The 236,879-nt window shown below is 44.2% G+C and overlaps 2 protein-coding genes, 1 non-coding gene and 1 pseudogene across 3 annotated transcripts; 3 read left to right on the plus strand and 1 right to left on the minus strand.

Moving 5' to 3' along the window:
* Positions 1–34,745: 34,745 nt before the first annotated feature.
* On the plus strand, positions 34,746–34,878 carry LOC130038394 (small nucleolar RNA SNORA17). The gene has a single exon (XR_008794672.1). It is a non-coding gene; the product is annotated as a small nucleolar RNA SNORA17 (small nucleolar RNA).
* Positions 34,879–51,936: 17,058 nt separating this feature from the next.
* On the plus strand, positions 51,937–207,016 carry AAK1 (AP2 associated kinase 1). The gene is made up of 22 exons (XM_056127817.1): positions 51,937–52,150; positions 52,588–53,016; positions 134,243–134,361; positions 145,951–146,059; positions 147,826–147,968; positions 155,614–155,735; positions 157,094–157,175; positions 157,647–157,779; positions 160,911–161,014; positions 162,924–163,003; positions 167,743–167,897; positions 169,729–170,066; positions 175,454–175,639; positions 179,491–179,720; positions 180,968–181,125; positions 185,732–185,836; positions 191,472–191,567; positions 198,696–198,797; positions 199,508–199,609; positions 201,549–201,659; positions 203,587–203,697; positions 204,608–207,016. Exons 2-22 carry the CDS (start codon positions 52,854–52,856, stop codon positions 204,700–204,702), a joined length of 2,844 nt encoding a protein of 947 aa, XP_055983792.1. The 5' UTR covers positions 51,937–52,150; positions 52,588–52,853; the 3' UTR covers positions 204,703–207,016.
* Positions 207,017–214,030: 7,014 nt separating this feature from the next.
* On the plus strand, positions 214,031–215,904 carry LOC130035101 (uncharacterized protein FLJ45252-like; the record flags this gene model as incomplete). The annotated part of the gene is made up of 1 exon (XM_056126584.1): positions 214,031–215,904. A coding segment is annotated over one exon (1,215 nt), but the record flags the coding sequence as incomplete, so codon positions are not given.
* Positions 215,905–216,080: 176 nt separating this feature from the next.
* On the minus strand, positions 216,081–216,841 carry LOC130035108 (tubulin alpha-1C chain-like; annotated as a pseudogene).
* Positions 216,842–236,879: the final 20,038 nt, after the last annotated feature.

The following is a 236,879-nucleotide window of genomic DNA, read 5'->3' on the forward strand; positions in this document are numbered from 1 at the left end:
TTAGAAGCAATAGTCTAGGGGCTGGACTAGATAGTATAGCCAATAGAGCATTTGCCTTCCACATGCCCAACCGAAATTCGATTCCCAGCATCCATATGGTTACCCAAACACTGCTAGGAGTAACTCCTGAACACAGAGCTAAAGGATTACATTAAGCATCACTGGATGTGGTCCCCCTCAAAAAAATGAAAGAAAAACAAGAAACACTGGAATAGACCCATCACCATTATCTATCCATTCACTGGCTGAACATTTGTGTTATTATCAACTTGGAGTTATGAATAATTTTTTGTCTTTTAAATTACATTTTTTGTGTGTGTTTTGAATGATTTCAGGTCTCTCTCTCTCTCTTTTTTAATTTGACCAATACCCAGAAGTACTAGGGTTGATGTCTTACTATGCACCCAGGGATCTTGCCCAGCTGGGTCCAAGGGATTATTTGTGGTGCTAGGAATCAAACCTGGGTGTGGACTGCATGCAATTCAAGTGCTCTACCTGCTGTACTATTGCTCCAGCCCCCAAATTAATGCTATGAATAGCCACATATTCTCCATGTGCATGTATATTTTCACTTCTTTGGAAAGTGGAATTTTGTTTCATTTCTAGGAAGAGAATAGGTATGGGTAGTTCTAAAACACTGAAAACCTGTTTTACAAAGGGGCTATGTTATTTTTATTCCCACCAGCAAGATGTGAGAATTTTTGTTGCTCTTTATCAAGCCAACACTTTATATTTTTAGTTTTTTAAAAAAAATTTGGCTATGCACAAGTGGATGTGCAGTCTTACCTCATTTCCTCTGAGTTTTTGTTTTCTAAGTGACTAAGGTTGTTGGACCTACTTGAATGTGCTTTTGTCTTATATTTTACAAACTGAATCTACCATCTTTCTTCACACCCACCCAACAGCATGCTTCCTATCTGCCACACCATTCTCTTACCCTCAGATTATCTTAGTTTTGCTGTCAATGTCCTCTGGTTAATTTTTTTGGAGTCACACCTAGCAATGCACAGAGGTTACTCCTGGCTCTGCACTCAGAAATCACCCCTGGCAGTGCTCAGGGGACCATATGGGATGCTGGGAATTGAACCCGGATTGGCCGCATGCAAGACAAACGCCCTACCTGCTGTGCTATTGCTCCAGCCCCTGCTTAATTTTTTTAATCAATTTTTCTTTTTTTGCTTTTGGGGGTTTCCCAAAAACCTCCAGTGCTACACCTGAGGCTGCTCAGGACCCCATGAGGCTCTGGGGCATCATGGATGCCAATATATACAACAGTCTGCTCAGGGCTTACTTCTGGCTCTGTGCTCAGAGATCACTCCTAGTGATGCTCAGGAGACCATGTGAAGTACTAGGAGTAGTACCTAGGCTGGGAGCACGCAAAGCAAGTGTCTTACCCACCACACTAGCTTTCTAACACCTAGACACACTTGCAAATGGGTTCTTTCAATTTTCTCTTCTAGGTCATTTGCATTCGCATCTAGGTATACTATAGATTTTTATTTTTGTATATTGATTTTAGAACCAGCCACTTTACTGTACTCATTGTTTCTAATAGTTTTTTAATGGACTCTTTCATGTACTTAATTGCTTTAAGTATGTCTTCTTTGTCCACATTCTTATCTAATTCAAAAATTAGACGGGGGAGCCATAGAGAGAACTCAACAGACTGAGCATATGCTTTGCATACAGGAAGCTCAGGTCCAAGCCTTAGCCACCCCATGTCCCCCTGAGCACTGCCAGGAGTGACCCCAAGCAGAGGCAGGAAGATGCCCCCTAGAGCCACCATGTGTAGCCCAAAACCCAAAGAATAAAATAAACTAAAATAAATAAAATTAAAATTAGGTGGCAGGACCATGGAGGAGCAGTGATAGAGTACCTGCCTTGAAGGCATGAGGCCACGCCCCTGAGTCTGGCTTCACCCACATGCTGAGGGTGACCCCCCCGAGGCACTGCTGTTGGGATCCTCCATGGGGATCCCAACCAAGAGTGGACAAGCACCATAACTAAAACATCTTACCCAGTGGGCACCAAACTGTGAGCACCCAAAGCAAGTGTGTGAGTCTACCCTTCATCGCATCAATAGTAAATGGAAGGTAGAAGAAACAATAAAATAAAAATTTGCATTCTCTTTTTTTTATTTGAATTTTTTTTATTAGTGAGACACCATGAGTATAATTATAGACTTACAAATTTTTGTGCTTGGGTTTCAATTATACAATGATCAAGTACCCATCCCTCCACCAGTGCCCATTTCCCACCACCACGGTTCTCAGTATCCCTCCCACCCCCCATCCCCCCCATCCCATCCTTCCTCTGTGGCAGGGCATTCCCTTTTGTTCTCTCTCTCCTTTTGGGTGTTGTGGTTTAAAATTTTCATTTTCTTATTGATTCTGATATGTTCTCTTGATTTGGATACAAACTCTTCATCAGGTATGTATTTTGCCTATGGAAATAGCCTGAAGTATAAAAAATTTTGTACAGTTTCCTGCATCAACAGTAATTACAATTGTGATGAAATTGGAGACAAGTTCCAATCTAATAAAAGGGAAACTGCTCCCTTTATGATTCAAAGATAATTTACAGTAATTTAATGGTACTAAAAAATTTAAGACCTGGAAACCTGCTTTTGATACAATTTGAAAGTAGAAAATAAAATTACACATAATATCATAATGTCAGCTGCGCATCTAAAATGACTAAGTATATGGCAAAATAGTAAGATAGTGAGAGTGAGAAAATCTTTCTGGAAGATTATGGTAAAAGTATGTATATGGTATATGGTATTTATCTGTCTAATGTTTAAATCCTCTATACATTTCTATATTTTTCAAGATTTATACAAAAATCTCTCCTTTGGTAAAAAGGGAAAATAAATCTCATAAAGAAGTAAATAGGGGTCCAGGAGATAGCACAGGGATGAAAATGCTTGTCTTGCATGCAGTCAACAAGGCTGAGTTTGATCCCCATCACCCCATGCAGTCCCTCGGGCCCCACAGGGAGTGATTACTCCTGAGTACTTACTCCTGAACAAGGAGCCAGGAGTAAGTCAGGCATAGTACAAAAACCAAAGTGGGTGGGAGGTTTGGGGGACAAAGTAGAAGGAAATGGTGAAAAGCAATGGTTGGTGTTCTCTTTGCAAAATTCACCTGGACTGCAGCCTTTGTGGTGTTATTAATAATCAAGAGACTCAGTCCATTGCATAACAGACCACCCCAAAGCTTTTGAACTATAATTCTAGCTCTACCCTTGATCTCCAGGCAGTTTTTCCCCTTCTATTTTCAACAGGATTCTGAACTGTTAAGTAGCTAGAGAGGTTGTGCATGGCTTCTTGAGAAACTGCTTCCCAGATACAGACTCAAATATGCAAAATGTCTCCAGTTTATGCTCAATGACTTGAGAAAATTATGCAGGAAGTGAGGCAAGCTTTACTTTCAGTGAGAGAGTCTGTGTATCCACAGTGAACAATGAGATCAAAGTGAACACAGATCCTGAGAGATGGAGAGGAAGCAATGTGGGTAGTTAAAGAACAAAACCTTGGGTTGAAGAAAATATTGGAGCTAAGAAGAATGAATGACAGAAACGGAAAGCAGGAAAGAAGAAAAGAATTGAGGGTGAGGGTCTAAGCAAACACACACACACACACACACACCACAAAGTCTCTGAATAGTTTTTGAACACACACACACACACACACACACACTACAAAGTTTCTGAATAGTTTTTAAACAAGAACTTTACTTCAATTTGCACCTGTGAAGTCTTATCCTGCAAATACCTTCTATAATTTTACTTATTTTCACTTCTAGTTCTAGCTATTTCTATTGTCTTCTGAATACTGAGAAATGGGTATAATAATTATTGGGTTTATTCATAGACAGGAACATAAGCTCCCTGTAGGAATTACTCTCATAGGTAGGTACTTTCCCAAGTTAACCTATTTTGTGAGGGTCAATGATTCAGTTCGATTCTGGTCAATTATTGGGGCAGGCTGACTATATGTTTGTTGATAAGGGTCTCATAAAATCAAGAAATAATATCAAATGATTATTCCCAAGATCTACTATGGCTAGGGAGACATTACAGGGGTTATGGGACTTTCCTTGCATATGATAACACAGGTTTAAATCCCTTCGCAGTATATGATCCCCCAAGAGCCCCAAGGTTCACTCTTGAACAGAGTCAGGAACTCCTTAGAACCATCAGGTGTGGCCTAAAAAATACAAAAGGAAAACAAGAAAAGAAAAGAAAAAAGAGGGGCTGGAGAGATAGCACAGTGGGTAGGGCGTTTGCCTTGCACGCGGCCAACCTGGGTTCAATTCCCAGCATCCCATATGGTCCCCAGAGCACTGCCAGGAGTAACTCCTGAGTGCAGAACCAGGACTAACCCCTGTGCATCACCGGGTGTGACCCAAAAAGCAAAAAAAAAAAAAGAGACAAGAGCCACAAGGATTTTGTGGATTTGAGTAAGTGGGCTGGGGTGGTTTGGCCATGCTTGGGAACCATATGATGTGCAGGGATTTGAACAAGGATTGGCTGCTTGCAGGCTAGTGCCTTGTCTCCAATACTATCTCTCTGACCCAAGTTTTAATTTTTTAAAAGAAATTTTGAGGGTTGGGACACATTCAGCATTGCTCAGGTGTCAGGATATATGCAAGTTAGGTGCTTAAGCTACTGGTACCATCTCTTTAGCCCAGCTATTTGGGTCTTAAAAGGAACAAGATTCTATGGCCCTATGATTATACTTTACCAAACTTTCAAGGAACAAATATTTCCTATATTATATAACTGTTCCTATAAGCATAACTCATACCAGAACAAAATAAGGAAAGAAGAAATACAAGGAAAGAAGGAAAGAAATAAGGAAGGAAATAAGAAAGGCAATAAGGAAATAAGGAAAAAAGAAATGCAAGTTAAGCTTATATAAAAAGAGATACCACATCCTAAACATTATATTAGTATATTGAGTTTTGAAATTCATTAAAACAATGACAATGGCCAAGGAAGACTTAAGATAACATTGGTTTGTCCTTTCTCCCTTAGTTTTATTGGGTTACACCTATCACAGTGCTCCTGAGGCGCTTCCATTCCTCTGTGTTTATCTTTAACGTCTCCTCTGTGCTCTGCTTCCCCTATCTGTTAATCACTTATATCTCCAAATCATACCCTGTGACTTGTAGGGTCAGATCCTTCTAAGTGGTCTGGATTTTGTATCTGTAAACTTTTCTCTTTCCCTTATGTCTTTTGCATACTTTAGAACAATGTCCTTTTTGTATAGACACAGGAAGACAGTTAATGTTATGCTTTTGTTACTTGGGAGTTAATTGACCCCAAATAATAATTACTCCTGAGCATCTGTCATATATACTCGACTTAAGCCTCAGTTGTCTTTAGTTCTTAGCACCCCAGAAGCAGGATCCCAATGAAGGGACTGAATGGACCCAGGGCAAGCTCTAAGCTAGTGCCATAAAATTTATAATAAGTTAAGAGCATGGTCATGGACGAATTCTGTCATGGCCCAAAGAGAAGTGACTGGACAAGGACTCTGCTAGGGTTACGAAGGACTAATCTACCCGAGGACTACAGTCTGGGATCTATAGCAAGATATCCCCAGGAGAGCCACCCTATAAACTTAACATATCTCTTACTGTGTCCATACAATGTTACTAGAGAGATTACTAAGAACTAAATCTAAGATGGGCAGGAGAGATAGCACAGCGGGTTGGGCATTTGCCTTGCATGCAGCCTATCTGGGTTCGATTCTTCTGTCCCTCTCGGAGAGCCTGGCAAGCTACAAGGGTATCCTGCCGAGCCTGGCAAGCTCCACATGGTGTATTCGATATGCCAAAAACAGTAACAATAAGTCTCACAATGGAGATGTTACTGGTGCCTGTTTGAGCAAATCATGGACATTGGGAGGATAGTGCTACCCTGCTAAATCTAAGATGATTGTTTATGGACTAAGGAAAGGAGAAGTATGTCCTTAGATGAAATTCTATCCTTGAGCTGATCTCCTACCAGAAGAAGAAAATCTTTTTCTTAGAAGAGTTCTCAGGAAGGAAGGGAAGGCTTTACATATGTTGATTGTACTATCTGACCTAGGTGTAGTTGCTACCCTCAATGCTTGGGGGTTATACTCTAGACTCAAGAATGGGCATGGGGAGAGTAACTTGAGGGACTGGAGGAGATGGGAATGAGGGGTAGTGTGAGGGTGGAATGGGGCGCTCAGTGAGATTGGAATAGGTGTGAGGGGAGAATGGAATAAACAGTGACTGATCACCAACCAGCCTGGATCCCTGTTCCCTCCTTCATGCGTCTATTGGTGACTGTGTCTGGCTGGGATGGGGAAGCTTCTCATGGCCACTGAACGCACGTGGCAGGAGAGTGCCTCTCACTTATTTAATGAATACTTGTTTCAGAAAGTATTTATAGAATGCAAATCACACAGAAGCAAAATAAAGGAGAAGCTGAACATCCATGCAAGTAGATGCCACAAAAACATGAATAGCTACCCATTCGTGTAATAAAGAGAATGATGTGTTGACATAGGATACAACTTGGAGCAACTCTGAAAATACTACACTAGGTAAAATAAGATAGAGAAGAAGCTCATGTGTTTTGTTTTATTTATTTTATTTTTTTAATGAATCACCGTGAGGTACAGTTACAGACTTACAAACTTTAGTGCTTACATTTCAGTCATACAATGATCGAGTATCCATCCCTGCACCAATGCCCATTCTCTACCACCAATGTTCACAGTATTCCTCCCCGACCACCACCCACCACCACCCCACCCCTGCCTCTGTGGCAGGCATATTCCCGTTTACTCTCTCTCTCTCCTTTAGGGTGTTGTGGTTTGCAATGCAGGTATTAAGTGATCATTGTGTTTGGTCTATAGTCTACTTTCAGCACTCATCTCCCATCCCAAGTGGACCCTCCAAGCACCCTTTACTTGGTGGTTCCTTCTCTATCTGAGTTGCCCTTTTCCCCAGCATATGAGGTCAGCTTCCAAGCCGTGGAGCAATCCTTTTGGTCCTTATCTCTACTACCCTTGGATGTTAGTCTCCCATTCTGTTACTTTATATTTCACAAAGAACCTCATGTATTTTGCTATTTCATTTATTCAAATTTTCAATACAGGCAAATCCATAAACACATAATTTTATTCTATACTAAGTCCCACAAAAAGCACAGTCCAATGAGGTAGGGCTCCTGCCAGGAATGCAACTATGATTCATTACTAGGACATATCTCAATATGCTCATCCATAGAGAGACCAAAGAGAAAACAGCATGAACTCGGTAGATACTGAAATATCACTTAACAAACCTGAATACCATTCTTGAAGAAAAAAAGTCAACAAGAGGCTGGTAGAAGGTAGAAGGCTCACCCAAATAGGCATGAAGCCAAGAGTTTGATCCCTGGCACTGTCCCACATTCTGAGTGTGATCTCTGTGTCACTGCCACTTGGGGTCTCAGCAGCACCACCAAGTGTGTGATTTCCAGTGCAGCACAACTACACGTGTGAAAAACACATCTGAGGCATACAGTCCCCATCGAGCTTAGCGAACAGTGCTTAAGAAGCTAATCACTGACACCACATCAAAGAGAAGGGAAGGGGAAACACAGCAAGCAAGCCAAATTCAAGGAAGAAACACAATTTTTTCATTGTAGGAATAACTAGTTTTTCTTTTTTGTGCCATTATGCTTCAATTTCCATTAAATTAAGAAGATATTAAAACTTAACAATGTTCTCGGAGTCTGAAACAGCACATATAAAGAAAGAATTTAAGAAGGGGGATGCCTTGCACCTAGCTGACCCATTTTGTGAACCACATTCAATAGCACTCAGGGGCTACTCCTAGCATTGTACTTGCACCTCATCTGGCAGAGCTCAGGATACCAGGTGGTACCAGAGATCAAACCCTGGGCTCCTACATGCAAAGTATAAGCTCCATCTCTTTAAGTCATCTCCTTTAAAAAGAAATAAGATTTATTAGGGCCAAGAAGATGCCTTGGAGAACTGGACAATCTTTTGCTCGCTGGAACTCAAGTTTCAATTGCAGTATTATATGGTCCCCTCAGCACTTCTGGGAGTGTTTTTCCCCACTGAAAAAATCCAAAAATAAATCAGAGAAAAACAAATAATGATCATTATTTGCAACAATTAACATTAATTGTGAAAAAAATAGAAATGTTAGGAAGTCTTAAAAAGTGAAGAAATGACGATGATAGCTTTCAGCTTTTCTCATATGTAGAGTATATTTCTTCATATTTTGGTTCTAAATGAAGTCCAAATAAAGTTATTTGGAACAAAAGGACATTATCAAACAATGAAAGCAGAAAATCAAACAGCAGCTATGCTTTGAAATATCCCCTCTTTGACCATTTTTAGGAACTCTGAGACCAGTATGCCATGAGTTGAGGCCGGAGTACACTGGTGGATGATGAAAGACATGTAGTCACATCGTCCCATCTCCCCAGGTGGTCTAAAACCAATCACCGAACAAATGAATTAGGCTATCCCAGACTCTCTAGGTCAGATAAGGTATCAATGGATTTCATTGAGCTGGTTTTGACCAGAAGACCTATCAGATGACCCGTAAGTCATGAAAAACAACTCATGCTTATAGTTTTAGTCACTAAATTAGGGATGGTTTGTTATGCAGCAAATGCTAACTGATGGAAAATTATATGGAATTTATGTAAGTGGTCAATTAACTTTCATAAATCTAATTGTTAAATATTGAAATAAATCAGATTAAAATTGATAGAAATTATAATGGAAGAAAAGATCCCATTTACAATAGCTCCATTACCACAAACTTAACTGAAAATATGTATATGCAGAAATAGAAAGGATCTATGGGAAGATCTATAGAGAGGATCTATAGAAAGGAAAAACAAAATCCCTATTAAGGGATACTACTAGTTCTCAATGAATTAACCTATAAACTCAACATGATCCCCCCAAATATCAAAAATTATAAAAAGCATTAAAGATGATATTGGGATCTTCTATTGAAATAAAGAAGAAAAATATGGATAATAAAATAAATAGGGCTGGAGCGATAGCACAACGGTAGGGCGTTTGCCTTGCACGCAGCCAATATGGCCGACCCGGGTTCGATTCCTCCGCCCCTCTCGGAGAGCCCGGCAAGCTACCAAGAGTATCTCGCCCGCACGGCAGAGCCTGGCAAGCTCCCCGTGACGTATTCAATATGCCAAACACAGTAACAACAAAGTCTCCAATGGAGACGTTACTGGGCCCGCTCGAGCAAATCGATGATCAACGGGAGGGCCTTTACTTTACTTTACTTTTACTAATAAAATAAAACAGATTTGGGGGGCTGGAATGATAGTACAGCAGATAGAGTGCTTGCTTTGCAAGCAACAGACCCTGGTCCCATCTCCAGCATCCCATATAGTGCCCCAAACAGGAGTAATTTCTGAGTGAGAACTAGGAGTAGTCCCTGAGCATCTCTGGGAGTGGCCCCCAAACAAAACAAAGCAGAATGATAATAAAATAAAATAAGCCGATTTTGGAAGGACAGAAAACAGATCAAATATTTATTTATTTTTTACTATTATTTTAAAATTTGTTTTGGTTTGGACCCACACCTGACTGTACTCAGGGGTAACTCCTGACTCTGCACTCAGACCCCCTTGGAATTAAATCTGGGTTGGCCGTGTGCAAGGCAAATGCCCTGAGTAGATACATAAATACACACTGACACTTTGGGGGTATAAAAGTTTGGTCTCAAAATAATCTGGGGCTTAAGTGATAGCACAGGAGTGAAGGCACTTGCCTTGAATGTGGCTAACCCTGGTTTGCTACCTGGTATCACATGATCCCCTAAATGCCTCCAGGAGTGACCCATGAGTACAGAGCCAGCAATAGCCCCTGGACATCATTGGATGTGACCGCACCACCACACAAAAAAGGGGGACAGGAGGGGAAAAAACAGTTTAATTATAAGAGATTTAGAAATTAGTGAAGTAAAATAGAGAATTCAGAAATAGACTGAAATACATAAAAAAAAAATTTTCGTGAATGATAATGGTGGCATTTTCAAACCACGAGAAGAAAAATTGATTATATATAAAGTAGTGTGGAACAATGAATGACCAGGTAGATGGGGGGTCAAATGCAAACCCCTACTTCTTTCACTAAAGTAAATTCCAGAAGGAACATAATATTAAAAGTTAAAAAAATGAAAGTGTAAAGGACCAGGCAGCAAAGAAGCAGGCTATAAAAGACCACATGTTCTATGAATTCATTTACATGAAATACTCCGGGAATCCAAAGAAATAGAAAGATCGGTTGCTGCCAAGGGCTGGGAGGGAAATGGGGAGTGAATTCTTAATGGCTATGGCGTGATGAAAAAGTTTTAAAATTAAATAGCGGTGATGGCTGCACAACTGTGAAAATACTGAAAACCACCGAATTGTACCCTTGAAAGGGGTGAATTTGATGCTATGTGAATTGTATTTCAATAGCACTAACTTAAAGCAGAAGAAACCCAGAGGAGGCCCTGACCCCAGGAATGTGGACAGGGCAGGCAGCCCAGATGCCGCAGCTGGGTCTGCAAGAGCGCGGGCATGTTTTGGAAGCAGATATTTTATAGGTGAGAAAGGGGGCAAAGTCATCAGCTCCTCTCGGCACGGCTGGCTCCACGGCTTTGCCTGTTCCCAGAAGTTCAGGATTCAGCTGCTCTGGTCAATCACACTCACTAGTTTCTTATATATTTATGTATACAAGAAAACACAGGTGAAAGTGTTTGCAATCTTTTAATACAACTTCTAAGCACGACACAAAACCTGGACGTTTCTAAGGAAAAAGGATTGATCCATCTGCTTGGAGATGAGCCGTTTTTACATTAAAAATACCACATACATGATGTGATAGTCAAATTCTAGTTCTGTGGCTCAGGGTGGCTATTTTTAGTTCTAGAGATACAGGAAATGGTACGATGGCTGGGATCTGCCCCAAAATAACTTTGGGTGCGGTGGGTGGTGGAGCTCGGTAATGGACACAGGGGTCTCTTTACTCTTTTGTTTTCTTTCTCCTTCAAAGTGAATAAATAAATAGTAATGAACTGGGGAGCTAGTTCAAGTGACTGTGCCTACTGTATGTTGCCATCTCGACTCTGCACAGCCTTCCAGCATTGCTGGGGCTGGCCTGGGATTCCTGAGCACTGGCAGGCTTGAGAGCCGAGCCTTCAAGCCTGTATCAGCAGGAGCAGACCCTATGGGGAAATGAAAGAAAGAAAGAAAGAAAGAAAGAAAGAAAGAAAGAAAGAAAGAAAGAGGGAGGAAAGGGAAAAAGAGAAAGACAGAAAGAAAGACAGAAAGAAAGAAAGAAAGAAAGAAAGAAAGAAAGAAAGAAAGAGGGAGGGAGGGAAGGAGGGAGGCAGGGAGGGAGGAAGGAAGGAAGGAAGGAAGGAAGGAAGGAAGGAAGAGGGAAAAAGAGAGAGAAAGAAAGAAAGAGAAAAAAGAGAGAGAAAGAGAGGGAGAAAGAAAGGAAGAAAATAATAGAAAAAAAAGGAGACTATTGACTATCTAGGCAACAAACAGGAAGTAATTATCCATGAAACTGGTGAAGGCATCAGCCTTACTCATTTCTGCCAAAGAACAGGGTAACAAGATGCCGCTTTATACCTAGAACATTGGTACATGAAGGGTCTTGATTAAAAGCAGTGTGGGAGTGTAGGGAAGAAACAGCCGGACCTACACATGGAAGTGGGGGGTAAGCTGGAAGCACTTTTGGAAGGACATCTTCAGAAGGTCTAATAACAGTGATAAAAGACAAACTTCAATATATATTATTTAGATTTATAAAGAAGGGAATTCTGACACATGTTACAAAATGTATCCACCTTTAAGACTTTATGTTAAATGACTGAAACCAAACACAAAGGGAGCAATACTGTAGCATTACTCTTGTAGAAGGCCCCTATAGGGATTACCATGGGTAGGTCATGGGTACTGAGTTTCAGCTCTGCTAGATGCAAAGAGTTGGGAAAATGATGCTGGTGATGGAAGCAAAATGAGTGTGCTTGGTCCCAGAGCAATAATGCAGGGACTTAGGGCACCTGCCTTGCAAACAAAGGATCTGAGTTCAGCTACGCAACGTTCGACGTGCACTGAGTGTGAGCCCATCAACTCTGCAGTTTGAACTTGGTAATTAGGCTCTCTGGGACCCAGGAGACCACAGACTATTTCCATACCACATGAAGGTGGTGAGCACTGCAACTGAAAAAGATTTGTGAGTGCCACGACCAGGAAGTGCAAGCTCTGGCAAGCACCACAACTCTAACTCAAGGGCCTCAACTAAGAGTGTGAGTCCTGGTGAGTGTGGGTGTAGCTGCACAATTAGAGCACAGCTGTGTGAACACCACAAACTGACCTGTGCTTCCTGGCAAGCGCCACCACTAATGGCATGAAAGTGTCACAGCTAGGTGTGACACACAACACAAGTCAACACAACATCATGATCATCAACAACTATAACAACAAAGATGGGAAAAGGAATGGGAGGAGGAATTAAAACCTCATTTCAGTGTGAATGAATATAATTGTACACTTAAAATGGCAAATTCTATGTTATATGTGTCTTAACAGAATAAAAAAAAGAAAAAATACACATTCCTTTACCCAGCAATGTCACATTTGAACACTGAACAGAGAAGCAAAACTCTGCCAAATAAGTTCACTTCCCCATAATGGCAAAATTTTCATAGTTTAAGGCCCAAACACTCTTTTTTGGGGGAGGGGGTCACCTCTGGCGATGCTCAGGGGTTACTCCTGGTTCTGCACTCAGAAGTTACTCCTGGAGGTGCTCAGGGGACCATAAGCAATGCTGGGGATCAAACCCGGGTTGGTTGTGTGCAAGGCAAACACCCTACCTACTGTACTATTGCTCTGGCCCCTGTCCCAACACTCTTAAGTGAGTTAAATAAATAATGTTAAAGCCATACATACATCATATGAGTATGTATGAGCAGGTTTGGGGTCAAAACCGGTGGTGCTCGGAGGATTATATGCAGTACAGAGGGTTGAATGGGATGGCCATTTGCAAGGCAAGTACCTTACCCCTGTGCTATCTTTTTGACCCCTCTGCAGAGATTTTGAAAAGGTGAATTGATTTCTGCTGCACGCTATACTAATCATGTCAGTGGAGTTCACAGAGTATGTGTCATGTGTTCAATATGCATAGACTTAAGGGGTAGAGTTCCTCTGATGTAGTATACAGGGAAGGTGGGGATACGCCATTAGGCTACTTGGGATAGACAGTTCGATGCTAGAGCCCAAGGATGCAGTGAATTTTGGGGGGCTGGGGCATACAGTTCTTTTTTTTTAAATTTTTATTAGTGAAACACCATGAGGTACAGTTGTAGACTTACACATTTTTGATTTTTGTGCTTGTGTTTCAGTTATACAATGATCAAGTACCCATCCTTCCACCAGTGCACATTCTCTACCACCAATGATCCCAGCATCCCTTCCACCCTCCCATCCCCTCCATCCAACCCCACCTCTGTGGCAGGGCATTCCCTTTTGTTCTCTCTCTCCTTTTGGGTGCTGTGGTTTGCAAAAGAGGCATTGAGTGGCAATCATGTTTGGTCTATAGTCTACTTTCAGCATTGATCCTCCTCAACACCCTTTATTTTGTGTTCCCTCCTTTATCTGAGCTGCCTTTTCCCCTAGCATGTGTGGCTGGCCTCCAAGCCATGGAATAAACCTCCTGGTACTTATCTCGGCTATTCTTGTGTGTTAGCCTCCTATTTTGTTATTTTATGTTCCCTGGGGCATACAGTTCTGGGGATGAGAGGAGTCCCACACATACATCCCTTTGGATCCACCATTATCTTCCTGGATCCACTGTTTGGTTTGATTTTGGGGTCACCCCCAGCAGTGTTCAGGACAGGGGCCACACCTGGGTCTGTGTTAAATCCCTTTGGTGGGATTTGACCTGGGACGGTAGAGGCAGCTCTGTGCCTGGCAAGAGCCTTAACCTTTGTTTTATTGTCCCGCTTCCTGCCTCAACACACACATTTATGTGCATGTGATAAATTTACAACAATTTATATATAACCGTAACATTTATAAATAAGTTATTAATGTAGGAAGAGGAGGCTTGATGGTGGTTTTAGTCAAACTTAACTTTAAATATTTTTTTAGTCCTGCATATTTAAAAATCTATCTGAGTGCATTCTTTAAAATTTTTTCCCTAGGGACTGGAGAGATAGTTCAGTGGGTAGAGTGCTTGCCTTGCACGTGGTGACCTGGGTTTGATCCTTCACACCCCATATGGTCCCCCAAGTACCACCAGGAGTAATTCCTGAATGCAGAGCCAGGAGTAATTCATGAGCATCACAGGGTGTGGCCCCCAAACAAAAACAAAACAATAACAAAAAAGTTATTTTTTCTAAGTAGAAAGGAACTCATAATATTTTATAACTAGAGACCCCGCACAGAACCCCAGTGCTGGTAGGAGTAGCCCCCAGCACCTGTCAGGAGTGGCCCTGAAACAACAACAAAGGGAAAGCACATTTTCCTTTCTTCTTTTTTTTTTTTCTTTTTGGGTCACACTTGGCGATGCACAGCGGTTACTCCTGGCTCTGCATTCAGGAATTACTCCTGGCGGTGCTTGGGGGATCATATGGGATGCTGGGAATCGAACCTGGGTTGACCGTGTGCAGGGAAAACACCCTACCCGCTGTGCTATCGCTCCAGCCACAAGCGCATTTTTCTAGGCCATGGTGGATGAACTCGCTTTGAAAGTCTGGGAGCTGTGAGAAGCACATCTTTCCTGGCACCTCTTTCCTACTGTCAGGATGTGGGTGCAGCACAGGGGTACTGCATCCCTCCAAATGCTCACCTGTTTTCCCAAGCACAAAAATTTGTAAGTCTACAACTGTACCTCATGGTGTTTCACTAATAAAAGTTTAAGAAGAAAAAAAAAATTCTCACCTGTTTTTCCCTAAGACTTTGCCCTTCGGCTCTCTTCTCAGGTGGGCAAAGATCCTCGCCACTAATCCTGGGCCAGAAACCAAAGTTTAACCGCAGCTTGGCCACCTCATGTGCCGCGGTCCCACGGTGCTCCATCAATGACGCGCAGTTGAATTCTTAGCCTTTGAGTCCCCAGACCCCTTAACTCTCTACTGGAATGAGCGTTCCAGCAAAACATCCCCCTCTTCCTCCCAATGTATATCTTAGCTGCCTCCCCCACCCCATTTTTTCCTTTTAGTTCCCTAAGATTTACAGCACATTTCCTAGCTTGATTCTCCCCTACTCCTGGCCCCCCGGATTTGGGGCGGTAAGGGAGACAAGTTGGGCCACATCCTGCAGTCCTCTGGGTTATTCCTGGCTCTGTGCTCAGGAATGACTCCTGGTGGTGCTGGGGGACCCTCTGTATGAGGTTCAGGGTCCTGGTGGAAGTGGCTGCCTCTATGCTCGTGCCAGACCCCTTCTGCTCTTTCTGGTTCCAAAATCCAGATGCGATTTTGGAATGATTGCGGAGGTGCAGCCACTGCTTTGGGTGGAGTTTCATCTTCAGGGTGAGGTCATCGAGTTTTCCTTCCGTTGATGGTCAGTAGTCTGCAGGGGCCGCACCCTGCGCTCAGCCAGAGCCCTCGCTCTGGGCACAGGACGTCCTCTCTCCACGCAGGACACCCCCCTCTCTGCGAGGACACTGGCCTTCCGCGCCTCATTCCATTTCCCTTGGCTGCTCAGTCCAGTTTCCCGGTGTCCTTTCGTGGCTCGCTCCGGGCGTGCGCTGTTCTAAGTTGTTTGTTACAACACTTTCCACAACTTTCTTTTACTCCCTCATCTCCAAAAATAGCAAATGACACGGCTTGCCCGGATTTCCCACCTGAGTTTGTTTTTCATTTTGAAGGAACTCAGCACGGGGTGCCGAGTGCTGCGTCAGCACCAGCTAAATGCTGGTCTTTAACCCCAGGACAGAGTCAGAGATGAAGGCATTTCTGCCCTTGCCGCTGCTGGTCGGTCTTTATTCTTGGCATGGGAAGAAAGGCTGTTGTTTGTATTGTGAGACTGTATGTGGGAATGGCTTGGAGGTGCCATTAATTAAGTTTCTAAAATGGAACTTGAGATTTTTTCCCTTTTGTTCTGTGCGCATATTGAGGAGGGGAGTGCATATTTGGGGATCCAGAGTTTCTCCTCCGAGACTTCACCAGCCTGTGTGCCTGACCATTCACTGCTCAGGCCTAGCAGTGCAGAGAATCACCAGCTACACCCAGCTGTGCTGGAAAGGCCTAAAAATGCTGGGGATCAAACTGGGGGCCTTGAGAATTCAAGGCGTATGATCCTGCCCTTTGAGCTGTCTCCCCAGCTCCTTGAGATTTATCTTCAGCCAGGCTTAACTCACCATGGATGACTGATTAACTAAGTTTCTTTTGTCTTTTTTTTTTTTTTTTTTTTGCTTTTTGGGTCACACTCAGTGATGCTCAGGGGTTATTCCTGGCTCTGCACTCAGGAATTACTCCTGGCAGTGCTTTGAATTACTCCTGGCAGTGCTTGGGGGACCATATGTGATGCCGGGGATCGAACCCAGGTCAGCCGTGTGCAAGGCAAATGCCCTACCCACTATGCTATTGCTCTGGCCCCAGATTAACCAAGTTTCTGTGATGAAGTATAAAAGGGGTCCCTTGAGAGAAGGATCCTTCTATAATATGGATTCCTAGATGTGTTCTGACCATGAGTTGCTTTGTTTCTTTTATCAAAAATTCTAAAGTGCTATCAACTTCAACAGGGCACTTCAGGAAGGGGCTGGGCAGGTGCAGATCAGCAGTCAGGGCCTTAGGCTACCCACAGAGGTGACTTATGGGTGGGGGAGGGAGTTAATTTGTTTTTATTCTTTAATCTTTTGGTCTTTGGGCCACACCCAGTAGAGCTCAGGGTATACTCCAGGCTCTGCCCTCTGGAATTACTCCTGGTGGTGCTCAGGAGACCATATGGAATGCCACAAGCAAGGCAAGCACCGTGCCCGCTGTGCTATCTCTTGGACCCTGCCAGAGTTATTTTTAATGGAACTCTTCAGCAAGTATCATCACTGAAGGAGGAGGGTTTTCAGAGCATAAACCAAAAAGAGCCAAGCTCACTGCCTGACAGAATTGTTTAAACCGCCCAGGATAGGCCAGGAGAGGAGGTGCCATGGGCCTGTAACAGTTGGGAGTGAGAAACTGGGGACATATTTTGAGAGATACCTATATTGTATTTCAGCCTCCTATGCTCAGTGCTAGAAGACTTACAATTTGTATTTTGATAAACCCTAACATCTCCTCATTGGCCACCCTCCAGAACTCATGGCTGCTTCTCCCGGAAGGGAGCTTAAAATGAGGCACCCATAACCATGCCACCAGACCCCGTGCCAGGCTGTTTTCCCTCAGGGGCGTCCCAGAGGGGGGCGGGTGAGAGCTCTCCCCGCCCCAAGGCACACAGCCCTGGCAGCCGACCTCCACTATCCAACCGCCGCCACGCTCCAGGCCTCTTTCCACACACTTGGGCCGAGCCTCACATATGAGTGAACAAATTCCTGGATGGCACGGCCGTGACACATAAGACACTCCCTACCCCATTTTTCCATAATTTGATGGGGTTCAGACAGTAGGCAATAAATGACAGAGGGACACACACACACACACACACACACACACACACACACACACATATATATGCACACATACATATCGGAGAGCCTGGCAAGCTACTGAGAGTATCCTGCCTGCACGGCAGAACCTGGCAAGCTCCCATGGTGTATTTGATATGCCCAAAACAGTAACAACAACGGGTCTCATTCCCCTGACCCTGAGAGAGCCTCCAATATGGCAGCATTGGGAAAGATGAGTAAGGAGAGGCTTCTAAAATCTTAGGGCTGGGATGAATGGAGACATTACTGGTGCCCACTCTAGTAAATAGATGAACAACGGGATGACAGTGATACAGTGACAGTGAAGCCCTAACATCCAATATCACTCTACACAGCAGACAGTGAAATATCACACATCTGTGAAAATAAACTAGGGGTGAGCAGACAAGAGAGATAGTAGACAGGCTAAAGTGCTTGCCTTGCGTGCATCTGACTGTGGTTGAATCCTAGCCGTGTTGAGCAATCCTGAGAATGTGTGGTGAACGGGAACAAAGCAAAGTAGGGAATTTTGTCATTATTCATTCCGTTATTTTTAGTTGTTTGGCATTTTTCTTCATAAAGTTTTGTGGGGGAAGTTCACAGAGATAGTAGAGGAGGTCAGGTGCTTTCCCTGCATGCAGCCCCCTCTGCCTCCAGTTCATATCCCTAGCTCTACATAGGGTCCCCTGAGCACACCAGGTGTAGCCCCAATAAGTGAATAATCACATTATCCTTGATCACTTGATCACTTGACTTCCCATTAATGATCGATTTGCTCGAGCAGGTGCCAGTAACGTTTCCATTTGCCCCTGTCATGTGCTATTGTAGCCCAAAGTGAATAATATTTTTTTAAAGAAATGTTTTGTTTTTGTTTTACATACACTGGACTGCTCTTCTTAGAAGAGTCATGCAAAGCCAGGAGGCTTGGGTGCCTCTTTGCACACACCTAGAACGAGTCAGTGACTCAGAATCAGGAAATGGGGACTAGAGAGACAGGACAGTGGGTAGGGCACTTGCCTCATACGTGGCCAACCCTGGTTTCATCCCCACCACCATATATGTTTCCCTGAGCACTGCCAAGAGTGATCCCTGAGCTTGGAATCAGAAGTAAGCTGTGAGCACAGCTGGGTGTGGCAAAAAAAAAAATCCCATTAGGAAGTTCTCTCTACCACAATCTGAAGGTGGTTGCACACACATGCAAGTCACTTTTTGCCCATTCTAGTTGCAACAGTTGTGAAAATTCTTTCTTCTCCCTGTCTCCTATTTCTTTCTTCTCTCCATACCTCAGAGTCCTAGTTCTTCCTCACACTACTGTCTGTCATGTATCTGAATACAAAGATGCCCTCATCCCAGCAACACTAATGCCCCATCCAGTCTTTGGGGTTTCGACCCAAACAGTTCCCCTTCCTTCCACTCTTTGACACACCCTACCTTTGGCATCCTGCCATCCCAGCCCGCACTCTGCTCAGAACAGCTTGCCTCAGGTGTTTGGGGCTCTAGATTGAAGTACTCTGGGTGTGGCTATCACCTTCCTTGTTCCACTTACTCACTTTGTGTTATGTGAGCTGGAGCTGGGGTACACAAAGTGCCAAGAGCTGATTCTTAAGATGTTCGAGAAAAGTGTGGGCCAATTGTTAATGCAGGCACAATGAAAAGTTAAATTGTATTGGAGGCCAGAACAATAGTATAGTGGGTAGGGCACTTGCCTTGCATGCAGTTGAACAGGGTTCAACCCCTGGCACCCCATATGGTCCCCAGAAATGATCCCTGAACACTGTGTGTGGCCTGAAAACAACAAAAAAGTTAAATTACACAGACTACACCATATCTGATGGGGTTCAGACAGTAGGCAACAAATCATAGAGAAAAATATATAAATATATGCCTCTCGGAGAGCCCGGCAAGCTATCGAGAGTATTCAGCCCGCACGGGCAGAGCCTGCAAGCTCCCCATGGTGTATTCGATATGCCAAATACAGTTATGACAGCAGGTCTCATTCCCCTGACCCTGAAAGAGTCTCCAATCATTGGGAAAAGACGAGTAAGAAGAGGCTGCTAAAATCTCAGTGCTGGGAGGAATAGAGATGCTACTGGTGCCCACTTGAGTAATTTGACAAGCAATGGGATGACAGTGCTACAGTGATACAAAAAATAATAATAAATACTCTCTTCACTTACAAATTAATTATTTTATTTCTTCTGTTCATATCTGTGGTTCATAGCTGTTGTGTTTGTAGTAGAAATGTGCCATGTAATGGCAAACAACAGCACACCCTTTCCAAACTTTGGTGACATGTTAGTAGCTTGAATTTGGTCCTGTGAAAGTGTTCACATTATGGAAATTGGAAAAGGCTTTATGTCAAGTCTCCCCACCCCTGCCCTGAATCATTAACTACATTTCCATAAGCTCATTCATCACTTCTGGATACACCCTAAAATCTTATTTTTCAGGGCAATCACATTATTCTTATGACCCAAATTGAGACAAGGTTGCTCTTAGTTACTCCTAAAACAAGTATGGCTAATTATTAATAATGCCATCAGTGCTTTAGACATCATATTAATCATTTTCGTATTTTATTCTTTCAGGTCCAGTCCTCCAATTCTTATCTATTATTCAAGTGATTGTAAGAACTCATTTTTGGGCTCCCTACAGACGTGATGAACATGCCTTTGCCTTTGTTTATTCTGAGAGTGTGTCTGAGGGGTTGATGAAAGACACAGTCCTGGGACTCATCAAATACTTCTTTGCAGTTTGGTAGAAACTTGTGCATGTAGTCAACATGGTAGAATTCAGGTAAAATCTCTCCATCTTATCCAAAGAGCATCATGAAACATCTCATTAAATGTTTAGCCAACGCTGAAATACTCTCTATATAAATAGACTTTCCCAGAGCTACCAGGTCACAACCCAAAGAGGGAAAGGACTAAATCAGTCTTGACTCCTTCTTAGCTTATTCTGGGTCTCAATTTTTACTTTCACCTAAAACCTGAAATTGTCTCTCTAGTAACCCATCTAGAGTCTTATCTGAGATGGAGCTTATAGATCAAGTTTTCTTATTCTTCTTTCTGAAAATTGGCCTTTCTGATACATTTCAGTGTGCTACATATATATTCCAGTATAAGAAATGAAAATTGGGAGGTAGGGATGGGATAAGGTATTTCTGATCTTTCAGAATTTCTGACTCAGCATCCTTATCATCTGCATTAAGTTGCCTCCCTCCTAAGGGCAGCATGGAGTATTTTCAAATGAAGTTCCCAGTTACTGAGAATTTTTCATCTTGAATTCTTTTTTTTTTTTTTTTTTTTTTGCTTTTTTTGGGTCACACCCAGCGATGCACAGGGATTACTCCTGGCTCATGCACTCAGGAATTACTCCTGGTGGTGCTCGGGGGACCATGTGGGATGTTGGGAATCGAACCTGGGTTGGCCGTGTGCAAGGCAAACGCCGTACCTGCTGTGCTATTGCTCCAGCCCCCTCATCTTGAAATTAAGCAAGTAAAGTAAAGTAAAGCCCTCCCATTGATCATCGATTTGCTCGAGCGGGCCCAGTAACGTCTCCATTGGAGACTTTGTTGTTACTGTGTCTGGCATATCGAATACTCTCGGTAGCTTGCCGGGCTCTCCAAGAGGGGCGGAGGAATCAAACTCGGGTCAGCCATGGAGCGATAGCACAGCGGGTACGGCGTTTGCCTTGCGTTGCAGCCAACCCAGCCGACCCGGGTTCGAAATTAAGCAAAAAAAAAAATCACTAGGTACATCAGATACCACAGAATTACTAGTAAGAGGTGTTATTCAATGCTTTTCTCTTCAATTTCACTCAGCTGATCTTTAACATACACCAACTTCTTTTTTTTTTTTTTGCTTTTTGGGGTCACACCCGGCGATGCTCAGGGGTTACTCCTGGCTCGTGTATTCAGGCATTGCTCCTGGCGGTGCTCAGGGGACCATATGGGGTGCTGGAAATCAAACCTGTGTCGGCCATGTTGGCTGCTTGCAAGGCAAACGCCCTACCCGCTGTGCTATCGCTCCAGCCCCTAACATACACCAACTTCTTAACATAACCAATTCTTGTTTCACAACATTCTTTTCCCTGTAGTTCTCTAAGTTGCCCTTCTACACAGTTCCAAAAATTCTAACAATGTTTGTAGGTCTTAACACAGAGGCCCTGAAATAAGAGCCAGGAAATCAAAGTCTCCTATTTTATGTTGCCATCAGTTAGCTGTACTGCTTGGACAATTCTTTTTGGTTAGCTCAAATAGCATAATGTTGTTGTCTATTTTGAAATATTATTCCAGATCTAAGAGAAAATGAACAGAAGAAAAATATCCTTTGGTAGGCTCTAGGAGCTCTGCGTTGAATTGGGTATATGCAGGTATGTCTGGAAGGGGAGATGTAGAGAGGTTAGAGCTAGTAGGGAGAAGAGGAGGAGGAGGAGAAAGACACCCCATTGAATTCCTCCTAGATTTTTCACAAGAGGTAACCTCAAAACAAAACTAAGTCAGCCTATCAAAACAAGATAATGACCAGGGAGAAAGTAAAAGTTTTGGGTCATATCCATCCCACAATCATTCTTTCCTGCCCCCACAAAGCTATCTGAACTGAGATCTTGTTAGTGGACCTCCACTTCCAGTAAACATCATTCCCTCAGAACAAAAACGGGAAGCTCCCACACGGAGCCCCTGGAAACAGAGCGGTCAGCAGGAAGGGGCCGGAAGAGGCCTGCATGACATCACCCAGAAAGCTATGCGGGAGGAAGGGCTGCAGATTAGAACTGCTCACCTAAAAGTCCGGTTCACTGGGAACGTGGACCTGCCAGTCAGAAATCTCGTTTCTTGGAAAACATATTTCTTGGTATATGTGTGTATATTCAACCCAGTTGTGAAAATAGATAGGCTTTTGAGGAAATCACTCAAAAGCTCAGAAAAGTGTTACTCCTTTGTGTAAGCATCTACTTAAGAGGTCACAAGGGCAAAGTTATGTTCATATTTTCAAAAAATCTCTATAGTGGGTCAGATATATAGATTTGCTATCCACAACTTAATGAACTTCCAAACTTTCAAGAGCAATCCCCTTGAGCACCGAGTCAGTAGACCCCAACACCACTGGGTGAGGCCCTCAAACCAATCATTATATATGATTAAATAAACAAACTTGGTATTTAAGTAAAAAATATATATGCTTATTATTATAAAAAAAGTGCAAAGAAGATAACACAAATCACCAAGCATTTTATTATACAGATATGGACACTGACAAAACTTTTTAAAGGTTTTTCCATGTATTCATATGTTTAATTTCACGCGTGTTATGTTCTTTATATGCTAACCTCTATCTCCTTTTCTCCTCCTAAGCAATCATCCCAAGACCTGGATAAATCAATGGGATGACGACATACTTTGCATTCAGGAGTCTCAGATTGGATTTCTGGCACCCCTTGGTCCCCTGAGAACCCGCAGGAGTGATTCCTGAGCAGAGAGCTGGAAGCAGTTCCTAGCATCCCCACAAAAATAAAGAAATAAATACTTTTTAAAAAATCCTACTGAATACATCTTCACATGTTATCACATATAGGTTATGATGTGACTTCTAAGGATTCCAAAGCTTCACTTTTTATTCTCTTTGTTCCACATACTTAGTCAACTCATATGGAAGATATAGGTTGCTAAGAAAGAACATTTTTTAAGCTGCAGAAGAACTGTTACATAAAGAATGTAGTTATGTAAAGTAACACATTTTCACAAGAACCTGACTTTGTTGTTCCTGCACCACAGCGGAATTGTGTGACCCCAGCAAGCTGTGCAAACACAAACCATGCAAGGGAAGCAGCCAGGAATGCAAGCCCCAGCAAGTCGGCGACATGAGGACCATAATCGCACACACAAGCAGGAGCACCACGGCCAGGAGTGCAAGCCCTGGAGAGCACCTGGGCACAGCTAACATAAATTAGCTAGGTTTAATTTATACATAGATATAAATTAAACTACTATATTCATGACAAATTTTAAAACAAGCTCAAATATAAATTAACATTTAAATTATAACATTTACAAATTCAAATCCATAAGAGAATTTAAAAATGTTTTTATTTATTTATTATTTTTACTGAATCACTAAGAGTACACTTACAAAGCTTCCATGTTTGAGTTTCAGTCATACAATGATCAAACACCCATCCTCCACCAGGGCACGTTCTCCACCACCATTGTCTCTGGTATCCCTACCCCCCACCCCATCTTAGCCCTCCCCTTGCCTTTATGGCAGACAGTTTTCCTCTTACTCTCTCCCATAAGAGAATTTTAAATCTTAATCATTAGTTACTGTTCAGTAAAAAATTGCCTAGGTTTTCATATATCTTCTTCATTGGTCATATAACTGCAAATAACATCTGTTAAGTTTTAATTTGTTTTCCTATATTCATTTGTTTCTGGGACTCAATGCACCTTAGCATTAATGCAGCTAAATAATTATTTATGTTTATTTTTTTTGTCTTTTAAAAAATTGTGGTAAAGTATAAGACTGATCATTTTAATCACTTTTAAGTATTCTGTTCACTGACATTGATCATACTCACATTGTGTACAATTATCAGCACCATAGCACTGTAGCACCGTCCTCCTGTTGTTCATCGATTTGCTCCATCAGGCACCAGTAACATCTCACACACAACAAACTGTGAGACTTGTGGTTACTGTTTTTTGGCATATCGAATATGCCACGGGGAGCTTGCCAGGATCTGCCGTGCGGGCGGGATACTCCCGGTGGCTTGCAGGGCCCTCCAAGAGGGGCAGAGGAATCGGCCACGTGCAAGACAAATGCCCTATCTGCTGTGCTATCGCCCCAGCACATCAACACCATATATCTCAACACTTTTTAAAAAAATTTTTCTAACTGTAACTTTCATTACATGAATTCCCCAGGAGAGATAACACAGGAGGTAAGGCACTCACCTTGCATACAGCTGATCTTGGTTTGATCCCTGAAACCCCATAGAGTCCCCACACAACCACTGCCAGGGTTTACTCCTGAGCACAGAGCTTTTGAGCACCACTGGCTGTCACTCAACACTCCCTACCCCAAATAAATAAATGAATAAACTTACTAGTCCCACTTTATCCCAATTCCTGGTAATCAACATTCTATTTTCTATTATTTGACTATTATAGGCAGCTCAACTTGCTCAATTTTAAGCCCTAATATATCTATGCTCTATCTTGGTTGTGAATTCTGCTAATCTGAAGAATAACCATGTGGCTAAACTGTAAAGCACATGCCTCACATGTAGCCCTGGGTTCTTTCCCAGCCCCATAAGAAAAAAAGAAAACAAAGAAGTGCATTAGGAAAGTTCTGATAATTTAAAAGAGTAAAGTTTTTTTAAAAAAACTTCCATATCTTAACAAAAATTTTGTATATTACTAAAGCAATAAAGCATTAGTAACAAAATCAAGTAGGACATTAAAGTAAAAAGTTTCTGGACAGCAAAGACATGTTCATAAAAATAAAATAAGAAGGTATTCTATGGGGTAGAGGAAAATATTTGTAAGTCATGTATCTGATAAGAGATTAATTTTGAAAATAAAAGGGCCACCCCATTCGCCCTCTCCTCTCTGGAAAGAAAGATGGCGGCCACATGGGAGCCTTGTGGACAACAGGTATGAGCCGGGAGTGTGGGGGCGACTAAAACCTCATGGGAAGGGGGGTGTTCCGGTCCGTCCTTCACGCCCTACCGAGGTCACCAGTTGCCCCCCACGAGCGGCTCTCCAGCACGGCCACAGCCCCAGAAGCACAAGGGCTTAATGCAGAACTCAGCAGCTTGGAGAAGAAAAGTGAAAGGACTATGCGTTAATCCAGGCAATCATTTCTGCCCAGAGGGGAAAGGGTGTTGCTCCCTTCCGCCCTCCTCCCTCTGGAAAGAAAGATGGCGGCCACATGGGAGCCTTGTGGACAGCAGGTATGAGCCGGGGGAGTGGGGGCGACTAAAACCTCATGGGAAGGGGGGCGTTCCGGTCCGTCCTTCACGCCCTACCGAGGTCACCAGTTGCCCCCCACAAGCGGCTCTCCAGCACAGCCACGACCCCAGAAGCACAAGGACTTAATGCAGAACCCAGCAGCTTGGAGCAGAAAAGTGAACGGACTATGCATTGATCCAGGCCATCAAGTCTGCCGGAGGGGAAAGGGTGTTGCCCCATTCGCCCTCTCCTCTCTGGAAAGAAAGATGGCGGCCACATGGGAGCCTTGTGGACAGCAGGTATGAGCCGGGAGTGTGGGGGCGACTAAAACCTCATGGGAAGGGGGGCGTTTCGGTCCGCCCTTCACGCCCTACCGAGGCCACCAGTTGCCCCCACGAGCGGCTCTCCAGCACGGCCACAGCCCCAGAAGCACAATGACCTAATGCAGAACCCAGCATCTTGGAGCAGAAAAGTGAAAGGACTATGCGTTAATCCAGGCAATCATTTCTGCCCAGAGGGGAAAGGGTGTTGCTCCCTTCCGCCCTCCTCCCTCTGGAAAGAAAGATGGCGGCCACATGGGAGCCTTGTGGACAGCAGGTATGAGCCGGGGGAGTGGGGGCGACTAAAACCTCATGGGTCGGGGGGGCGTTCCGGTCCGTCCTTCACGCCCTACCGAGGTCACCAGTCGCCCCCCGCGAGCGGCTCTCCAGCACGGCCATGGCCCCAGAAGCACAAGGACTTAATGCAGAACCCAGCAGCTTGGAGCAGAAAAGTGAACGGTCTATGCGTGGATCCAGCCCATCAAGTCTGCCGGAGGGGAAAGGGTGTTGCCCCATTCGCCCTCTCCTCTCTGGAAAGAAAGATGGCGGCCACATGGGAGCCTTGTGGACAGCAGGTATGAGCCGGGAGTGTGGGGGCGACTAAAACCTCATGGGAAGGGGGGCGTTTCGGTCCGCCCTTCACGCCCTACCGAGGCCACCAGTTGCCCCCGCGAGCGGCTCTCCAGCACGGCCACGACTCCAGAACACAGAAACCAATTTCTTAACTATCTGACTTTCAGTAGAAATACTTCCAGGGTCAATAGGTAAAATAGCAGAAATCCAAAACCAACATTTAATTCTTTAACCCAGCTGTAGAAAGCAAATCACTTCACAATGCTTTTTCAGCATGTCTGATTTGGGGGGGGGGGTAAACTCTAAATAATAGTGGTGAATCTTTTATTGAAACAATGAATCTAATCAAAGCAGATAGAGTGTTAACTAGAATTCATTTGCCTCACAGGGACGGGGAGGGGTGGGGGGTGGGGTTTTATTGGGGTTCTTCAGGGTAAAAAATAAGTATTGGTAAAGGGAAATGTATTTGATATTTGCATGACTGAGACATAAACCTGAAAGCTTTGTAACCTTTCCCACAGTGATTCAATAAATAAATAAAAAAAAATAAAAAAAATAAAAAAATAAAGAAAAGAAAAGGGCCAGGAATATAGCTCAGTGGTAGAGTATATACTTTACTTGTATATACTGGGCTCAACCCCAGGCAACACATACACAAACAAAATATAAACATTTTATTTATTTATTTATTTATTTATTTATTTATTTTTGCTTTTTGGGTCACACCTGGCGATGCACAGGGGTTACTCCTGGCTCTGCACTCAGAAATTACTCCTGGCGGTGCTTGGGGGACCACATGGGATGCTAGGAATCAAACCCAGGTCGGCCACGTGCAAGACAAACGTCCTATCCACTGTGCTATCACTTCAGCCCCTAAACATATTTTAAAAGAAATCACTTGTATCACTTGTCATCCCATTGATCTTCGATTTGCTCCGGTGGGCTCCAGTAACATCTCCATTCGTCCCTGTTGCATGCTAGTGTAGCCCAGTGGTATCTGCTCGCTCCATGAACACAAAGAGCCTCAAACCATTTGTTCAGGGTTTTGACAAAGAAGTCTGATCATCTCATAGGTGGGCGGCCACGAGTCCTTTTGACATCCTGTGGAATCCAGTCAGTAACAGCTCTGATCCAGCAGTCCTCTCTAAATTGCATTACATGTTCAGCCCATCTGATTTTCGACGCCTTGTCAAACGAGACAGCATCCCTGATTTTTGATCGTTGATGGAAGTCAGAACTCCAGATTCCTTCTCTCACTTGAGTGAAATGTGATATTCCAAGCATAGCTCTTCCGATTCCTCATTGGGAGACTGGAATAGCATTCTTGTCCTGTTTTCGTAGGGCCCATGTCTCGGAGGCGTATGTTAGTGCAGGAAGAATGGTGGAGTTGAAAAGATGTGCCTGGAGTTGGAGGTTCTTTGTCCTCTTAACAACTTCTTTGATGCTCTTGAAGGCGTTCCACGCCACTCTCCTCCTCCTGCGCAGTTCTGGTGCCAAGTTGTTCCTCATGTTGAGTTCTCGACGCAGGTACACATAGCTGCTGCATTCAAAGATGTTTGTTCTGTTGAGAGCAAAGGGAACATCAGGGACTAGTTTGTTTCTCATGAACATTGTCTTGATGAGATTCAGCTGCAGTCCAACCTTTCCACACTCTTGGTCAAAGTTGGCCAGCATTTGTGCCGCTTGGCTAATGTTTGGTGTTGTTAGAACGATGTCATCAGCGAAGTGGAGGTGGTGTAGTTGCTGACTGTCTATCTTTACTCCCATTCCTTCCCATTCCAGGTGTCTCATGACATTCTCGAGGGTGACACTGAAGAGTTTCGGTGAAATGGTATCACCCTGCCGAACCCCTCTCTTGACGTCGATGATAAAATCCTTGTAGAATGGTGAGATCCTAGATCACTTCCTTGTAGAATGGTGGTGAATCTGTAATACAGCCTGTGGAGGATCCTGAAGTACTGAGTTTGAATTCCCCGTTTGGCTTTGATGACTGCTTCAGTCTCAACAGAATCAAAATTGATGAACGTTAGACAAAGTGGCGTCTTGAACTCCTGAGGAACCTCAATGAGCTTGGTCACCTGTGAATATGGTCGATCATGCTGAATCCTTTTTGAAACCTGGCTTGCTCGCATGGTTGTCCTTCATTTAGTCTTCTGCCTATTCTATTTAGGATGACTCGAGTGAACAACTTGTAGATGATGGACAACAGGCAGGTTGGGCAATAGTTGCCAATGTTGTGGATGTCTCCCTTCTTGTACAGTAGGACGGTCCTGCTGGTTTTCCATTGGGACAGAACCTTGCATTTCAGACAGGTAGCGTGTGAAGAGCCAAACCAGTGTACTGATGAGTATGGTGGTAGTACTCATCAATACACTGAAATAGTAAAAAGAAATAATAAACAAAGCCAATAACAATATGAGCAAAGGAACTGAGGAGATAGCTCAAAGGGCTGAGGGCACACTTTGCCCATAGGAGGCCTGGGTTCTATCCCCAGCACCGCATGGTCTCTGAGTACAATCAGAAGCAACCCTGGAGGACAAAGTCAGAAGGAAACCCTAAGCATCGCCAGATATGGCTCCCCCACCCAACCAAAAGTTACGTATGTATAATGAATAAATAAATTTTTTTTTTGCTTTTTGGGTCACATCTGGCGATGCACAGGGTTTACTCCTGGCTCTGCACTCAGGAATTACCCCTGGCGGTGCTCAGGGGACCATTATGGGATGCTGGGAATCAAACCCGAGTCAGCCACGTGCAAGGCAAATGCCCTACCCACTGTGCTATTGCTCCAGACCCTAAAATTTTTTTCTGCTTTTTGGGTCACAACCAGCGATGCACAGGGGTTACTCTTGGCTCTGCACTCAGGAATTACTCCTGGCAGTGCTCAGGGGACCATATGGGATGCTGAGAATCGAACCCGTGTTGGCCACGTGCAAGGCAAACGCCCTACCTGCTGTGCTATTGCTCCAGTCCCAAATAAAATATTTTTAATGAACATTAGATCAGAATATTTATTTTTCTAAAGAACCAGAGAAATAATATAGGCAATAAGTCACATTCCTTGCATGTATATTACTAAAGCAGTAGTAACAAAATCAAGTAGGACATCATACAAAAAACTGGTGACCAACGCTGGTTCCATTACAGGCACTGCCTGATCTCCTAAGCACTTCCCAGAATGACTCCTGAGCGTCTTCAAAAAAGATACAGAAACAGGTCCCAGAGCCTGCATGTGAGTCCAGAGAGCCCCCTCTTTGGGATCCCAGCAAAAAAGGATGCCATGTACAGTGTACTGCAGCCAAACATGAGCGAGCACCACAACTTAAGTGTGTAAACTCTGGTTGCTGGGGAAACAACCATAAGAGGAGGGAAGGAAAGAGGCATAGGGCAGAAGATATATGAATATCCAAAAGTTACATGAAAAGATGCTTAATGTCACAAAGCACAAAGAAAATGCAAATCAAAAGCAGAGTGAGATATCATTTCACATGTATGGGAATGACTTATATGAAAAAGGCAAGAGACAAGTGTTGGTGAGGAAGTGGATCAAGGGAATCTTGCATCAATTGGTGGGAATATAAACTGGTACAGTCATTCTGAAAACCAATTTCATTGTGACCTGGTCCCTCAACAGTTGCTTTGATGCATGTCTGTGCTACTAATCTCAGGAAAGATTTTTGATGAAGGTTTGGTCTATGTACTATCTTCTTTGTATAGGCTTTTCAAAGGAGGATAAGATCTATTTATGCTATTTTACTGTACCACTGTTTCACTGTCATCCCGTTGTTCATCAATTTCATCAAGTTCATCACTCGAGCAGGTGTCAGTAACGTCTTCATTTGTCCCAGCCCTAAGATTTTAGCAGCCTCTCCTTACTTGTCTTTCCCAATGCTGCCATATTGGAGGCTCTTTCAAGGTCAAGCGAATGAAACCCGTTATTGTTACTGTTTTTGGCATATTGAATACACCACGGGTAGCTTGCTAGGCTCTGTCGACCAGGCGGGATACACTCGGTAGCTTGCCGGGCTCTCCGAGAAGGACGGAGAATGTATATAAGAGAATTCAAGCGTGTTAAAACCAAACACATGTGTGCTGCTTTAGGTATATCAGTGGGTTAGACTATAAGAGGTCGTGCAGCCACAAATGCTGCTGCGTGCTTCCAGGAGCTTTGTTTTATAGTCTCTGGATCTTGGTTGTTGATAGGATTACATGGCGCTGGGGGCAGTTTGTGAGTGTGACTGCCAAGCTACTGGAAAATGGGGGATCTGGGTGGAGGAGGCCCAGTCTCAATCCGAGCAACCTTGGAGATCTCAGCCCTGGGTCTTGCATACCTGGGTTCCTCTGCCTGGTTCCTTCATGCGTGAGGCTCATCCGAGCATGTGGAGAGTGGCCTTGAGCATGGCTGTGGCTAGGTTCTGGAGGTTTTCAGCTGCCAGGGTTCTGCTTGGGGTGGGGAGGGAAACTCAATCCGTACCCCCTCCAAGAGGCCCTGGTGAAGACAGCCTGGTGCAGGGGCAGGAGATTCTTTATGCTATTTAGGCAGAGAAAATGATGACACTATCTCCAAAAGATAGAGGCACCCATGTTCATGATGACATTATTAACAGTAGCCAAGGTATGGGATCAGCCTAAGTGCTCACTGATGGATGATGGGACCCAAAATCCCAGTGTCTGTATATAATGAAATATTATCCAGTTACAAAACCCCGGGAAATCCAGCCATTGTGACAGCATGCATGGACCTCCTAGGCATTATGTTAAGTGAAGTAAGTCTGACAAAGAGACAAGCACTCTATATCACTTATATGTGGAACTTTTTTTTTTTAATAATTTATTTCTTTATTGAAACACTGTGGGAAAAGTTACAGAGCTTTAGGGTTTAGGTCTCAGTCATGTAAGTATCAAACACATTTCCCTTTACCAATACTTATTTTTAACCGCGAACTCCAATAGAACCCCACCTCCCACCCCTCCCAATTCCTGTGAGGCAGATGAGTTCTAGTTAATACTCTATCTACTTTGACTAGATACATTGTTTCGATAGAAGATGCACAATTATTGTTTAGAGTTTACGACCCCCCCCAATCAGATATGCTGAAACAGCGTTGTGAAATGATTTGCTTTCTACAGCTGGGTTTAAGAATAAAATGATGTCGCGCGGCCGCTATTGCGGCCGCGTGGTTTTGGATTTCTGCTATTTTACTTATTAACCCTGGAAGTATTTCTATTAAAAGTTAGATAGTTAAGAGATTGGTTTCTGTGCTCTGGAGTCGTGGCCGTGCCAGAGAGCCGCTCGTGGGGGGCAGCTGGTGACCTCGGTCGGGTGTGAAGGACGGCCCAGAACGCGCCCCTTCCCATGAGGCCCCTGCCGCCCCCCACCCCCGGCTCAAACCTGCTGTCCACAAGGCTCCCGTGCGGCCGCCATCTTTCTTTCCAGAGAGGATTGGGCGAATGGAGCAACACCCTTTCCCCTCCGGGCAGGCATGCTGGCGCGGTTTAACACATAGTCCATTTGCTTTTCTGCTCCAAGCGGGTGGCTTTCTGTGCTAAGTCCTTGTGCTTCCGGGGCCGTGGCCGTGCCGGAGAGCCGCTCGTGGGGGGCAGCTGGTGACCTCGGTAGGGCGTGAAGGATGGCCCAGAACACCCCCCTTCCCATGAAGCCCCTGCCGCCCCCCACCCCCAGCTCAAACCTGCTGTCCACAAGGCTCCCGTACGGCTGCCATCTTTCTTTCCAGAGAGGATTTGGAACTCTTTTTTTTTTTTTTAAAAAAAAGGAAATAAAAAAAGTAAAACAAACTCAGGGAGGACAAGAATGTGGCCTAGCCCCTAGAGCACTTGCCTTGCTTGTGTGAGGTCCCTGGCACCACAAACAAACAAAACAACAGAAAAAAAAATATTATAAAACAATAACAAAAAGTAGTAGAAAAAAAAGGTCAATTTTGTGACTGAGAGGTAGGCATGGAGTAGATGCCAGTCATTTGGATATTCATCAAATTGTCAAAAGGCACAGATTTCTAGGTAGTAGGATGAATAAGTATTGGGGGATGCAATGAACAATATGATGACTATAGTTGACATTGTCCCATGGAAAATTCCAAAACTGCAAAGAGAGTAGATCCCTGAAGATAGCACTTGAGTCCTTTGCCTGCAGTAGCCAATGCTCTGTCCTGAGAGATAGTGTCAGATTTCACAAAAAGCCTGACTACAGGTTATCCAGCCAGCAAGGCAGAATGGGTAGTCAGTGACCAAATACACTGGAACTGAGAACACAGAATCACTCACCTGGCCCAGAGATATGGCTCAGATTAGGCCTTGACTGCCTGAGGCCTGAGTTCAATCCCTGGTACTGACCCTTATTGCTGAGTATGGCCCCTGGTGCCACAGGTGTGGGCCCCACACCTAGATACCCCCAATAAGAAAAACAACATTAAAAAAATCTGTAAAGTAAGCAGATCTCATATTAAGTATTCTTATAATAATCAGTCACTGTCACGTACTCCCGTTGTTCATTGATTTGCTCGAGTGGGCCCAGTAACATCTCCATTGTGACACTTGTTACTGTGTTTGGTATATCGAATATGACATGGGTAACTTGCCAGGCTTTGCCATTTGGGTGAGATACTCTCAGTAGGCTCTCCGTGAGGGGCAGAGGAATTGAACCTGGGTTGGTCGGGTCGACCGCATGCAAGGCAAATGCCTTACCTGCGGGTCGACTGGGCCGACCTGAGTTCAATTCCTTTGCCCCTTTCGGAGAGCCCGGCAAGCTACCAGAGAGAATCTTGTTCACACGGCAAAGCCTGGCAAGCTACCTGTGACTTATTCGATATACTAAAGACTATGCCAAACACAGAAACAACAAATCTCACAATGTTACTGGGCCTGCTCGAGCAATTCGATGAACAATGGGAGGACAGTGACAGTGACAGTGACTTATAATAATAAAACAAAGTAATTCAGAGAACTGAAGTAATAGTGCAATGGGTAGGCCTTGCATGCTGCCAATTTGGATTTGATACCTGGCACCCCATATGGTCCCCTGAGCCCATCAGGAATGATCCCTGAGCACAGAGGCAGGAGTAAGTTCAAAACACTCCTTTGTGTGGCCAAAAACTGGAAAAAAAAAAGGCTAATAAAATAATTCAGAGAAGAAAGGGCTGCTAATATCTTACTTCTCAATGTTTCTACAAAAGCAAGCTTCTTTTCCCAAACATAACCAATTTGACTGTTGAAAACATATTTTTTTTCCACACTAAAAATAGACACAGAAATCACTGGGTACTTTGCTAGGAAGGCTGACCCACAAAAATGTCCCATCCACTTCTACAACATTAGGTATATTTCAGTGGTTGACTTGCCCAGGCACAAAAGCAGATGTCAATAGTTTACTCTTAACAATTCATAATTCTCCATTTCTGTCACAGTGTGTTCCCATTGATTACACACAGGCATAAAAATAGAAAACTCAGAGTTGGTGCTTTTGCCAGTCGTTCAGATGACTTTCAGAACAAAGAAGTTTTCTATGGGTGGATGGGTGTAAAAACTTGGAGACGGTGAAAAGGCAGGAAAAGACTGCAGAATCCGTTTCTCACTGGATTCAAGCCCAGCTTGTCTTGCTTCTATGAAATTCAGTCCAAATTCCAAAAAATTCTGAATACCTACTGTCAGCCTCTTACACAGAGGCCAGATTTCCCAAGCTCCCGGCTGCAGGTAGAGGTGAGGTTTGACAGAGGCTGGCAGACCTCCTCGGCAGCGCTATTTGGGCAGGGAATGGGGCTGGTTCAGACAGCAGACTTATCGATGTGGGGACCAACTCTGTCAGACACAGGGTCAGAAGCACAGTGGAAAGCGGTGCTGGGGGGCACTCCTTGCTGTGCTCAGGAAGCCGTGCAGTGCTAGTGATTTAATCAGGCCTCCCACATGTAAGGCAGGTTCCTTAGCCCATGGAGTTCTCTTTTCTGCTCTGCATGATAACACTTTTATATTGTGCCATGAGCCCTTTGTTTTGTTTATTTGGGGGCTACACCTGGCGATGTTCCGGGCCTGCTCCTGGCTCAATGCTTGTGGTTGCTCTTGCTCCGGGTGTTGCTCAGGGGACCACGTGATGCCAGAGATTAAATCTACCTGAGGTTCCTGTGTGCAAACTATGGGCCCCAGCCTACTGAGCCATCCCCCTGGCCCAAACACTTGATCAAAATGTACACAGAGCAAACTGAGGAATTTTACGTTCAATAAAAAAAAAGTCAATATTTAAGCTGCTCCTAAAGGCATTGCAGATGTGGCTGTGTGTCCATGGCCATGTCCCCAGATGGCAGAGAGAAGGAAGGTAGGCTTGTCCACACCCAATACTCTGACCCAGGAGCTATGATGGTTAGTAGTCTGACCCTTGTGGGGGAAAAAGGGATGTTTTATTTGGGGGGCTGGAACGATAGCACAGCGGGTAGGACTTTTGCCTTGCACTCAGCAGACCCAGGTTCAATTCCCAGCATCCCATATGGTCTCCCGAGCACCGCCAGGAGTAATTCCTGAGTGCAGAGCCAGGAGTAACCCCTGTGCATTGCTGGGTGTGACCCAAAAAGAAAAAAAAATATTTTAATGTGTTAGGAGCGATAGCACAGTGGGTAGGGCGTTTGCCTTGCATGTGGCTGACCCGGGTTCGATTCCTCCATCCCTCTTGGAGAGCCCGGCAAGCTACTGAGAGTTTCCCACCCGCACAGCAAAGCCTGGCAAGCTCCCTGTGGCATATTTGATATGCCAAAAACAGTAACAACAAGTCTCACAATGGAGACATTACTGGTGCCCGCTCGAGCAAATCTATGGACAACAGGAGGACAGTGCTACGGTGCTATAGTGTTAGGAAAAATTAAATGTCACGTAGCAATATCACCTGCCCACACATGGGGAAGCAGATTATCTCATTCAAAAGGCAAACATTATAGGGGCTAAAAAGATAGCACAGCTGGTACAAATAGTACCCAGGTTCAATTCCTGGCACATCGAACAGTCCCCCGAGATCTCAACTCCTGAGTGCAGAGCCAGGAGTAAAGAGCCTGAGCACCACTGATGTGGCCCAAAACCCATTGGGGGAAATGAAAGTAGAAGTTATAGACAGTCTGAGGAGATCATAGTGCTCGCATATCTGACCAGGGTGTCTGCTGGGGTTGCACAGCTGAGCCGCAGTCAGTGCCTACACAGTGCTCACCTGGAGCTGAGTTATTTGGTGATGGCGCTCAGGCACATTCTGGTTAGATACTCACTGGAGCATATAGTTTTCGATTATGGTGTTCACGTGTCATTTATTGTGGAAACCACAAGGGTCTCATATTTTTTTTAGCAGTGATGGCTGGTATATACTTTGGCTATGGGCCAGAGATCACACTTTTTTTTTTTTTTTTTTTGCTTTTTGGGTCACACCCGGCGATTACTCCTGGCTCATGCACTCAGGAATTACTCCTGGCGGCACTCAGGGAACCATATGGGATGCTGGGAATCGAACCTGGGTCGGCCATGTTGGCTGCGTGCAAGACAAACGCCCTATCCGCTGTGCTATCACTCCAGCCCCACACATTCTTTTAAGATATCAGAGGTCCCGACACCAGAGCTATGCTCAGCCAGTGTGGCAGGCACGGAGCTTGATTTCATAGCTGCCTGTCTGCAAACACTTTTTGCCATTGGGTCATACGCTGGACCACCTAATATGCAATGGAAAACTGTTTCAATTTCCGTGTTGATTTTCTATCTTTACTTTTCTTCTTTTTTTTTTTAGGGGGGGAGGTGGGGATGTTGTATTTGTGTGGGGTTTGTTTACAGTTTCAGGAATCGAACCCAGCATCTCACACATTCAAGTCAAGTGCTCCCCTTATATGCTACATCCCAGCCCTCTTTGTTGATTTTCTGTCTGAGTGAACTACCCATTGATGTAAGTGGGTTGTGAAAGTCCCCTACTACCATTTTTTTATATCAATATTTATTTCCCTTTAGGTCTGTGAATATTTTCTTTATATATTTAGGTACTCCTGTGTTGGGTGCATATATATTAAGTATTGTTTTCTTGGCAGGTTAACACCTTTGTCATTATATAATGTCCTAATTTGTCTCTTTTACCTTTTTTAGCTGGAATTCTATTTTATCTGATGTAAGTATAGCTGTTCCTGCTTTTTTAAAGACTATTTTAGGCTACTCTTAACACTTATCACTGAGACACATCATTAGCTGGAAAGAAAAGTATCTCAGACTAAACTGGATAAGCTTGTGACCCCAAACTTTTTCAATGTAATCTGTGCTTTAGGACAACTCTCTCTAACTTTTAATTTAAAATTTACTTAATTTGTTTAGAATTCACTGTGAATCAATGAGTTAAATGTATTTTTATAAATCATGCAATGAAATATTAATTCTAAATGGTCTCTTATTTGATACAATTAAATGTTAATATTTTTATTAAAAACAAAAATATTGAAGTGTATACTGGAGGATTGGACAATTCAATTTTAGCAGTTTATAATTTTTTTAGCTGTTTGTAACTTTTTATTTTTTTTTGGCTTTTTAGGTCACACTCAGTGATGCTCAGGAGTAACTTCTGGCTCTGCACTCAGAAATTACTCCTGGCAGTGTTCAGGGGACCATATGGGATGCAGAGGATTGAACCTGGAACAGCCACATGCAAGGCAAATGCCCTAGCTATGTATTCTTGCTCTGGCCCCCCATTTGTAATTTTTAAAATACTAAATACACACTGGGCTGAGAGACAGTACAGCAGACCCTTCTGTAGCAGACCCTTGCCTTTCATGCAGCTGACCTGGGTTTGATTCCTTACACTGCATATGGAGCACCTCTAGGAGTAAGACCTGAGTACAGTTGGGTGTGGCCCAAACATCAAACAAAAGCACACAGAAGAATTTCTGTGTTGACTATCAGAAGTTGATAAGTTGATGATGATGAGAGAGAAAGGGAGAGAGAGAGAGAGAGAGAGAGAGAGAGAGAGAGAAGAGGGAAGAGAGAGTTTATGTTGTTGCTGAGGATCAAAATCAGGGCCACATACATGTAAATAATGTGCTCTATCACTGAGCTACATTCCTGACTTCTATTTCTGATATCTTGAACACAGTGGGATGAGTTTCGGCGGTGCTCAGAAACTACTCTTAGCTCTGTGCTTGGGGATCACTTCCAGCTGTGCTTGAGGAACCATGTGGTGCCATGGTTTGAATCTGGGCTTCCCACATGCAAATTAAGTGCTCAGCTCCTTGAACTGTCTCTCCTGCATTCTGTTTCTGCTCTTTACATATGATTTTTATTTAACTATTCTGAAACCAAGCGATTCTACTTGGTAAATGCCATACACATATAACAGAAAGCATGCACTGCCTTTCATCTCTTCCTCACTTGATGAGGATTTACTTGTAACTTTAGCTACATGTTTTGGTTCATTCCTTCAAAATAAGTAATTAAAAAAATAGCGTATTATTTTCATTTTATTTTACAACATAAAATAGATACATTAATTATAGTAGAACTACGTTATTTTAATCTTGATTGCTTTTAATAATAGTATTTATAATTTACTTTTCAATGCTTTATAATCTTTCTTGAAACATATAAACATATGCTTGTATTGAAAGTAAAGTCAGAGGAGAAAATAAGCTGTTTTTTTTTCCCTCTCAACGTATGTCTGAGTTTCCTGTTCACTCTAATAATGAGGACTTACGATTAAATGAGTACCTGCTGCTCAATGCATCAAAAATCAAACCTTTTTACACTAGCTTTTGCAAGAAAGAAGGAGGATGAAGCAATGGTATAATGGGTAGAGAGCTTGCCTTGCACATGACTGACCTGGGTTAATTTCCAGCACTGCATATGGTTTCCTCCAAGCCTTCTAGGAGTGATCTCGGAGTGCAGAGGGAGGAGTAAGCCCAGAGCACTGCTGCTACATATAGCCCCCAAATAAACAAAAAATAAATTAGTCAATTAAAAAGTGTCTGTTTCTGGGTCCTGAGTAATACTACAGCAGACAGGCCATTTGCCTTACACACAGCCATCCTGGGTTCAATCTCTGGCATCCCATATAGTCCCCCGAACACTATCAGGAGTAATTCTTGAGTTTACAACTGGGAGTAACTCCTGAGCATAGCTGGGTGTAGCCAAAAAAAAAAAAAAAGAGAAGAACAAAGAGGAGGAGGAGGAGGAGATAGAGAAGGAAGAGGAAGAGGAGGTGGAGGAAGAGGAGGAGGAAAAGACTTTATTGTAGAAGACAATGAAAGCAATAATATCCCAATCTATCTCCCTGGTCCTCTGTTTCAAGGAATATTTACACAGATAGGGTCTTGAATGTCTATCTGTCTATCTGACGATTTTGAAATACAGAAAGCTGACTTAGAGATAAATAAGATGGGGGCCTCGAGGTCAGCAGTGTTTTGGCTTCCTCGATGATGATGCAGCTTTTGTGTAAAGTAAAGTAAAGTAAAGTAAAGGCCCTCCCGTTGATCATCGATTTGCTCGAGCGGGCCCAGTAACGTCTCCATTGGAGACTTTGTTGTTACTGTGTCTGGCATATCGAATACTCTCGGTAGCTTGCCGGGCTCTCCGAGAGGGGCTATTTCCTCTTAAAACATAACTTGTATAGGGGCGGGAGTGACAGTAAAGTGGGTAGTGCACTGATCTTACGTGCGACCAACATGGGTTTGGTCTCCAGTACTCTGTATGGTCCTTTGAGCCCCACAGGAGTGATCCTTGAACACAGAGCCAGGAGTAACCCTGAGCACCTCCAGGTATGGACCAAAAATTCAAAACAAACAAAAACATAACTTGTCCAGATTTTAGATTCTTCTTGACTATTCTGAAGGTGCAAGAAAGCAGGGAAAGGTGGGATGGTAGCCGAGTGAGTTTCTGCCTGTTATTTTTTCCTACAAAACAGTTGTAATATATTCACTGTGTCTGCAAAACAGCTCCTGCCAAGCAGACTGTGAAAGGGTTATTTTTTTTTCTAACCCAATTAATCAGGGTTGGGGAGCCCTGCCTCTGTAGGGCCCTGGTTCCAGACTTAGTTTACCAACTAGATTCTGGGCACACATTTTCATAAATGACATGGGTGAAACCTGTATCACCACAATTTGGTCAAAAATATAATTAAATCACATTAATAAAATGTATCTTATCAAGACCCATTATGATCACAACTGTTGCATAAAATAAATGCTATTTCTGGGGCTGAGGATGTGGCTCAAGTAGTAGAAGCGCATGTCTTACATGTGCAAGGCCTTGGATTTGGTCCCCAGCACACTTGGCCTTCCCTCACCCCAGAACAATTTGGTTTAGCCCTGGCGGCCCCTCAGCACTGCCAGAAGCAACCTTACAAGAAAAGACACTATATCTGTTTTGTTAAAACAGATATTTCGAGAATCTTAGATTAAATAGGAGTGGCACTCCCCTTTCGCGTTGGCTTTAGAAGTAATTTTTGTTTATTTATTGAACCTTCCAAGCAATGTTTAGGGGGCCCCAGTGGCCACTCCTGGCTATACTCAGCCCAGTTGTGTGAACCTAGAGATTTGGTGTGTGGCCTGTTGATGCCATGTTACTTAGGCAGTGCGGTGCCTGGGGGTCACCAGGGCTACCACAGGTGGTATTTGGGGACCATGCAGTGTCAGGAATAAAATTCAAGTTCTCTGCATGTAAAGCACGTACTCCAGACCTTTGAATAAGTTGCCTAGATATAAAACAATTTTGTTTGTTTGATTGATTTTGGGCTACACCAGCTGTGCTCAGTACTTAGTCTTGACTTTGAGTTCAGGGACCATTCCTAGCAGTGCTTGGGGGCCATATGCATTGCCAGGGATTGAACCTAGTTCAGTCTAGAGCAAGCCACTCTACTATCTCTCTGGTTCCCTGTGACATAATTTTAAAGTAACAATCAAAGGTAAAGATAACAAATTAATACAAATAATTTAGAGGACAGAGAGACCGCTCAACTGGTTGAGCACATGCTTTACATGAGCGAGGTCTAGATTCAATCCCTAGCACAGTATGGTGCCCTGAGAACCACAGGGAGTGAACCTGTAGCATCACTGGGTATTGTCTGAAAACCAAAAAGAATAAAAAATTATTTGAGAGTAGAGCCCTTTGAATTTTTTATTTATATGTCAGTAGTGTGAAGAATTACTGATAAAGGAAACATTACAGGAAAACTTTTCCATTTGTGCTTATATCTGTGAAAAAATTGAAGTTAGGAGGCCTGAGGGATTATAAGCACTGCTGGGGAGTGCCCCTAACAAGAGAAGTTAAAGCAGGAAATAATAAAAGTAAGTATACATGAACATTTAGTAGAAAACTTAGAGGTAAGAACAACTAAGTAAAAGAAACTATTAGCTAGATCTATCTTTACAAGTTTTGAAATTTTCAGTTTTAGGGTTTGGAGCCATGCCTAGCAGTGCTCAGGAGTCACCTCTGTTAGTGCTGGGAGGGGGACCATATGTGGTGGTGGGGATTGAACAGGGGTTGGCCACATTCAAGGCAAGCACTTTGATCTCTGTGCTGTCTACAGTTTGGTTAAGTTTTTAATTTTAAGAATAAAGTATCCTACAATAACATTTTCTGCAAAGGGACGAAACTATTTTTTCAATAGTAAATATTAGAGGACAATGATGAACTGTATGCAGTAGTTGAGGGGACCCAGGGATTGAATAGATAGATGGGTGGTCGAAGAGCTGGAGCACTTGTTTGTATGTAGGAGCCCCAGGTTATATATTTCTTTTTTCATGCTTTGTTTATGTACTACACCCAGTGATGCTCAGGGATTACTCCAAGCTCTGCACTCAGAAATCATTCCTGTCGGTGCTCAGGGAACCATATATGGTGCTGGGGATCGAAGCTGGTCATTGGTGTGCAAAGCAAGCACCATAGTCACTATACTATCTCTCTGGCCCTAGATTATATTCTTGACACCGCATGGTTATATGGTTATATTCTTGACACCTGAGCACTTCCAGGTGTCAAAAGAAGAACAAGAAGAAAATATAGAAGAATTCTGTACACTAGCCATTCCTTCTTCACATTCACTTTTTTTTAATGTAGGAGTACTGCTATTTATTCAGCCACTGATTAGCTGATTGAATTGGGCATGAACTCCACCTTACTTTTTTTTTCCATAATTTTATTTATTTATTTTTTCTTCTTATATTTATTTATTGAATCACTGTGGGAAAAGTTACAAAGCTTTCAGGTTTAAGTCTCAGTCATACAATGATCAAACAGCTTTTCCTTCACCAGTACTCATTTTTCACCACCAAGAACCCCAATATACCCCCCTCCCACCTCTCCCAATGCCTGTGAGGCAAATGATTTCTACTTAACTTTTCTCTACATTGATTATGTTCATTATTTTGACAAAAGAGGCACCATTATTGTTTAAAATTCCCCCCCTCCAACAATAAGAATTGCTGAAAAGGCATTGTGAAATACTTTGTCTTCTATAGCTGGTTATGCGAATCATATAATGACTTTGGATTTCTGAAGAGAGCCAAATAATTATGAGATTGGTTTCTGTGCGTCTGGTGTTATGGCTGTGCCGAACAGCCACTCGTTGGGGGCAACTCGTGACCTTGATAGGGCGTGAAGGATGAGCTAGTACCGTCCCCCTTCCCATGAGACTGCTTGCCCCATCACCGCCGGCTCATACCTGGCTTTCCTATAAGCTCTGAGGCGGTGGCCACCATACTGCCAGGGGGGAAAAAGGTGGAGGGGAGTAACACCCTTTCCCTCCTGGGGAGGCATGGCACAGCAGTTTAATGCATGGTCCATTCACTTTTCTGCTGCAAGCTGCCGGGCTCTGGATTAAGTCCTTTTGCCTCTGAAGCCATGGCCATGCCGGAGAGCTGTTCATAGGGGGGCAACTCGTGACCTCGGTAGGGCGTGAAGGACGCACATTCACTTTTAATGACAACAAAACATCATGCAAAAATTAGCGGGGGATGGCATGCCGCCAGCAGGTCAACCAGTACCCACAGGACAAGTGCATCAGCAGCTTGATGGCACCTTCAACTATACTCCCAAATAGCTATTGTGACTCTGGCCAGACCCCAACAACTCAGGAACAAGTTTTGTGAGAAATTAAATGGCCAAAAGTTTTGTATCTCGGAGCCACACCCGCAAACCATCTCTGGTTCAGCCATACAAGCTCATTTATCAACTTTGCTCCAGAGACCCATAAATAAATCTTGAAAGAGATGAAAAGTTGCAGTTAATCTCTGACCCTCACAAGGCTAAACAGACCAGGATAAATCAAAGGGGGCTGGGTCAGCCTGGTGCCCACCCAGGCAGATCCCCTGGTACCCACTTGCTTCCACAATCTAAAATCACCGGCTGTACACTGCCGTCTCAGGATGGACCTCACCCAGATATAATCTGTGGAAAATTCAAGTATGCAGGTTTTGTGACTGAAATCTCCAGGCTTTCTCAGGGCTGGGATAGGCTACCTTGCCACATCTCCCTGTATTTCCAGAAGTCTTGGCAGTCATGTCTATACCCCAAAGCTACCACCCACTTAAAAAAAGCTATTCCAGTCTTACCTTCCTGATAAAAATAATGAAGACCTGATTTAAAAAAAAAATGACCTGAATAAATATGATGACCTCTTAGTACCTGTATTACAAACCATAATGCATAAAACGAGAGAGAGAAAGAAAAGTGCCTGCCATAGAAGCAGGCTGGGGGTGGGGCCTGTGGTGTTTGGGCATGGTGGGAGGGAAACAGGGGACATTGGTGGTTGGAAATGTACACTGATGGAGGGATGGGTGCCGGATCATTGTATTACTGAAACCCAATCATGAACAGCTTTGTAATGGTTTATCTTACGGATGTTTAATTAAAAAAATTTTTTTAAAGCTTTAGGAAGGTTTCACTTTCCTAGCACCTTTTCTAGGAAAAAAATTTGTTTGATGTCTTCTACATGTCTGAGAAATAACTAAAAAAAACATGAAAAGATAATGGTACAGAGTAACTCTCAGTGATTTATTAAAATAGGGCAAAGAATTTCAGCCATGTATTTTTATCATTGTGTTTCAGAATAATTCAAATGTGAGTTATTGAAAGAGAAATGCAATCACTATATCATAGTAACAGCTAATATTTTAGAAATGGTACGCATTGATTTATATGATCTATATGAAAGATTTTCATTCAGATGCCAAATGAGATACCATCATTATGTCTATTTTATTATTAATTTTTTGCAGTATTGGGAATTAAACTCGGGTTCTGCCGCTGACCTACATCCCAGCCCCAATTTCTATTTAATTTTTTAAAAATGAATTACTTTCTCCCCTTCCTTTCCCTTTTTCTGTTTTTGGGGAGCCAAACTGGATAGTTCTTGGATTTTTTTTTTCTAGCTCTGTGCTTTTTTGCAGGGAGGTGGTGGCCACATCTGATGACGTGGGGCCACTCCTGGCTCTTTGTTCAGGGGATTATCTGAGCGAATATGCATTAGAGAAATATCTTTTGCTATTTTTGTTGTTGTTTATGGAGCCATACTTGGTAGTGCTCAGGGGCTTTGGGGCTATTCCTGGCTCAGTGCTTGGTTTCTGTTCATACTTGAGGACCATAGGGTGCCAGAGATCAAACCTGAATTCCTGCCGGCAAAGCATGTACTTAGCCCTTTGTACTCTCTCTGGTTCTAAAGAAGCATCATTAATAACACTGTCAAAGAGTGTAAGGTTGGTTTTATTTGAAGAGAGTACTATAATAAGGGTGGTTTCTTTGAGTTTCATTTTTGAGCGATATTCGGGAATGGTCCGGGTCTACTCCTAGCTCTGTGCTTGGGGGTTTCTCTCTGAACTGTCTGGGTGCCAAGAATTGAACCCAGGCTTTTCACATGCAAAACATCCACTCAGTCAGTTGAGCGATCACTCCAGCTCTAAGTGTTCTTTTTAGTATGTTTTTAATAGAAGTAACAAATAAGTTTAGGTAATCATTGAGAATCAACATGTTTAAGGCTGAGAGACACTCAACAGGCTGGAACTCTGCATGTGGTAGGCCTGTGTTCAACACCCAGCACTGTATGTTCCCTTGAGCACTGCTAGGAATAATTCCCAGTATAGAGCTAGACTTGCAGGTAGCTGACCCAAGTTCCATCCCCAGCACCACGTATAATCAATGATCACTCCTGAACTCCTGAGCACAGAGCCAGAACTAGCGTTTGAGCACCACTGGTATGGGCCAAACTCAAAATATTCAAATTTTGAAGTACCAAGCTGAGAGTAGCTCTTGAGCATTGCTTGTATACTCCCCCAAACCAAAAACAAACTAAGCATTAGAGGCTGGAGCACTGAACTGTCCGTCAGTCCCACCACACCAGGTGGAGAATCTCCAGCAGTGACAAGGACCTCTGGATGCTGCTGGGGCGGACTCTATAAATAGAATCAGCATGTATTTTATCAAAACATTTTGCAACTTATCCCTACCTCTTTCCCCCCTGAAAATTTAGAAGGACGCTCTGGGGCTAAGCAAAGCTAAAACACACTGGTCTGAGACTCTTAATTTGGAGGTTGTGAGAGTCCCTGGAATGAGAAACTATTTACCCAACATTCATCTGATAAGGGGTTAATATCAAAGATACAAAAGGTACTGGTAGAACGTTACAAGAAAAAAAAAATCCAGCCCCAACAAAAAATGGAGAAAAGATATTAACAAAGACTTCCTCAAAGAAGAAATACAATTCAATCAGCTAATCAGTGGCTAAATAAATAGCAGTACTCCTACATAAAAAAAAAAAAGAAGAAATACAAATGGTCAAAAGACACATGAAAAAAATGCTCTACTTCGCTAATCATCAGGGAGATGCAAATAAAAACAATGGTATATCACCTCACACCACAGAGACTGGCATATACCAAAAGGACAAAAACAATCAATCCCCCTTGGCAAGGATGTGGGGGAAAGGGACCCTCATTCACTGCTAGTGGGATTGTTGGCTGGATCAGCCTTTTCTGTAAATCGATATGGACACTCCTAAAAAATCCAGAGTGGAATCTTAAGAACACGTTTGCCTAATAAACACCCTCATTTTCTGGCCAGGCAGTACTGGCCAGTAGAGACCGCACTGCAGAACCCTCTGGACCTCTAATGTCCTTACTCTTCCTACTATACTGAAAAACATTTCCTCCATGATGTTTCTCTGTTATTCTCTCTCTCTCTCTTTTTTTTTTTTTGAGAAGGTGCACTCCCAGTGATGCTCAGGGTTTACTCCTGGCTCTGTGCTCAGGGATTACTCCTAAGTGCTCGGGGCACCATAGGGTGCCAGAGACTGAACCCTGGTGGACAGTGTGCATAGCAAGTGCCTTACCTGCTGTACTGTCGCTCCAGCCCCTTCCTTACTATTTTCTATCCATACAACGTATGTTCATTTTATGTTCCTCGACTGCACATGCTTACTGTTCTCCCTCATGAATATGCATGAGTTTCCTGAGAAACTTCTAGAATGTGCATGAACTTGTGGTACTCTCTCTGTTATGTATAAAACCAGATTCCTCCCCAACTCTCTCTGAAGTTGTTCTTCAACCCATGGCAGTGGGCATCCTTCTCAACTTAAGTTGATTTAATGCCAATAAAGAAATCTAAATATAGCCTGGATAAACAGAGATTCCTATCCAATGTTTAGGGTGGGGATGGGTGGGAACAGGGGATTAAAAAAAAAGTCACTGAGAGGAAGTGTCAGGATTCAAGAACTCTTGCTAGACTGCCTGAAGGGATTGTTGTTGGAGGTGGGTGAGTGAGATGAGGGGGGGGGGGGGGATGGGGGGGGGAATTCGATCAAATATTGAGGCTGAACAGATACCAAGCAATGAACTAAAAGGACTCATAAGGATTCTTGCTAAAACCGAACAAAGCAATCACAGAACCCGGTGTCCAGTTCTAGTCACGTGGCTGAGGATGTGGCTCAAGTGATGGTGTACCGACTTGACACATGAGAACTCCTGAGGGTGAGCCCCAATCACATGGAGACCCCTGAGCACTGGGCATGGTCTCCACAACAATGAAAAAAATCCAAAATGAGGCGTTGGCGATAAAGTACAGCAGCTAGGGCGTTTGCCTTGTGGCTCACCCAGGTTTCATTCCCGGCATTCCATATGGTTCCCTGAGTATGATCAGGAGTAATTGCTGAGTGCAGAGCCAGGAGTAACCCTTGAGCATTATTGGTGTGGCCTCAAAGCCAAACAACAAGCCTCCAAACAATAACAACAAAACAAAATGCTCAGTGATGAGCACCAACCTCCTGAGGCTCTCAATATGATCCAGTATAAAAACAAAAGCCAAACAAACAAACAAAAACAGCTATTGAAGAGATTGGAAAGATCGGGCTAAGGAACTGTCTTGTATGCTGATTGGATTCTCAGCACCACCAGGAGTGACCCCTGAGCACAGAGCCAGGAGTAGCCTCGGAGCATCACTGAGTGTGGCCCAAACCTCACCCACCCCTGAAAAATTTAGGTAGCTTTTTAGAACCAGAGGGATATTACTGGGGTTAAGGCACTAACTTGCCTTGCATACAGCTTACTTACCCTGATTCCATATCCAGCACTGTGTGTGGTCTCCTAAAAACTGCCAGGAGTTATCCCTGAGCACAGACCCAGGTATTAGCTCCCAAACACTGCCAGAGGTAGCCCAAACTCCAACACACACACACACACACACACACACACACACACACACACACACACACACCACACTCAAATAAGAGAAACAACACAAAAAAGGGGAGACTGACTTGGGTCTGGTCAATGAGTTTTTGTTATAGTGCTCAAAATCACTAACTCAAACAATGACAATAAAAACCATGAACACAAATTCTGCTTCTCAAAAGTTCCTTGTAGGTAAGTGATGCATTCATTATTTTCATTGTAATATACCTTCTCATGCATAGTCCATGGTAGATGGTAGATATTCTAATGGAGTCAGAGAGCAGAGAAAAATTCAGTATCTGTCCTGAAGGGCCTCTGATACTCTAGCTACAAAAATATCCAGACCAGGCATCAGAGCGACAGTACGGCAGGCAGGTCCTTGCCTTGTCCGGGGTCAACCTGGGTTTGATCCCCAGCATCTCACATGGTCCCCTGATCCCCACCAGGAGTGATCTCTGAGCACAGATCCAGAAGTTAGTCCTGAACATCACTGGCTGTGTCGTAAAAACAAATAAACAAAAGGGAACACTGAGCTTAAGGGTTGGAACCAATATCTTGCATGTACCAGGCCAAGAGTTTGATCCCTGGAAGCACATAGTCTCATGTGTAGCATCAGGTGTAACTCTGGTGAACTACAGCACTGTCTGGCCCAGGCACTAGGCTCTCTAGCCAGAGTGGCCCCACAGTCCCCTGAGTATCGCCTGGGAGATCCCCCAAACAGACAACCAAACAAATCAACCACTGGCATATGAAGGAATGGAGAACTTTATTGTTCAAAATTTCAGGTTGAGGGCTGCCTAGAAGGAAGCAGAACCAGCAGTTTTTGCACTGTACCTCCCAGTGACCCATCCAAGAGTTCCCATGTATAGTGGAGCCAGAGGCAGTTTGTTCTCAATAAGGAAAAATTTACATTAGTTCATAAAATAACAAAGGGATGTGTTCTGTGGCTGAGTGCCTGCCTTGAAGGTCTGAGGTGGTAGTTCCATGTTAGCACAGCAATTCCAGCTGGACCATCCTGGGGGTCCCCAGTACCCCAACAGCAGTGTTCTCTGGTGCACTGACCAAGTGTGTGCAAATACAACCAGCTGTGCAACCCTGAAGTCATGTGAGTGTTACAACTAAGTGTGTGAGCACTATAGCCGAGTGCTATAACCAAGTATGTGATCATGTGTGCAACCTCAGACACTGCAACAAAGAGAAAGAAAGGGTAACACAATAAAGGAACAAAACTTTGTCTTTGAAGAGCATGTGGTAATTGCTAACATCCTGGCTGAATAAGAAAACGCAGCCTTTGAACTTAGGAGATCTCTATCTCTAGGCAGAACCCATTTTAGGTGTGAGAAAATGCAGATGAAGAGCATATTTTATTAATTTAGGTGGCTGTTTGGCACAGGACTTTCTGGTTGCTGTGGCCTGTGCGTCCCTTCATGCTGTGGTCTGGGGCTGGAATGTCTCTGGGCAGGGCTCTCCCTGGAGCTCTTCGCAGCCAAACGAATGCATTTTATTTCACTTCCATGGCTAAGTTAAATCCTCTGCATATTCTGGTCTAGAAAGATAGTACAGCAGGTAAAGCACTTGCTTGCAAGATTTCATTGGATCCCTAGCACCACATATGGTCCCCTAAGCCCCATCAGGATTGACAGCTGAGCACAGAGCAAGGATTGAGTCCTGAGCAACGCCCCCCAAACCAAAACCAAAACAACCGCCCCACCCCCCCAAAAAATTCAAAAACATTATTCCAACAAAAATACCCCCCAAATTCTTCTGCAAAATTCATTTTCTCTGTGTCTCAAATTGTAAACTTTCTCCCACAATCCAAACTGTGGATCATCTGGATAGAGAAGTGGAATTTTGTCATGGCTATTGCCTCAGTAAATAAAGTTTTCTGTCTTTTGTTTTTGGGCCACACCTGGGAGTACTCAGGCTTACTCCTGGCTTTCTGCTCAGGAATCACTGCTGGATTGATGAGAGACTATCTGGGATGCCTGGAATAGAATTCGGTTGGCTGTGGGAAAGGCAAGCACCCTACCTGCTGTACTAACTCTCCAGCCCCTACAAAGTTTTATGTTACATACCTAGTGGAGTTGTAGAATTGTCAAGCAAGGTCAGAGCCTTGCTCTGTTAGACAGAGTTAGACAAGTTTCAAAGAGATTTGCAGCACTCATAGTTTCAACCAGAAGTGGAGTTCAAGGACACACACAATTTTCCCTTTGGCTGACAAGGATCTATCAAAAAGCAAGTTATGGTGGCTGCAAAAGGTGCAAAAATGACCACCTGCAACACTATGTGGGGCTACCCTTGTTAGTCATAATAGAGATTCTAAATCATCAAGAAGTGGAGAAGAATGGCAGAAGGAAATTAAGAGAAATTGTTCAAGTGAGTGGAGGCCCTGGTTCTCTTGCGACAGTTTTCCTGGGACGACAAACCTTGCCTGGGTGGCAAATTACTGACAGAAAGGTAAGACACCACAGAAATGCAATATGCCACTCTTCTCTAGTTTCACTGTGCCAGAGTGCATTCCGGGGGCACCATCCCTGTTTCTGCACTGGCAGGAGCGAAGGGCAGATGGTTCCACGTGGCCAATCAGGAGTGACTGAAGTTCAAGCAACCATCTAGGGATCTCCGCATCAGACGATGTGGCTGGTTATGAATGAGTGCACCAACCATCACAAAAATAATCAATCCAAGCTTCTTTGGACAAAGCTCACCCTTTAAAGGAAAATCCTGGGAACAATAGAGGGCTTGTTCTGAGAGAATGTGGCATCAGGGGCTGCGTTCCACTCTGAAGGTGGCAGAATAAATTCATGAAATGAGGTGGCAACACTAACATCCTCCGGAAGGTGCTTTACCTACACATGAAAGCTCTTTGCTGGGGGGTGTTCTGGGGTCACCACACCCAGTGGCGCTTAGTCTTGGCTCTGCTCTCAGGGACCACTCCATGTGTGGTGCTAGGAATAGAACCTGGGTCTGGCACATGCATGGCAAGTGCCCTGTCAGCTGGACTACCTCTCCAGTTCCCGATAAATTTAACCACAAAAGCAAAACTTGTAACAAGAGATAGGGAAAGGGGAGAAGGAGAAAAGGAAGGAAAAAAAAACAGGAGGAAAATGAGAAAATGAAGCAGAGCCACAGCTTCAGAACTTAAGGCTGAGACCAGAGAAAGAACATCTTCACCCCAGTATCCTTCCTTACTCTTCTCAAATAGCTGCTGAGAACATTCTGGAAGGAATTACAAACCTAGAGGGCTGTCACAGAATTAGTTATTGGGAAGAGTTGGGTGGAGTTGAGAAAAAACTTTGTGGAGGTGAGAGATAACCGATCTTTCTGGGGTCAGACAAAAGTCACAGATTTTTTTTCCCCCCAGAAGGAGGGTCAGATTTTGACACCACCTGCAGCATCATCTATCTGGATATCTAGGGAGAGAGCCTATTAGCCAAATCTTTTGCATTTGTAGGTGTCATCTCACATTGTTCAAGTCCACCCCTGGTACTAAGGGTATAGGGTAAAACTAACATCAAGTAAAGAGTTATTTATTTAGTTTTTTTTTGGGGGGGGGGCACACCCAGCGATGCTCAGGGGTGTGGCAGATACTCATGGGTCCACCTGGCAGATATTCATGGGTCCATCTGGGATATCAGGGATCCAATCCCTGTCTGTCCCAGACAAGGAAAGAGCCCTACCCTTTGTGCAATCTTTCCGGCCCCTGGGGAGAGTTCTTTAAATACCATACAAAACAAAAAAAACGGCCTATCTAGGATTCTCTGGGAGGAAGTTAATGAAAGTCGGTGGAAAAAAAAAAAAGCTTTGTGAGAACCTAGTATCCGCAGCAGGCAAGCTCCTAAGTTTGGGTTTGGCGCACCAAGGCCGATTCTGTCGATGCCTTAGGATTTGCCCTGCACGCATCCTGTACATTTCCCGGGTTGAGTAGTGTGTGGCCCGTAGATTCCCAGACAAGGTATATTCACTAAGGGGTCAGAGCAGCCAGCGTGGAGCCGATCAGCGATCAGGAGCCGGGCTCCCTCCCAGTCCACCCCAGGGAGCAGAAGCGTTTGACTGAGCGGGCAGGAGGGGGGTGTCGTCTTGCACCCACCGACAGTGTCCTCCTTCGACCTCCCTCGGTCTTCTACTCTGCCCGGGTGGACATTGATAAGCTTCAAAAGAGAGGCTCAAGCCGATTAAGCCGCGTCCTTCAGGTGTCAGCCGCGATGCGCTGGGAAAAACCACAACTCCCGGCATTCTCAGTGCCGGGAGGTCCGCTCACAAATAAGATGGCCCCAGAAGGGTGGACCATGCAGCAGGCTGGAAACCCCGAATCGCTGGCCGTTTTCCTTAGCGGACGTGTTAAAAACCATCGATCCCCCGCCTCCCACCCCGACGCACCACCCCACGAAAGCACCTAGGCGGCAGGACCAGCCAGCAGCGCCGCAGTGCTCGCTCCTGCAAGGCATCCTGGGAGTTGTAGTCCAATCGTCAGGCTGCGACAAACCCCCTTCCCAGGATACCCTGCGGGGCCCGGCGCTGTAGCACCTTTTTTTTATTTTCCAAAACTCTCTTGTCCCTGCCAAACCCTTTTTTCTAGATTTTTTTTTTTTTTTGGTCTTCGTTCCTCCGACGACGCCTTGGCCTCCGTCCCGGGGGCAGAGCTGACGCGCTCAGGAGGGACCCGGCAGCGGGCCTCCCCCCAACCCCGCTACCGACCCTGGCCGGCCGCTCGTCGCCGCACCGCCCCGAGAGCCACTTCCGGCGGCGATTCACTTCCTGGTTGGGTGGCTGGAGCCGGGCGGGCGCGCGCGCGGGGGAGGGGCGGCGGCTCAGTCTGCGCCGGGCGCTCGGGGCATCAGCTGGCGGGCGGCCGGGCGCCCTTCGCCGGCCCAGCTCTTGCCGCCGCCGCCGCTGCAGCGCCGCCTCCTCTCCGCGTCGCAGGCCGGCCGGGCGGCCGTGACAATGTCGCGGGGCTGGGAGTAGCTGGACGCCGGCTGCTGCGCCGCCGTCTCAAGTGGGTGCTGCCGGGATGCTGCCTCGCACCGCGGCCAGGAGCTCGGGGCGGAGGGGGGGGGAGGCAGCGCGGGGCTGCGGGGCAGATCTCTGCCGGAGGGGGCCACAACCTTCGCTTTTCCTCCAAGCCCCGGGCACTGGGGTGTTCCCTTCTTTTTTTTTCCCCCCCGGGGGGTGGGGTGGGGAAAGCGTTTTTTTTTTTTTACCGCCCCCCCTTTCCAACCCGAGGGTTTTTTTTTCTCCCCCGAGGAAATGCATGAAGGTTCCCCCCCACCTCCCAGGATGACGGCTCGCGCTGCTCCCCCTCCGACTCAGCAGTTGCATTTTTGAAGTGTGTTACTGATTCATCCTCTCTCTCTCTCTCTCTCTCTCTCTCCCCCCCCCCCCCTTTTCCCTCTCCCTCTCCCTCTCTCTCCCTCTCTCCCTCTGTCATCACAGGTTTAAACTTACACGAATCGCTTTCTTGAGGAGGAGGGGACCGCCGCGCGATTGACACGCATATTCCCATAGGCATCCTCCTCCCTCGGCCCCCACCCCCACGGCCGGATTCGGGTGGCTCCTCTCCCAGCTGAAATCCGAGAAGAAATCCTTGGATCTCTCGTTTTATTTTTATTTTTGCATTTTATTATTATTATTATTATTTTCTTAAAAAAGAAAAATCCCGAAACCATCGGTATTTTGCTCTCCTGCATCCCGTTCGCAAGATGAAGAAGTTTTTCGACTCCCGGCGAGAGCAGGGCAGCTCTGGCCTGGGCTCGGGCTCCAGCGGGGGAGGGGGCAGCACGTCGGGCCTGGGCAGCGGCTACGTCGGAAGGGTCTTTGGCATCGGGCGACAGCAGGTCACCGTGGACGAGGTGCTGGCGGAAGGTACGGTGGGACTCCCGGGGCGCCGCCAGTCGCCAGCGCGTGCTGATGCAGCAAGTCTCTTGTTTTCCAGGTGTTGAATGTATGAATGGGTTTGGGCCAGTTGACCCTCCCGTCGCCCTTCCTTCCCTTTGGGATCGTTGTCCTTGAGAGATTCAGGACTGAGATGGGAACGTGACAGAATTTCTGGGGAGGGGTGGGCGAGGGGGGGAAGGTTTGCTGGACATTGTTGGTCTCGGTGGCTTTTTATTAAGAAAAATTAAAAGGACAAGGCAATTCTTGTGTCCACCTGCCCGAATGAGGAGGATCAGAACTGTAGAGCGTCATGTAACATGCAGGGTGGTGTGTGTGGGGGGGCTTGTCATCAGCCCCAAACTTGAGCTATGATGTGTTGGCTCAAAGGTGGGGAAGGGGGCTTTAAGAAGAGAGAGGGGTTTGCCTTCCTGCCGCCCAACTTCCCACTTCCATGCTCAGGCTTGGAAGTCAGACAGGATTTTTGTACAAGGAGGGTGTGTTTGTCTGAGATCCTAATCTCTAGGTGGATTTAACTAGATTTGTTTCCTGACCCAGCTGTATGTTCCCCCTGGATCCAGCCAGGAGAGCAGAAATGATAGAAAACGAATGTGACTATTTTGTATTCTGTCTGATTAGGCCCCACTTCCCTCCTGTTTTGGGTTTTTATTTATATTTTAGCCAAAAGAATGACTTGAGAATGGTTATCTGATTTGCTTTTCCTCTGTTGGAGGTTTTTTTTTTTTTTTTAAGCTCTGCTGTGTGAATTCCCTAGTGTGTGTTCTTCTGTTTAGCGGTAGGTATGTGGATGCGTGTCTTTATCAAGCTGCGATTTCTGGAAATCGTTGCCTGTCTGTTTTGGGTAACCTTAGCATCGACCTTCATAATTATGCCAGACTCATACTTTTCACAGCCCATCGCCTGCTTACTGGGCTTTTATTTTTAATAAAAACAGCAATTTCCTTAGCACGAAACTGTTCAAACTAATTGCATGGGGCCATAGTGCCCTAGGTTGTATAGGGCGGTAAAGGGAGGCTTCTATTACCCTGATGTGCTGCTGGTGGTGGAGGGAGTTTATTAGCATGAAGCCTTTTACCAGCTGAGGGTTGGGGAAGTAAGTGCCTGTCAAGGTGTGTATGTTGGAAGAAGAGTCTATGTTTGGTTTTCAGTTGTATAAGCCCTGGATCCCCAGGGAATAGCTTTTTTTTGGGGGGGGGTGTTAGTGTTGAAGTTCTTACTTAAAAAACAACAACAGCACAACAACCAGAAAAGAAAACAACATAACCCTTGTTTTTAAAAAGATCTGCCAATAAATGTTCTTGTGAAATTGTTGCTTTTTTCCTCTCTCGGGGTGGCTCGAGCTGTGTCAGGGGCCTGAGTCACTGTCCCTCTGGATCCTTCCTTGTGGGCTTTGGTGCAGGATGGGAGATGCTTCTGTGTCTGCTGCCAGATCTGCACCCTGAATCTGATCTGTTTTTCGTCCCCGTGCTAAAGGCTTGACTATAGAGGGATGGGGAAATGGAACAGGAATGTGAGAGAGAGAGTGGAAGGAAGGAAGCAGAGCAGAGGTCTTGCACCTCCGCTGAATGGCCTCTGCTGGCCTTAGACCCCGGGACTCTTGTGTCCTGGATATTGACTCACCATAGATGGTGCTGCTGGAAGCCGGAGTGGTGGGGAAGATGAAAGGAGGGCGGCCTAGGCTGCCCTCCTCTTCCCGAGCATTCAGCCCTGAGCACTTGACATCATGCATGGCGATCTTCCTTGGATCTAAGGCTTGCAGCATTGCGTTTATTCACCCATTTGTTCGTTCACTAAGTTGTTTGGGTGGGGCTCCGACAGACCCTTGATAGGCTATGTGAATCCCCGGGGAGCAGATTTTAAACTAGATGCTGGCGTTGAAAAATGACTCCGAGAAATGGAAAACCACCAGCTATAGTAGAGAAACCCTGGAGATAAGCTTAGAGTGCTGTGGCCCTCAATTTTTTGAGAGCCCCAAATTGCGTTTTTCCAGGAAGTGACTAAATAAAGAACGAGTGGGAGTCAGCCAGGTGTGGTGACAGGCTGGATGAAGGCTTGTAGCGAAGAGTCTCACGCGAAACCGCATCGGCAGTGTCGTTCTCTTTGTGTGTTTTGTCACTGAGCTTAAGTCTGCGAATCTCAGAAGTATACAGCTCTGTTGGAGTCAGTATGCGAAGTTAGTGGAACCTACCCACTGCAAAGACACGAGCAGGGTGTGGGAGGGATGCTGGAGGTCTAAAGTGTGATGGCTGCCATTCAGCACTTGATTGGGGAGCTCAGGCAGACACACTCACATGCAGTAACGTGGGTGCCGGCACCATCTGCATTGAATCAAGCAGATCTGGGTTCAGATTCTGGATTTACCCATCTGGCAGGGAAACCTTGGATAAGAATTTTGAACCGGGGCCGGAGAGATAGTACAGTGAGTAGGGCACTTGCCTTGCGAGTGGCTGACTGGAGTTCGATCCCTGGAACCCCATATGGTCCACCCGCAGAACTGCAGAGGCAAGAGGAAGTCCTGAGCTCCTCTGGATGTAGCCCAGAACCTGCCCACCACCACCACCAAAAAAAAGAATTCAAACCATTCTCGAGCCCATTGCCCATGGCAGCGCTTCTTTAGAGTGTGGGGCATGGATCAGGACCATTACCATAGAGACAAAAAATTTTCAGTCCTCACCCCATAAACTGGGAGTGGGGCCTGGGCAGGTTCCTAGAGAGATTCTGATGCAAACTGAAGTTTGGAATTGCCTATGTCCGAGGAGGACTTGGTGTTGGTTTCGGAATCAGGTAACCTTGCTTCTGGTGCTCAGCAGAGGGGAGGAATGGCAGTGCCATTGCTGTGCCATGTCCATCGTGCCCAGTAAAGAGGGACCCTGGCCGATGTGAATTCTGCATGGCTCCAGCAAGCAGCAGCCATCCCTCCAGGGTGGGAAGAGCCCCGTGTTTTTTGCAGAGACCTTCCCAGTTCCCTACAGGCTTGGAAGATGTCTCGGTAGCCTCGGGTCCCTGGGTTCACTTGGTTGTCCATCCCCATCGGTTCTCCAAGGCCAGCAGAGTTGTGCCTTATTTCTCAGGCAGTTTCAGGGCAGGCTCATGGGGGTGTACATTAGACACAGACCCTGGTCTGTGAGATCGTATCACACGCCATTGGTCATTTTTCTCCCCTAAGCGTATTGGTCTGTGCATTGTGGTGAGGGATTACTGACCCACCAGCTCTTGGGTGAAGCCCCCTATATGAGAAGTAAGGGTGCTAAGTCAGTGTTTCTCAAAGGAAGGCAATACTGTCCCCAGAGGATGCTGGAACAACACGGGGGCCTGAGTATAATGGGGGGGGGGGGGGGGGGGTTGTGCTTTCTGTGTGTTTGCTTTAAAGAAAGTAGATTTCCAAGGGAGCTACTGAGTAGTTTTTATTTATTTATTTTTCCTAAAAAGAAGGCAGTGGAACAGATCACTTTGGAAACCTCTGCTCTGTCATGAATCCAGACATAGGGCTATTTCTGGGTTTGGTGCAGAGGAGGACATTTTCTCTCATGCTTCTGGAGTGAAGATGCCATGATGAGAGACTAACTCATATTGGAGGTGATGGCCATGAGACGCCAAGGGAAGATTTGGTTTAAGCTTTCTGAATGAACTCAAGAGAAGACTGAGGTGATACTCAAAGGACTGAGAAATTGTGAATTGGTCCCATCTCCCTAGCACTCTGATGCTTGCCCAATACCTGTTTTGTTCAAGGCAGCTTTCCCAGACTGCATCAGTTTGTATAGAAAGTGATCCAGGAGGCCCTTCCAGACAGCTTTCTCACTGTCATGAAAGGAATTCAGGGCTGATGAGAATGACTATGTCAGTCTCCATCACAGTGGACCTTAGTCATTTCTTCTATCTGCAATGTAAGTTAGTGAGACTTCAAAATGTGTGTGAAAGACCTTAAAATACACACACACACACACACACACACACACACACACAACTGATAGCAGGTATATTTTTAATACACATTATACAATAATAGCAAATATTCATTTAGTGAATGTTTAATAGTGTCTTCTTTGTGGTGGCTACTATGTAGACTCGTGAGATCCTTAGAAAGAGGAGTGGGACTTAACCTAACTCTTAAGGAGCCCAGGAAGCAGCTGATAATCTTAGGTAAGTGTTCAGCACTTAGTATGACCCTTGGTGTATAGTAGGCAGTAAAAATGATGTGTTGAGATGATGGAAAAAGACTAGGGTGAGGATATATAGACTGTTCATGTTTGAATAGGTACTGTATGTTTAAATAGGATGGGAATGACCCAGCATATGTTCCAGATGAGGGTTACCCAAGGCAAGCAGAGAGAACAGCAAATGCAGAGTTGTGACTTGGTGAAAAGTGTGATGCGTTCTGGGAATATTGACTCATCTCATGTTACCATTTTGATTAGTACAAGTTTCCTTCCAGGACTTTCTTCCAGGGTCAGGGAAAGGATTTGGAATGGGAGACTGAAATTCTTTACAAGTTGCTTCCAGTTGTGCCCAGGGCCCAGTGATGTTGGGGTTTAGGGAATCAGTGCTTGCTGCTCGCTTTCTTGAATGGCCTTGGGCCTTTGGAGAGCTATTAAATGGCTGTCCTGTTGACACAGCTTTCCTCTGGGCCCCAACCTGGTGCTCAATGTGGTCAAGGGAGTGGCCAGTGCTTGGGGGAAGGAGTAATCCCGAAGCTTTCCCAGAGAGACTGGAAGGCGAACCCGGCAGGGGGCTGAGCTGACCTCGATCAGAAAGGCATGGGACATCACGAGCATGTTTGGACCAGAGCTGAAGCCATGTTGGGTAGAAAAGGAAAGGAAGCAGATTATGGAGCTTGTTCAGCCAGGCAGAGAGGGGCCCTAGCACCTGAGGACTCCTCCTGACGCAAACCCGATTTGTCCTCCCCCTTCAGATGTCTTTGCCTGCTGGGAAGTCTGGATTTTCAGTGGCAATTGCAGATTTTCAGGGGGTGGTTTGTGAATGGTGCCTTCTTCCTGGCTTCGGGCATGATGACGGTTATAGCTTGGCTAAATATAGCCAAATCGAGAATTCCGACATGAAACCCAGAATAAACAATTGCATGGTCAAAGCCTTCCCTTTGGTGGTCGGTTCTGAGAAAGCAGCTCTTTTAACGGGAGACAATGAAGTGAGAGAAACAATTTCACATGGATTTTAAATGAGAGAGTAGGGAGGGGGGTGAGGGGAGGTATCTCAGTAAAACTGCGTGTAGAGTTCACAGAAAAATTTTGATAAATTAATGAAATAATTTAGCCCTGTCCTCCCATTATTCATCGATTTGCGTAAGAGGGCCCAGAAACGTCTCCATTGTGAGACTTGTTACTGTGTTTGGCATATTGAATACCTCACGGGGAGCTTGCCAGGCCAGATACTCTCAGTAGCTTGCCGGGCCCTCTGAGAGGGGCGGAGGAATCGAACTTGGGCTGACCAGGTCGGCTACGTGCAAGGCAAACGCCCTACCCGCGGGCCCAGGTTCGATGAACAATGGGAGGACAGTGCTACAGTGCTAAAGAAATAACAAAATATTTAGTGAATGAAATAATAAAATGCACATAAAGAATACTCTTTTTTTAAAATTTGCAGTATCAGGAGTTGGCTCTTGAGAATGGGGACTGTCATCACTAACTACCTGCATTTTTACACTCTTTGAATTATAAATGCTTTCTGAAAGTGCTTAAGAAATCACTGAGATCATCATCTGGAATAATCAAAGTATGATAATGATAGAAATGGTATTCTCTATCCAAGTGGTTAGTATTCTAGCATTCTAGCATTCAAGTGAACCCTCTTTAACTCTTTCCTTTTCTTTTTTTTTGGGGGGGGTGTATGGAGTTCTGGAGTATGATTTAGGAAATCAGGTTTTGTTGATTCACTCATTTCCCATTTCCCATATTCAATCAATATTACTGGGCCCTCACATGTGCCAGACTTCATGTGGGGATAAAGAAGACATGTCCCTTCCTTGAGGAACACACACTCAGAGATCTCCAGGCACTTGGGCACTTAGCTTTTATATACAGCAGAAGGGTAGAGAAGGGCCGGAACGAAGAAGGGTAGAGAAGGGCCGGAACGATACAAGGGAGCAGTTCAGTTTGTGAGATGAGGAATAGTTAAGAAAAGAGAAACGTGATGTTCAGACTCATTGCTGGGGCTGGAAAGATAGCTCAAACTCTGAAGCTCATACTTTGTGTGCAGGAACCCTGATTTCATTTCCGTCACCACATGACCTCCCCTCTACCCCCACTCTCTCTCCCCACTGACCAACACTACATGGCCCCCATCCCCCAGCACTGACAGGGTCGACCTCTGAGTGCTGAGCCTGGAGTAGTCCCTGAGCAATGCTGGGTGTGACTACAAAGAAAACAGAACAAAACTCATTGCTAGTTGAATGTAGTCAAGAGAATAATCGTAGGCAGAGAGAATAATGTGGACAAAGATCAAAAGGCAGGAAAGTGTTATCTTTTGGAAGCTGTATTGAGATAGCAGTGAATATTATTAGTGCCCACTGCTCTGCCATCATCTGCAGCCTTTAGCCACATGTGAGTATTTAAATTTAAATGCTGTAAAATAAAATTCAATAATTCTTCGCATGTAGTAGTCGCATTTCAGCTACTTAGTAGCCTCATATTAGTACTTAGTAGCTATCTGGCTGCGACATCTGTCACCCCATTGATCGCCAGGGTTGAACTACTTAGTAGCCTTAATTTCGGACAGATAATGCTACTCCAAATCAAAATTAAAGTGCCTTTAATTTTGGACAGACAGGGCGAGTTCTCCTCATGGAAAGTTCTGTTTTGTGGTGTTGGTTAGAGCAGTGTTTCTCTGCCTTTTCTCAGTGTCGTTCTCCTCCCAATTTTGTTTCCGTGGCCCTTCAGACCTACCTCTTAGCTCTGTAGTTGTGGAGGTGCTCACAGATCACTCCTGGCCGTGATCAGAGGACAGGATGTGGTACCAGAGGTCGAATCCAGGTCGGTCATGTGCAAGGGAAGTACTGATCCACTGTATTGTGTCTCTGCCTCACCCCCTCCACCCGCCCAGCCCAATCCCGTTTACGCAGTTTTCACCTGTGGCCCCCTTGGAATATCTTGATGCCCCACAGGAGGCCATATGGCCCTCAGTTGTGAAAACCTGGGCTTAGAGTCATAGTCTGTGAATGATTTGGAGTAGCATTATCAGTTCAAAAGCGTGTGATCACTTCACGTATGTGTGGCTGTTTGCTTATAAGTTGTATCTTATCCTTCAATATCTGAAGTATCTGCAGGCATATTTCAGATATGTGTGTGTGCGCGCGCGCGCGCGCGCGCGCGTGTGTGTGTGTGTGTGTGTGTGTGTATCTAGAGTGAAGTTCAACATTGAGGGGAGTGGACGTGTGTATTTTAAATAATCTGCATAAGGTTTTGATGAGCTCATGTTGTAGCTTGTTGTATTGTGATGGATTGGTTCTTCACTGTTATGGGACTGATAAAGAGTAAGCCAGGAATAGATGTGAAGGCTTTGCCCTTCGTTTGTTCTTCCTATATGCTTGCATTAGCTTTAATCCAGGGTTTCTTGGCAGGAATCTTTTTAAGCCCCCTTGTTTGTTTTATGAGGGTTCATTCATTTAAAACAAATGTAATCAGTTAATTTCTTACCCAAGTACATGAGCGGCAAACCGCCTCAGTCTGTGCTGTGGTACTGCCACCATTCCCAGGATTCCATCAGATTAGTGTGAGATGCATGACTGACTCATCAGATTTGTGGCAGATGCAAGAACTGACGGGAGCTCTAGAGTGGGCCATATATTAAATATTAATAAAGATGAAATCTGGAGCTTATTATTACCATTTTTTTTTCTTGTGCCGAGGATCAAACCCAGAGCATCATGCAAGCAAGGCATGAGCTCTACCACTTAGCTACATCCCTGGTAAAAAATCTTATTTTAAAGATGAAAGTAAATATCTGTCATTTTTTTTTTTTTTTGGTACCCTGCTGCATGTTTTGTGTACAAGTTTGCCGACCTGGCTTCGAGCAGTGGTCCTCAATCAGGGCTGATTACCCACAGATGACATGTAGCAGTGTCTGGAGAGAATTTGGTGATGGTGGTAGAGGGAGTGGTGCTCAGGGACAATTCCTGACTCGTTGCTTGGGGATCCTTCCTTCCAGTGCTGGGAGACCCTGTGGTACTAGGGATTGAACCCACGTGTTCCCCCATGTAGAGCATGCGCACTAGCGCATTGACCTAGCTACTTGGCCTCTGGACATAATTTCGTCTCAAGAAGGGGCATAATACTGACATCTAGTGGGTAAAGGCCTAGGGTACTGCTAAGAATCCTATCGTTGTAGTACCTGTGGCACCCCTTCTGTCACCTGAGGCTTGTCCAGGCCCAAATGTCAATGGTGCCAGTGTGACACAAGGTGATTTGTTGTATGGGGAGTGAGAGATAGGAGTCAGGGTCAGCTCAGAAGTTTTGTGACTTTAGGAAGATTGCTTCATTTTAAAATTCATTTCCTCAGATTCAGTGAATTAACAATCCTTCTTAACCTATTATGGTTAAAAACTCAATATCCTTTTCTGTTCAAAAAAAGGCTGCTTCCAGAAATAACCAGTAAACCAGAGGAGGTAGAATGGCAAGTCTTTGTATGCCCTGTCTGACAGCAGTTGTCACAGTACTCCACCACTGACTGAATATGGATTCTGAGCTTTCGAAAATTCTCCTGACATTTACATAGCCAGAGTAATGCAAAATGTTGTGGAAGCTTTTCTTGACTTGAAATGTTCACGGGGAGATTCCGTTGGGAAGGGTTATTAGAGAGGAGTGTTATGGGGAAAGATATTAATAAACCTCCACACCAGGAATTATCAGAAAGAATCTAACATTTGCAACTCGGTTTCATGGTACAACTCCCATGTACCGTGGTTCAAGTTCACTCTTTGTCAGTATGGCTTTGGGGAACTCATTTAATGAGAACTACTGCTTCTTCATTTGTAGTATACAGTCCTCAGTGGGATGGTAGGAACATCCTGTATAGGTATGTTGTGATTATGAAGGGAGAGGATGTAGGTATGATATGGAATATTGAAGAGGTGGCTGTCAGCAGGTGGAGGAAAGTTCCCTATGCATCTAGTATGTCCTCAGGTCCGTTTAAGATGCTATTGCAAATAGAGAAGTAATGGTAGACTTGAAGACATAATAGGACCAATAAATAAGAAATGACTGTACCAAATAATAGTTATTGATATATTGGTGAATAGTCTTTAAATTTTGGAGGGGTTGCGGTGATCAGAGTCACAGGGAGCTGAAATGGTGAGGAAGATTTCATGAAGTTGGTTATTTTTTTGGCTATACCTGGTGGTGCTCAGAGCTTTTTCCTGGGATCACATCTGGGGATCACACCTGGTGGTGCTTGGGGGACATTGTGGTGCCAGGGATTGAACCCAGGTTAGCTGTGTGTTAGACAAGCACCCCACCTGCCCACTGTGCTGTCTCCTACTTCGTGATGGAGTGTTCTTTTTTTTTTTCTTTTTGGATCACACTGGGCTATGCTCAGGGGTTATTCCTGGCTCTCTACTCAGGAATTACTCCTGGCAGTGCTCGGGGGACCTTATGGGATGTTGGGAATCAAACCCAGGTCAGCCGCATGCAAGGCAAATGCCCTACCCGCTGTGCTATTGCTTCAGCCCCTTGATGGAGTGTTCTTGAGTCTCTCTCTGACCCCCTTCTTTGAGAACCAAGTTTAGGGAATTCAGTTCAACATGTTTGTAATGGGGCTGGAGCATAGCACAGCGGGTAGGGCGTTCGCCTTACACGCGGCCAACATGGCCGACCCGAGTTCGATTCCTCCGCCCCTCTCGGAGAGCCCGGCAAGCTACTGAGAGTATCCGATATGCCAGACACAGTAACAACAAAGTCTCCAATGGAGACGTTACTGGGCCCGCTCGAGCAATTCTTAGAAAAGTTGAAGTATTGCAATATCCTTGGTTCTTTTTTTTTTTGCTTTTTGGGTCAAACCTGGCAGTGCTCACGTGTTATTACTGGCTCTGCACTCAGGAATTACACCTGGCAGTGCTCAGGGGACCGTATGGGATGCTGGGAATCAAACTCAGGTAGACCGTGTGCAAGGCAAACGCCCTACCTGCTGTGCTATTCCTTGATGTTTTTGAGGGGGGGAATGTCTGTATCACTAAGTCATATGCTTCATTTATATCCAAAGAAGCCTTTTTAACTTTGTGATTTTGTTTTTATTTGGGGGATATACCTGGCAGTGCTCAGTTGTTGCTTCTGGCAGTGCTCAGGGGACCATGTTGTGCTGGGGATTGAAGCAGGCTCTCCTGCATGCAAACCATGAGCTGCAGCCCCTCGAGGTAGCCCTCTGGCCCATTTCTGTGATTTTTGGAATCACTTGAGGAGTCATGAATTTTAAGGTAATGCTCTCTGCAGTGCTTACTGCAGTACTTTTCTCTGCGTACTTTCTTTTCTCCCTTTGTCATTGTCTACTTAAAGATATGTTATCTTCATTATTATTGAGTCTGTAGTGCATACTTTATGCAGTTCCTGTAGCTACTGAGTTGTGGGCAATTGTTACAGAAGGGTTGGTCTTCTGAGAAGACTTTCACCTCGGCAAAGGATGAGTTTCTAGAGGTGAAACAAAGTTCAAAGTGTAAAAACTGGAAGTTGTATTTGAGGGCTGCTGTGAGTGAATTGGCTGGGGCGGTCTGTTTTCTCTTTGTGCTGTGAGTTAATCTCGGTAGACAATGGATGGCAGTGCCAATTGAAGCTGTTTTAAAAAAATAATTATTTCTGTGAGGCTGAGAGGTTACTAGATGAAAGAGTTTAAGGCATTCCTAGATTATAATAGGAGAGCATTGATGTTAGATTATCATTTGCATTTATAATGATCTTAAATAATTATGCCTAAGCCTTGAAATGCCGGAGGAGACAGTATAATGCCAAGTACATGTCTTTGGTGCCGGTTTTTAAGGATGCTTGTGGCTGTTGTTCTGGGACCTTTAGAGTAGAGAAAGATCATTGCCCCTCTGGGTACTGAGCATGAACTTGAGAATTAAATGAGAGTTATTGCCCCTTGGGGACCAGAAGAAGGACATGGACACAGGCATCCTCAGTTGGGCTCTTCTGGAGGATTGGGGCTGAGAAGCATTTGTGGGGCTGGAGGAAGAGTACAGCAGTTAGGGCTCTTGCCTTGCATGTGGCACCCCATATGATCCCCCGAGCCCTGCCAGAAATGATTCCTGATTGCAGAGCCCAGAGTAAGCTCTGAGCATCACCAGGTGTGGCCCGCAAACCAAAAAAAAACACAATAAAACAAAACAAACAAAACGTATTTGCAAGCCAGGCTCCTGCTCCCTTGACTCATCACTTTCTCCAGTCAATGAATTGGTTCAGGAAGTGTTGATTATCTTAGACTGGTTTAATTTCCCCTGGGGTGGCTGAACCCTGTTCCTCAGCCATTTTTCTTGAACTATTTTTGGAAACCTGGGAAGCTTGGTGATAGAGGTTGGCAGTGGTAGGAGAAAGGATTCCATTCGTTCTAGTAGCTATGGAAAAACCCTGGATGGACCCGGAGATGTAACTTGGTGATTTGGGTGAAACATGATTTCCAGTACTGTCCCCCTGAATGAGGGGAGCCTGAGATGACCTCTGGGGGAGATTATCAAGGTGAGTATCATGTTATGGTGGTATAAATGCTTAGGAATTGGAGGCAGGCAGCCCTTGGCTTGAGTCCTGGACCTGTCCCTGTGATGTTGGACCACTTACTAAGAGCCTGGTTTTTCATTTACAAAATATGTGAATGGTAGTAAGAATTAGATGGAATTGTGGAAAGCTCTTAGCACAGTGCCCAGTGAATAGGTAGCAATTTGTAAATGGTAACTCTTTTAACACTTGTTATTTTGTTTGTATCAGGCAGTGTTTTGTTGTGTGTATAACTGTGGTGGAGCTGAATATATATATATATATATATATATATATATATATGTACATATATATATATATCATTCTTAACATAGTCACAACACAAGCTTTAGGATAAGGTATAAGGAGAAGAGAATCTCTAATAAATATTGTGGTTTCTTTTCTTTCCTTTTCTGCTTTTCCCCTATCTTTTTGTATAGTGGGACTGGACAGATAGGATAGCAGGCAGCCAACCAGGTTTGATCCCCAGCACTTTATATGGGCGGTCCCCTGAGCATAATCAGGAGTGAGCCCTGAGCATTGAGCATCTGAGCACCGCCAGGTGTGGCCCCAAACAGAAACAAGCAAAAAGTCATCTCTGTGTTAGGAAAATTTCCCCAGTTTAGCTTGTTGCTGTTAATGAGACTGATGGGCGTCTCTGCTCCTGAGAAACACTTAGCACTGGCTGCTTCCTACCTCGGAAGTGTGTGTCCTAACACAGATCTCCTTCATTCACCCCTAGACCTTCCTCATCTCCCACAAACCAGGGTTTTAGTTTTCTCCTGGTACTCACATCACCTGCTCTTCTTCCACCTACCTTACGCCTACCTAGCTTTTGTGCTACCTAACCTCTGTGCTCATATACTTGCCTAAGGGATCCCGTCTCTTCTTCAGTTCTCTGAGTGCCTGCTCTCTTGCTGTGTTACTGTTTGTGGCCATGAATTTCAGTGTTTTCTTTCGCTCTTTATCTCTTTCATTTGTATCTACTTTCTAATAATTAACCATTTCCTAGGGGCCAAAGGGTTTTGATTCTGTATCCAAGTCAGGATTCTTATATTGGAACAATGTAACAGTAGGTACTGGAGGATAAAGGATTGGAATATTATAATAAACTAGGGCTAATCCCAGCTCACTGCCAAGCATTACAGACAGGACAGCTTTAAGACAGACACCCCTTATTGCTATTCCAATAATAGTCATATGTTAGGGACCTTATTACAATGATAAGAACTATCAAAATTTCTAGACTTTCAATAAAGTTAAAAGCAATTATTTTAAGACCTAGGGATGCGACTCAATGGGAGTGCTTGCTTTGCCTCTGTGAGGCCCTGGGTTCAATCTCTGGCACCACAAAATAGGCATAAAATTTAAAGCAAAGTATGACACCTAGCAAAAGGCATACAAATCACTCTTTATTAAGAAGATCCAATTTTGGGTATCTTTTTGGGGGAGAGGCTTTCAAACGATGAGGGGTGCTTGTGGCCCCCAGGGTCATACCCTGCAGTGCTGGGGAGAGGGATGTGGTATCAGGATCTGGTGCATACTCTGTTCTTTTGAGCTATATCCCTGACCCCTCAACGAATACTTCATATTGTCAATCTCAAACATAGAGATGAATTCTCATGTGTGAGGTCCAGTGTTCAGTCCCTGGCACTGCATAAAAATTTCTTTTCCTCAAAATATTTACATATTCACTGTGAAGATGAAGATTAGATATCAAAATCTCAGATATTGAATTTGTGTTTTGGGGCCATACCTGAAGGTGGCTCAGGGCTTACTATTGACTCTGTGTTTAGGGATCACCTGGCCGCCTCAGGGAATCATATGAGGTGCCAGTGATAGAGCCTGTGTTTCCTGCATGCAAGGGAAGTGCCTTACTTGCTGTACTATCTCTTCAGCCCCTACTGAATTTATATGTAAGCAATGCATACATTAACATTTTAGCTTGTACCATATTCCTTGTTCACACCGAAACTGTTTTTTATATGCCCCATGTTCTGCTTAGATTGTCGAAGTTCTGAAAAAATATTGAATTACTACTTGATGTTTATTATTTAAATGTGTTTATAATCATTTGCCTGGAAAGTTGATTATCTGTGCCAAAGGGATCTTACTTATTTCCATTTTCCTTATTTACTGTCTCTCATTCTCTCCCAAACTTCCTCCTCAGCCCTTCTCTACACTTTCAATGCAAGGCTGTGTTCTAGCATCATTCTGATATTTTTCAGCCATTCAGTTTTATTTCTTTGAAAACACAGACAGGATTGTAATGCCCTGTTCAGTGTTTTATGTGATTATATAGAGGGCCATCTGCCAGAGCCCTGGTGGAGACTCTCGCTGTTATTTAGTGTTAGAGACTCTGAGATGTTATTTGGTGTTGGTGACCGGAAGACTGAATCAATAACATGACTGCTTGCTTCACGTATAGTCTTTGGTTGGTTAATATTGGGGAAAGGAGTCAGGAATTCTTGGTCTTTCCTTTGCACTTTCCTTTCCTTACTGCTTTCTATGGAAAATAGTCTACAACAATGGAACAAGTAGACAAAGTCAGACAAAATAAGGAATACTGAGGGGCTGGGAGATGTGCAATAGTTAGGGCATGTGCTTGACACTACTTGGTCTCTTCAGCACTGTTGGGTACAGCCCTGGGTCACCCCCAGCATGAATCGGCTGGCCCGGGTGTCCTGGCACTGCCACAGGACCCAAGTACCATTGCATCCTGGGGTCTTGTGCAGAACCCCTTGGCCCCGGTAGCTGAGAATTGCTTGTCAGGTCCCCAGACCTCCTGAGCACTGCTTGGCAGGCCCACCTCCCAAATTGGAAATGTTGAACTGGAGAGCTGGTTCGGCGGGCTGACCTCACATGTGTGGAGCACGTGCTCTCCCTCTGAATCCCACCCCTGACTCTTTAGAACTCTTTAGATATTAAGATCCTGACTCTGTTCTTTCATATACTCAGACTGAAGACCTCTCCTCCAGTTAACCACATGGAAATTCTCCCGGAGTCTCAAGCTGTCATCCAATTTGTCAGAAAATTGTTTGCTCTCATTTACAAGACACACAAAATCCAGCCTCCTCTGGTTTCCTCCACTGCTGTCTCCCTGAGTCAAGCTCTGGTTGGCCTGGAGTATGCGATTTCCTCAGTGGGTTCTGTCTCGGCCTCCTCAGTCTAGCCCCAGCACTGTTGGCCTGTGCTCCTTTAGAGGCAAGTCGCTTCCTATGGCTTCTCCTTGCAGAACCATCTGCCCCAGCTGCTGATCCTGCTGGAGGCCTAGAAGGTGACAGGCTCTGGCCTCCACTTACTTGTTTCTCTCTCATGTTCCTGTTCTCCTCTTGCGTTAGTGTACTCTGCCCACACTGGCCACTGTGTGCTCCTGAAAGCAGGGCAGGTTCATTCTACACAGGATTTTGTCTTTACTGTTCCTGTGGTACTCTTCCTCTAGGGAGTCCCAGAGCAGGCTCCCTCATACCTATTTTGCTTAAATGTCCCCTTCTCCAGGACCTCTTCTTGGACTCTCCTATTAAAAATGACAATTCCATTCCTCCTGGTGTTCCCTACTTCTGGTAATTTCCTTGAACTGGAATGAGTTACAGCTTGGAAAATAGTTGAGTTTGAAGACCATTTCAGGCCAGGGGGTAAGTAAGTGACTAGAAACTGTGGAAGGCATGTCAGAAAGTGAAGGCATTTAAGACGTGTTGGATTTGTGTTTGAAAGGCCTGGAGTGTGATCACGGGTGAAGAGGGCTGAGCAGACCAAAGGCCGCTGTTGTGAGAGAGCTAGGGGCTGAAGGATAGGAATGCATCATCCTCATGGGTTCCGAAACCACCCAGGACAATGGCAGGGGTTGTGGTGAGAAGAATCCAGGACGCCAGTACTTTGGTGAATGCTGGGAAATGAGTAGGAGGACAGAAGTCAGGGGTCAGGAGGCATGAGCGCGGAGGGCAGGGACTTTTACCTGAGGGTGCAGTGTGGAAGGTAGTAACGATCTGGAATCATCTTAGTCGAGCAAGGAGAACTCTGACCTCCTGCCCTGCGGTCTTTGAGGTAGAGGAGAATCTGGCATCAGAGGGTTGGTGTAGGCGTGACAGCTGAGCTGCAGGCACAGGCGGAGCAATCTGGGTTATATATCTTCTGGCCAGACTGTGGAGCTAAATTGTTACTGTTAGATCTGACGATCTATGGTATGTCCTTGACGTCAAGCTCTGTAAGGAGTAAGCTCCTCTTACTGAAGGGATTAACATTTCCTTTTGCTTATATTTATGTATTACATGTAACATTTACCTGTGTACTGACTTGATTACATATATGTCTTTTTAAAAATTCTCCTTGAGTCTTGGCTTTGAGAAGAAAATCATCTCCTATTGTCAATGTAGAAATAGCATTGATTTGAACTTGCCCTGAGTATTTTGTACCTCCTGGCAGTGATTGGGAGACCATATGTGGTGCTGGGGACAGAACCTGGGTCGGCTGTATACAAGGCAAGTTTGATACCCACTGTCCTATTGCTCTGGTTCATGTTTAGCTTTTTGATCCCCCCTGCTATTATGTTGATTGCTTCTTGGTTCTCTTTTGTTGCCTTGGAATAATGATAAAGTCTTAGGAAAAGCCCTTACCTGAGGATTGCTGAGTGATAAAGGACCAGCTCTGTACATCTTTTCTCTGTAGTCTTTCCATCACAGGAGAAGGTCTGACTGTGTCAGCAAAGATGCTCAGTTCTGAGTGAGAAAGTATTTTGCATCTTCTCTCCAGTTACTTAAGAGCTGTAATAGTAAGAAAGTCTCCATGAAGTGTGGCCTCCCCCACGCTCCTAATACTGAAACTCAGGTGCAGGGAACAGTTTGATGATAACTGTTGACTACTTTGATGCATGGTTATTGTTACCAGTGTTTGTACTTTAATATCTGAAGGTTGCTGGTTGCATTCCGCTGTAGTTTTGGTTGCACCTTACTATATTTCTCCCTTTGTCTTCTCAGCAGTTCCGTAGACACCTCTGACCCACCTAGAGTCCTTGAGGATATGAATTGGTTTTATTTCTTGTTCCATTTGCTTCTAACAAGTAGGTACTTAGGAAATAGGTGTTGAACGGATGTGTTAAACTTAGAATGAAAACTAGATACATTGGTAAAGAGAAAATTATTCCTGGGGGAATTAAGTGACCTTCCCAAAGCTCCATAGGGTCAGGTGGGATGAGAATCTATGTCTCCTGTCAAGATTCATTTGTTGGCTGGAGTGATAGTACAGCAGGTAGGGTGTTTGCCTTGCATGTGGCTGACCTGGATTCAATCCCCGGCATCCCTTATGGTCCTCCAAGCACAGCCAGGAGTAATTCCTGGGTGCAGAGCCAGGAGTAACCCCTAGCATTGCTGGGTGTGACCCCAAAAACAAAATAAAACAAAAAGATTTGTTTGGGATTTTCTTAAAGATGAATGTCAAAACATCATATGGACTCTTTATTTCACCCATCACTCTGTTTATCACTCGTTGAGATAATGGGTGGGAACGTTTTAAATTCTCTTTTTAATTAAAAAAACTTAAAAAACAATTGTAGGCACAGTGATTTACAGTACTATTAATGGTGGGACTCAGTATTGTATACCAGTTCTCAGGTCTCTTGCCCTTGGGGGACTTTTGTTCTTGACCCTGATTGGGGAACGGGACTGGAGTCCAGAAAGCTCAGCCCTACTGGTGAGACCGGTAGGTTTGCCTTTAACTTGACCTGTCCCTCCAGGTCTGCCTCATGGGTAATGATGGGGTGGTGGAGCTGTGAGTGGGTCATAGGGTGAAGGCTGCTGCGTATTCTCTGTGCTCGCAGGCAGAAAGCAGCCTACCTGCAGCATTTGTGAGTTGTTTTGGGGGATCTAGGGCTAGAAGGAAGGACATTTGAATCAGGTGCCACACATTCATAGATAGGTTATTTGGGGCTGGTGGAGTTGGCAGGAAACTGTCACACTGGCAAGTTGAAAAGGGATTGGAATAGAATGAATTCTTAGTAATTTCTGGGAGAGCCTGTTTCCCATTTCAACCAGTGGTTCTTAAATGGGGTTATATCTGCCCCCAGTCTCACCCCATGCCAATATCTGGAAACAACTTTGATTGTCAGAATTTGCTTAGGGGGTTTAGAAGTTGTATGTATGTTACCAACATTAGGTGGGCATGGGGTACTTGAATGTTGAATATCATACAGTATCCTGGATAGCTCCTTAGAACAACAGGGTGTAAGTTTCCACTCCGAAGTCAGTAATGCCAAGGGCGAGAAATCCTGATTTAGATATAGGTGATTAAGTCCCTTATGGTTTTATTTTTTTATTTATTGTTTTTTTGGGCCACACCTGGTGGTGCTCAGGGTTATTCCTGGCTCTCCTTGCAGGAATTATTCCTGGCAGTGCACAGGAATAATGAGATGCTGGGGATCGAACTTGAGTTGGCCGAGTGCCAGGCATGCCCCCTACTGCTGGACTATTACTCTGTCCCTGCTAATGATTTTTTATGTATTCTTGACTTTGAATTCTATGACTCAGTGGTGATGTTGGGCTTATTAAACTTTTCTCTTTTGATTCTTTTTCAACCAGGGGAAATTTACACAGCATAATTAATCATTTTAAAGTGAACAGGTCAGTTGCATGTAGTATATTCACAGTGTTGTGCAACCACTGCCTCTGTCTAGATCCAAAACATTTTTATCACCCCCAAGAGGAAACCTGCACCCATTAAGCAGTTACTCCCCATTTTCTCTTTTTCCAGTTCTTGGAAACTACCCATCTACTTTTTGGTAATTTGGATCTACTTTGTGTATTTCATGTAAGTGGACTAGCATGATTTGAGAATGTTTTTTGACCAATTTCTTTGACTAGCATAATATTTTTTAAGTTCATTCATATTACAGCATGCATTAGTACTGTCCCTTTTTATGATTGATTAGTATTTTTTTATTTTTCATTTATTGTGGATATTTGAATTGTTTTACTTTCAATTATTGTGGGTAATTTATCTATGAGCATTTGTATAAGAAGTTTACTTGAAAAACAAAATTCTCCACCCAGGAGTGGAATTGCTAGGCCATATGGTAATTCTATGTTTAGCTTTTTGAGGCACTGCCAAACTATTTTTCCAAAGTGACTGTATCATTTTACATGCTCATCAACAAGGTATGAGGATTCCAGTTTCTTCACATTTTTGTTAATTTTTATGTCCTCCTGTTGTTTTGGGGGTAGCAGGATTTGAACCTAGGACTGCATGCATGGAGGGAAAGTGTTCATAACAAATTTTGTATCTGGCTCTTTGTGTAAGTCATTCTGGTAATGTGTAGTAGTGTTTTGTCATTTTTTTTTTTGTTTGTTTGTTTGTTTTTTCATCTTTTTGGATTTTGGGCCACACCTGTCAAGGTTCAGAGTTTATTCTTGGCTCCTGTTTAGGGATCACTCTTGGTGGGGCTCAGGGACCATAGGAGGTGCTGAGGATTGAACCTGGGTCAGCCATGTGTAAGGCAGCACCTTACCTGCTGTACTGTCCCTCAACCCCTTATCAGTGTTTTAAAAATTGTGGCTGATAAAACATATGTAATATAAAAATACCATTTTAATATTTCACCATTTGCTATAGACTGGTCATTTAGCAAATTTTTAATTAATTATTTTTTGCTTTTTGTCATGCCTAGCAGTGCTCAGGGCTTACTTCTGGCTTTGTGCTCAGGGACCATTCCTGGCAGTGCTTCGGGGACCATGGAGTTCCGAGGATGAAACCTGGGTCAGCTGCATGCAGGCCACATCCTACACTCTGTACTATCGCTTCGGCCCTCAGCAAATCTATTTTGAACCCCTGGTCACAATGGCACCCGTTGAGTGCACTGTGTCAACCAGGGTGCACAGTTGTCCTCATGAATCAACCAACATCCTCAGATGTCACTAAGGAGGCAGATGTTGAACTCAGTATTAAAGTTGCCAAGTTTAAAGTGATTTTATTTGAATTTTAAAATAACTATTATCGTTTAAGTCATCTTGTTGTTATTACTAATGCTCTCCTATTTCCCCACCCCTTTTTTTTGGTTTGATTTTGGTTTTGGGCCACAGCCAGCAATGCTCAGAGGCTGCTCCTGCCTCTGTACTCCGAAATTACTCCTGGCAGTGCTTGGGGGACCATCTGGGTTGCTGCATATTGAATCCGGGTTGGTCGTGTGCAAGGCAAGCGCCCTACTCAATCTACTGTCACTTCAGTCCCTTTTCCTTTATTATATTGATGTCAGTGTTTTGATGATTGGGGGCCTCTTACATGCTCAGTTGTGATCCTCGTATACTGCTTGTGGTGCTCACTGGGGTCATTAGGTTGTAGTGCTCACATACTTGGTGATGGAATTTACTGGGTTCTTGGTCCTGCAGTGGTGCCTGGAAACCGTGTGTGTGTGTGTGTGTGTGTGTGTGTGTGTGTATGTATATGTGTGTGTAGGAGGTGGGGTAGTAGTTAACAGAGTTGACAGGATTCACCTCCAAGGCATGCAAACATCTCACTGGTAGTATTGAATTTGAGGCCTTACTGCTTATAGGACTGGTGCTCTAGCCATTGAATCATCTCTATGGCCCTCTGGAAGCAATTTTAATAAAAAGCTTAAGAGATGCCAATATTGTGGTAGTGTTGACTGTCACCATTTTTCCTTTGTACTTTGCATGTGTGTAGTTTCTTTCCTTAAGGAAAAATTTATAGTTTAAATGACGCAGGAAAGAAACTGATGGGAGAGAAGTCTAATAGCCATCAGCGAGGAGGAGGAGAAGGAGGCGAGTTGCTATGGCATTTGTCCCTGCAATGTAGTCCCCTGGGGAATCCAGTGTTACAGGTTCCTTTAGGAACTTCCCAGACCGGCTCATAAAGCGTTGTGGTCAGTCTTCATATTTTAAGCCATCCAGATGGGACAGTCATATATATATATATATTTTTAGATTTGGTTAAAAAGGCAAGATCACACTCCCTACTGCCCATCTGTGTCTCTGGTGCAGAGCCCAAGTGAGGAGGGGCTGGGTGCCTAGCAGGACTGGATTATTCCTGGATTGGTCTTGCCAGTCTCTGTGATATGGGGCCAGCTGAAATCCCAGGCTACATGGAAAGCACAATGGACAGAGCTGGAAGTTTCCTCGGTCAGCTTTGTAAGGGCAGTTTCTCCAGGAGTATAAAATTAGTGCCCAGGAAGGAGGAGCATCATGAAAGTGTTTTTTTTGTAGTTCTGCTGTGTTTGGAGTCTGACTTGACCACAGCTCGAGTGGCTTAGAAAAGAGAGTTCTCTCTTCATGGTGCTAGAGCCCAGGAATCTGGACCCAGGGTGTCTTCCTCCAGTGGCTCCTGGTGGACCCCTTCCTGGCTATTTCCAGCTTGCTTCTCCAGGAATTCCTTAACTTGAGGCTGCATCGCACCAATCTCTGCCACGTCTTCCAAGTCTCTCTTCTGAGTCCCTCAACCTCAGGACCCCTGCCACTGCTGTAGGGCCTCCCAGGAAGATTCCAGGATGATCTCATCTCCAGTTTCTTCATTTTATTATATCATATAAATGCCATCGTATTTACAGGTTGCTGCGGGCTAGGGCACGGTCAGCTCCAAACCAGGAAAACAAAGTGCTGTGGTGAATGGCATGACTGTGTCCCTTGCCTGAACTCCTGTAATAGCGCTCACCTTCCCTGGAACTTCTTAGTCTAAACTGTGGCTCCACAGGGAAAGGACTGACCAGGCCTAACTTCATTAGACAAAGTTTACTAGACTCCTCTTTTTTTTTTTTTTAATTTTTGCATTTTTGGGCTACACCCAGCAATGCTCAGGGGTTACTCCCGGCTCTGCACTCAGAAATTACCCCTGGCAGTGCTGGGGGACCATATGGCATGCTGGAAATCGAACCCGGGTTGGCCACGTGCAAGGCAGACGCCCTACACGCTGTGCTATCGCTCCAGCCCCTACTAGACTCCCCTTAACTCGGATGTTTTCATTCTGTTTCTCAATACTTGGCTTTAAAAAATATTTGTCTCTCCCCATTGTGAACACTAAATGAAACCAAAGTATTTAAGGAATTTTAAATACTTTATTCTGTTTTCTTTTATTTGGCATCCCTAGGCATCGTACCCACATCGTACCTCACATCTGCAAGGCAAGTGCTGAACTGCTCCAAGCCCAGCCCCGTAAATTTAGTGTTTCTTAAAGACATTGTTGCTTGTCATCTGTCCTGATCCTGAGACTGATGGGGCTGTTTCCTTGAGGTGACCTTCCACCTTTCTACATCTTGATCCTTGACGACATGACTGGAAATGTGATTCTCAAAGCATGTGGCTTCTGGTACTTGTACCTTGACAGACATACCTGACTTGTACCTATTTATTGGAAGAAACATGGACCTCTTGGGATTTTGAATCTTCATGTCCGCTGGATTCTTCTGATCTCCCTAGGTCGATTTTTGTTTTGGATTTTGGGCCCCACCTAGTGATGCTCAGGGGTTACTCCTGGCTCTGAACCCAGGAATTGCTCCTGGCAGACTCAGGGGATCATAGGGGATATTGGAAATTGTCCAGAAACCTAATGACTTCCTGTTGCATTTGCACAAATAGTCTTTTATGGTTGAATGGAGGAACTAAACCTCCGAAGTCTGAGACTAGCTTGAGATAATCACCAAATTCCTTTTCTTTGTGGAGGAGTGTGCTGGTGGGTTGGTGCCAGCCTTTTTGAGTCCCTTCTTCAGCCTGAGTTTTTAATGTTATTTTTTTCTTTTGGGGTGTGTGTGTGTGTGTGTGTGTGTGTGTGTGTGTGTGTGTGTATGTACACGCCAGAGATTGGACTCAGGACCTCATACACACAGGCATGTGCCTTACCATTGCACTACATTCCTGACCACTTTGAGTTGGTTTTTATAAATGGGGTTATAGTTTGATCCTTGGTATGAATGTGCCATGTCCTAACATGTCCAGTGAGTGCCCTGCTTCCATAGACAAATGTGAAACTTGCTGGGTAAAAACCACTGAGCACACAGTTCTAGAAGCATTGACTACAGAAGGGGGCAAAGATCATTAAGGAAGCCTGTGAAAAATGATATTTATGAATGAAATACTAAACAAAAGTGAAAGCTGGTGGTTTTGTTTAGGTGCTGATTAACAAATACATTGATAGGCATTGTCTGGTTAAATCCTTCCGAGTCAGCCTTGTCATTCTCATAGCCATCTTTATAATAATAATAAAAAGAGCTGACTTTTAATGCTCTGTTTGATTATTGCTTTTCTAAGAATCTCTCATTTGTTTGACTCAGCTCCGTGGAATAGATCATGTGAATGCTGCATTTGATTTCTGAGAGAGGTTGAGCCAACTTTTCTGAAGCCACAAAGTCCTATAGTGGACAGAGGGACTGCTGACCTTAAGCTCAAGCCTCTTAAAAAAATATTCCGATTGTGTGAAAGGAATGTAAAACTTGCCATTTAAACCACTTTTTTCTTTTTTTCGTCTGTTCACACTTGGCGATGCCCAGGGGTTAATACTGGCTCTGAACTCAGGGATCACTCTTGGTGTCAAGGACCATACTTGGGTCAGCTCTGTGCAAGGCAAACACCACTGCACTATCGCTCAGGCCCCTAAACTACTTTCAGGTATATAGATGTGTGGCATTGAGTACATTTACATGCTGAAGGATGTGTGTTCTTTCTCAGCATGCATCCCCAGAATGTTTTTATTTTCTCCAGCTGAAACTCACGGCACATTAAGTATTAACCTCGAGTTGCCTTCCCTAGCGCCTGGCAACCCCCACCCAGTTTCTGTTTCTGGCTGTTCTAAGTACCTCACAGAGCTGCACAGTGTTTGTCCTTTTTTGGTGACTGGCTTGTTTCACTGATGTAATGTTTTCAGGGTTCATTCATGTAGCATGTGTCAAGATTTCCTTTGTTTGTTTGTTTGTTTGTTTTGGGCTTTTCCCAAGGTTCCCCGGGCTAATCTTAGCTCTGTGATCCTAGCAGTACTTGAAGAACCGCACAATTCTGGGGGTTGACCCTAAGCCTCCTGCTTGCAAAACATGCTCTGACTCTTTGAGCCAGCTCCCCAGCCCAATACTTCTTTCCTTTTCCCCCCCCTTTCTAAATGTTTGTTTTGGGGGACCACATTCAGCATGCTTAGGGGCTCGTGGCTCCATGCTGAGAAGTTCAGGTCAATTCTGGTCATTCTGGGGTATGGGTGGAGGTCATGCCATGTCAGAGATCGAACCCAGGGATCCAGCATGCAAAGTGCATAGTACTGCCTGGCCAGACCCCCAACGCTGGGGACCAGGATACAGTGGTGTTGGCTGGCTCCAGGACTGGGCCTGGTGTAGGGGAGGCCATGCCGCGCTGAGGATGGACTCAGGGTCTTGTGTCCTGACCATTTGGTGTTCTGTTTAGCCCCAGAATCCACCCCCCCCACACACCGCATCCTTTTCTTTGTTTTGGTTTTGGAGCCACACCCAGTGGTGCTCAGGGCTCCTTGCTTTGTGCTTAGGGGTCACTTCTCGCGGGCCTTGAGAATCTTTTGGGGTGCTGGGGAATGAACCCTGGGCCGCCCTGTGCAAGTCAAGTGCCCTGTTTGTACTTTTTTTTTTTTCTGGCTTTAGAAAGCCCATTAAAAAAAATAGCATTTAATAAAAAGAATAATTTCAATTGATTCCTCATTTTTCAAACATTTTTTGTGGGGAGGGTGTCTCTTGAGCAGTGTTCAAGGGTCTGGGAGCCACTCCTGGCGATAGTCAGCCAAGCAGTGCTGTTCAGTGCTGGGGCCTGAGCACATGGTTCTGCGCAGGTGCTGCAGTGCTGGGACCACCTGGGCCACCCTAACAGTGCCGGGGACCTCCAGGACCATATCCGGCGATGTGCAAGGGCCTCCTGGCCATACTTGGGATACCATCTGGTGCTGAGCTCAAACCGGTTCAGGCACATATCCTCACAGTTATATATCTCCCGGTCCCTACTACAAATAGTTTTCGAGAGTTTTGCAACAGCCTTCATTGTAATCTGCAGGGAGATGGATTCTTAGAGAGATGACTATCTCTGTGCCTTCTTCATTGGAAAGTGAAGGCGGAGGGGGAATTTCAGGTTGACCGCCTTTACATTGGGCTTGCCTCACATTAGCTGGCTAGGACCTAGGCCTTCAGTGACTCTCCCTCTGCCAGGTCTGGGGACCGATGAATTAGAAGTGGACTGGGATCTTCTGTGACCCAGGTCTTGAGAGAGACCCTTTGGTGTGGGCCTGGACTTACACTCTTAATAGTTCTGTGTGTGCTGACCTTGTCTCTTGGTGCCACCTGCATTTGTTGCGAGAACACGTTGTTTCTGCATAGAAAACTGGCAACGCCTTCTTTGGTCCTGCTCCATCTTGACCAGATCTGCTAGAAATTCCCCCAAATTCAGGGCAGGTGGGATGGCATACATTCTGGTTTCCATCACACATGACATTTTTCCTTGTTTGTTTTTGTTTTCTGTTCATTTTATTTTTTTATCTTTCAGTTTGGGGGATACACCTGGTGCTGCTAGGGGGCTGCTCCCGGCTCTGTGCTTAGAGTTCTTTTTTTTTTCTTAAATTTTTATTAGTGAAACACCATGAGATACAGTTGTAGACTTACAAATTTTTGTGCTTGGGCTTCAGTTATACAATGATCGAATACCCATCCCTCCACCAGTGCCCATTCTCTACCACCACCAGTCCCAGTATCCCTCCCACCCCCCATAACCCCATCCCACCGTACCTCTGTGGCAGGGCATTCCCTTTTGTTATCTCTCTCCTTTTGAGTGCTGTGGTTTGCAAAAGAGACACTGAGAGGCAATCTTGTTAGGTCTATAGTCTACTCTCATCACGTATTTCCCATCCTGAAAGGAACCGCCCAACGCCCTTTATTTGGTGCTCCCTTCTTAGAGGTCTTTCTTGACAGTGCTCAGGGGATCATGTAGTGCTGGGGATTGAAGTTGAACCTCCCGCATGCGCTGCGTGTGCTCAGCCTGTGGAGCTATCTCTCTGCGCCTCTTTGGTTCATTTTAAAGAAAACTGGGAGCAGGAGACATCTGTTCTCTAGTAGCCATTTCCCCAGAAGTTCTGTAAAGGAGATACTCTCTCTGACGAAACAGGCAGGCTCTGTGCTGTTCCTCTGAACACACACTTTTGTCTCTGTACACATCCTTCATGGGTCCAGCCATGACCTGATGAATCTGGTTAGAAAAAGAGAACTTCTCTTATGTTATTATTCTGATTCACGGAAACATAAAATCAAAAACAAATGAACTCAGTTTAGAAATTGATTGATTTAGTATGATAAGTTTATTCTAGACTTTCAAAACTTTTTCTGCTTGTGATCCCTAGAAAAATACTTTTTTGGGCTAAGAAATTCTGATACAACTCTTGGCATATGATTATATAGAATCTCTGTCACTGTCCTCTTGTTGTTCATCGATTTGCTCGAGCCGGCCCAGTAACATCTCCATTATGACACTTGTTACTATGTTTTGGCATATCATATACGTCACGGGTAGCTTGCCAGGCTTTGCCGTGTGGGCGAATAGTTATTCAAATCAAACATGCACTGTTAATAAAGCGTAAAGAAGTTTTATCTCAATTTTTTTTTTTCCGGTTGAGCCTCCACAGCAGTGCTCAGAGATTCCGGGGCCACTTCCAGTGATTCTCTGTTGGTTTGGCTGGCGGGTCAGTGTGAAGGCCAGAGGATGCAGTGATGCTTGAACCAGGGAATCCTGGGCCTTGGATTGGGAATCCTGAGGGCCCCCTGGGAGGTGCTTAGGGGCCTCCAGTGCTATACCTGGAGATGGGTGTTGGGATTGAACTGGGTCAGGTGCTAACCCCATAACTATCTCCACACCTCCAAGGCATTTATTTTAAAGACAGTTTTTCTTTTTAGAAAGTTAAGCAGCCCCATATGGGGCCGCAACCCACAGTTTGGGAACCGAAGACCTTGAGACCTCGCTGATAATGCTCCTACCTTTTGATTGTCACATCCAGCTGCTTTGTGTTCTCCTAGCTAGTTGCAGTTGTTACCTCATTCATTTTGTTAAATTATTTTATCCCTGGGTTTGATTTTGGAGACTTCTGGGAGTGCATGAGTAGCCAAATAAGCAGGAGGAAATAGCTAAAGAATTCCTTGCTGTCCATTATGGAGGCATGGTCCTTTGGTGTCCTCTAAGGGCTGAGGTGATCTCCCCAACCTTGCTCTGTCTCCCCACAGCTGTGTACCTTTCTGAGTTCAACACTCCTGGCTGCTGCCATCTTGCTAGCCCTGGACTTGCTCCTACCTCTCCCTGGCATGGTCCCTCATCTTCAGGATTTTTTTCAGAGGTCATCTAGTCAAGTGACTGTTTGCCTGTTGATCCAAAATTGTCACACACGCACCCCGCCCCCCCCCCCCCCAAACACACAGACACATTCCTCTCCTCTAACACATACATTGCCTATTACTTTCTTAATTTTTCTCCAAAGAATTGATCTAACCTACTTTTATTTTCCTTATTGTTAGGGAGGGAGAGGAGCTGGAGCCATGCCTGGTGGTGGTGCTCAGGGTCTACTCCTGGCGTGGTGCTGGGCCGGTGTTGGTAATTGAACCCAGTTGGCACATGCAAAGCTTGTGCTCTTACTCCTTGAGCCATCTCCCTCATCTAGTTTTAAATCTATAGACACATTTTATTCCTGACTCTCTGTGCTTGAGTGAAAGCTCTGTGTGGGCAGGGTTATGCCAGTTTTGCCAATGACTGGAAAAATACTTGGCATGCAATAGGCTTATTGTTGTTGTTGTTATTTTGTTTTGTTATCGAGTCACCCACAGTGGTACTCAGGGCATTTTCTTGCTTTGTACTTAGGTACTGTCAGGGGTTAAATTAGTGTTGACTTGTCACAGTCACAGTCCTCCCGTTCATTGATTTGATCAAGCGGGCCCAGTAATGTCTCCATTGTGAGACTTCTTGTTACTGTGTTTGGTGTATCAAATATGTCATGGAGAGCTTGCCAGGCTTTGCCATGCGGGCGGGATACTCTCGGTAGCTTGCTGGGCTCTCTGAGAGGGGCAGAGGAATAGAACTTGGGTCGGCCATGTTGGCTGTGTGCAAGGCAAACGCCCTACCTGCTGTGCTATCGATCCAGCCCAGTGTTGACTTGTATGCAAGGCAATTGCCTTAATCCCTGTACTAACTCTCTGGTCCCAGTCATCGGTTATTAGAGGATTAAAGATTGGTGGTGTTTGATGTGCCTCAGTGGTACCAGGATCATGGATAATGTTTGTCTACTCTAGGTCACTGAGTCTTTGTGTGTTTTGGTGCTGGAATTGAACCCAGGGCCTCATACATGCCTTGCTCGTGTCCTGCTGCTGAGCTATACTCTGGCCTCTGAAGTCCCTGAGTTTTAAAAATGTTTTCATGTTCCCTGCAGGTTTTCAGGATTTTTTCATTTACACAGAAGTTTCTGCTGTGTATTCTCAGTCAGGCACTAAGATTCCAGCTTAGAAGCTCCGTATAAGCATGTTTATATTTGCATTTCCAGCACAAGTACAACTGGTGACAGGTAGCATGAAAGTGTTAGACTCACCACTGGGTCTTACAAAGACAAAGTGGAAAGTACACAGTTATTATTCAGTTGGATTGGGGTAAAATGGGAGAAGATCAGGACACAAAATCATTGTTGTGTGGGTGTTTTGAAAGAGATCAGAGAAAAGGGAAACACCAGTATCTTGGTTAGGAAGAGCTTTTAAGACCCAAGCCTTTAAAAGATCTTTTACTTTTTCCCCCCTCCCTGGACAATAGGGAGGGAATGCTCAAGTATAGGAACATTCTGAGTGGAGATACACAGGCAGGCACAAACCTTGTTGTTGAAACAGTGAGTTGCCTTTTATTGCTGGAATATTGAGTTCTTGAAAGTAGAGGTGAGAAACAGGTAGAGCATTTGATCCCAGCTTCAGCAGGAAGGTGTTCAGTGTCCTGCTGAAACCTGAATGTTATTCTGAAGACAGTGGAACACCATTGTGGTGTCTCTTTTATGGACTTAGGGAGAGCTCACTGGTGGTGGACCTGCTTTGCAGGCACGCGGTCATCAGTTTGGTTCCTCGCACGGCCCCAGGTGCTGATTGCAGTGCCCATGCACTGCCATTTGGGATTCCCAACAAAAGTGATTGCCAGTGAGCACCACAATTAAGTGCAATGTGTTCAATCGTATGGTGAAGCTGGTTAAATAGGAATACAATCTGCAAGTTGTCTCAGTGTCACTTGCTGGGTTTTGATAGTGTACTGTCATTATATAAGCTATTGCCTTTGGGATTCTTGGAGAAGAACCAAGCTGTGAGCCAGATAGGAGCTGTATTGCTCTGCCACTTCAGAGCCAAACACCAGAATCTGACACGACTAGAAGAGAGATGATGTAACTTGTAGACATTCGATCACATTTGATCTACATTGTGGGAGTTCGTGGCAACCAAAGATCAGCATTCCCTCCCAGTCAGCCCCGATCTGGCTCTGTCATGGCTAGAGATGCTTGATGTTGAATCGTGCCTTGTCAACCAGACTAATCTTTAATATTTGGTTCTCTGGGAGGTGGCAGGGCACTGAAGTGCATCAAAGGCAGCTTTTGTTTTGATAAAGTTGGTCAAATTAATTCAGAGGAGTCAGGTTACTGTAACCTTGAGCTCGGGTTGTTCTGAAGGGATGAGATCAGACTTTAGCAAGGGTATCAGAAGGATTATTGCCTTTTGCAGGGCAAATTGTTTGGAATTGGAGTGGGTCTCCTTCCTGGTGGATTGTATGCCCTTTAAATCGAAAAATGCCTTTATATTCCAGCCACAGACAAAGGGTAGCCTCGTTGAATGGGGCTCCCCCTTCCCCTCTTGCTTCCTCTTCTCTCCATTTCTTGAGTAACATGGTCGATCTGATTTCAGAACAGCAACTGCCAACCCCTGATATACCTGGGATGTTCCATAGAACTGTATGGGAACAATGTGCCTTCTGCACTGTGTGACAAGGATGATTTTAGTCTGGACTATTGCTCAAGATTTTCTTAATTCTTTTCATTTCTCCTTTTAGAGTTTATGCCTAAACTGATCTCTCTCAAAGTCTGATTGTTTTCTCAATCCTCCCATTCCTTTTTATATAGTGAACCACAGTTGAGGGTGGACAGTGTCTGAATGGTTTGGCACTGAGAGCTTCTCTGACGAGATGCTACTGCCTGGACTGTTGTTGGTGGGTGCTTGCTAGGTAGGAAGGGGGGGAGAGTTTGGGAAGGGAGGCTGCACACTGAGCTCCATTTTATGTGACTTGAGAGTGCCCTCAAATCTAGCAGAGAAAATGGTGAAGGCAGAGTCCACTTTTCCCCTCTGGGAAAGATTTCTCTGTCTCACTCTGATTTCCTCGCTCTCTGATTTCCTGGCTCTCTGCAATATGCTTCACACTTGTTCACCCCATTTTTGCCACATTTGCAAATGTTTGAGCATTTACAGTAATTATAGCGCTGTGGCACTTTAGCACTGTCCTCCTGTTGTTCATCGATTTGCTCTAGCAGGTACCAGTAACATCTCACAACAAATTGTGAAACTTGTTACTGTTTTTGGCATATCAAATACATCACAGGTAACTTGCCAGGCTATGCCTGCGGGTGAGATACTCCTGGTAGCTTGTCGGGCTCTCCGAGAGGGGCGGAGGAATCGAACCTGGGTCTATTGCGTACAAGGCAAAGGCCCTGCCCGCTTTGCTATTACTCCAGCCCACAGTAATTATAATTAGGTATTTTTGTTTGTTTGCTTGTTTTTGGGTTGTAGGTCATACCCAGTGATACTGGGGAGTGGGGGTGGGGCGGTTACTCCTGGCTCTGAGCTCAGGCAGGAATTACTCCTGGTGATGCTTGGGGGTCCATATGGAATGCTGGTGATTGAACCCAGGTCAATGGTGTGCAAGGCAAACTCCCTCCCCACTGTACTATTGCTCCCAGCCCCTGTAATCACTTTTATAAGGAGATAAAGGGAATCCCATTAGGAAAAAAATTAAACATTTGTAAAACATGTAATGTGGAGTTGGAAGATAGCTCTGCGGGCTAAAGTGTGTGCTTTCCATGTGGGAGGCTGGGGTTTGGTCCCTGGAACAATATGGTTCCTGAAGCACCACTGGAAACAACCCCTGAGCACAAAAACAAAAAAAAACCTGGGGAAAGGTGCTTAAATATTGAAATTGCCTTTTAATTGAATTTTTCTTTTTTTGACTTGATAAATGTTGAATTATTTTAATAGGTTTTTAATATTCATCCACATTTGCTTTTCTTTACGAACTTGATTTTGCCATGCTCTGTTATTCTTTTACTCTTCTGCCAGATTGGGTTTGTTAGTATTTATTTCTGCATTTGTAGTCATAAATGAGATAACTGATAGTTTTCTTTTTTTTCAATGTGTGTTTCATCTTTGTGAGGCACAGTGTTTAGCATCCAGGTCTGCAGAACTCCCGTGTCCGGGTTTATCCCGTCATCACTACAGCCCACCTCTGATGAGAAGAGACCGTTTTGAACCTTAAATCCCTGTGGTTGGAAGTGCTTATCCTTTTAAAAAAGTTTTTTTTTCAAATTGGAAGTAATGTAGAGTTACGTAAACAATCCAAAAATAGCATTAAAAATCCCTATATCCTTTAAGGAGATTCAGCTAAGGCTAGTTAATATTTTGCTACATTTGCTTTTCAGTCATCTGTATACTTTTCTCTAACTACTAAACCCATTTGACAGTTGCAGATTCTTTCTTTACCCTCAGTGTGTTGTATGTTTCCTTAAAAAAACAAATAACAACAACAAAAAAACCCATTGTGTAGTTGTGAAAACTCGACAATTAACTTTGATACTCTAATGGTTCAAATTTTACCTTTTAGACTTCTTACTCCTTTGATAGCATCAGATGGGGGGGGGGGGGCATGAATCTGGATCTAATCTTGGATCAGACATTGCCTTGTCTCTTCAATCTCCTTTAATCCCAAACTCTTATCTTGCATTGTCTTTGATGACCTTGCCATTTTTTTAAAAAAGAGGACTGTTCAATTCCTTTTTTGTAACTGTAACCTTTGGATGACTCTGACATGGATACGGCTTTGCTGGTTTGGGCCAGAATTAGCTCAGAGGTGATTGTCCTTCTGGGGCATCATGTGTGTTTGGGGAGTTTAAGAGGTTTACTTTGTATCACTGGTGATTAATATCAGTTATCCAGTTTAGTGCATCTGCCAGGCCTCTCCATTTTAAAGCTGCTTTGTTTCATTTTGTAATTAATTAATAAATGTTTTGTGGGATGATACTGTGAGGCTACTTCAATACCTCATTCCTCATCAAGTTTTCATTCATTTCAACATTATCGTCTCTTTTGAGGTGGTTGGCAGGGAAGCTCAGTGAAGTTACCAACCTTTGCTTCCCTTAGAGCTAAATGAAACCAGGAGAAAGGGGGTCAGTTTTAGTAGGCCCATCAGCCACACATTTCTTTTGTAAAGGCAGCTTTTGGTCTTGGTGTTAATTCAATTTTAGTTACTGTCTTTAGAGTAGTGATTGATCCTAACCTTTGAATTCCTGATTTAGTCATCTCGAACCCAGAATCCCTCACCCAGTTTGGCCTGTGGCTGTTGTCTTTGAGCCTGGACTCCTTATCTTTGCTTCTGATTAGCATGCTGGATGAAAAGTCTCTTAGTTGAAGTTCTGTGAATACCCATAGCTGCTGGCTACTAGACCTACCTTATCTGACCATTGTCTACCAGCCCCAGTTCCTGAGACTGGTTGCTGAGACTGCAGTTGTGGGAGTCTGAAGCAGTTTTTCAGTTTAAATGGCAAAGCATTCTATGGAGGAATTAAGTGCAGGTTGTTATATGGTTAATTACCAGTCCTTAAAATTAGTCACTGTCACTGTCAGTGCCCTCCCATTGTTCATCAATTTTCTCGAGTGGGCCCAGTAACGACTCTAGACTCTATCGTGAGACTTGTTGTTACTGTGTTTGGCATATCGAATACGTCATGGGTAGCTTGCCAGGCTCTGCCATGCGGGCAAGATACTCTCAGTAGCTTGCCGGGCTCTCTGAGAGGGGTGGAGAAATCAAACTCGGGTTGGCCACATGGGCTGCGTGCAAGGCAAACACCCTACCACTTAAAATTAGAAGCAATGTAAGTTACAGAAAGAGGGGATAAATGAAGGAGAAAATAACCAAGGGGGACCTGAGAGATAGTATAGGGGTTAAGGTGTTTTCGTTTGTGTGCAGCCAATGCTGGTTTCATCCCACCTGATCCCCTGACTATTGCTAGGAGTGATTCCTGAGCTCATAGCTAGGAGTAGCTTCCCAAGCATTGCTGGGCTAGGGCTCCCCTCTCCCCACTCCCTCCCCCAAATTCAGATCCAAATTCACGGAAGAATATAGATTGGCAGAGATGCAAGAAAGGCACAGAGGTAAGAATATGCATGTCTGGGGCCCAGAGATTGTACAAAGGTAAGGCACTTGCCTTGCATAGTGTCTACCCAGGTTCCATGCCTCCTCCTTACCCCCAAGCCCCATATACACAGAAAAGAATATATAGGCTTACTGCAGAGTAGAAAATCTTTTTGGAAAATAACACAGCCAGAATTTGAGGGTAGGATGATAAGGTAAAGGCAGAGTGGGGCACCCTCCCTCGTGCTAATTTCTGTACCAGGGTCATGAGGTTGACCAGTTGCTCCTCATTCTGTGCCCCTGTGCAGGTATGCAGACCTTTTCTGTTTTGCTTTGTTTTGGGGCTGCACCTGGTGATACTCAGTGGTTATTTCTGACTCTGCACTCAGGAATTACTCCTGTCTGTGCTCGGGGGACAATATGGGATGTTGGGAATTGAACCCGGGTCAGCTGCATGCTAGGCAAGCTCCCTACCTGCTGTACTACCTCTCTGTCCCCAAGTTTGCAGACATTCTTAGTAGCCATGTGTCTGATTTTGGTCTCCATTTACAGTGCCCTTCTCCTGTTTAGTTGAACAGGAGGTTAAGCAACAAAGAAGGTTGGTCTCTTTGGGTCAGTATTGGTAAAGGGAATCTACTCTTGCCCACCCACCCCTTTTATTTAACAAGTTACCTTGTCCCTTTTTAGAGCACAGTTTCTCAGCTTTTCTAGGTTTCTGATCTCACCAGTGTCCTTTCGGGGAATGCTGGTGACTCTTATTCATGAGACATCAATGAGGTAAGACATGAGAGTAGTTGGACATGATCATGTCCCACTTACTCAGCAGTCATGTTCCTGTTGCCCAAGCCTAGAAAGGAAAGTGCAGCTCCTAAGAATGGCAGTGCCACAAGGCTCTGTCATGTGGTGAAGTAATGTCAAGTGACTGATTTTGAAATAGATTCCTGTAGCAACTCATGAATATAGTCAAGGCTACTCTTCGATATCTTAGCTCACTTTTAAAACTGGACTTTTCCTTGAGTGCCAGAGGATGGGTGGGTGGAGAGATAGCTCTTTCCTTCAGAGGTAGGCACCGCCTACTGGTATCCCTCCTTGAACCCACTTTTCATGAGGCGACCCCCTCTCATCCCTACCCTCCAAAATCCACAGCGTGTTCTTATCAGTGAGTATCACTGGGCATGCAGGTCATGAAGGGGATCTGAATTTGAGTAGAGACCATGGTCCCTCCTTCCTTTCTCAGAAAAATATATATGGATATCAGAAATCTCCAATAAAAGCACATTGTTAGCCCCCCAAAACACTTGGCCTTTCCTCAGTCTTTTAATTTTTTTTTTATCTTTTTCAGTAATGAGTTCTTCAACTTTTAGTTTGCTACCAAATTAAAAGCAGTACATCGTTATGGAGAAAGATGCATTGTCCTGGTAGTAATGGGAGATGACAGGAGCCATTGAGTAAGTGACCAAGGGTCAAAAGCACTGCAGCCTGGAGCGACCTGAGGTGGCGGTCATAGCATCCCATGTTTGGACTGTTTCTAAGCACTCCAGTGGTGGGTTCAGTATTGGTAACTTAGCATTTATAATGATTTCTCCTATAAATAGACCAGAAAAGGTGGAACATCCAGTATACAAACAAGTTAGGAACCAAGATGCTTATAATAGCTTATTCTGAAGTATTATAAATATGCAGGATGTAAAAAAAAACAATAGAAAAGCTGGTCTGTTGTATCACCCATCAACTTAATTACCCTTAGCATATTAGTATTCAGCACTCAAGCTTTTTCTGAGATATGGCACATATAATGCTATACATGTCTTGTATAGGCTATATCTATTGATGCTAAATAAATGTCTAATATCAGCTAAATTCGCATGTGAGAATTTGAGACCTTTTTGTTTTTCAAGTTTCTTTCTGTCCCTTCCCTCTGTTCTTCTTCCCCTCCCCTTCCCCTTCCCCTTCCCCTTCCCCTTCCCCTTCCCCTTTCTCTTCCTTTGCCTTCCCTTCCCCTTTTCCTCCCTTTCTTCTTCCTCTCCCATTCTCTCGCACTCCCCTCTTTTTTCCCTTTTCTTTCCCCATACCCCCAGGATCTCATCCCTTTCTGTACGGGTCTCTCCTGCCCCTTCCCTTTTCTTTCTCATCTTGCAGTGTCGGGGGTTGCATGTGGGGATACTGGGGATCACACTCCCATGATGTACAGCTGTGTTGGGGATCAGACTCAGTCCATCATGCATGTGTTCCCAGAACCTTGTCTTTTTAATTTTAAATGAAAAAAGAATTGTTTTGAGGGAGGGAAGGAGGAAGGGAGAGAGAGAGAGAGAGAGAGAGAGAGAGAGAGAGAGAGAGAGAACACAAGAACACGAGAACGAACACAGTGGGTAAGGTGCCTTGCATGTGGCCAACCTGGTGCAATCCCTGGTATCCCATATGGTCTCCTGAGCACCTCCAGGAGTGACTCCTGAGTGCAGAGCCAGGAGTAACCCCTGAGCATCTCAGGGTATGCTCCTACCCCCCACAATTTTTTTTTTGAGAGCTTGGAGAGCTTGCTCAAAGGGTTAGAGTGCCTTCTTAGGGTGTGCGTTTCCCAGGGCTCCATCCTGACACAGTGTGCTTCCTGGGCCCATATGGAAGCACAGAGCCGGGAGCCCCAGGGCCCTCCCTGACCCCTGCCCTCCTCCCTCCAGAAAAAGCAAAAATTATTTGGTAAAAGACATAGTAAAAAGTCATTCTCTTGACTAGTTTTGAATGTAAACTTCAGTTATGTTTACTATATTCCTATCATGGGGCTGGAGCCATAGCAGAGCGGGTAGGGCACTTGCCTTGCATGTGGCCGACCTGGGTTCGATTACTCCGTCCCTTTCGGAGAGCCTGGCAAGCTACCAAGAGTATCTGGCCCGCACAGCAGAGCCTGGCAAGCTCCCCATGGCATGCTGGATATGTCAAAAACAGTAATAACAGTAACAATAACAAAAATTTGCAACAACAAGTCTCACAATGGAGACATTACTGGTGCTCGCTGGAGCAAATCGATGAACAATGGAAAGACAGTGCTACAGTGCTATATTCCTATCATGAAGCCCATTTTTTTGTTTGTTTTGCGGCCACACCTAGCTATTATAAGCCTGATTTTTTTTTTTTTAAAATCAGATATACTATCATATACACTGTCGACATTTTTCCCATTGGAGTATTGATACTCATTTTTTTTTTAAAGCTTATTTATTTTTCGGTGGGGAGCAAACCTGGAGGTGCTCAGGAATCACTCCTGGTGGGGCTCAGGGGACCATACACAGTACCAGCCAGGATCCAATCAAGTTCAGCTTTGTGCAAGGCAAGCACTTTTCTTTTTTGCTTTTTGGGTCACACCCGGCGATGCACAGGGGTTATTCCTGGCTCTGCACTCAGGAATTACCCCTGGCGGTGTTCAGGGGACCATATGAGATGCTGGGAATTGAACCCGGTCGGCTGCGTGCAAGACAAACGCCCTACCCGCTGTGCTATCGCTCCAGTCCCATCAATACTCATTTTTAAGATTTCATGGATAAACCATAGCCTGTTTTATCACATACCTATTTTTGGTTATTTAAGTTGCTAATATTGGTTATTAATATTGCATAAAGTATCTTTAAATATACTCTATAAATATATGTTTATATATTTAAATATTTTTAAATATACTTTTATATTTCATCAGGATAAAGTCTCAGGAAAATTATTGGATCACTGGCTATGTGTACTTTCTCAAGGCTTCTAATGTATACTAATGTCAAATTGTACCTCTGCCACATACTTTTATGCCCATTTTTTTATACTCCTGCCAATATTTGATGGAAGATGATTTTAAATCAATGTTTAATAAAACTGCAACAATAATGGCTAAAAGAACTCAATATGAAGATACACTTTTATTTTTGTTTTTGGGCCATATTCAGAGGTACTCAGGGCTTACTCCTGGCTCTGCACTCATGGGTCACTCTTGGCAGAGGTCAGGGGGCCACCACGGGTTCCAGGGATCAAATTCAGGTTAAACCCGCAGTGCTATCATTCCGGCCCTGAAGATGCATTTTTACAGAATATTTTGTGTGAGAGTCTTAACAGTTTATGAACTAGCAGGGGGTGGGTTGTTTACAAAGCGGGCAATACCCTGAATTCGGTGTGCGGGCACAGCGACTCATTCTCATCTGAGGACACTTGCTCACGGAACCTGAAAAACCCAAAGCAGCCCTCATGTTGGAGTAAGATCTATTTCATCAGCTTAATGCTCAGAACCTCAATGAGTTAGTTTCAGGATAGGGCTCTACTGTCACTGTCACTGTCACTGTCCTAGATTGTCACTGTTCATCGATTTGCTTGAGCGGACCCAGTAACATTGTGAGACTTGTTACTGTTTTTGGCATATCGAATATGTCACGGGTAGCTTGCCAGGCTTTGCCATGCGGGTGAGATATTCTCGGAAGCTTGCCGGGCTCTCCAAGAGGAGTGGAGGAATCGAAGGCAGGGGAATCGAATTCGGGTCGAGCGGGTCGTCGGCCGCATTCAAGGCAAACACCCTACCTGCTGTACTATTGCTCCAGCCCAGGGCCCTACCGATCTTTGTATAATTTTTAAAGCACTGAAGCACTGTAACACTGTCCTCCTGTTGTTCATCAATTTGCTCAAGCAAGCACCAGTAACATCTTCATTGTGAAACTTGTTACTGTTTTTGACATATCGAATATGCCACGGGGCCCTTGCCAGGCTCTGCTATACGAGTGGGATACTCTCTGTAGCTTGCCAGCTCTCCTAGAGGGATGGAGGAATCAAACCTGGGTCAGCCAGGTGCAAAGCAATTTTTAAAACTCTTAATTTTTACCTTTTTAAAAATACCTCCCCTCACCTTTCTCCTCCTTTGTTTTGAACCCAGGGTAGCACATGACATTGAATTCTACCCCTCCCCTACCCCCCAACTCCCATAACTTTATTGTGTTAAAAAAAAAAGTTTTTTTCTTAGGATTCCCTGGATGGCCAAGGATGCTCTGAGTACTACTCCTGGCACCATCTGGGCCCTATTTATCACCCCTTGGTGTACCCTGGCACCTCAAGCATCACCAAGGTGGGCTTTGGTACCCCAGCATTGCCCAGCCTGAGCAGCACCGTGTCACCAAGCCAACTGGATCATCACATTGAACTGCCGAACCAGATGTCCCAGGGTTGATCCTTGGCCCTCAGCAGTGCTAGGAAGATGCCCACACTCCCAAATACAAAAACAAAATTTTTCTTCAGTTATCTGATTTAAATTTTTTTTTTTTTAATGTATTGAATCACTGTGAGAACAGTTACAAAGCTTTCAGGTTTAAGTCTCAGTCATACAATGATCAAACACCCATCCTTTCACCAGTGCACATTTTCCACCACCAACAACCCCAGTATACCCACTCCTCCCTCCTGCCTGTGTGGCAGAAGATTTCTACTTTTCTCTTTCTCCACTTTGATCACATTCAGTATTACGTTCGGTTTTCTGATTTTTGTCTGTGGGTTTTATTATTGGCCATATGGAAGGCCACTTGATAATTAGTGGGCATGTATCAATAAAGTTTTCAATTATTCCTTTTATATAATGTTCGTAGAAAACCTTTCCTACCTAATGGTAATAGTATTACTTTAACTTTCTTTTAATAGTTGTACAATTTCAGTGTCTACATTTAAACCAGAAGTTGAAAACGCTTTTACCTAGTAGGCAATTGATGGAAGAGGTGGATTTTTAAAAAATCAAATTCCTTTTATCACAATAAGTCTCACAATTTGTTTTGAGATGCTACTGGTGCCCGCTCGAATAAATTGGCTGGAGCAAATCGATGAACAACAGGAGGACAGTGACAGTGACAGTGAATGTGTGTGTTTGTGTGTATATATATATATTTTTTGGGGAGGGGCCAGCGGGGGTGGCCACACCCTGTGATGCTCAGGGGGTTCCTCTTAGCTCTGCAATCAGGAATTACTTCTGGCTGTGCTCAGGGGAACATATGAGATGCCTGGGATTGAACCTGGATTCAGCCACATTTAAGACAACCCCCCCCGCAACCACTGTACTGTTGCTCTAGCTCCACCAATGTATATTCTAAATTGCCTCAGTTCTCACATTTCCCTGTTGTCTGATACCTTCTGTATTTAAGATCTGCCCATTTTATTTTACTACATGGTTTCTGTGGATATTTAAGTTTGTGGTATCTGCTTAGTAAACCTAGAGTTTATTTATTTGTGTATTTTTGCTTTTTGGGTCACACCCGGCATTGCACAGGGGTTACTCCTGACTCATGTACTTGGGAATTACACCTGGCGGTGCTTGGGGGACCATATGGGATGCTGGGAATCGAACCCGGGTTGGCGTGTGCAAGGGAAACGCCCTACCCGCTGTGCTATTGCTCCAGCCCCAACCTAGAGTTTATTTTGGCGTTTTGATGAGAGGGAATTTGTTGTCCCCCCAAACAACTAGTTACCAATCCCCATACTTCCCAGTATAAGTTCTTACGTGTTTGAGGTCTTGACGTTGTCTCCTAGAACATCAGATAATTTTGCATGTAAATTGTATTATGCTTTAAAATTTTAACATCAGCTTCCTCCACATCTCATTTCTGTCATCACCCCAACCTTGATTGTTGCCGTCTTCTATTGCTTTTTTCTTTCTAGATAGTTTGTAGACAGTCATCCCTATGGAGATTTTGGTGATGTTACTGTTTTTTTCCTTCTTTTTTTTTTTTTTTTTGGTGGGAGGTGGGGTGTGGGGAGCAGTGCTTATTCTATGGTGCTCAGAGCTTAGTCTTGGCTCTGTGCTCGTGGGCTTTGGGGACCATATGTGATGCTGGGGATTGAACCCCAATTATGCAAGTGTCCCTGTAGATAACTCTACCCCCTTTTAAAAAATGCTGTAGTTAAAAATAATTATTTAGAAGTGTTTTATTTAGTATCCAAGTATTTAAAATAATTTTCCCAAAGATCTTCCTGTTACTGATTTCGTTTTGGTGCCTGTTATTGATTTCAAATTTAGTTCCATTTATGATAATTATAGTCAGATAATATACTTTGATTTTAATCCTTTTAAATTAAGAACTATTCTGTGGCCTAGAATATGTTATATCTTGGTCTTATGTTGGTACTTAAGAATGTGGATTCTGCTGTTAAGCTTTTAAGTGGACTTTGCTATAAATCTCAATCTGGGGGCTGGAGCAATAGCACAGCCGGTAGGGCATTTGCCTTGCAAGAGGTAGACCTGGGTTTGATTCCCACCATCCCATATGGTCCCCCGAGCACCACCAGGAGTAATTCCTGAGTGCATGAGCCAGGAGTAACCCCTGTGTACCGAAGGGTGTAACCCGAAAAGCAAAAAAAAAAAAAAAAAAAGTCAATCTGATCCAGTACATTTGTAGTGCTGCTCAGTTCTTCAGCATTTTTATTGGGTTTCTTTTACTTGTTTTGTCTTTATTGATAGAAGACTATTAAAATCTTTGACTGTTATCATGAATTTGTCTCTTTTCTTTGTAATTTATCCACCATTCTTTTCTTCATGTATTTTGAGTCTCTTTCATTACGTATCCAGACAGTCGAGAGTGTATGTCACCTCAAATAGATTCTTTTATTTAATTACTAAGTTGACTTTAATATTCTTTGCTCTAAAAATATATTTAATATCAATATAGACACTCTTCAGTTGTAGTTAGTATGACATATAAGTTTTTTCCTCTTGTAGACTATTTGTATCTCTGTATATAATGTAAGGTTTGTTTTGGTGAAAAATAATTTTTATTGAAAAAAATTTAGAGAGATGTGAGGGGAGAGGGGAAGAGAGAGTGTGTGTGTGTGTGTGTGTGAGAGAGAGAGAGAGATAGAGAGGGAAAGAGGGGCAGAGAGAGGGGGAGCGCGAGGGGAGAGGGAGAGGGAGGGAGGAAATGCAGACTTGGTAAAAAAAAGCCTTTGTTTGATTTGGGGGCCACACCCATCTGTGCTCAGTGCTTCCTCCTGGCTCTGTGCAGAGGTTATCCCTGGCAGTGCTCTGGAGGCCAGGATGCCATCTGGGGGTGTAGGGGATTGAACTGGGATTGGTTGGGTACAAGATAAGCACTTTACCTGCTCCTCTATCTCTTTGGAACCTTAAAGTAGGTTTCTTTCAGGCAGTCTGTAGTTGTCTTTATTTGGGGGGAGTCCCCACACCACCCGCCCCTTCTTACTGGGACTGAGTCCAGTTTGCACCTGTGAGTCGCAGGGTAGGCGCGTGCTCTGCTGAGCCACACCCTTGGCCTGGACCTGATTTTTTTTTAAATCCAGTCTGATAATCTCTCTGTTTTAATTAGAATGTTTATGTACTCCAATTAGTCATATGTATTCACCCCCACCCCTCTGTATATGTAGCAATTTCTTCTTGCCTTATCTCCCCGACACAGTTTTGTTTTGGTGGAGTTTGGAGTGGGGGTAACAGAGGGGAGGGATCTCATTTCATCTTCCTCCCAGCTTTGGGACTATCAGGATAGGTATCTTACTTAGTACTGTGCAAGAAATCTTTGGGGAGGTCCAGACTTGCCCAGTGTCATCCGGTTACTAGGTAAAGGTTAAGCCAAGGAGAGTCAGCACTCGGAATCGGGAATTCCTGACCAGGGGGGAAATGTGCCTTTGCCATCTTATCTGCACTGTGCAGCATGGGAGTGTGGCTGGGAAAGCATTGAGACATCTCAGCCGGCTATATTAAGTAGGCTGTGTACAACGCCGGTGAGGATCACTTGTGCTGAATCACTGCTGCCCAGGCTTTGTCCTCCAGGAAGGACAGGCGCTGCGTAATGGCTCTCCAGGGTGGGTCTGCAGGCTCTGCGCTGGCCGCAGTTCTCGCTCTGGCCTTCTTGGAATGGGTGTGCTTTCCTGCTGTCAGGCACCTCTGCTGACCAAAGTCCCCAGTGCCCTCTGCTTTAATCCTTAACCAAACTGCTGCTGCTGATAGAGCTTTGTGACAGTAACGGCTGAGGGTTTGAGGAACAGGGTCCAGAATGCACTGGAGGGACCAGGAAGTTTGTGTGGAAACCTCAGAGCAGGGCTGGTGTCTGAGGATAGATCCTTGATTTTTTTTTTTAAGCTGAGCTCAAGGCATGGGGGTTGGTGTGCCCAGCCCGCCTGCCTGCCCGACTTTTGCTGTTGCTTGTCAAAAATCTTGAGCAGTCATCCTGTTTTTTTTGTTGAGTTTTTAAAATCTCTAACCCTGCCCTGGCAGAGCTAGACCTATGGGTATTTTTATCAGAATCAGTTGCGCCAACTATTCTTTTAATCACACTGCTTTACTTTCTTCTATAGAAATCAAGTAGAAGCTACTTGTAAACAGATGAGTTGCCCGTCCAGGTGCTGTGTTACCAGTCCCTGAACACTCGAGGCTGGTGTTGCCAGGGTCACTCTCTTTGGTGGACCCATTACTTCTCGAACCCAGCATTTCTTAGCCTTTTTTTTTTTTCTTTTTGGGTCACACCTGGCGATGCAGAGGGGTTACTCCTGGATCTGCACTCGGGAATTACTCCTGCCAGTGCTCGTAGGACCATATGGGATGCTGGGAATCGAACCTTGGTCAGCTGCGTGCAAGGCAAACGCCCTAACTGCTGTACTATTACTCCGACCACTCTTTGCCTTTGTGTAGTTGAAGAATTGCATCTGTTGTGTTCAAGTTTTGTGTTGTCTCCTTATCTTTCTCATCTTCCTAGGACTTAATTCTGAACCTGAGGGCTTGACCACTGGCTTACTTCCCAGCCCAATAATTGTATTCTGTGCTTGTCTCGTGTTGCAGTTTGCTGCTGGGCTGGGCTCCCTCTGGTTGATTTCCTGACCTTGACACCGCTTCTCCTGGTGTCTCTGTGTTGTTTGATCTCATCTGCTGGTTCTCTCACACCCAGGTTTACTCCCTTGAGCCAGACATTCCATGAAAACCCCAGTTTCTCAGGTTCACTCTCAACCCTGGATGACATGAGCGAGGGCTTTGTGGTTTGGCTGTGTGAGAAGACTTGAATTGGTGTGTATCATCCGAGCATGATGTTTATATGTCTCTGGAGACCCATTTCACCTTTTCTGTGACAGCCAGAAACAATGGAAGTGTTTTTAAAAATCAGAGACCAGGGCCATAGAGATGGCCCAAAGGGCTGGAGCTCATTCTTTGTATGTGGAAACCCTGGCCCCAGGTTTCATCTCTAGCACTTCATGGTTCCCAGAGCACCACTGTGGGTGGCCTCAAAACAAAACGGACAAACAAAAATCAGACATCACTTCTTGAACTGCGGTTTTCTCATTTATTTTGTTGGGGGATCCACATGGTGCGCTTTATACGGTAGTCTCCCACATAATGTACTAGATTGATCTAACAGTAGCTTACCTTGATCCGCAGATCAGATGTGCCACTCGATAAAAATAAAATCAAACTGTGCCACTTGATAAAAATAAAGTCAAACTGAGTAAAAACCAGCCTCTTAAATGGGAGCATCATTCAAGCTCTGTGGGCAAAAAGCGGGTAACTGGTAGCAAGCTGAAAAGACAAATCTCAGCACTGAGGAGTCATAAAATCATCACATAGTTTTATAGCAGGAAAGTTTTAAAAAAAACTGTTATTCTTATTTTGGCTTTGGTGCCACCCCCAGTGGTGCTAGAGGAACCATGTGAGTCCTGGGAATTGAACCTGGGCCTCCTGAGTGCAAGTGTACACTCCATCCCTGGCGGGTATGTTCTATCTTCTTGGGAGCCACAGTACCCAGGGCCAGGCTGAGGGTCAGCTTTCTGGCTGCTTGCACCATATGAAGCCATCTATCACTGACAACCATCCCTGTAACAGAGTTTGGACTCCAGAGGACCATGCTAGGTTTAGTCTTAATCTAAGGAGAAGTTGATGCCTGTGATGTATACAACGGAGCTAAAGTTTTTGTGACCCAAGGTGGTTTTTCTTTTTGTTGGTGCCTGTAATCAAACTCAGGCCCTTTTCTCGTGAAACATGGACTCTGCCTCTGCACCACATCCCAGCCTCTAACCAGAATTTCTCTGAAGGCCGCAGGCAATGTCATATGCCCACCCACCCAGTGGACATCATTTAGGAAGGAAGGAGTGAAGGGAGAGGGAGAATGAACATTTGTTGAGTAATTTTGTGGTTGGGCTTGTACCAGACTCTTTGTAATGCTCCCTCATAGATTTACAACTTACAATCTCTATAGCATAGCTGATGGTTACTCTTTCCATAAATGAAAAGGACACATTACTGAAGAGTGTTGAAGTGTCACACTGGGATTTGAATCCAGTCTGGTTTGCCTTAGGAAATGCAAGCTACTGATTTGGGCAGAGAGGCAGGAGACAGGAATACTCAGCCTCCCTAATTTCAGAAAGATTGCTGCATTTGGAAACAGGGCCAACTGCTAGGACCACTTGTGGTTATTGAAAAAAAAGAAAAAAAAATCATAAAACCAACAAACCCACAGCCTTGCAGTTTGTGGATTCAGCAGTCCTTCTGGAAGGGAAGCTTGAGGCAAGTCTCTGTCCCTGACTCTTTTTTCTCTCTTTCTCTAAGGACAAGAACCAGATTTTTGGGGTTCACGTCTTTCATTTGAAGCTTTCCTGATGACATCCTTGGCCCAAGAATGCCGAAGTCTTTAGCACACAACTGTAACCAGCCACTTCTCTCTTTCTTTTTTAAAACAATGTTACCACACCACAACCTTTCATTTTACTAACCTTTGCTTTTGGGGTTGGGGGGGGCACTCCCAGCAGCGCTAGGGTTCTAGGAGGTGCTTGAGATCTGCCTGGGACTCCCCCATGCAAAGCATGTGCTTCTAGCCCTTTGTGCCATCTCCCCAATGCTCCCTTTATTTCTTAATATCATCAGCCTCCATGAGGTAGATTTGGGCCTTAGCACGAAGGGGCTCCACCTTTTCCGCTTGCACAGACGCATCACAGTTGCATGCAGGCCGAGAAGAGCTCTACGCCTGTCTCGTCCTCGGCGTCCTGGGGGATTCCGCAGGTTGGGCCCCATGAAGGTGGGAGTCTGCAGCTGCCCTGACCACGCTGGGCCAGGCTCCTGCTTCTCCAGCAGTGATGAGCTCCTTGGCCATGACTGTGGCAGTGGGTTAAGGAACTAACATCTTGGCTTCTCCGTAGCCTCTGCATGACCTGGAGGTGGCAGGGAAGGAATAGGCCTTCTATGTAGTCCAAGCTTCCAGGTGGCAGTAGACTGAGGAACTAGGAATAGGCTATGGTAGAATGAACGTGAGTCCTTGGTGTGACCCTCGATGTATTTCTAACCCTCCGGTGAGAGGAAGCCCAGAGGGCTTAGAAGCCGTATATTTTCTTCATTCCGTATAGCGCTTACCCAGCACAGACTGTTTTTCTAGGCCATTCAGAAAACACAATGAAAAAGTTCTTTCCCTTCCTTTGCAGGGTTTTCAAAGGCCACAGAGTTGCTTTCTGCAAAGCCACCCTACCTCCTTGGTGTCTTGAAACCCTTTGAACATTGTCATTGCCAGTCCCACCCTGAGATCTTCTGAGCGGTGCCAACAGTTCCTATTAATAACACTGGTAGTGGCCTTGCAAAGCCCCTGGCTACCCCATTCTAGAAGTCTCCTGCCTGTCTTTCTGCCTCTTTACCACCCTCATATTCACGCTTCTTGCCTTGTATTCACAGGCCCACGGATTTTCACTTGATTGCTCTGTTCTCTGTTCATTTTTAAGTTTCTCACCTGGAAAAGTCCTGAGAAACTGCAAGGGAATTTTTTTTTTTTTAAGTGCAATGCTTGGACGAAACCTGCTGGTAAATGGTCAGCCTGACCGCTTCACTGTGCTTGCTAATGAGTTCCCAGTCCTCTGAGTCATCTCACAATGTGTTGTGGGCCGTTTCCCCCACATCCCCCACCCCTTCCAGTTTCCCCCAGATCTCTCAGAGCAGTGACTGTGCCAGAGGGCAGGGAGCACTTCTCTCCAGATCCTGGGAGGAGGAAGGAGGCCAGGGTGTGCTCAGACTGTGCTGAGCCCTTGTCAGATGCATTATTTTCTTTGCTGCCTCTCAGTAGCCTTAGGAGAACCTTTCTACATCTGCAAACGATGGGTACTAACTGAGAGTTATACAAGTTGGGTAACTTTTTCAAAGTAATATAGACAGATTTCCTTGCGAGAAATCTCGCCATAGAACCGTCTGTCCTAATACTCATTCTTTTCCTTGTACTACGCACCATAGCATATGTAGGCTGTTTGATATAGTCAAGAAGTACTTTTTGAATAAATGACTGTTGGGGACTGAGAGGTAGATACCTCAGGGGTTAAAGAGCTTGCCTCGCATGATCCGGATCTTAGTTTGATCCCTGTCACTGCATGTCCCCCAAGCACAGAGCTGGGTGTAGCCCCCCACTCAGCACAGCTGACCCAAAGCCTCCCCCACCCCCACCCCCATAAAAAAAGGAAAGCCAAATGTCAATAAATGTTAGGTTTGATTTCTGATCGTCTCCAATAGGCTTTAGAAATCATGGCTTTAACACCCTGGGAGTGGTGCAGGACTTGGAACAGAATCAGAGAAAGCAGGATGAAGATATCATTGTTTGAGAATTGAGGTGTGGGCAGGCATTGAGCTTCTGAACCAGCCATTGGAAACAGGTGCCACCAAGCTCAGGCACCACCCTTCAGCTCAGATATAGCTCCAATTTGACATTATGTCAATGGGAGACCACTCATCTTGTTCTTGTTCTTGTTATTTTTATTGTTATTTTGGTTTGGGAACCATACCTGGCAGAGCTTGGGGGCTACTCCTGACTGCACATCAGTCTCCTGGCAATGCTCAGGGAACCATGTGGTACTGGGGATGGAACTCAGGGTTACCATGTGCAGAACACACATCCCTACCCTCTGAGCTCTACTCCCCAGCCCCTCTCCTTTTAATTGAATAATCTTTTCTTAAAATCTCTTTTTTGTTTGTTTTTTTGGGGGAGGATCACAACCTGCGATGCACAGGGGTTACTCCTGTCGGTGCTCGGGGGACCATATAGGATGCAGGGAATCAAATCCTGGTTGGCCGCGTGCAAGACAAACGGCCTACCCGCTGTGCTATCGCTTCACCCCCTTTTCTTTAAATCTTACATTAGATTGCTAGTTCTTTGTTGTGTGATGCTGGGGATCGAACTAAGAACCTCCCATAGGCAGGACAAGATCTGAACCACTGAGTCACATCCCTTATCTGAGAGCTTCAATTCTATGGAGCTTTTGGGTAATGGTTACCTGCACCTCAGGTTTTGACTCTACTAGAATGATGGTTTGGGTTTCTAAGTGACAGAATGAGAAGTAAAGAGGTGAATGACTTTTTGAGACCACAGACTCTACAGATACCAGGCAAGACCCAGACCGGGTTTCAGACCCGGAACAAGGGCATAGGTAAGGGTGGCAGTTGGCACATTGAGTCGAGAGATTGAGAGTTGAATCACACAGGAGAAGCCAAAGCAGGCAGGGGACGCTACATGGGGAGCAGGGTGGAAGGTTTATACATCTGAGTCACTTGGAGTTGAAGGTCGAGGGAGATCAGAGATTCAAGGTAGTTTGATGCTGACCTGGGTGCTACCGAGACCAGCAGTGGCTGGTACGACCTTGTGTCACTCTTGGACGTGGTGATGAGTTGAGAGCCTGATGTGATGTATAAATGTGACAGAGTAGCTACAGACATTGAGTCACATGGTGTGACGGTCATATGTGAATTCTGGAGTGGAGCCCGAATAACTGAATCTGTGTGAACCCAAACCACCAAGAGACAGAGTTACTGGAACAAGTCTGCACTACTCAAAACAAGCTAAAGGAGCCCCAGCCCTATTTTCTGTGATTAAAACATGGTATTACTATATATTTGAGTGCAAAATTAATTAGAATTAAAGCAGCCGCAGCATAAAGCTCATCAACACAGACTGGGCCTCCCAGTGAAGTGTGGGGAAGCTGGTTAGAGGAAAGGTATTATGTAATGACCTAATTATGAGGCCTGCCATCTGCTTAGCAGTCATGCCTGCCTGCTTAGGAGTCCCTGAGTGTGTTTAAAGGAGGATGCGAGATTGTTGAGGGAGCTCCCCCTCCCTCCCCCTGCCTCTCTCCTCCCGCTCTCCAATAGAAGTTAGGAATGCTGGTGTCTTTCTTGAAGGAGGTTGGTAGTTTGTGGGGGAGGGACAAAGCAGGCTTTGAGGCTCCTGAGCAGATGTTACCCATTAGCCGGGAGTGGTTGAAGGTTAATTATTCTATAGAAGGGGCTGGAGACGGTAGTGCAGGGGTAGGGTAGGGCCCTTGCCTTGCACTCGGCCGACTGACCCAGGTTTGATCCCTCAGCATCCCATATAGTCCCTTGGGCACCACCAGGTGTAATTCCTGGGTGCAGAGTCAGGAATAACCCCTGTCATGACTGGGTGGTACCTCTACCTCCGCTCCCCACTCCCTCCTCACCATTTGTCCTATAGACAAGGTTCCACACATTAGAGGTGGGGTAGGCAGGTGAAGGTGGATCTCAGAATCTGGCCAGAGACCCAAAGTCTACTTGGAGAACCAATAGAGACATGAGACATTTTTCTCCATTTAGGAGAAAAGAATGAAAAGGCCCACTTCAAAAAACAATTTTTTTGTTTTAATATATAAAATCTTTCGAATTTTATTTCTTTCCTCCTTCTGTGAGTTCTTTTGTTGCAGCAAGCAGGGTCATGCAGATTTTTGTGCTCATGTCCATTCTGGTCGTAGTTTTTTTTGAGTGGGGGGTCTGTGTAGGGCTCCCTCCCTTGATTGCGGGGTGCACGCTCGAATACCAGTTACATGTGGGGCTCTCCAGAGATGTACACTTTAGTTGTGTTGCTCTCGCACACATTCTGTTGTGGTTGGGGATTTGCAGGCAGTAGAGCCTCTTGAGACTGTGCTCAGCACATGTGGGCCCAGACTCACAGCCCGACATTTGCAAGGAACATCCTTAGCTGCTTAGCCCAGGTCCAAGATACTCTTGCTGGAAGGTGGGTTTGTACTTTGTACGATGGATGACCCCATTCACTCCATCATCCTGAAAAGGGGGGTGAAGGCCACATCGAATGGACTCTTATGACTATGCTCAGGGCTCTATAAGTTGCCTCCATTCTTTAGGCCAAAAATCCGATGTGAAAAAATTAGATGCGACAAAGTGGTAGGTGAAGGAAGTGTATCTTCAGACCTGCTGTGGGGATTGCACTAAGGCTGGGAAAGGAGCCTTTAGGCCGTGAGACCCAGGAGGATTCTGCCACTCTGCTTAAAACACTGGGCATACTGGAGTGACTTTCCAGGGGAATGTCAAGTTTCATAAACACTCTTAGGAGAATCTTTAGCAGAAAATCCAATCTCTTTGCTTTCTTTAAAAATGTGCCTCTAGCCAGCCGGGTATCCTAGAGGAAAGGGCAGTTCAGATAGAGAAGGGAGCACCAAATAAAGGATGTTTGGAGGATCCTCCCAGGAGGGGAGATGCATGTCGAAAGTAGACTATGGACTGAACATGTTTGCCACTCAATGCGTCTTTTGCAGACCACAACACCCAAAAGGAGAGAGAGAACACAGGGGATTGCCCTGCCACAGAGACAGGGGGGGTGGGGGGATGGGGGTGGGAGGGATATTATCCATGGTGGTGGAAAATGGGCACTGGTGGAGGGATGGGTATCTGATCATTGTATAATTGAAACCAAAGCACAAAAAATTGTAAATTTACAACTGTAAAAAAAAAATAAAATAAAATAAAGGGAAAAAAAATGTGCCTCTATCTGTATATCGGGCTGGAGCGATAGCACAGCGGTAGGGCTTTGCCTTACAAGTGGCCAACATGGCCAACCCGAGTTCGATTTCCTCCGCCCCTCTCGGAGAGCCTGGCAAGCTACCGAGAGTATCTCACCCGCATGGCTGAGCCTGGCAAGCTCCCCGTGACGTATTCAACGTGCCAAACAGAGTAACAACAAGTCTCATGATGGAGACGTTACTGGGCCCGCTCAAGCAAATTGATGAACAACGGGAGGACTGTGATCCGTGATCTGTATAACGAGCAAGTGAGCCATTGGAATTGCTGAGTCAGCATCCCAAAAGAAGTCTCGCTCCCCACTATCAGAGGTCATCTTGTAGTTTATTTTCTTCTGTCAGCCACCCCCATCTCCCTAGAAAAGTGAAAGTTGTTTTATAAAGCATTGATAGTTCAAATTCTTGTATAGAATTTAGGAGGTTGTTTGCTCTCTCTCTCTCTCTCTCTCTCTCTCTCTCTCTCTCTGTGTGTGTGTGTGTGTTTGGCCACACCAAATCATGCTCAGGGATTACTCTTGACTCAGTGCTCCTGGTGGAGCTTGGAGAATCAATTTTGGTTCTGGGAATTAAGCCCAGGTTGGCAAGCATCCTGCGTTATGTCTCTGGCTACAGTTGCAGTGTTTGATTTATTTTGGTTTGGGGGCCACTTCCAGCAATGCTCAGGGGTAAATCCTGACTCTGCACTTAGGGATCACTTCTGATGGTGCTCAGGGGACCATATGGGATGCTGGGGATTGAACCCGGGTCAGCCACGTACAAGGCAAGTGCCTTTCCTGCTATGCTCTTTCTTCGGTCCAATGTTTGATGGGTTTTATAGCCCTAAAGAATGATCAAAAATTGGTAAAAGTCAGAGGGTTACCTGCCTTTTTCATCCACATAAGGTAATAGAGGTCCCAGAAGTACAGTGACTTGTCCAAGGTGAGAGCTTGTCATTTGTGGAGCTGGGACCACACCTAGGCCCCTTGCCTCCTGGCCTGTTCTTTCTGTCACACCTTGGTATCTCTCTTACAGAAATTGATTGGAAGCCTTGCCAGGAGTTCTGTGGCAGTGACTCAAGATGACTTGAGGGTCTGAATGGACATACCCTTGAGGGTGTGATGTGGGACCCCAGAATGTCTGGCGCATTCTGAGAACAGCAGAGTGTGAGGTGCTAGACACCGGTGTTCTTTCTCCATGAGTTTGCAGAGACTTTAAAACAGAAAATTGTTTTCACAACTGAGCTGCAACTTTCTTTGCGTTACCCACCACTTCTTGCTAGACCCTGTTTCCGAAATTACCTCTTTGTAGCCTTTTCCCCTCCCCACCATTTCTTTTCTTTTCTTTTTTTTTTTTTTTTTTTGAGGGGGATGGAGGGTGGTGTCACACCTGGTAGTGAGGTGGCCCCACCCAGTGGTGCTCAGTGCACATTTGGCTCTGCAGGGTAAGCATCCTGCCTGCTGCACTGTTGCCCCACACTCCCATCCCCCCAACTTTCAAACTTAGCTGAAACAGACACCTGGTGAAAAGATTTCTTTTTAGTATCTTGAATAGCCATTTAAAATGTGAATTATGCTGTATTTTTTCCCTGATGGCCGCCTTTCAAAATAGGAATTTGCTAAGTCATTAGTTTCCTTCTCTCGACAAAGACAGCCACACTTCCGGACTGCTGCCCTCCAAACCACGTAGGGTTTGTTTAATTAGACATACACTTAGGTTTTTTTTTTTAAAGTAAGGCATACTATTTTATTTTATGTATTCTCAGTATTCTCTAGTTTAAAATTTTTATTTCAAAAATATCTGAACAGTTTCTGATCAGGGAGCAGTTGTTGCTTGGGAGGTTTAAAACAAACAAACAAACAAATAAGAGTTTAGAGCCCCACCCAAGCCTCCTGAATCAGACTCTTTATTAGAGTTTAGCTATTTACTAAGTATACTTTATCAGTGATGTAGTATGTACTTTGTGCATTTGATACTTCATAAGTGGCTTACAAATTTATCTGGAGCCTATTGAATGATCCAAGGTTTTTGAAAAATCACAGAATGCTGCATTTGATGTGGCATTGTACAGTGAGCCATTTTCTGCAATAATATAAGAATGGATAATGCAAAAAATTCTCAGAATTTGTTTAGAAATAGCCTGTTTGAAAAAGGTCAGGCCTACCTGCAGAGTGCCAAATGAGTGCTGCTAAATTGCAGGGAACTCTTTTCATTCATTGCTTTGAAAAAAGGGGGCCAATTTAACTAATTTAATTATTTTGTTTTTGTTTTGTTTGGGCGCCACACCCGGAGGTGCTGGAGGCTTCCTTTTGCTTCTGCTCTCAGGACTCACTCTTGGCGGGGATTGAACTTGGGATGGCTTGTGCAAGGCCAGCTCCCTACCTGCTGAACGATCACTTTCCTCAAAGGAAAGCAATTTTAAAATTCCATTTACCATAAATAGGTTGAGAGTTGACATGCAAAAAACCACTTTCTTTGAGCTAAGAATAGATTTTGTTCTTAATTTGTTCTTTCAACATCTTTAAAAGAAATCAATTATTAAAAACACACTCCCCAAATACACATTTGACAATCCTCGGGAAGGTAGTGACCACCATTTGAACAGTCTGAACATGGAAATCACATCTGCTCTGCTGGATAGCTGCCTTGTGTTTACTGCAGCGTGTGTAACATTTCCTGCCTTTAGAGAGCTCTACCAACTCAGCTTTCTAGTTTTACAGCTAGGGTTGCTGGGACCCAGTGCGAAGGGAGTTGATCCAGATGTGTTAATCAAGACTTTCAGTTGCTCCTTCAGCTAGCTGAAATAGAGAAAGGGAAAATGTCGAAAGGGTATGATGAGGGGCTCACCACTAGACCCTGGCTGTGAGTGTTTGGGATTAGGAAGTCAGGGACTCAGGGTAGCCTCTGCTTCTTCATTTGCTTCTCTTGTGTGTCTGCTTTCCATCCCCCCAGTTCCTGCTCCACACTTTGCTTTCTCTGTGGGCAGACTTTCTCTATTTCTTTAGTCTAGTGATGCAAGGTGATTCCTCTTCAGTTCCCTCTTCCGCCTGTTAGGGCTTAAGTTGTCTACACAGACTTAGAACACATCCTATTTCTCCAGGAGAGGGAATCCAATTAATCCATGTTTGAGTCAGATGTCCTTGCAGATCCCATCAGGCATTGCAAGAACTGGGGGTGATCTTGTGAGGGTGGCCAGTCAGATGTGGCTGGTCAGGAGAGAGTGACCAGAGAAAGGCGAATCACTTGGAAGGGCTGATAGTCCAAAGCTTTTTCTTAGTGGAGTACCCTAAGGAATGCTAACATTCCAGCAGAAAAATGAGGAGGATTTGAAATAAGGCAGTGAGTTTGGGAACAAGTAATATGAGAAAGATGGAGAATGTTTAGTAAGCTGGCATTTAGATGGATATTGGGAAAGGGAGTTGTCCAAGATGGAAAATGGGGTGGGTGGTGGTTGCAGTCATGGTAATATGAAACTCAAGAGAGGAGGCTTGGGAGACATTGGGGATCCAAAAGGAGACTTGATTTTCATTTTTAAATATGTTGAATTTGGAGATTAAGGATGAATTTTTCTGGGGTGTGTGTTGTTTTACAGGGCCTTTCTAAAAGCTTGTACTGAGCCACATCCCAGACCCATAAATTTATTGTGAATGTAACAAAGGGATGCTTGAATACTTGGTGGGTGTGCTCACCCAGGAGCATTCTGTAAAATGAGCTTGGACAAGCAATAGCAGCTAAGGAAGAGGGAGAGGTTAAGAACTTCAAAAGAGAACAAGAAGTGGACAGATGGTAGCAGAAAAATTGAATGTGGTGGCCTTTCCTTGGGATGGGGGAAAAAAGAATTGACTCAAGAGTGTCACCAGCAGATGATGGGTGAGGACTTTGGAGCAGAAGAAAAAAGCTAGATTACGAGAGATTTGTATGTGACTGGGAGGGAGACCATGGAGAGAGAAGAATATGGACAATGTCAAAGATCTGGCAGATAAAGAGTGGAGGGAGTTGGCAGTTGGATCAGGAGAGGTTCACACAGTTGCAGTTCCTGCACACTTTTTTTGTGATCCAGAGGGGATAACATATTTTGTTGCAGTGCCAGTGGTCACTCTTGTGGAAATCGTACCTGGCACTATGCCAGGGATTACACCCCACCATATGAGGCAGTACCTGGGATCACACTTAGGACATCTGTGAGACCTGTACTCTGCAGTGGAGCCACAGCCCATCTCCAGGAAGAGATTTCCTCACCCCGCCCCGCTTTCTTCTTAGTATCAGAGACAGTTGGAGTGTGTTTAATGCTGATGAGACAGGAGAAGTCACAGACACGTGGGAGAGGAAGGGGATGGACTTCTGACACAGAGTCCTTCAGAAGGAAGTGATGGGTTCGAGAGAAGGGGTGGAAAAGTTGAGGTACCCTTTCTGGAGTCAGGACTCTTGCAGGGACCGAACAACTATTGGTAGATTAGGTAGAAAGGGCTGAGGCCCCTTTCATTGTGCAGATTTTGGAAAAATACTATTGACCCTGAGGATAATTTTAGAAACCAAAGTGGTTGACTTTGCTGTATGGATCCATAGACTTTGGGGACGGTGTGCCCGGGAACAGGATCTTTCTGCTTTTGGACAGTCTCTGTGCCAGGCTGGCCATGTGCTTCACGTTGGACTCTCAGGTTTCCTAAGGATTGAATCATTAATTGCAATGGAGCAGGCTCAGGCCAGCCAGCCTCTCTTCATAATCAGCGCTCAGAGGAGAGCCAGCGACGTCCAGCGTTTCACAGCAGACAAGCCCTCCCAGGGTCTGGCTCGCCACACGGCTTGCTGGGATGTGCGCATGGGCTGATTTGGGCGAGTAGAAATCATTTTCCTTGTCATGCAGACCCTTGACTTGTAGTAATTTATATTACTTGCGAAAACTGAGAGGTCAGGTGGGTGCTCGCTTGCTTTTATAGATGGGAAGCGGAAGGGGACAGTGGCGAGTTCTGCTTAGTCCTCAGGACCTCCCCTCACATATATATACTCTCTCTCTCTCTCTCTCTCTCTCTCTCTCTCCCCCCCCCCCTCTCTCCCCCTCTCTCTCCCCCCTCCCCCCCAAGGCCGTCCCCACCTAACTGAAACCACCTCCAGGAACCTGAATGTCCCTCCTTGCCTGAGTAAAGATGAAGGTAAAGACATCAACCCAGGAATAGTGGCACAAGGAGAACTTAAGAATCAGATCACTGGGGCTGGAGCAATAGCACAGCGGGTAGGGCGTTTGCCTTGCATGCAGCCAACCCTGGTTCGATTCCCAGCATCCCGTATGGTGCTCCTAGCACTGCCAGGAGTAATTCCTGAGTGCATGAGCCAGGAGTAACCCCTGTGCATCACCGGGTGTGACCCAAAAAGAAAAGGAAAAAAAAAAAGAATCAGATCACTTTTCCCACCATCTCCAACTGCAGTGTAAACCATCATCTTGGGCTGGACCAGATGAGGTCTAGGGAGCACAGAGAGCTTAGTAGTACGTGTGTGCATGCAGGAGGCCTAGGCACGATCCTCAGCACCGCAGAGTCCCCTGAACACCCCCAGGAAGTGACCCCTAATTACTCTGTTGGAAGTCCCTGAGGACTGCCAGGTATGACCCAGTGAGGGCCAAGGAGAGATCTTTCGCCCAACAGCACCTGGTCTCCTTCCATGCAGTGTGGACTCCCCTGGCACCCAGTGAGGGTGAATGCGAAGGCCGGAGAAGCAGGGTTAGAGCCAGGAGGGAAGGAATGTCACCCAGGTTTTGGAGCCGAAATCCTTCCCCTCGGGTTGCTATGTAGGTCTGGGACATGATCTCTTGCTGGAAGGGAGAGGACGAGGTGCTGAAAGCCGACCCAGATCGTTAACCTGGCTCTCTCCATCTCGTCCTCCAGCAGCTCCCCTGTGATGGGGTGTGAGCTAGAGTGGAACCCGAGAGGAGGAGCCTCGGGGCGCCTTGCTCCCCGGCTGTGGTGGGGTACATTACAGAGTAGCCTGCCTCCTCTGCACAGGAGAGGGGGCGGCCCCTAAAGTCCCCGGAGCCCTGGGTCAAAGAACGGAAAGTTGAGCCAGTTCTTTGCTTCCTGGCCTGATGCTCCTTATTAGTAAGATGGGACTTGACTCTCTGGAATGATGATAGGTAATGGGATGACGACACCCCAGGAGACTGCTGGAGGAGCCCTTGGAAGCATGCTTTGCAACAGGCTTTAGGAAATGCACTGGCTGTGCTCAGGCCTAGCGCTGGGCACCCCCTGACTTATGGGGTTCTGCTGCTCATAGCTGGCGCCCTGTGGTTCTGTCGGAAGGAAAGGCGCCCCATTTCTTGACTCACAGGATTGTCATGAGGATGCATCTAAAATGCTTGGCGCGGAGCTGATTCTCAGCAGTGCTATTTCTGGATACAGCCTAAACAGATGTGTGATGTTAAAGTAGCTGGAAGGCAGAGAATTCTGATGGGGAGCAGGCTACGTGGACGGCTACATTGTGTGTATGCTTTCTTCTCATTATATTGTGTTATCACCAGAAGAGTTTCTCAGATTGTTGCCCAGGGCAGCAATGATGGGTCTGTGATAATTGACTTGACTCAAGAAACCATTTCTTCTATGCATAAGACACCTTTGGCATATAGCTCACCAGGCAGAGCTGCTCCTTGATAAAATTCCTATAAGCTAAATATTATCATTCATTTTCCTGCACTTTTTTTTTCCTTCTCAGTTGGGGGCTTGGCAATACTGGCAATACTCAGTTGGGAGTTCAATGCTAGGGCCCAAAGTTGTAATGTTGCTCAGGCCCTGTAGTGCTGGGGACCCCCAGGGATGCTCCAGCAATGTTTAGGGGCTTCCAGGGCCTTACCCAGGGATGTGGGAAGCCATGTCAATCCAGGCTGGGAATGAATCTTAACCTCTGTACTGTCTCCTGGGCCCTGCATATACTCTTTGTGTACTTTTGTGGAAATCATTTATTTTACACTGCCACTAAACTCAAGCGTAATTGGTAGCATGAGGGATTTTTGGTTGTTTGGGGGCCACATCCAGTGGTGTTCAGGACTTATTCCTGGATCTATGCTCAGGGATCAGCCCCGGCCGGCAGGCTCGGGGAACCATATGTAGTGCTGGGGATTGAACCCAGGTTGGCTGCAAGCAAGGCAAACATCCTACCTGCTCTGCTATTGAGGTCCTACCTGCTGTACCAAGACTATGTTGAAATAGCATTCTGTTAATGACTGATGCCCCTCTCATGGTTGGGTGGCAGGGGTGGCAATCATTGTAAATTGTGTAGCTCCCAAATGAAAAGGATTCTTCATGTTAACCCCAGGAATTCCATGGGGGTGGGAGGGATGACGGGAGAGAGAGAAAGGGGGAGAGAGAGACAGAGACAGAGACAGACAGACAGACAGACAGGCACTGGGTTCAACTTCGCAGTGGAGGAGCTTGGGAGAGTGTGTTGGTCACTCTGCTTCCCCTCTCATCATCATTTTTTCATTCCTGCTAAGACTGTACTCAGACCAGACAAGCCCTGGTCCACCTCACTGTCCTGACCATAATAGCGGGGTAGAAATTTTTTTTCCACGAAATTACCCAATCAGAATGACAGTAAACACAGAAACAAGTTAATGCAAAAGATCCAGGAGTAACAAAATGCTAGAATTTTAAGTAAAAGATCAGTAACAGTGCTTTCCCCAACCATATTGGAGCCTGGGGCTAAACGGAAGATCAATACTGATCCTGTCTTTAAAAAGTTAAAACTTGGGGGGCTGGAGAGATAGTACAGGCATTAAACCACTGACCCAGTTTCGCACTACATGGTCCCCTGAGCATGGCTGTGAGTGCACGCCCACCCCCAACTTCCTGAACATCACTTGGGAGGCCAGAAAATTTGTTTGAAAATTGTTCATCACAGATTTTTTTTTTTACATTAATGGGGCTGGTGAGTATAACTCAGTAATAGACTATGTGCTCTGCAGTGAAGCTCTGGGTTCAATTTCCAGCACTTTCTCCCCTCCCAAACAGTATTTACCTTATTTGTTTTGGAGCCACACCCAGCAGTGCTTGGGGGCTCTTCCTGGCTTTACTCTAGGGGTACCCCTGGTAGTGCTTGGGGGAACCATGTAGTTCCAGGGATCAAACTGGGTCTCCTGTAATCAAAACGTGACAGCCCATTGAGCTATCTCTCCAACCCCCAATATTTTTGATTGCTGAACTGTTTGGGTTTCTTTTTTCACCCCTGCATGTAATGGGTGTACTCCTGGTCTTTTTGCAGCTCATCTTTCTAGTTTTTGTTTTCTTTATCATAGGGGCCACTCCTAGTGGTTTCATTGCCCAGACCTAGGCGACTTCATCTTCACCTGCTTCTCCAAGTTTGGAGGAAAAATACATTGAAAATGAACTACTAGGGTCCTTGGGAGATTGCTGAAGTGGTATGGCACATACCAAACATGTATGAGGCCTTGCGTTTGACCCCTGGTACCACATGGCCTCTAAAGCATGCCAGATGTGGCCCTATGCCTTCAAGCATTTCTGGGGTGGTCCCTATAATGAGCAAACAAGCAGTCAAATAAGCAACTACAGGAGGGTTTTTTTTTTTTAAAGATAATACATGGGAGACCGGAGCCATAATATAGCAGTTAGGGCACTTGCATTGTATTTGGTGGACCCAGGTTTCATCCCCAGCATCCCATATGGTCCACTTAATCTACCAGGAGTAATCCTTGAATGCAAAAACCAGGAATTAGCCTTGAGCATAGCCAGATGTGGCCCAACCTCAACTCCCACCCCTGCCCCAAATAAAAAGATATATAGTCATTATAGAAAAAGAGAAAAGGCTGAAGGAGAAAGTAATTATAACCCATCATTGAAAGATAACTTAGTCGGAACCAATTAAATTTTTTTCAGCTTAATTTTGTATTCTCTTTTCGTCTTACTATGCATATGTATTTTTATGTATTTGTGTTTTCAATGAACTTGGAATTCTGTCTCTTATTCTTTTTATTTAATATATTGTGTGCCTTTTAATATTTAAAATATTAAACAGATCAGCGGCTATATAATGTTTTTTTTTGCTTTCTTTTGGGCTATACCCAGAAGTGCCTCCTGAATTACTCCCAGCTCTGTGCTCAGGGATCACTCCGAGTGGTCCTTAAGGATCCGCCCATGTGCAAAGCATGTAGCCCTGCCCATTGAGCTACTTAAAATATTGTTTGCATGAAAAAATTCTAATTTTATTTTTTTGTGGGGGGGGGGGGGTGACCCAATCTCTGTCTTTGGTGTCAGGGATCAAATGCAGGGTCTCTCTTGCACTCTTATCAGTGAGCTACATTAGCTCAGCTCTCCCTAAACATTTGAATAGTCTCCAGTTGATGCTTGTAACTTTTGAGGTGCTCCTGGTGGAGCCAGGGAATTCCTCCTAACTCTGCTTGGGTGTCACTCCTGCTGCTGCTTATGGAACCCTACAGGGCTCAAACTCGAACCCAGATGCTCACACCTGCAAGGCAAGTCCTCAGTGCTGGATCACTTCTTTGGCTGCTTGTCGCATTTTTGTCTGAGCATTTTGGTATGATGCATCTTGTGAATATATCAGATGGATTTCCTTAAGTTGGATTTTTCAGAAGTGAAATTTGGGGCTCAGAACATTCTGGGGGCCTTATATTGCTGTGTTGTTTTCTAGCATGTGCCAACTGCCGTTCCTCCTAGAAGGTATGTTAGTCCTAATGCAGACTGTTTGCTGCTAGGGCTTATGGAATGTTGCCTCTTATTCCTACTCCTCTCATTTTATTTTATTTTTATTTGAGCTCTCGTCTTCACAGGTTTAGTGGATGCTTGGTTAGAATTGGCCTTCTCTTACTTCCCAATTAGATCTACTTCCTGTTGTTTGGCATAAACCTCTTAGTTGCTGGTGACATCGTGGTTTCCTCTGGTGCCCCATCCTGGTTCCTGAGTGAGTGAGTGTGCACTTTTCTGATCTTCAGATGTTCCCCCCAGACTTCTAGCAATTCTGTCCCTGCATAGTCTCATTCTCAACCCTTTGTTGAGAGCCCCCACAAGACTTAGTTTATTGAAACCCTTTTCTCGAGCCTATATTTCTCAGTTCTGTTTTGGTCAGAGCTTATTTATTGCCCATCCAGCTGACGAGCTTAAAATTTTTTGACATCCATGCTGGTGATGCAAGGTCTCTGCTTTAGGGAACCTTGGTTTCTTTGTACGGCTCCTGAGCCAGGCCTGATCTCACTGGAATCGAGAGATGTGCAGGTCGCCATCTCTGTAGTTCCCGGAGAGCCAGACCCTGGCTCCACAATTCTTTTGCAGTCATTCATTGAATTTCTTTTTTCCCTCTGACAGCAATGTTCTGACTCAGGTTTTCCATGGAGTCCAGAGGAAGGACTGCATAGATGCTGATCCGTGGGTTAATTCTTCTGTTGTGCATCTATTCAGTGGTCCAGAATTTATATTCTTTGTCCACTGAAAGAAAAGAGCTCAATGGTAGGTAGACAGGGAATTTAGTAGATAATGGGAATGAGGTTTCAAACATGGGAAACAATCTAACAGATTTTACTTTGTGAGAACTGTAGAACCTCCGATTACTTCCCACAGAGCCTTCCATTACTGGCCAGGTCATCAAGTTGGGGTACCTTTTATAGGTAAGTCTGTCCACCATGTCACCTTATTTCCAATGTAGGGGTTCATTCAAAACTATTGTTTTTAGTATTTGACTCTATCCACAGAAGCAAGGACTATAGTTATTGGGGAGAAAGAAATGTGACAGACAGGGCATGATGGACTTGTACAATTCTTTTGTTTTATTTTGGGGCCACATCCATCAGTTCTTAGGGACTTCTCAGAGCCTTCTGCATGCAAAGTATATATTCCAGCCCTGTGAACTAGCTCTCTGGCTGAGCTTTGCGTATTTCTAAAAGACAGAGAATTAGTTTTCATCTGTTCTAATGAGTCATATTCCCAGCCCCCAAATATTCATTTGGAACAGCTGTCCACTCTAGGTTGGATTCTCTCTCTCTTTTTTTTTTTTTTTTTTTAAAAAGGGAGAAACACACCTGGCTGTGCTCAGGGCTTACTCCTGTCTCTGTGCTAAAGGATTATTTTGACAGTACTTAGGGACTGTATGTGGTACAGGGATCAAACTAGAGTGCTCCTTTCAGGGCAAGTGCCCAAACTTCTACATTAACTCTCTGCCTTTGGTGACTTTTTCCTAAATGAAAATATGGATCCAAGAGTCAGATCCATATAGTTTTGCTGCACAAAAATCTGGTAAGCTCCTTTTGGGGTTCTGGAGAGGAGATCCCAGGCAATACTCAGGGGAACCTGAGGCTCCTTGTAGTGATCCTGGGTCAGCCAAGCCAGGAATTTCAGTGCTTGGGCCTAATAGTGTTGGGGTCCACCAGGTTTATCTTAAGGTACTTTGGAGCCAGACAGTGCTGGGGATCAATTTTGGCTGTGCACCTGAGCCTTGCACTATCTACCGAGCTCATGAGGTTCACTCTATAAAGGCTGTAGGGGATATTTTAAGTGGTTACAGTTTTAGTAAACATAGTCACCTGGTTGTAAATTATGAATTTGCCTTCAGTCTCTCGATAAACTAGCATCATAAGTGTCAGCCTCTAGTTAATGTTCTCTTAGTGCTTCAGCTAGTTTCTGTCAGCATTGAAGCACATTCCCCTGCCTCAAAGGCTCTCCAGGTTCTTCTTGAGATGTATAGGCTGCCTAGTGATGGTTTCAAAGGGGTCAACTGGTGGTCATCAAAAGATAAGGGTCTTAGGTGAGCAATCCCACTGGAAGGGCATTTCGTCAAGGTAGAGAAAAGACACCTATCATTTTTACCAGTTCGATCTAAATTCCATTTGTTTGTTCCACAAAACCTGATGACTGTAAGTGATAAGTACAGTAAAGATGTCTGGGCTATATTGAAGTCTGATTTTACATAATTGTTCTGTAATTTCTTTAATTCAGAAAAGTAAGTTCAAAGGTCTCTAGTTGGGTTTGAGTTCCTAGTAATTTGCCTCCTGTTAGCACCATTGTCTTCTGCCTGGAAATGCTTCTACTCAGCAGGGAAGCATACAAATCATATCAAGCCCATCTAGGTAACCTGGATGAGGAAGCATTTGTGTAAAATCAACTTGTCAAACTTGAAATGGACTTTGAAAAGGAAAGGAAAGAACATTCCTTATGCAGAGGTTTTCCTGGATTATGTTTAGTGCACATTAACATCTGGAATACTTCTCTTGTGCTACTGTGAAAATGCTTCCAAAAATGCAATTTTCCCAGGAGATATTTCATCTTACTGGTGATGTAAGTCACCAGGGGATTCAGTGACTTGAATCTTGTCCCCCAGAAAGGGCAACTGTGCTCCTAAGGGAAGTATTAAGCATTGATTAGGTTTGACCTATGAGTTCCTGTGAGAATGAAAAAATCCCTTCCCCCCTACTACCCCTGATCTATAATTGTTTTTCTTTCTCTCGCTGTATTCTGAAAATTAAGCGAAGTCTCAGTCATAGCTTGCCAGGCTTTGCCGTGCGGGCGAGATACTTTCGGTAGCTTGCTGGGCTCTCCGAGAGGGGCTGGAGAATTGAACCCAGGTTGGCCGTGTGTAAGGCAAATGCCCTACCCCCTATGTTATCGCTCCGGCCCCAAATTAGTATGGGAAAGGAAAAAAAAATGTTCGGATTGAGGTCATTCTTACATTGAGGCTGTTTCGCCTGCTCCCCTATTATCTTTTGCTGCTGACGCATCTGCTTCAGTGAGCCTGTGTCTTCAACTTCACCAGTTCTTTGAGAATAAAATGGCTTCTAGCAAGATAAAAGTTTCTTTTCCTTTTGTAGGGTGAGCTTTCTGGGGCCCAGGAGTCACCCCTTGTGATACTTTGCTCGGTGGTATAGGTCTGTAGGTTTGGCATTTGGTCTTGGCAGTGCTGGGGCCTAACTGGGCCAACCTTGTGGTATTCATGGGTCCCAGTGCCACACTTGGAAGTGCTTGTCATGTGTTGCCGGGAATCAGACTCTGGGCCTGGCACATACTGGCTATGCAGTGCAGCCTTTGAGCCATCTACCTGGCCCTTGCTTTCCATTTATTTATTTATATTTATTTATTTATTGCTTTTTGGGTCACACCAGGCGATGCACAGGGGTTACTCCTGGCTCTTCACTCAGGAGTTACTCCTGGCAGTGCTCGGGGGACCGTATGGAATACTGGGAATCGAACCTGGGCACGGCCGCGTGCAAGGCAAACACCCTACCCAGCCCCTGCTTTCCATTTTTAATAGATGATCTGGCAGAGGTCATTGTTCTTCTCTGTGGGGCTAGGGAGAAGGCTTGAAGAACCGGAAAGCGTGTTCTGCATTCAGAAGTGCCAGGTTTGGTTCCTTTGTTTTCAGGGAATTCCAAAACCATGTCACCTCCAATTCATATCTGCTATTAGGGTAGGTTTTTTTCTTTCTTTTTTTTTTTTTTTTTTTTTTGTGAAATGACAGACTTAAATCAGTGTGACAAGTGCTGCTGGTTGTGGCCAGTGAATCTCAGGCAGGGGAACACTTTCAAGAGTGGACACTGACGAGGTTACAGCAAATCTAGCCTGAGTTTCCTGTTGGTCTTATTAAATAAAAACTGTCTGTAAATAATATAAAGTCTGCATTCATTATAGGAACTCCATGCCAAGTCTTCCCTAGGGTCAAGAGTAAGTCAGTTGATTTCATACAATGATTGAATCCCTTTGGGTCTGTCTAGTCTGGAAGCATGGAGCCAGGTTTGATCTGTTGCATTTGAGTTAGGTAAAAGCAGGAGACAGGAAGATCCTGGAAGAAAATCAAATGAAAAGGACAAAGGCAGATGGTTATTTGGGATGCCCTTATTGCCGGCTCCGTATTAAAGTTTTCTTTAGATTTTCTGTAGTTTTTTTTGTTTTGTTTCGTTTTGTTTTGTTTTTTGACATTTCTGAGTTCAATTTAGAGACTCTGGCCGTTCTTACTCTCATAGCTTCATAACTTAGGTAAAGGTTGAGCAAACATTAAGAACTGGGGATCCAGTGTTTTGGTAGTAGCACACAAATTCTAAAAATCCTGTGTTGTGTCTTGTTTTTTGGTATTGGGAGAACTAAGATCCCTTTGACCATTTGGGTATATTAAAAGTGCTCGTTTTGAAATTATATGTTCTGGGTGCCTAATTTATACTAGACAAAATTGTTTTTCTTTGGACATTTTATGCCTTTCAAATGCTACTTGCTGGAGGACATATTCTGTGTCTTGGCAAGAATCTCCAAGAGGCTTGGAACAAAGAACCACGCCATCCACATGTTGGATTAAAGTTGACTTCTGAGGTCGTTCAAGTTCATTGAGGTCAATTTTTGATGCATTGAGAGATCTAAGTGGAACTTTCTTTATACTCTCCGACATCAAGGTTCATGTAATCTGATGTCGCTCCCAGGTTAAAGCTAACAAATATTGCTTGAGGGTCTGTTGGTTTGCTGAAGAAAGCACTTCAAAATGAGGTACCAGAAAAACGAGTGCTTCCACTGGAATGAATTGCAGTGATACACATGGGTTAGGAACTGCAAGAGGACTGGGTATGACCACAGCATTTACCATCCTGATATTTTGGGTGTACTCCATCTATTCCTTTTAGGTTTCTTTTTTTTTTTCTTCTTTCCTTTTTTGGGAATATTGGGTGTATTATAGGGATTTGTACATGGTCCAGTGAGTCCTTTTTCTACATCAAGATGTGTCTGGTAATGTTTTGTTTGGGTCCAGTGAAATTTTAATAGATGCCATTGAATGGATTTCTCTTTTATGTGAATATGGAAGCCCCAAACTCATTGGGAGACTGGGGAGATAACTCAAAGGGTTGAGTGTCTGCTTTGCAGGCCAGAGGACTGGTTTCTGAGCACTGCTGAAGTGATCCCCAAGCACGGAGATGGGCATAGTACCCAAGTACTTTCAGGTGTTACCTCGATACTCCCCCTCGAAAAAAACTTTTTTTTTTTTTTATCATTATCCGGTGTAAGTCCTTGGGTAAAAAAAAAATTACCTGGGCCTGGAGAGATAGTGCAAGATAGTGCAAGAGTACATGCTTACTTGTCTTGCTTACTTGTCTCGAGGCTGACTTCAGTTGCTCTGGGCATAGTGTGATTTCCTGAGCACCACCAGAAGTGACCTTTGGGCACAGAGCCAGGAGTAGCCCCTAAGCACTGACTGGTGTGGCTTCTCCCCCCAAATCTTTATCTGTGACAAGTGCTTTGGGTATTTCTGTTAAATCTAATTTAAAATTTATCCTTGGGGTAAATGAGGTGTGGGCTGCAAACTTTAAATGGATTTCTGTCAGTTTAAATGTATCTGAGCACCATTTTCACTAAAAGGAAAGAATTGTCTCCTCCTTGGAAGTCAGCAGAAGCAGAATGAGGTGCTGTGACTGCTGAGCTGGAGACAAACGTGCCATCTGTGTAATTCTGTTACTCCAGGGAAGGACATTGAAAATTGGGTAGGGGTCAGGACTGATAAAATTCCAGTGTCCAGTAGAGTAGCTGCTAGTGCAGTTTTCTTAATTTGTTTTTAGGATTTTCCTAAGGTGTTGGAAGGATAAATGCGTCGATTTCCTCCTAATCCTCAGCACCCCTGTTTCTGCTTGTCTTTATATCCTGGTTGTTCATTGAGTCAAAGTCTCCCCTTTTCCTTCCCTACAGCCTTTCCCCCTGATACCACAAGTCCTCCCAGTAGAAACCAAGTCCTGACTCTTAGCACACCGATGATGCCCTTGCACATGTTTCTGTTGGACGCAGGTGGTACCTGAGCACATGTGACCCACATCTTCCCTCTTGAGATGGGGACTGTCATACTTTCACACTAGGATGTATACTGGGGTTCTCTCTTCACTCTGGAGAAGCCTGCGTTCTTTCTTTCTTTGGATTTTTGGATTTTTGACTTTTTGGGTCACACCTCACGATGCTCAGGGGTTACTCCTGGCTCTTCACTCTGGAATTCATCCTTGTGGTGCTGGGGGACCATAGGGGGTGCCAGAGATTGGACCCGGGTTGGCCACATGCAAGGCACACACCCTACCTGCTGTGCTATTGCTCCAGCCCCGCCCTCTTTCTTATTTCTTATTACACATTACTCTTTCTCTCCCTCCCCTTCCTCACAACTTACAAATAAACCTGTTTTTAACTTTAAAACAAAAAAATCTTTGACTCTTCAGTGGTTCCTGCCCTCACCACTTCCTACCACGGACCTCTCCTGTGGTATTGTTTTCACATTTGTGACATTTGTTGCAGTTTCTCTTTCATCTTAATGACTTCAGATCACTGGTCATCCCTTGTCCGGGCACATTTGTCAGTAGGGTGAATCAGGCTAATTCATGCTTCTCGATTAGGGTTACCAAGTGCTCTTCGGTGGCCTCCAGAAATCCTGTATGAAGTAGAGGATTATTCTGGTTTTAGGAGCCATTTCTGAATATTGCTTCAAAGTTTTCTCCAAACTTTTCATAAGAATCTGGGATTGTTTGTTATACTTTAATCAGAATAGTAATTTTGGGAAACATTTCTGGGATAAGTTTAACAATAACTCCATATGAAGCTCTGGAATACCCGAAGGAGGATAACCGCCGTCTTTGGCTTGTCTTGGGGGTGGCATGCCCCGGGCTTAATCCTGCTCCTTCGCGTGGGGATCAACTCCTGTGGATACCACATGTGATGCCGGGGATTGAACCTGGGTCGGCCATGAGCACAAAGCACGCTCACCTGTTACTATTGTTCTGATTCCCTTCGTCAATGCCTTTTGAGAAATTTATTTTTGCTGTTTTATTAAGAATGATAATGGAGCAATAGCACAGTGGGTAGGGCGTTCGTCTTGCATGTGGTAGACCGGAGTTCGATTCCTTCATCCTTCTTGGAGAGCCCGGCAAGTTACCGAGAGTGTCCTGCCCCCACGGCAGAGCCTGGCAAGCTCCCTGTGGTGCATTAAGTATGCCAAAAACAGTAACAACAAGTCTCACTATGGAGATGTTACTAGGGCCTGCTCGAGCAAATTGATAAACAACAAGATGACAGTGCTATTTCTGGGATGGCTCTGAGAACGTATTCCCCTAGTTTTTCACCTCTCCTTGTCTTTTATTGAAATTTATGGAATTTATCCCCTCCCCCCCCCCCCCCCCCCCCAGTTTTTCTATCCATTCTTTAGCCTTACACCTAGAAATAAGCATGTGAATCACTTGATAGCGATCTGAAAATCCAGGCGTGTGGACCTTCCTGTTTAAGTTACATTCCATAGTGAAGCCTTCCAATTACTGCCATGGGTCCATGGATTGCCTAGTTAGAACCTAAGTGTTGATTTAGTTCTTGGGTAAACTGAGAGGAAAAGCACAGTTTTGCCTTTGTCCATGACTGTCTTCTCTTCTTGGAAAAGGACCGCAATGATTTGGGGGTTCTTGCTCTTTTTGTTTAGGTTTTGGTGGCGGGAGGAGACAGGGAATGCTACTGGGGCCAGGCAGTTCACAGGGTAGAGGGAACTGTCAAAAGTTCCATTAATTTAGTAATTAACATAGCCTCGGTTATTTAGTTATTTATTTAAAATGCTGAAGCAGACTCAAGTATAAAGTTACTCTATCCTTTCCTTATTTGGGCACTTTTAGATACCAATAAAAATATGCCTCCTGTTCTGCTTGTTTGTGTTGTCAGGGATTGTAACTGAAAGGCAAATGCTCTGCTGTTGAGATATATCCCTGGCCGGTTTGCTTAATATTAAGACAGGTTTTTATAACCAGATACACAGATATACTAATATAAGCAAATCATTTGGATAGGAAAATTCCCACTTTGGGATTCTTAAAGTAAGATCTTTGCTAGTAAAATCTCAGTCAGGGAACCACTGGCATGATATGAGTTACCTTGTTTTCTTTTTGCCTGTACCCCAACCCTCTGGACTGTCTCCCTGACTCCTGTGCTCTTTAAATGTGCATGAATCATGCTGGGGTGTTAGTAGGTGGCTGGCTGGTCACCAGGTGTCCCTTAGTTTTCAGACTTGGTTGCTTTGTTCTCCCTACTGGTTCAGCAAGTCAAACTAGGCCTGTATGTTGGCCTGTGGTCTCACCCTTTAGGATTCCACCTGAGTCAGTTCAGCCTTTTATGAGTCTCAGTTTCATCTAGCAGTTGTTTAAGAGTTTCAGGGGCTTTATAAAGCTCCCCAGTTAATTATGTAGCTTGGAATTCCCCAGGGGACTGGAGCTCGCATTGAGAATTGGTGTGGACACCTCTTCTCAGTCTCTTGTCACTTAGGGAAGCTGGCAGTGCCAGTCAGATCAGCAGAGTTTCCTTGTCCACAGAAGCAGGAAAAGCTGGTGCTCGTTCACAGTTGGCTGTATTTGGTTATTGGTTTTATTATTTATTGGTTCAACCAGTCTCTTCAGTTTAAATGTCCTAATGGGAAAATTCTGGTCTGAGTTTCAAACTTAAGCTCCTTCGTCTTCTGGTTTAAAAATGAGGAAGATCTGAGCACTTAAGTTTGGAATTCCTTTCCCTGGAAAAGCAGGGCATAACCCGTCCTACCCAGACAGTCAAATGACAACAGTTATGTAATAAACATTTGAGAGCTCTGGATCAGTCACCAGGAGCTCTGAGGTGCTGGCAGGATTCGTCTTTGTGCATTGGGAGTTCTGAGCAGCCGGATGTGCCCATGCTGGGGTTTCTAGGTACCAGATCCTGCTGGAGAGATCAAACAGGGCATGGCACTTTACTCACAAGCAGCTAACCCTGGTTCAATCTTCAGTACCATCTATGGTTCTGTAGGCGTCACCAGGAGTGATCCCTGAGCACAGTGTCAAAAGTAAGCTCTGAGACCACCCTGAAGTTCTCCACTCACCAAAAAAAAAAAAAAAAAAAATCAAGGTGGAGATTCTTTGGATGCTCTAGGTGATTACGGGTTATTCTCTCTGATCCTGCCTGGGATCACACAAACTGTCAGTTGAATACAAGGACCTCGTGATATGCAGAGCGTTATTAACTGTTCCAGGTGAGCATTCAAGCCCAGGAAATAGCCCAGCAGACTTTACCCTGTGAGAACTGCCCCAGCTCCTTCGGATTTATGTCTGTCTTATATACTTCATTAACTGTACAGGCAGCTGATGGGACCATAAGTAGTTCTTTCTGGCTTCTGTTTGTTTTGAGGCCACATTGTTTTAATTTGTTTGATTTGTTGTCGGTGCTGGGGTCTGCGCTTAGTCCTGGGGACCCAGCCCAGGGCTCCCACATGCAAGGCATGCACCAGCCCCTTGAGCTATGTCTCTGGACCCAGCTTCTGTTTCTCCATATACATTTAATATTTTTCTTGTTTCTTTTTGGGTCACACCTTCTGGTGCTCAGGGGCTAGCTTGCTCCCACTGGTGCTCACGATACTTTGAGAAATGGCAAATAGAATGATCAGAAAATAAATTGGTGAAAGCCAATTTGTAATTGATGTATGATTTTTCACCTATGTAAATAAGGAAATTAAAACCACTTAATTTAGGAAAATACCAATTCTCATGTACATAAGTAAATTTTCAACTCTGGAATCTAAAATGTATTGCATTAAATTTTATTTTGCACCTGGATATCATAATCATGTCTTACCTGTTGTTAATAGACTAAAAATAAAAAGACCTACATATAGAAATTTCTTCCCATACATTTAACTTAACTTGAGAAGCCTCTGCAGTGCTGAAAAAATAAAGACCAGAATAAAAGAACATCTCAGGCCCCAGGAAAAATATTTTTGCAATCCACCCAGGAAAAATATTTTTGCCCTTCCCTCACCTGACAAAGGGTTAATATCCAGGATAAATAAAGCACTTATGAAACTTAACAAGAAAAGGCAATCAACCCCATCCAAAAAATGAGGGAGGACATAAACAGAAACTGCTCAAGGAAATCGTACAGATGGTCAGTAGATATAAGGAAAAATGCTCTGCATCACAATCATCAGGGAAATACAGATCACAACAAAGAGATACTACCTCACACTGGGGAGATTAGCACACATAAAAAGAACAAAAGCAACCAGTGTTGGTGGAATGTGGGGAAAAGAGACCCTCATCCACTGTTGGTGGGACTGTCACCTAATTTGTCCCTTTAGAAAAAGAATATTGGAACACTTCTCAAAAAAACCCCTATAAATCGAACTTCCATATAACCAAGCAGTTGCACTATCTGGCACCTACACCAACGACCCAAAAGCTGAATCCAGAAAAGACATTTATGCTTCTGTGTTCATTGAAGCACTATTCACAGTAGCGAAGATCTGGAAACAACCCTGTCACTGTCACTGTCACTGTCCTCCGTTGTTCATCAATTTGCTCGAGTGGGCCCAGTAATGTCTCCATTAGAGACTTTGTTGTTACTGTGTTTGGCATATTGAATACGTCATGGGTAGCTTGCCAGGCTCTGCCGTGTGGGCGAGATACTCTTGGTAGCTTGCCGGACTCTCCGAGAGGGGCGGAGGAATCGAACTTGGGTCGGCCATGTTGGCCGCTTGCAAGGCAAATGCCCAACCACTGTGCTATTGCTCCAGCCCGGAAACAACTCTAGTGTCCAAAATTAGATACAGCCAGTAGTACTTGGCTGTGAGAAAAGGTGAAATCGTGTGTTTTGTCGCTATGTGGATGGATCTAAGGAGTATCATGCTGAGTGAGATCAGCCAGAAGGAGAAGGGCAGACACAGAATAATCTTTCTCATAAGTAAGATATAAGAAGAACAGTAAGGAAAAAAAAACCCAATGAATGGTCCTAAGCAACAGAATCTGTGAACTGGTCTATGGCATTGAATTTACTGTGGTAGCATGGTGGGATGGGGGCGTGGGAGATTCCTGGGGAGATGCTGAGACAATGGGGAAGGGAAATGGGCACTGGGGGAGGGGTGGGGTTGGAGTGCCACGTACATGAAACTCTCAGAGTAATAGCTGTGTCAATTATAATGACTAAAATTTTGAAAAATTGTTATAATCTTTTTTAAAAAAGGATGGGTGGTTGATATGTGTTAAAACAAGTATAATAAAATGTTAATAATTGTAATTATTAAGCAGATTCCCCAAATTGGAGTACCACTTCTTTTCAGAAACAGAATTACTCCGTACCAACTTGCCCCTGAAATCTACCTTCTTTAAGCAAACAGAAAGCAATCCCCCATTTGCACCTAAAATTACTTGCAATTTCCCCCCTTTCCTCCATCCGGATATGACCCAGACACTTCGGAATTAATCCCAACATTATCATCCCCAAATGGGGCAGACCACCCCCAGGAGCACTGGATTGTTTGGAGGGGGATAGCCTCTGGTGCAGTGGGGAGGAGGTACTGTCTGCATACGTAAAGAAGGTAGATATTTAGGATGGGATGCTGAGGGGGACATTGTTTTGTTTTCTGGAAAGGGGGTGATAAGTCAAATAAGTTGAGAACCTGTGCTCTAAATGATGAGCATGTAAATATTTGCAACGTGATCTGGATATTTGCAATTTTTCTTAATAGAATGGGGGTAAACCACAAATGTTTGGTGTCTGCTGTGTTAAGGGATTTGTGTAAACTAAGTAAACTTTTAAGGAAATTACTACATAGGAATTTTAGAAAAGGAAAAGATCCAAGACACAGAAACTTAGGACTCTGTATTAAAAAAAAAAAAAAGATGGGGGCGTGTGAAGGAGCCCCAGGAATTGAGTAGCCAGACTGAGTTTGCAGAGGTGCTTAGCGGGTAGGGTTGTACAGGTCGTGCAGACTCAGTGGGTTGTGGTGAGGAGGAGATTGGGAACCAACCGTGCATACACTGGGGCGAGGGTGGGACAGTGTGGGTGGTTAAGTGATGGTTCTGGGTAGTACAAGTGAGAGATCCCAACCCTTGGAAAGGTTTTAGCGTGAAGTGAAATTGGAATGGTCTGGAATTCACTACTGAAAGTTGAGAAAATGTCATCCTGCTTTCTAGGATTAGAGCTCTGTTTCTCTAGGAACTCTCAAGGGTTAAGAGGAGGGTGACCCGAATAAAGTAGTTAATGTCTACAGGCCAGTTCTAATGAAACCTAAAAAATAGAAAACATTTGTACTATGTATCCATCATTTGTATTAACCTTGCCTAGTAAGAGAGGAGACACTGTTGGGCTCAAATCACCATTCCAGGGGAAAAATATTATTATTAATTTTTTTTTTCTGCAGCAGAACTCATCTGATTTTGCTGCAAAAGCAATGAGTATAGAAAACAAAGTACCAAGCTTTGAAGCACGAAGTTAAACTGGAATGTCCTGGAGTGAACGTGTTGTGAGCTGAGAGAATGCTGGTCACACTTCAGCTGTGCTGAAACCCCAGTTCTCTCTTCAAGATTGTGGACCCGTTGATGCACCTTAAGTCTTGGGGAAAGTGACCAGAGCCACAACTGAGGTGTCTGGGGGGTGAGGGTGGGGTGTGTGGCCAAGCACAGCCACTCTGTGCGGACGGCTTGGTGAGAGGTTACTGGCACCAGTGGCTTGGGATGCGAGCACAGTTCATGGCCAAGAGGTCCCGCACTCCTGCAGGTTAGGGCTGGTGCAGGATTCAGCACGGGCATGTTGATTTCTTTTCCTTCTTATCTGAAGAGGCTTTTCCATTTCCTGCTGAAGTGTTATGTTTGGAAAAAGGGATCCCATGCAGGACAAGTGTCACTCTGACTGCGTGAGGATTTCTGTAAAGCGCCTCTTACAGCTGCACCTTGAGTGTGTTACTGTCCAGTGAGCTTGAGCCTCAGCTGCCAGGGCTGGGCCATGCGAGGCCGAGCCCTCAGGAGCCTTTGCTGTGGGGCTGGCTGTCTCAGCACCAAATGGCTTGGCCCAAGTAGCCCTTCCGTGTGAAGAGCTTCTCGTCTTCTAAAAGGCTGGGACTGGTGAGCAGTTTGTGCTGTTTGAGTTTGGGTTTGGGGCACCCATTATGGTACCAGGCGAATGCATTGTGTAACAAACCCTTGAACGTTTTATGTTGAAGACGCTGTACCAAGGGACAGAGGTCATAGTGAATGAATCATTGTCCTGCCTTTCTGCAGTTCAACAGGGCTCAGGCTGTCAAACAAGGACTCACCTGCCTAAATACTGGAGTATACCTGGGTTGGAGCAATAGCGCAGCAGGAAGGTGTTTGCCTTGGACCTGGCCGACCTAGGTTCGATTCCTCCGCCCCTGTCAGAGAGCCCGGCAAGCTACCAAGAGTATCTCGCCCGCACGGCAAAGCCTGGCAAGCTACCCGTGATGTATTTGATATGCTAAACACAGTAACAAGTGTCACAATGGAGATGTTACTGGGCCCGCTCGAGCATAATCGATGAACATCGGGAGGACAGTGACAGTGACTTGTGCTCTATCCTGAAGGAAAAGGCCAGCATGGTACAAGGAACAAGAGACTTTAAAGAGAAGGTGGACTGGGGTGACGGCAGGGAGCCCAGAGATGGTGCTGGCGTAGAGGCCTCTTGCTTTTCATGTGCTCACCCCGACTGAACCCTGACACTGCTTAGGGTCCCCCAAGCCTTGCCTGGTGGATCCCTGGATGCCCCAAAACCCGTTTGGGTGAGCCCGGTGTTCGTAGCACCTCAGGCCCTGAGCAGACTGCATCCCTCGGCCTCACGCTGGATTGCTGGCCTCATTGGCTGAGTATCTCCTGGAGCAGCCCCTGGATCCTGTGCACATTGCTTGGGAGGCCCCAGGAGAAATATAGGACTGGGGTGGGGGTGGGGGCTGTCAATCAGGGAAGTAACACTGGGCTTGAAAACCGAAAGATGGGTAGTCAAGGCGGTTCTGCCAGAGGTGAAGTGAACAGAACACAGGGAGAAGCGCACGCAGAGTTTGCAGAATCTGCCGCGGGAGGAAAAGGCCACCACAGCTGGAGCAGAGAGCCTGGGAAGGTCGTGTAGTGTGGATAGAAAGCATGGGGTGAGCAATGGAGGCAGGCCTGACTGCTAGAGAGTCACAATTTCCCTTTGAAAGATCACCCTGTAGGGGCTGGAGCGATAGCACAACGGGTAGAGCGTTTGCCTTACACTGGCCAACCCAGGTTTGATTCCTAGCATCCCTTATGGTCCCCAAATACCACCAGGAGTAATTCCTGAATGCATGAGCCAGGAGTAACCCTTGAACAACGCCGGTTGTGACCCAAAAAGCAAAAACAACAAAAAAGAAAGATCACCCTGTAGACTAGAGAGTAGCATGTTTCCCGGTGTCACCCGAAGGAGCTGCATTGTGGACCTTGGGGAGCAGAGACCGAGCGCTACAGGCATCTTTCCCTGTGGCTGTCTGTGTGTGCCCATGAACCCCCCTCCCCCACTGCAGTCACAGTGCCAGGGGATGGTCCTGGGGCCTGAGGCAGGTCAGCTGTGAGTGCTCCTGCCGTGTTCAGTAATTCTCCGGTTCACTGTTGGGGGGCATGTGGATGTGCATGTGTGTGTTTTTGGGAAAGACTTTTGCCAACCCTCCTAGAGAGTTGGGAGATGCCCCCCAATTGCTGTGAGTGCTGAGAAGGAAGAACCAATTACCATCCCACCTCCCACACCTCCCCTGCACATTATCTACCCTGGCCTGTGGCTTTCCTGGGTTCTGTTGTCTCTGTCATGGCCAGAGTTTGTACCCACAGCCCCTGATGGGGAAAGGAAAAGTTGAATAACCTCAAGTCACCCCCCGCCTTCCCCATCTGGGTGTTCTTTCTGCCTGGGGAGAGCACTGCTCCGTCATGTTCCCCAGAAGGAATTGGCACATGATGATTTTTAATTTGAGGCAAGTGAAGAGAGGTTGATGTTAAAAAACAAGCCCTAAGTCCTCACTGAAATCAGTGTTGACAAATGCTTCAGACTGACCTTTTTTTTTTTTTCTGTGAAATCTTTGTTGTGCTCCCTGCCATCTGTTGTAGAGTTTTGGAAAGTTTTGTTCCTTCTGAAACCTTTGGCAAAGTTGCCCTCACTGCAAGTGCATTGTAGATGGGTGTTAGTCAGCGCCGTTGGTCTTCCTTTCAGCACTGCAGACCATGGTCTGCTGGACAGAGGACTTGCTCCCACCTGCTCAAGGGGAAGCTATGGTCAGCACCTCTGACTGGGTTTGCTGGTGCTCCTGTTGGTTTGCTGTGGAGGGGTGGCTGCAGGGAGGCCTGCAGTTGACCTGGCAGGTTCTAGTCTTTGTCCCAGCCAGGTGGCAGTACCTGGGATGCCACTTAAGCATTTCCTTGTGCCTCAGTTTCCTAGCTGGTCAGTTGAAGACAATAACACCAACAGGGATCAAGCAAAGATTGGCATGGAGCTGCCTAGTTCAATAGTCTAGAGAAATAGGTTTCTTGAATTTGTATAGAGCTTAAGAAGTTCAGTGGGGCAGAGAGACTGGATTTAATAATGGGAGAGGATCACCTAAAAATTCAGCTTCACTTCCAAAGAAGACAACTCAGCACCCCTCAGTCCAGTTTCCTCCACGATGACAGTTGAGTTGAGCGGCAGTTGTCGTAGGCATTTGGGGTGCTTCCTCCCTGGTCCCCAACCGGTCCCATGAGTTTGCCAGCAGTCAATCTGTGCTATCAGCTCCCACCTTGTACGTTTTGTTACACTGAACTGATTCTGTCCTTTAGATGATCTGCCTGACTCTTACAGACACTGGGTTTGTGTTTTTGATCTCAAGGAGAGAGTCCAGACCCAGAACTTTATGCTAAGTTAGGTATCTTACAAAAGCGAAGGGCTATTTGGTGGGGAGTGGGAGCCCCTGAATTCATCACACACTCCACTCTGCTTCTTGCTAGGTCCTGTGCTTGTCATTTAACCCACCCCCAGAGGGCCGTGGTAGGCAGGAGCACAGAGGCTGGGAGTTAAGGCCAGAGCTGGCCTGTCAGGCTCTAAGGTAGCCCTCCCCTGCTCTGTCTCCCTTTCCAGAGGATGGCTGTTGTGCATGGCCCCATCCCTGCACAGAAGTTGCCCGCACACTTTTGTATATGGGTGACATGTAGACTTAATGACTGTTTCGTTCGCAAGATTTGCAGTGATAGGGAACATATAAAACAATTTAAAAAAAAACCAGTAACTTGAGAGACATAGAATGTTTTTCTTTCACTTCTTTTAAAAATATTTCTGTGGGCTGCTGGAGTGATAGTATAGTGGGTAGGGCACTTGCCTTGCACATGGATGACCCAGGTTCGATCCATGGCATATTTGCCCTGCTAGGAGTAATTCCTGAGCACAGAGCCAGGAGTAACCCCTGAGCATCCTCAGGTATGTCCCCAAAACACATACATACATATACATATAACATATATATAATGTTTGTATGTGTATATATGTATAGATAGCTAGATATAGATGTAGATATTTCCCCTCTCCTTTTTTGTTGTTGTTGTTAACAACCAGGGGTTGCATGTTTTTTTTTTTTTAATACATTTTCTCAGGGCTGGAGCAATAGTACAGCAGGTAGGGCACTTGCCTTGCACATGGCCAACCTGGGTTCGATCTCCTGCATCCCATATGGTTCCCCAAGCACCACCAGGAGTAATTCCTGAGTGCAGAGCCAGGAGTAACCCCTGAGCATTGCTGGATGTGACCCAAAAAGAAAAAAAAAACCAAATACTTTTTCTCCTTTAAGGTGTTTTTCTCCCCACTTTCTACCCTGGCCTCTTTTTCAGAATTAATGTTAAAAACAGTTCAATGGAAGCCGTGTGCAGGGCCCTGTTCTTAAGTGGGTCACTTTTTTCCTCATGGAACTCCTGAATGACCCCCCCACACACATACCCCATCCCCTGCCCAGTAATCCTAGGGCACCGAGGAACTTGGAATAAAAGCCACTAATTTAGTTTCATTTCAGTTGCTGAGCAAATGGAAGCTAAAGGACTCTGGTGGATTGTCCAGTGAAGTGTGTGCTTGCTTTGACGTCTCCCGGACAAATTCCATTTCAACCCTCTTCTCCATCTGGTCCTTCATAAAGCTGTTCTATTTTATGTTTGTTTTTTCCTCCACAGATAATTCACAGAGAAGCTGCATGAAATAAGCCACATTAATTGGGCTAAATATTTTTAAATGTATTTATTTTTATCAAGTTGTTTACATTTAATATTCCGACACTAATCCCACCACTGTTACATCTTCCCACCATCATTATTTCCAATTTTCCCAGCCATCATTGGGTTAAATCTTATCTTTTTTTTTCCCCCCCTGGGTCACACCCAGTACAGCTCAGGCTCTACTCCTTGCTCTATGACACCCCAGGGATCACTCCTGGTAATGCTCAGGGACCGACCATATGTGTTAGCAGGGATTGGACCTGGGTCATCTGCGTGCAAGCCAAGTGCCGTAAACCCATACTCTTTCTTGGGCACTAAATCTTACCCTAAAGGAGAGAATTGGAGGGCAGAAAAGTAAAAGAAGCAGGCTATGGGTGTGGCAAAGTTTCCTTCATTCCTCCAAATGGTGGGAACCATTCCTGAGGGACTTAGATTCCAGTAGGTAGAAAGAATTTACCTGCAGGGAAAAAAAGCAGAAGTCAGAAATTAGTGCCTCAAATCTCAGCTGGTTTTATCTGAGGCCTGGGTTGGATCTCTAGCATGGCCAAAACTCACTTTAAAGAGGTAGAAAAACTGTAGCTTCGGAGACTGCAAAACCTTTTAGTTATGTTTTTCTTTTGCCTCTACAGTGTCCAGCACTTACTTTATTATTATTATTTTTTTAATTTTTAAATTTTTTGTTTTTTGGGTCACACCCAGCGATGCACAGGGGTCACTCCTGGCTCTGCACTGACAAAACTGTGTGTCTCTTTCTACATGTTACCCACAGTTGTGTTGTAGCTGTTCCTTTAAGTTGGACCAAGATGTCCACTATTTCCATCCTTCCCTTTCCTTCTCCCTTCCCCTTCCTTCCCTTCCTATCCCCTTCCCCCTCTTTTTTTTTAATCTTTGTGTTTGTTCCACAATGCTCAAAGTTTACTCCAGGCTCTGCATTCAGGAATCACTCCTGAAAGTACTCAGGGGACCATGTGGGGTGCTGGGGATTGAACCCAGGTTAGGCATGTGCCAGACAAATTCCTACCTGCTGTACTATCTCTCCAGCCCCTTGTCTTCATTTTTCTGGGCTACCCATAAGAGGAAAGGTAACTCATTTCTAAGTTCCCACCATGAACGAGGCATTTTCTAGGGCATGAGTTTACTGAGGGAAACCCAACACACAAATAATCTTTGAACTCCGAGTGAGTGGTGAAGTGCCCATTTACATTATCAAAGATTGGGAGAGAAAAGTTAGACTTAGTGCTCAGGGCTGGAGAAATGTTGGGTGCTGATGGAATTTTTTTTTCTGTCCAGGGGGTTAAATAAGTCTGGAACCTCTTGTATATAGACCATCCTAGCTCAGCGTTAGCTTTTCCATTCAATCAGGATCTTGGCATGCATTCTAAATTGGAAAGAAGCATCTCTGGCTATCATAGCTCACACAATAACCATCGCCACTACACAGTCAGCACACGCTCTTGTTTTTCTTTAAAGTAACATCAGCACACTTGTTTTTTAAAAAAGAAAACTTCACTTAATGGTTATATTGCACTTTTTTGCAAGAGTCAGTCACAGAATCTGTGAGGATTGTGTGGTGAAATGCGGTCCTTCTGTAGTTGCCCGCTTCGGAAATAATCCGGACCATGGTTAGCTGTGTGTGACTGAGACTTCTCCTATCTCTGGTCAACAAAGACCTGTGTGTCGTTGAAGTGTCTTGAGTGATGCAGTCTCCCTTCTCCATCCGAACCCAGAGATTTCCATCTCCATTTGTTCAGCTACCCAGGGATAATAGCCAACATCTTAAAGGGGACAAATCCTATCCAGGCTTTGATTTTGCTCTCTTGATCAAGAAGTCCCAATTGAAGTGCTTTTCTTCTCTTGGATATACATGCTCAATAAAATGCTTCTCCCTGTGTTAGGCACTGTGGCTCACTGTTTTTCCTTCAGATTTAGGGTGGTCCTAGGCTGTTGGGATCTGGGCTGACTCCTCTCTCTGTGGTGCTTGCCAGGATGAAGTGGGGGGCCTCTGACCCATTTCTTCAATCCTGGCTGGGAAGGTCAGCTTGGTACCTGGCAAGGAAATGCCTCTGCTCCCCTCTGGTGGCAGGTGTCTCAAACTGCCACTCCGGCCACCTGATGGCCAGGCCACTTCTTGCTTTACCTCAGGTGCCACAACTCTAGGAGACATGTTCCTGACTGTTTCTGCCCTGCTGCCACCTATCTCCTGGCTGTCCAGAGGACATGGTTTTCTCTTGCACAAATTTTCTTTCAGTGAGTGGTGTAGAAAGCAGTTCGATAGAAGGAGAGTGACCTTTGAGGTTCTGTCTAGAAGCCATAGACCTTCGTGCCTCACTCGGTCCCTTCACCCCTAGCGTGAAGTCCTTAGATTCCACATTCTTGGTAACACCCTCTTTGGGGAGCATTATTAGGGCTGAGCCTGTAGTGCTGTGATCTGGAAAATTCAGAACATGGGTAAAATGAATGCTCGGAAAATTCAGAGACCAATGGTCAATACATACAAAGATCCTACCATTTATAATGCTCTGTCCACTTTAATAAAGAACAAGGCAACTTGTGTTTAACATTTTGAGGGAAGAAAAGGGAAGATAAATGATTCTTGATTGTAGGTGTATCATTATGACAAGAGAAACTTTGATATCCTAAAAATTAAAGTACGAAAATAGGCATCATAGAAATCTGAACATGATAAGCTCTCTACTTGTTGATGCGTGCTAGGATAAAAGTGTTTTTGGCAAATATTCTAAATTCTGGAATTAAATTTGACAATTGAGCAGTGCAGATATACTTTGATATATTACAAGAAAATGGAAGTTGTAATTGTGCAGGGGTTAGAGAGAGAGTTCAAATTAAATATTTGTACAACTTAGTGCTTTTTTGAATACTAAAGAACACAGTAACAGGAAGTACAGAAACATGTAGACTCTAGTAAATGACTAAAATGAAAATTATGGATATTTAACTCCATAAGAATTTACTACCGCAAAATTATCTTTTTAATGTAAGCATACAATAGTGCTTTATGATTAAGACTTTCTTGGTTGGAGGGAAAAAAAACCTGCTCAAACTAACTGGAAATGGATAATTATTGCAAAGAAGCTCCAAGAGATAGTGTGAACATTGATAAGTCTGAGGTGTCCCTGGGCCTAAAAGTTTAGGACTGGAATACTCCAAACCAGAGTCTTAGTTTTCAGGCCTCAGGCCTCTGTACTCTCTGCTTATTGGGCTCCATCAATTTTGTATGTGACTGCCAGCTTCAATACACTGCCATAAGAGCAACTCCAGTTCCTGTACTAATGACTTTCCTCTGTGTTCACCTCTATCCCCTTGGTGATTGTGTAAAGAATATCCCTGCAGTTTGTTGTTGTTGCCACGTAGAGTCAGGGTCCAGGATGGTTTAATCTAAACCGTGAAGGTGCCCACACAGGCAGGTGTCCAAGTACCTAACGTGATTGCTACTTGTTTCAAAGCCTTCAGCTTTGTGTCAGATCTCTTCTCTCTGTAACCTAATTTACAGTGGCACTGAATTCCTCCTGGAGTGGGCCAGAAGGTCAAAGATGGGAGTGCTAAGACTGCTTTGTGGAACACTCCTGGAGTAACAAATCCAGAGCTTTTAAGAATTTCTGTTAGAATTATAGAAATTGCTTAAATGAATCCTAAACTGCCTTTTTTACAGAAGGACATTAGCACGGTGCTTAAAAAGTCTGTCTAGTCATGGAGTCTCACTTGTCTTTTGTGCAAGGAAGCATTTTTATACCTATGTTCTATGTCTTCTCAAGAGCCAGTAAGGAAGACAAGGCAGAAAGGACTCCTCAAGGTCTAATTATTGGATTTAAATTGGGAGATGGGGGAAAGTAGGAATGGATAAGAAAAAGGAAGAGGAGGAGATTTTAAAAATTAATTATCAACTATTCATAGAGCAGTTATTGAAGTAATTTTCAAGCTTGTCTGTTTAAAGTTTGGACTTAACGTTTTAAATAAACTCATTGGGGGAATCTAATCTCCTTGAGCCTCTGTTCCTTCAGCTTTTAATTACTATCTGAACGGGGAAAATAACACCTGGCCTCACAGTACTGTAGGAAGAATTCGGCAAGACCTGGAAGTACATCAGACAGTAATTGGGGTGGAGTTGATCCTTGCTCCCAGCTCCTGTCTCTTTGTCTATCTGGGTTCCTTTCCAGGCAATTAAATGTTCTTTTATCCTGAGATAATTTGTGTAGGCACTGTTTTCCTGACTATCTCCCCTCAGTTCTATAAGACCTTTGAACCTCAGAATCTTAAGAAAGCTTTCTCTGTCAGCCCAGTCCAAGAACTAGCTCGTGATGACGTCAGTACTGTTAGCGGTGACAATAGCAGCCTGCAGCCACCTTAGTCATCGGGCTGACTTTCTGAACCCAACTTACAAGGGCTTGTTTTGTGTGCTTCTCTCACAGGTGGATTTGCTATTGTGTTCCTGGTGAGGACCAGCAATGGAATGAAATGTGCCTTGAAACGCATGTTTGTCAACAATGAGCATGATCTTCAGGTGTGCAAGCGGGAAATCCAGATCATGGTAAGACTACTCTTTAGACTGATTTAAAATAGGGTGGGATATGAGTCCATTTGTATAAGTTCAGTGAGATACTGTAACTATACTATCTCTTGGGGCCAGAGAGATAATATAGTGTGTAGGGAGCTTGCCTTGCATGCGGCATGACCAAGTAGGGTTTACCCCAGGGATACGAGCACGGTTTAATCATATGCAAGTCAATCAATGTAATACAGCACATCAATACAAGAAAAGAGAAAAATCATATGATTTCATCATCAGTAGATGTGGAAAAAGCATTTGACAAGCTCTAACACCCAGTGGCCAAAGAGATAGTGTTAACACATTGCCAGGAGAATCTCTGAGCACAAAGCCAGAACTAAGCCCTGAGCACCTCTGACTGTGACCCAACACCCCTTCCGCCCTCCCACCAAAAAGAAGAAAGGTCCTGAAGTAATAGTACAGTGATAGGGCGTTTGCCTTGTATGTGGTTGATCCAGGTTCAATCTTTGGAGCCCCATATGGTACCCTTAGCCCCACCAGAGTGATCCCTGAGCACAGAGCTAGGTTACTTGAGCACTTCAAGATGTGGTCTAAAAAAGGAGGAGGAAGAAAGAAGAGAAGAAAAGATCCAGCATCAGTGATTAAAAACTCTTAAAACTGGAATAGAAAAAACTTTCCTCAATATCATTAAAGCCCCATACCACAAGCCCACAGCTAACATTGTACTTAATGGTGAAAAAATGAAAGTGTTTCCTCTCAATCAGACACAAGAAAAGGTGACCCACTCCTACCACTATTATTCAGCATAATATTGGAAGTCCTTGCCACAGCAGGTAGATAAAAAATCATAAGGGATACAGATTGGAAAAGAAGAAATCAAATAATAATTATTTGCAGTTACATGATACTGTACTTCGAAAATCCTAAAGGCTCTGCAAAAACAATAATAACAAAACAAAACTCCTAGAAACAATAAACTTGTACAGTAAAGAGGCAGGCTATGAAATCAACACATGGAAGTCCATGCATTTCTGCATACCAACAATGAAGTAGAAGAGAGAGGAATTAAAGAAAATTCCATTCACATTTGCACCTTACAGAATCAAATACTTGGGAATCAGCTTAACAAAAGATGTGAAAGATTTAATACAAAGAAAACTCTAAATCACTACTAAATGAAATAAAAGAAGGTGAAAGAAAGTAGGAACACATCATTTGTTCATGGATGGCTTAATCATATGCAAGTCAATCAATGTAATATACTACGTCAATACATTATTTATATTGTCAAAATGACAGACTTATCCAGTGCACAAGACAGATTCAGTGAAACCCCTATAAAAATTCCTATGACTTTTTTTTAGAAGCATATACCTAATGCTCTTGAAATTTATATGGACTAATAAACCCCATTCGAAATAGCCAGATCCCTCCTACGGGCAAAGAAGATGAGAGGGTTTTCTTTCCTCAACTTTATATTACTCTATAGTTATAGTAACCAAAACAATGTGCTCCTGAAATAGTCTCGAATAATGACAGACTTTCAGGCAAGTGGAATAGAATAAAGAGCATAGAGACAGATCGTCAGGTGTGTGGACAGCAAATCTTTAACAATGCAGCACAGTATGAAATGGAGCAAGAAAAGACTGTTTAACAAATGGTGATGGGAAAACTGGTCAACCATATGTTAAAAAAAATGAACTCGGATTCCTCACACCATGCACAAAATTTAGCTTAAATTGGATTAAAAGCCATGAATCCATAAATTATATTGAGAAAAACATAGGCAGAAACCCCCATGATTGAATCTAGAGACATCTTCAATTATTCAGTGTCATTGGCTAAGCAGACAAGCAAAGATAAAACAATGACTATAATAAAAAGAAACTACCACAGACAGGAAGTAAATATTTGCTCACAACTCATTTGACAAAGGGTTAATATCTGAGATCTGCAAAGTGTTGTAAAAATGGGAAGAGGGCATGAAGAGAAACTTCCTTAAAGAAGACATACAGATGGCCAGTAGTTACATCAAAAATGTCCTCCATCATTTACTTTCAGGGAAATGCAACTCAAAACAAAGACTTTTCACCTCATACTAATGAAACACAAAGAACACATAAAGAAGCACATATAAAGAATGAAAACAACCGGTGTTGGCATGGATGTGGGGGGGGGGAGGGAATCTTATCCATTGCTGGCAGGAATGTTATTGGTTCAGCTTTATGAACCACTGTTCATAATTGCCAGAATCTGGAAATAAGCTGAGTGTCTGAGAACAGACAACTGGTTAAAGAAACTTTGGTACATCTACACAATGGAATACTATGCAGCTGTTGGGAAAGATGAAGTCATGAAATTTGCTTATAAGTGGATAGACATGGAGAATATCATACTAAGTGAAATGAGTCAGAAAGAACAGGGACAGACATAGAATGACTGCACTCATTGTGGAATATAAAATAGCATAATATGAGACTGACACCCAAGGACAGTAGACAAAAGGGCCAGGAATATTGCTCCATAGTTGAAAGCCTGCCTCATGAGCTTGGGGAGAAGGCAGCTGGAATAGAGAAGGGATCACTAAATCAGTGATGATTGGAGGGATCATTTGGGATGAGAGATGTGTCCTGAAAGTAGATAAAGGACCAAATGTGATGACCTCTCAGAATCTATATTGCAAACCATAATGCCCCAAAATAGAGTATGGGGGAAATTGTCTGCCATAGAGGAAGGGGGAGAATTAGAATGGGAGGGGGGTATACTTGGGAACATTGATGGTTGAAAATGTGTATTGGTGGAGGGATGGGTATTTGATCATTGTATGACTGAAACTCAAACATGAAAGCTTTGTAACGTATCTTACAGTGATTGAATTAAAAAAATAAAAACAAGAATATGGAATACTTCTCAAAAAACTAAGAATTGAACTTCCATTGAAACCCAGCAATTTTGCTTCTTGGCATCTATCCCAAAAGCACAATTTTAAAAAGACGTGTGTACCAATGTTCATTGCAGCACTGTTCACAATAGTCAAGGTCTGGAAACAACCCAAGTGTCCAAGAATAGATGGCTAGATAAAGAAACCGTGGTACATGTACGTAGTGGAATATTACTCGGCTACATAGAAAAATTAAATTATGCAATTTGCTGCTTACGTGGATGGACCTGGAGAGTATCATACTGAGTGAAGTCACTCAGAGGAAGAGGGACAGAAACAGAACAGTCTTCCTCATTTGTGGGATATAAAGAAAAACAGTCAGGGAGCAACAAATGACCAAAGGCAACAGGATGGAGAGTTGGTCTGTAAAACTGAGCTAACTTGGGGGTATGGAGTGAGGTGGGGGGAGTCCTTGGGACACTGGTGGAAGGAAGTGGGCACTCTGGTGGAGGAAAAAGATACATAAATATTATGTATATTCTTATTATATATGATATATTGTATAATAACAAGATACTGTAAGTTATAAGAATATATACCATAATATATTCTTATATAATATATATTATATATAATAAGATATATAATATAAGAATATATAAAGGAAAAGAACTATGTATTGTAGCCATCAGACCCCAAGGCTCCTGTGCATTCAGTTATGCAGTCATTGCCATGTGGATCTGTCCACTGGGGGACAGTGTCCTCCCACTCCTGCCACATGGACTCTGAAGACTGTTATCAAGGCTGTATCTCTATTTACTCAAGGGGTTTTCTGGGTACTTTGCATGACAGCTCCTCCTTCCTCTGTGCTCAGCTTTCAACTCTGTTTCCTGCCTTTGCTTCTGTTGTTTCCTCTGCCTATAATGCCTGGGTCATTCACTTTCTGACGGTGAAAAGCAGTCCCACTCTAATTATCCTGCTGCTTCCAGAACATTACTTTTTGCTTGGTGGGCACAAGATTAGGGAAACTAAGACACCCCAGACCCCTTAGGAGCTCACATAGGAATGAAACTGACTTGAAATTAAATTAAATTAAATTAAGTCCTGACCTCCCCATGCATTAATTGGCAGAGAGGTTTTGGGGTTGTGTTGGTTTTTTTTTTTTTTAAAACACTCAAATAGTGAGTTGAGCTTGTTTGAAAAACTGTCAGGCCATTCCCTGAGCAGGTCCTCCTGCGCTGTTTCCTAAGCAACCCCAGAAGTAATCACTTTCGTTTGATTCATTTGACATATTTGATATATTCATTTGATGTATTTCTGAGTAACGTGCTGCTGATGCTTGTTCTTGAGGGTTTTTTTTCCCCCTCCATGTTGAGCATTATATACTATGGAAAGTCAAGTTTCAGCTTATCCTCCCCTGCGTGCTCTTCACGGTTGACACTTGAAATGTTCTTAACTCCCCTTCTTCCAGAATGGCAGTGGGTTTTAGCAATATGTTAGTTGTATTCGTATTAGCTTTTAGATGATCCCCAAAAATCACTCTTTGCACTGCAGATCCCAGTGGACTGTGATGCCTGTACCTTTCCTGTGCAGCTGTTCTCATCTGAGTCATTAACTTGGTCATGTTTTTTTGGTGGTATTTGTAAGAATTCCTTGCCGTTTGGTTCTGAAGTTTTTATCTCCAGACTTTTTGAGAAGATTTATAATTGCATTCAAGTTTGTCATACAGTACATGTTTGGTTAATTTTTTATTTATTTTATTTTTTGCTTCTTGGGTCACACCCGGCGATGATCAAGTGTTATTCCTGGCTCTGCATCAGGAATTACTCCTGGCGGTGCTGGGGGAACCATAGGGGATGCTGGGGATCGAACCTGCATCTGCCACATGCAAGGCAAACACCCTACCTGCTGTACTATTGCTTTGGCCCCCGTCTGGTTAATTTTTATATAAGGTAGCTATGTTGCACTTCAGTTTCTAACTTGGATGTGTGGGTAGCTTCTTCCACACCGTGCAATCCTCGGACACTTGCTGGATGTCCAGAAACTCACCTCAGTTCTCACACTTCCTACTTGGAGATAGCATCAGATTGTTTCCGAGAACTGTGGGAGGTCAGGACACATACAGAATATATGCAGATCCCAGGCGGAGCCCGCTTATCCACTGGGGTGGCTGCTGGTCCTGGTTTCGGGAGCTGCAGTTCTCAGACTGAGTACGGTCCTGCTCTTCCAAGAAAAGAAGTCAGTTCCAACCTCCTCTTGGATTCCAGGTTTCTTGGCTTTTGTTGCAGGAAGGAATTTCAGGAGAAGGCTGATGCTGATGATGAGGTCGAAAAAGTATTTTGTTTTTAAAAAATGAAGTACATTTAAGAAAGAACCCTGTGGGGCTGGAGCAATAGCAGAGGGTAGGGCGTTTGCCTTGCAAGCAGCTGACCCATGTTCGATTCCCAGCATTCAGTATGGTCCCCCGAGCACCACCAGGGGTAATTTCCTGAGTGCACAATCCAGGAGTAACTCCTGTGCATTGCCGGATGTGATCTCAAGAAGAAGGAGAAGGAGAGGGAGAGGGAGAGGGAGAGGGGAGGGGGAGGGGGAGGGGGAGGGGGAGGGGGAGGGGGAGGGAGAGGGGAAGAAAGAAAGGAAAGATCCCTGTAAAGGGGAAGCATCAGTCACATCTGCTCAGAATAGTGGAACGGGGACTCCAGAATGAAGTGAGGGGCTGCTTGCGTAGCAGATTAGACCTGGTCTGTTTCCACACTGCCTTTATTTAGCTTAGGGCTCACTGTGCTGCTAACAGCCTCTGTTGGGGTCTTGAACTCTGGTGGTCTTTTCTCTGAGTCCTATCAGACCTTTGTCTCTGCTGAATTGGCTCCCGCAGGGTTCTTTCTGGCTTTAGGCTTTTAGCTGGCGTGCTCCGGCCACCGCCACGTGGGACCAGCTGTGGGAGAGCTCCCAAACATTTCCTGAAGTTCACTGCCAAGGGGCCTCTTGCTTGACTGCCTGCCCAGGGTTCCACAGATGAGCGCTCAGTCTCCCCAAACTGCCCTCTACCTCCAGAGGCTGGCAGTAGCCTGAGCTGCCACCCGGGTTTTTCTGACTAGTCAGCTACAGACTGGAGGTTCCCATGCTCCCAGCTCCCTTTAGGTGCCCCCTTGCAAACCCTGATTATAACCTGTGCTTCGGATTGCTCAGCTCTACACTAGAGGTTCGCAGGACACTCCCCTCAGGTTGTATTCATTTGCTGGAGAAGCACACAGAACTCAGGAAACACACTTTGCTCACTAGATTACTTATTACCCAGTGTATTAGCCTTTATGGACATTCCTTGCTCTTCCCAGTCACGCCATTCTCCCCCAAATATCCATCAGGTCACCAGTTCGGAAAGTCCCCCTAGTCCCTCCTCTTGAACCTTTATGGTGACTTTAATTACATGAGTATGATTGATTGACTGGCCATTGGCAATGAAACTCAACCTCTTGCCTTTCTCCCTTCTCTGGAACTGAGGGCAGTCAGGACTGGAAGCTCTGTTTAGGCACTTTTCTGGTAAGGTGCTTGTTCTGGTGTTTTCTGTAAGTTACTTTCATAGATATAACAAGAGACACCATCACTTGGATACTAGGAAGTTCCCAGATTTTTTTCAGGACTTTGGATAAAGGCTGTGTATGAGAAATATTTTTCTTTTGTCCTCTCAAAATATGATACAGTATAGCACTGGGGGGCTCATTTTAAAGTTTGTTCCGTTGCATCTGTAATAGCACCGTTTGCTGCAAGACCTTAACTGAATATCTTTTTATTGAAAGTCAATTGGTGCCAGATAGTAGAATGGGTATGGAACTTGCTTTGCATATGGCCGATCTGGGTGTGATTCCTGGCACTACAGTCCCTTGAACCTGGTCAAGAGTGATCCTTGAGCACAGAGGCAAGAGTAAGCCCTGAACATACTCTGTAATGATCTCTCTTACACGTGGAATAAAAAGAAACACCGCAAAATAATTAAAAGCTGCCAGTAGATAGCATGCCTGTGAGAGTAGGTCTGTAAGATTGAGCTTGCTAAGAGGTTGGATGGAGAAGACAAGAGGACCTAGGGGCAGTGGGGAAGGACACTGACACTCTGATGGCCCCTGCCTGTTAGAGCTGATGTACGCTTGAAACATTGTTGGTTGCTTACAGTGCTGTAGGCTTGAAGCATTGTTGCTAACAGTATTTTAAGTTATGGAGTCCATAGAAAAAAGAATTGTAACAGGAATTGGAAGATGCAGTGTTCTTTGTAATATGCTACGGTTTGTGTGTTATCCAAGCAGCCGATTTCTTTCCCTACTTGCAGTGGAGAAAGAATGTGGGGCTCCAGCTCAAGAATGCTCTGCATCATTTACCAGCCTGGCACTATGGGGATGTGTAGCCTGATGGAACCAAAGCAGTTCTGGTTTCTGATGGATAATTGGGATGTGGGTTTTGAACTTTGCCTGAAGGCAGGCAAAGACCAATTTTTTTCAGATTCAAAGGTATTGAGAAAGTGACAGGCAAGAATTCTGGCTCATGATGTGTGTGGGGTTTCCTGTGTTCACATCTCTTGACCCCAGTGGATTCCATACTCTGCTTGAAAATGGGGACACAGATGCCACCTAATGCTTGATATAGAAGAGAGGGGATGGCACAAAGGAAGCAGGGAGATAAGGCAGAGCCAGGAGATAAGGCAGAGCAGGGAGTTCAGGATTGATCAGGGTCTGGGACAGATTGCAGAGGATGGCTCCATGCCATCTTTTATGTAAGAAAGGGGAGGGGGGTAGGTGTTGGGTTTGCATTTACATAATATGTATTTTTTGAATTTGCCTGTAAAAAAACACTGAAAGAAAGTGGGTGGAAAAGGGGAGGTAAGGGAGGTTCCTTTGTAGAACATGAGGACTGGAGTAGAAAATAATTGTCTAATATTCTTGCTTTTGTCTGTTTATTACTTTAAAATGTAAAATTAGAATTTAAGCTGTTTTGTAGTCAGTTAGATGAATAGGCAAGAATCCCATGAAGCTGGGGTTGAGTAAGAATAAGCCATGTCATATCAATCTCATGCTTTCTTTTGGGATGGCTTCTGGATCGGAAGTTTGGGGGAGTGCAGTCCAGCCTCTGTGGATTTCGTCATGTGGATGTATCATGTGGATACTTAGCAGAAATGTGCGAGCAAGACAGATAGAGAAGGGAACACCAAGTAAAGGATGTTTGGAGGACGCGCTCAGGATGTGAGATGTGTGCTGAAAGTAGGTCATAGATCGAACACAATGGCCACTCAAAACCTCTATTGCAAACTACAACACCCTAAAGGAAAGAGTGAGCAAAAGGGAATGCCCTGCCACAGAGGCAGGGTTGAGGTGGGGGGGGGGATGGGGTGTGAGGGTGGAAGAGCTACTAGGATCATTGGTGGTGGAGAATGGGCACTGGTGGAGGGATGGGTACTTGATCATTGTATAACTAAAACCCAAGCATGAAAGTTTGTAAGTCTACAACTGTACCTCATGGTGTTTCACTAATAAAAAAATAAAAAATAAAGAAAAGAAAATAGAATAAAAAAAATGTGCGAGCAAGATACGGAGTCTAGGCTGGCTGCTCGGGGATTGAACTCAGGATGGCTTCGTGCAAGGCAGGCATCCTCTGCATGTAGAGAATTTAAAACCTCTTAACTTAGTGGAAGAGAGAGAACTCAAAGGGGCAGAGCCACTGGGGAGAGAGCAGGGCTAAATTTCCTTGCATTACATAATCCCCCAGCACCGCTGGGTCATCCTGATGGCCCCACGGGTAGCTGGCCCTGGAAACACCCTGTTTGTGGCCCGAGCTCTGAACTTCCAGACTCACACTGCAGGGCTAAGTATTGCCAGGAGTAACCCCCAAGGTCCCTCCCTTCCAGCACCAAAGAGCTGACTGCTGTTAAAAAAAGAAAAACTCTGACAACTAACAGAGGATTGACTGCTGAGCACAGAGCCAGGAGTGAGCCCTGCGCATTGACAGGTGTGGCCCCCAGATCGTCCCTTCTGCCCCCTTCAAAAGGAAATGCCATGACACACTGTTTGGGGTCATAGCTGCGGGGGTCAGTGATGAGTCTGGCTCCCCGTCCCCTGGGCTCAGCCTCGTGCATTTTGCTGGGTTCTTAATTTTTCCTCTTTAGGAGAAACAAACTGAGGCAACCATGCTGGTTATTTCTCCAGCAGTTGCATGTAGTAATGTTCATTGTTTGATTTTCTAGTTTATAGCTTACAGTATTAAAGAGTTTCTGGTGCCATAGGATTCCTGGCATCTGTCACCAAAGTTCTGGTGCCACTGGTTCACCCCCAGAAAACCCCTCTAACATCCCTTCCTCCCCCTTTCCCTTCTCCTTCTGGCAACCATCATCCATTTCCACCAAGTCTTGGAGTTAGTTTTGTTGGTTTTGGCCAGCTCATTTGCTTTATTTATTTGTATTTACTTCGGCTATCGTTATTCTCCCATGAGTGGAATCATCCAATATACTTTGACTTTCTCTTCGCCACTTATTTTGCTTAGCATGATCACCTCAACTTCCATTCATTTGTTCCCACTCAGTAGAGTTTCATCTGTTTGAATAGCCTGAGAAGACAGTGCAGGGGTTAAGGCATACCTTGCATGTGGTTGACCACAGCTCAGTCCCCAGCATACAATATTGTCTTCTGAGCACCACCAGGAGCAGTTGTAGGTAGGGCCCAAACTACCTCCTTCCCTCCCCTCCCCCAAATTGAGAGCAAGCAGAAAGGAAACAGGGATGTCTCAGTCCCCCACCCCTTGAGACATTTAGATGGTTATGATCTGCTCATTTGAGTTCAGAACCTCTCCGGTTCTTTCATTTCCCAGCCCTGTGTAATGGAAACAAGTTCTTGAAGAGCTGATGATGAGCCTGGAAAGCAGAGGGAAGGATGGGCTTCTAAAGCTCTGCGATCATTTTCTATTTTGGAGAAACTCAAGAGACTGCTTTTGTGCTTTCGCATCTCCCTTGTCCGTTATCCACCGCCATTTCTCTAAGACTCGTTTCTCTCATCAAGCTTCTTTCTTATTTCCTTGTACTTCAAAGATGATCTTGCTTTCTTTTAAAAATGAGATAGTCGAACTGACTTTTCTCCAGCCTTTCCATCCCTGTTTCCTTTCTGCTTGCTCTCAAGCCCAGGACCTCACACATGCAAGGCCAGCATTGTACCGCTCAGAGTATCCCTGGCCCTTAAGACTATCACTGTGAACAGTTCAGTGTTCAGATAGTGTGGTGGTCATTGCAACTCAGACTGCCACGTTTCCCTTGGCAACTATTAAATCACCACCTATTTACCACCTATCTACCTCTCCCACCCCATTTATTTAAACTAATTCATAAAAATAAAACCTTGGGGCACTGGAGCTACCTCAGGGGTTGTGCACATACCTTGCAGCACAATGGACCTGAGTTTAATCCCTAATGTCACATGGTTCTCTCACCTCTACCAGGTGTGGCTCTGGTGGTACCCAGCATTGCTGAACGTTAGCTTTAAACCATTCCACCCAGATCACTAAAGATTACCAGGAGTGGACCCCAGGTCCTTTGAGCACGGCTTAAGATGTTCATCAACATCAAAAATGCTCTTTGTATTTGTGCAAATATTCTTTGACTCAACTTTTTCCCTTTTTTTTTCTCCCAATTTAGTCTTTAATGATCTTGGACTTTGAAGGCCATTGTTGCAGGATTGATCTGTTTGGATTTTGAAGTACCTATACCAAGGTGTGAGGTGTGAGGAAGTTTCTAGTGCCTCCTGACTCCTAGGAGGTGCCCAGTAAATATTGGTTGACTACATGAATTTCACAAGCAGCCCGAGAGCTCACCTGTGGTTCTGATCAGAGAGCAGGGAACACACATGACAAATTTCATCATCGCAGTTGGTTGGCTTAAAAGGCTCATTTGCAAATTGTTTGGTTGACATTGCATTCCCTTCCAAATTTTGTAAAGTGATTTTTTTTTTCTGGGGTGGGGGTGGGGCGGTGCAGAAGGGGCTGACCATACCCAGCAGTGCTCAGGTCAGCTCCCAGCTCTGTGCTTGAAGGTTGTCTCCAGGTATGCTCAGGTGACCATTTGGTGTGGGGGGGATTGAACTGGGCTCAGTGGCATACAAGACAAGCACCTGAGCCGTACGGCCCCAAGACATTGTGATTTGACTTTTTAAGACATTGTGATTTGACTAACTTATTTGACTAATTTCTCTAACTTATGCCATGCCTGTTCATAGTGTGCAGTTTACTCTTTTTCACATAATTTCCTTTTTCACATACTCCTAAAAGGAGAGAAACAGTATAAGCAGTTCAAAAGCTAGGCTGAATTTACTTACTTTCTCTCAACCAGAAAAGCCACTTTCATTTTTCTGAACTTTTTGAAAACATCTATTTTGAAACAGTTCGTGCCGCCTCTCTCCTCGTGGCCGTCCACGGGAGTTTCTGCTACTGGTTTATGTGGAACATCGTTGTGCTAGGCACCTGGCATGCGTTTGGCCCTAAAACTTAGTCTGGCAGAGTGTTGGGGTGATGAGCTTCTAGATTCTCCATTGATGATCCGACCATGAATCTCCAAAGCCTCTGGAAGCCTGCTCGTGACCCCACTCTTCACATACCTTTCAGTGCTGTTGGTGTCATCTTGGCATATTTATATCTCTCTGCTAATGTAACTGACTGAGTGGTTGGTATCTCAAACTGATCACCGATGTCTCAATTCTTCTTCACAGAGAGACCTGTCAGGGCACAAAAACATTGTGGGTTACATCGACTCCAGCATCAACAGCGTGAGCAGTGGTGATGTCTGGGAAGTTCTCATTCTGATGGACTTCTGCAGAGGTGAGTTTGGGAACCAGACCCTCCAGCGCTCGGGCTGTCAGGGGCCAGGGGGCAGTGTCCCTGCACATGTGCTGTACCCTGATAGTTGTTTGTTCTTAAACTTTTCATTTTCAACGAAGAGCTTAAAAGATGCAGAGCCAGTCATCTCTTGATGATTATTACATTGCGGAGGACCAGTTGGCACAAGGAACTCCAAACGGTGGAGAAGATAAAACTTGATGTTTTTTTTTCTTTGAAGGGGATGAAGAGTTAGGTTATTTATTTATTTTTACCTTTTGGGTCACACCTGGCGATGCACAGGGGTTACTCCTGGCTCTGTACTGAGGAATCACTCCTGGCAGTGCTCAGGGGACCATATGGGATGCTGGGAATCGAACCCGGGTTGGCCATGTGCAAGACAAACACCCTACCTGCTGTGCTATCGCTCCAGCTCCAAGAGTTAGGTTATTGAGGATTTGGTGCATGTATGTGAAAGAGAATGAAAATAAATGTGTTCTTTGTGATGCTTTAAAATAAATGATGAAGGCACATAATAAAACCCCAAGTCCAGATGGCCTAAGGAAACAATGCCGCTTCCTCCCTCCCCTCCGCCCGCCTCTGTTCTCCTTCCCACCCACGCCACCATCCCTGTGTTATGGGGTATAAGAGTCCTTTTTGTCCAATGGAAATGACCCCCCCCCCCCCACCTCCTCATTCAGAGAGCTGTGATTCCTAGTCAGGCTACATTCAGATGGTTCTTCTGTGAACAGTGTGGAGTTAAGTACTTGACAGCTTCGTGTTTCAAACAACATTTTTCTCAGGAAATCAAGACAGCCACGTGGATTTATTCAGAGTCGACTGCATTTATTTCATACAGCCATTGTGTGGCTTTTTTGGCCTAAGCAGCTGTCACTTACAAGCTTGTCTTTCTGTTTGGTTCCCTGGTTTGCAGTCACCCTTAGTTCCACTCATGCTTCCTTTTTAGAGAAACACTGGAAGTTACATGTCTAATGATGTGTGATGTTAAATGGTAATCTCCGTGGTTCTCTAATCTGATTTTGTAAAATGCCACCAAACTTGAACTTGACAGTGTGTTTCCTCCTATCATTTCTTTCTGGACAATGAAATGGTTAGAGAAATGCAAGATAGGAGTTCATCCCAGGATCGAAATCATTTGTAAGCGAGATCATCAGTCTTTTGGTCCTAGGTATTAAATGTTGGCATAGCATCTACAGGCCAAGTGACAAGTTCTGAGGCCAGAGTCACGGACAGTCCTAATGACTGGAAAAATCTGTACTCATCCTGCTCCTGGGGGCCTTTGTGCAGTCTGATTCTTACTGAAAGATGAGGCAGATTGAGTCCTTGGAAACAGTAGTGACCATGTACACGGCAGCACTTGAGGGACCATATTTTCTGTACTACTATTAAACTTAAAAATCTGGTTTAGGGCAGTTCTCGTCTGGGATGCTTGTAAACTAAAGGAACTGTGTTTTATGTTCTGGAGGAGACTCCTCTAGGCCTGTAGTCAAAGTTCAGCCTGGCTCAGCGGTCTGTCTCCTCAGAGTGCTCCCAGTGGGCAGCCCTCACCCAGCAGTGGTCAGGGCTTCCTCCTGGCTCTGTGCTCAGGGGTCACTCCTGGCGGATATGAGGGCCCCAGGGATTAGACCCGGGTTGGCTCTGTGCAACGCAAACGCGTTACCCCCTGTGCTATCTCTCTGGCTGGCCTCGGCCATTCATTCTGACACGAGTCTGAGTGTTTTATCGCTTTGGTTCCACACCCCACTCAGGCGGCCAGGTGGTCAACCTGATGAACCAGCGTCTGCAGACCGGCTTCACGGAGAACGAAGTGCTCCAGATCTTCTGTGACACCTGCGAAGCTGTGGCCCGCCTGCACCAGTGCAAAACGCCCATCATTCACCGCGACCTGAAGGTATAGCTCCCCCTGCTGCCCTGAGGGCCTTCTCCCATCACATTCTCTCTGTGCCCCAGGAATGGGCAAGAGCCTGTGGTGTGGGGGGCATGCTCAGAACATGCTCCCACCTTCGGCATGGGGAGAGAGTTCCACTTGGGGAGAGAAAATACAAAAGGGAAAAAAAAAGAAATAATGATATAGCACAGATATCTGTTTCATTACGTAACAGCCTTCAGAATTCTTCATAATCATCAAATGCTTGAACTCAGGCTATTTTTTACTTCTCCCAATATATTCTGAGTGTCACTTCTCCAAGGTCATACAAAGTAATGTGTTACATAAATAGCATTTGGTTTTTCAATTCTGTACATACTTTGCAACAATCCACTAATTGATGATCTTTGTAATTTGTCCTGCCAACTGCCATCCCGTCACCGAGCCATTGACATTTCATATACTTGACGACGTTTGTGGAGTGGAACTAATGCCATTGAGGCTTTGTGCGCATTTATGGAGCACCACGCTGGTGGACTCCTCATGTGACTCGTACTGTTGGAGTGTTCACGCTTTGTGAGATGAACACAGGCAGTGTTCTTCGTCCTGTCAGATGCAAAGGGCACTCAGCTGTCCCTGTCAGCATCTGTCTGCCATTTCTCCACGTGGCCTTTTCCTGCTGGGTCAGCCTCTCCTTCCGTGGCCCCCATACCAGCTTGTTGCTCCTCCTCCCCTTCCTCCTCAGCTTATACCTCTAATCATTTTGCCTCTAAGCCAGTCTTTTCCCTCTGTGGAGTGGAAAGACAGAACCGATGGTGGTAGGGTCTCGTTCAGCCGAATGAACTACCTATCTTGTCCATCCCTTGAAGACACAGGAAGTGAGAGGATTCTGGGGGGAGGCAGAGAGCTGCTGAGACAGAGAAGGCCCTGAGCATCCTTTCAGAGAGCCTTCGCCACGTTCTTCCTTTAGAAACATTCAGATGGGCTTCCCTGAGGCATCAGCCAGGACCGTTTTGCACCTGTAAATTGTGCTTCTCCAGTTTCCGCAATCCTAGCAGCAGTGCCTGTGGTGTTCGTGGTGCTGCTGTGAGGCGGTGGGTGGCTGGAACCAGCCATGTGGACCTCAGCCTCTAGCCCAGGGCTAAGGGCAGTGGTCAGCTTATGTGCAGAAGCCCTAGACCCTTCTTGACTAACTGAACTTGCCTGGAAGATGCCTCAGCAAGTGAATGTGGAGCAGATGAGTCGGAGGATGAGGGCACAGCATGAGCAAGAGGTGCCACACTCTGCTCCCCTCCATAGCCTGACCTCCTCGGACCCGACTCCTCCCCCGGGTGGGCTCTGGGCCCGGGCATCATGTCATTGCGTGGTCAGACAGCCAGGGTGCTGGTTTGCCAGCGGTGGTTCGGGAACCTTTGCCCGCCTTTCTCCCCTGCCAAGGGAATCGGAGCAGCAGTAGACGCGCACCCCAATTGGCGGAGGAGTCTTTGTGCTCCTTCCCCCGCTGTCTCCTGCTCGTCTGGCTCAAAGCTTTCCCAAACACCCGTGTCCCTGGGCTGTCAGCAGCCTGCCGTCACCTGATTGCTCTCGCCCATGTCACGGGGATTGCATGTGGGGGCAGGTCCAGGTGCCTGCTGTACGCCTATTTCCTGCGGCCTGAATGGAAAGTCCATGTACTTCCTATGTGCCTTGGCTCCATGCAGCCTTAGCCTCAGCGACTCTGAGCTCGGTCGGTGCTGGGGACGGCCACCATGATCCCAGGGAAGTTGCGCCAGCCAGGGGCAGCTGGCCGGAGAGAACATGGGCTGCTCGCTGCTCTCTGGGGCTACTCACAGTGCTGCAGCTGCACTGTGAGCAAGAGTAGACCACAGGTCCCAGCTGGGCCAGCTGGAGACCCCCTCATGGCCCACTGCAGAGGGTCTGTGGTTCCCAGGAACTGAAGAAGACCCTCCCGGCCCTGGTCCTCACGAGCGTGAACTTCCTTTCTGATGACATACGGGGCACTGCCAAAAACCGGCCCTGTCTGCTGGCGGCTGATGTTCCAAAGAACGGCAGTGCTGACCCCACTCGATACTGACAGTCTTGCCTCAAGTACGTTACTGTAGCATTTGAATTGTAAGCCCCATTTCTTCCTTTTGGATGGGGCTGCCCATCACACAGTGTGCCCACACTCAGTGGTACTCTGGGACCGTTCCTGGCACAGTGCTCTGGAGCACCTGCCCTTCAGTGCTCAGGGCCAGCCATGCCAGGATGGAACTGCAGGTATTGTTGGTTGGCTTGATCTTGCTACATAATACTAGGTTAGTTATCCAAGCCCTTAAAGGAGGAGAAAGGGTTAAATGCATTGAAAATAGGGAAAAAAAATCATCAGTGTCTCCCTTTTGCTGTCAGAAAAGGTATTTTGCACTCCTGAAGTACAATAGCATGAAGAGCCTTTTCCCATTTTTAGAAACACAGATGTGAAAACCTGTATTCATCTAATCCTCGCCAGTCTCCGGCAGTAATAAACTCTGTGACTGGGCTGCATGAATGCCCTGTCTGTTTGGAGGAACGTCAAGACGCGGGGGTCAGCAGGAGGCCGCTTCCCAGACCTTGCAGCCGATGCTATAAGCTGACTCTGGGAGTGACAGCTTTAATAACCCTCGTGAGCTGACAGGCAGGGAAATAAGGTCGGTGGCACGGGACACTCCCGGAGCTGAAGGGCACGAGGGCCGGAAGCAGTGGTAGCCAGCGTTCGGCTTCCATCCTCAGTGCCTGCCAAAACCAAAGTCATTATGCAAATTCCGCAATCAGAATTGGGTCTCCACCATCCTAATCTTGCTGAATGCCTCTTGGCGCCAGGCCTCTCACACCTGCACAGTTGTCTGCTCACACCCCTTTCTCCCGTGTTTTCTCTCCTCTGTCCCAGGCTAATATTCCCGGAATGTGACTTTCCTCATGCTTTCCTCTGTCTGCCTCTCTGGTCCTCTCTTCTCCTGTGCCCTTCTCTCTTGCCCATGAAACTGTATGTGTTTCTTCACTGCCCAGACCGGTGCAGTTGGTGAGGGCGCAGTCCCAGCAGGCGGGCTGCTGACCCAAGTCCTGCCCTCCCCACCTTCAACCTCAGGCACACTAGGTAAATCACCCCCTTCTTCCTCTGTGAAGAGGAGATAACTACGAATGGCAACGAGGCAATAAGAGTGACTTGGTTTCCCGGGGGTAAAAGTACACAGGACCATGTCCAGCACACACAGTAGGTGCTTTTGGGTGATGATCTTGTTCTCCTTATTTATCACTCCTGCCTCTGTGCCTTTGCTCTTGTTGGTGGTTTCACTTATTTAAGTCCTTCACTTCCTCAAGGCCAGCATGAGCTCATTGCCTCATTCATGAGAGTACTAGCCCCAAAGAATGTCTGGTCCTAGGGTTTCAGTTTTCCCTGGGGACCAGTGCCTAGGACAGCGCTGTTCCAGCTCAGTGGCCTATCACTGTGCCTCCAACACCCCCAACACGTCATTTTCCAGGGCCTCCCAAAGCCTGCTCTACTGAACACAGGATCTCTTCAAGAGCGCTGGCAGCTGTATTCACCGGGCTGAGCGGTTCACAGAGCCAGCCCTCTCCAGCTTTTCATATCTCCGACCTCCTGTCTTTTTTTTTTTTAAAATACTATTTATTACTACCAAGCAGTTGCTGTTCTGTCTTGATTTTGAAGCCACATTCAGCTGTGCTCAGGGACTGGTGATGGAACCGAGGACTCTTGTATGCAAAGCAAGAAGTCCACCCACTGGAGCCAATCTCCCCGACCTTTATTTACTTATTTTCCCCTCTGTTTCACAGCATTACCAAGTATGTGGGCTGTAGTAGATGTCCAGGCATATTTACATTTTTGTTTTCCTTTGGCGGGGGCACATCAACAGTGCTGAGGATTTATTCCTGATTCTGTGCTCAGGGGATCGTGTGCAGTGCTGGGCATTGAACCAAAGTCAGGTGCATCCAAGGCAAGTACCTTTACCCCTGTATTCTCTCTCCAATCCCTCAAATGTACTTTTCTAAAAATAAATGAGTCATAATGCTATATTCTGTTACCGGAAAAATTGCAGTTGACAGGACCAGAGCGATAGTACATCCAGTAGGATGTTTGCCTTGCCTGCAGCCTACCTGGATTCGATCCCCAGCATCCCATAAGGTCCCTTGAACCTACAGCCAGGAATGATCTGAGTACAGAGCCAGGAGTAAGTTCTGAGCACAGCTTGGTATGGCCCCCAAACCAAAAAGAAATATATCGAGAGAGGTGGGGGTGAGGGAGGGTGAGAGGACGGGGGAGTGGGAGAGGGAGAATTGCAGTTGGCTTTCATGTCTATCTCTTACTTGCTTCATAACAGCAGTGGCTTCCAATTAGCTTTGTTTGAAAGATGAGCAGTAAGGCAACCCAGATAATATTTTTGTTGCCATGTTTGTTTGCAACCATGCATCTGAGAGTGTCTTGAGAGGCAGGCGGGTGCAGGTGTGTAGACAGACTCACTGATGTACAGATGGGCAGACAAAGACACCCCAGGGGGCAGCAGTGGCCAGCTTGGTCTTGACTTTCACTGGTTTTCCAAGGCCCAAGGACACACTGCGGGATGAAGTGGAGCATGTAGCTCCTGCAAAGTGGCCAATGCCAAGTGGTTTCACCTTTTTCATTTCATCTGATCCCCTCCACAAACTTGCAGGGTCACCAGTGAAGGAGTATTGTTCCCATTTACATTGGTATTTTTTTGGTATTGGTGAAGCTTTCCCTCCATTGATTTTTTTTAACTCTTCTTTCTTCTTTTATATACCCCCTTTACTTTTTTTTTGTTTGCTTTTCTTAAAAGTTCTTTACAGTATTGTCTTGTGGGAGTGGAAGAGGCAAGTTGATGGTGAGGACTAGCTTAGATATAGTTTAACTCCGAAAATTCTGCTTCTCTGAAAAGTAACCAGGAATCGAACCGAGGTTTGCCGTATTTATGCACGTGCCCTATCCACTATACTGTTTCTCCAGCCCTACAATAAAGAATTTTTTTTTTTTTGCGGGAGTGGGGGGTCATATCTGGCAATGCTCAGAATCTGCCTCTACACTCAGAAATTACTCTTGGTGGGGCTTGGGGCACCATGTGGGATACCAGGGATTGAACCTGGGTTGGCTGCATGCAAGGCAAATACTCTATCCGCTGTACTGTCACTTTGGCCCCAGTATAGATTTTAAAAAATAATTATAATTCACTAATTCCCCAGGTACACTAGCACCCCTAGAGAGAAGCATATTCTGTCAAGAAAAGTAATAAAGTAGGTGGTGAAGAGATGGGCTTGCCTTGAATATGGCTAAGCCTGGTTCAGTCCCTGGAACTGCAGATGGTCCACATGGTCCTCTATGTCCCCACCAGGAGTGAACCCTGAGCACAGAACCAGGAGTAATTCCTGAGCACAGCCGAGTGTGACCCAAAAACCAAATGAAAAAAATAGACTTTAAACTCAGGCTTGTGAGTTAACCACCAGCACCCCCTTGCTCAACCACTTTGTGAGACTCAATAAGAGTAAGAAATAATAAACTACATGTCAATTTGTAGCAAAAATTAACTATTTGATGTATCATGTAATAAAATAAATATGATATATAATGTAATTTTTGTTCTGGTTTTTTTTTTTTTTTTGAGGAGGAGGGTCATACCTTGCAGTGTTCAGGGATCATCCCTCTGGGTTCAGGGCGGGGGGGGGGGGGGCGGCATATGGGACGCTGGGTATCAACCTGTATTAGCTGTGTGCAAGACCAGTGTCTTATTGCCTCTACTATCACTCCAGCCCATATAATATATTTTTTTCAGAAAAACTAATAGTGTAGAACCAAGTGTGGAAATGAGACTATTGTGGCTGATTGGATGGCTTTTGAAAAGAATCAGTTGTAATAATAGTAGGGCCTAGCTTTGTTTTCTAGTCTTTGGAAAGCTGAAGATGAAAGACAATGGAAATTATGGACTTACTGGCCTAAAAAGAGTTTCTGGGATCATTTTGGTTGGGAGGGGACTTAGGCCATACGCATTAGTGCTCAGAGTTACTTCAAACTCAATAGGGGGGTTGCTCCCTACAGCGTGGGGATGGAGGACATGGAAGGGTAGGGAGGACCATACCATGCTAGGGATCAAACCAGGGTCCACCTTCCTCTGGGCATGTGCTTTTACCCCTGTACTGTCTCTGACCTGTGGGTTGCCGTTTCCCCCCAGCATACTATTCTATGCTATACCAAATGTTGATTGAGTCATCCATCCTCAGTATACTCTATTGCATGCTATTATGGAGTTCTTTGATACAAGAAATTTCTCTAGGTTCCGGTCTTTCTAAGTGCTCATCTACTACTCAAAAATGTATTTATTAAAAATCAGGGCAATACTTTTTTTTCTTTTTTTATTTTTGGATCACACCCAGCAATGCACAGGGGTTACTCCTGGCTTTTGCACTCAGGAATTACGCCTGGCAGTGCTCAAGGGACCATATGGGATGCTGGGAATCGAACCCTGGTAGGCTGTGTGCAAGGCAAATACCCTACCCACTGTGCTATTGCACCAGCCCCCCAGGGCAATACTTTAACAGGAAAACTGTTTGCCCGTTGGTCCTTTATCACTTTGAGAAGTAACTGTCATTGTCACCATTGTTCATCAGTTTGCTCGAGCGGGCACCAGTAACATCTCCATTGTGAGACTTGTTGTTACTGTTTTTTGCATATCAAATATGCCACGGGGAGCGTGCCAGGCTTTTTCGTGTGGGTGGGATACTCTCGGTAGCTTGCGTCGGCCGCGTGCAAGGCAAACGCCCTACTCGCCATGCTATTGCTTCAGCCCTTTGAGTAAAGTAAAGTAAGGCCCTCCCGTTGTTCATTGATTTGCTCGAGTGGGCCCAGTAACGTCTCCATTGGAGACTTTGTTGTTACTGTGTCTGGCATATCGAATACGTCACAGGGAGCTTGTCAGGCTCTGCCGTGCGGGCGAGATCCTCTCGGTAGCTTGCCGGGCTCTCCGAGAGGGGCAGAGGAATCGAACTTGGGTCGGCCATATTGGCTGCGTGCAAGGCTATCGCTCCAGCCCATGGCCCTTTGAGAAGTAACTAAAATATAATAAATGTTTATTAATTCTGAAAATCCTAATTTTGTGTAGTAAAAGAATCAGTACATGCACTTTGGAGAGGCGAGTGAAGTAACTGGCATCATAGAAAACTAAGGTGCTCAGGGAACACAGGAAAGGGGTGGCATGCCTCTGACTGAGACCTGAAGAGTACTTCAAAAGATCTGAACTGGAGTTTGAAAATTAAATCGAATTTTGACCGGAGACTTGGAGGTCAGAGGGCATGACCTGAACTGAAAGAAGAGCATGTGGCAAAACAGCAGAAGCCTGAAAGGATCAGATCTATTTTTGTTTTGTTTTGCAGAGGTGAGAGATATGGCTAGGAATGTAGGAACATGTGAATCTTGCTTTGCCTTTGTGGAGTTCTTTTTGTTTTGTTTTGTTTTGTGCACTCCACTTACATTACCCTTTTCCAGGGCACCTCTTTCTCTTCCATCGGAATGACCTGGTGAGGTACTTAGAGAATCACTTTCCTGTGCACATTAATGAGATTCAAAAATGTTTTATTTATGGGACTGCAAATCAGATTTTCCTGTGCCTGACTTCAAAATGACGTTTTCCAGGTTGAAAATATCCTCCTCCATGACCGAGGCCACTATGTCCTGTGTGACTTTGGAAGTGCCACCAACAAGTTCCAGAATCCTCAGGCTGAAGGAGTGAATGCAGTGGAAGATGAGATTAAGAAGTAAGCTTTGCCTCCTTTCTTGGACTCTGTTCATTAGCAGACCTGCAGTGTCACTGTCCACTGTGGACAAGAAGGGCAGGCTGGGGAGAGAGACAGTTGGACAGTTATCCTCACCTCAGACCATCCTGTTAGAAGTGGGCTGTTTGGTGTTAAGTGGAGCATAGGAAGGGACACTCAGAATCACTGATCAGCAAAGTAAAATGAAAGAATCTTAGAGTACCCTGGAAATGTGCAAGATTGATTGTACATAGATACTTTGATTTATTTCATGGAACCTTAAAAGCTGAGTGCTGCAACTCTGTGCCGGGTCTGTGGTGTCTTTAAATAGGCTCACAGCCACTGTGACATTATTATTACTCAGACGGACATGCTTTTTACTGAACCCTAAATTGCTGTGTATTCCTTCTTACTCATAAGGAGCTCACCTGCAGTCTAGTGGAATTAATGGTGAGTAGGGCCATTGAAATCTCTCTGGAAATTGAACCGCTGACTTCCAAGAAAAGGAAAAAAAAAAGCTTCTTTAAATTCTTTTCTTTAAATTTTTGACTCCAGTAATTTTCTCCCGTTGTCCAGAGTGTGGAATTTTTCACCGACAGCAGCATTCAGTATTGCGACCAATAAATCAGAAGCCTGGTGGGTGCCCTTCTATCCCAATGCTTCTCTCTGGCGCCTCACCCCAGGCAGCCAAGCCTGGTGCGGGCAGACTTCCTGCCAATGCACCGCCCTGATGGATGCCTGAGCCACAGATCTCTGGGCTCAGGAGGCACAGGCCACACAAGTCACATGCTTGGTGACAGCCAGCTACTCCTGTCTGAAACTGCCCTTATTTATACCACGTTCTTTTCTGTCACCGTTGTTAAGCACAGGACTCTTGTGTGGGCCCTATTCTAACAGCAAAGATCCCATTCATCTCCCAATGTATTCTAGAGTGTCCAGTCCAGGATTCCATCTCTGTTGAGTCATGTGGAAATGAATTACTGGTTTTTAAAAAGGAAAAATTAGCAAAGTATAATATCACTTAACAAAGAGAAAATTTTTGTGGTTTGAGGGCTCAAACAAGAAAGTTGATTGTAGAATTGATGTAGTGCCATAGTGCCCAGGCGTGAGGTACTTAGAGAATCACTTTCTTGTGCACATTAATGCCTTTTTGTCAGGAGAATGCTGGTGTACCCCAGGTGTGTGTGGCGCCAAGGACAGTTTTGCTCTTGACTTGCACTAATATTTCATACTCTCTTCCTGCAGATTACTTGCAAGCAACTAGATTCTCTTAGTTCTTAAAGAAAAATAGTTCTGCTGCCCCTCGTTTATAATTATAGCATTGACATATATTTAATGTAAAATGAATCTCTTGATTGTAGATACACAACGCTGTCCTATCGCTCACCAGAAATGGTCAACCTGTACAGTGGCAAAGTCATCACTACGAAGGCAGACATTTGGGTAGGTGTCAACTAACCTATCCGCATCTCAGATACCAACCTCCTTAACGAGAAACCCCCAGTTTAATCCAGTGCAAACACAAGTGGCCACTGTACCATGTCATTATCCACTTATCCCTCAGGGTTATTCTTGACCAACCACTGCTTGAAGCATGTCAAAGAAAATTACTGTCAAGCTCTGTGAAAATTATTCCAGTGACTGCCCATTGTTTAGGTGATTTTCACATGTTACTCATTTGTAAAGCAGCTGAAATACTTGTTCTTTATTGGAGCACAGTTTGGTATGGATGTAGAGACAATGTAAATCAACAACTAAATTGTGCTCTTGGTTCCAAGTTCAAATTTCTAATAGGTTGATAGTACTTGTTTGGTTTTTTATATCTCCTAAGAGTGTGGAATGATGCCAGAATCTCAGACCCCTTTATAGTTAGAGCAGATAAACTACAAGTAGTGTTCTACTTTTTTTTTTCAGGCTCTTGGATGCTTGTTGTATAAATTGTGCTACTTCACTTTGCCATTTGGAGAGAGTCAGGTGGCAATTTGTGACGGAAACTTCACGATTCCTGATAACTCTCGATATTCCCAAGATATGCACTGCCTGATTAGTAAGTATTTCAAGTTTCTAGTCTGTTTTTTTTTTTTCAAATTTTCCCATTTCTAATATTTGTGTATGAACTGGCAAACAAAGGAATCAGATCCTAGGAGTGAATAGGTTGAATGTAAAGATAAAGAAATCAGTTGATAATGGTTGGTCATTTGAAGATAGTGAACTGTGTCTAGTTAGGGGAAGGGTCTTTTTGCTGGAACAAGAAACTGTTTCACACCTGAGTCAGCCAGTCAAGCCAAAATCTTGGCTGTCTTTTGAGCACTACAGTGCAGTTCTTTTCTCTTGAAGTCTTTCTGAAAGCTGTGCTACCGAAGGAGTCCAGCTGACTCATATCAAGTGATAAGAAATTCATCTCTGCAAAAACTGGAAGCAACTTAAATTAAAATGATTGCAGTGCGTTGGCTGGAATGAATACATAATTAAGACTGTATAACTCTGGAAATAGGTTTTTCCTCTCATTTAGGTTAATCACTGGATTTGATAACAAGCATTTAAACTCAGTGCTTTTGTTTTAAGTATTTTTTGAAGGGTCCTTATTCTTTTGTATCATTGTAGCAAACAAATGTACTGATGTTCATTACCCAGATGGTAGACTAAGTCATCGCTGCACAAACCCTTTTACTAAGACTCTAAAGAAACAGACTTCTATCATCTTTTTGTATTGCCCAAGACATTGAACACCCAAGTTTTAATCATTATGGATTATAAATCCAAAACAACCCAGTTTGGTTCTCAGTGGGGAGCAGGGAAGAAAATAGAAAGAGCAGATGTGGTGTAGAATATCTGACATTTGTTGAGGTGTTACTTGTACCTCATTTAATTCTCAGTATTCTTCCTCTAGTATCGGAAAGCAGACACTGAGACGGAAAATTGATGGGTACCATACGCAGGCTAACATAATTGCCAGTTTCATCAATCAACTCCATATATACATACTGGTTTTTTTTTTTTTTTTTTTTTGCCATACCCGGCAGTGCTCAGGAATCATTTCTGGTGGGGCTTGGGGGACTGTATGAGGTACTGGGCACTGAACCTGGGTTGACTGCGTGCAAGGCAGTTGCCCTACCCACTGTGCTATCACTATGGCTCCTCATGTTTGTGTTTAAAAGGGGGAGGAAAGTATTTAAAAGAATGAAGTATGGCATGTAGTAATTATTGAATTGTTTTTGGAGTTATCTGTCCTAGAATTGCAGTTATAGAAATGAGATTAAAAAGCAATGTGGCAAAAAGTGGCTTAATTTAGGGCTAAAATGGTAGGATTTTTGTTGATGTTGTTGTTATAAATGATTTCTTCTTTTAACATGAGTTCAACAAATTCATTTTAGGAAAAACAACCTATGGATCTAACACAGACGTCTATTTCAGATTGCAGAGTCTGAAACTGTCATTCTAAACTGCAAGTCTAAAAATATATTGTCTTTGCCCTTCCCATCTCTTTTACTCCCAATACAAGACTCCCCTCTCTGCTTTTCATTTTCTGTCAGTGACATCACCATTCAAGCCCAGGATTAGTGACATTTAATGACTTTGGATGTGGCTGGCAAGAGAGGAGTCATTCATGCACTAAGGAGCATTCATTTTTTTTTCTTTGCCTTTTCTTCTGTTTCCTTTCTCTGTCACCATAGTACCTGCAGACTATCAACTCAAGCCCATATGATTGCATTGGCCACCTACTTTCCCGCTCTCTCTTCAATGTATTCAGCACCTCTTTGCCCCAAGATTAAGATTATAAAATATCACCCTGTCCTTGTCCCTGCTCAGCCACCTTCCTGGGCCAGATTCTGAGTCACCCTCAGGACCCAGATTCTTGGCACGGCATTTCAGAGCCTTTCTATTCTGGTTCTGTCCACCCAACCCGCCTTATTTCCCAATTCTCTAACAACAAGGAAGCCGGTACTCTGCCCTGTTTCTGGGCGGCAAGGCATTCTCTTGCCTTTCTCCAAGTCCCATCTTGCTTAAGCTGTTTCTCTCCTGAATTGTTGTTTTCTCGGCTGCACTATTTTTTTTTCCCTGACTTCAAGAGAATTCTGCGTTCTCAAGGTCTTCACAAAGCTGCAACCTCATTGATCTTTTCCACATTTCGTGTGCAAACTATTAATTTGATTCCTTAAGTAGTAAATTGCCTTGCTTTGCTGTTTTATTATGTACCTATGTGTGTTTGTGTGTCTTCTGCAAGATTTTTTCCCCCAGCTTCAGAATAGGCAGAAGTTTTAAATAGAAATGTGAAATGATCCTTAATTTGTGGTAAAGCCAGAGATGTATTTGTTACATTATCATTGTTTTATTGAAAAACAGCAAAAGAATAAATTCTTAAAGTTTGAGTTTTGTTTTTAATGGTTAAGAATAACCTTTTGGAGCCAGGGAGGTAGCTCAAAGGACAGGGGCACCCCTGGTGCATGTGGGATCCCTGGATTTGACCCCCAGTACTGAGAGGTCCCACAAACTCTTCTGGGTGTAACTGCAGAGCACTGATGGAGGAGTCGCCCCTTGTCACCACCTGTGGTGCCCTCAAACCACACCCACTTCCACGAAAGAAAGAATAATCTTTTATTTGGCAAGATAGTGTAAATTGGGCTGGAGCGATAGCACAGCGGTAGGGCGTTTGCCTTGCACGCAGCCAGCCCGACCGAGCTGGGTTTGATTCCTCCACCCCTCTCGGAGAGCCTGACAAGCTACCAAGAGTATCTCACCTGCGCGGCAAAGCCTGGCAAGCTACCCGCTACATATTCAATATGCCAAACACAGTAACAAGTCTCAAAAAAATGGAGATATTACTGGGCCCACTCGAGCAAATCGATGAACAATGGGAGGACAGTGACAGTGACAATGTAAACTAAGGAAGCCAGAAGACGACCCTGTAACTTCTAAGTACTAGACTATGAACGTGGTATAGAGGGCTTGCACAGTATGTATGATTCAACTATCTTTGTTACAGTTTTTAAAACTTTGTTGTTTGGAGGCCAGAGAGCTCAAAGAATTGAGTGTACATGGCAAATTGTACTAACTTTTATGGGAAATTAAATCACTAAAAATGTAAAAATAAGAAATTCGATCACAGAGAAATTATGCTTCCTATCTAATGTAATAACTGTTAGGGCATTATTAAATCAGTTCACACATTTGTTTTAGGATATATGTTGGAACCAGACCCTGACAAAAGGCCAGATATTTACCAGGTCTCCTACTTCTCATTTAAACTACTCAAGAAAGAATGCCCAGTTCCCAATGTACAGGTACGTGAAAGGGGCTTGTTAGGGGAAGTAAACCTACTCTATTTATCATTTAGAATTTTTAAGGATGTTAACCAGCTTTAAAATGTTTAAGGGTGTTTGTCTCATAGGCTGTCCTTTCTCTGGGTTGGGGCACTCGAGCAAGGCCAATGCTGAAGCAGTTGCTGAAATGAGAATCCCATTTCCCTGTTGCATTTAATTCTTAAACACTGTGGGAAACATGTTGGAAAGACTGAGTTGGACACTTTTGAGTGGAGATTCTCCAACTTAATTACCTCGTTGGCAGTTCACTGACCCGCATGCTTAGATGAACCTAGATACTTTCCTGGAGTAAGACCCAGGATTAGGTCCCGTGTCCTGTTTCCCCTTCAATGCAGCAGAGCATTCTTGATTTTGCTTCTTCTGTTGTCCATCAGTAACTCACACTCCTTCTCTTTAATCTCCCACTAACACATGTTAGAGCATCGGAATGTTTCTACACTTTTCGCTAAACTCTACATGCACAATTTTCAGAACATAATAGAAATACTCTTTTAATAGCCGGCGTGTTTTTATAGCCTGTCGTGGTATGACCCAGCTCTCTTGTGTTTTTGTAATAAATACTATGTTCTGAATTGGAATTTTCTAACTAGGTTTGTCCAGCGTTGAACTTTGGATGCCACCGTTGGGACCTGAAGTCCTGATAAATAACACACCCCTTCCACTCCCACATTTGGAATCAGCAGCGGGAAGTATTCTGATGGAGCTCAGAATATTGCCTTTGTTGCTGATCACATTGATGAGAGAACAGAGCTTGAGTAATTAGGCTCCCTTACTGTTAGACCTGCCTGTCTGGGCACTGTTTGTCTGATCCTTGAGAGAGAAGCTCCACCCCAAAGAAAGGGGCATGACGATGGACCAAGCCAGCTCACTTGTTTCTCCCAGTCTTATCCGTTAGAATGGCTACCCTTTATCCCATCCAAGGAAAAGAATGCTTAAAGGGTGTGAGAGGAGCTAGGAGGAATTTTCCAGCCGAACCGCATCCCCCCACCCCCAACCTGGAAGCATGAAGGAAATGGGAGATCCCTTCTGAAAGTCAATTTTATTTGTAGTATTTCATTTATCAGGCTTCCCAGATTCAGAAACACAACTTTTGGATGATAACCTAACATATTGCTGTATTTTCTTTGGCTGCTCCACTTTCCCAGTCAGAGAGTTCAGTACTGTGAATTTTAGTTGGAAGCATTCAGAGAGGTAACCAGTTGCTAGAAGCAAATATCCCTACTCTCAGCGTCACTTGATGTCTTGCTCTCGGTGGTCTGGTGATGGACAGCAATTGCCCCCCAAGCCGCGGTGTCAGGTGGATGGCGGGTGCGGGGAAACTAATGTGGAGGAGTGCTGCTTGGCTTGTGGGCTGCATCACATCTCACCTGCTGAGGTGCTGACCCAGCAACCAGGCACACTGTGGCTGTGGATTTCTCCCCGTTTTTCACTTGAAGATTAAACATAACTGGCTGGGCATACTCATCAGCTCTAGATCTTCTCTAAGATCTAGCCGAGAGCTGGAATAGTGACACAGATTGCAGATGTCTCTTCTCCTTTCTTTCCCAACATCTCCGCCACAGGTCCTAAGGAAGGAAGGACGCCAGGATTGAGCAGAAAAACTGTCACTGGTTACAGGGCAGGGACTGAGAGGATGAGAGAACGTGCTGTTGCAGGCTCTTCGGTTCCCACTCTTAGTACTTCCCCTACCGAAGGGGTTGAGTCCACTGTGACATGCTTTGGTTAACATATCTCTGGGCCTGGAAACTACTCCCAAAGCCCCAGTGTCTATTTCCATCAAAGCATTCATGCTAATTAGTCTTTGTAAATGAGATTTGTAATGTCCTTTTTTTTTTTTTTTAAACAAAGCAACTTTCTTTCAATCCTCTAGAACTCGCCCATTCCTGCAAAGCTTCCTGAACCTGTGAAAGCCAGTGAAGCAGCTGCAAAAAAGACCCAGCCAAAGGCCAGGTAAGAAGTGCCAGAGTGAGCATGCATCCTGTCCTGGTCGCCTGAGTAACAAGCGAGAATGACTTGTGTTTCTTGATTCCGAAACAGCCGTGACCAGAGGCTGCACAGGAAAGGAAAGCAAGCTCTGTCTCCCTAGGCAGGAGCGGTTCTTTGGGAGTGGAAGGAGGACTGGGACGAAATGCAGTGATCTACATTTGAAAGAGAGTCAAGAATTCCACAGCTGCTTCCTTTGCTTGGGAGCAGGTGCAGGGACATTCAGAGAGGAAGCTACGGCAGAACTTTCAATTGGCCCAAACATGTGGCTTGGCTTTCGTTTAGCCTCCCTCACCACCCAAGCCTCCACCTCACTTTTCTTCTTGCTTTCCATAACTCTAGCCCACTGTAGAAAAAAGCAGGTCAAGTTCACGAAGCAATAAACAGCCTTCTGCAGTTGATCTCAGCCAGACAGACTGTGATGCTTCCAAGGGTCTTCCACGAAGACCTGGGCTCCTCAGGAAGCAGATGCCAAGAGAGAATGAGAGAAGTTAGCGTTGTGTTGAGAAAACTTCTCTGTGAGGGAAAAAAAATAAAGAGCAGCCAGGGAGAGTTGGGAAGCCATAGGGGTGAATAAATCTGACCCTCGGCAAAGGGAAGAGAAGGTTGGGTGGAGTGACCTAGAAACTCCAACGGGCAGGAGAGATGGCAAGGAGTAAGACATCTTCCTTGCATGTGGCTGACCCCGGCAGTCTGAATTCCCAACTGTCTTCAGGGGTTGCTCCTCAGCACAGAGAGGAGTAGCCAGAGAACAATGCTGGGGGCGGGGGGGGGGGGAGAGAGAGAGAGAGAGAGAGAGAGAGAGAGAGAGAGAGAGAGAGAGAGAGAGAGAGAAATAGTCCCTTTCTGGGTGAAAGGGGACCCTTAAGGAAAGGAAACTGCATCCCTTAATCTCCCTGTAGCTGTGGTGTGAGCACTGGGAGCCACTGGGGAGCATGGCCAGTAGGACTTTGGGGGCACAGGGCTGGGTGCTTGATCTTTCTCACTCTGTCGTCGAAGGTCTCTGTGGCACTTTCTCATGCCTGCCAAGCCTTCCAGCTGGCAGATTCTGAAGGTAGTTCAAGAGATACTGATACCCCCTTTCTACCACACTTCCACGGCAAGGAAAAGATAGCAGCATATAGCATAGTATCCTAAATGAGAATGTGTGAATTTTAACACAACAGTAAAATAACTTCTATATTTATTTTTTTACTGTCACTGTTACTGTCTTCCCGTTGTTTATAGATTTGCTTGAGCGGGCCCAGTAATGTCTCCATTTTGAGACTTATTGTTACTGTGTTTGGCATATTGAATACGTCATGGGTAGCTTGCCAGGCTTTGCCGTGGAGGCGAGATACTCTCGGTAGCTTGCCGGGCTCTCCGAGAGGGGTGGAGGAATAGAGCCCGGCTCTGCCGGGCTGGCTGTGCACAAGGCAAATGCCCTACCACTGTGCTATATGAATAAGTTTTGTGTGTATAGAGTTATTCCAGATGCAATCTTTAAAGTAATAAGACTTTGGTTTTAGGGGCTAGAGTGATAGTGCAGCAAGTAAAACCATCCTGGGTTTGTTCCCCAACACCCCCGAGTCCCACCAGAAGTGATCCTTGAGCACAGGCCAAGAGTAAGCCTAAACCCTAAGCACTACGTGTGTGGTGTGTGTGTGTGTGTGTGTGTGTGTGTGTGTGTGTGTGTGTGTGTGTGTGTGTGTGTGTTGGTGTTGGCTTTTAACAAACTTAAACGGGATCCATCTTCCTTTGTAGTAGGTTGACTTAGTGCTTCTTTTTCCTTTGTTCACCTCTGGGGAATGTTTTAATTAGCTTATGGGTTTATGACCATCTTGTTTGGGATTTTGTTTTTGTTGTTGTTGTTGTTGTTTATTTATTTATTTATTTTTAAAATTTCTTAATTTTGGGCAATATCTGGTGATGATCAGGGTTATTCCTGGCTCTGGACTCAGGAATTACTCAGGGTGGGACTGAAGGAACAATACTAGATTCTGGAGATTGTGGGCCAGCTGCATGCAAGGCAAGTACCCTACCTGCTGTGCCGAAGTTTATAACCATCTTGAATTGGACCAAGACATAGTCTGAACAGTGACTAAGCAAGAACTCCTATCCCTATTCCCATAAGGCATATACATTTTAAAATTAAAACAAAAAAATAAAAGATGACATTTGAGCTATACTCTGTTATGTTGTATGGAGTAAATAATATTCAAAGGCAAATGTGAACATCAGGTATGTCAGTGAACGTGAAATTGTTATAAACTTGAGTGCTCATACTCCTAGTTTGCATGGACTTCAATATTGCTGTTAGAACATACTGACCTTTCAGCATGTTGGATCCAGTTTGTCCTGTCGGTAAAACTGTTTTATTTGCATCATCACATTTGTTTCATGATCCTAAGATGTAGATTTTTTCTTCAATTGTATCCTTATTTTTTAGTTTTATTTTATTTGTTTATTTTGGAGGGCTGTTCCTAGTAGTTCTCAGGGTCCTGGGGCCTCTCCAGCAGGGTCATGCTCAGGCCAGCTGTGTTTGACCGTATAGTGACAAAATTGGACCCAGAGCTTCTCCCCTGCAAGGCTTATGCTGTACCACTTGAGCCAAGTCTCCAGCCCATAATTCTTTGCTGGCTTGTTCACTTTGTTTTGAGGCCAAATCTGGAGTGCTTAGGGCATACTCCTGGCAGTGTAGTTCAGGGATCACTCCATCTGTGGTGTCGGATTGAAACTGGAGGTGTCTCATACAAGGCAAGTGCCTTAACCTTTGTACTATTGCTCTGGTCCTCTTTGTTTTTGGGTTTTTAATTTTGGCTTTTTTTGGGCCACGGTCAGTGATGCTTAGGGGTTACTCCTGGCTCTGAACTCAAGAATTATTCTTGGCAGTTCTTGGGGGACCATATAGGATGCTGGGGATTGAACCTTGGTCAACTGTGTGCAAGGTAAACGTCCTACCTGCTATACTATCACTCTGATCCCTGGTCCCCTTTATTTTTAAGGGAATTTCTATGAATTGAGGTATCATATGTATCAGATACCATGCTAGGAATGTTACATACTTAAGATCATTTTTTCCCTTAACTCAAGCCAAAGAAGCTATTATTTGCATTTCACATAGGAGAAAAGCAAGACTTAGAATCCAAGTAAGTTTTTCTAAGTTAGCTGACCAAGTTAGTTAGAACCAGGATTTGAGTGTACACTCCCTTATCTTCTCTGCACACAAAGTGATTTGTCCAAGATCATATATATAGGACAAGTGAGAACCAGCTCTCCTGTCTTTGAGCTCAAAATTTTCTTATGGCTAATTGAGGTGCATGCAAACAACCATTCCAAGCATTCTGTAGTCTACATAGTGGTGCTTCAGTCAGTCATCAGTGCCTTTGACATTTATATTTGTTTTCTGAAGTAGATCTTGTTTTCTTTAATATGCGCACAGGGGACACAAGACTTTAGAGGCAATGTGGAATAACTAGTTTATTCACGGGGAGCTAGAGCCCAATGTCCAGTTGAGCCCCAAGTCCTCTTGCTTCTAAAATGCTACTTTGGGCCCCAGAGAAATAGTACAGAGGGTAAGGTACTTGGCCTTACATGTAGCCGACCCAGGTTCAATTCCCAGCATCCCATATAATCTCCCAGAATTACCAGGAATGATTCCTGAGTGCAGAGCCAGGAGTAAATCCTGAGTCCTGCCAGGTGTGGCCCCAAATTCCCAAATTAAATAAAATTTAAAAAATCAAATAAAATGCTGCTTTCAGGACTATTGGATCATGTTTGTGTAGGTTGATTTTCTAAAGAAGTCTGTTGCTCTCCTCATCCCTGACTTTTACAGTTTTCTCCGCTTTACTAACATCTTTCTCATTTCCCAGCCCATCTCCCTTCCCCAGGTTGTAGCCCTCCCCGAACATGGCAGCTTTTAAATTACAAGCCCTTTACCCAGGCCCAGAGCATTCTTCTTAGGGTACCTGTGGAAAACCTCAGAGTCCACAGTGGACATACCTTGGTTGCAGCCATTGCCCCGCTTCCTGTTTGACATTCCATGGTGTCTGTGCCAGACATGCTATGGACATATTCATGACACTAGAATCTTCTGGTCATGACCTCAGCTACACTCCCCAAAGTACATTTTCAAAGGATACTCCAATCTGATATGCAAAGTAGCACATGGCCTGAACTGCTATAAATGAGTGAAGTTACACCTGGCTTTAGTGCCATCGGCAGAGGCTGCTTGCTTATGTAGAGCAAACAGACTGCACACTGATCCTCTCTGTTATTAATTTCTATTCAGTCTGGCTATGGATGTTAGAAAGTTCAAAATGACAATGACTTACTAAGGTAGAGTTTTGCTTCATGTTCAATGACAGCTGAAAGAAGCTATGCTATGTATACACGATGGAATACCATGCTGTAAAAGATGAAATCATGCAAATTTCCCTATAAATTGGATGGGATTGTAGGGCATGCCTTAACAATCCCATCCAATTTATAGGGAAATCTGCAATATATATATATATATATATTAAATGCATGTGTCCATGGAGCCTTTATTCGTAACATCTATTGATAAATAATATCCTGCAGAATATTATCTGATTAAATTTTCAGATAAGTGAATCTGGAAAGTTTGCAAGGGCATGGAGGGAGAAAGTTGACCCATTCAGTCAGCCTTTATCCTGTTTTCCATCTTTTAACATGAGTCTTTTCTGTTTCTTCTCCTTTTGTAGGTTGACAGATCCCATTCCCACCACAGAGACTTCCATTGCACCCCGTCAGAGGCCTAAGGCCGGGCAGACTCAGCCAAACCCAGGAATCCTTCCCATACAGCCTGCCCTGACACCCCGAAAGAGGGCCACGGTTCAGCCCCCACCGCAGGCTGCAGGTCAGTCACTGGGTTGGTTTGGGACTTGTTTTATCTCTTTGTCATCCTGGGTCATTTCCAAGACCTGCAGATCCTGCTTTTGCTTCAGGGATAGAATCCAGCGGCTCAGCAGATAATGGCTTTCCCTGAGGTCCTGGAGGGGAGCTGCCTCTTGTGGCTGATGAAAGTGGGTACCTCTCTGTGAGTTCTGGGGTTGGCCAAGACCACTGAGGCCTGTGTTTTCATTTTTTCTTAATCTTGACCTGATTTGGCGACTTGGCCCATGCATTTCATATTAACCTCTTAATATGTTGTATACTTAACCTTATCTTAAAAGAATCGGGACTCACCCCTTTTGGCACAGAAATTGTTTCTTTCTTTTCCTTTTGGATAGGGACCATCACCAGTAATGCTTAGCCTGTTGGTGCTCAGCGGCCAGCAGGGCTGTACCCAGTGGTGCTTGGGGGCCATGTGGTTACCAGGGATGTGCTAGGCATGTGCCCTGTCATGTAGGCAATCTTCCAGGCCCAGGACTTGTTTCTTTCATAATCCCCGCCTAAAAGGATTCATCATCACTTTATCTGGATATCTGTTTCTAAATGAGAGGACTGTGTTTAGCTTCTTAAAGTGTGTAGGTCAAAATTGTTGAGTAGTTGGGCTGTAGATATAGTATAATGGCATTATCTCTTGCCTTGTGTATGGCCAATGTGGGTTCGATCCCTGACATCCCATATGGTCCCCAAGCACCACCAGGAGTAATTCCTGAGTCCAGAGTCAGGAGTAACCCCTGAGCATCACTGGGTGTGGCCCCAAAGAGGGGGGGACAGAGAGAGAGACAGAGAGACAGAGACAGAGACAGAAAGACAGAAAGAGAAAGAGAAACAGAGACAGAGAGAAACCAAAATTAACTATTAGGTAAACTCAACCATCCACTACCAAAATGCTGTTTCTGACTAAATTTGGTGGCTAATGACTTCCAGACTGGAGTTCTATGACTTGCATATAAACCATTAAAGAATGCCTTTGTCCTGCAATATGCTTCAGAGTGCAGGGATGGTGTATGGTGCCATCAGACGCCCATTATATGCAAACACTCATGATGCTGACTTAAAGTGATTTGACTTAAATTGGGTGGTTAGTATTGGACTACTTTAATTGGTGAATCAGGATTTTCTGAAAGAGGCAAATATTAAAACACTTTTTTTTTTTTAATGATAAAGGGGCCTCTCAGGTAATGCTCAGTGAGGACCCTTGAGGCCATTCTCCAATACTCCATCTGACTCTGCAGGCATGATTGTTCAGTGCCTTACCCTGGCAATGCAGTCCTGGGGGTCACCAAGCTGCTGCCTACCAGTGCTCTGGGTCCATGCAATGCCAAACATCAGTCTTAGCCCCGACTGCATGCAAGACCTGGTACTCCTCGACCCTTTGAGCTCTCCCCCCAGTTCTGAAACCTTTTTTGAAAAGAAATATATAAACAAAAACAAATCAACAACAAGAAAGCTGTGGGGCCGGAGCCAGAGTACAGCGGGTAGGGTGTTTGCCTAGCACACGGCCGACCCAGGTTCGATCCCTGGCATCCCATATGGTCCCCCAGCACTGCCAGGAATAATTCCTGAGTGCAGAGCCACAAGTAACCCCTGAACATCGCTGGGTGTGACAACCCCCTCCCCCCCCCCCAAAAAAAAAGAAGAAGAAGAAAGCTGTTTCTAGGTACTAAGACAGGAATTCATGGATCTTAGGGTTACAGAGCCATGTCTTTGCCCCCTTTGTATTGCTCTGGCAAACGAGGAACATCTTCATCTGGAAAAGCCTCGAGCCCTTCTGTACAGGACACGTGTTCTCTCCGCAGGATCCAGCACTCAGCCTGGCCTTCTACCCAGTGTCCCTCCATCGAAAACACAGCCCCCAGCCAGCCAGCCGCAGCCCAAGCAGCCACAAGCCCAGCCCGTTCCACAGCCGCCAGCCTCCTCGCAAGCACAGGGTCTGCCCACGCAGGCCCAGGCCACTCCCCAGCACCAGCAGCAACTTTTCCTCAAGCAGCAGCAGCAGCAACAGCAGCAGCAGCAGCAGCCACAGCCACAGCCGCAATCGCAGCCCCAGCAGCAGCAGCCGCCTCAGCCGCAGCCGGCCCAACAGCCGGCCGGCACGTTCTACCAGCAGCCGCCGCCGCAGGCCCAGGCCCAGCAGGTGGGTGGTGAGGCAGGGCCTGCACCGTGCCACGTCTCCCTGGGGAAGCCCTGGCAGCGCAGAGCCAACCCCGCCACGCTGCCCACCGTTATCACAGGACGGAGTCCTGGGAAATCTTTATGTTTGATATTTTTTGCTGGGGAAGAGGCGTATACCCACCAGTATGGCGGGGGGGGGGGGGGGGGGGTGTCACTGGTCCACTCAGGGATTGTATTTGTATGTTCTTGGTGTTCCTCACCCCAGCCGTGTACCCTAACCTGTTGAGCCATCTGCCCGGCCCAACCATGGGGACTCTGACCAGACTGAGGAATCTCAGGGAAGGAACTATTTGTTTTTATTTGTTTGTTTGTTTATTTTTGACTTTTTGGTCACTCCTGGCGATGCGCAGGGGTTAATCCTGGCTCTGCACTCAGGAATCACTCCTGGCGATGCTCAGGGGACCATATGGGATGCTGGGAATCGAACCCGGGTTGGCCACGTGCAAGGCAAACGCCCTACCCGCTGTGCTATGGCTCCAGCCCCTATTTGTCTATCTTTTTAAAATTATCCCCCCTCCCCTTTTTATTGATTCACTGTGAAATACAGTTACAAAGCTTTAATGTTTGAGCTTCGTTTTTAGAATCATCAAACACCCATCCCTTCACCAGTGTACTTTTTCCACCACCAAAATCCCCAGTATCTCCCGCCCCCCCCAAACACACACCTCATTCCAATCCTTCCCCTGCCTGTGTGGCAGACAATTTTCCCCATGCACTCTCTCTACTTCGGTTACATTCAATATTTCAACACCAAACCCACCACCACTCAAACCTGCTGAAAAGGCAACACTAGACAATTTGTTTTGTATTGCTTGTCATGGATAGAATATAATGTCCAGAACATTCTGCAGCACTCTTCTTGGAGCTTTGGAACTATTTTTTTTAAGCTGTTTTCTTCTATTTTTCCCTAACATCAGTATGACGCCCTTACCTTACTAAAATAATGATTCGTTATCAAATATTCAGTAGTGTTTAACTCTGTTCTCTCATAATTTAAAGTTGACTTGTTTGAGTTAGGGTCCAGACATGGTCCACATGTTGTATTGTGTTCTATTTGCTGGTTTGGGTTGGGTTTTTGTTTTTTTTTCCCTAGTAATTTTTCTTATGGCATGGGGGGATAGCACAGCAGGTAGGGCATTTGCCTTGCACGCGGCCAACCCGGGTTGATTCCTCCGTCCCTCTTGGAGAGCCCGGCAGGCTACCAAGAATATCCCACCCGCATGGCAGAGCCTGGGAAGCTCCCCGTGGCATATTCGATATGCCAAAAACAGTAACAAGTCTCACAATGGAGACGTTACTGCTGCCCGCTCGAGCAAATTGATGAACAACGGGAGGACAGTGCTACAATTTTTCTTATATTTTCATTCATTCATCAATCTTTTATACTTGGTTGGACCGCAAACATACTCATTTGATAATTATTGATCTTTTAACTTTCCTTTTATCTGGAAGTGAACCTCTCCCTCTCTCTTTGTCTTTATTGCTTTTCTTTTTTAAGAAACTGGGTCATTTGTCCTACAGAATTTTCGATGTTCTAGGGTTGGCTAATGGCCTCCCTGTGGTGCACTTTTATATGCTTTTCCATTTCCTTTGGAAACTGGTATCTGAGTCCATTAATAGTCCCTCCCCCCATCCCTCCCCTTGGTGCCTCTCCTCAGGAAATGCCTGGTTGTCTTTTCTTCCTATTAGTCTCTGAGTCAGGGAGGTGACTCAGTGGTCAAGCACTTGCCTTCCGTATGTGAGGCCCTGGCTTTGATCCCCAGCACTGAAAAAAGTCTATCCGTGAGGTTGACTTTCCAACTTACTTTGTTAATTTAATTTTCCCATCAGCTTAGCACATTCTTCCTGAACTTTTTTAAAATCCCTTTATTTATTAGGGATGGTAAAATATTCTAGCACCCTCCTTTATGAAGAACTTTTTTCATCAACTTTTTTATTACTTGGAAGCATTGTTTGTACCCCGCTATGCACACAGACAAAAAGGTTTACCAGAAATAGAATAACTGTTCCTGGTAATGGAGGTTTTATTTTGTTTTAATTTTATTTTGAACCATAGATTTTTAATCTGACATATTTCTAGACATTGAGGGGGCAGGAGAGATGTCTCTTCTTCTTCTTCTTTTTTTTTTTCAGTTGCTTGTTTTGGTGTCTTTTGGTTAGGTTTTAGTGCCAAACGCAGGAGTACTCAGGCCGCTCCTATCTCTGTGCTTGGGAGTTTCTTCCAGCAGTGTGGGAGTTTCTCCCTCATACAAGCATGCACTCCAGCCCTTTGAACTGCGTTCCCTTCCCCAGAATTTTCTATTTTGATGCTCTAGTTTTCCCAACTCTGGCCGGTAGAAGTCTCTCCTTTTGGTTCCAGGGTCCTTTGTAATGTCAGCTGTCTTTCATGATTTTCTCTTGTTAGGGTAGCATGCCATTCCAGACTCTGCTTTCCCTTGGAATCAGCCAGTTCTTCATGGAGCTCTGTTTTCTTTTAGTGGAAGTGACATGTAGAGACTACAGTCTTGGTGCTAGAAATACTTGCTATTGATTTTTTAAAATCTATTATTATTTTTAATGAATCACTGGGAGATAGTTATAGACTTACAAACTTCCGTGATTATGTTTCAGTCATACAGTGATAGATTTATCCATCCCTCCACCAGTGCCCATTTTCTACCACCAATGTTCCCAGTATCCCTTCTACCACCCCCACCCTTACCCATCCCCTGCCTCTGTGGCAGGCACATTCCCTCTTTCTCTCTCTCCCTTTGGGTGTTATGGTTTGCAATACAGTTACTAAGTGGCTGTCATGTTTGGTCCATAGTCTACTTTCAGTACGCATCTCCCATCCCAAGCAAGTCCTCCAACCATCATTTACTTAGTGGTCCCTTCTCTATCCTAGATGCCTTTGCCCTTAGCATATGAGACCGACTTCTAAGCTGGGGAGCGATCCTCCTGGCCCTTATTTCTACTATCCTTAGGTGCTAATTATTTTTTTTAATGTTTCTTAAGAGAGCAGTTAGGAACAAAACAGTATTTTGTTTTGTTAATAGACTATTAAACTATTGTAAATTCAAATTTATATTTCTAATTCAGGTTGGTTTTAAGGAGTTTTTGTTTAACTTCTGGGTTTTGTGGGGATCTTTTTCCCTCATCTGGAAATCTTGATTAGCAACAATTAACCTAGGTACTTACTTTGACTTAGAGGAATGGGATAACAGTAACAATGCAAAGCCTGGCAAGCTACCTTTGAAGTATTCAATATGCCAAACACAGTAACAACAAGTTTCAAAATAGAGGTGTTACTGAGCAAATTGATGAACAAAGGAAGGACAGTGACAGTGATTAGTAAAAACACTTTTAAGAGTTCTTTGCTCTTTTTGTCCTTGGAAGGCACAGCACTTCATTTTATGGGGAATTTGGCTGCCTTCTTGATGCACAAGATTATTTGCTTTGCGTTGCATGTGTGCTTTTTATTTTAAAATCTTGATTTGGTTTTGCTTTGTGAAGATGTGAAAAATTGTAGTTTCCAAGTGAAATCTGCAAAATTTCTATTGCTTCTCTCCCAGTTGTTGAGGCATCCCTTATTCCTGGTCCAACTCAAAAGTGTTCCCTTTTAAGGAGGTATTGCATATTTTATTCATTCAGTCTGTCCCTTCTTGTTAGACATTTGGTTGTTTTGAGCATTTTGTTCTTATAAATAGGCACTATATTTTGACATGTAATTCTTTGCTAATACTCTAACATTGCTCCTGTGGACAATCTATCATCTCAGTTAACACTCCAACTAAGTAGCACTATTAGGATGTCCAGAGACAAGTCCTTGACTTTTGTTCTTCAGCAGGCCCTTGTTTGAGCTTTATGTGCCTATCTAGCATATAATCCCTAGCAGTGGGTAGTAGAGAGACATACAAGAAGTGCTTCTGTCCTTAGAAACTTTCTAAGATAATATAAATAAACAATTAGCAATATAAGATAAAATATCAGTAAGTGTGAAATCCTGAATATGTTGAGTGTTTAAAGATATGGGCTGTTAGGGGCCAGGGAGGTAGCTCAAAGAACTGAAGCATATGCCTGGCATATAGTGACCCAAGTTTGATCATTGGCATCACACGGTCCCTAGGTCCCCAGAACTGCTTGGCCAAGCAGCACCACATCTATGGGCCCAAGAATGGGACTGTAAGAGGCTGAGCATCTCCAGAAATGGCCCCAGCCTCCTTGAGTACTGCTTGGAAAACTCACCCCACCCCCAATTGTTTTTTAAGTTATAAACAAATAGGATGAGCATGCGTGTGCAACCTCAGAGAGCCAGCACCTGTGTAACCTCAGCGAGCCAGCAACTATGTAACCTCAGAGAGCCAGCATGCACATGCCATCCCATACATCTAAGCAGCAACCCTCCCAACAAAGGGAATTATTAATATAAGAGTAATTTTTTTTTTTTTTTTTTTTGCTTTTTGGGTCACACCTGGTTATGTACAGGAGTTACTCCTGGCATTGCACTCAGGAGTTACTCCTGGTGTTGCTCAGGGGACCATATGGGATACTGGGAATTGAACGCAGGTCGGCCGCGTGCAAGGCAAACACCCTAACCGCTGTGCTATCTCTCCAGCCCCAAGAGTAATTTTTTAGTGTGTGTTGTAACAAGCAGTAAAAACTAAACAATCTTGTGCCTGCCTAGGGGCAAGCTTGGGGATAGGTGGGAAATTGGGACAATGGTGGAGGGAAGGTCACACTTGGTGGGATTGGTGTTGGAACATTGAATTCTTGAAACAGCTGTATTTTGAACAACTTTGTAAATCAGGATGTTTAAATAAAGTATTAAAAACAAATAGGATGGAGGAGTTTAATAGGGGCAGTACCTCTGAGAAATAATTTGCAGAAGGACTTCCGATGACTTCTTGCTGGGCTACCGTTTTGGTTATTCTCAGTGTCTTCTCTTCATTGCTTTATTCTGGTCATGTTGGGGCCATTTTATCTTGATTACTTCCAAATCCCTTTATGAGAGGGAGTGGTTCTGTGATCAGGAGATCCTTTTTTTTTTTTTTTTTTTTTTTGCTTCTCTTAGCCGATATTTCTCTAAAAGTTATATAGCTAAGTTTACATTTACAGTATTGATCAGCTCCAGCAGGTGGAGGTAGCCGGTGCCTGCCAGCCAGAGGCCCTGTGGTGCGGCAGCCTCGTCTGCAGGAAGTGGGGGGGGGGTGGGGGTTGGCACGGTGGGGCAAACCTGGCTGTGTGGGGGGACCCTGCCTTGACCTCTGGCGGCAGCATCACGCTCAGCATCTGCTGACACAGGCCCCCCTCCCCACCGCCATTGTGAAACAGGGCTCTGAAACGGGCCTTTGCTGACCTTCTCCTGCACAGTTTCAGGCAGCCCAGCAACCAGCGATTGCTCAGTTCCCTGTGGTGTCCCAAGGAGGGTCTCAGCAGCAGCTGATGCAGAACTTCTACCAGCAGCAGCAGCAACAGCAACAGCAGCAGCCACAGCCCTCAGCGGCCACGGCACAGCCCCCTGCAGCCCCCCAGCCCACCCCAGGCCAGGAGCCAGCGGTAAGAATGAGGCAGGGCTGGGAACAGAAAGGCTGGAGAAACACACCTGCGAGGACTCAGAAAGGGGCAGGAGGGGATGCTGAGCGGCTGGTGCGGGTCATGGTGGAGGGCAGGAGGCGGTTCCCCACAGCCGTGCGTCCAGTATCTCATGAGTAACTCCTGAGCATCACCTTTTCTTGAGCTGTCCAAGAACAGCATCAGAGATTCCAACTGAAGGCAGACTTTTTTTTTTCTAATGCTCATTCTAGGACTCATGGCCATGAGTAACCCCTGAGCATCACTTGGGTATAGCCCAGTTTGTTACAATTAAAAAACAAAAAAACAAAAAAAACAAAAAAAACAAAGATGGTTCTAGGCTATTGATAATCTGTCACTTACCTGTGACTCTAAAATGGCAGTGACAAAAGAGTTCTTGTCTCAGTCGGGCTGGTGCCAGGGTTGCATGGTCAAAGAGCCAAGGCAGGGCAGAGCTCATTCCTTGCCCTTGCAGGGGCAGTTTGGCCATTGAAGGCTTTCCTCAGAGATCTGAGCTCAGAGGTCACTCCTGATGGTGTCAGAGATTGAATTGGGGTTGACAATGTGTAGGGTAAGCGCCTTCCCTCTGCAGTCTCTCCCATGTTTACCTCGAGTCTTGGCAATGTTGTTTCTTTGTCCCGGATGGCACTGCTACCACCTCTTTGAGATCTGCCACACAGTAGCCCTCACGGACCTGCTTGCCTGGGACTATTTGTGTAGCCTAATTCCCCTGGCACCAGAGAGTCCTGGTCTGTTTGAGCCATCTTGTTAGTGTAGAAAATGGGTGGTTCCACTTCAGTCTGGTGGCTGTGGATAGCGTCCCACCTCCATCTCCTCTCCCAGTTGGCCAGTCAATGTCAGTATCTTCAGGCACACTTTCTTCCTTCCTTCCTTCCCTTTTTTTTAGCTTTTTGGGTCACACCCAGCAATGCTCAGGGGTTACTCATGCCTCTGCTCTCAGGAATTACTCCTGAGTGGTGTGTAGGGGACCATGTGGAATGCTGGGGATCAAACTCAGGTCAGCTGTGTGCAAGGCAAACGTCCATCCCTCTTTTCTATTACTCTAGCCCCCAGGCACATTGTACCTTTGACCTGATAATCACTCTTGATTCTTTAGTTCGAGTTTTTTCAGGCTTTTTCAGCGTGGTGATAGAAAAGGCATTTTAATACTGAGGTGATAGAGGGTCAGATACTCTGTTATCCCTAGGGATATCCAATGCGTAGATGAAGGAAGGAAAAGTAAGCCACTGCCTTTCTGTGGGTTGATTTCTAATAGCGTTTTGTCACTCTCTTTAACCAAGATGAACCCACATCCCTTCCAAAGGGAGCAGTGATGTAAATAGATTGTCTTTAAGACTCGGTTAAGGCATCTTTGCACCCTCAGTTCTGGAACAGCTCAGTCTTCAGGTGTGTGGTAGACAGCTACTCTGTGTTTTTAAGCAAAGATAGTGTTCCTCTTCTTCGTGGAAAAGGGGTTTTTTAAAAATACTGGGTGATATAGCGGTCATTTGGTTGGTGGTGTCAGATTCTGAGGCCCAGGCTAAACAGTGATGACCCAGGACATATGGGTTGCTAGCTGCAGAGGGGACTAAGAACATACAAATCTTAATCTGTGTACAAGGACAAAAATGGCAAAAGCCCTTCCAGGGTGACAGAGTGACTACCTGCCAGTGACTACTGGAGCTTCCCCTCTGCTGTCGCTGGGCTTACGTCTCCACTTGTCTTGTGACACCATGCATGCAATCCCAGGCTCTGCAAAATAGTGGGTAAAGGAAAAGTGTCCACTCTCTCTGGAAGGAGTTAGGAACTTTCTCTATGTTCCTTGGATGGAAAACTACTGAGAGCCCTTCTGCTCAGGGACAGTCGGTGGGGGCACAGAGTGAACAGGGGTGGACACACTTCATTCGGGAGCCAGATAGCCCCCTTCTCCAGTGACCCAGTGACCTGTACCAAGACTTGCATGGTAAAGCCAGAGAGTGAAAGTAAAGGACACCCTTCAACATCTTAATCAGTTGTTTGCAGTGGGAAAATGGCTTGTATCATTGAGATTTTCGCTGTATTAAAAATTAGCGTAAGAGGAGGCTGGAGCTATAGTGCACCATGTGTGGCCCTGGCCTTGCACATGGCTGACCCAGGTTCCATCCGCAGCATCCCAGATATCCCCTGAATAACTCCTGAGTGCAGAGCCAGGAGTAACCCCTGAGCATCACAGGGTATGGCCCAAGAACCAAAAATGAAGAAAAAGAGCCTAAGAAAGGGGCTGATGTGATAGTACAGCTAATAGGGCACTTGCCTTGCGTGTATTGAACCCGGGCTCGACCCCCATGGTTTGATCCCTGTGATCCCCCAAGCACCACCAGAAGTGAGCCCTGAGAGCAGAACCAGGAGTCAAAGCCCTGAGCGTGTCTCTGTGGACTGATTCCCATCTGTGGGGCTAAAAAGGCTGAAAACCACTGGTTTCGATTCTTCCAAATAAAAGGTGCTGGTGAGTGGCTGTATATGCACGTAGCCCATCTCAATAAAAATCAAAGTCAGAGTTAGTATAAGGTCAGAAAATCACCAGCCATTGGCCTCCTGAGGCAGGCAGCCGGATCCTCTGGTTTGTGAACTCTTCCAGGCTGTTTCTTGACACAGAATGGGAGTGGGGCTTGGGATGGGGAGAGAGTCTGGGAACACTGGTGGAGGAAAGTTGACACCAGTGGAGGGATTGATGTTGGAATATTGTATGCCTAAAACGCAACTCTCAGTCATTTTGTAAATCATGACTTTATAATAAAAAATTTGAAAAAAGAAAAAACTTTAAAGAAATAAAAAAGAACGTGAGGACTGAGCTGCAGCATGGAAGACAACTATAACCAATGAAGGCCTGGAGCGAGCAGATAGTTAAACACCTAAGACGGGTGAGAGTCTTCAATCAGGATATCTCTCATTTGACAGAATCAAGGGGAAAAGATCAGTGGCCTTAATATTATTTGTGCTTATTTTCTTGGTACAGCATTTTGTAGTCCTTGACTCATGTGTCAAAGCTAATCATATGGCTTCGAGGATGCTCTCGCCTCTTTGTTTTTCTAACAACTGGTTCTGCCTTTGGAAAATGGCCTACATCTCATCTTTGTGTTATTAGATCAGTCTATCATCAAGGACTTAAAGTGATTTTACTCTGGTTAATATTCCTTACTGAACTCTTCAGCACTGTTTCCAAACCAAGGAATGAATTAAATTGATTCTACTACCCCAGTGTTATACGTTTTCTCCAGGATTGCCACACGAAAGAGTCTTAACGAAAAAAAAAAATGCTTTGCCATTTATCATGCCAGAATTCTAACTTACTGCAAACAAGTGGCCTAGTGTCTGTTAATGAGTCAGGGACCTCTCAGCAGAAACCGTTCAGCTCAAATGTGTTTTAGCTGGAAGTGCATTTTCATTGGCTTCTGCCTGTCATAGTGGAAGCTTGAATAAAGCTTTTAGGGGGCATTCTGAATGAGTGCTGCTACAAACTCGTAAGCAACAACGGTCCATCAGGAAACACTCTAGGTCTTTAGAGATAGGAGTTAGCTTCTGCAGTCAGAGGTTCTGGGTTGAGTTGCTCGTGGTTACCCTCGTTTATCATTCTGGTGTAGGTTGAAATATACATAGAGTATCAACAAAATGCCATGTTGGTGTCAGTCCCAGAGTTTCAGCTGTGAGAGTCAGAGCCAGGTTTCTTCTTTCCACCTCGTATCGACTCTATCATTAGAATCCCATTTTAGCTCTCATGTGACATTTTGGTTATGCTTGCCTGTTTATGTTTCCCCCACCCCTTCGTGGGGGGGCCTTTTCATCTCTCTTCCCAGCAGATTCAAGCCCCAGTACGACAACAACCAAAGGTTCAAACAACTCCACCCCCTGCTGTCCAGGGGCAGAAATCTGGATCTCTCACGCCCCCATCATCCCCCAAGACCCAGCGTGCTGGTCACAGACGAATTCTCAGTGATGTAACCCACAGTGCAGTCTTTGGGGTACCTGCCAGCAAATCAACCCAGCTGCTCCAGGCAGCTGCAGCTGAGGCCAGTCTCAATAAATCCAAGTATGTGATGCTTCTCCTTTATCTTTCATACATTTGTGTGCCTTTCCTATAGAATCTTTAGCTCTGTGTGTGTGTGTGTGTTTGTGTCTGTGTGTGTGTGTGTGTGGTAGTGTGCATCTCTGTTTAGGATGACACTGGATTTGCTTATTGTACATAGGCCACATGGATTCAAAGGCATAATTTCCTTCACGTCTCACTGTTCCCATTCTCTTATCCAATCTGTGTCCTTTAGAATGTTTTCTGAGTCTTGGTTTGACCAAGTCTGGCCATCTGACAATCTTTCATTTGGCTTCCCTTTGCCTGTGGGGTAATACCTAAACTCACTGGTTAATTGACCAAGACCCACTGGATCACATTGGCAAACTTACCAGTATTCAGTCTTCATGAATGCTTTTGTCTGTTCCATCTCCCAGAGCAGTCACTGTCCTTGTCCGTCTAAGAAATCTTACTTTTCACTAAGATGCATACCAAAGGTTACATTTTCTTTGGCCCTTCCTCTGGCAGTTATATAATTTTGTCTAAAACTTAAAAAAAAAGTATTTGTTACGATGAAATATTGTTATTTGATTGTGTATCTAGCTTTGAGTTCTCTCAAGACCATGGAAGACTGTATCTTAACATCTGAAAACCCAGTGCCTGTCATAAAGTAGAATTCAGAAAGGATTGATTTAGTACATGCATTTTCAGACCCTCAACTTTCTTGGAATCAGGCACGATAATGTTTGGAAGAATCTTCAAAGCACTAGCTAAATGCAAAGAGAGAATTTCGGAGATATTATGTAATAATGCATAGAAATAAAAGATTGTGTCCTTGTTTCTCATTAAATATGATGGTGACCACTAGTGGTGGGCTTTAATTCTATGAGTGCTAGATTCTGACAGATGGGAGGCAATTTGACTAGGCATCAGTTAGTATGGCTATTGCAGTCGTCACCACAGGAGGGACAAGCCTAATCACAGGTCACTTTGGAGTCCTGAATTGAAACTTTCTTCAGAGGAGACTAAAGAACTTAGGCAGATTAACGTGATAGACAAAAGTGAATCATGAAGAAAGGGGAGACTTTTGTTTCACCCAGGGGAGAGGGTATCTGGAAAGCATTCCTTACCAACGGAAAGCCCTTTTAGAAAAACACTGAAAAATCATGGTTTGACTCAGAAAAGAATTTGCTCTTGAAACAAAAATAGGTTGACTCTTTTCAACTTTTATGTTTTTTTTTTTTATCTCGTGGGGATGGGAATCTACCTAGGTCAGCAACCACCACTCCTTCGGGCTCCCCTCGGACCTCCCAGCAAAATGTTTATAATCCATCAGAAGGTTCTACATGGAATCCATTCGACGACGATAATTTCTCCAAACTAACAGCTGAAGAACTGCTGAACAAGGACTTTGCCAAGCTGGGGGAAGGTGCGTAATTGGTGTCTTTTTGTGATTCTCCCACTTGAGAGGGATGTACATGGGAAAATATAGACCTGGTTCAGTCTTTCCCTCAAAGGCTTGATTTGGAGCTGTGAGTACAAATCAAGAGGCTTTTTTTGCATATTAAATGTTTCATCATCCTTATTATTTGAGAAAGTCATAGCTGCTGGCCCATTTGCATTCCCTTCCCCAGGATGCTGAATGTTTTCACTGTGATCAGAGTTCTATAGTACTTGTTGGCTGACAGAGGAGGGGGGAAAAAGTAAATGGAAGGTTTCATTTCTGCCCTCACACAGTCTAATTTGGAAGACAGAAAACATACATGTGCACGCGTGCACATACACTCACATACACACATGTTCTTACAAATAAATACACACTTTGGAAAACTATCGCATGCAACCTGGGAAAAATTCTGTAATATGATACAGTTACAAAAGAATACCTAGTGGGGCTGGAGAGATAGCACAGCAGGTAGGACGTTTGCCTTGCATGTGGCTGACCTGAGTTTGATTCCCAGCATCCCAGATGGTCCCCTGAGCACCACCAGGAGTAACTCCTGAGTGCAGAGCCAAGAGTAACCCCTGTGCATCGCCAGGTATGACCCAAAAAGGGGGAAAAAAAAAAGAATACCTAGTAAAGGAATAATCAAACTCGGCAGGTGGTGTTACTTTGGACATTTTAGTAAATATTGTTTTATAGATATTTTATATTTTATAGATATTTTATATTTATATAGATATTTTAAAATATGTATTACTTTCCTGCCTTGTGGTGCAAGGGGGCATACCCAGCAGTGCTGGGGGATCATGCTGCACTGAAAACAGAACCTATCAGTCCCGCATAAGCCTGTATGGCCTGGCCTTGGTGCTGTATCCCATGGGCCTGTTCTCTTGCCTTTTTGAACAGTTGAGTGTGAGTTCAGAGTGTGTGTGCACGACGCGTGCATTTGGTGGCCGTGAGCCGCCTCCTTACCGCAGCCAGCAGACAGTGAGGAGCACGTGGATGGTAATCAGTTGCTGTTTATTCCAGTCTCCTCTCTCCCAGTATCATAGCCTTATAGAGAGAAAATCCTCAGGAGTTGGGGGTAGCAGTTACTCAGAGGTGTGGTTGCACAATCAACAGATGCAAAGCCCTTCCTTCAGGGGAAGCTTCTAAAAATCTCATCCTGTTAGGAGATCTGCCCAAGGACAGAATTCCATCTAAGGGCATAGCCCTCCTTTTATTAGTTCATATCCATTCAAGGGTCATCTTAAATTTACCCCCCCACCCCCCCACCCCCCGCTTTTTGGGTCACACCCGGCATTGCACAGGCGGTATGTATTGGATCATACACTCAGGAATTACTCCTGGCGGTACTCGGGGGACCATATGGGATGCTTGAAATCGAACCCGGATTGGCTGCATGCAAGGCAAATGCCCTACCCGCTGTGCTATTGCTCTAGCCCCTTAAATTTACTTCTTAATAATATTTCTAGTCATTTTGTATGGACACAGTCAGAGATATATTAAGCTTAAAGGTTGGCTCTTACTGGGACATCTTGCTATATATCCCATACCACAGACCTCAGGCCAGGTTAGTCTTTCCTAACCCCAGTCGGGTCCTTATCCAGTTACTTCTTTTTGGGTCCTGACAGAGTCTGTCCATGACTGTGCTCTTAACATAAGTTCTATGGCACTTGGCTTGTCCCTTCTTGATGACAGGGAAGCTCACCACTTGTCCCTTTTCGATGCCTCGGTAACTTATAGCTTGCCCTGGGTCCATCCAAGTCCCTCGTCTGGACCCTCCTTTTGGAGTGTTAATAACTTAGGGTAACTGAGGCATAAGTTGAGTAAATATGACAGATGCCCAAGAGTAAATATTATTTGGAGTCAGTTTACTCCCAAATTACAAAAGCATAGCATTACAAAAAGAACATGGCTCTAAAGTAAACTGCAAAGGACATAAAGGAAAGAGAAAAGCAATAGTTCACTTGCAAAGACAAAATCCAAAGTTCTCTGAAGAATTTGACTTTACAAGTCACAGGGTCTGACTTGGGAAAATAAGTGATTAACACATAGGAGAAGCAGAGCACAAAGGAGAAGTTAAAGAGGAATGGGAATCTCAGGACCATTGTGATGGTTGTTACTCTAGAAAGGACAGAGGAGAAAGGACTATAGGACTATAGAACTATAATCTGAGATGGCATTGAATTTATCTCTGACAACTGGTTGTCAAATTGTGTGTTAGCATTGCCCACTATTGTTCTAGGCCAGTTTCCCAAAGTGGGCTCTACCGCCCCCTGGGGGCACCGGGACTCCCTGCAGGCCCTTAGTAGCCAGTGGCACAATTATCAGAAGCTTTCTTTTGGCTAACTTGAGATAGATTTCTAAAGAAAAGCTAGGTAAGATTTTTCTTACGGAGCAGGGACCATAGGCCAAACCTCTGTTATGGGCTATAAAACAGAATTTTACAGGTTATTTCCTAGTTGAATTTTGGAGTTTAAGTTCAGTGACTTCCAAGTCTGAGTTCTTGAGTCTGTCTTGATGATTCATTTCTCCTTGTCCAGCTGCTGGCTCTCAGGTTCAGCTTCTGTCTTCGGGCTTCTCACAGCGTCTCACACTACCATCACCCCACCTTCTCCGGTACTCTCCAGAGCCATTTCCCAAACGGGAGGGAGATTGCCAAATGCTGTAGAATTCTAGAAGAGGTGGATACAGAGGAAGGGCTAGAGGCACCCAGACTGAGTAATGCGCCTGCACTTTAGGCTTCAGCTCTGTCATCTCTTTCGTTGATTTTATTAATTTTAAATGTCTTTAATTCGAAGTCATGAAATTTACATACAAGTGGTACTACATGGAAAGTATCATGTTAAGCGTAATGACTCAGAAAGAAAAGGATAGACATAGAAAGATTGCATTCATCTGGGGAATATAAATAACAAAATAGGAGACTAACACCCAAGAATGGCTGAGATTAGTACCAGGAATTTTACTCCATGGCTTGGAGGCCAACCACACATGCTAGGGGAAAAGGGAGCTCAGATAGAGAAGGGAGCACCAAATAAAGGGTGTTGGGAGGATCCTCCCAGGATGGGAGAAACATGCTGAAAGTAGACTATAGACCAAACATGATTGTCACCCATTGCCTCTTTTGCAAACCACAACACCCAATAAGAAAGAGAGAACAAAAGGGAATAACCTGCCACAGAGGCAGGGTGGGATGGGAGGGATCGGGGGTGGGAGGGATACTGGGATCCGTGGTGGTAGGAAATGGGCACTGGTGGAGAGATGGGTATTTGATCATTGTATAATTGAAACCCAAGCACAAAAATTTGTAAGTCTACAACTGTACCTCATGATGTCTCACTAATAAAAATTTTTTAAAAATGTCTTTAATTGACCCTAACAAGAAAATCATGCAATTTGCTACAATATGGATGAACTAGAGTGAAATCAGTCAGAAGGAAAGAGACAGATACAGAATGATCTTTATTTGTGAGGCTTAAAGGTACACAGCAAAGCAGCAATGAAGGGCCAAAGGCAACACCACAGAACTGAGTTTGTTGGGGGTGGGGGCATTGAAAAGGAGAGGAATTGAGGCCCTTGGGGGAGGGTGGTGGGCTTTGAAGTGAGGGGTGTGGTGTTGGAATTATGTACATGGGAAACCATCATTAGTAGTATGATAAATCACAGAACCTCAGTCAAAAACTTTTTTAGTGCCTTTAATCATAAGATAATGCAAATCAAAAAAATTCCCATCTTAATCAGTTTTTAAAAGCCCTTTATTTTGAATTTCTCCTTTACTGTTTTTTCAGTTATGCTTCCCTTCCCTTTTCTGTTGCTGCTGTTTGAGATGACCAAGGGTCACAGATGTTGCAGCTCACACACTTGGCTGTGGGGCTCTCTGGGGCTTGGCTTGTTTGGTCATGGGGTCAAACATGTGCTGGGGGTGGGGGTCTGTGTGCTGCTCTTGGTGATTGCCACGGTGTCACTCGGGCCGCGGCGCTCACACAAACCTGGCTGCAGAGCCACTGGGAGAAGATTTGAGCAAGCCAGCAAAGTCCCCAATCCTGGAGCTAATTTAAATTTCCCTCCGTTGCACCTGTGGGCAGTACCAAAGGGGTCCAACTCTCAGCCTCATTCTGGTGAGAGTTTTTGCCATTGAGCTATCCCTCCAGAGCCCTCCTCATCTTTAACCATTTTTAAGCATAGAGTTTTGGGGGTTTTTTTTTGTTCGGTTTTTGCTTTTTGGGCCACACTCAACAATGCACAGCAGTAACTCCTGGCTCATGCACTCAGGAATTATTCCTGGTGGTGCTCAGAGGACCATATGGGATGCTGGGACTCAAACCCAGGTTGACCACATGCAAGGCAAACAACCTACCCACTGTGCTATTGCTCCAGCTCCTTTCTCTTTTGATTTTTAAAACTTCCATTTATCAGCAGTTCTCTCACTTCCTGCGATGACTAGGTATGGACCTTGAGTAGCTGTTGTGATGCAGTAACGGGACCCAGGTCTGAGAGTCAGTGCCAGAGGTGCCATTCATCCTCAGCTTGCATGGGTGCACCCTGAGTTCTGCAGGAATGAGCTGAGTGCTGTTTTGTCTTCTAGGCAAACATTCTGAGAAGCTTGGTGGCTCGGCTGAGAGTTTGATCCCTGGCTTTCAGACAACCCAAGGTGATGCTTTCGCCCCTTCCTCGTTCCCTGCTGGAACCGGTTAGTATGGCAAACACCTAAAACATAGGACTCATGCTTCCTAATCTCCGCTTTGTTTCTGCTTCACAGTTAACTTGAACACCCAGGAAGCCCCAGATCCTAGAGGTTACTTTTATCATCTTTTGTTCGAAATATTTCATGTAGAAAAGACAGGTGACAAGAAAGATCTCAAATCACTGTGAATTAAAATGACAGCATGACCTGTCAGTAGGTCATGTTTTGAGCAAATATTTCTAACTTTGAGAAACTGTGCTCTGTTGATCTCTTCTAATTGTGCAAGTCTAATTGTGTGTGGCCTGAGGAATTGTAAGAATTAGACGTGTGTGTGTGTGTTTGTGTGTGTTTGTGTGTGTGTGTGTGTGTGTGTTTATAGGAGTGGGGAGATACCTTTTTAAATGAGACTTTTTAAAACCTATAAAAGCAATATAAAAAATTCACATCTCCCCATTATTATTTGGCGGGTGGTGTTTGGGGTCACATCTGGCAATACTCAGGGTTATTCCTGGCTCTGCACTCATGAATTACTCTTGGCAGTTCTCAGGGGACCATATAAGATGCCAGGAATTGAACTGGTTAATCACATGTAAGGCAAGTGCTCTACCCATGGACTATCACTCCAGCCCCAGTATCTCCTCATTATTAATGAGCCATCCCATTTGTTTTATGTTAGTGATTATAGAAAAGGATATCAAAGAAGCATATTGTCCCCATAGTCTTACCACTAAGATACTGTTCTATTGGTGGCTTTTCACCCTTTAAGGCTGTTAGTAGATACTTTTGTGGCTCTAATTAAGATTACCTATCTCTCACTGAAATAAAACATCCTGATTTTCAGTCTCAGCTTGGGACTGTAGTGTACATCTTTATAGTCATATTTTTCATTTTAAGTTTTTCATTGAATGTGGTACATGTTCTCCACATTAGTAAGCTAAATTTTCTTTGTTCTTGCTTGCTTTAGTTTGTATTAATGTTTATCTAACCTCACCAATTGTTTCTGGTTAGCACTTTACCAACCATTCCCTAATTTGGGATAATAGGCTCAGTAGGAGGTCTGGAGTTTGGAGGTCATACCTGGCAGTGCTCAGGGGCTACTCCTGGCTCTGTGCTCAAGAGTGACTCCCGTTGGTGCTTGGGTGGACCATATATGGTGCAGGGGATCAATCTGGAGTTGGTTGCATACAAGTCAAGTGCATTCCTCCCAACACTAGCCCTAATATCAGATATGTAATGCTCTTTTTTCTCTTTGTTTTCTGGATTTTTGTTTTTTTGTTTCTGGGCCACAACAAATGATGCTCAGGTCAGCCTACTGGCTCTGTGCTCTGGGATCAGTGCTGGCAGTATTCATGAGACCATTTGTGGTGCTAGGGATCAAACTATGGTTGCCTGCATGCTTTAATTTTTGTGCTATCTCTCCTTCCCCATGATTTTTTAATTGCAGTTTTTAACCCCTCTTTAAGCAAGAATAGCTTTGGCTATTTTAAATTACATTATGGTAATATGGCCTACACAGTTTTTGCTTTAAGGTATTTAAGAAAACTTGGAGAAATTTTCCAAGATTCAGTTTGTTATTCATTTTATTAATGCCCTAAAGGAATTCGTAGTTTTCCTTGTTAATAAATATTAGTCTAAACCATAATTTTAATGGAAAGCTACTTCATAAAGTAATATACTTTATTTACTATCCCTTCTGATAATAAGGTTGTTAATAATTTTTACCTTATAAATAATCTTGAAGCCAAACATTTATTTCTTTTTTATTATTTTGGATGTTGGGGGTTGGTTTTTGGACCTTGGGTTTCACGGATTGAACAGCCTATTGAACCATTCTCTCCTTTATAATTTCTTCATGAAAACTTAGATATTGGTAATATGAAAAGCCCTGTGTATTTTGACTTGTCTTTTAAAATTGATTTCACTATAAAATTCTATAAAATTGATTTCACTTAGTAGCGCATGAAAGTTTTTTCTTCCCCATCTCCCTCCACACCCAACTCAGAGGTTGTAATACATAGGACATTGTTGACTCCCTAATTTGATTTCTTTGAGGATTTGTGTATTTCATGTCCTTTCCTTCTTCTGTTTTCTAAATGTTCTTTATTTGGTCTTGTTAATTTTTAAGGCATTTATATCATGTCTCACTATATTTCCTCTAGTATGTCATTTGTCCTTTATGAGTTTTATGGCATGGAATCTTCCAAGTAAACTTTTGAAAATGCTAGTGTCTTCCTCCAGCCATGTAACTGGTCAGTGTCAGAGGGACACTCAACCTTCTGGTTTCAGAACTTCCTCTCTGAGACTTTCTCCCACTTCCTGACACAAAACTAGTGATACTTTCCTTAAAAGTCATCTGCATCCTTAACACTGTTTTAATAAAATAGAACAATATATTTGTATTTATATAATTTCTTTATATATATTGATTTTAACTGCATATATTCATGGTTTTTCTTGCCTAGGCTAGCTCGGGTTTTACTGTTTAATTATCTTTGGAAGACAGTTTCTTAAGATTTACAAAGTCTCTTTTTTCTGACTTGTAATTCTAAAATTTAGGTGTTTTTCTTATTACTCTTGTTCTTTGTTTAGGCTTGCTTTCTCAATATCAAGAAAAGTACATAGTATGTTTTTTAAATGCTTTTTAAGAAATAATGAAATATTTCATTTTCCTCCCATGTGACAATGGTTCTCATCCAGTAGGAGTACCAATGGGAGGCTACTTTAGTCTGTAGAAAGGCTTTTTCACACATACTTCAGTGTTCCCTTTCCTCCTCTCTCCAGTCGCTCCACTTCACTCCTTCTGGTCTTTGAGGTTTACACTTTCTGTCACTGGTGCTTTTTAATAAGTGTGTGCTTCCCTTGTTAGAAAATAAAAAACAAAAAAACTGGAATCATACCCATATCTTTATAAATCTTCATGTGATGATCTCATTTTTACTATTTTGGGTTAATCATAGGAGTTACTAGGAGGGGCTATGCTTTTTAAAATTAGTTAGGAATTTTGTGCATTGTTTTTATTTTAAACTCATGTTTCATAAATAAAATTTTTTAATTTAGGGTGGTGCTTACTCCTGGCTCTACACTCAGGGATCATTCGAGCATTCCTGGCAGTACTCAGGGAGGACCAAATGGAGAACCAGGAATCGAACTTGGGTCAGTCAGATACAAGGCAAACACCCTACTAACTGAACTTACTGCTCTGGCACTCAGTTTTTCAAATGAACTCAAACTGCTCACTTATTTTGAGAAGTGGGGGCCAGAGAGCTGTAATGAGGGTTAAGGTACTTGTCTGGTACGCAACCAACCCAGGACCTTGTGGACCTCAAGCACTGCCAAAAGCAACTTATGAACAGAGCCAGGCATGACCCAAAGCCCCTCCCTCCTATTTTTAAAAGAACAATCTAATATTGGGAGTTGGGAGCACTAGTGCCAGGGATTGAACCTGAGACTTCAGGTATGTGTTCACTGATTTTAAATCTTCTGACAGATCAAGGGAGAAAATAAGCAGAAAATTTGGTAGTTGAAGAGAATGTCACCTGGGTTATTTTAAACATTTATTGTAAAAGCTGATAACATGTTCATGAACTATGTCCATATGTTGGAGGAGGTACAGACAGGTGCTTAAAATTTTACATGTACCTCTTTTTTTGTTTGTTTTGTAGATTTGGGTTAATTTAATCTATCTGTTCACTTAAAGCCTTTGTACTATGTTAAATAATTGCGATTATTTTGACATGTATCTCTATTTAAACCATTTTTCTGGTGCTCATTTATACTGATTGATTTGTCAGAATTTGAGGAAATAATGAAAAGCCTCCAGAAACACAATAAAGAAATTCAAGACCCTACCTCTAGAGAAGAGAATTACTGAAATTTTACAGTATATTTATTCTCATACATAGCTTTTTATCACATTTTTCAGAAGCATTTTTTTAGATATAATTTAATCCTTTAATTGTGTCTCATTAAAAATATTTGAAAGATAAATAGAGCAGTGATTTCCAGGACCATCATTTGGGAGGTCCCTCTGCCTCCCCTCCAAAGAATGGTGGTTTTACCCTTGTCTTCCTTAGTCTACCTTTAAAGAAGCTAAGAGGTGAGTGGTTCTCAGGGTTGGGTGCAGAGGCATGCCTCAGAGGCATTCATCAGCGGGGCAGGCACTCAGGCAGCAATGGGGCAATGCTGTCCCTGTGGTGGGGCTCCTGCTCCTCTCTCCACAGGGGCATAGGAATTGTAAGGACACAGAAAGGACACATGTGGAAACCTGTCGAATGCTTAATAAATTCTAGTTAACAGTACTCAGTCAGTGTCAGTGATTTTGTGCCAGAACTGTAAAAGATCTCACTTTGGGGGAGGTGCACAGATGCTTCCTATGATCCTGTAATTATTTCAAAATATATTTTAAAAATCAAGCCTCTTTGTAGATGGCCGAAGGATATTTTAATAAGCAAGAGATATTAAAATGCAATTTAAAGAACAGTTAGCTCAACTTGGGTTCTGATCTTCTGGTGGACCTCTGACTAGTCTCTTAAGTTATAGGTTTTTAATTTTTTTTTCTTTTCCGTTTCTTAAAATTAAGAAAAGTAGACAAGGGGGCCAGAGCAATAGTACAGTGGATAGGGCACTTGCCTTGCATGCGACCCACCTGGGTTCAATCCCTGGCATCCCATATGGTCACCCAAGAAATACCAGAAGTGGGGCTGGAATGATAGCACAGTGGGTTCGAACCTAGGTTCGATTCCCAGCATCCCATATAGTCCCCTGAGCACCGCCAAGAGTAGTTCCTGACTGCGGAGCCAGGAGTAACCCCTGTGCATCACCAAAAAGCCAAAAAAAAAAAAAAAAAAAAAAAGAAACACCAGAGGTGATTCCTGACTGCAGAGCCAGGAGTTATATCGCCGAGCATTGCCAGGTGTGATTCAAAAAGCCAAAAAGGAAAAAAAAAAAAAAAAAACACCAGAAAAGTAGACTAGAAAAATCCTAAGATTCCTTCATGATCTTATAGTATGTATACATTTCTGTTAATTATATGTCTTCAGTATACAGTAAATGCCAATGGTATGTTAAATAATCTCTAAAGAGCTTGTCTGATTTTGCTATTAGCAAAAAATCTATTTTTTTCCCCCTGTCTCTCTCTAGACATTTGTTGATAAAATGGAACTTAATCACCTATGGACCTCAAGAGGGTAATATTACATAGAGATACATAGGTACATAAAAGGATGTGTGTGTATATATATGTATATATATACATATATACTATATAATGCGTGTGCTTGATTACAAAATAATGTTTGTTTATATTCCAGAATATGTGCTATGCATAATAGTTGGTATCAGCATTCTGGAACAAATGACTGTAGGCCACAGTACCCAGGGAAGAAGTCACACTCTGTATGTCTGAATATCCTAGTTTTCTCATCAGTTGCCTCACTGAGTATACTGTAAGCACCAAGCTGTTTCTCACAGGTGCTTTGCTGGTACACTGGATCATACCCACTCACTCCTCTTTTCTACCTCTGTGTTAGAACTTAAATTTGAGCTGTTGCGCTAATGATAAATTCATCTAGATTTACTTGATGTTTTCTGTTTTTCTCTTTCCTTTTTCTTCCACCTTCCTTCCCGTTTCTACCTTCTTCAGCTGAAAAAAGGAAGGGTGGGCAGACTGTGGATTCTAGCCTCCCACTTTTAAGCGTATCTGATCCTTTCATTCCTCTCCAAGTACCCGATGCACCAGGTAGGTAAATAGACTTGTTCTGAGGTTTAGTAGCTTGATACTTACATACTGGCACCTTTTGAGAGCTCTGTATTAAAGACTTTGTTAATAGGATCTGAACCCAAAGCCGTAATAGTAAGTGCTATTGGATACTTGTATTATGTGTCAGTTATAAGGGGGGAAATTTTCTTTGAGACCATGTGCCCTTAGCAAAGATAATAAAATCAGTCTAGATTATAGTGAATGCTATTCCATATTGTATCAGTTATATATATGCTTGTCTATGTCAATGGTAATGTGAAAGGCCTGTGTATCGGAAAGAACATTAGTGCAATGTGATTATAACAATATGCTGGGGAGGAGGGCTATAAGCATGTGATAGAGGAACAAGATGTGAATAGTGGTTCACATATAGTATGATTGGATTGTGGGCAGCTTCCTATCCAGATCTTATTTTCCCATACTAAGCTTTTATTTTGTTACATAATAAAAGTTGATAGGGAATATCAGTCAGGAGATCTGGGTTCTCTTTCTGGCATCCCACTTCCTGATAGCCTCTGTTCTTGCCTCCTCATCAGTGGAGTAAGTTGGGCTTCATTTGGGCTTCATGCATCCCAGAATTCCTTGAGTCTCCCATACCCTGACTTTTAAGTAGGCAGGCCAACAATTTTTTTTTTCAAGTGTTACGATTGGAACAGCAATTAAGCCACTAACTCAAGGGCCAACACAATAGCACAATGAGTAGGGCACTTGCCTTGCCACTGCTGACCCGGGTTTGATTCCTGGCACCACATATGGTCCTCTGAGCACCATCAGGAGTGATGCCTGAGTGCAGAACCAGGAATGAATCCTGAGCACTGCTGGGTATAGCCCAGAAACCAAACACTAACTCTGTACTTACATTTGGAGTTAATGAACACTGAAGATTTTTCTTCCTGCTCCCTTTCCCATCATTTTGTGGGGGTGAAATAACAAGATGTGAGAAAATAGAAACCACTTTTCTCCTCTCTGTTAAAAAAAAAAAACAACTAAACATCTAGTGGTCATCTTGCTTTTAATAGTTTTTTTCCTCTTGCCTGGGCTGGAGCATAGTGGGTAGGGCGGTTGACTTTCATGCAGCCAACCTGGGTTCAATTCCTCCACCCCTCTCGGAGAGCTTGGCAAGCTACCAAGAGTATTCTGCCCGCACGGCAGAACCTGGCAAGATACTCGTGACGTATTCGATATGCCAAAAACAGTAACAAAAAGTCTCACAATGGAGATGTTACTGGTGCCCGCTCAAGCAAATCAATGAACAACGGGTGGACAGTGCAGTGCTATCTCTTTCCTGTTCCTAGTTTTAAGACAGTTTTTCTTTTTTTCCCAAGATGTTAAAGGTCATTGACTGCTCAGAGTTTATTGTGATAGTCACACTCTCTACATACCAAGACAAACTGTTTAGGCTCCACAGAGTTATTTCTGTAGACAATCTGTTGGCTCCTTTAAGGGGAAGCAAAAACTTAGCTGGATCAAGTAGTATCACGTTATTTTATAGCTTGTTAACACTGGAAATAGGTGAACCAAAAGAGGGCCTGAGTGATAATATAAAAGTAAAGTACTTTCCCCCATTTTAATCCCCGGCATCCCATATGATTCACCCAGGATTGATCCCTGAACAAGATCCCTGAACACAACTGGCTTGTGGAGAGGAGGGAGGCCAAACTCCTGCCAATAACTCCCGCTTCCCTTCCCTCTCCCCCTCAAATAACTGAGAGTTGGTTCATGTAAGGTAAAGAAAGCAAAGAAGGGATGCTTCTGCTCCTTTCAGGCTGCCTGGCAGTGGGCAGCCAGCTCCAGGAAAAGACAGGAAAGCATCACTGGAAGAATGGACCCTGACTTTTCTGCTCCTCTTGTGGAAGTTGCAGGATCAGATGAGGAATTCTGTTTGAAACTCCTTGTCAGATTCTTGTCTGGCTCTTGGCCAAATGGCCAATCTACGGCCACAGTCACTCTAGGAATGACCTCCTGGCACAGGCCAGAAGATGAAAAAAGTGACTGTTCTCTGCATTTGAAACAGGAACCCAGTGGTCTGGAAGTGAGGATCCCACGCTCCAGATCCTTCCAGAATCGACTCCTGGTCACACAGAGGGGTTGTAGAGGAATCGAGCAGGGGCTTCATGATTCTCGGGGCCAGAGAGCCAGTTGGCTGCCGTCCTGCCTTCCTCGTGCCATCTTTCCTATCTCCCAGTCCTCCATATTTCTCTCCTGCTAGTGTCACTGGTAGACACTTTCATTCCAGAGAAATGATCCATCTTGAGTATTGATGGAAAACTCCAGGTGTATCTTCCCATCTTTCTGACCTTTTACATCTGACGCACCTGTCAGAAACCAAATATAGTACTCTTGAGGAATCTCCAAGCATGTCACGTATAATGCACACTTTTTTGTCATGACCTAAAAGGCCCCAGCTCATCTGGCCCTGGGCACTCTCATGACATGAAATCATAGAGTTCTTCCCCTGAGTCTGTCCTCTAGAAGACTAAGCTTATTCCCACCAAAGGGCCTTGGCACTTGTTAGCACTTTGCCCAGAGAGCTTTTTTCTTCCAGGAAATTATGTTCTTTGTCATTTGAAGTTGGAGCCTCAGCTTAAATAAACCTTCTCCAAGAGGCCCCGATGGTAAAATGGACACTATCAATTGCACTCCTAAGCTTTCAAATGTGTAGTGCAAGGGGTCAAACCCAGAGCCTCACATACACCTCAGGCCTGTTTGGCCTTTTTCTTCAGAGTCTTTACCCTGACAGTGCTTGGTTTTTCCCCGTGGGAATGTCAGTATTCAGAGGGAGTGACAGTCACCACTGTATTCTCCAGCCCTCAGTCTTTGCAGATTGGGTGGGAATGGATGATATCAAAACTCAGGCTATGGCTTTGGAAGGCCCCATACCTTCCATTGCTTTCTTGTGCTTCTCAGCTACTATCCCTGTAACCTTCCGTTTATGCCAGCCACCAGCCCGACCCTCCTGTTCTCTTCGTTTTCCTGAAGGAACAAACCACTCACAGTGGCCGGGTCCAGCAGATTCTTCAACTCCTTCCTAGCATCCCATGGTGCCTCCACACTTCAGGCCACTGTGGCCTGTTTTCATAGTCATCTTTAATAGTCAGCCTGTAGCACCCTCAGTTATGCAGCTCCTCTATTATCCAACACCCACACAGCCTTCCTTGGTGGGCTGATGCTTGGGTGAGGAAAGGGTCAAAAGTTCCATGGTCCCTCGGCAATCAGACTCTCAGCTCCTGGAAACCGCAGAGCCAGCAACTGTGGCACTTCCACTTCAGCTCCAAACGAGTGTGTTTGTATGGCGTACGTACTCACCATCCACACCTCTTAATGTTGACAGTCATAGAACTCTGTCTCCTGTCATCCGTATCCTTAATAACTGTACACTGATAGGCTTTGAAAATGTTTCCACATATGTTTCTTTCAAGCTCTGGATCGTCTGACTGGTGTGCATGCCCGCTTCTAAACACTTGAAGCTTAGGCAGATGAGGCCATGGCACTGTTGTGTTCACGCTGTCCTTTCCATGGGAAGGAACCCACAACAGTGTATGTCTTAGATACCGTTTCTAGATCAAGAAGGCTTTTAATGAAAGAGCTAAAGTTAAGGCTTTGAGAAGTATATAAATAATTTTGAACTCGGACAATCTGGGTTCTAGTCTCTGAATAGCTAGGTCGCTTTTGAATCGTATTCTTTTCACACATGAAAGTGTTAGAGCCTACACAGTGGAGTGACATCCCAAGATTAAGATGAAATCGCAGCTGGACAGTTTCCACATAAACTCTAAATGAGGATAAAGATAGGAAATGCGGGATTGGAGCAATAGTACAGCAGGTAGGGTGTTTGCCTCGCACGCGGCCAACCCGGGTTCAATTCCTAGCATCCCATATGGTCCCTGAGCATCTCCAGGATGATTGCTGAGTACAAAGCCAGGAGTAAACCCTGTGCATCACTGGGTGTGACTCAAAGAAGAAAAAAAAATAGGAAATGCTTTGGCTGCCTTGGTTCTGGTCTTTGTTCCCAGTAGAATGGTCCTGATTGTGACAGCTCTAGATGGTGACTTTCGTTTCTTTTATAAAGATTGAAGTTTTGCATAGCTGAGAGCCACCAAAGTAGATGCCCTTGCTCTGCGATGGATGAAATCTACAATCAGTTATCTGCTGGATAATTGTAGATATATTGGTTTTCTTTTTCTAAGGAACTTTTAAAAAAATTTTCATAGCATTATGAATTTTCTTAGAGAAGCTGGCATCAAAAAATAATCATAGCCATGAATGTTTGTATGCTCACAAGGCTACCGCATGACATGTAGCTTTGGTGAGTTTTATGGATGCCCAAGTGCTATGTGTTTATTTGGTTTTCCTTTTGATCACGTTAGAGAACAGATATATAAATATATGTGGTGCCAAAGTTTTAATATATAATAAGATGCAGAATTCCAACAGCCTGTTTTCTCAGATGTTGAGTGACTAACACTTTTTTGTTTTGTTTTGGTGAGAGACACACTGCAGTGCTCAGGGGCCACGCCTGGTGGTGTTTAGAGAACCAGAGCTAGTGGCAGGATTCAAAAGTGTTATGACCATCGCCCAAACCTTTGCACTAACTCTTCACCCATGGATGATTAACTTTTATCATCCAACTTTTCACTTCATCTTTATCAAGATAGGTAAGACCTTTGTCCAATCAGTAAGAAAACCTCTGGTTTCTTGAAAGGTTTCTGTCTCCTAGTACTTTTTCTTCTTATTAGACTCTTATTCACACTTCACTTCACTCAAGAAACACTATTTATTCTGGTGTCATACCAAGACTTTTAAGTAAAATCTGGAATGCTACCCATTCTCACTATTATAGCCATTGAAGGTTTCAATGGTTTGAGCATCCCATAGTCCCTTACTTAAGAGAGAAGATAATGCTAAGATATAAACATTTAACTTATATATACACTGGAATTGTGATCAATGATTCCACTTAATCCTGACAGCTCTCTGAAGTAGTTCTTATCCTTTATGCACAAGTAAGAAAAAGTGATGCTTAGAAAAGTTCGGTGACTTAGCCAACTTAGATTCAGGCTCTCTGATTTTTTTCATGTTGCTTCTTTATTTGAGGGGGATTATATGGAACCCAGTTAAAGTTCCCAAAACGTATGTCATATTAAAATATTCAATAAGTACAAAAATATATGAAATAAGTAATCTCCAAATCCAGGTACTTTCCCCCACTCTGCTTTTCACATGTATTCCAGTATGCAGGGTTCATGGGTCTGGAATTCCAATACAAAGGAAACAGAAAGCTCATGTGAAATATTTTCTAGGAGGATGAAATCATTACAAAATTTAAGACTTGTGCTGGGATTTCATCCCTTTGAAACTTTGTATAATGGAGAATTTGAGCCTGAGTCTTCATGTAGTTTCGGCAGGAACTATCCCAGAAAGTTTACTATTACATCCAGAGTAGCCATTTCCCATGAGTCATAAAATCTTTAAATGTTTGTTCAGACCAGAGGTTACCTGCTTGGGGGGGGGGGGGGGGCGGCTTGAGGAACTGAAATCCATTATTTGTTTTCATCGATCACCTGATTTATAGATCCTCTTTCTCAATAAAATTAGATTTTGCTTATATGAGTCCCTGATAGCATCCAAGAATAGAAATTTATTAAAAATTCATTTAAAATACAGGGGTTGTGATAAAATACAGGAGAGATAGTGCAGTGGGTAAGGCACTTGATTGCCCTGTGTACAGCTGACCCAGGTTTGATTCCCAGTACCCCATGTGGCCCCCCAACCTCATGAGGAGTGACCCAAGTGCAGAGCCAAAAGTAAGCCCTGAGCACTGCCAGGTGTGGCCCAAAAGCAAACAAAAGTTGTATACAGATATTTAAACTTTGAATTTTTTCCCAAACATTTTAATTTTAGTTTTAATAGCATGTTATTTCTGTGATAAAAAAATCATTCTTGCCAAGTCTTTAATTGGGCAAGTTAATAGAATTTATATGGTCTCAGACTTCTATGACTAAAAGGAGATATGAACTCTTCATTCCCTCTTTTTTGAAAGATGTTCTACCTTACTAGGTTAAAGTTAAACAGAGTTAATGGATTCAGGCAAAAGGAATTGTTTGAAAGGAGTCTTATTTGGGCATGTTGTCACATATTAAGCCATCAGGTGTGACAATCCAGGTGACTTCTGATATCTTTTTATTTCTTAACCAAAGACACCAAAAGTAATCCACCTGTGAACTTAAATGAAGCTTGTGAGATTTGACCATAGAACAATTGAGTCATGCTGTAGCATACCAGTTGACAGATAAAAATTGATTGTTGAAGTTAACTTAAGTGGAGTTTAATTGATTCTCTTGGTGAGTCATAAACCAATTCTAAATGCAAGTTTAAAAAACATTCAGGATGGGATATGAGTACGCAGAGCTGTATACAAATATTGATATTAGTCTTTTTTTTTGATAGTTAAAAATTGGTACTCATTCAGCTGGTGAATGAATCAAGCAATTATGTTATATCCATAAAATAGATCACTCAGCAATAGATCAAAACTGCAGATACATCATTTAGCACTATGCTACATAAAGAATAGTAGACAGAAAAGGCTATATACTGTATGATTCTTTTTATAGAAAATTCTAGAAAAGGTAAAACTACAAAGAGAAAATAAATCTGTTATTGCCAAGGTCTTGGGAGGAGGGGGGTAGTAAGAGGATAACATTGAAAGAAAGGAACACGAGGTATATTTTGATATGATAAAAATATACATCATTATTGTATATATGTATGTATATATTCCTTTGTCGAAACTTATCAAATTAGACACTTATAATTGGTGGTTTTCATTTCATGTAAATTATACCTGAAATTTAAAAAACAAATGAATAAACCCTAGGGTAGCATCTTGACTGCCTTACAAAGTGACTACTTCAATGGGGAAATAATCATTTTAAGACGTATAGACGTTGAAAGCCTGTTTTAAATAAGAAGCATTCATTTTTATGATGAATCTACCCAAATTTTTTAACCTCTAAAATGTGTTTACATAGGAAAGAATAAATAATCACCATTTATTTGACATCTTATTGCATTTTTGCTTTCTCTTTACCTCTCTGCCCAACATAGAAAAACTAATTGAGGGACTCAAATCTCCTGACACTTCTCTCCTGCTCCCTGACCTCTTGCCTATGAAAGATCCTTTTGGTAGCACTTCCGATGCTGTAATCGGTAAAGTCGTCATAATCTCTTTCTTGAGTCATGCATGATATATATGTTCTCTTTCAAGAGTGGATCCCTGGGGAATAGCCCTGGTGAGGGGCGGAAATGCCACAATGCCTTATGCTCATAAGGGCCGCCGAAGTGCCTTATGTCCACCCAGGAACCCATCACAGCCTAATATTACTTGTTATAACCCCAAGTAGTCTTTTGGAAGGTGGCGTTTCCCCGCTACCTTCTATAGGTCCAACACCATTATTTTTGCCTATCTTGATATCCCAAGATTCCCAGAGGGAATTTTAGGGGACTGCATTGTGGGATGGGATTTTTAGATGGAGTAGTGGCCTTTGTAAGGCATCGAGGATGTCTGCCCCCAAGTTTATATATTAAGAAAAGCAAAATTGCCAGGAGCTAATAAGCAGCCTTTCAATCTGTGCCATTGGTCCCGCGAGCTCTGCCAGAAGGCTCACATTCCACATTCACCTGTGAGAACAGAACCAGTGCCACGAGCCACTGTGGTTTACATTGCACATGCGTGCTCAGTGGGTGAGGACCAGACACTCGGAGCTGCAGACGTAGAGTATCCTACCGACTCTCCTTCTCCTCTGAGACTGGCCTTTAGAAACCGGTAGTCAGGAAGCCTTTCCAGAATTGTCTGAGGAACCTTCTGACTCCCTCTGCCTTACCCTTTGCTCTCCTTTCTTCACGCTGTGTTACAAAAGAAAAAGCTGATGTTGCTGTTGAGAGTCTCATACCAGGACTGGAGCCCCCGGTGCCCCAGCGCCTGCCATCTCAGACGGAATCTGTGACCTCGAACCGAACAGGTCAGTTGGGGGTCGTGGCAAGCCGCATGGACTGGGCAGTGTGTGCTGAACCCCACCCCAGCCCCTGGCCAGTATTTCCACTATACAGAGCATCCTGAGCTTGTTTTGTATCCAGAACCAGTTCTCTGTGGAATGGGGGTGTGGTGTTGGTACAGCCTGGCTTCTAGACGTGACGTGATGTGTTTCCTCCCCAAAGAACAGAGTACTCTTTGGGATGTTCTTTGCAGAGTGATCCCCAGACCCGCCTTCAGTTTCCTATTTCTTTATTTAAAATCTTTTTTTTTTCGGGGCTGGAGAGATAGCACAGCAGGTAGGGCATTTGCCTTGCACGCGGCCGACCCAGGTTCGATTCCCAGCATCTCATATAGTCCCCTGAGCACCGCCAGGAGTAACTCCTGAGTGCAGAGCCAGGAGTAACCCCTGTGCATCGCCAGGTGTGACCCAAAAAGCAAAAAAAAAAAAAAAATTTTTTTTTTTCTTGATGGCAGTTTCCTCCACCTTCTTAATGAAGGAACTTGGCTGAACCTGTTCCCAGAGCCCCCTCACCCCGCCTCTCTTTCTCTGACATTGTCACACACCCAAGCTCACATTCATTACTGGGGACCTTCTCTTTCCCACACAATGCCTGAGTCAGGAGACAGGTTTTCTGTTCAGTGGTAGACAAGGTTGAAATCCCCAGATTCAGCATTGCTTTCACCATTATTACCAGGATCACTTGGTAAATTTTCTTAACTGCCCCGGTTTGATAACTTTTATTTCTATTAAGCCCATAATTGATAGAAAACATTCAAATTCCCAATTTGCAGCAGAAACAATGAGAGGTCTAGGAAGTATGAAAATAAACTTATTTCGGCCAGAGTGATATATTGGACAAGAAGTAGGCACTTATCTCACACACAGCTCACCCCACTTGATCTCTGGCACCACATATGATTCCCCAAGTACCATCTAAAGTGATACCTGTGCATAGAGCCAGGAGTAAGCCCTGAGCACTTCCAGGTGTCATCCCCAAATATAAACAAATAAATAAAGAAGCTCATCCAAGTTTTTGAAAAGAACTTAGAAGATAATATAGTTTGTTTTCCTTATGCATATTGACTAGAAAACTTTCCTAGAAAATAGATCATGTGTTGAAATGCTAGAGGTCTGAATTTTGTCTTTCCTCTGCGTTAAAAGCAAACTGAGTGTGTGAAGGAACAATTCAGATTTAAAGACTATTAAAAAAGGCAAGATTGGGGGCTGGAGTGATAGCACATCGGGGAGGGTGTTTGCCTTGTACTCAGCTGACCCGGGTTCAATTCCCAGCATGCCATATGGTCCCCTGAGCACTGCCAGGAGTAATTCCTTAGACCAAAGCCAGGAGTAACCCCTGTGCATCACTGGGTGTGACCCAAAAAGCCAAAAAAAAAAAAAAAAAAAGGAAAGATCATTCTGTATTGAAGGGAACTTTACTTCAGTTCTGGAAAATGCCATTTAATCATGTAATATTTTATAAATAATAAGCCACAGACAGGATTGTCATCCTGGGTAACTTATTTCCCATGAATGTGAATGTTCAGGAGAAGTTTAAGTGAAACTCTCTAAGTGCTACTCTTTTTTCCCTTGCTCACAAAGGAAACCAATGCTGAAGTAGTATTGGTATCCAGATCACAGGCCAGCAATGTTGAGTGCAAAATTCAACCATAGTTGTATTTTAATTAGTATAAAATTAATATAGAAATATATATATGTATATATATATATATATATATATATATATATATAAAGATGGTAATCCAGAAAGATTAACGGATTTCTTTTGGTTTTCTTTTTCTTGCCATGGCTTGTTTGTATAACATGAATATGCAATAACTCAAAGACTAAGATCTAATCTTGTGATATTGTTGTATGTGCCATTTAATGCCTTCACTCACCTGGGATGCTGTTAATCTGGACTCAGATTCTCTCACCGGGGAAGATTCCCTGATTGATTGCTCTCTGCTTTCTAATCCTACTACTGACCTTCTGGAAGAGTTTGCCCCCATAGCAATCTCTGCTCCAGCCCATCAAGGTAAATGCTTTCCTCCTCTGGGGCCCAAATGTATCATTACAAGAGAATTGAACTCCAGAGAATTTCCTTTGTGGGTGAAAAGTTCTTTAACCACCTTCTGATACGGAAAATTTGAGTTTTTACTTTTAGCCACAAGGTTAAAATCCCTTTACAAATCTCTTTGTTTTCTTTTGTTTTCTTTTGCTTTTGCACCACACCAAGTCATGCTCGGAGTTTACCTCCCTTTGGTGCTTGGAGGACCACGTGGTGTCAGGGATTAAACCTTGGGCTTTCTTTTGTGAAGCCCGTGCTCCAGCCCTTTGAGCGATCTCTCTAGCTCCCAGAAAGAATCTTTAATAAGGGCCAGGGAGATAGCTCAGCAGACTGGAACACCTATGTGGCATGCCTAAGCCCTGGATTTGAACCCTGGCTTGGCACCACATATGATTCCCCAAGTACCATCTAAAGTGATACCTGTGCACAGAGCCAGGAGTAAGCCCTGAGCACTTCCAGGTGTCATCCCCAAATATAAACAAATAAATAAAGAAGCCCAGCTCTATTGGGGCTGTGGCATTAGTAGCCTTAGATGCCCTGAGCACTGCTTAGAAGCACCACAAACACACACAGGCACACAGAATCTTTACTGAAGCTTAGAGCACAGATTGGTGGAAGCTGGAGTTCAGCTCTTCTGTGGTGTTAAAGGGGGAGCTCCATGTGTGGCTGACATCTCAAGTCAATGGTTGAGTGGATGACCATTATAAGTATACTTGTTGGCCTTAGAACTGATAACTATTTCATCAAACCTGATTTAAAGTTTCCAGGTTGTGATCGCTAGGATAAAGAAACAGGCTTCATCCCTCCAAACTGAGCTTGTGAAGACTGAACTTGTGCATGCTGTGAATTTGAGCCTTGAAGTCACGACTGGTTACTGAATTTCTCTCCCAGATCTACTAGTATCATTCCTTAGTCTCAGATTAGCACCTCGGTGGGGAACTCTGCTGGACAGAGGGAGCTTGAGTCGGACTCAGTCCGGATGATTTGTGACAGGTCGTCACGGTGACCGGCTCCCTGAGCACAGGGCCTCACAGTGCTGCATGGCTTGTCAGAGTGGTTTTTCTGGAAGGAGGCAGTGTGCAGAGTAGGAACACCAGAGTCTCATCAAAAGGAACTTCGAGAAGGATGCCTCCAGGAGATGACTCAGAGGAATCATTTAGTGGTTTGCAGTGGCAGTCACTGAGTTGCTTTTGCCTCCGGTGGCATTAAAATGATTATGTTTTTGTCAGCGTGTGAAGGGAAAGTACCTGTTTAGCCAATTATGTCTGGCAGGAATGTGTCAGCGGCAAGGTGTAATTACAGAGAAGCATTACTTGCAAAATAGGTGCTTGGCTAGCATTTGCTGGCCATAGGACTTTAATTAGGATGGAGAAGAATCCTGTCAGACTTCAGCAGAAGAAGGCCCAAATGATTGCTGAGACGTTGGGGTTTGTTGAAAGTCCGTGTTCAGTCACAGGGCAGTGATACCTTTTTGAAATGTTTTTTTGCTTCATATAGTTTGATTGCTTCTTTAAAAGCAACTGATTATCTCCCCATCATCCCTAATTCTTAATTTCATGATTATTGTTTGTCAGGGCTTCTTGGGTCAGAGTAGAAGATAAGTGATTAAGGTTGCCCGTAGTGAATTGCCCCCATTGAAAGGACTCTTCCCAATTACTGCTGCTAGTGGTGGATTTATAAAGTCTTAATCTGCCAGCTCTAAAAGCATTTTTTTCTGTCTCGCTAAGTTTTTCAGTTTTGCTACTTTTCGTTCAAGTCACACAAATACGCAATTTCACCTTTAAAAAAACACCATGGTTGTACAGTTGGGAACTTTGGTGCCTCTTGCTTGTTCTCTCATTTGCTAATCTCTCCCTCTGTTGTTTCTGCTTATGTACTTGCATTCTATATTAAGCTGCAGAAGATAGTAATCTCATCTCAGGTTTTGATGTCCCTGAGGGCTCGGACAAGGTGGCAGAAGATGAGTTTGATCCTATTCCTGTATTGATAACCAAAAACCCACAAGGTAAGAAAGAGAGTATGGGGAAAAGAGAAGAGCTTGACATCAGTTCTCATAAAAATAGTAATGTGCCTAAGCTACTAGGGGGTGGTGGGGAGCATCAGCATTTAATGAAAAAAAATTAAGGGTGTTGGCAACCACCCTGAGCACAGGCAAATAGAGAGACTGCAACAGCTAGAAATACTGATTTGGGTATCAGAAAGCTTCTTTCCCTATGGTGTTTATTAGAGAGAACATTGTTTGACTAAAGCTGTTTGTTGTTGGTTTTATTTTCCTTTTACAAAGTATCAAGCTAAATAGTGATCTTCAGTTAGTGAAAACCTAAAGACATAGTTGTGTTTTTTTTTTAAAGCATTGAGTCTTTTTTAAAATCATGATTATAACAATCTGTATGAAATATTTTTCCTGAAGAGATAATAGTGGTGCTTTGATAACATTTTTTGGTCATTTATGAAGCAGCTTTTTTCCTCTTTGATGGCTTAAAACCATTTGAACTTGTCTGAGCAGCCATAGGACCATGAGTGTATATTTTTGAAACATGTTTTTAATCACAGTGAACTGAATACTGATGTCTTTCCCCAAAGCAAAAATGACTGATTTTTACTCACTCGGGGAGATGACTCAGTGTTACCAGGAAGCTAGTTTACAGTCAGCATTTCAGAGACAAAATGTAGTCATTTGAAAATAGCATCCTCTTTGCAGGCAGCCTGCCTCGATCAGAGCACTCGGTGCTTGAACTTTGGGTGGGTGGCGGTGGAAAGCTAATTGGTATATTTAAGAACCAACATGTAAGAGTTTACATATGTAAATTATTGCTTCTCTCGGGGATTGTTTGTTTTATCTCCTTTGCTTGCTCTGCACATCTAAACCTTAACCCTCTGTGTTTTGTACTGAATTCCTATCTCTCCACTTCCAGGTGGGCACTCTAGAAACAGCAGTGGGAGCTCTGAGTCCAGTCTTCCCAACCTAGCCAGGTCTTTACTGCTGGTGGATCAGCTCATAGACCTGTAGCCGTGACCCAGTAGCAGATGCAGTTCTGTAACCTTCATACCGTAATACACATTTTCATTACGGAATTATCAGAAAAAAATTTTTTTTTTAAAAAGCTGCAAAATAAGGGACCCTCTAGCCCTTATCTCCTATCCCTTGCCTTCTCCTGTAGAAATGATAAGGAAAGAAAATCACTCTGACCCTCCAGAGATTCTTGGCCAGTCCCTCCCATTAGTTTGCTGTGATTTCTCATGACCCTTCTTCAGTAGCATTATCTAGATGCCATGAGCTTCACTTCTGCTGGAATCAACTCCACCAAAAGCTTAACTGTAACTAAAACTAGTGAATTGACACCTTTGTCTCATTCTTGCTAGGAATGGCCTCCCAAATCAGTCCTTCCAACCCCAGTCTCCTTTGGCCAGATGCTGATGAATGTATTTCTCTGTTTTTTGCTTACTATCCTGTTGCATTATCATCAGGACATGGCTTCTTCGGTTGGTCTTAACTCTAGGCAGTAGCCTAGAGCTGGGCGTATGGTTTAATAGAGGGTAAAGACACTGATGGTCTGTGTTTGAAAGGAGAACTGGAGCCCAGCTGTAGCCAACCAACTTTGACCTTGTTTGATCATAGACTTAGCCAAGGGATATCACGCCCCATGCAACCTGCCCAGCATTCGTCCAGCATTTTGGCTTCCATTGAACCGTGATTTCCCAGATCTGGAGACATGACTGCAAGTACTTGAGATCCCTGGATAAAATATGTACATTATAGAAACCCCAAGTATTGCCATTCCTTTTCATGTTAACTGCCCCAAGCTGGGAATCAGAATTAGACCAAAACAAGACAATGGTGGTAATATGATACCTTTTATTAGAAGACTTTTCACTGAGGGGGGGGTGGGGTGGATGGGGGAGGGGAAGGAATTGTAGCAGAAACAGATGTATTTTTCTTGTGATTTTTATTTTGAATCGAATATTGTAAATTGTGTATAAATGAAGACACTGAATAGTTCTGTTTCCACTTGGCGTTTCAAGTCTGATATCAGGTGTCTGTACAGGGTTTTGATCTCTTTTCCTTGTATAACTACATAGCGATCCTACAGTGTAACATATGGAATCATTTTGAGTAGACTTGTGTGTTCCTATACGCTTTCAGCAGGTCCTTTGTCTTTGTAGAATAAGCATGTTGTTTATTTTCAGATAGTCCGAAATATGTGCTCACAAGCTAGGCCCAATTTGACTGTGGCTACTTACCTTTCTCTCTGATGTTTAACTGGAGGCTGCAGCCAATGAAATATGTCCACTTGGTTTTCCTTGGCTTCCTAGATTAAAAAAAATAAAACAAAGTATAGTTCCTTATTAAACTTAGTCTACTGTTCATAAAATAAATAAATGACCCTGTACTGACATGACAATATGCCTCATGGTCACCCTCTGTATATGTACTTACTCACTGAAGTGTGTTTTTTCCTTACATGGAAAGCAGTTTTATAAAAATCACCCTTTTGAAGAGGTGGACACTGAGAACCCTATTGTTCTCTCTTTGAGTGCCATTTTCCATGAGCAGAAGGCAAAGTCTCAGTTGATCAGATTTGTACCAAAAAACAAAAACAAGAATTCAAAATCCATTTGCTTATATCTCTATCTAGCACCTTTGTTTCTTCTTCCTCACTATTTGCACTTTACGGGGGAAAAAAGGAAAATTTCATGGCAACAGCCGCTCGCAAAACACTGCACTTTAGAGGTCATGTTTTGACCCTTGCGATGGGAGAGCAACTTTTGAAAGCATCAGAGGTAAAGTCTAAAATCAGTCTTCCTTCTGATTTTCAATATTTCCCATGCTAACTGGAACTAGATGAGCTAAGAAAGGCCTTTTGATAGGGAAGTGGATCATGTTTAAAATTAAGAGAGAGACAACCATCTTGCTGAGGATGAACTAAAGAGATCCATGAAGAGTTCTCCATGCAGTTGAGTAGCAGTGGAATGGACCTGGTTGACCCCTATATGGACAGGAAAATTGCTGAACATCAGAATTGTTATTCTCTATCCTGCACATAAAAAGAATGTATAAACTAATGAAGGAAATATTTATTTTTTAAATAAGAATAATATTTTATGCCTCTGTTTTCCAGTTTAATTTTTTTCATACATGCATATTAGGAATATAATGAAATATTTAGTTTCTCTAATTAAAGTTATGAAGAAGAGTACAGATTAGAAATTAGTTGTCTCTACATTGTTCCTTTTATGTACTATTGTCCATAATTACATTGAGATATACTATCAGGTCATCTGGCCCAAGAGAGCTTAACAGAGATAGCCAATGAAAATGAACTAGCAGCATAGCCAATGAAAATGAACTAGCAGCCAGAAACTAGATTAGAAGCTAGAAGGAGATAACGACATGAGATTTCCTGGGGTTTATTTTTTAGCAGTAGTTCCTCAAAGGGAAGGTACTTTTCTGCTAAAGGATGTAATTGAGTGACTCAATAGAGAGACATTTGTTTGTAGCATCTTCCCTGAGGGTTTATTTGAGGCTAGTGTAGTGTGCTGATAAGTGATAGACTTTCGAAACTAGTCACTGACTCCCAAGAGGGATCCTCAAGCCCATCTCTAGTCCATTTGCTTCACTTTGTGGAGGTGGCCCAAGACAGGCAACAGGGGTCTTATCTTGACCGTTGTACCCTCAGCAGGTGTCTTAGTTGTCAGAGCAAATGCTCCTTATTTATACACAGAAGGATTTGGACTAGATGGTCTTTAAGATAATAGAATCTTATTGTTTAAAAATTATATATATATACATATATATATTATGCCTTGGAAGGACTATGAAGGATTTACGTAATCCTGATGTTCTTCAATTACCTTCTTTAGTGCTTAATATTATTGTGGCAGTATTTAGAGAATTTTTAGAGAGTTATAGCTGGTTTTTACTAACCCAGGTTGCACTTTCTTGACTATCTAAATAGAAGCTTAAATCATTACAAAGTTATGGATAGAGATTTTCCTTTGTTAATCTCTCTCTCTCCCCCCACCAGACATGTGCATGCAACTACCCATTTCAACAAAACAAAAGCAGATTTCAAATATTTCTTCAGATGTAGAAGATTTCTTTCTTTCAAAATATATAATCAGTTACTTGCCATTAAAAAAAGTTGGCAAATATTGTTAGCATATGTTCCTAATTTACTTTTATTTCAGCTTTGTGGCTATCACAGAAAACAATACAAATTGGGCATTCGATTAACTTGATCACCAAATTTAAATCCCAATGTTTTTGAAAATACAGACCTCAGAGAAGATTAGGCATAAATAGACTCTTCTAAATATGATTGATGATTTCGTTAGCAGTCATATCAGAATTTTGACATTGGGTGAGTGTTATTTCTTTTATGGTCATCTGGTTTTACTTGGAAAGCTAATACTTATTCTAATGATGCTGTCATCATTGACGTTCTTTTTGAAACTCTGCTTCCTAGAAATAACATAAGAAAGATGATAAAAGAAAATCAATTTTAATATTATTTGATAAGTATCACTCGCAGCATCTGGAAGTATATTCTATTTCCTGATCTACTTTTTCTACTTCTCTTGGGTCTGAGCAATGTTTAGTTGTTTTGGAAAAAAAAAAAAACTCAAAATCACTCTTCTAAGATGAGGGTAATTAGTTAAATATAGTATTAAAAAAAAACTACAAAAAATTCCAAGAAAGAGCCTTTGTAATGGAAAGTGGCAATAATTGACCATAATTTCCTTGTAATTTAAATAAGAGAAATTCTGTGACTTTGTCTGTCCTTAACCATTTTAGAAAACTGAAAAATATCTCTGAAAGAGGTTGCCACATGTCTGATGTCATTTAATATTGGATTTGGCTCTTCCTCAATTAGTATTAAAATTCAGAACTAAAATTGCTAATATTTACAGGGGAGCCAACTCAAGAAAAGAACCCATTTTTCTCAGGATGAAATATCAATTTTGTATTTTTATATATTTTTTCCTACCCTTCTAAAAGAAAATTGATGATTTTGCCTCAAACTATAAGAGGTCAGGAACACCTCTTCCCTTAACAGTGCTGTGGGAAGGATACTTTCAGGGTTAATCTCAGCCCACTGATGTTGGGGGAGTTGAGTTCAGCTAAATAAATACACCCTAAATAAATATAACTTGGGCCAGAGTTAAGTTCCCATGATATTTATCTGCGTCTCACAGAAACCTTTACTTTCTCATTCTGTATATGATTATCATGATCCTGTAGCAACTAACTTACAGTTTATGGATAAAAATGACAGGATTGTCCAAAGCATTGACTTAAGGAAATTAAAGACTGCTAGATAGGACTAGAAAATGCTCACAGGATATTTAAAATGGAATCTTCATTGAAAGAGTCTAGATACAGAAAAAGTTACTTTTTATTTCTCTCTAGAGATTATAATTTTGCCAACACAAAGCTCTTTCCTTTTCTACATTACTCATGTTCCTGAATTTGGAGGTGCTTGAGTTTCTTCCTTTGGAATGAATCCCTGTGGCTTCCAGTTCAGATCATCTGTAATAAGATACTATTTTGTTTCTCCTGGGTTTCCCTTTGAGAAGGTGAGGGCAGGAGGTTCTGTGGGAACAGTTGACCTGTGCGAGTTACCAAACTGTGGTAGTTGCTTAAAGTACATTTTCTTGGTTCCCACTTGACTGTAGTTTCCTGGATTAGCCCTTTTCCTCTCAGTAACCCAGTTGCCCTGTTGCATAGCCCCTGTCACACACACATATATATATATATTTATCCCAGGTCTTAATCCTTTCTTCCTAAGAAGAGGAAGCAGAGGTCTAAAGGCTATTTTATACAGGGGGCGGAAAAATGTGAAAATTGAACGTTGCTACACAAGTATTGTATGAAAAAAACAAATCTGTAAACAAATTTCTTATGTGAACATACAGAGGAATAAAGACTTGTCTGTTCAAACAGGAGCATGACTGATGTTCAGAGATGTAACTAACTTAAAAGTAGCTGCTGTTTTCCTAAACTGGAAACCCACTTTTGCCAAAAGGATTTAAGTACATTGTGGAGTGACAGTAAGTACTTGTCACAAAGATAGTGCAGACACATATAAGCAACACACCTAGGGCATTTCAATGAGTCACAGCTGCTCTGGTTTCACTTTACAGTCAGAACAAAGCTCTGTGAGCATACATTCTCTGTGACCAGACACAGATTATAAAAGGGACCCCCAATTTGCAGCTCCCATCCTCTAATTAATCTTTGCTATGCTGGGGCCAATTTGAAGAAACATTTTAACAACAGCAGGGTTTGGTGGTTTTGTTTTTGTTTTTTGGTTTGTTTGGAGGGGGGAGGTCATACCCGGTGGTGCTCAGGACTTACTCCTGACTGTGTGCTCAGGGAATCACTCCTGGTGGGGCTTGGGAGACCATCTGGGGTGCTGGGGATAGAACCAGGACTGGCCATATGCACAGCAAGCACCCCACCTACTGTTCTCTCACTCTGGGCCCTGGGCAACAGCACCTTTATACTCAGGGAGAGCTTTCTCTCATTTGCTTGCCTCAGTGGCTTGAGAGGTACAGCAACATTAGCCTCTATTGACTCCCACTAATCCATTATTCCCCCAATCATGGGTTTTAATGGAACTGCATGACATAGGTAGAACCAAATACTTGATTATCTAAGCCAAAAGGTCATGGAAATTATTAGCGTGAGGTACATTTCTTGATGCCTCAGTTTGGCTCTAAAGTATATGAATTCCAGCTGGTGCTGAATTTCTGGAGTTTTTATTAAAGGATATTTGCTTTCTATTTCCTAACTCTCTTGAGAAGATTTCTCAATACTCCAAGTCTGCATTTGCAGTTTTTGATAAGTGTTATGTCTCCAGTCCTCCCTGTAGCTGTTATTTTGAGCTTCTGTCATGGGGAAAAAATTAAATCCTAATAGTGTATGATATATTGTACGATATCTAGCCTGAAATTTAAGTCTTTGATTTTTTTTTTCAAGCACACTGATGAGCCTCACTCTTCCATCAGATAAAATTTCCAGGGTAAACCTATTTTAAATCATTCAGCACTTTTGGTTGCTTTCATAATTAAGGGAATTAGTGGGAATAGTTGCCAGGTTCTTATATACTTTTTGCAACTCCTTTTCTTTCCTAAAGCACATGATGAGCTCTTCACTGCATAATCTTAGTCTCAAAATAGATGGAAATGGAGTTGTCCCTTGTAGACGTGTCCAAAAATAAATATGTTTATCCCTAACCTGCAATAGTCCCACATCAGCTAGAAAAGGAAGTGTGATTTTTTACTTCTTCCTTAAGTTGTTTGTTATATCAAAACAAAAAGAAAAATGAGCCAGTGTGAGGGAATTAGAATATGGTATCTTATGCTTCATTTAAGGAAAAGACCCGTGGGGTCTGGTTCTAGGCTTAAGCCCCCCCCCCCCAGCTCCTCACCCCCGATGCTAGCAATACCTCGATTGAGTTCTGGGGTCCCAGGGCATCTTCTTTGTGTGATACTGGTTACCAAAGGCATGGCTGAAATAAGGTGAAATCTTTTATTGCTAGTATGCAGAAAATATGTTTTGGGACAAGTACAAGTCTATCTGTGTATATAAAGACTTCATCCTAAAAAAAAAAAAAACCCATGTTTTCTTACTTGAACACAGTCATTTTCTCCCCCTAAACCCCTCAAAAAAGAAAAAAAAATAAGACCTCTAACTGCCAACAAGATTTAATGTCTATCTTCTGTTTACAGTTATTTAGAATCTCTCCTTCTCTTGACTACTTTGTTTCTTGTGCTGCCACCACCAAAATTTCCTGAGGGAAAGTGGATGTCTGCGCTTCCCCATATCCACCGACATTTCTTTGGTCTCCAGAGTGCCAGTCTCGGAGAGTTGCACAGGGTGGTTGTTCTCGGCCTCGGTCACACTGCACTTCCTCTAAACAGAATGGAAAGGTTGAGAGACTTGACCTTCTCAGGAGAATCCTTTAAATGTACTTTTCCAATCCTGCAAAGCAGATTCCTGCTGAAAGAGATCTGAAATAGGCCTGGCCTTGTTTTGAAGGACAGGAGACAAGTTTTCCCTTCAAACTTGATGTTATAGTATTTTTGTGACTATGTCTGTGAATTTTAAAAGTTGTTGGAATTTTAAGTATGATTTTTCCCATTCCTCCCCGTGAAGGTCATAGAATATGCTCTGAGTTGGCAGGTTTCCAGTTGGCTTGACCAAGAACCCACTTTTTCACAATGATAATTTTGATAGGTTAAGCATGTTCCTCCATCCTGTCCAGCTCTGACTGCAGGCACCCCTACTTGCTACTTTGCACTTCTTGAAACATAATCTAACTCTGCTGGCATCCACGGTGCCCCTAGTTCTATAGGCCACTGCTTTTTGGCAGTCTCTGCATATAAATTGGTTTGACTGAATTCAACTTAAATCCCCTCCCCAACACTTAGAACTCTCCTGTCAAACTCGTGCTCATTTTTATTATTCATCTATATGATGCCAGAGTTGATCATTGGTTTGACTTAAATTTACCTTTTTTTTTTCACCATGAGATAATTTTGCTCTCCCATGGAATCAGCCTGAATAACTTCAACTTTCGAGATAGTTTTGGAAGACAAGAAATTGTGCCTTAGCTTTGGCAACTGAAAACTTTGTTCAACTGCTGCTGTGTAGAAAGGAGCTCTGAAGGTCTTACCTACCATTTTGCTTGACAAATCTTATTTTGGAAAATTTTTTTCCTCTACCCCTACCCCTGTTTCATTTTAATTTCCTCCCAGAATCACTGTGACAGATCTAACACTTGCCCGAAAGATTAGAATTATGTCTATCCACATATATATTGCAAGGGAGAAAGTGTTCTATTTATTTCCTCTCAGCCAACTAATGATTTCTTACCATAATGTAGGTGCACACATTAAAGTTGTACTGCAAGGAAAGATGTATCATCTCCAAAACCATATTCTTCAGATACTATTCAGAAGGTCTTTGGCATTAATGCCGAATTAACGTAAAGACTCTAATTTGGAATTCACTGAATGCATCCAGACCGTTAGAGAAGGGAATAAAAATGAGGGGAAAGCCACCTTTTTTTGTTGTTGTTCTGAAAATGATACCTAAGGTCAGAACTGTTTAAAAGAGAAGCACTGCTAAAAAGTTATAGGATTCAGAGAAACATAGTATTTTTGTACAGTATCTTTAAAAATGTTCAGCTCTCTACATCTCTTTACAATGTAATGTCTCTAAGTGACTGGTTTCCCAATAAACTGATTTTGATGCCGCCTCTGCTGTGTGCTGTGTGCTTAATTCAAACTTCAAATTTTAGCTGGGGGTAATTTTTAGCCAAAGTTTTTGTTTGATGGTTTGCACAGGAGGGGAGAGAAAAGATGGGGAGGGGCTTGAGTGAGCTGCAGAGTTCAAATCATAACACTTAATTATCATGCTATGGGGGGCTGGGAGACCCATAATGAAATGCTACCTCTTCCCCCAACCGCCCTCTCTCTGGATTCTTCTTGCTTAGTTACATATGCCTTTTTCCTGCCCTCTTGCTAACATGTGCCCAATGACATACTTCTAACCTGCTAATATTTCTTGGAAGGTAAGCTCTCTTGCATTCTGATAATTGTCTATTTGATTTCAAAGCCAGAGCACCCTGAGGCCCCTCTACCTAGAAATAGTTTAGTCTATTAGTATTCGCAAATACTCTGTAATTCTCCATGCCTTGTACTCCTCCTGCTTAAAGAGATTTATGATGGATTCATTTAAGCAGAGGAGAGCTTTTGCTACCCTAGACGTCTGAAAACAAAATTCCAGGACAACTCCTGCTGAAGGTGATCCATTGAATAGAATTTTGATGATGCCTCCTAGTCCTTAGCCTTCAGCATTTGAAATTGGGGCACCCCTGGACCCTGTGAGCAGTGCTAATGACGTACATCATCAAGGCGATGTGCGTTTCAGGCGGCCACATTCCGCTGCTTCTCAGGGTGGGTCAGGGAGCGGGTCTGGCCTCAGACCCAGCCAGTGTGGAGCAGACGACCCCATGTTGGACACTGAGTTGACTTTGTCCCCAGACAGCAGTTTCCACCTAATCCAGAACTGGCGTGCTCTCTGTGGAGATGAGTGACTGGGTTTGTTTTCATGCCATCACAAGCTCATGCCAGGTAGAGCAGGTGCCAGTGCCTGGCCCCACGAGTAGGAGCCTTGCCTAGTTCCGCTGAATGTCTGTATGCCTAACGTCTTCATCGCCTTTTCCTTCCCATTGTGCCTTTCATGTTCAGACATGTGAGCCAGTGTTCCGGTGTGTGTCGGTTTCCTTGCCTGATTTTTTTTTTTTCGTTTCCCCCTTTTTCCATTTTTTCCAACATCTTATCATTTGATCCCACAATGTCTCTGCCGCGGATTGAACATTCTGTGTGCCAAGGAGAGTCGAGCTGACCCAGCCATTAATTCTTTATTTTGTGCTTTTCTAGGTCTCCAGAGAGAGCCCAATCCCTGTCCTGTAATAACTGTAAAGCACTTTAAAGAATCAGCAAGCATTAAGGGCCTTGCCCTGTGTCCAGACCCATCCAGAGTACCTGGCACGAAAACCCTGAACAATTCCGAATCTGACTACTTGGCCAGAGATGGCCCTTCAAGCAACAGCTCGTTCCATAGCAGTGAAGAGGAAGGCACTGATCTGGAGGGGGACATCCTGGACTGTAGTGGTTCTCGCCCTCTTCTCATGGAGTCTGAGGAAGAGGAGGAGAGCTGCAGGCCGCCTCCGCAGGGAAAGCTGGAAGGCGCCACCCCATTCCCACAGCCGGAAGTGTCCTCTGAGCCAGCCAAGGCAGGCCAAGGTGATGGGAAGAATCAGTTCCCCGCCCTTACACCACCCCCCACGGATGGTCCTGGTGAGCCTGATGTTTTTGCCACCGCACCCTTCCGGAGCTCTAGGGTACCAGCTGATGATGTGGACATTTTCTCCAAAGCCCCGTTTGTCACCAAGGGCAATATGGCTGCTCCCCAGCTGGAGGAGGTCGACGTTTTCTCGCGAGCACCTTTTACCAAGAAGAAAAGTGTGGAGGAGTTCGCCGTTGCCCAGGGCACTCCTCAGACGGATGATGTCCCGCTGCTGTCTGGCATTGAACGGGCTGCCTATGCCACAGCCCGACCTCAGTATCCCATGGCTGGCTTTGGCCAACCTCCTCCCTTCCCATCCCATTCTGTCCAGACAGCTGATCATCTTGACAGCATCACTGGCCGGGGCCCCTCCCTGGAATCCGGGGCCCATCCAAATGACAGAAACAAAGGACCTCAGCCCCAGAAAGAAGCTGCATCAGGCCCTCTGATGGGCAAACCATTCCGCCCCCAGTCTTTATCCAAATACTCCCGTCACTATAGCCCAGAAGATGAGCCAAGTTCAGAAGCCCAACCCATTGCTGCCTACAAAGTTGTCTCGCAAACCAACAAGCAGTCAATAGCTGGCTCTGTTTCTATCACACCCCTTTCCTCCAGGACTACGGAGCTGCCAGCTGCTGATCCTTTTGCTCTAGCACCCTTTCCTTCCAAATCAGGCAAGCAGAAACCTTAGGAGCAATATCTGAGCCTTAGTCCTCTGTCCCTACCCCACCCAGCTGAGCCTTCCTCAGAACAAATAGATCAGTGATTATTTTTAGTTCCCTGGGTGAGAGCAGAACTTCCTCCATCGACAAACTCAGTGCTATTTGGTTGAAACTCTTTTCAGTTACACTCATTTTTTGTTGTTTATATTGGTTTCTAAACTTTTGGGCATTTCCATCTCCACCTCCATCCAGAAACCTTTTTCCCCCCTTTCACACTGTTAAAGTTGAGAAATACTTCATCCCAATCCCTAAGGGGCCATTTTAATTCCTGCAGTTGTTAAATCATGCCTATTGAGGAATCACGATTGGCCCTCCCAGACTGTTTGATACTCTTGAAAAGGGGATGATGTCTCTGGAACAGAGTGCCAGGTCGAAGTCCTGCGGAGGGGTGTCATCCTGCAGCAATGAATCATTCCTGTAAAACCAGCAGCTCTGGAGGATTCTCCGGGTCCGTTTCTGAGTCTGTGTCGGCAAGACTGGTCCGCGTATGTGATGAATGCCTGTGGGGTGCCATATGTTTCAAATCTTTTCCTACAGATAACTGCAGCAGTTATTGATATGTGTTCATGCCTAATAGTGTTAAGCCTTCCTCATGTCCATGCTTTGAAATTAGTATGAGAGCACACGAGCTCTGTGTTTTTGTGAGAGAGAGTGTGTGTGTGTGTGTGTGCATGAGTGTGACCATGTGCACATATACTCATGCATACGGCGCTTTTTCCCTTTAAGTTGCCCCTCCCCCACCGTGCCTACCTCCACAATCATTCACTTACTGGCATTTGTCTCATAACTTGAACCCAATTTTACTTAATGTGATCGCCAAGATCGACCGACATTCAGGGCCCCATAAAATCGGAGGGAAGCAGTGATGGAGGACACAGTCTGGCTAAAAAGGCAGTTCAGGGTAGTGTAGGTTGAGCACTCAATATCAAGGTTTCTACGACAGATGTCATAGATGGCCTCATTGTCCACCATGAAGGCACAATCAGAGTGCTCCAGGGTGGTGTGGGTGGTGAGGATGGAGTTGTAGGGCTCCACCACAGCAGTGGACACCTGGGGGGCTGGGTAAATGGAGAATTACAGCTTGGACTTCTTGCCATAGTCGACAGAGATGTTCCATCAGCAGGGAGGTGAACCCAGAACCGGTTTCCCCCACCAAAACTATGGAACACCAAGAAGCCCTGAAGCCCAGCGCACTGGTCAGCTAGTTTCCGAATTCAGTCCAAGACGAGGTCAGTGATCTCTTTGCCAATGGTGTCGTGGCCATGAGCATAGTTATTGGCAGCATCTTCGTTGCCTGTGATGAGCTGTTCAGGGTGGAAGATCTGGCAGTAGGTGCCAGTGCGAATTTCATCAATGACTGTGGGCTCCAAATCTACAAACACTGCCCTGGGCACGTGCTTGCCAGCACCCGTTTCACTGAAGAAGGTGTTGAAGGAGTCATCTCCTCCCCCAATGGGCATCTGGCCATTGGGCTGGATGCCATGTTCCAGGCAGTAGAGCTCCCAACAGGCATTGCCAGTCTGGACATCAGCCTGACCAACATGGATGGAGATGCACTCACGCATGATGAGGACTTGCCAGGTTCCGGGACAGGAGAAGGCGAAGGATCAGAATCGAGGGTCTCCCACTAGCAGACTACCAAGGAGTCAGGGAGAAGCAGACTCCGCGCGGACTCGGGCCAGGCTGTTTTCACTCGGAGCACCCCAGAGTGGGGGCGTGTGAGAGCCCTCCACACCTCAAGGGACCCAGCCCCCACAGCCAACCTCCACCACCCAACTGCTGCCACGCTCCAGGCCACTTTGCAGCCACATGACACATCATAAGACACTTCCTACCCATTTTCCATAATTACCACACCTTATTTGATGGGGTTCAGACAGTAGGCAACAAAATATAGACATATATATATATATATATATATATATATATATATATATGAGCCTGGCAAGCTACCGAGTCTATCCTGCCCGCACAGGCAGAGCCTGGCAAGCTCCTCGTGGCGTATTCGATATGCCAAAAACAGTAATGATAACAGGTCTCATTCCCCTGACCCTGAAAGAGCCTCCAGTCGTTAGGAAAGACGAGTAAGGAGAGGCTGCTTAATTCTCAGGCTGGGAGGAATAGAGACGTTACTGGTGCCTGCTTGAGTAAACTGACGAATAACGGGATGACAGTGATCCCCAAATTGGATTCATTGATAGGTGTAGAAAAATCCTGCTGAAAGTGAGGATTCAAAATAAATAACTTTCCTCCAGATTTTGCATTTAACATATTCCATTCACGTGGTGGTGAAAAAGGAATGATTCATTCACATTTTCCCTCAAACCAGTAGAGAAGAGTACCTTAAACTTCAGTCTCACTGGGGGGGGGTGGGCGGGGGTCGCTCTTTTTAAGTTCTCAGCAATCAGATCTGATCACTCTATGCTGTCTTTACAGAATTAATCATAAGACGAGGTCATAAACTAGATTTGCCTGGGTTTATCTCTCAGATCCGTGTCGTCTTTCTCTGCTGCCTCAAGGAAATTAAATCAAAGTCATGTGAATAAGTTTGGTAAAATGGAAGAGTTGAATCAGCTAGCTGTGAAAAACCTCTGGCCTCTTTATTGCTAAAGTGGGCCAGATTAGAAGACCAATTGGTGTTTTTGAAGTGTCTTCTGTTTGTGGACAGTTATGGCTTATTCCTACCTGTTTTCGTATCCTTTAGTAGTGCCTTAAACGGAAACTTCTCAATGAGATTTCTGCGGGAAGAAGTACCTCTTAATGGAAACAGTTGCTGCACCAGTTTCAACTTGAAAGATGGCTGTGATTTTTAACAAATGATAATGATTTCTCCATTAGCTGGAAAATTTGGGAATGCTGCTTACCAAATCAGATTGATGATTTAAGAATGATTGGAAATCCTTCCAGGAATCAAGCCTGTGTGCCAAACTCCAGTGCACTGATGGTCTTTAAATTTGAAGTTCAGAGTCTCAGGCAGTAAAATGTAAATCGCTACTTTTCAAGACTTTTCTAGATACTTCAAATGGACTTTTTTTGGACTTCAAATGTCCAAGTTAAAAGGTTGACTTGAATAATTGACACAGGAGCTGCCAACGGTGATTTTCAAGTTGAGGTTTCATCTATGTCTAGGAACCAAAGTCTTTCATTTCGGTTGATTTAAATATTTATTCTATCCTATGCAAAATCATCTCTCCAGCTGAATGAATAGTTTTGGTTAAGGCATATGGAACTTGGTACCCCAAACTTGTTCTTAGGCTTGATTCTTGGATGGAGTTCCAATAATTCTTAAATCATAAACTGGTCTGCAGTATAAACAGTGTTTTTTATTTCTGCCGTACTGTCTAGAAAGTATTTTTATGTATTTTCACTGCTCTGCAGGTATAAAAACAATGAAACCCATGGAATTAAAACTCTCGAAAGTCCAGAGAAGCAATAAGAATAGTCTGGGAAAATTCTTACCCCAAATCAAAAAACTTTTTTTAAAAAAAATAAAAGAAAAGAAATCACTCTGATTTACTCTGAAATATTTGGGAGTACTTCTGAACCAGCCCCACTATCTGTCTTTTCATTGGTTATTTGATCCCTCCCTCTCTATCAAGCAGTTAGTAAGACATTTTAGTTCTTTAGTGGTCAATCAATAAAACTGATTTTATTACATAATTGAGTCATTTGTCAAGCATAGACTTGACATCTTTAATTCTCCTTGGAGATTCCAGATATATTTTTTGATTAGCAAATGAATAGAAACACATGCAAATAACTTTAAAATTGTCCTTACTGGGTGATGCATGAAAATTTCTTCACCTTTGTATTATATTAATTATTAGCTAATAACTAATCAATTCTGAACCTATCTTCTTTTGATCATATAATGTAAATTCATCATTTCAAGATATACAATATTCTTGCCAGAGACCACCCTGAAAGTGGAAATCTGAAACTTTAAATTTTAAGGGAATCAGGAGTTTTCAGAATGTTTTGAATTGGTGGTAAGTGCATGTTTTCACAACTACAACAGGTTAAGGACAAAGAAAAATATGTAATCAACAAAATGCTGCTCTTGTTTTAATTTATTTTATGCATTACTTGTTTTACATCTCTGTTAGGGAATGCAAGAACTGTTGACTTTTCATTTCAGTGGAGCAAGATGGGCTAGAATATGTTTAGGTATAAAGCAAAGAATCACAACATGTACCAGTGAATTCTTAAAGCATCTATCTTGATTACCAAACAGGAACTATTGAATTGATGATGTATCAATGTATGGCAAAAAGTATTTAACCTCTGTTTCTTAGGCTCACATACAGCTCTCTACCTCCAAGTCCTTAGGCTGGGAAATCGAATGAACAATATTGGAGGCTGAAGCAATTCCTGGGCAGGACCTAAGGGAATCTCAATCATAAAATTGATCCTTTTCTGCCCACTTGTTAGTGAATTAAACATTTCATATGTTAAGACTGATACAGATGTATTTACATGTTCATGTTAGGTCTGAGTTTAATCTGACCAACAAGACTTCTAAATTGTCCAGAAAATACCAGTATCGTATTGATCCATTATTTAGTAAGTTTTGAAAAATGTGTACATCAGTGTTTTTTTAGCTCTTTGGAGGGCATTTTACTGAAAATGAGTAGCATACTTCAGTTTTATTTAAAGTAAGTATGATCATCAGAGTGATTAGATAGACACTAAATTCAGTCATTATATTTTATTCCATAAAGAATACATCATATAATATGTATGCATTATATAAAATTGAAAATGGGGCTGGAGCGATAGTATAGCAGGTAGGGCATTTGTCTTGAATACAACCATTCTGGATTAGATCCCTGGCACCCCATATGGTCCTCCTAAAACCACCAGGAGTGATCCCTGAGAGCAAAGCCAGGAATAAGCCTGAGATCTAACTTACTCCCCAGACAGAATGGGAAACCTGAAAACGGAGTCATCTGGGTCCCTTTAATAAAGATCTTATTTCCTGCTTTACTTATCTGTGCAGTGTGGACCCCATATTATTATTGATGAGTGGTACATAGGAGACTCTGCTCATAAAACCATAGCTACCAAGGAGGAAAGAGTGCCTTGTAAATGTGCATCGCCACCCCTAAGTTTTCATCTTCCAGTCCTTCAGATGGAGTTAACATGGCAATTGTAAATGGATTCATGTTGTTTAATTTGTTCTCTTTTTTTTTTCTGGTACCTTTGTCAACTATTATTTATAGTTTTGTCTTGTTTCACTTGCAAGCTTGTGATTTGTGCAAATCATTTTAGGAACGATTTCAAAATACTTGAAAATAAAAAGTATCTGGTTGGGCATTGTGGATTTTGTTTGGTTTGAGTTTGGGGAGCCACATCCAGCCGTACTTTGGGGCTTACTCCTGGCCCTATGTTTGGGAATTGTTTCTGACAGACCTCGGGGTCCTTGTGGTACCTGAGATGGAGCCTGGAACTCCTCCAGGCAAACCATGTGCTCAGTCCCTTGAGGTATGTCTTCAGCCCCAGTTTTGTGTTCTTTTGCTAGAAAACAAATGTGTTGACTATTGAAATTAACTACTATTTAGACGTAGGAATCCACACTGTAGTGTCTTGATGCTAACTTACTCTCTGACTTTCTGGTACTAACCTGCCTTGTTGCACCTTGATCTTTGTATTAGGAAACAGACCTCTCACGTGTGGTATCTAAGATCAAATCATTCAGACCATGCCAGTTCTTTCCACCCTTTGTTCCTAACCCTGCAAGTCCTTCTAACTCGTCTCCCTTGTTCCTGTGCCCACTTCATTTTTCCCTTTTATTGCCACACCATCAAGTAGATAAGGTGAGGTCTGATCAGACTATTGAGATGCTTTTCATGTGTCTGCTTCAGTACTGTAGACCATTTTTTCCATTTCAGCCTAGTTTGGGAAATTTCGCCACACTGGAATAATTCCAAATAAAATGGTTAAATTTATGTATTTCTTAGGGACAGTAAGAGATGACAACTGAGAATTAGCTCAAGTAGTAGAGCACATTCCCAGCAGAGCCTTGCATTGGGTCCCCAGGTGTCGCCCTAGTTGCCCCATAGTGCCCTGGAATGCAGAGGCAATTTCATGTGATGGAATTGTGGCTTACCGAGCTTGCTTTGTGTGTGGGGGGCCCTGGGTTTAATCCCCAGCACTACAAGGAAAAACAAAACAAAAACTTCTGAACCAGCTAACTGGAGGCTTAGTAGAATATTTTCATAAATTTCATTAAAAAAAATCGATCTGAACTACTTCCGAGCAGTCTGAATGTATATGACACTGTTTTGAATTTATAGTAAAATAATGTTTTACTCTTGAAATCAAATCAGTGCTGTCTGCATTGCCTTGTAATGGAACCCTCTGCATAAATTAAAGGGATCTATTTTATTCTTTTGGCAAGGAATAGTGGAAATGGTTTTTGCCAATCAGGAGACTTTGGGAGTGATGGAAGAAAATTTAGCTCTTTTGCCCCAAAAAGGCAGGTCTGTTGTGTTCTCTGAGTCTGCCGGAGACTCATTTCTAAAGAATCCGAGTGTGTGTGCGTGGTGTGTATCTGTGTGTTTGTGTCCTCATGCCTTCTGCCATGGGGTATCTTCAGGCTTAATAATGGCATCCAAAGACTACCAAGAGGTGACAGTAGGTTTTTGGCATGGATCCATTCAGTTTCCTTTGCTAACAACGCAATAAGAACTGAAGTTATCCTATATGAAGGTAGGGAAACTGGCCATTGTGCATTTCCATCGTAAGCACGCTCTTCTCATTGAAAAAGTTGGGGCTTTTCTTTGAACCCTCAAACATGTGGTGTTGGAAGACCAGAAGTAACCAGACCACCACAAGGCCTAGATGATGTTACTTTGAAAGAGGGAATTTTAACATTGATTTGTTAGGGGATAGAAACCAAATAAAGACCAAGAACAGTGCTCATTCCATGGAGAAGAAGTAAACTCCCTCTGCTGTCTATTTTGAATTGACTGAATTGAAGAAATCAGCCCAGCTGTAAGAAATAGTTCATCAGACCTCACATAACCGTGTGTGCACACAATCTCAAGACCTGTGAACATGGAAAGAAAGAAAAAGACATTTATAAAGTCAATCTTAATGATTTTTGCAATACCTCCTATTTGCAGATTATTTGGATTTTTTGTTATTGCACTCTGTGTGAGCTATCATGTACCTAATAGTTTTTTGAATAATGGTTTGAGTTGTAAACTCCTGTACACTTCATTAAAATGGACCTAATTGAAAGAAGTGACTTTGTATTTTTTAGCTCTTCCTAGGATAGTACAAAACTGAGTTTTAATGTTTCCAAGTTTTAAAGAGCAACCTACTTTTGGTTTGTTAGTTTCCACTGCTGATATTTATTCCCTGAGACATCATTTTCATTCCAGGTGTTATAAATATAACATCTTTATGTTATAAATAATTTAAGATAATGGGGCCTTTGGGTTTGATCTGAGAAAAATCATAATGCTCCGTGCTATGTGAACTTGCCTGTGAATTTCTAATATTTCTGTTACCTGAATGAGACCTGCATGGAAAATGCAGTCTGTTTTTTTTTTAATAATCCCTGAAAATAAGCTAGTGCTAACATACAAAACAAAAGAGAAGTTTGGGAAAAGTTTATATGTAAGAAACACCCACCCACTTATTACCTCTCCAAATCCGGGAAAATAGCAAGTAGCAATATTGAGTTTTAATGAGCTCGCCATTCATGATTTATGGAGAATGATTAATGTTTAATTCTATTTAATTATATTCAATTAAATATAATTCAACACATTAACAGTGTTCAACAGAGACTGTACAATCCAGAGTTCTGGTTTAGTATGAATGAGTAAAGACAAGATCACCTGTTCCCAAGATTTAGTATCGTGTTCATTTCTCATTAAATATATGCCCTACCTCATTCTAATCATGTGGAGGTCTTTTGCTTTGTCTATTTCAAATTAACATGAGCCAAAAGTGCAGTGTTTCCTATCTGGGATTGGGCTGTTAAGGGTGAAACATTTTTCATGTAATCCTCTGAAAATGCAGATATCAGAGCCCTGCACAAAACAAGAAGCCCTAGAAATTGAGTGAGTTAGCAGTTTGAGTTCCCTGGGCTGCCTCTCCTTGGCATCTCCCCATCCATGGCTCTCTTTGCCTTTGTACCGCCCCCTAATGGAGAATGAAGTGAGAGGACCAAGCACGGGATCCAGGAAAAAGTCATTAAGCTTATAGTTCATTAGACAAAATCTCCTCTCTCTCTTCCCTCTTTTGAATTGTTGAAATTGAATTAGCATGTTATCTTACGTGAAAATCCAAATAATTCTTCAACATGCTTGTAGACAACTAGGCATTCCCTTCATTCCAAGCCTTTCCAGTTCTACAGTGCTAAAGTGTGTGGTGCCGGACCTGTCTTGCGGAATTCCCAGCGTGAGGAATAGTAGCGGTACAAGCTTTGAGCAGGACCTTTTGCCTTCCAAAGACATACTTCTTCACTCAAGAGAAATCTTATGGAATTTCATAAAAAAAATCGATCAGTTTTGTTAGAAACTAACCAGAAGTCCAGTGTAGACTCTCAGCCTTTGTTCAGCTTATGATGAATATGACTGGTATATTTTTTTTATTTATTTTTTTATTTTTAGTGAAACACCATGAGGTACAGTTGTAGATTTACAATTTTTTTGTGCTTGGGTTTCGATTATACAATGATCAAATACCCATCCCTCCACCAGTGCCCATTTTCCACCACCATGGATAATATCCCTCCCACCCCCATCCCTCCCATCTCACCCTGCCTCTGTGGCAGGGCAATCCCTTGTATTCTCTCTCTCCTTTTGAGCGTTGTGGTCTGCAAAAGAGGCTTTGAGTGGCAAACATGTTCAGTCCATAGTCTACTTTCAACATGCATCTCCCCTCCTGGGAGGATCCTCCAAACACCCTTTATTTGGTGCTCCCTTCTCTATCTGAGCTGCCCTTTCCCCTAGAATGCCTGGCTGGCCTCTAATCTATGGAGTAATCCTCCTGGTGTTGATCTCAGCTATTCTTGGGTATTAATCTCATATTTTGTTTCCTTATATTCCGTGACTGGTATATATTTTTAATTAGTTCGGTAAAATTCAAAACAGCTGGAATTGCAGAGTTAAAAGTTTAAAAAGTGATAATAGTGAAAGTTTGACAAGTCAAAACATAGTCTTTGAAAATTCATATTTTGTAGGTAGGGAGGGAGCTGTAAGAACACAGTAGTAGCAAAAGAAACAACTGGTAAAATTTTAAATAGTCCAAAAATGGACAAATATATATTATTGTAAAAGGTATATAAAGGAAAAAATAAGGGGCCTACAGACGTAGCACAGCCATTGAGTTATTAGCACATGTATGGCCCAGGTTCAATTCCTGGCACCCCATATGGTCCCCAAGCCTTACCAGGAGCAATCCCTGTGTGCAGAACCAGGAGTGCACCCTGATCAAGCAGGGTGTGGCCCAAAAGCCAGAAAAAAAAAAGATACGAGTGGCCCAGTGGCTCTGCTGTTCAGAGGTCAGATGAGCCAGGAACATGTCTCAAGTGCTGGGTGGACTCAGTGGAGAATCTTGGTTGGGGGCAGATTGCAGTCGTGGATTCAGTGAGCAGCGAAGAATGGAGGATACTTTTTTTTTTTTTTATTGAATCACTGTGGGAAAGGTTACAAAGCTTTCAGGTTTATGTCTCAGTCATGCAAATATCAAACACATTTCCCTTTACAATACTTATTTTTTACCATGAAGAACCCCAATAAAACCCCACCCCCCACCCCTCCCCGTCCCTGTGAGGCAGATGAATTCTAGTTAACACTCTATCTGCTTTGATTAGATTCATTGTTTCAATAAAAGATTCACCACTATTATTTAGAGTTTACCCCCCCCCCCCAAATCAGACATGCTGAAAAAGCATTGTGAAGTGATTTGCTTTCTACGGCTGGGTTCAAGAATTAAATGTTGGTTTTGGATCTCCGCTCTTTTACCTATTGACCCTGGAAGTATTTCTACTGAAAGTCAGATAGTTAAGAAATTGGTTTCTGTACTCTGGAGTCCTGGCCGTGCTGGAGAGCCACTCGCGGGGGGCAACCGGTGGCCTCGGTAGGGCGCGAAGGGCGGAGCGAAACGCCCCCCTTCCCATGAGGCCCCAGTCGCCCCCACACTCCCGGCTCATACCTGCTGTCCACAAGGCTCCCATGTGGCCGCCATCTTTCTTTCCAGAGAGGAGAGGGCGAATGGGGCAACACCCTTTCCCCTCCGGCAGACTTGATGGCCTGGATCAATGCATAGTCCGTTCACTTTTCTGCTCCAAGCTGCCGGGCTCCGCATTAAGTCCTTGCGCCTCTGGGGCTGTGGCCGTGCTGGAGAGCCGCTCGCGGGGGGCAACTGGTGACCTCGGTAGGGCGTGAAGGACGGACCAGAACGCCCCCCTTCCCATGAGGTTTTAGTTGCCCCCACACTCCCGGCTCATACCTGCTGTCCACAAGGCTCCCATGTGGCCGCCATCTTTCTTTCCAGAGGGAGGAGGGCGGAAGGGAGCAACACCCTTTCCCCTCTGGGCAGAAATGATGGCCTGGATTAACGCATAGTCCTTTCACTTTTCTGCTCCAAGCTACTGGGTTCTGCATTAGGTCATTGTGCTTCTGGAGCTGTGGCTGTGCTGGAGAGCCGCTCGTGGGGGCAACTGGTGGCCTCGGTAGGGCGTGAAGGACGGACCGGAACGCCCCCCTTCCCATGAGGTTTTAGTCGCCCCCACACTCCCGGCTCATACCTGCTGTCCACAAGGCTCCCATGTGGCCGCCATCTTTCTTTCCAGAGAGGAGAGGGCGAATGGGGCAACACCCTTTCCCCTCCGGCAGACTTGATGGCCTGGATCAACGCATAGTCCATTCACTTTTCTGCTCCAAGCTGCTGGGTTCTGCATTAAGTCCTTGTGCTTCTGGGGCCGTGGCCGTGCTGGAGAGCCGCTCGTGAGGGGTGACTGGTGACCTCGGTAGGGCGTGAAGGACGGACTGGAACGCCCCCCTTCCCATGAGGTTTTAGTCGCCCCCACACTCCCGGCTCATACCTGCTGTCCACAAGGCTCCCATGTGGCCGCCATCTTTCTTTCCAGAGGGAGGAGGGCGGAAGGGAGCAACACCCTTTCCCCTCTGGGCAGAAATGATTGCCTGGATTAACGCATAGTCCTTTCACTTTTCTGCTCCAAGCTGCTGGGTTCTGCATTAAGCCCTTGTGCTTCTGGGGCTGTGGCCGTGCTGGAGAGCCGCTCGTGGGGGGCAACTGGTGACCTCGGTAGGGCGTGAAGGACGGACTGGAACGCCCCCCTTCCCATGAGGTTTTAGTCGCCCCCACACCCCCGGCTCATACCTGCTGTCCACATGACTCCCATGCGGCCGCCATCCTTCTTTCCAGAGAAGAGAGGGCGAATGGGGCAACACCCTTTCCCCTCCGGCAGACTTGATGGCCTGGATTAACGCATAGTCCTTTCACTTTTCTGCTCCAAGCTGCCGGGTTCTGCATTAAGTCCTTGTGCTTCTGGGACTGTGGCCGTGCTGGGGAGCCGCTCGTGGGGGGCAACTGGTGACCTCGGTAGGGCGTGAAGGGCGGACCGGAACGCCCCCCTTCCCATGAGGTTTTAGTCGCCCCCACACTCCCGGCTCATACCTGCTGTCCACAAGGCTCCCATGCGGCCGCAATCCTTCTTTCCAGAGAAGAGAGGGCGAATGGGGCAACACCCTTTCCCCTCTGGGCAGAAATGATGGCCTGGGTTAACTCATCGTCCGTTCACTTTTCTGCTCTAAGCTGCTGGTTTCTGCATTAAGTCCTTGTGTTTCTGGGGCTGTGGCCATGCTCCAAACTTAACTCTGATTTTCAGGGAGAAAGATTGGGTGGTTTACTTCTCATTGATCACTTTGTATATAGAGAGATGTCGCGCGGCCGTAAGCGGCCGCGCGGTTTTGAGAAAAAGTCCTCGTTCCCGCATACTCAAGCTGTGTTTGTAGAGGCTTCTGGTCACCAGGGTTCCATCTGGGGGAGGCGGGATGCGGCGCCTACTCCATCTGGAACTTGCCGGTGCTCTCGGCTCTTTTTGGAACCTGTTTTTTCTTTTTTCTTTTCCTCCGGGATCCCGCACCCTCCATGTGTTCCTTCTCTTATTCTGAACGCTTCAAAGATCAGAATGGAGGATACTTTTAAGAGAACATAGTGATGCCATGTCAGACAAGGTCCTTGAATAATCCAACTACACTGGTTTTTTTCTCTGGGACAACAACCAGAATCCAATTATATAATCCAATAAATACATGTGTATGTGTGTGTGCTATGTATATACACACACACACACATATATAGATATATACATATATATGGGCTGGGGTGATAGCACAGTGGTAGGGCATTTGCCTTGCACGCAGCCGGCCCGGCCGAGCTGGGTTTGATTCCTCCGCCCCTCTCGGAGAGCCCGGCAAGCTACCAAGAGTATCTCGCACGGCAGAGCCTGGCAAGCTACCTGTGATGTATGCAATATGCCAAACACAGTAACAACAAAGTCTCAAAATGGAGACATTACTGGGCCCACTCGAGCAAATGTCCTCCGCTCGGGAGGACAGTGCCGTACAGTGCACACACATATATATTCTAACAAAACTGATATATACACACCTATTCACATATGTATATATGTAATTTTATTTCATCTTTTTCCAGTACTGAGGATCAAACCCAGATCTCATGCATACAAGATACACACTCTGTTTTGATTTTTAATTTTTTTATTGAATGAGTGTGAGATAGAGCATTACAAAGCTGTTCATGATTGTGTTTCAGTCATACAATGTTCCAGCAGCCATCCCTCCACCAGTGTAATTTCCCAGCACCAGTGTCCCCAGTTTCCCTCCCACCCCTTCAAGCCACCCCCAACCCCTGCCTCCTTTATGGCAGGCACCTCTCTCCTCCCTCCTTCCTTCCCTCCCTTCTTCCGTCCCTCCCTCCCACCCTTCCTTTTTCCCTCTCTCCCCTCTCTCCCCTTCCTCCTCCTCCTCTCTCTCTCTCTCTCTCCCCTCCCTCCCCGCCCCCATTGTGGTTTGCAATACAGATGCTGAAAGGCTATCATATATATCCCTTTACCTACTTTCAACACGCAGTTCTTGTCCAGAGTGATCATTTCCAACTATTATTGTCATAATGGACCCTCCTCTGTCTTAACTACCTTCTATTTCCCACACCCTTGTGGTAATTCCCAACCAATGACCAAACCTCCTGGCCCATTTTCCCTGGCCTTGGATATTAGTTTCATACTCGTCTTAATTTTTTTATATCCCACAATGCAGTCATTCTATATCTGTCCCTCTCCTTCTGACTCATATTACTCTGCATGATACTCTCCAAGTCCTTCCACTTATAAGCAAATTTCATGACCTAATTTTTCCTACCAGCTGTATAATACGGCATCGTGTAGGTAAAGTACACACTTCACCACTGAGCCACATCCTCAGCCCTATATCATAATCTTTTTTTAATTTTATTGATTCACCGTGAGATATAGTTATAAGCTTTCATGTTTGGGTTACAATCATACAATGATCAAACACCCATCCATCCACCAGTGCACATTCCCATCACCAATCTGCCCAGTATACGCCCACCTTTCCTACCCTTCCACTGCCTCCATGGCAGACAATATTCCTCATACTCTCTCTCTACTTTGGGGTATTATCTATCATAATCTTTTTTTCTAAGAATCTTATCACTTAAATGAACAGACTTCTCCCTCTCTTAGCATATTAAACTTGCTTTCCAATATTAAGTATTTGGATGTGTTTTTATCCTCTCAATTTTCACCCTAATACAAACACCAAAAAAGTATTTTGATGACATATTTAGAATAGAAAAGAATCGCACTAAAGCATTGCCAGGCCCCAGCAACGAACCGTCTATCTGATTGGCCAAGTACTGTTGGGAGCTGCCTCTGGGCCTTCTGAGCTCAGCTCGCCCACCTCCATCACTGCACACAGAAAAGAAAAATCGCGTTTGGACAGAGCCATATCTCAGTGGGCAAGTGTACAGGAGGTCCAGGGCCCATCCCCAGCACATGATCCCCAACACACTGCCGGAAGTGACCTCAAGCACAGATCCGGAAGCAGCCATGAGCACCACTGGATGTGGCCCAACCCCCTGCCCTCAATTGCACTGTAATATTAATAAATTAAAAATACACAGACACAACTGATAGTCTCTATGGAAAGCTGAAAACTACCTGCCCAGCCCCCCAGTATATCTATGCCATCACCCTCTTTACCCTGTGAATGGCATAATCTGTAGCAAATGGGAGTCATCAGAATCTTGAAAAGATTGTCCTGAATTATCCATGTGTATGCACCCAAGCTAGTTACAGCCTCACAGGAGAGATGCAGGAGTCAGAGGAGAAGGTAATGTGATGGCAGAACCACAGACTGAGAAGCACGATGCCCAGGAACACAGGGAACGTGCAAATGGGAAAAAGAGGATTGAACCAGCCCTGCTAACATCTAGACTTATTCTGTGAAAATGAATAAAATTCTGTGCTGGCTGTAGAGACAGATTGGGGGCCAGGCATCATTTCCAAGCTGCCTGAACTTGGACAATTACTGAACTTATTCAAGTCTTGGTGTCATCATCTGAAGATGGGAATAATATTAAATGTCATGGCAGATTAAATGTCATGAGGCTTTATAAGAGTGGCCCATTTTAAGTCTCATGGTTATTTGTTTGACTCACCAGCTAGAGGCAAACCTCTGTGGTGTGACATAATCCTTCAGCCCTCCCCTTAGAAACTGTGCTTTACCTGGTAATTTTGTGAGGGGTGGGAGTGGGGAGGGGAGACATGGTTTGGGGCTACATGGTGTTTGGTGACAACTCCTGGATCTGTGCTTAGGGATCACTTTCTAATGGTGCTTGGGGGACCATATGTAATGCCGGGGATCAAACTGGGGTCAGCTACATGTAAGGCCAGTGCCTTACCCTTTTACTATCTCTCTAAGCCCCTGATGATTTTTATTTATTTTTTTCTTTTTTGGGTCACACCTGACAATGCACAGGGGTTACTCCTGGCTCTGTGCTCAGGAATTACCCCTGGTGGTGCTCAGAGGACCAAATGGAATGCTGGGAATCAGACCCGGGTCAGCCTCATGCAAGGCAAATGCCCTACTCTCTGTGCTATTGCTCCAGCGCCCCCCTGATGATTTTTAATGTTATCTTTTTATTTTGTATTTTGCACATGATTTGAGACTTTCATAATCATATAGTGACACTTTCAACTCTGTGTGAAATGTGACCATGCTAGAGCTTTAAAGGAAATGAAAGGAGATTTAGGGAGTGTGCAGTGGAGGACCAATATGTTCCGATCCCAGCAGTGAGGAGAGACCATCCCCCCAGGAGAGGTGGAACAGATGAAGATGAAGGAGTAAGAGAATGAAAAGTAAACAGACGGTGAGCAGAGCCAGCACCAGATCTTGGCTTCCTAGTATCCTTCCCTAATGAAGGAACCTGGGCTTCAAGAAGAAATGACTGATTGTAGAGTTAGTAGAGAAAATACACAAGACAAACCAGGAGCATCTCAGAGTGTCAGACAGGAGGTCCCCACCCCAAACACAAAACAAATCATAGGAACCTAGGCAGAAGCCTCAAAGAATCCCCAGTGGTCAAAGCTGGAGCAATTGGAGCAGCAAAGTAGTATGAGATTGTGAAAAGTATAAAGTCCACAAGTCCATACTGAGAGGGAAAATGGCTGAGGGCCAGAGAGGGAGCTGCAAGGGCTGAGTGTGTGCTTTGCAGGGGTAAGGCCCTGGGATTGATAGTTTGATCCCCAAGTGCCACGTGACCCCAGCACCACCAGTGAAACTCTGATGGCCTCTCTGGTGTTCCCAAAGCACCTCCAGGTCCCACATGCCTGAACTGCTGGTCGAGCCACCGGGCTTTCACTGCCAGGATAAATATGCCCAGCAGTGACCCTTGTGCCCCCAAAACTGCTGAGAAAGCTCCTCCAAAATGGCTGAAAAAAATAAATGGTGAAAAGATTTCTCTTCCATGTAGAATTTTTTAGTTTCCTCCCAAAGATGATGGAACTTGGTTCCACGATCTATTTCTTTTTAAAATTTTAATCTTAGGTACCATGATTGTATAAATAACCAAAACTTTAAGTATACAATGTTCCAACACCACACCCTCCACCCAAGTGCCCCCCCCCCAAGTCCCCACCCCATCACCACCATGGTAAGCTGTGTTCTGTAGAACAGCTCTTGTGGGTTTCACACATTGAACTAGGGCCAGTACAGAGAAAGCTGTGTGAGGACAGTCAGGCCACAATAGAAGCACATGCCAAACAACACCCAGCTCGATGACCCGGACTGACTTCTGCAGCCAAAGTCACATCAGTAGTGTGCACTTTTTTGTGTGTGTTTCATGTGATGAGAAGGACACTGACCACCGTGGTCTTCCTCTCCTCCTCCCCTCCCCCCACAAACACTGCCCCACTCTTAAGCAAGATCATAGTATCCGACAAATCCCAATGAAGGACTTTCTCCAAAGACCTGACAGAACCTGTTCTCCTCCAAAAAAAGGCAATGAAAACAACACAAGCCTGGAAACTGTTCCAGGCCATAAAGGTCTAGGAGATGGGACGAATCATTGTCCTGTATCCTGGCTAGGATCCTGCTGTGGGGAAAGAGCATTTGAAGATCCCGATAAACTGGAGAGTGTGGCTTTGGATGGTTCCTTCGCTATAATAACTTAAATGCTGGTTCCCTAGTCCTCAGATTGCTAATGCTAATGTAAGATACTGTCCCGTCCCGCGGGACTAGTCAATGTGGGTAACAGGGAGAGGGTGCAAGAGTGAAAGAAAGAGAAAGACAGCAGGATTAGAGTATAGTGAGCAAAAGCTGAAGCTGCTTTATTGTAAATTCAACAGCACTTATATACGTTGAGCTTAAACTTTGTCCCTCATAGCTTTGGGGCCGAGTCAAAAAAGGGTAGTCATGGGACAGATGGGGGAGATAACAGGTTATCAGGGGCTCTTCAGAAGACTACTCCTTAAGCCACAGGCTGACATCAAGAATGTTCTAGTTCCTGTTGTCCAACCATCCTGTTCTCGTAAAATGCCTTTCTTAACCCTGTAGATATTCTATAGACAACGTCTTGCGAGAGCTATGTACCCAAGAGCCTGCTCACTACAAGATACCATCCACAGGGGTCATGTGCAGATACAATCCATACTCTCTCTTGGATACTTTTCTGGTTTGGTTTGTTTGGAGGCTACTCCTGGCTCCTTGCTCACGGATTGAACCTGGTGGTATGCAGTGGCCTGTGCAATGCTGGGGACAGGACCTGGTTCTCCTGTAGATGAAGCATGTGCTTAGCCTGTTGAGCTCTTACCCCTCTGAAACTTTTCTGTAAGGACAATGGGGTAGGGTGCATGTGGATACCCTTGCAGCCAGCGTCACAGTGACCTTGAAAGCACACCCTTTATTTGCCTCCCAAATAAAGAGTGCTTAATGATCCTAGGGTCAGTCGCTCTGATGCTATGGCCCTGTGGTGCCAAGGTTACTGAAGGCTAGCCGAGTAGCGCCCAGAGGCCTCGGGGCTACAAAATGGAGATGCTCAGTAACCCATATAGTAGTGCGAGGGATCAAATCCTGATTGGGTGCAATAAAACCATTTTCTCTAACTTCTGTTTTAAATCATTGTTCCTGATTATTAATTTTATGTTCCTTTGAGTAATAGAAAAGGAAGAAAGCCTTCTTGAACTGAAGTGTTACTTTCTGTGGCATATTTAGTGCTTTCATATAGTAGCATTTTAAAAGATGTAATCTGACCAAGGTGAGAAAATTCCTTGTAAAGGGCCAGAAGAAGTTACAGGGGCCAAGCTTTTACTGCATCTAATTGGGATTTGATCTCTGGCACTCTATGGGCTTCTGAGCATCCCCAGGTGTAGCCCTGCAGCCTTTAGGCATTGCCTGGCTAGCCCTTGATAATCTAGGCCAGAAGCAAGGTCCCGAGTGCTACACATACAAACCTGAACCCAAGTGACCAGATGTCTTCATTTTAGATCTCAAATCTAAAAGATTCCTCCCAGGTTTGGAAGAGAGGAAAAAGGTGGACATTTGCAATTTGATGAAGGAAACCAAGGGTGTGGAGGTGGTTGGTACAAGTCATGCACACACCCTTGGTTGGTAAAAGTTATTGAGTGAGAAAAGGTCAAAGAGTCCCAAAGCTTGCATAATAATTAGGATAAAGACTAAACTAGAAATTGTGCTCTTTGAATGTTGATTCTAGGGGCTGGAGTGAGAGTACAGTGGGTAGGGCGTTTTCCTTGCACACAACCAGCCAGGATTCGATCCCCAGCATCCAATTTGGTCTCTTAAGCACTGACAGGAGTGATCCCTGAATGTAAAGTCAGGACTAACCCCTGAGCTTTGCTGAATGTTGCCCCCACACCAAAAAATAAAATAAAATATTGATGTTGTACTTAAGAGGAAGAAATCAGTTTTCTCTCTCAATAAGTGCTGGAGTGGGGAGACGTATGTAATTAGATTTGCAGAAGAATTCTGTTATTACTTGCTTAACTTGTCTCTCCACGTCTTAGATCTCGGGCTAAAAAGGGTTGACACAGGGTAGGGAAGAGACAGCTCAAAGGGCTAGAGCACCTGCCTAGCATGCACGGGGGCCCAGGTTCGACACCCAGTTTCATCAGCCTTTATGACTCTCCACTCCTTCCCCCAGCATCTCTGGAAAGCCCCCCCCCCCTCACCACACACACACACCAAAACAAAATGGTGTCACAATGGATGTTTCTCTGTCAACTCCCAACGACTCTTGGAATAGATTCTGTTTGGCAACCATTTTCCTATTAAACTCTTTTTTTTTTAAATTGTATTTTTTTATTATTTTTTTTTTAATCAGTGAGACATCGTGAGGTACAGTTTCAGACTTACAAATTTTTGTGCTTGGGTTTCAATTATACAATGATCAAATACCCATCCGTCCACCAGTGCCCATTTCCCACCACCACGGATCCCAGAGACTGGCCCATATCCACAAGAACAGAAGCAATCGGTGCTGGTGCGGATGTGGCCAGAAAGGGACACTCCTTCAACATGTTGGTGGGAATGCCGACTGGTTCAGCCCTCTTGGAAAACAGTATGGACGATTCTCAAAAAATTAGAAATTGAGCTCCCATTTGATCCTGCAATACCACTCCTGGGAATACCTATTAAACTCTTAACTGCTCCCTCTGTTAGCAGCTGATAAAATCAGCTCCAGAAAGCGAAGGTTTCCCAGCACCTGTTTCCCCTTCTGCCCTCCAGGTGGCGCTGCTGCAGAGGCTCCAGGATGCCGCAGTCCCTCCTCCTCTCTGCTCCTGCCTACGTTCCTTCCCCACCACCCTCTTACTCATCTTAGATGCCTTGTTTTCATGCATTCATCTTGGTGGTCTCCTCCATGTGTGTAGACCGCACTGCCAGAGGTAGGGGTGAGGGTATGTTTTTGTGCAGGCTTGAGCAGAAATGTAATTCAAGTTCACCAATTAGATCCAGAGACATAATAGTACAGGGGGTAAGGCCTTGCCTTGCACATTCTCATCTACACAGAACCCGTGGGACAGCCTTGACTTGGGGCTTGCTGTGCAGTTTAGGGTCATTGCTAGGGTCTTGTCAAGGAAAAGGGCATTGAATTCTCGTGGGCTTTTTTATTCAAGGTCTTTCCTTTCCCTAATGAATTCTCTCCCCACACCTCTCTCTGGGGATCGTGGGGAGTTTGGGTCATACCCAGAGGTGCACCCAGTGTTGTGTGAGGACCACGTGGTGCCAGGGATTGAACCCAGGCCTGTCCCAGGCACTCATCCTGTTGCCTTTAGCCCTTAATCCTCTCTGAGGGCTTCTAGCCTTCATCTTTTTTTTTTAATTGAATCACTGTGAGATAGACCCTTACAAAGCTGTGCATGATTGGATTTCAGTCATACAGTATTCCAACACGCCTCCCTCCACCAGTGTACATTTCCCAGCACCAGTATCCCCAGGTTCCCTCCCATCACCTCCACCCCCCACTCCCTGCCTGCCTCTATGACAGGTACTTTTCTTCTCTCTCTCCTTCCCTCTCTCCCTCTCCCCTTTCCCCCCTCTCTCTCATTCTCTCCTCTCTCTCTTTTTGGCTAGCCTTCATCTTTGAACTGGCATCTAAAGTCTCATTCCTTGCCTAGCCAGGATTACTCTTTCTCAGATCATATCTTGTCTCTTCAAGTGGTTTTGGTTTTATGGCTTCCTGACATTTATTTCCAGCATACTGGATTTCACCTGGAAAGAAGCAGGGAAAGTAGTCTGGAAAGCAGCACCCCCAAATAAGCCATTATTGGTGCCAGGGAAGCCATGGAAGGAGAGTATTAAAGGAAGAAGAGCATGTCTTCATGGATGTTTCAGAGGCCATGAGACCACGAAAGGTAAAAATCACAGGGCCGGAGAGATAGTACAGGGGGTAGGGCACTTGCCAGGCTTGATCCTCGGCACCCCATATGGTCTCCTGAACACTTCCAGAAGTATTCCTGAGTCTAGAGCCAGAAGTAACCCCTGAGCACTGCTGGGTGTAGCCCCCAAACAAAAACAAAATGAAAGGTAAATACCACAAAGGTTCAAATTTGGCAACATAGTCATTGTGGGTGGCTCCGGGCCAGGAGGGTCCCTGGAACAGGATACATAAAAATCTAATTCTACCAATTCAGGAGTGCAGACAAAGAACTTGAAATCTAAAGTGTATATACATTTCTTTTATGCCATTTGGTTCTGGAGGTAGAAAATAGAGTGACAGCTGGAAGAGTTGGGGCAAGGCAGGTTTTTTTTCTTAAGGAAATCGAGAGGGAATCGCTGAAGCCAGAGGTGGGATTTTTCTCTAAGCAGGCCTGTTTCTGGTTGCACAGCCACATTTCACTTTTGATTCAGGATCTTGGGAGAGTTCAGGATGACTGCAACAAGTTCTAGAACGGTGAGTGAAGAGAGAGGAAACATTACAAACCACACCCAGAGATAGCCGGTCAGTTCAAAATCTGGGTTCTGGCCAGCTGCAGTCCTGCAGCCACCCCTTTGATGGCTCCTTTGGCCCTGGAAACCCTTAGGGGCTTCTTTTTTTTAATTTGTTTATTGAATCACCATGAGAACAGTTATAAAACTTTCAGGTTTAAGTCTCAGTCATTCAATGATCAAGCACCCATCCCTTCACCAGTGCTTATTTTCCACCACCAAGAGCCCCAATATACGCCCCACCCCACCTCTCCCCATGCCTGTGAGGCAAATGATTTCCGCTTAACTCTCTCTCTACTTTGATTACATTCATTATTTTGACAATAGATGCACCATTATTATTTGGAATTTCCCCCCAACAATCAAACCTGCTGAAAAGTCATTGTGAAATCATTTGTTTTCTATTGCTGGTTATGAAGACCATATGATGTCGCTATCGCATCCACACGATTTTGGATTTCTGATATTTTACTAATTAAGTCTAGAGGGATTTCTGCCAAAAGCCGGGCATAGTTCCTAGATTTGTGTTTGTGTGCCTCTGGGGCCATGGCCGTGCTGGGGAGCCACT

This window comes from Sorex fumeus, unplaced genomic scaffold, assembly GCF_029834395.1.
Source record: "Sorex fumeus unplaced genomic scaffold, SorFum_2.1 ptg000006l, whole genome shotgun sequence".
NCBI classification, from domain to species: domain Eukaryota; kingdom Metazoa; phylum Chordata; class Mammalia; order Eulipotyphla; family Soricidae; genus Sorex; species Sorex fumeus.

Coding starts and splice junctions, on each gene's coding strand:
- AAK1 (XM_056127817.1), top strand. CDS start 52,854: ATGAAGAAGTTTTTCGACTCCCGGCGAGAGCAGGGCAGCTCTGGCCTG. Junction 134,362..145,950: donor AGCGGGAAATCCAGATCATG/GTAAGACTACTC, acceptor TCTTCTTCACAG/AGAGACCTGTCAGGGCACAA. Junction 147,969..155,613: donor TCATTCACCGCGACCTGAAG/GTATAGCTCCCC, acceptor GACGTTTTCCAG/GTTGAAAATATCCTCCTCCA.